Source organism: Mixophyes fleayi, chromosome 1, assembly GCF_038048845.1.
Source record: "Mixophyes fleayi isolate aMixFle1 chromosome 1, aMixFle1.hap1, whole genome shotgun sequence".
Taxonomy (NCBI): domain Eukaryota; kingdom Metazoa; phylum Chordata; class Amphibia; order Anura; family Limnodynastidae; genus Mixophyes; species Mixophyes fleayi.
In genome coordinates, this window is record NC_134402.1 from 325722156 (window position 1) to 326010513 (window position 288358).

A 288358-nucleotide genomic window follows, 5' to 3' on the forward strand; every position below is an offset into this window, starting at 1 on the left:
TTTAGTAAATATTCCCATAAGACTCTAATTTATTAAAATGTCTGCTGTTATATTCCCAGAGCTGTGGAAAGGTACAGGGCGCACTAGGTGCCCCTCACCCTCAGGAAGTGGAGGGGGATGTCAGAGTCAGTGCTGCTGTGATGCTCCTCTGTGACAGTGACAGCCTATCACTGTTGCAACCAGTAGTATCTCAGCACAAGGTAACAAGTACACAAGTTGTGCTCAAGTTAATATTAATATTTAAAGATACCCCCTCTGTTCACCACTGTCAGCCAATGAAGAAAGATGTGTTTTAATTTAAACATTGGAAAAATGAAACACTAAATGATGTCACACATTCAATGATTTAAGCATCCCTGAATTGTTGGCGCTCTAGACGATTGCATTAATTTTCCTTACAGTAACACTGCACTGGAATATTCCTTTCTATATCTGAGGAATCACCTCTGCCATTAATACACATTAAATACATTTTATATTTACATTTATATATAAATCACTATGTACTTCGTTGCAAAATCCTCATGGCGTCTTATAAATAAGAGGTAATAATAATAAAATATATATGTATGTCATTGGGGTGGTCCCCATGCAAAGCTAGCGTGAGCCTGCTCCCAAGTCACTTTGGAATTAGCTCCATTTCATTGGGTTGTACATAGTTCAAGTGTCAAGTACAAGTATTGGCCCCAGAGGGAGTTTGTCCTAGGGGTCTGATGCTACCTCCAAACCGAATCTGACCACTGAAGGCAGCACCCTACATCCTGAGGCGCCAGGACATTATCCCTTCTGGAGCACCTTGCCTTACTAATAGAATCCATCTGGCTCTGTCGCTCTCCTATCCCCAGGGTGCGGCAGCCAAACATCACTGTCCCTTTCTCTTAGCCTTGTGCTTTTAGAGTCCAAACAAATCCTGCCCAGAGTTGTAGTTCCATCACCAGAATGAGTGGCATCCTGCTGTTGGCTGTGTAGGACAGTGGAAATGATTCACCCTGGAGTTCATTTCCCACTTTACTTCTCCTTGATAATTAATTCCCCACTAACCCTCAGAGCCACCCACCTGCTGTCCAGCTCTACCCCATACAAAGTATTTCCTATACATCTCCTCATACAGAGCACGGTGCATAGAACAATATAGGTTGATTATGTACACATTGAGCTCCCCATACAGTGTATATAACACAGTATTAATAAATGACAAAATAAATAAAATATAACAGAAAATTGTTTTGTTTACCTTGTCAAATTAAAGTAGAAAAGAACACAAAAAATTAAAACGCATATTAAAATGTTCTTAAAATTGGTAAAACAGGTAACATATCAAAATATTTTCTATTACAGTTGTGACCGTTCGCCATGGATGATTGAGTTAGTTCACCATAACACATAGCCTTGGACTGTAGCTCAGGATCCCACCTTAAGATGCTGAGAGTGAAGAGCAAAAAGAAGTCTCTGCGCATGCAGGTTAAATCACACAGGGTATATACTGTATGTGCAAATAGAACAGGTGTAGTGGTGTAATGAATGTGTGCCAGACCATCTCATGTGATGAAATAGTGGAGATTTACAGTAATTTAAATGCATCTTCCAACATTACTCTCCAGCACATCACTTAATTGCTTTTGTGTCATGAAATTATCACTCATCACTTCTCTGCCTCTACACAATTGCGACTACACCACTGTATTCAAATGCCTCCAGGTACCATCTTCACCTCGCTCCATTCTTATCCTATACCTGAGAACAGGGGTTGGCTGGCTGTCCTGGGGGCAGAGGGGCATCTGTGGACTATCTTGGGCTGAGTCACTGGTCTACTTTAATTTGTTTCTTTAAAATGTTCTTAATAGGCTGCTGAGCTGAGCCTCGTCTCCAGGCTAATTTGCCAGCCAGCCCCTGCCTGAGATTCTGGTAAGTGGAGTCTCACCCTCCTGGGTGCTTCTCACACTCCTCAGGTCACATGTGGCTTAGCAGCATCCTGCCCTGACTGTGCACTTAGCACTAACACTACTGATGTCATTGGCCTTTCTCTGCATTCCAGAACCTCCTCCTTGGAACTCAAACACACTCCAGTACTATCAGTAATATCTCAGTAGAACAGTACTAGGCTCACACAGCAGTGAGTTTCACACAACGTGTTAAAGAATGGAAGCGAACACTTTTGTGGTGGTCGAATACTGATGGGAAATCCTTCTCTTACTTTGTCTCCCAGATACGAGTCAGGTTCTTTTCTCTTTTGGATATCCGGTGGTCAGGAGATAAATACTTCAATGAAAGGGACAAAGATTGGTCAAACAACTTGATTTTATTGAGAATGCTGTAAGGATAGTTTTGGTAAGCCACCGTGCCACTGACCCCTTCAGCTCAATAGTAATGACAAAATAATGCGTTTGATCAGCATAGAGCACAATAGCATTTAACATATAACATACACCTGGTGAGTATAAGGCAGAATAACGATAACATCTTCAATGCACATTGTCTAATAAGGCACACTGGTAATCACAGTTACTACTTTCACGTTAACAATATCTGACTGGTGATGATGCAATAACCATCAATAATAACCCATCAAAACTCTTACGGTCACTACCGCGCCCACTAGAGGGCTCCTTCTTATTCAGGTGTTTGGGGTACCGTGCTATTCCCTATGGGTCAGGCGCCCCACTTTTAGCATCTACTGCTGAGTTAACTTGAATTGCAGCGGTACCACTAACACTGAATGTCACACCTTCAATATTAATAAATCAATTCTTAAGTAAATCACATAACATTAACATCCATCTCAACATTTGGTGCACCAATATTATCCCTGGTAACGTTACCATATTTTCCACTCAGTCCTGGGCTGACCTGTGCACAGGAATTTGGTAGTGTTCCAATGTCCTGCAGAGGTTTTCATCAAGGGTTAAGTATTATAGTAGAAAGCAGGGATGTTGCTCATTTCAGCCACAAGATGGCGCTGTTCTCTCAACAGTCAATGAATCTCTATCAGCACATGTGCTCTGCAACAGGGTATAATGTCCAGATATCAGCACACATGCAGGATATAGCTGAAACAACCATCCTAATTGTTCCCTGCAGCCTGTGTATAGGTATGATCTGGGGGAAAACCCTCACAATCCTTCCTTGTACAAGAATGCAATGGCAGTTTTGGATAGATTCTCTCATCACTCTTCCCTCTGACACTGGGGTGTGTACAATACACTGCAGACTAGGGTTTTACCTGGAGACGGTTCTGCAGTTAGTGGAGATTGTCTTTGGCGCCCCGCTGCGTGTCCCCAGCTGTTCTCCATCCGCTTTGCTGGCAATGTCACAGTTCTGGCTGCAGCTTATCTTCTCTCTGCTCGGCTGCACATCCTCCCCCTTGTTCCTTCTACCATGCTGCTCTCTCCCTCTCCTCCTTCCTGCACAACATCTTCCTGTTACTCTCCCAGCCAATCAGGGCCTTCATCCTCATCCTGTCAATCACTCCTGGGCACAAGTTTTCAGGAGCACTATTAACCCCTTGTAGCCCTGCATCTTAAAAGCGTTTATGCACTTCCTCTGTGCTGTTCAACAGGGCTTTGGGGTACCACACTTTCACAAAAACTAGCAAGAAAACATAATGTTTAAGGAACTGTATATGTGAGTACTCTGGTCTACTAAGCTCTCTGCACCACCGCTACCAGACACCATCTGGACATCTGCCTTTTATAGGCCATCTGAATGTTCCAGGACTCTTTACCATCTAATCCCACACCATCTTGGCATATACTCCATCTATTCACCCCTGCTATCTAGATAAGATTCCAAGGCTCTACCTACACCTGTACTATCCATACACCATATACTTCAGATCTCTATATGCCAACTAGCCTGGAACTACCAATACCAAATGGCAACATTTTCTCACTACAAAATCATCATGTGTGAAAGCCCTCCCTCTAGGTTGTAAGCTTGCAACCCTCGGTGTCATGTCTGTGTCTTATCCGTATTTTAAAATATATTGTCCACTATGCTGTAATTGCATAACCTGAATGCTTCCAAGTTGGTTGCCCAACCCCTTATCCCTGTCTGTTGGGATTTGTAGTGCCACAATATCTGCCCACCTCTGAAATAGAGCAAAGATTACATATATCTCTGGTATTATTTATTATTAGGGCTCACATAGTTTTAAAAATGAAAACAGTTGACACCTGAAGTTGGCTCAGACTGTAAAATTCAGCCCATATTTCATTTTGGTGTAAAATAATGTAAATAGTTATAAGAATCAATTCCCACGTATCTCGTTAATTTTACTTTATCAGTAAAATAAAATAAACACTGTGCACTAAAGGAACAAAGGGGTCTGTTCAGTGTAAATCTAGACACGAAGAAGCCACATTTAAGAGGTATAAAAAAACATAGATATGGTGTAATCTAGCAGATGGCCATGTGGTGGCGACACATCACCCCATCCTGCTCTCTTATCTGCAGCCACAGGTTGCCATGCTAACAAAGCCGCTTCCAACCCCCTAAGCCCCGCCCATAAGCCTACCAAACAAGCTAGGTTGTGCGGCCTTTGTCCCAGGCTGGGGGCTCCTTGTGGAAGGCACGACAGGGCAGTGGGCGTGGCCTGGCTGTAGTCTCAGCAGGTTGGGTTGGTCGGGCGGAGCTATCCCTGTTTGGGCAGGTGCAACATGGAGAAAGAGGAAGAGAGACGCTGAGAGCAGACACCCGTGAAACAAAGGGGGTGATCGGGCGCCCGGCCAGGTAAGACTGCCTCCTAGACGGGCTCACCACAAACTTTCTACCAAGCCAGTGCCTGTGTGTTTGGCTGCAGCCATAAAGCCTCTGCGATCGTGCACTCAGCTGCAGGGTGCTGTCAGAGCAAAACTTCTCCACCTGTAACTGTGGATGCTGCTCAGGAATGAATCTGTGATCCCAGCCGCCCTCCCCAGGGGGCTTATCCAATAGCATGGTGTCAGATGGGTAATTACTATTAGCAATAATAATATTATCATTGTAATCTGTGGCCACAGCCTGAGCAGAGTGACATTTGCATGACTGCTGTGCAGAGGAAAGGCACAAGTGTCCCTTAATGTGTGCCCTTATGCTGTATGGACTGCAGTCATCTTGACAGCATCATGATTTATTATTATTGACTGTTCACTAGTCCCAGTGAAGGGTAAATACAGCTTCATGTATTGCCTGAATTATGAAGCACTGTGGACACTTTACAGTACTTGCATGCTTGGGATATGTTGGAATTTCAGGGTGTGTATTCCAGCAGACTTCATAGCATTGACCGAAGGGTAGCATTACAACAGAATAAGGTAATGGTTTTCTTTTCAGTACATATTACGCCTAAATAATTGAATCCAGAAGTGGAAACAGCATCTGCTTGGTTAAAATCTGCTCTAAATTGCAGCAATAACACTTGTACACATTTTATTGCATATATTGGATAACATTTGTTCAACTTTCATTATAATTGTACAGAATGAATATGTAAATATTTAGGATTGTATGGTGTATTGCCTTGTCAAAACTCTGTCCTGTAGAGCTTACTATTATTTTTTTGTTACATTGCGATTGCTAACTAATTTCATTGGCAGGTGACACAGGAGTTAAACTGGGCAGAAATAGTTCAGATTTCGTGTTGACAAATCTGTAATGTTTTTTAATTGGGTAGAATGTTAGAACACAACATAACTTCTCTCCTATAAGTTTTGCATTTGTATTGCACTTTTGAAGTCTGTGGATCAACCAGCATAGACCGAATCAAGAACGAACATTAAAAAGGAAAGGCGGAAGGTATTCCCTTATTAGGGTATTTCAAGCACAATATTCCCATGTACAGTAATGTCAGTGGCTTCCAAAGGTCAGTACACTCCTACTGTGCCAATCCTTCATATTGCTAATCATGACAGGACAAAATCAAATAAAAATAAACTCTCCAATACCCCCCTCCTCCCTCTTATACGCTGCTCAAATAAAAACATGGACAGTTGGAAGAATTTAAAACAGAAAAGGGAAATTCCCATCCCTCCCCCAGCTGTGTGCTGTGGAGCATGGACCATACTGTGTATGTGGGAAGTGAAACCTTGTTTGTAGTTGGGATGATGGTGTATAAGTGGTGAGTGTTAAGAATAACAATACTTTCCCAAGGAATTCAGCAGGTCTTGAGTTCTCCAGATGAAATACTGGATTTGTGTTGTGAAACCTGCACTGACTGTAAATGCATTCATCTAGTGACAAGCACTCTGTTGTTCCAGAGTGCAGCAAGGGCCGTATGTTGTATGATTTAACGCTAAACTAATGATGCCTGTTTAATTAGTTAATTGATTTTTTTCCCCCTCTCCTTTTATATTGCCATTTTGACCTGTTTTAATTGATCTTAAACATCATAGATTAATGACTCTCCATTCCTAGAAGTTAAAAACTAAACATTGCAGTCTCATTCCACCCTGTGTTTATCTTTAGCGTTTGTTTGACTGGTAGACAGCGCTCTACCACAATACCATGTGCTGTAGTTTTATACCCAAGCCTTGCTTTTTAAGGAACTTGACACTGGAGAATTCATTGTTCTGTGTATTTTAGCAATGACTTTGTTCTGATCATAATAGGATGAATTGCCTCTAGCATTGCCTTTTATAGAAATCATACAAGACTTCTACGCACAGAGCTGTTCTCTATTGGTTTTGTTCTCCAGGAATGAATAGGGTGCTTCCTTACTGGCAAATATGTACATAGTAGGGTTGTTAGACATGCAGCTAGAAATACATTGTCCAAATATTGTTCATTTATTTTCTTTCTATTGGCTGGGTAAAGAAGGATCTATTTTGGAATTGAGTTTATAGATGGCTTTGGTCATTTAAGCTGAAGTAGACATCTAATGGCTCACCAGCTTTTAGGAGACATTACAATATGCACTGTTCCTCATTGTGTGGCTGAGGACACTGGGATTTACTTATCCCTGAGTTAATGCAACTTAACTTTTCTTTGCTGTTCTTTTCAAGTATTGCACTAATGGACTCCAGTCTCTAAAGCTCTGCCCAAGAGTTGTGCAATTTGAGGCCCGAGGTGGGCATCAGTCCCTACACACTGGCTAATGGCAGGGTATTCACTATTAAACAAGTTTTACTGTCTGTGTATAAAAAATGTTTCTTGTAATGAAAAGTTGAAGGTAAAATGATCATAGTTTCTGGTTCTTCCTCGTTATAGTCTGTGTAATATGGATTTAAAGGCCATAATCATAATTATGAAGATAAAGAAATTTGTTTTGTTGCTAACCAGATTAACATTTATGATTCTATTTGTATATATTTATTTTTTGTGAACATTTTATCAAATAAATCTACTGCTGTGTTTATTTATATTTAAGCCTCCCCCCCCCCCCCCCTCTGCTCTTCTGACTCACCAGTTTGTTTGTTTTCTTATTGAAGCCCGAGGTGCGTGACTCCAATCACCCAGTGCAGTGCAATACTGTGCTGGGAGCTTGGACCCTTCCCGAAAGGTAAAGGGCCTCGTCTCCCCATCCCCTAGGAGCCAGAAGATCCCAGAGAGGGAAAAAGGAGATCTTCAGGCCTTCCTTCGCCGTAGCTAGGGAGAGCCACTTTACATCCCCAACCTCCGGAGCCAAAAGGCTCCTTAGGAGGCAAGGGTCTTCAGGACCACCTCCGCCGCAAGGCTTGAGTAGTCCCTTTTACCCCAAGGTTGGCCGAAGTTTCCCTTGGGGGACTGGATCTTTAGCTCCCCCCAAAAGGAGGGAGCCTCAGATAACTTGGGGAGAGTGGGTCGCCCATAAGGGTCTATACCCAAACCCCTACAAATCTGCAGAAACAATCTAAAAAAAGTGCTATGTGTTATAATAAGTGTCATAAGGCCCCTGCCTTTCAGCCAGAAATATAAAAATTGTCCTTGCACCCGGCCAAAAGGGCAAGGGAAAAATGGTGCTGCCTGAAAATTAAAGGTGCATATTGCAAAGTGCCTTCCTCCACCGTGCATTTTCGGGCACCTCCTGCTCAGACAGCACCGGGGACACGTAGCACCTCGGGCTTCAGGCAGCCGGCCTCTTGGCCAGAGGACCAGGTGACGGCCCATTGCCTACAGGGGGTGCCTCTAAGCCCACTACTGCGTACATGGGCATCTACACCTGATCTTAGCCAAAAGGCAGAGAAGCGACTCGCCAGTTGGTGATCAGTTGTCACAGTCAAACTTGTCCCCATTGCAGAAACCACAGTGGGTGAGCTATTTACATAGCTCCCAGAGCATTTTGGTCTCCAGAAAATGGCTGTCACTTGTCTAACTCAGTCATTGAGACTCGCTGTAAGATAACGGTTAATTCACCTGAAACTGATGCTGATAAAACTCAACAAAAGGTGTATTTCAGGGCCTCCCCTCAGCAGAATGAGCAAACCAGGAGTTTTTAATTATTATTTATTCATTGCCCAACACCATTCTCCGCTTCTATTTCAGGACACAGACAGGTACTCTATAATCCAGGATGCAATGGGAAGTTGAGATCTCTCCTGGATATATAACTGTGTGTGATTTATCCTGTGATCAATAGATTGATGTGAACAGCACAGGACCACTGCTCTAGTTGTGCATTCTGGATATTATTCTTAGTCTCTGTTCTGTGTGTCCCATGTGTTCACGTTACATGTGATCACAGGTACATCTATACAGCCAGAATATTCACTCTGGTTTTTAAAGGAGTAAATCCATAAAATAGATTTGAGTGCACAGGACAGATCGTTGTAAGGAATATATCTTGAGGAGACAGTCACATGTTCTGTAAGAGGCCGTTTGCTGGAGAACATGTGTTAACTGAGGCTTGTCTTGTATATTGAATTTTCATATCCATCTGCTGTATTTAATTTCTGCTAGAGAAAGCCTGTGAGTTGGGTGGGTCAGGCCCATGGGTGTGCATTATTAGATCATACACTGGCCATCTGGTCTTCAGTGACCCTTTCACTTCGAGTCAGCAGTGTTTTTCTGTTGGTTTTCAGTAGTATTCTTTACACCTCGGGGGAATTATTGTAAATAATATACAAGTAAGTCTACTGTATATAATCTTTCTTTGAATATCATATGTGGTGTACTTGCAGACTTTTTACCCCCTTCTGTTCTATTGTACTGCTCCTCTCATGACCATACAGTGATTTAAATGGTGTTATGTGACTGGTGCCTTGTGAGGTTGTTCACATGCATAATCACATGAAGTTTCAGCCGTCTGCAACAGTTTTCAGAAATTGGTATCAAACAGTGCTGCTGATAGGTGAACAGATTGCTACAACATTAGTTACATAACATCATGGACTCGGGAGGAAATCATTCATGCATCTGACTTCAGGGTTACTGTACCATAATATATTGTGGTACAGCAGATGAAGCCATAATTGCAGCCTTAATTCTTCAACAGAAACTCCACTAAGGTTTTATTTCCCTTTTGCTACATTTACAAGAGCACACAGTTTGCTTAGAGGCTCGTTCACACATATACACTAGAGTATTGGGTGAAATGCAGTAATACGTGTTTTTCAAGTGCTTTTCATGTGTTGTGTACTTTTAACAATTCAATAGATTGTACTGGTAACGCGTTAACATGTGAAATAGATTGTACCTAAAATGTAAAGTTACAATTTCTAGAACACAATGATGGTAATGAGCCTATAGGAAACCATTCATTTTTTTTTTTTTTTTATTATTGCAAATTTAACATCCACAGGTGTAGACGAGCCCTAAATGTTCTGATATTTATTTCGGCTCCCCAAGTATTTAGATAGCTCATGAGATCAACCTGTCTTAACGTATTAAGCTCTTTTCTACTTTTAGATGATTTCTATCATTTTTATGTTGTTGATCAAATATCCTATTCAGATTATTTTGACCTCTTAGTGCTTGCCAGTATAAAACTGAACACCAATTTCTATTATTATTATTATTATCTTTGACTTATAAGGTGCCACAAAGGGTCCGCAGCGCCGTACATTACATATACAGAAAACAGAGAACCAAGACACAACATGATACAAAAATATATACAAACACAGGTGACAGGGTAAAGCAAATCAGATTATTTCTGGGACTATTGAACACTTGCATGCATCTCCTGTTAAATAAAGCAATGTTCAGGTTTATATATAATTGCTCTGATTTGCTTCATCATGTGATGCCATTGATGACACTGGTGGTAGTCAAGGAGGTTGCAAAACACATTGTTGCTGTGATTCCCTGCTAATCCGGCTGTGTTTCACTTGTACAAGAACAGCTCAAACTGGTCCTTTTCATGTATTCTTCTACAGCTGGGTGTGCTGAACACTTGCTGCAATGGCCCCAGGGCTAAGAAGTGTAGGTAAAATATTAACACCCTGTTGTCACATGGAACTTTTGGAAATGTGACTTTGCTGTGCAACCCAACATTAGTAGATGCACGAGCAGCTTTTCTATCGGTGTTTAGATGTATGACTACTCTTCGCAAACACTGAGTTTTTAGTATAAGTCCTACATTGGCAAATGGAAGTTGTGATTGAATACTCCTATTGGGTTAAATTATTGTGCGATTGTGATGCTACAGGTGCTACCCACCTTCAGATGGCATTGATATATCCGTTTATAAATGCCGTCCTAAAACATTTGCAAAATACTTTGATTTCTCTACTTGATTTTCTTGTGTGCTTTTCAGCCATGTGCTTAACATAATTTCTTTTTGTTACCGTTGCTCAACACTAAGAATAATTTATCTATGAGAAAAACCACCACACGGCCATAGAAAAAAAAAAAAAAATACGTACATGTCCTTCCTGCGTTTGGTGACTTCTCTCTTATGTGTTTCTATTGTCCCTCATGAGCACAGTAGAAAGACATAGTGCAGCCGTTATAGTTGCCCGATGCCTATATTTCCCTACTAAATACTGCAATAATCAGAGATCACATATCTTACATATATTAGTTATTTACCAAGCTCAGATGCATTTAATTTATCATCTTGACACTTACTAAATATATTGAATTGTCTTTCTGGCTTCCATCTGTGCATTTCATTCATTTATTTATATCATAAGTAGTAATGAACAACTCTTATCTTATGACCATATAGGAACAGCTGTTATGGTTGAAAGCACTCCATAGATCCCATGGAGCAGCATCCATGCAGACGGGCTGCTTTCCTTAATGTGGGACGAACGTGAAATAGACCTGTGCATAGATGGCTGTACTTCTCCTAGTGATCACTGATGCACTGGTAGGACTCCCATGTCTTCATAATGTGCCATGGACTGAGTATAAAGACTTGGAAAGGATACCAGAGGTCTTTTCTGAGTTCCTTCAACTATAAAAATACAAACACTCAGGCAGTATACTTTCATATGGTCTTGTAAGTAGTGTGACTTCTAGTTTCTATATATCTTCTATTATCCCACATTTTAATACCTATGTTAATACCTATCCAAAAGACAAACTTGTAAAAACAAATTGCTGTACACATTATGTCTTGAGAGACCAACATGATAAAAAGATCAACCCATCGCACACTGCTTATATAAGCAAAGACATATGACTACTCCCACATTAATATGCGGAGTACCTTCGCTCACCCAGATGTTGATATAAGCCCCTACAATACCGTCAACTTATAAGTATTCATTTCATGTCCCGTTACGCCTACTGAATGACATCTACAACCCAAATATGAAATCATCCCTGCATCATTTCTCATATGTATGAAAATATTTATAAAATTGTTCTTGGGTGAAAAATTAGAATACAGTTAAATGTTGCTTTAACCTAGATGTGTCAAACTCGCGGCCCAAATGCGTTTTTTTGCAGCCCAACGTTACTGTGGGTAAACAAGTGGAATGCGACCAGTTTTACTTTATTCGATTAGATGACTTAAAAAATTCACTGAATATGACAGAACAGTTTGCTTCTGAGTTCAGTCAACCTTCCCCGTCACGTGACACGATGCCGCTCGTCTCTCTACACCCACTCTGTAATCTGTCGCTCGCAGTTAGAACAGTGCACTTTCATAATTCAAGCAAACTGCTTGGTGAGCTCTGACTGTTTGTGCGCAAAACATTATCATTATTCGTTTGGTAAGTTGGTGTCTAAGTACATTTATATGACAGTTTGTAGACTGTTTATCAAATGTATTACCCCTTTGTGCTCATGTCCTGCGGCCCACACAATCTTAGACTTTGATTATTTGGCCCAATTGGGATTTTGAGTTTGACCTGCCTGCATTAAACAGTGTCAAGAGTGAGAAATATAAACAGTGAATTGCAAGAAAAGCAAAATGTTTTAGTTCAGTGTCATCGGCATCAATTACCTTCAGGGACTTGAGTCACTGTATTTATGGCAGCCTCAACACTTTTTCTTTTGTCTGTCTTTAAGCTGTGACATTTCTGTGTATGCAGTGTTAATATCACAACTATGTTCTTCCCCACCTATGACGCCAGAACTTCAACACTTCCGGAGGGCAGATCTGTGTAATTTAAAATAAACTTTTGTGAATGTACCCCGCAGTGTCCAGTCTTGTGGGTTTGTGGCCCATATTTACTGTTTGTTAGCAACAACTCTCTGGTGCGTATTTTTGTGTTGTGTGTACAAGGTGCTCTTAAACCTTTTGAAATCAAGCAGAATTCAAATCCTGCTTGCATTGTTTTGCTGCATGATTCTTATACCCTTGTTGTGTTGTCCTGCATAATACTGCTGGCGCATTTCACTTGAATCATGTTGGAGCTTTAACAAGTTCACACCTATTAGTGATAGTGACTGCTCTTGCTTATGTATTGCAACCAGCTGTTATCACTCCGTGTGATGTCCCACTGTGGTCTGAGCCCAGTGACCCTGCACTTGGACCAGTATTTCCATCCACTTACAATTGCAACCTGACCTGAAGTCTACTTTTGCTGTCTGGAACTGGAGAAATCCTCCTTGGTCGATTTGGGGAAAAAATCCCTGTAGGTAAAGTTTAAAATTGTATATTCTTGGCTAGAACACAGATTCAGTGCCTATAGAAAGTATACACTTTGGCATTTTAACATTTTATTTCCTTACACCATGGGTACACCGTTGATGCTGCCGGACAGTCTGTAAAACAAATTATACAAAGAACAAATCCTACATAGAAACAGAATGAGAACAAGGTTGAGGGAGAAGGTGCAGACATGAGCCAGAGGCTAGAGAGGGTTGCTTGTGAGAGCTTACAATCTACAATTTTGGAGTTCTCATAACTGATTAACACTAAATACATTGTAATGTCAAATAAAAAAAAACGGAACCAAATCTTTTTCCTTAATCGTAACCCCCCACCCCCCCCTTCCAAATACTGTAATCAATTACACATTTGCAAATTTTAGCAAGTGTATTTTAATACACTTAAATTAACCCTGTTGCAATCAGTTGTTCCATGGAGCTCTGAAAACAACAATGATGTGCCCTACCTTGCAGCATGGTTGCGGGAGCATTATGAAATTGAGATGGTTCACTGCTTCAGGGACAGGAAATCTTGTTAACATGGATGGAAAAATGGGTGGACACACTATATACAAATCTTGGAGGAGGATCTGCTACAGTATGCAAAAGAACTAGAACTTGGAAGAAGATTTATATTCCAACAGGGCAATCGCCTAAAGCAGGGGTGTCCAACCTTTTAGCTTCCCTGGGCCACATTGGAAGACGACGAGTTGGTTTGGGCCGCACATAAAATACACTAACACCAACGATAGCTGATCATCGAAAAAAACATAGAAAACGTAGTTAACATATTAAACTTACTTGGAAATGAAGTTAGTAAGAGTTAGGAAACCTGTTGCAGAATCATGATTAAAGCAGCAGTCCCATTACCAGCTGCAATTTAACTTACCTGCATCTGCCCCTTAGTGGGGATCGGGGAATTAAATGCCAAAAACTTTTTTTTCCTCTCTTTCTGCACCCATGAATAATTTTTTTTATTGACCAGTTTGAAATGGTCACGGATATAGGTAGCATCAGGAGGACTAATAGAAATCTACAGAGATTTAAAGATAGGGTGGCGGGAAAAATGGCTCAATGGCGCAGCCTCCGATGAGGGTAACAGTGGGTGATATTTTCACCCTACTTAGCACTGCACATTTAAAATGGTTTAAAATATTAAAAATACAATCATCTCTTAATATTTATATTAGATACATACAGAGAACACAGCTAGTTCATAATTGCATGGTGCAGAAAGTCCAAATTCAGAGTAACAACAATAAGATACTGGTTAATCTTTCACTGCTGCTGATAGTTCGCGTGGGTGACTCCTCTGTACTGCGCTACGCAATGGATGTCGGGTGTGATGATGTCACCCCCGACATTCACTGCGAGCACCGCACGGAGGAAGAGACCAGGGAGGGAGCCGGAGCGCCAGCTGACGCGACCGCAGGGTAAGTATTTTCTTTTTTTTCAGGATATTTTTTTCATTAACAGCGCTGCCCCCTTGCCACAACTGCTGGGCCACATTTACAGGCGGGCTGGGCCGCGGGTTGGACAACCCTGTCCTAGACCCTTTTGCTCAACTAGAGCTTGCTCTGCAGCAGATCTACGGAGACCTACCTTCTATTGGTACAGTAAAGCTCTGCTCCCGGTCCACTGGCTGAATTGGAAATGTCCAGCATTGCTAGTCTCCCACAGGACCACAACTCATTCCAGGTCGATAACTTTGATCAGTGCTTCTTGCTGTTCACTCAGGAAAGTACTTGGCTCTTAAATCTGTAAAGAAGCTGATGAATTTAAATGATGTATTTCAACTGTAAAGCAGTAAAACCCTTACCATTGATTTGCAAATTATTATTATTATTATTATTATTATTAGGGAATATGAATTGAAAGAATAGTAATAAGCTGCATAAACCACATATTGTATGCCTTATTGTATCCACTTTCCCTTTTGGTGTTTGCTCTGACTCTCTGCAATGGAATGTTATTGTTGCTTTAGTTTTTTAGTTTTATCGCTGTATTGGTTACTGTTATGATGCTATAACATTTTACAGACTATTCCTATACAGTTGTACAACATGCTGCTGACTGTTTACAAAGGAATGGATGCAAAATTGAATTTCTCATGCACTAATGGATTTGTATTTGCATAGTCACAGTAATTTTGTATTTGTATTTGTTAACCTGATCTTTGTATTGCTCTGTTTTGACTAATTTATTTTTTTTCCGGTACCCTAGAAACGTGCAGAGGTGACATAACAGAAGGGTAAACCTTTTGTCATTTCAACCTTCATAGATTTTTGGAAAGAGAGCACATGTGGTACTTTCCCTTTTCAAGTTGGTCTTGTTGTCTTTAATACAGTTCCCATTAAATTCTTCAATCTGCTGTAGAGTTGGACTGGATCATATAGCATATGAATCACTTTTTACCTTTGCACTCTGGCTGGACCGAAATACAATATGTAGACTTAACCTCATGTATCTAACTCCCATTGTCCTCTTTGTCTGTATTACTCAGTATTTATTACTGTTTGCCCCCGATTGTAAAGCGTTACGGAATTTGCTGGCACTATATAAATAAATGTTAATTTATGCATTTAAATAATATTCTGACCAGGAAACCACTATGATCTTAAACAATCATATACTCAGTGTAACTGTTACCCCCTGTCACACCACAGCGATTCAGCTGTCAAAACACAGCGTGTGGTATTTTGGCTGCAAAACTAGTCTGGTATGACAAGGTAAATGTGTTCCCAGTTCACTTTAATGTTATGATGACTGAGCATATCCTCCCTTTAGCACGCTATAGTTATCCCTGACTTGTGTGTTTTGAAGAGATCCTGTAATGTAGAATACAGTTGTCAAGGGTAGAAGTTTCTGATTATAGGGCTGCATGGATAAGCAAATAAGACTTTTGCGTAAAGTCTTCCTCATGTTTGCTATCTTGTTCCTTCTTTTCTTTGACTGCATATTGTAAACCTACACATTCTAATCTTGTACCCATCCCAAATACCAATGTATGGGCGCATCACTGAACTCTGGAATGATGCATGTTTGTGGACACACACCCTGTAAGTAACCTTTGCTCTATGAGTAGCTGACTTATTGCTCATATCTCACACTATAAAAGCTTAAACTTAGTTTAGTTTATGGATCCCTGGGTCTTTATTAACTTTGAGACTGAACCCTGTTTAAAGAGCCAGGCCTGTCTCTATGTGGGGAGGCTTATGTAGCTAAAATTTCTTAATTCAGTTTTAGTATGTAACGTGTTCGCTTTTAAATGTCCTTAACAGAAATACAAACAGTTGTGTGTACAAAAAGGAATAAAACTGATATAAGCACAATATAAAACATTCAGCAGCCTTTCTCATCAATAAACCATCCACAAAATGTCTCAAATAAAATCTCAAAAAGCACAAATATGAGGGAAGATGGCACTAAATGATATGATGTCCTTATGTATCGATAAAATATATACCGTATTTCCCCATGTATATGCCGCTCCACTGTATAAGACGCACCTATATAAATCATGTGAAAAAATTGAGGATAAACATTATCCTCAATTTTTTCACAGAGTAATTGTGCAGCTTATACAGAGGAGAGACAACGCTATAGTCAATTCTGCCTTACCCTGTCAGATGATTCTTCTGTCTTCTGTCCGTCTGATCCTGACGCTGAAAACCCGATTAAGGTCCTCTCTGCGATGTCCGGATGTCCTTTCAGGACCTTGACAATCCTTTCATGGACATCCGGACATCGCAGAGAGGACCTTAATCGGGTTTCCAGCATCAGGATCAGACAGAGAGAGGACTTTACCAGACAGAGGAGACATCTGACAGGGTAAGTGCTACTACCCCTGTATAAGACGCACCCAGTTATTAGACCCAAAATTTTTGGGGAAAAGGTGCGTCTTATACATGGGGAAATACGGTAGTTCCTTCAATTTCTCACTGTTCTGCAGTGCGATATTTTCCAGGAAAAGTTATTTCTCTTATAAACATGTGAATCCTCCTTGCATCGGCGCGTCGTATGTGGGGAAAAAAAGAAACCGATCATAGTGCAGTATTTCTTATAAAAATTCTTAGAAATAGATCCATAAAACTGTGATTAATGACTTCTCCAACATACTAAAAAAAAGGTGAAATACCATAATTATATGGAGCGTATTTTTTTTCACCAGGAGAATAAAAACCAAAAAGTATAAAATCACAAATAGACTTTGTTCTCTCCAGTAAACTTACTGGGGAGAACAAACAGATAAATACATTCCTTAAAAAAAACAACTCCCGGACTCAAGTGCAGATGGTTCCTCACCACATTAAGATGGTAACAACAGCATATATTTAAAACGCTCTGATCCCCGTTAGATGGTAACTTCAGGGTGCCGGCTTGTGTGTCTAGGAATATATCTGTGGTAAGTATCTTTTGATCTCAATGTCCACTCTCCCCCACCAGTTGTATATACAGTATGTGGCTGTGTTTAAACATTTTATGCATGAAACACAGTGTTATGTTTAGACCTCTTTTATCAGTGTTAACTTGTACTAGGGAAACCCATCATTTATTTGGGTATCTGTTTATTTGCAAAACGTCACTCATTAGGTTTTGGGGGTGAGGAGTTCCAAACGCGTATAGTTAAAGTGCCCATATTGCTTACCCACAATCAGGGCCGGACTGGGACTAAAAATCAGCCCTGGCATTTAAAGCACACAGGCCCACGTGTTGTGGGCTCCATGCACTATATTGTTGCACACTGATGCTGGCGCAGTACAACATGATGTAGTATGAGTGTGTGTGTGGGGGGGGGGGTATTTATTTCTCCTAATGACCCTCAACATTACATTATTAGCACCCCAATTACATTAATAAACACCATGACAATACATTATTAGTACCCAAATTACAGCAATAAATAACCCCCCCCCCCCCCCCCCCACACACACACTCACACTACATCAATCATCCCCACATTACAGCAACCGGCATCACCCCACACATTACAGCAACCGACATCACCCCCCACATTACAGCATCCAGCATCACCCCCCACATTACAGCGTCCAGCATTACCCCCACATTACAGCAACTGGCATCACCCCCCACATTACATCAACCGGCATCACCCCCCACATTACAGCAATACCCTCTCCTACTTATTAGCAATACTAAGCACCAAACACACTACAACACTGCCACCAGCACACCCCCCCATACTACAGCAATACCACCAATTATACAGGCACCACTGTAGGAAACAATGTTTTGCTTTTTTCAAATCTCCCACAAAATAGCAACAACGAACAGAGTACTTACACACATATAGGTAACAGGTTCCCTTTTCCCTCAATTAAATAGTAATGGCAGAATTTTCATGAATCATTCCACATGAAATAAAACTAACATATATCTAAAAAAAACATAACTATTGAATGATCATTTGAACCCACACGGCCGCATTAAAAGTATTTCCATCTACAGCAAAATGTCAGAGAAAAATATTTTTGTTTTACTACAGTAATTGGATATGCGTCTTTTCTATTCATTTTAAATAACACAGTATATAAATTAAGGGGGATAGAGGAGGTGGGTGAGAAATAATTGGATGTGATCCATCAGTTTGATTAGATAGGAAACATTTAGATTATTGACCTGGAGGCGTCTACCCCCTTGACTCACAGGCAGGGCTGACAAGAGGAATTTTGGGCCCCGATACAGCAACTTCTTTGAGCTCCCATCATATTCAACAATGAAAGACTTGCCTTTGGCAGAAGTTCATATGCCACACCGTAGTGTGCCCAGTTCATATTATGCCACATTGTAGTGCCCCAAGGTCATATTATGCCACATAGTATTACCCTCAATTCATATTTGGTCATGCAGAAGTGCCCACAAATCATATTATAGCATAGTAGTGCCCCCAAATCATTAGTAAAGCTCAGATAAAAACTCATTCACAAATAAAAATTGCTACAGCATATCAGATACTGAGTGTGAGTCCCAAGAGCAGCTTAATACATCATTTACAATGCAAACAAAAATAGATATATTGACACAATTACAGATAAAATTTATGACAAGCAATGTTTTTTCCTCTTAATTAAAAATCTCTGTACAGATAAATATGCAAAAAACATTACAGCGCAATAATGAGCAATACATAGTGTTAAACATTATTGGATACGCTGTAGTGTCCCCAGTTCAAGAAAGGATGGTTAAAAACATATTGCACACGAGAAAATATATGAACTTACCTGATTATGGCATCCTGTGTTCTGTTCTCCTAGTGGGCGCGCTGGGCGAGGAGGGATCAGCAGCTGTCAGCTCACACAGGCAGTCGGGAGCAGGAATAGAGGGCAGTGGTCGAAGCAGAAATGTAGGAGTGGGGGTATAGAAAATATAAGTGAATGGAGTATGAAGGCTTGATTTTTTTATTTTTTTTAACACTTGTCCCCTCTGTGCATTTCCATTCTTCATTACTACTTGTGTTTTATGATGGCTGCATCCCTGACATTCCCATTCTTAAGATGTCTCTCCCTTTACACTTTCTTTTACCTATGCCCCTGCACCATCTTCTCCTTTGTCCCTCTCACTTAACCCCCTGCACCACCTTCTCCGCTGGCTCTCACACATCTTCCTGTACCACCTACTCCCCTGGCTCTCTCACACATCTTCCTGCACCCTCTACCCCCCGGCTCTCTCACTCCTCTTCCTGCACCCCCTACCACCCTGGCTCTCTCACCCCCTTCGGCTCTCTCACCTCCTTTCCCAGCACCCCCTTCGGCTCTCTCACCCCCTTTCCCAGCACCCCCTGGCTCTCACCCCCTTTCCCAGCACCCCCTGGCTCTCACCCCCTTTCCCAGCACCCCCTGGCTCTCACCCCCTTTCCCAGCACCCCCTGGCTCTCACCCCCTTTCCCAGCACCCCCTTCCGCTCTCTCACCCCCTCTCCCAGCACCCCCTTCAGCTCTCTCACCCCCTTTCCTTTCCCAGCACCCCCTTCAGCTCTCTCACCCCCTTTCCCAGCACCCCCTTGGGCTCTCTCACCCCCTCTCCCAGCACCCCCTGGCTCTCACCCCCTTTCCCAGCACCCCCTTCCGCTCTCTCACCCCCTCTCCCAGCACCCCCTTCCGCTCTCTCACCCCCTTCCGCTCTCTCACCCCCTTCTGCTCTCTCACCCCCTTCCGCTCTCTCACCCCCTTCCGCTCTCTCACCCCCCTTCGGCTCTCTCACCCCCTTCGGCTCTCTCACCCCCTTCCGCTCTCTCACCCCCTTCGGCTCTCACACCCCCTCTCCCAGCACCCCCTGGCTCTCTCACCCCCCTCTCCCAGCACCCCCTTTCCCAGCACCCCCTTCCGCTCTGTCACCCCCTTCCGCTCTCACTCCCTCTCCCAGCACCCCCTTCCGCTCTCACTCCCTCTCCCAGCACCCCCTTCCGCTCTCACCCCCTCTCCCAGCACCCCCTTCCGCTCTCACCCCCCTCTCCCAGCACCCCCTTCCGCTCTCACCCCCTCTCCCAGCACCCCCTTCCGCTCTCACCCCCTCTCCCAGCACCCCCTGGCTCTCTCACCCCCTCTCCCAGCACCCCCTGGCTCTCTCACCCCCTCTCCCAGCACCCCCTTCGGCTCTCTCACCCCCTCTCCCAGCACCCCCTTCGGCTCTCTCACTCCCTCTCCCAGCACCCCCTTCGGCTCTCTCACCCCCTTTCCCAGCACCCCCTTCCGCTCTGTCACCCCCTTCCGCTCTCACCCCCCTCTCCCAGCACCCCCTGGCTCTCTCACCCCCTCTCCCAGCACCCCCTTTGGCTCTCTCACCCCCTCTCCCAGCACCCCCTTTGGCTCTCTCACCCCCCTCTCCCAGCACCCCCTTCGGCTCTCTCACCCCCTCTCCCAGCACCCCCTTCGGCTCTCTCACCCCCTCTCCCAGCACCCCCCTTCGGCTCTCTCACCCCCTCTCCCAGCACCCCCTTCGGCTCTCTCACCCCCTCTCCCAGCACCCCCTTCGGCTCTCTCACCCCCTCTCCCAGCACCCCCTTCGGCTCTCTCACCCCCTCTCCCAGCACCCCCTGGCTCTCAACCCCTTTCCCAGCACCTCCTTCCGCTCTCTCACCCCCTTTCCCAGCACCCCATTCGGCTCTCTCACCCCCTCTCCCAGCACCCCCTGGCTCTCACCCCCTTTCCCAGCAAGGCCCTTCGGCTCTCTCACCCCCTTTCCCAGCACCCCCTTGGGCTCTCTCACCCCCTCTCCCAGCACCCCCTGGCTCTCACCCCCTTTCCCAGCACCCCCTTCCGCTCTCTCACCCCCTTTCCCAGCACCCCATTCGGCTCTCTCACCCCCTCTCCCAGCACCCCCTGGCTCTCACCCCCTTTCCCAGCAAGGCCCTTCGGCTCTCTCACCCCCTTTCCCAGCACCCCCTTGGGCTCTCTCACCCCCTCTCCCAGCACCCCCTGGCTCTCACCCCCTTTCCCAGCACCCCCTTCGGGTCTCTCACCCCCCTTTCCCAGCACCCCCTTCCGCTCTCTCACCCCCTCTCCCAGCACCCCCTTCAGCTCTCTCCCCCCTCTCCCAGCACCCCCTTCAGCTCTCTCCCCCCCTTCAGCTCTCTCCCCCCCCTTCCGCTCTCTCACCCCCTTCGGCTCTCACACCCCCCTCTCCCAGCACCCCCTGGCTCTCTCACCCCCTTTCCCAGCACCCCCTTCGGCTCTCTCACCCCCTCTCCCAGCACCCCCTTCGGCTCTCTCACCCCCTCTCCCAGCACCCCCTTCGGCTCTCTCACCCCCTCTCCCAGCACCCCCTGGCTCTCAACCCCTTTCCCAGCACCTCCTTCCGCTCTCTCACCCCCTTTCCCAGCACCCCATTCGGCTCTCTCACCCCCTCTCCCAGCACCCCCTGGCTCTCACCCCCTTTCCCAGCAAGGCCCTTCGGCTCTCTCACCCCCTTTCCCAGCAAGGCCCTTCGGCTCTCTCACCCCCTTTCCCAGCACCCCTTCGGCTCTCTCACCCCCTTTCCCAGCACCCCCTTGGGCTCTCTCACCCCCTCTCCCAGCACCCCCTGGCTCTCACCCCCTTTCCCAGCACCCCCTTCGGGTCTCTCACCCCCTCTCCCAGCACCCCCTGGCTCTCACCCCCTTTCCCAGCACCCCCTTCAGCTCTCTCACCCCCTCTCCCAGCACCCCCTTCAGCTCTCTCCCCCCTCTCCCAGCACCCCCTTCAGCTCTCTCACCCCCTTCGGCTCTCTCACCCCCTCTCCCAGCACCCCCTTCGGCTCTCTCACCCCCTCTCCCAGCACCCCCTTCGGCTCTCTCACCCCCTCTCCCAGCACCCCCTTCGGCTCTCTCACCCCCTCTCCCAGCACCCCCTTCGGCTCTCTCACCCCCTCTCCCAGCACCCCCTTCGGCTCTCTCACCCCCTCTCCCAGCACCCCCTTCGGCTCTCTCACCCCCTCTCCCAGCACCCCCTTCGGCTCTCTCACCCCCTCTCCCAGCACCCCCTTCGGCTCTCTCACCCCCTCTCCCAGCACCCCCTGGCTCTCAACCCCTTTCCCAGCACCTCCTTCCGCTCTCTCACCCCCTTTCCCAGCACCCCATTCGGCTCTCTCACCCCCTCTCCCAGCACCCCCTGGCTCTCACCCCCTTTCCCAGCAAGGCCCTTCGGCTCTCTCACCCCCTTTCCCAGCAAGGCCCTTCGGCTCTCTCACCCCCTTTCCCAGCACCCCTTCGGCTCTCTCACCCCCTTTCCCAGCACCCCCTTGGGCTCTCTCACCCCCTCTCCCAGCACCCCCTGGCTCTCACCCCCTTTCCCAGCACCCCCTTCGGGTCTCTCACCCCCTCTCCCAGCACCCCCTGGCTCTCACCCCCTTTCCCAGCACCCCCTTCCGCTCTCTCACCCCCTCTCCCAGCACCCCCTTCAGCTCTCTCCCCCCTCTCCCAGCACCCCCTTCAGCTCTCTCACCCCCTTCCGCTCTCTCACCCCCTTCGGCTCTCACACCCCCCTCTCCCAGCACCCCCTGGCTCTCTCACCCCCTTTCCCAGCACCCCCTTCCGCTCTCTCACCCCCTTCGGCTCTCTCACCCCCTCTCCCAGCACCCCCTTCGGCTCTCTCACCCCCTCTCCCAGCACCCCCTTCGGCTCTCTCACCCCCTCTCCCAGCACCCCCTTCGGCTCTCTCACCCCCTTTCCCAGCACCCCCTTCGGCTCTCTCAACCCCTTTCCCAGCACCTCCTTCCGCTCTCTCACCCCCTTTCCCAGCACCCCATTCGGCTCTCTCACCCCCTCTCCCAGCACCCCCTGGCTCTCACCCCCTTTCCCAGCAAGGCCCTTCGGCTCTCTCACCCCCTTTCCCAGCAAGGCCCTTCGGCTCTCTCACCCCCTTTCCCAGCAAGGCCCTTCGGCTCTCACCCCCTTTCCCAGCAAGGCCCTTCGGCTCTCACCCCCTCTCCCAGCACCCCCTGGCTCTCATCCCCTTTCCCAGCACCCCCTCTGGCTCTCTCACCCCCTTTCCCAGCACTCCCTGGCTCTCACCCCCTTTCCCAGCACTTCCTGGCTCTCACCCCCTGAAAATCGCGGGCACCCCCGCCCGAAAATCGCGGCACCCCCGCGACCCCCCCCCCTGAAAATCGCGGCACCCCCCCCCCCCGCCCGAAAATCGCGGCACCCCCCGCCCTCTTCAGTAAAAAAAAAAACAAGTTAAAAAAGACAGGAAACTCACCAGTGTAACTGGCTGCACAGCATAACGGGGGAGGGAGCTGGGGAGCGCGCAGCAGGGGTGGCTGGTTCCTCCAGCCACCAAGAAGACAGGGGGAGTCGAGCCGGCCCATATAGCCATCGGCCCTTCTGGCATTTGCCAGAAGTGCCAGATGGCCAGTCCGGCCCTGCCCACAATACAGGCAGCTAGCTTGTGGTGTGGGGCAACATTTTCCTGAACATTGGTTATCCATTCACTTGGTGACATCACTGAACCATGAACTGCCTCAATGATATCGCTGATTTCTAAACTAAGCTATTGGTTTAGCTCACAAAATGACTTTATGTGACCGCTGCACTTAAAAGTGAAGAAGATAATGATAAATTATAGTTGTACTCCCATGTCTGAGAAAAGTATTATTATTGCTGCTATTATTCATTGTTTATATATGACCAATGTATTACGCTTTACAGAGAATGTTTAATGAATCGCATCAGTTGCTGCCCCGGTGAAGCTCAAAGCCTTAATTTTGTACAACACAAACGCACACAAACCAGGATTTAATTTTTATTGGAGAGCAAATACTACCAGTTTTGTTTTCGACCTATGGTAGGAAACTGGCAGACACATGGTAAGAACATACAAACTCCATACAGATAGCGCCCTGGTCGGAAAACAACCCATGGCCCAGCACTGTTGGGCAGCAATATAAGCCGCTGTGCCACGGCGCTGCCAAGGACATGCATTTTAGAGATAAATGCCGCATTGGGTTCTTGGATGTCGTTTAACGTAACTAAAGGGAGCGGTAACGCAGCTAAAACTTGTAGTAATCAAGTGAAAAGTTGTTTTACCACTATAATTATTTATAGCATTATTATTGCCTTTATGTTTTGTGTACCGATTTTTGGCCAGATATCAGTATGTTCTAGGTCAGAGGAACATTTTATCACTGTGTTGGTGGACTGTATTGTAGAACATAGTGTGTGATGAGACTTTCACATGAAAGGTACTGAGTATGTAGAGGCAGTTTAGGTGACCGCCAACTCCGGTAATCACATGGTACATGGACCTTCCCCCTTGTCTAGGCTCCTGGCTCAACCTGTTTTTCATGCCAGTCCTGGCTATCACTTTTCTGCCTCAGTGCTATTTTTTGATGTTTAAAATTGTAATCCATGATACTCTTTACAGATCAATGTGTTTCTCTTACCAATTCAGTGTCATGTGGAAAAAAAAGATACATAATATCAACTTAATTTTTCTTGAAGTTCACAAACAAGACTATATAGAGAAATGGAAAGATTACATTGAAAGACAAAATATGGTCAGATATTTTATTAAATACTGCTGTGGATAAGGAGTGTTTGTGATGATTATATCCATTCAGTGGATTTAAGATAACGAGGCTGATTCTCAAATCCAGCAGGCCACTCATTTGAATTGCATGTATTTACACTCCCTTACCAGAGACACTTTCAAGGGGTCGTCTACATTTATTTAACACTTTAAAGTCTGGTTTGGGCTTAGCAATGCCGACTAGAACATAGGCCTGTGCTTCACCTGTGACCAAGGTTTTAGCCAGTGGCCTGTTCCCCGAGATCCTCTGTTCCTCCCTGAATCAGCAGCTCTCCCACACTCTTCAATATTCCACTTAGCCTTTGTATTTGTAAACCCAGGCCCCTGGCCAATAAATAATGTCTGAAACCTGACTCCTCTGAGTCTGAAGTGGATAATTATTTGAGATATTCACTTTTCTGCCAGCGATTGCCCTGCTTTTTGTTTCACTGTTCCTTCTGTGATTTTTCTTTTCTATGCTGCTTCTATATAGTTTTTCTTATTTACACTCTCCTTTTTATTATTACGTGTTCACTATCTCTTTTTTTAGTTTTTTTTACCTTTTTTTGCTGGTGTTCGTATTTGTGATCTTTAACTTGGTATAAAGATGTCTAAACACAGTAATGACAAGGCAACTGCAAAATACTAACTTTCTGTGTCTCTTAAAAGCCGTAGGGATTTCTGACTTTCAGTTTCAAACACTAAATGAGAGACTGAGAATCTGGAAAAATTTGGCTCTTGCCCCGAAGTTCTTCTGCCCACATTCTGACAAATAAATCAGCTTGAGTGTCATATATGGACATGTACAGCTCACTTAAAATGTTTTTTAAACATTTATTCTTTTTTGTTGTTTCACAATTTTAGAAATAATTATGTTTTGATCCAGTTTTATGTAGTCTACAAGAGGAGAAAAACAGTCAGGATGCCTGACATAATTTTAAAACACAACATATCATTATATTTCAAGCAATGGAATCCAACCCATTTTTTGTTATGATATTAGAAAAGGGAATATGGAGGCATGTGAGAAATAAGGAGGAGTCTGTAGAGGAGAAGGGGAGGAGTTACTTACAGCCCTAGTGGAGTAAGCTGGGTGGCCTAGTGACATTAGTCTGTAGCTACTGCGAGAGTTTGGATCCTTAGTTGGTTAATGAATGACTACTATGTTGGCCCTGATAATGGCAGGGTGCAAAGATGGCTCTTTTAGTGTGACATTAAAAAGCTTTGTCAGCTTGGGGGGCAGAGATTGTTTTAATATACATCTATAAGACCATCAGTTCCCAGGGCTGACGAAGATTTAATTGACTTAATAGCTTGTGTTGTTTACCTATTACGTACGTGAATCTGCTGTATCAACTTGGGGAGACCACTAGTGTTTAAATAGGAGTTGATTGCTCTATCTGGAAGGACAGGTAGATTGTAGAGAGAAATAAAACTCAGGGATCATATGTGATGTACTGACTTAAGCTGGGCACACACTACAGAAAATTACTGCAAATGCGATTTCTGTAACGGTTTTTACCCATACTTACCTACTTTCTTCAGCTCCCTTCCGGGAGCCAGCCAGTGGAGGGGGGCGTGAAGGGGCGGGGTGGCCGAAATCGCGTCATTTCGGTCCCGCCCCCTGTGACGTCATGACGCAAATTGCGTCATTTGACAGCGGGGGCGGGGCCAAACGCCGCGATTCACCGGGAATCGCGGCGTTTGGGATCTAATTCTGCCCACTTCACTAGGAAGTGGGGCACTTCCTAGTGAAGTGGGCAGAATTCGGGAGATTGCCACACTCGCCCGGGAGTCCGGGAGACTCTCACAAAATGCGGGAGTCTCCCGGACATTCCGGGAGAGTTGGCAAGTATGTTTTTACCAACCGCTGAGCATGCAGATATATGTGTACACACCTACATGATTTATCTTCAGACCTGTGCTCTTCATCTCTCTGCCTACACTGCTGGTTGTGAGTACATGCCCAACATCGTTCATCATTATCATGACTTTTAGTCCCTTTTTAGTTTGAGGGTTATCCCTCACCCTTAACCTTTCAGCCTGTCTCTTTAGCTGTGCTTTAAGCTTCCTGAGTTTTATAGTGCTTGTTGTTAACGGTACCATGCTATTTTACCTTGTACTGTGTATATTTTGTCTCTCCACGGCGCTATAAATAAAAATTAATAGTTTATTAAACCAAACCAAACGATACAATGTGCTTTGATATAATAAAACATGATCATGGGAACGTACACACTGTGATATCAGACCTAAGTCGTTTATTGTGTGATTGGCACGGTAATTTGTTTAAAAACCTGTAGTGCGTACCCAGCTTTAGATTTTCCAGACCTAATCAGGTTCTTTGATCGCTTTTTGTTTAGATTTGTTGGCCAACAGGGAGTCTGCGTTGTCAGATCTGTCGTAAAAGTGTTGCTTGAGCCTTTATAGACCATTGACAGCTTTTAGGACCATATCTACTATATAAATGCCTAGTGGCAAGTGTGGGAAAAAAAAAAAACCAAGCTGCAGCGCCAGCTGCTGGGCAGAGTTATACACTGACCTATATATTTCTTGAAGGAGAAGTGACAGTTGGGAGTGGTTGGTGGTTGCCGGGGGTGACAGTGGGGAGTTTTTAACACCTTAAGTAGCTTGATGAAGGATGTGGCGATGAAGATGAAGGATGAGGTGATGGAGAAAAATGATGAGGTGGTGACATGTGGACAAAACCACGTTAAAAAAGGGCGCTTGCGTCGGGAAGTAACGCTCTTCCCCTGAGGAGGCCTGGGCTAGGCCCAAATGCATGACAAGAACCTTTTTAACACCTTAAGTAGCTTGATTTAGTAACATAGTTGATGAGGTTGAAAAAAGACACCAGTCCATCAAGTTCAACCTATTTTGGATCTCCTGCGATCCTGCACTTTTGACTAGAATGCATGAGTATCATGCACGGGTTAACTTTGTGTGTGTGTGTGTGTGTATATATATAAATATATATCTCTATCTATCATCATCATCAACATTTATTTATATAGCGCCAGTAAATTCCGTAGCGCTTTACAATTGGGAACAAACATTGATAAGACAATACTGGGTAATAGATACAAACAGAGAGGTAAGAGAACCCTGCTAGAAAGCTTACAATATATATATATATATATATATATATATATATATATATATATATATATATATATATATAATTTAGATGGTATATAATGACACAAGGCTGTTATAGATGTGGGCATATGCCACATATCCGGAAAGCGCATGAGAAATTGTGTTAAATTGTTCATGGCCATGGCTTACTGCAATGTACTATGGGGTGCTCTCTGACAACCAAGAGAAGGGGATGGCTGAAGCCACTTTCGGTCAGATTATAACAGTAATTTGGAACGGCGGCTCGATCCGATCACCACATGCTAAAAAACGGATACAGTGAGGTTTCAGTTTAAATGATTCTCGTTGTTGGAGGGAGGAGAGGTATTAAAATATACATTTATAAGTGTATTCATGCTAGAACTATAGCAGAAACTCAAAAGGGAAAAGGAAGAAAAGACTAAGTGGCAGTCTGCCCATAAATAGAGAGCAACCATTGAATTGATTATATTTATTATTATATAATCGTACAGTAAGTGAATCGCACCCTTCCTGACTTTTTCTGCTAGTCTAAAAATTTCTACCCAAAGTGGCTGGATTAGCGGGCAAGACCAGAACACATGGACGATATCGCCTACCTCTCCACATTGGTGGGAGTGAGGGCCATATCTTATGTAGGCCGGACGAGATTAGGTAGATCTTATAAAAGCTTCACAAACATTTCTAGGTGATTACTACATTTAGACATTTTAGACAAATTATTGTAAATGTGGTCCCATTGGGTTGCGGAGAGGGGTACATCAAGATCAGATTACCACTTTGTTTAAGTGGTATGTTTAGTTGTATCAGGGAGACTGACTAGAGGCAACAAGTGAGACATTACATTCTGGTACACTCATCTTACCAATTTAGAATAGAACAGTGGCGGAGGTGGATTCAGCAGGCAGGTAGGTCTAATGGAGAAGGTCAGTGATCCAATGCCGCAGATGCAGGTACTTGTAGAAGTCTTTAGAAGGAAGGCCAAGCTGTTCTACAAAATCGCTGTTGAAGTTTTTTTATGATGATAGAACATTGATTTTTGTTTAGTTTAGTGAGGCTGATTCGGTTGTTTGGAATATGTGGGAAATGTTATATGGGTAAATTCCCATTACGTGACTTCCTCTTTACTGACAGATTGTGATAAACTAAATACCAACTTCACTATCTCCGTTATTTACGTAGTACATTGGCCACTGTTGCTTCTCTGGAAGTATTATTATTATTTATACGTCGGACGTTTTTTTTTCTTTGGACTAGACATATTTAGTTATGTATCTAAATATTTAGTCCCTGTCACACTACAGTAGGCAAATGTCTGCTTTGCCAATTGGGAGTCTGAACGGTCTTTTTTTTTTACCAACAGATCATCTGTTTTTACCTCTCACCATTAATATTCCACTGCTCTGCTTTGCTACGGTTTAAACTATGGCATTTTAGCTTGTAGGCTTTTAGGAGCTGGGCCCTCTTTAAAATGTGTGCCAGTTTGTAAATGTAAATAGTTATATGTGTGTGTCCGTATTTAGAATCTATCTAGTTGCACTGTGCTATGAAATATGTTGCTTTAGAAATAAATGTTCATGATGATTAAATTATCTGTCCTTGCGTTGCAGAAGGCAATCCCATAATTAGATGATGTCTAAGATGCTGCTGTTATATGACAAAAAGCTCAAATGGCAAAGCTTATTTTGAGATCACTGGTCATGCACCTGTGTGAATCCACCCATCTAAACACAAAGCATTTCTGTTGAATTTGAGACTGCATGTCTGTCACAGACTGTGACTTCTGCATTCGTTATAGTAATAGGAAGGAACAAATTTAGTTAGGTATAAAATAAAATCAGATATTTTAAGCATATTATTTATCTCTGTAATATACAGGTTTTATATCTCCTTTATAAGTTAAAAGAAAGTGATCCTAATGTCCTATACACAAACATGGTGATAAAATGTTTCCTTCTGTAGTCACTTTGAGGAGCACTGGTAAACAGTTTAATAAGGATCGGAATATAAGAGACAGTGTGGGGAAATACAGGGGTAGTTTTTGAAATGTATTCTATTTTAGTAACAGTGCTCTAAAATACAAGCAACAACCCTGCCCCTAAATAACAGATAAAAGCCTGTACATCAGTATCCATTAGTGGGTTTACAATAATTTAGGGCACATTTACATTACCTTCTTATTTAAAGACCAATTTAAAATGTTTGCATATCACGCAGTACTATTGTTATTGTTTATTTCCATAGTTCCAACGTGTTAAGCAGAGATGAGAATTTTATAGAGGCACATCAGTGCCTGCCCGATTAGAGCTTAGTCTAATTTCCCTACCGCAAACAATTACTACAGGACATGTAATTATAAATAAACTAATAATAACTAATTATGTACTCCTATTAAAAGGTGGCGCATGGTCTAGCAGAAATGTCATTGCCTCACATTTTATTAACTTACCATCAGTCTGTGTTCTGTGCATTTTACCCTTTTTATTATTAATCATAATAATACTTATACAAAGGGTCTGCAGCACAGTGTATAGGAGAAAACAGACCACGGCATACAGGGAAGTACAAAAAACATAAAAAAGGTACAATTAAATTGACAGCTACTTGGTAGCTGGAAAGGGGAAGGAAGAGAGGTGATGAGTGAACTAAAGTAAGATGGGCCTGGACTCAGGAGTGTGGGCACAGCTAGCAGGACCAGAGCCAGTAATGGAGGGGATCGAGGTAGGAACCCGGAGACGAGGTTGAAAAATGAAGCTGGGGTGTTGGAAGCAACAGGAAGGTGACTGGAGGAGGACATAAGGAATAAAGGGCCCTACTCACAGGAGCTTACAATCTAGGGAAAGGGGCAGACTAACGGGAAACGTGGGGGGGGGGGGGGTCGGGGTGAGGGGACTAGTAATCTGAAGAAAGAGCAGAATAAGGACTGGTGACATGAGGGCGGGAAGAAAGAGGGTAAGGTGTAAAATGATAAGCGAGGCAGGATAAAGAAAGGGGGCAGAGGTTAGACGGATGAAGGGTAGGTGATCCTGAACAGGTGGGTTTTGAGGGATCATTTTGAAGAACTGCAGTCTAGGGGATAGCCTGGTAGAAGGCCTTCCATAGAAGGGGGGGGGGGCAGCACAGGAAAAATCTGCAATGTGGGTGTGAGACGAGGTAACCAGATGGGAGGTGAGGCGGTGGTCGTTAGCTGACCGTAGACGACGAGAGGGAAATGAGAGTATGGAATAGTTTGCCCCCATTCCCATAAATTGTTATGGGTCGAGCCGTTTCGGGTCTCCACATGAAACAAAATTACAATTTGTTTTCATTGATATATTTGGATTCCTTTAAAAACCTTTTGCAATGGCAGCAACACATGAATTCACTGTACCTAAAAACTCAAAATATCTTTGTATAATTTACTTCTTTTTTTCTATGTATTATCATTGTTGTCTTGGTTAATATGTATTTAAATACAAAAATTACCAGTATACATTGTTCCTACTTATACTTCTGTCATTGGTGCGAGAGGGGAGAAGCGAGAGCTCTGCATGTACATGTGTAAACACTTTGGCCTTAACAAATTGCTGTCCAAACAGATCTTGTGTCTTAGTTGGTTCAGCTGCATTCATGACATAAACATAGTAAGCTTTAAAGATCAAAAGGGACTTGGGGGATCTCTGAACACCGAAAGAAATGTTACTAACCTTCCAACACCGTGAACAAGATTCTGTTGTGTGTTGATGCACTTATAATAATGGTACTCCCTAGCTGACATTAACAGTGTGAAGGTGGTATTACTGATAAAGGCATTACTCATAATGATCATTTTGGCACATATTCTTCAATGTGCATATGTCTTACAAATCCAGATGATATGTATACTCGTACTAGTAAAACATTATCATTATCTGTTGGTTAAGTGCAAGAAACTATATTTATATCTTACTGAATTGTAAAATAAATATGCAATTAGTAGTAGAGTTTGGCGCTTTGACTACTGGACTCATTTAAAAGTTACACTCTAGAAAAATATATTAAGACTATGGGCCTGAGTTTAAGGAAAGGAAAGCATAAAAGAGGAGTAACTTTGCACCTGGGCAAAACCATGTTGCATTGGAGGAGGAAGCAAATTTAAAATGTGGGAACAGATTTATAGTTGGGGTAGGGTATGTCCTACATCAACTTTAAATTTCAGTGTTAAAATAAAGCTATCAAATATTTATGTGCTAGCGGAAAAAACAGCCAGTATTTAATTTGCAAAATGATAAACAAATTTGCACCCCTTGCATTGTAACATGGTTTGTCCCAGAGAGCATTTACTCCTTTTTTTTTTCTGCCTTACTTTCCTTAATACCTCAGGCCCATCATAGTTTAAACTGCTATCATGCCCCAAACTCAGCCTACCTCTACTGTCCTGCCTCTCTGGACTGAGATTTGGTGACTGTCCAAGTTCGTTGTTGGACTGGCCGAGTGACACTAAGCTGCTAGGTTGTGCGATAACTGAAGTCATTCACTGAACTTGAAACCTCCTGCATGCCCAGTTGGCACCCAGATTAGTAATAGAAGGCAGTATAAAAAGATTGATTGTGAGGTATGGGACTCTATGACTGGTAATTGTAAAGGTGGGTCCAGGACAATTGCCCATTTTACTAAAACCTTCCTGACTCATGTTAGCAATTGGTATAATAGAATTGTTCATTATGGAACCTTCCACTGGGCTTTTTTTGGATGGTAGAAAACTACATTTACTCTCTACTTCACAATAGCTAGCGAAAAATCACTGACCCTGGTGACTGATCCTCTTTAAACCCATTGTTGTTAAGGGGAGAGACAAGAGAAGGCTGGCAAATTTTAGCCCGTCTGTAGGACTTGGCTCAGCAGCTTGTTAGGAACATTTTCAAGGAAAAAAAATGGAGGTGACCCAGCCCAAGGTAGCTCACTACAGGACTGGCTTGGGGGGGCAGACGCCCCTCTCCCCACAGCCCAGCCAGCCCCTCGGGGGAATACTACTAGTCTTCTGCAGTGCATGATTTTTAGGGGCTTAAAGAATTACCAGTCAATCAGCAGCGGGACGGGGATTTCTTCTGAGCGCTATCAGGTGAAGGAAGTAGAGCTAGGTGATGGCATCACAGTGTGTCTGACATATGCCCACTACATTACAGCAAATAAAAAACAAGCCCAGGCTTGGGGGTAGATTCCTGGCTCCTACTGGTTCTCTTGTTCCTCTATTTCAAACTGTGTTGCCCCATATCAGAAATTTTAATTTGTCACTGGTGAAAATGTTTTTTTTGTTCTGATATTGCACCTTCTGGAAACTACTGTTCACTCTGAGCTTGGGTCATAAAATTAACTGACCCCTAATTTGATGCAGTAGATTATGTAGTTTATTAAATGGTGTGTCTTGTTGGCCTACAATATCATTCCTATACGTTATGTATCATATGCAAGATAGTGCCAATTAGCAAAATAAAACAAAACTTCTTATATTGTTTTCAAGTGCTGATCGTATCGGGTAAAGAAGTGTTTGTTATTCTGATTTTGCAGTTTTGGTAAATGCTATAGATTGTGGTTACAGATTTGGCATCAAATGGATTATTTGGGGGCTTTTGTAAGACAAAAAGCACAACTTGCAGTTCACGTTCTTGATGTTTTAATAGATTCTTTGTTGTGTCAGGTGAAAGATGCAAATGGTATTTTTGTAAAATAAAGCCCTTGAGTACTGCACAGTAAAATTACTGACATTGTTGTTGGAATGTGACCAGCCCAAAAAGTGGCAAAATTGACTCAACGCCAGGGTGAATAACAGCCAGAGCAGCAAAAGGATTAAACTTCAGAAATAAGTATATTACTTCAAGGTAAATGCAAGTATTGTGCAGTTGTGCTAGAAGCAATGTTCGTAGGAGTCTATGACTAGGAAGCTGTTTTTTGCACATGTCAATTCACACAGGAGTGGAATAGTAGACCCTGAGCATAACTTGCCCACAAGTTTTACTATTTATTTTATATATAGTTTGTGGGTGTTTTGTTTTTTTTTTGTGTTTTTGTTTTTTTTTGTTTTTTTTTTATTGTTTTTTTTTAGCGAATGGTATATAGTTTTCTCTGTAAACAATTTGTCATTATGCATATTTTCCTTTTGCTATGTGTTTAGAAATATGCGGTCAGGTCAGAGGCGTGTATGCAAAGTGAAGCACTTGAAAATTTTTAGTCACTTATTTTTAAGAGAAGCACAGTCATTAAGTGAAAACTAACTACTTAATATGTTGTGAAGCATTCTAAAAGGAGGAGCGCATGACAACACAAACATAGATCACAAGAACAAATCTTATTAATGGTCAGTGGAGTTGAAAGTAAGCACCCCAGTGGTCCCAGTATAATATTATGAGACCCCTCCCCCACACTGCCCATAGTGTGTGGGGGGGAAACACAGGGACTCCCTGCCTTGATCACACATCAGTAGATAATTATTAAATCTCAGCGATAGTCCATTCATTTCTATAGCTCCTCATTATTTCTATACTTCATTCATTTTAATGGAGTTTATATGTATTGCACATCTCCATTTGAAATGCATTGGCTGTAGAAATGAATGGACCACATAATTGAATGGAATACTATAGCACAAGACTGTTGAAACCCTTTGTGTAAATGCCTAGTGGGTACATACTCAAGTGCACATTGACATTCTGTGAACGGACTGAGCCGGAGCAAGCAGCCTCTAAAAAACCGCACCACAATACAGCAGCACAAATGGCTATGGGTGCATTGAATAGAAAAGGTGGTATTGCCCATAGCAAAGAATCTCATTTTTTTTCTTGTACAGTTTAGACCATTGATGGGCGGCAGGTGACCTTGGGGTTGCATGCGCCCCTCCGAGTCATCACCTGCAGCCCCCAGCTCCTTCCTGCTTTACTGTCTGATTTGTATGTTTATAGCTTTTAACACGTGTTTAAATGCCTGCTGATATGTTATTGCAGTTAGGTGTCTTTCTTTGATTAAATGTATTTTCACACAATCAAAGAAAGTGTGTGGTTGCTATAGGTAACCCAACATTTTATTCCACTTTAATTGACAATGGGGACATTTATGAAAACCGTTTAACAGTTAAAGGATAACTTTGCTAAAAATGCTTGTTGTGCTATCTGCAGAATGTCTCCGCGAGCAGTACCTGGAGAATGCACACTCTCTGTGCGGGGGAACAGGGCTCCAGGCCATTGGATGAAAACATTTGACTAGTTGGAGAAAAATCTTACAAGAGCTGTTTTCCCACAAAAGTATTGCAGTTCAATAAGTCTCCATTCATTAGAAAGGAATGTTTCATGCACATCTTTGTGTGTCTTTTTTTTTTTTATTTAATTTTTTTTGTTTGTTTGTGTTCCTTCACTACTTATAAATAGGACTGGGAGGATGTTGCAAATGGGATTTTGCATTTTTTCAGTCATGTTTGTCTCTTGTTTATTTTACCTGACATCAAGTGCACGTCTCTTTGTTGTCAAGGTCAGTGAGTCATGTGTAGCTCAGCATTTTTTACCACGCCTCTCCTGCAGTGTGTTCAGCGAGTCCTCACAGCTCAAGAGAAAGTTGTGCAACCAGAAAATAAAAATCTGCCCCATTTGTAAGCTGATCACACCGACCCACCCACCGCTCTTGTCCAATATTCCGAATCAAAAGTGAAGTGGGACTGCGATATGTGTGTGTGTGTGTGTGTGTATGTATAGACATAGATTAAAAATATTATATATATATATATATATACATACATACATACATACATACATACATACACAGGGTTGGTCACGGACATTGTGGTCAAAAAACCTCATTAATCAACCGCATAGATCGAAAATGTCAGTGGTCTATATTAATCTAAAAATAGCAAGCAAATTGGGGTTTACCTGGCAATTTTTATGATAGATCTGTCAAAGCTGACTCCCTGTTGGTCAACGAACTCAGACAAAAGAGCTCAAAGAACCTGATTAGGGCCAGCAAATCTAAAGCGGAATACACACTACAGGTTTTTTTTATCTAACTATCGTGCTGGTCCAGGGGCGGGCCTAGACTTTTTTTTTTTTAGAGGGAATTGGGTGGTGATTTAGCATAGTCATACCCATCCTTCACTCTGGATGCCCCTGCCCCCTTTTTCGCTTTGATTGGGTACCTCTGCAGCAATTCTAAGGTATGTAGAATGCTGCTGGGTGGTAGGAGATTGCCCCGATTGCCCCCTCTGGTTCCGCCACTGTGTCAATCACACAATAAGCGGCTGGTAAGATATCGCATTAGTATATACACTCCCATGATCGTGTTTTATCCTACTAAAGCACATGGTATCACTTGATTTGAAAAATCACGATCAACGATGGAACAATGTTGGGCAAATGTGGAAGTGTGTGTGTGCACTCATGACAAGCAGTGTAGGCAGATCTCTGTACAGTGTGCAGAGTCCCGATCTTTTCAGCAGATTGTTATGAGAGATGAAGAGCACATAAATCTGCATGCTCATCAGTGGTTGGTAAAATCATTGCACAAATCACATCTGCAGTAATTTTCTGTAGTGTGTACCCAGCTTTACTTGTATGCAGAAAAATAGAAAAAGTATATATGTGTGTACATCTTACACCATGCCACCATGGGTGTAGTATATATGTGTGTGGTTCACTTCAGTTCCGTATGCAAGGTTTGAAGCTACACACAGACAAAACATGTTATCTAACCTGTTGCGTTTCATACTTTGCTTTATTATTGATAAACTGGTCCATCAAATTTCCATGTTGGTGAGTAATTAAGCTTCTGCCCACACACCCACTTGCAGTGTTGGACTCTAAAGTTCACACTGCAGTACTCTCCTCACTGAATCGTTATTGATTGCATGTACTAAGAAAGGTTTGCAGAGAAACTACAAGGTTCTAAAGATAAGGGAGTTCAGAAAGCTGATGCCAGTGTTGAATGAGAAACTTGAGGAGATCTATACATAGAATACTGTAATCTTTCAATGATTTTCTGTGAATGCTGTGTGTTTATTAAACTGTACAGGTAGGGTCACGTCTCATCTGAGGTCACACATTGTGGACTATTCGTTTATGTTTAGAAATACTTTTAAACTGCCTTTTAAAAATGGTTTAGCCTAATTAAAATATGAGTTGAATTGTCAGTGTATTTGTCTGGTGTGAAGATGCTCCCCTGTGTTCCTCAGTGGTACATGACATTTCAGATGTATTTAGTCATGGTTCCATAAAACAGGGTGCAGAACTATGCAATGTGTTGAGGGCTCCAGATGTCAACATTTCACATTGTTCAGCTTTGGGACATTGACAATAAAATTCATATAACATTTGAATCTGTACATTTTCTAAGGGTTTTTCTTAAAGCAGTTATTAATACTATAGCATACACCCAGCATTAGCATTTGTAGTGGTGAAAGAGGATAGCGTATACAAAACATTTAGACAATATACATAGGACTACCCAGGGAAAATATATCTATATCACTGTACTAGAAAATAGACCAGAAGCATTCGCTGTAACAAGAGACTGCAATACGCCTTAAAAGCCAATATCCAAAAAGAAGAAGAAAAACAGCACTAAAAATAATTGGTCAGACTAGCTAAATAAAGAAGTTCTGGCAGAAATATTAAATATATAAAAAAAATCTGAACTTAAAACAATACTCTTAATAAAAATAAATTCTTGCAAATTTATGCCAAGTTGCCCACAACTGCTCTAAGTTATACAGTGATACAAGTTGGATTCATTTGATGTGTAATTTTGTATTTTTCAAGGTCATGGGCAAGTTTGCAAGTAGGACCCACATCTGTTGTCTCTATTGTAAATGGATCTAGTCTATTTATTTGTGTCTGAAGGACATCTATTTCCTTGCGTGTTTTAGCCTTATTATAGATACACTGTGATTGATTTTCTCAGAAATGGTAGAAAATCAATAGCTACTTAAAGCGCATTCCCTGCTACTCATTACATTTTCACTGATCTGCTCTGTCCCCAGTGGAGCCCTGGGAACTAGGGCTGGTGCACGGTTTCTCTGCAGCTTAGTCAAAGCTTCAGCCTGCCACCCCTACTCCCCCAATACCCACTTCACAGCCCATCACATGCTTGACTTTTTTCAAATTAAAATAACTCTTATTGAGACTTCTCATGACTGCCTGTCCTACTCTCTTCTACCTGTTCTTGCAACTGTCACTACCTGCGGCTGCTGGTGTATTAAGCTCAGTTGCTGCTTGTTTTGATCCTGGAATGTTGGTGCCCTATTTGGGGAAAAAGACAGGTATATAAAATTTAACAGCTCCAGCCAGTCCTTTTGTTAAATCAATAGCACCCACATTTAACAATTATACCTCCCTCCCTGCAACCAGTCCCAGCTATTAAATCAAATACAATTAATAGTATTCACATTTAATATACCTATTTCCATTCAACCAGCATTGACGTTACATTAATAGCATATACATTTAATAACCCGCTTGTTCATTAAAGCGTAGCATTCCACTGTTTAACCATTCCCCTACGAAGTATACCCTACTCTTTCATCCTCCATCTCACCCACTCTTGCTTCAACCCCTCCTTTCTGATTTGTTGATCCCCTTCCACCGACTCATCCCAGAGTGTCAACTGTTTGTCTGTCCCTTTCCATTTAGATTGTAAGTTATCTTGAACAGAGCCCTCTTCCTTCCTGTTTCTCCTCTTTTCTTTACCTATGACTTCTGCTCACCAGCTACTTGATTGTCTTCACACCTCTATAGGTGGCTCTGATCCTGTCAGTCATACCCACACTCATGGGCATTGGTTTCAGCTTGTGCTAAATGTACCCCTTGCACCCCATTGCCCATTTGGGCTAATATTAGCTGTCTTGCGTGTTGTATAATTTGTTTACTGTATTTTCCTGTAATACCATGTACTATTTTTTTGCTTGCCCTCTGTACAGCGCTGCGGACCATTTGAGGCATTCTATAAATAAAGGATGATAATAATAATAATAATAATAATAATAAATAGCCTTATTTTCCCGTAACCAGGCCCAGTATTACATTAATAGTACTCCTGTGACCGGATGGGCTTACTTTGCCACCCAGTTTGTAGGGGGAGGAAGGAGTGGAGGAATGTTCTTACTAAACCTTTTTATATGGGTTTCTTTCTCAACATCAGTAACCGACTGTTACTGACCACTCGTACTGGTGTCACCTTGCCACCAGATACTTGCCGACTGTGCATGCCAACTGTGCAATAGTTGTGGTAGAATCTCTATACCACCACTAGGGTACTTTGTGCCACCTAAAACAGCTTTCATCTGGTATAGCTGCTACAGCGCCTCATAGCTGTGTGTTGGCTGGTACCTCCTGACCGCTTACTATGGATCAAGACTGCTGGGTAGCAGGCAGAGCACTGACACACAGGGGCTGGGTTCATCACAGAAAAGCTGGGGAGCGGATTAGTATGTAAGCGTGTAAACTCTTATCTGTTGGTCACAGGATACAGCAGGTAATAGTCTCTGGCAGAATCTTCAAGCAGTGATGTTTGTTTGCTGAAGGGGTCCTTACAAGGACCGTTACACACTGGTTGGAGGTACAAGCAATCATCCAAAAGTATAGATGGTATAATACATTACATGGTCAAACAGAGCTATTTATATGCTGTTTCTGACACACATGTTGGCAGGGGGAAAACCAGCCCCCTTTACTACCTGACACCACAAAGTCTGAGATATTAAATTCATTGATTAGCATCAGGATGTAATATGTTCCCAAAATTTGGACTTAAATGCAATTTACAGTTAACAAAATTTACGTCGATCTGTGATTTCCTACATTACTTGCTGTTAGACTTTCATCCTGTGTCTTACAGAGATAGGAAACCTAACAACCCCCTCCTGTGTATTCAGGCTAAAAGATGTCGCTCACAAATTAAAAGGTCTAATTAGCATGGGATTTCCTTTCTTCTAAAAACACATTTCCTCCAACATATGCCTTCTGCATCAGAAATCGGTACATTTGCAATGATATACATTGGTGCACTGCGCCACTAATTGAAATAATTTTTTGCAATACGTTATTTATAAGTGATCCAGTCACAATTCCCCATTGAACAAATAAACCTATTTTCCCCCAAATCAGCCTGGCAATAAATTAATAGCATTTCCATTTAATAAATATACCTAGTTCTCAACCTTTTTCAACATTAAATAATTCATATTCACATTTAGTAAATAACTCTCCAATTTCCCCAAACTCAGCCCCACATGCAATTAATAGCCGCCACACCACTCCAGCATTAAATTAGAGGTCCCATCACCCCACCTTAAATGAATAGATCCCACTATTAAATACCCCACAAATAAACTAATAGCACCCATCATTAAATAATTAGCCCCAACTCACACTACACCATTAAATTAATAGCCCACCTCACACCCTCATTACATTAAGACCACCACACCTTCATTCGTTACATTAAGACAACCCACGTTTCCTCAAGATGTGTAGGAGAGGCAGACGCTTCTAACTGCCTCTCTTGCAGCTGGCGTCCATGTGGTGCGCGTCTCTTGTGATGATTCAGTGTCTGACACACATAGGGGAGGGAGGAGGCAGACAGACATAGGGAAAGGGAGGAATGAATCTTGCGGTCCTCGGTCGCATGAAGGTGACTGGTCATGGAGGAGGGTTCCAGCCACCAAGAACGATAGTGTTTGATCTGGACCACCCCTCCCTTAATCCAGCTCTGGCGGCTGCCTAATGGTAGCGCTGGGCTTGCTGGGAATTACACGCTGAAACTGTTTTTTTCCAGGGAGCAATGGGTAGGGTGATTTTATTATTATTTTTTTCCTACCCTGCCTAGTGTTTTTCCTGATTTGTTCCAAGAGATCTTACATGTTAAATACTATATATTGATTGGAGAAAAGATGGTGCAGATTTCACTATAGTATGTGTATCTCAACCAACTTGGATTTCTTTCAGTTCATCTTTTAGGTACTAGAAATTTGATTTGTTATTCAAATAATGTTTCCGCTGTTGGAAAACGCTTGCTGGCCTTTTACAAGCTGCTTGACAAATATGCTTCCATAATATAGTTTCCTGTGTCTGGTTTATGCTATCTGCCATTCTGCAGGGTTTTATTTATCCATTGTTCACCAACTCTTGGTCATTGTGTCTTATCTGTTGTTTGATTTACCCAGCATATTCCCATTTGTATAATGGCATGTGTTTTAGTTGCTGGAAATTGAACAATAACAATAACCTAAGTGCTTTCTTTTCTTACTGTACACTGATGATGTGAAACATATGATGGGATTGCTTGGTGGTTAAAGACTGTTTGAAGCAGGGTATAATCCCTAATCCCAAACTGATAAGTGATCTGGTTCTGACCTGTTCAAATTAACCTATGTTAGATATTATATAAGTCTCAAGTGTGGAAATTGGTAATATGTGCTTTTTCTGTTGCAAAATCGACAATTGTCTCCAGTTGGCTATCTCCTAACCTAGGGGTAAGGCAACCTGCAGCTCTCCAGGTGTTGTGAAACTACAGATCCCAGCATGCCTTGCCACCTATCTGCTGGTTATCTACTGGCAAAGCATGCTGGGACTTGTAGTTTCACAACACCTGGAGAGCCGCAGGTTGCCTACCCCTGCGGCCTAACCTCCCTGTTTTATTTATATATTTTTATTTTTTAAATGTTAATCAAAATTACTGAAATGTGTCTTAGTGAGCAGTTCTATAGTAGATGATGGGCTCCCAAAGTTTAAAGCAGTATGGAAGTTATAGGATTAATTTTCACCTGAGAGGAGATTGTTTCTGAGACAACATTGGATGATTTGCATTTTGTATGCAATATTTCTGAAATATGGACGTGCCAATTTTGAGTGGTCACAGGTGGAGGGTGAAATGTGACATCTACTATTGTTGTTGTTATTATCCTTTATTTATAAGGCGTCACAAGATTTCCGCAGCGCCGTACAGAATTGAAACAGTAGACCATAGAGGGTAAAACAGTACAGTACAATAAAGGAATAATACCAAGAGCTCAGAGCATAGCTAGTACAGTGAAGTTGGAGCAGATGAATAGGTATAGAGACAGGAGGGAACAGGGCCCTGCTCGTAAGAGCTTACATCCTAAAAGGAGGTCAAACAAACACAATGCGGAGTCAGTGGAGGGGATCTAGCACAAGAGGAGCGAGTAATGAGCAGGGGAATAGAGAGGTGAGGAGATCAAGCATGTGGATGGCTGGTAGGCTTTGCGGAACAGAGGAGTTATAGATGCCTGTTTAAAGGAGCACAGATTAATAGACCATTGTATAGAGCATGGAAGGCTTTTGCGCTGGAGGGGGCAGCCCGGGATAAATCTTTGGGAGTGTGAATGGAAAGGAGGTTGGAGATGTATCGGGCAGTGGAGTGGGAGAGGGCCTTGTAGGTGGAGGGAGAGTTTGACATGGATTCTGTAGGGGAAGCAGAGCCAGTGTAAGGCAACTTGTCTATCTGTTTTAACTGTTAGGGGCATATTCAATTCCCCGGGGTGCTCATTATTACTGTTAGTATGGTAATTTTATCGTAGATTTTTTTGCTCACGGCTCAGAACTGTGAGAAAAAAATCAGCGTTGAAATTACCGTACTAATGGTAATGTGCATCTATTACCGTAGTGTTCTTTAGAACAATGCGGGGAATTGAATATGCCTCCTAATGTTTTTGTTTGTGTTTTTTTATTTATTTTATTTATCCATGTTACCTTAAGTAGGGTACTGTTTTTGTTTTTTGTTCCCCTATGGAATTCATTTAAAAGGAAAATAAGGAAGCAAAAACAAACTTTGTTTATGTGTGCGAGTTAAATAGACAAGAGTTGTGATCTGTCAAATTAACCTTGCGTAAACGGCATGATGTTTAGTTTATGGTTGTGCATAATTACAACTGATGCAACATTGACATGATAATTTAACTTGTAAAAATGACAGTTAAGAACATAAAAACAGTAATAAATGGATGTATATTAATGCCTTGAGGATTGTTACTTTTTTTTTTTTTTATAACGTTTTATTTTTATTCTCGTATAGTAAAGCACAGAGAATGATTACATTTTAAAAAAGTATTAGTTTTGTGAGCCTGTGGCACATACACGGGCTTCTTGTTAAAATATTCATGTCCATAGTTTGCCATGTTTTACTTCGTCCCTGCAGTAAGTCATTTTTTTTGCTTAAGATTTTGACTCCTATCTGCAGAAAGAAGCTCCTCAAAGATTCATAATGTTTGACAGTTACTAATTTTAACAGAAAAAGGAATATTTCATGGCATAACAACACATCAATAATTACTATACAATAATACAATATTTTTTTTCTATGTTTTATTTTTCAGTATCATTGACTGGATATCTCCACTGCTTTGGAAATTTGGGAAATGAAATTGTGACGATGAAAGCCATGGCTACAAGAGTAGAAGTGACAGCAAGGGAGACACGGAGTGATATTTTAAATGAGGTTAAACTCCCAAGGACATTTGTTAGTCCTCTCTCAGATGCAAGCAATAAGTCCAGTGATCCTGGCATATCCAGCTCCATTATCATTGAAGATACTACAAGAGTTCCTTCTAAACCTGTGAGCATGTTCAGCCCTGGTATGAGGCCAAGACTCTCGCCCAAACCTTTTTCAAGGGAATTACCTCTGGAAAATAGACGATCTGTAGCAATGAGCTCCATGTTTTCTGCAGATGTCAAGCCACACAGTGATGTGCCATTTCAAGCGTCTAATAGCATATCTTTATTTGGTAGTGCAAAAACCGATGAAAGTGAAAGAGTGGGTCGTAGAATTTTCACATCCTCTTATCAACCCAATATTGAAGAGGACCTAGGCAATAAGTCTGAATTGTTTTATTCTACAGCTGCGAGTAGAAAACAGACGAGCCCTAATTGGACCCCAGGAACAACTGGTCTCAGTGACACAAAATCAACTTCACAAGCTGATGAAAGGAAAGTTACATCGAAGCCTCCACTAATATATAGGAAACCTGAACCTTCACACCAGGATAGTATCCTTAATGTCTGTGCCAGAGAAACCTCTTCAATTTCTGTGGATGAACAAAAAGAGAGTGGGCTGTTGAAAGGTAAAAATTCTTCTCTTAAGCCTGAAAGAATAGACAGCTCCTCTGTTAGAGCTCAGTTAAGACCAAAACGTCGTCCAATGTCTATGTTTATAGACTCTGTAAATGACCCCACAAATGACCCTCAAGGAGAGGAGGACCAGAAAACATGGAATAGAAGACCTCTTTCAGCGGACCTTACCTGCTTGTTTGAAAGTAAAGTCTTTGGGAACAAAAAAGAAAGTCCTTCTGAAGAAACTAAGGAAAACAGACCTTTGAAATATAATTCATTAACCAACACAGAAGACCAATCTGAGGTTGAATCCAAGGAAGAGGATTTTGCACGCAGTAAAACTATTGCCAATGTCACAAGAACAGGTGTAGTTAGCAGTTCTTCCAGGAATATGACTTCTGAACGGGTGGAAAAAGAGATAACCGTGGAATCTAAGTCCAGCAGAAAGCAGGAAATAGCTGATGTAGCTGAAAATGAAGGTGTAGTGAAGTTGGCGGCAAATAGTGGTGCCCAAACCCCAAAAACTATTTCCGATTCTAATGTCCATTCACCCAGTAAAGTAAAGAATGCAGAGGGAAGTGCAATTACTCCTGGATCCATTAAAAGGAGAATCAGCCTTTATCTTGCCAATACCAACTCTATGGATGCTGTGGACGTGCCTACAAATAAAGAAGACAGGATTGCAACAAATACTGAACGAAAACTTACAAACCTTGTCTCTGATAAGGATGTGAAGTCTGGGAGGCCACAGTCGCATCCAATGACTACAGACTTCACAAAAAAGTATGTATATTATTAACATACCGGTATGTGGGATGATATTACGGTTAGAATTGTTTGGTATGAAACTGGGGCTGCAAAGTGCAGTGTTAATTCACAAAATGGTGTAGATTGCAGAGAGTGTCTGTTAATACTTAATTTTAAGTTCATAGGAACCTCAATGGCCAAACAACCTGATCACTAATTAAATTGACCACAAACGTTCATGGTGAAATTGCATCAAGTTGTTAAGGACTTACCAGCCGAATTACGGTATCTATATAATTGGTATGGCCACTGACCCCACACATTGGGGTCATTGTTCAACCTGTTTTTCAGTTCTACTTGTGATCAGCTTTAGTTAGATAGTACTTTGCACTTATCTTTACAAGGAATTTAACGTAAGCTCACTTATCTATACGCGTTCTTTAATAATCAGCATGGTTTTATTGCTCTGCATGCTGCTCAGTAGTCGCTGAAAAGTTGGTTATTTTTTATTATTTTATTTTCTGCTTTCAACCTTTCCATTGAATGTACCAGCTTTGCCCCCATTTTTGTACCAGTACAGGCAAGAGTGCTTTTTTAAGTGAACTGGGCTTTATACCTTGCAGGTTATATGACCCTGTTAGTTTTTCTGAACTTTGTCTTATTTCACCAGGTGCTTTATGATAACACCAAGTAGGCGCTCTATTTTATGACCGTTCGTCTTTTTTTTATTGCTAATGTATATCTAAGCTCTTAAGACTGCAATTTTCCCATAACACTCATGCTCTTGATAATGGTGTACATTATGTGTAAAGATCTTGCCCTTCCTATGTAAGCTTAATAATTAAGGCCATTTTATCCTTGGGTAACTGAATAATTCTTATAGCCACCCAGAAGTTAAAGGGGATCAGAATGTTTTGTAATCATTAAATCAATTTATCAACCTTATTCAGTACATAAGATTTTGTATATATACATTATAAAATTTGCATAATTCTTCAAAAAGTGATTCACAAATTGCCTATGAGGGATACAAGGTAGAAGCATTGCTATCATTAATGTCATTTTTTAACATTGGTGTATTGGAAATTAATAGCTAACAAATATGTATACAAAACCTTCGCTTTTGGTAGACTTGGCTGTTACTGTCCATTCACATTGCCAGTGCAATCCATCGTGAAGGCAGTGGAACACAACAAATATGACCATATAGTCAACCTGTAAACACAGCAAAGAAAATGTGAAAAGGTAACGTAAGTGCCCATATGGTTTAGGATGGAGCACTTGGCAATGGCATATTACATAGTGATCCAAGGATTCAGATATGTGGAACCATACCGGTATCAGTAGATGCCTTAATAGTGCATCAATGGTGTAATACATTAAACCTTGGAGGTAGAATAATACAGGATATTGAGCAGAAATAGTGTAGTATTTTAAAATAGGAGTTTATTCTCCAAGCACTGATTAACGGCGAAGGAAGTATGTTTTGGGCAATGTTCTGCTGGGAAACCTTGGGTCCTGGTATTCATGTGGATATTAATTTGACACATACCACCTACCTAAACATTGTTGCAGACCAAGAACACTCCTTCATTGCAACGGTATTCCCTGATGGCAATGACATCTTTCAGCATGATAATGCGCCCTGCCACTCTGCAAACATTGTTCAGGAATGGTTTGAGGAACATGACAAAGTGTTCAAGGTGTTGACTTGACCTCCAAATTCCCCAGATCTCAATCTGATCAAGCATCTGTAGGATGTGTTGGAAAAACAAGTCCGAGCCATGGAGGCCCCACATCACAACTTACAGGGCTTAAGGGATCTGCTGCTAACACCTTTGTGCCAGATACCACGGGGCATCTTCAGAGGTCTTGTGGCGTTCATGCTTCGACATGTCAGAGCTGTTTTGGTGGCATCGGGGGTGCCTACCCAAAATTAGGCAGGTGGTTTAAATGTTGTGGCTGAACGGTGTATTTCTTATTTTTGAACCTTTATCATCTGAGGAAATGTATAAAAGTGGGTAACATCACAGTTCTCAAAGCTAGGATTTGTCCAAACTGTTGAAGAATAACAAGAACACAAGCAGTTCTAATGCATTTATTTAGGTGCTCTTGAAGATGGGCCATATTATAACTCAATTTGCAAAATGAGACACCCATTGACTATCTAATGAAAAAAAACCAACTATATTTAATATAAATATTAAAAACCTGTGGTTGCTTTGGATAGGCTTGCAAACATATATGTTGGCCAACCAGCCATAACAAGGCATTTGTGCAGTAGGCTGTCTGTACTAAATGCCAAACCAGATTGAGTAACCACAGTGATTCTGTAACTTTATATAATGAGAGCAACAGCATTGGGCAGCATTATGTACCAAACAGTGAAGAGCAAAAATGACCACCTGTTCCAACTCCTATTTAATAGAATTACACACTCGGAAAACAAGAAGGCAAGCTGGTCCAGTCCATTAATGGCAGGTGGGGCTAATTATTGTACTAAGGAAGAATCCTTTAGGCATTCATTGACCACATAATAATAAAACAAACCAAAACCTGTCCCTGATATAGATATCAAAACTTTGTACAGGCTACATAGGCTACCCACCATGACAATGTTTCCCTGTAGTAATGTTCTGGTGAGTAAATCGTGTCAATCTTGTATTGCTGTCTTTGGATGAACTTGTGAGATGTTTAGGAGCATTTGTGTTTTCCATTTGCATATTACACAGATGTCTCAACAACAAAGACTCCTTCACCTTTAGAGGCATATATATAGCTGTGAGAAATAAATGTGTGTTTACGGTTATTTATAGTTTCATAAAGATAATCCAGTTTGTGTTTTTACATCTGATTTTGTATTGTGACTCTTTGACAGGTTTTCAACTTCCTCTCCAAATTTGGAGCTGAGATCTGAGAAAAGAAGTGAAGAGAAAAGTGTTTATGTCTCGCAAGATTATGGGACTGAGAAGGTAGGAATCAGCACACTAATATAATGTTTATGGGACAGAACATTCAAGGGGTTTGAATAAAATAGCATTCCTTTACTAGAATATTAAAAAACCTAATGCAATGCCAAGTAGTCCATCATGGCTTTCAAATCCCTTGTGGTGACATTATACTGTCATACTACTGGACATGCCCTGGCATGTTAAGGGTCTGAGCAGACCGTTGAGTTATACATTAATTCTGTTTTTCTTCATGTTCACATAGTGTGGATTCTCCAAACCAGACTATATATCATCTTTGAACCAACATATAAGAAATAAGTCTTGTTGTTCTCTCTCTAGAACTGAATATCAGCCTTTCTCCTGGTTTAAGAATGCAGATATTTATAGTACTTGTTGTTGTAAAGCGGCAAGATATTCAGCACATTTTTGAATGGGTTTATACTGGATGTGAATTGTTGTTCACTTAATTCTTTCTACACGCATAGGTTTGGTTCATTCTTGTGGTCATTTTTAACCAAACTGGCGGATCATTTCAGTATGTGGACCCTTTTTAAACTGATTGAATATTATCTGGCAGGTCAGCTGATAAACCACACCAAGTTGCATGTGTTGTCAGCTAATCTGTTAGTAGTCGGGGAGTGTGTGGCCAGTCACACTTTAGAGCCAGGATGAGTGACCAGACCTGTACAATATGATCAAATTGCTCACCGATATAACCATTTGGTGGTTAGGCCAACTGACTTCTAATGTCTGCCCTGCTTCATTTAGAATACAATTTATCCCATCTGAGTTGACTTCTATGTTTTGTAAGCTATGTCTGTGAACCAGTCTTGCAACCTAATAGTTTTCATTAAATTATAATTTCTTTTAAGCCTTTACTTGTATATATATTTTTATTTTATTTTACATATAATATGATTAATTTAAGACAATTAGGGATTTGTACAAAATATTAAAACATGATTAGTAAGGAGGACACAGTCTAAATGTCTTGGTGGTCTGTTTTTTGGGTTCAGGCTCACAGGTTAAGAACCACTGCTGACGATAATGACATTTCCCTCAGTAGATCATTAAATAACCTTGAATGGTGATGCAAACAAATCTACTTTTTTTTCTTTCTCTTCTATGGGACGATGTTCTGTCTTAACAATCAAGTTTCCTGTTTTTCCAAGCCATCCTTTTCAGATGATCTTCTTCCCTTGATGATACCAAGCATTTTTAGTGTTAATATATTTGAGTAGTGTGGTGGCACAGTTGTAATGTGAATGTGCTGTGATCTATAACATTCCACTTCCTAGTATGCTTTATAGCAGGGGTTGACAACCTCCGGTACGTGTGCCAGAAATGGCACGCAGCGGCCTGGAGTCTGGCACTCCGTAGCTGCTTTCACTGCAGCACATCGCCAAAACTGAATTGGTGCGCATGGGCTCTACAGGTTACTCGTATGTCAGCAAGAGGTAAGTCACACACACAGCTTACTATGTGGCATTATATTAATTGGGGGCACTTATGTGTGGCATAATTTGAAGATTTATTTGATGGTTCCATTGCTATCAATATTATCTTGATCTTGGTATCAGAAAATAAGAAATGATGAAATTGTGTATCTATATATACACACATACACAGCTGGCATACTAGGCTTGACTACATTTTAGCTGGTACACTGATAATGGTCGCCTAACCTCTCCTTTATAGTATTATATCAAAACCTTCTCGGACTCCTTTTTGATTGTCATGTACTATATATTATCCCGGGAACAAAATTAGACCATATCCAGCCTGCATACAAGTGTACTGCAATAAACTGTACTTCCATAGCAGTGTGCACATAAAATCAATACACTCTGACAGGAGTTGCTATAGAGAATAACTGGAGATGTAATGTGGAGGGGGGATATGTGGTATAATCAAACACGCTCCTCTGATCATCTCCAGCTATGGTTTATTGGTGTGACAGGCTGGTCTATAGAGAGAGGGTTTAACCTGTAAAAAATACCGCACAGCAGTACATAATGCACAGAGTCCTGGAACCAGTAATACGTGCCCGTGCATTACATTTACAGGATTTCTTGTGTGGTCACATGCTTTCTTGCATCTTGATAAAGGAACATGTTTTTTATGCTTCCCATTGAACATTAAATATATTGAGAGTACACCCGTAATTAAATTCAAGCACCTCCATTTACAGTAAACCAGACCTATTGCAATTCACTTACTTTACCTGTCTCTCTGGTATAAACTTGGACCTGTGTACCATAAAAGCCTTTGGGATTTTAATTAACTAGAGATTAATAGAAATTTGCTCTAACCACATGCCCAGCAGAGGGATCTGTAAGTAGTACTCCCAATATGTCTTCACCACCATCCCACCAGATGTGGTTCAAAATACTATATCAAGCTGGTCACTCTATATGGCTCAACTTTGTGTGCTTGACCCCAGATAGCGCTTAATTGTGTAAAATACACTTTCCGTCAGATAGTGCTCTGCTTTACAGACAGGTCACAGGAATGGGTCTGCTTCATACCCTGAGCAACAGCAAGGGCTCAATTTGTACACTCGCCATCATAAAAGTTTCTGTTTTGTACACTAGCAACAACAATAGATTGAGCTTTGTATACTTGTCTGTACTTCTTTTCTTTTTATTCTCTGTTTGTGTACTGCAAAGTAATTCTTTTATATACCAGAATGGGTTCCCCTATTGTATACTGGTCAACTGGGTATAATCAGCTGGTTGCATAATTGTCTACTGGTCATTTGGGTGAGCTCAGAGGTCCTTCTCCTAGATAGATATAGATAGATATAGATATATATGGATATATATATATATATATATATATATATATATATATATATATATCTATATCTATATCTGTATGTGTAGAAGATATTTTTGCACCCTTTATTAAAAGTGGCTGTATAAAAAAACATCAACTTATATTTATATACTGTGTGTGCGTGTATATATAGATAATATCTATCCTATCTATCTCTTTTTATAGCTGTGCCCAGAGAAACTGCTGCATACATTGGTTAGAAAATCACTATACTGTCTCCACAGCAATGATCTATCTCGCCTAATCAAAAACTTTGTACCATATTTCAATAATGTGTGTTGTTTACCAGCCAGACTGCTGACCCTTGGAACATACCATGTAATTTTAATACTTCGCACACAGGAAATCACTTCATGGAGGTCACGGGAATCAGAGCCTCTTTTTGCTGCAGGGCTTGTAGGGTATTTTTGGCTCTGGTTAATATGCTGTCTGAAAGGCGTATAGTTTTTTCACATGTACTAGTTCAACCATTTCCTGCTTTCTTTCCCGAGATTGTTTAGGGTTCACAAAAACAATGTGGGTGAAGATTAAATCCAAGCTGTGTTTTCTTTCTTTCTTTGTTCTAAAAAATCCTAAGGGAAGGAGAATGAAGGAGACAACAAGTTTTACTTCACTCCTGTTGCCTGTATATTCTGTTAGAAAGCGGGTACAGACAGAACAACCTGTGGCTAATTCAGTTTGTCCAAATGCTCTCAACAATACAGATTATTTCAGGGGGTGAGTCTGCTGATCGTGTGTGAGGCAATGACTTGTTTACTTGTATAATTATGTAAGCGAGGAAAAGGCTGCATGTCACAGGGCCAGTGTCCTAAATATAGACAGAAGAATGGAGCCAATCGGGAAGCCATAGACTGAGTATGTGATAAAGGAACAGGGGTCACAGCGGCTCAGAACGCAGATATGAGCCAACTTCCTGTGGGGCAATTGTGATGTCAAATACACCTCTAGAGACCTTCAATGCACATATCCTGTGAGGGTCCAGTCATAGCAGGTGACCTGTTTCTTGCCTGCTGTTAGAACTACAATTTACAACTCTTTGTTGCTCTGAGATCCTGGGTTGGAGATGTGCATAGTCTTTGCCCCTGAATTAGACCTTTTAGGGTTTGTCATTTAGGGAAAAGCTCTATTTTGCAATTTGATATTTACATATTTGTATTTTATTGTAACAGCTTTATGTCTTTACTTCCCTCCACTTCTGCATTGAACTCCATTGCTCTTCTGCAGTGGCCTATCTCTACATCTTTATTGATCCTTGAATAGTCCCATTTTTTTTTTTTAATTTGAAAGAGTGACATGATATATTCTAACCTCTTGTTCTTTGATTCATTGTATATTGGACTATCTTCTATACCCTCCTCTCTGCTTCTCCGAGATGCACACACTATGGTCCCTTGTTTCCCTGATAAGCTTTTATGACGTTGAGTAAGCACCAAAATAGCAGCCATGATGTGCATTATTTATATAGACCTCTTCTTTAGCCTGTGCTTCCAGAACTGATCAAATTCTTAGAGTAGATAACATGTTACATTGGTCTTTTACATGGTAATAAGAATTTGGGGGTCACACAGGTTTGTTAATTGTCCTATTTTTTAACAAAAGACTTGGAAAAGGCTGGAGTACAGAACTCTCCTTTAGGTGTCTGCTATTCCAGAATAGCAAGAGACAGGCACACCATGATGGGAGTGACTCTTAGTGATGGAGTCACGCCCCTGGAACATAGTGCCAGCTTCTTGCAGTTTTGGAATAAAATGCTCCTAAGGGAGACTTCTTCACTCGGCTCGTCACCGCAGCCTTTCAAATGTCCTATTTAGGTATGTAAAGGGATGAACCAGCTTATGCTGCTGGTCCGTAATATGACATGCTTATGGCTTAGTGTGCAGTGTCCAGGAAGACTGCACTTCCAGCAGCTGGTGAATGTATTTAAAGCAAGGGAAAGCACTACTTGTTTGTAGAAAACATCACTTGGACATGTTCCGGCGATTTCAGCCCTTATGCTATCATAAGGACTGAATCTTCATTTTTTAATTGCTATCAGTGTGAATAAAGGAAGTTTGTTTAACCCCCTTTGCTGGGCTCTGTCTCTTGCTTTCAGTATATTTTGCTAGGAGTCTGGCTGGAGATTATATGCATGATCAGACTGTCATCTTGAACATGTCTGAGCTGTGTCTGCTCTACAGAAACCATTTGATATGCTCTTTGAGAGTAAGGTTTTCAGTTCCCATTTTGTTTGATAATGTACGTCAGAGAGATGACATTTTAATGGAAGTATAAAATACACTTAATGCCGTTCTTAATTTACTGCCTATGTTCCATAACAGACAATCAAGCAGTTAAGGTTGCAATGGGTTTCCTAATGAAAACTGAATTTGCTCATATTAATATCTACTTCAAAGTTATTTTCTTATGTGAATTGGTAGTTTACATTGACAGTTTTTAAAGGGCTGTGTTAGCGGTTGTGGAAGTTATGTCTTTCTACATAATCTGACAGCGGGGGACAATTAGTAGATCGCTGTGCTTAGATCTTGTTGTTTAAACACTGCAGCGTAGTGCTTGTATCACTTCCTATACTTATGTACTTTCATCTGAAAATTATTATGCACTGCTCAATTCAAATTCATGTTAACAGATTGTCAGTAAAAAGCTACACTTAGCATCTCTCTTCAGGACATACAGCCTGTGCACTTAAAGCAACCTGACTTTGGATCAGCCAGTGTCCACTGTGTTTATTGTTCGCTTGGGTATCTGAGCGTAATAATAGTTCTTCCCCTTCAACTGTCGTTTCCCGTCCAGTTTTTTATATGCCTCGTCAGTGGAACTGGTCAGGTTAGTTTGACAGATGAGGATGTGGATAGGGTACTGTTTGATGAGATTGAATTTGGGTAGTTACCTACCAAAGCCTCTATTGATCTAGAAGATTAGAGAAACGTGAAGTTTATCTGATGTTACATGGCCAATTCCTGTCTGATTACTAGGAATAATAAAAAAATACTACGTGGATTTAGGATTAGTAGTGTGCCCACTATAGGGAGGAATAAACCATTTTTGTAGTAAGTTGTGTAGGCATTTGAATAGGTGCTCCCGTTAATCTTTTAGAAGTAGTGATTGAGCTGTTTGGCAGTGAGTTTAAGAAGACTAGAGTTAATTTTGATAGCTCTAAAGCTTTGTACACACTACAGAAAATTTCCCCCCTGATGGGATACCTTTAACGATTTTACCAACGACTGAAGGTCCCGATCAACATGCTGATTCATGTGTGCACACTATGCACGATTTACCTTCAGATCTGTGCTCTTCATCTGTCATAACCATCTGCTGAAAAGATTGTGACTCTGTACACCCTCTGGAGTTCTGCCTACACTGCAGGTTGTGAGTGCATATACACTGCAGAATTTGGCTGTCGTTGTTCCATCGTTCATAGAGATTTTCCGGTTATAAAATCAAATGAAACGATAGGATGTGCTGTGGTACGATAAAACATGATTGTGGGAGCCTACACACTAATTAAATATCGAACTTAACAGTGATTTATCATGTGATTGGCACGATAATCGGGTGAAAACCCTGTAGTTAGTACCTAGCTTAAGCCTAAATTCTCCCCCACATTCCTAGCCGATAGAACTAATGTCTGGCTTGATAACATTCAAATTCAAGTAGATGGGTATAAAAAAAAAAAATAATCAGCTTTCAGTGCATTAAGTTAGAGGCAGTAGAATGAGACCTAGAAGTCATCAAGTATATAGGGGGCAATGCGTTCCTCCAAAACAATCAATAGACACTTTACCACCATCTGGCTCTTTTTAAGGGTTGGCTACATGGTCACAAGGTGCCGCTGGGAGACGGAGGCCACACACCAGTGTGGGGGAATGGTTGTGGTGGTTCCAGAGCACAGCTGTGAGGCAGAAGGGGGATCCACTGAGCTTATTTTCAGTCCATCAAAATGTGTTTTAACTGAATCTGTTATTTTCTAAAGGCCTAACATTTGTCTCCACATATTAATTCGATGAATTCCAATGGTCTGTGGACCATTGTGAAATGAGTAGAAAACTTAGATTTAATGAATTATTTATTGATAAATCAGTACAGTTGGATACTAAGATTTGTTTAAAAAGGTTGGTTCTTTTGATTCACCATCTTATAATGTGATTTTGAAAATGTTTTTGAGACTGGTTGATGAAGCGGTGAGATCAGATAGAGAATAGATCCTTTGTTAATTGTCCAGAGACAAAAGATTAGCTTTGAAATCGCTTATGCCTAATGATCGGTTTGTTACAAGACCAGCGGGCGAGTGGGAGCGGTTGGTCTCCAGGACTCTTGTCGTTTAATCTCCTGCTCATAATCTTAAATTATCAGATGTAAGCACCTACCATGAGGTTGATAAGAATCCTATGCTTATGGTAAAATCCAAGGTTGATGTCCTGGTGGATATTGGTTTCAAAAATTGATGTAATGAAATGATTGATGTCTTTCTCACCACTGAACATCCAGTGTGCCAGATTATGTACACAAGTCCCAAAATATATAAAACCATGACTAAGCCACTCGGTCCTCGGTCATTTTGGCACGGGACTCGTTATCACTACCAATAGTTCAGTTTCTTGATTTTTATTTACAGCCAATAGTCATGAGGAACTTTTTAGGCATCCTAGGATACCTCTATCTTGAATAAGATATTCCCGAACATGCTTTGTTGACCGTACTGAATGTTTACTTCCTCTACACAATCATCCTTATGGTATAGAGGCAGTTAGAGAGGCATTGATTAGGGGTCAGTATGATGACCTCCTATAGATTACGTGGTTGAAAATGGTATTGGGAGTACAACTTTTTAAATGTACAGATGGAACTCAATGGGATCCAGCTTACTGCCATCGTATGCTAATATCTTTATGAATAGATATGAAAGAGTAACAATTTTACTGAAATTTGGCACTTATATTCTGTACTATAGATGTTTTATTAATGTTGTGTTTTTGAATTGAATAGGCATTGCGCTAGGTTTTAATGATATGATCAGAGATATTAATGGCTTGGGCAACTCTGTGAAGTACACCTGAGATGCATAAGACAAAAATAGATTTCTTGGATGTTTAGATTTATCAGAAAGATAATAAGTTAAGTACAAGGATGTATTTAAACCTACAGACAGAAACACTTTACTCTTTTCTGCTATCCACCATCCCCCTACTTTAAAGAATAATTAATCTGTTTCCTGACAAATACATGTTTTGTGGAACAACTGGGAAACTGACTTGGCTGTAAATCAATTTAGCGAAACCACTGTGGGTTTTAGTAACATGTATTCTCTCTTAGTGGAATAATAATAATAATTTATTATTATTATTATTATTATTATTATTAGCGTAGATTTGTAAGCTGCCACAGTGCTTCGCAGCACCGTACAGTAGGGAAAACAGTACATACATAAAACAGGGACACACAAGGTAGACAAAAGAAATACAGACATGAAAACAAAAGATACGTAGGCCCCCATTCATTAGAGTGCTTACATTCTAAGTGTAAGAGGGCACAGCTGAACCAAGAGGAGCAAATGTGGTTCAGAGTGGGATAGTTGTGAGTGTGAATAGTGTTATTGGGGATGAGGTCACATCTAAAAAAGAGATGGGTTTTCAAAGAGTGTCTTAAGATTTGAAGGCTCTGGGAAAGTCTGATTGAGCCTGGTAGTGAATGGCCTAATTGGGGAGCAGCATGGGAGAAGTCTTGTGGACGGGAGTGAGATGTGGTTACTAGAGACGAGACAAGGTGCAGGTCAGAGGTAGATCAAAGCGAGCGGGAGGGAGAGTATTTTGATTTTGAGATTTGAGATGTATGCAGGGGTGGTGTTGCTGAGGGCTTTGTAGTTAAGGGTGATCAATTTGAATTTGATTCTGGAGGACACAGGGAGGCAGTGTAGGGATTTGCAAAGTGGTGCAGCAGATGTGGAGCGGTGATAGAGGATCAGTCTTGCAGCAGTATTTAGGATGGATTGAAGTGTGGATATACGGGTGTCAGAAATGCCAGATAGCAGGAGTTTGCAATAGTCAAGATAGGAATGATGAGAGAATGGATAAGAGTTTTTGTGGTATGTTTAGTAAGAAAAGGACGTTTTCTGGCAAAATAAAAAAATGTTTTTTTGTTTTTTTTAAACAAGTTTTATTAACAGTCAAGAGTACAATATAACAGAAATCAGAGGCATTTGCAAATGACATGGCATAAACAATTAAAGGATCGCTTCAGTCAATGAAAGGAACCATACTCGGAGTCCATGTAAAAGCGAGAATAGAGTGACCGGAGGGAGAGGAAGGAGGAGGAAAATGGAGAGATAGGAAGTGAGTGGAAGTTGTGAAACGCCAGAATAGAGAGAAGATAGAGATTGAAAAAAAGAAGAGTGAAGAAAGGAAGGGGGGGGGGGGGCAGAGGGGTGGTGTGGCAGAAATCGCCATTAGAGACAAGGGTAGGGGGAGGGGGAGCATAGCCTATGTAAAGGGGGACTGGTATTGAAAATAGGACATCCAAGGTTCCCAAACCGTATTGAAGGTTTTGGAGATGTTGCGTAAGTCACTGGTCATAAATTCCATTTGGTGGCCCTGCCAAATCCTGGCGACCACGGTGGAAATAGGGGAGGGAGAAATTTCTTTACAGTTGGAAGCAATTTGGCATGTGGCAGCAGAGAGGATGTGGCGAACCAGTTTGTATTGATGTTTAGTGGCGGAAGGGAATCCAAGGGGCAGAAGGAAGAATTTGGGTTCCAAGAGGAGAGAAATTTGAATTACTGATTCCATCAGGGACTTGACCTCTTGCCAGAAAGGGATTATTTTCAGACAAGACCACCATATATGTAAGAATGTGCCTGCGTCGGAGCATGAACGCCAACATCTGTCCGAGGATTCTTGTAATATCTTATGTAGATGGGTAGGATTATAGTACCAGCGAAACAGAAGCTTATAGACCTTTTCTTTTATTCGTACACAAATTGAGCTAGAAGCGGCATTGTCCCAGATTTCAGTACAGTCGTCCTCATCGCCTAGGTCTTGTTCATATGGCATTTCATGAGCATTCTGGCAATTTTTTTTAAGGTGGAGTCAACAGGACCTGGGGAGAGTCTGGATGCACATGCCTATTTTTCCTGCTTCCAACATATCAACTTCAAGAACTGACTGTTACCTTGCTGTCTAACATATCCCACCCCTTGACAGGTGCCAGGTCTCTCTCTCCTCTCCTTTCTCTCCTCTCTTCACATATAGATATATAATATTCCAGATCTTATGTCTAGATTGGATAATTAAAACTCCCCGAATAGACAGTAATGCATGGAAATAGATAACAATGACAGAGAGCCTGATGAAGTTCTGGTAGTTCTCTTGAACTCCTGGGAGTGAAACAATACAGAAATGGCAGTCGCTCATTCACTGTATAAACTAACTAGTGCCTAGCAGTGTACTGGGGGATTTCTCTATTTTATCCTTCCTGGGAGAGCAGTCCACCCTCCCGCATCCATCCCACTTCCTACTGGGATGGTGGCTTCAGTGATTGTATGGGGGCAGGGCATAATGGCGTGAATTGCTACGTAACGACCCCCACCGCAGTTATCACCTGAGGGGTTAGAAAAAGTAGTCACGTATACATATTTTAATGTTTCAAAAATCTCTGTACAGTTTGTGTAAGGTGATTGGCAATTGGTTTTATTTTGCTAGGAATAAAAGAACTGTACGAGGTCTGAACACATACGTGTGACTCCAATGTAATGCGCTACTTTGACTTATTTCCTGTCCTAATTTATCAAATTCGGATCAGTCCCTGTTCATAATTTCTTACTTTACTTATAACAATTTTGCTGATTATTTTCTCTTAAGAAACTTGTCCCATCTCTCTAAGCATAGCAGTACAAGGGGATCATTCACAGTCATCTAATTCCTAACACTTGACTGTGGGTGAGAAATGTGCTGGTTGGGTGGGTGGAAACTACTATGCAATAGTGAATTCTTACAGTCCCTCAGTTGTGTGATCCTTCAGCCTATGATGAACAATGGATATTGAAGTGTCTAAATCAAGCCTGTTTTGCTCAGTGAATACTAGTGCTGCTGTATTTTTGTTTGTCTACATTTCACAGGGACTGAAATGTGTTTCATACAGCAGTTATTCAAAGCTGTCAAATCGTGCCCCTAGTCTAATATTGACTTATTTCATTTTTATTTTATTTTTTTTACACTGTATGAGGCCGTTCCCAATTTCTCTCCATCTGTATTAAACATTTACTCAAATGATGATATTACAATCTCAAATATCTATGATCTTATTTAACCACTGTCAAAGTAAGTAGTCTGTGTTTTATTGATGGTAAGACAGAATAATATGGACTGCTCCTAAACATTGCCTATACTTAGGGCCTGATTCATGTTCAGACGTACATCCATTTGCGTAGCATGTTTTGTGTGAAATCCCTCTGTGCATCCAGCGAAACAGACGTTGGGCCAATGAACACAATTGTATGTATTTCATGTCTGAGCACATGCAGATTCCTACTGCCTACAGCTGAGAGCCAGAACTGGGGAGGGAGGGGGTGGATTAATGTAGGCCATGTGCAGTAAGAGCAGTCCAATGTAGATGCACCCAATTCAAGTTCTATGTTGTCATCTGTATCTTTTGCACCCACCACAGGGCAGGTATAAATTGTGACTGCTAGTGATGACTGACATGGTATAGGCTTTGAATTTAAAGGTACGCATGTGCGTGTCGGCTATCACAGAACTGCTGTATGCAACTAAAACTATAACAATGAATTATATGCATTGAAAGCCTCTTTATGTAATGTAAAAAAATTCTAAACATTTTTTTTAAATATATATGATTTTTACTATTAAGAGTTATTGATGTGACCATTTGCTTTACTTACATGTGTGTACTCTGTAGTTCTGTGCGGCTAGTACTGTTTTAAGCAATTTACTTTTAGACTTGAAACAAGCACATTATAAATATATATGTTTGTGTTCGTCAACATAGCCATCATCTCAATCCAGCATTTTTATTTTTGCTGCCTGTCCTCTTGATTAGGAATATTGCATTACTCAAATACCAAATTGCAAATCTGGGAAAATAACCCCTGTAAGCCACATGAGAGTTTAATTGAAATTAATCAAACATTCCCTTAAGAGGACTGGCATGTATCCTTGTGACCATAATTTTATATAAAGCCAGACAGCAATTTTCAATGTTTAATTTAAACACCCACTCCAGTATCTGCACCCCCAAGATTTACGGCTCTGCAGGCCCCCTCACTCTTTTCTCTTCTGGTTGTGAATTATCACAGTGAAACCGAAAGCCCAAAGAGGCCTCCACTTTGTATGAAAGATCAGAGCGGGGTATTCAAAGTGGTAAATCTTACCTCTGTGGATATGAGCCGTCGCGCCACACAGCAGCTACATGGGTAGCTGTGTCACTAGTTACACTACTGTGTGCATTCCTTTTATTGGATAATTTTTTTTTATCCCCTCCCCCATCATCTTTTATAGTCCATGAAGAGCAGTTCCATAGACATATAACTTTAATATAACCTTAATAACCGCACAAACTCAACATTTAATGCCTATGTAAAAATAGAATCCTTTGTGTAATCTGGAAAATGCTAAATGTTTTAGAACTTGTTTTTCTTGCAGTAGTATTTAGCTAAGATGAGATGAAAGAAATGCCTTGCTGTATTGTTATCCCCCTATAAGTACATGAAATACTTCTGCATGTTTCATCTGTTGTATGCTAATAATATTATCACAATAACGCTGTTTTAGATTTGTGTACATATAACTATCAAACTTGCATATTATTTATATTATATTATATATTTATTGGGGTTTTTTTCTCCAGGAAAAAACAGACTGGAGAACCAGTGAATTATCAGAGGAGAAGCAAATAAGACCAAGGAGATCATTCAGAAGAGTAGATGAACGTTTACAGCTTGAGGACAGACCGATTGTTCCCAAAGAGAGGAGGAGCACTTACAAAGACAACACATATGACACTGAAACTGATGTGTTTGAAAAAGAGAAAAAATCTGCTGAAGTGGACAAACCTGTGAAAACTGTGAAAGCTACTATGTTTGAACATAATGTAGAAAGGCATAATGCTGCTAAGGTTTATCCTATATCAAGCTATACTCCCAAATGCGAAGTCTCGACTGAAAGTCCAGGAGTGAAGCATGAATCATCGAGTTGGTCAGAGTGGTTAAGTGGGGATAGTGTGTATCCCGTACCACAACTCCACAAAGACTATGAAGTCTCAGACAGGATTAGTGAAAAGTCATTTGGAAAGTTTTCATCTTCTACAGAGATTGGTAATGTACAAAGAGATGTGCTACAAAACCTCAAAAAAGTAGATGATAACAGGAGAATAGAGCCAAGGTATGAAGTTATCCAATCAGTTGGGGAAAAAGTCTTAAGTGAATCCGTTCAAATGGCGCCAGAAGATAAAGCAAAGAGTCTTCGATCCCAAAGATCTTTCCACAAAAAAGAAAGGGAACAGGACAGATTAGATGTGGAGGAGAATTTCTCAGAGCGCCCAGCAAGTCTTCACAGAAGTAGGAGTGAATACATAAAGAGGAGAACCCAGGACAGTCCACAGGACAGTTCATCTAATATATCTTTTTCTAGAGATCTTGATGTTCCTTTTGATAGTAAAAATGTTTTTAGAGCAGAAAAGTTTGATTTGGTAAAGTCCCCAACTGAGAGTCCTTACATAAGAGAGAGGACATATTTATCCAGTAAAAACAAAAGCATAGGAGACATGAAAGTGTCTAATTTTCAAGACAAGTCCTATATATTGGACAACAAAGCAAAAAGGGAGAATGCCTTGGAAAACGATCCTCTGGATTACTCTTCTTTTGGAAGGAGTACAGAAGATGGTAAGGGAATGAAGAGCTATTTTAGTGATTTTAATCACAAAAACTACAAGTCAATTAGAGACTCTGTAGAGCAAGACTTGATAACTACATCTAAAACTGTTAAAGATGAACCAACTGTAACTAGTTCAAATGTTAAAGAAGTTAAAGATTCATCTCCAGTTCAAGAGTTGAAATCACAATCGTACCATATGGACAGGTTCCCATCTGACAATGAACCAGGACCAGTAACCAAGAAAAGCCCTAAAAATGAATCAAATGACTTTTTTAATGTAATGTTAAATCAAGAAATTGAGCAAATAAAGAAAGATTTAACTCTCTCTCCGTCCACAAAACAAGCTGATCCCTTACCGACAATTAAACCGCCCAAGGAAGAATCTAAAGAAGACTCTAATTGGATGACAAGGAAAGGCTCATTTCACAATAGGGATGCAAGCAACAATCTTGCAATGACACCATCTGATCTGTTCAAGTATGGGCATGATGAATCAAGGAAACAAATAGATTTGACATTAAAAAGTGAAAATAAAGACAAAGTGAACACCTCTACTGTTAAAGACCTACCTCCAGTAGAGAGCAAGGCAACATATTTTGCAGTAACAGGTGTGGATAACAAAAAAGAGAAGAATTATAACAATTTTGAAAGTCTTAGTAGTAGTGCTACCAATTTGACAACCAATGAATCTTCTTTTAAGCCTGATATGAAAGTGAGCACCACATATTCAAGATTACAAAGTGATTATTTCACACAAGATGAAAAAAATGCAAAAGATTCGATGGGAACCTCAAGTGCATCAAAGGAATTCAAAACGTACAGAAATCAGAAAGCTCTAGAAGATGATTTGATGGGAAAGTCAGAAAAGACTTCAGATAGACAGAATTCTATTGACATTGATGCATTGCTTAAGAGATACAAGCAAAAGCCAAGTCCAGACGATAAAGGTCCTTCATACAGAGATTCTCATGTCAAACCTCCACAGAAAAGCTATGAGATGGAACCTGAGAATACACAAGAGCCAGGTCTTAAAGCTTCTCCTCTTAATCTTGATGCAATGTACAAATCAAAAGTTGTGGACATTGATTCTCTGATGGCAGACTATAATGCCAATCAACAGAAAGATCAGGAAAAAAAGTTCTGGGGTGATGATGAAAATCTGTCAAAGTGGGAAAGTTCTAGATCTTTCAAGGATAGTGTCTCAAAAGGTTCTAGCAACAAATGGAAAGATCCACCAAGACACTTTACTACTACTACTACTACTGAAGGCTACCAGTATGAGTCTGTTGCATCATGGTACACTTCTCAAGAAACTACCTCAACGAAAGACGATCCACATAAAAGTTCAGTTCTCTTAGATAATAGGCATTCTCTTGTTGAGTCATATCATGAGAAAAATTCAGATAAAGGAAGGGATGATCATGTTATCCGTGCTCATCCAGAAAAGAGTCAGAATCTAGTTACTTTAGATTCTTTACTGGAGTCCTCCGTAAGAACTCGTAGTAACTATAAGGCACGATCCACACAGATCCTTGAAATGCCGCCAATAATGGCAGAGAAATCCACCCCACGTACACCTGTCAAAAACAAGCTAATTGAAGTGCGTGTCGATGGTGAGGATGAAAATATTGGTGTGGTGAAGTATGAACGTGAGAGCTCTATAAAATACATTCCAGCAGATGAGAGACAACCACTTTCTGATGGAAGACCATCAAGAAAAGCCAGCGATTTAATCAATCTGATGTTAGAAAATAAAGAAAAGAGAGTGGAACAGCACCGTCGGTTAGTAGAGCTTCCACAAGAGCCAAGAACACACCGATCGAAAGAACGGACACAGTGGGAAAGCAAGGTATAAAATGGTGTTTCATACTTGTTCTCTACAACTGTATGTGTGTTTTTTTTTTTTATGGACTTTTTAATTAATGGTAAACAGTAAGTCCTGTACAGACACATATCAATAAATATACATTATAAAGCATACCCGCAAAAATTGATTCAGGGTAAATTAGCAGCTTGTGTTGCCAAGTGTTTGGAGAAACTGACTGTGTACTGACATCCTGACAATTGAGCGTACCACTGGTGCAAAATGAATGCATGTGTGTATCTGTCCTCAGAAATAAATTGCTTTTGCTAGCAAATCGAGGGCATATAGAACACCCCACCAATATTCCACTAACTCTGATATAGTTAGAACAGCCTTTAATTGTCTGTGGTTCAATTTGTGTTGCCAGTGATCTGGATCTTACACATTTCTGTAAAAATTTCATCTTTAGCCATATATTTATGTGGCCCATGTTGACTTAATGGGAGATGTATTTTCAAAAAAATTCATTGGTATTTGTGTTTCAGGAAAATTCAGAAAATGAAAGAACCAAACAACGGGCAACAACATTGCGGGAGTTGGAAACGGTAACCGATCCATCTGTGAGGAAAACTCGAAGTCGACAAAGAGCACGAGCAGTGCAGGCAGAAGAGGTAGGAACTTGTTTTTTGTTGTGCCAGTGAATAATAAAAACTTAATTTATTAAGCTGTGAATAGGAAATGGTTCATTAAGAAAAAATTTTGTTGGGCTTCTTGCTTTTAAAAAAATTTGTTTGTCATCTCTCACTCAAGTAAATAGTAATATTGAGTAACCAGATTCAATGTTTGTGTTGCCAGTTTAATGATTCTGTTTTGTAGTTTCATAAAGGTGTTTATTGTTTTAAATAAAACATTTAGAAAATATAGTCTGATCGTAGAGCACTTCTGCGTTACCACTTGAAGTTAATGGTCGACGGCTGCATAGGGTCCCCCAGAAGCTTCAAGGATTTTTGATAGTGTAAATTTAATTTTAGATGCATTATAACACTGTATAGTATACTATTAAATTATACTAGACCACCCGCCTCTGTATCCCTTCCAGCTCTCCTTCATTCTCCTGTGTCTCTTCACCTTTCCCTAATGGCACCTGTGTACACACCTCTCCCTTGTACACTTACATTCTTCCTCACATCTCTAGTGTCTCTTCACCTTCCCATAATGTCTCCCATGTGTTTCTTCACCTTTCCGTATGTCCTCATTTTGTCCCTTCTCCTTTCCCTTATGTTTCTTTTGTCTATCAACTCTCCCCATGTGTCCCTACTTTCATCCGAGGTATTCCCTTTCTCACACCCCACGTGCTCTCCTTTGTGTCACATCACATATTACTCTCCATTATTTATCCCCTGCTCATACCTTTACCTCCCTCCTCTCCCCTTTTCTCCTGCTCCTGTCCCTATATACCTCTTCCTTCTCACTAGTGCCAGAAAATATCACCCTCGCCCTATTTTAGGCGGAACAAATTAACACAACACAAGCCTATAGCAGTCTGTATGGCTTTCAAGGACAGGTTTACACAGAACTCTGTCTGCCTTGTAAGGTATGGAGGGAGGCTGAGAGAGGTTGATTCACTGTCAGGTATAGGGAAAATACAGTGGGACATGTGTCTGACACATCAAGTGTCTGCAATCTCCATTTAGAAATGTTTGCCATGCCTACAGCACTGGTCGCTACCCCTTCTCCGCACCCCTACACCAATTCCCCCCCCCCCCCCCCCCCTCCGCCTTTTGGACCAAAACTGCAATCTTGGAGCCTTGCCATTCTACTGGGACAGGAGTGTAATAAATGTGTGCTCCCATTATTTGCAAGCAAAATGCCTATTTGCAGGGTGTGCATAATCTTCAAAGGCAGTGGGAATTTAGTAGTGCCAGTATGTAACACCGCCCCCTAGCGGCCCACTTCAAGCATTGCGCTTACTCAAAAAAAGAAGTGTATGGGTACTACAGCCACATGGACATTTTTATACATTTTAATCCATGCCTGCATTGATTTAGTTGTTGGATACTTTTTAGCAGAGTGTATCAAACACCTGGAATGTAACCTTTTTCCCCCTTCAGTGGATAAGCTCATATGTGCTCAGTGTACATACTCGCCCCCACCTCTGCGTCCTCTGCTCAACATTAGCAGGTTTTAATTCCAGTGTAAATGGCTACAATTGTTCAGATGGGGTTATTTCCTTTAAGCTATTGACTGATCAGAATCTATAATAACACATAATTTCAGCCTTCAAGATGAGCCACTAAAATAGCAAGAAATGTATGCATGCATCATTTGAGGCTGACTGGTAGAGTAATAAAATCTATAATATATTTAAAGGAACATCAGTGAAGTTATTTCAGTTCACAGTTCTGCTTTAATTCTTCACTGCTTTATATTTCCATACTTCTATTTGCTGCAGGGCATTAGGTCTTGTTCACATTAACCATCATCCTTTCAACCAAGATTATAAAACCAGGTCATAAATCAGCAGACATCAGCTCCCAGGCATTCTGAACTGCTGATCACATACATCTGGCCTTCGGGCTTTATCTAGTTGAAGATTTTAAAGTTCATTGCCAAGTCCACTAGGTCAATGCTTCTAGTGTACTCATTTCTCTAGGAAATATGTATTTATTTATTTTTCCCTTCTTCTTTTCTTTTGTGTGGATCAGCTAGAGACACAGGACACTTTCTTATATTTTTCTTGCAATACATTATAAGTGGAACATATATGTTATACAGGGGCGAGAGGACAGCAGGAATAATGATCATTGATCCCTAAAACAACGTGACAAGTGTTGGCAGCAATGGAAAACGATGCATAGGCTAAAATTGAACGTCTCAGTATTTTTAGATCCTTTAGTTTGGACCCTTGCTTCGTCATTGTGTACAGCACGTGCATGTTGTCATATGCATGAATTATCCCTAGACTTACAAGGTTGTTCCTGTGGCTTCACTTTGTGTGCGTTCAAAGGTTAAAGCGATGTATGTGGTTTACTTGTGTTCGGGCTAGGTTATTAGATAAGCCTTTAGAACCGGGCTAATGGAGGTCTTGACCTTTAGCAGCCACCTTTCCTGTAGAACTGATGTTGTTTGGAGGTACTCGGATGCCCCCAGGTCTTAAGCTCTAGGGTAGTAAAGGCTTATCAGTATAACCGTAGTGCAGGGTAGAGGAAACCAGAATACTGGAGGCAGGTACCAGGGACAGGTTAGGGGTCATTGGTCAGTAGCGAGCAGGATAACTAGAGAACAGGCCAGAGGTCAGGGCAGGTTGCAAGCAAGGAGAATCCAATAAACAGGCAGAAGTCAGGGACAATCGGCAGGGTGCAGAACAAGCCGAGGGAATCGGACAGATTATAGACAGTATCCACATGGACATGAAGCAGGTCAGCAAGTGTGTGAACAGAAGCTATAACCGGCAGGGAGGCTAGGACCTACCTACCTTAAATACTAGCTTGGGCCAATCTGGAACCAGAGGCACAGGGAGCTGTAATTAGTGACAAGAGGCTAATAATTAATTACTTTACTTTGCGCTCGTTCCCGACTGGTCCCCCTTATGTCGTGACGCAGCGCTTATAGAAGGAGTGTCCTGGCCGTTGTCCTGGTGACAGCCGGGATGGGGAGGAAGTGACTCCCCGGTCGTCATGGTGATGTCCGTGATGCAAACAGAAGGTAAACACGAGCCACCGTGGCTCGTAACAACTTGGTCACTTAGCAAAGTAAAAAAAAAAAATCAAAATTTGAGTGCATTTCTACTTCTACTGGTATTGAAAGTCAATTTTAAGGAGCATTTGACTATGGTCTGAGAACCGTAATCTTTATATCCTGTTAGTAGTGATGTTAGGCTTCTATAAAACAAATGCAGCAAGATTGTGATGTCAAATGGACCTTTTTAACTAAATGTAATTTATCCAAATTGTTAATGTTCTCTCACTTTCAGTGACACCCTAAACACATTCAACTTTAAATTGTTACATTTGTTTACTAGAAATACTCAGTCTCGCAAAACAATAATACATAATAACCTTGATTTACTTTTCACAATAGAGATATGATCCTTGTAACCAATTCTGTTCTCCATACAGCATGCTATAAAATAAAATGTCTGAACTGTATTAAGTAAACCCAATGACCGTAGCATGTGGGATTGGATCCTTCAGCTCCATCACCTCTTGTTTTCAGTGTGCTTTTCATGAGTATCTAGGATAGAGCTCTGTCACTCTGGAATCTTTGACGCCTATGAAACACATCCATTGACATCAGTAGTAATTGCTTCCAAGAGGGAGGTCCTTGGATGCTTTCTTGTCTCCAAAGTTCTATGGTTACTGGAGGGCTGAAGTAGTCCAACACTGTATATGCTGTCAGCATGCTGCAATTATATCACATGGAAAGCCCATTAAAACAAGATGTAAATGAGATCTTAGTTCCTATAACTGAAAATGTAACAAGAGCTGCTCCCTAGTAGTAGTTATATTAGCAGAGGGTTATATTCACTATAAGTCACTTTTTCCTTTTTGATGAATAACCAGTTCTTCTGTTCATATGAAATTGGTGCTCTGATGTGCACTAACAGTCCTGGTTTGAATTGAATATACTCAACATATTAACATCTTTATTGTGGCCCAAGATAAGAGCATCGACTACTTTGGGGTCGATTTAGCAATTTAGTTTGGAGTAGGAGAGGTTTACCAGGAAATTATTTATGTAATAGTCTTGATGCGCTTCACAGTGGTCTAATCACTGAAGCAAAACACTGAGCAAAAATCTGAATGCAAAGTGTAATAGCATGCAAATGGTTTGCATCCAGAAAGATGCAAATACAGATCATTCTAATTCATTATGTTGATTTCTGTATTGTAGTGTGATACAGGGAAAACAAAATGAATCTTAGAGGTAACCTTATTCTTTGTACTACAATTGTAGTTCTGGGCATGTGCCACAAGAGGGAACTAGTTACTGATTTATGCATCCTTACTACATTCTGAAACTTGTAAAACCTTTTCAGGTCAATTCTTCACTCCATATTAAATTAAGCAAGTGTTTTGTTGTGTGGATATCCTTTAAAAGCAAGGATAGTTATCAGACACACACACTTTGGTATACATTTATGTAGAGTAGTTTAATATGTCCAGTACTGGAGGCAAGATTTATAAGCAAAGTAATTTTATTTATATACCTAACTAAAATTGTGACTACATGTAATTTATTTAACATAATGCAGATAGTAGTATTTCTTTTCTTGTTAATGGCTAAGCTTGTAAGGAAACAGACCCTAATACTTGGCTCCATGCTTCTGCTCTGCATAAATCCGCCTAGCTTACAGGTATTTCTAAATGATATCTGGTTAGATTGCAAAGCAACTGTTCTAAAACAAATGCTTCTGTGGATCAGCTAAGTTACTTATAAACTGATTTTTTTTGAAAATTAATGTGACCCCAAACTGTTAGAACCAATTACAATCCAAGTTGCTGTTATGAATTGTGATAAAATTCCTAAATGCACAGTGGTATGGACCTTTAAGTGCTAATTTAATGAATTTCGCCGCTTCAGTTCCTGATCGCTGATGTTCTTCTTATGGTCCCGTGCCCCATCCCTCCTGGGCCAGGGTAGATTCAGCGGGTCCCAGCAGTGTTGGGCTGCCTTTTCCACTCCTTGAGTTCTGAGAGTGGATGAAAGCATCGCTGGGAGTACCCATAGCAGCTTCGTGCAGTGTTTGCCTGAACACAGGGGCGAGGGAAGGGAACCGGCAGTGTTTTGGACTTCAAAAGCCTTTTTGCCATGTGGGGACCAGAGAGCAGCAGTGACAGACTCTTTTCATATAGAACAGTCAGGATTCTAATGAGTCCTGACACTGCACTGCCCCTGGAGGCATCAGGGAGCAAAGCAGCACAGAGTTCAGAGCTCTGGTTGTGTTAGTAGCAGGCCTGCTGCTCAGAGTTCTGTGTCCTGTCCACCTGTAACCTCAAGTCCTGGAAGTAGTTTGGACAGGAGATTTAAAGATGAAATATCAAATCCCAGGCTGGCAGTGCATGGACAGTGGGGAAAAAGACAAACCCCTGCCACTGTCTACAATGTTGTGAATTGGGTACAGACTGATTCACATTCAGGATAAGTGAATGAACTCGGACTGGTTAAAGGATCAGGGGGCTGGATTACTCCCGGCCAACCTGTGTGTAAAATCTGTATAAAAAAAATGGTCAGTAAAGCCCCATTAAAAGTGTTTTCCATCTGTATGTCTTTGGCTGTGTGTTTGTATCATCACTACCTTTTAGTGGTGTGTAACATCATCATCATTTATTTATATAGCGCCAACATATTCCGTAGCGCTTTACAATTGGGGACAAACCTAGTAAACTAATAAACAAACTGGGTAAAACAGACAAAGAGGTGAGAAGGCCCTGCTCGCAAGCTTACAATCTATGGGACAATGGGTTTTTGACACATGGGGTTAAGTCTACATTTTGCATTTCGGCCCAGCCAGACTGCAAAGGTAAAAGTGACTCCTAAGCTAAGAGTTAAGAATTACTATTGAGCAATAAGCACTACTCTTCCTAAGGATCATTCTCTGTTCACGCAAGTAGCTTATTATCTGCAGAAATCCTGTGGCCTACAGATAAGAGCTGCACATTCTCCAGCAAAGAGGTAATGCAGTATCTACACACACCACCCAGAAGTAAGCAGTGTCTGGCAGTGATGACTTATTAGACAGAGCATACCATGATGGTGCACAGTTGGCATTTACAGGAGATTAGTGTCTGGTGGGCATGTAGTATCATTAGGGGTGGCCAGTAATGGCAGGATAAGAGGAATCCCAAGGTAAATCTGTAATAATCCTCCCCCAGACAGTAGCAGAGAAAGGTCATACTGTCACAGTACAGTTTTACACACATTATGGGTATTTATTTTAAAAATAGACTGTTAACATTACAGGTAATATTTCTTTGATTTTATGTTTCTGGTTTATTTACTTTCCTGTATCTGAGCTCAGTATATTGGGTGTACTGTAAGAGAAGGCTATATAAATATATTAGACTAAAAATGTTCCATACCTGCCAAGTGTCCTGGTTTGAGGGGACTGTCCCACCGTCATGAGTACTTTTGTCCTGATTCCATGAAAGTTGTGAGGTTCACTACAATTTTAAGGGTGTTTTAAGCTTAAGGTTTCTGGAGCACTAGGAACGCCACCCAAGTGTTATGAACATACCCCCTTCTCTAGTGATGGGTAGTTCACAAATGATTAGTTCAAATTAACTAATCTTCAAAGTGAACTAAATCATTTAGTTCACAGCTCTGGCAAAGATTATTTCACCAGGAACTAAATAAAGTGGGAGGAGTTAGAGATAAAGCAGAACAGCTCCAGCAGCCTCACTCACTGTCTCCTTCACACTGGCTCTTTTGTTTCTATTCAGCTCTCTCCTTTAATACTCATGAGTCAGTACCTCTAAACTGCCAAAGGTGGCACTGCTGTGCTCAGACATTGTGTGAGACTCTGGAGCTGATCACTGACTGAGTCATTCTCTCAGGAGTTCATTAGTTCATCTAGTTAATTTCACTCAGTGACTCATACAAGTCTTCGAATCTTTGCACTCTTTCGAGTCTTTGCACTCTTTCGAGTCTTTGCACTCTTTCGAGTCTTTGCACTCTTTCGAGTCTTTGCACTCTTTCGAGTCTTTTCAATCATTTAGATCAGTGGTTCCCAAACGGTGCGCCTAGGCTCCCTGGGGTGCCCCGGCGATCTCACAGGGGTGCCTCGGCCAGGACTAGTGGTAAGCAAGGTGCGGGACTACTTGGTAATAATTTTGGCTTAGGGGTGCCTTGAAAAAATTTTGGAGACCCTAAGGGTGCCTTGAACTGAAAAAGTTTGGAATCCACTGATTTAGATCATTTAGCTCATGAGTCACAGGATACATTCCCTTCCCTGTCAGCTCCAGACACACTGCAATGCTGAGTGCTGCATGTTATATACTGTAGTTCTGTTTACTGCACCATATATACAGGGGAGATGTATTAAACCTTCAAGAGAGATAAAGTGGAAATGTTGCCCATAGCAACTAATCAGTTTCTGTCATTTTATAGACTCTGCTAGATAAATGACAGAAGCTGATTAGTCATAATTGCCAACATTATGTTGGTTACGTCTGGGAGTTCCAGGAGCGGGGTATTGGCGTAGGGGGCGGGGCTTCGTGAATTGCGACATTTTGACCCCATCCCCAGTGACTTGATGTGATCTTTTTACAGCTGTAAAAATTCCCCCTAAGGTTTGATACATCTCCCCTATATCCTGATTGCACTGATCTCAATTTTAAAAGCAAAAAAGTGACACTTTATAATACTCTGAATTTGGTTCTTTTTCATTTGCATATTATGGAAATAAAAAATAATAATGAAAATGTAATTAACTTTGCAGAGCTCCACATGTCACTACTGGTTTTTGTATAAGTGATTGCCCTTTTTAAAATATTAAAAATGATCTGACATATTAAACTTATCTGATCATTTTAACAGGACTATAACTCATCTAATGAGATGTAGTATATATGCCTACATTATGTGTAATAGACTAGATCTATGTCTCCAACCACTTCTCTCAGCAGTGTTCCAGAGCCAGTGATCTAACTGAACTAACTGAGCTAAATGAACTACTGAGTCAAATGAGTGAAATGAACTAATCTTTTGTGTGAACTAGATCAGAATGAACTAATCTTCAAAATGAACTAGATTTCCCATCACTACCCTTCTCCTGATTTCAGAGATGGCTAATGAAGGAGGCATGAGGTTCTGATACCCATGAGATTAACTGACGTTTTACAAAACAAACAGGCCTAATGATCCATGAGCTAACATTGCTTGGAATACAAGAGGTTAACGTGAGTTTTAGAAGAGGTGACCTGAATGGATTTTTATAATTAATACTTTGATTCCATCTGGATTTAATGATTGCAGTTTTGCTACTGTTTTTAAATGTGCTTTGTATCTTATTAATGCAATGTGTGTTAAACATTTATTACATTCTTTCAGATTGCAACAAGAGCGAGTGCTATATACCTCACATATTTAACGCTCCGTTCCTACCATGTCCATATTTCTTTCTAATCCGCATGCAGAAGGTTTTAATTTTTTTTTATTTTTTTTTCTCTGTAACGAATAACAGAGTTGCTGACCTGTGCTAAAACTCCAATTGTGTATGGTGGGGACAACCGTAAGGGTCTCTCGGTGAAATACATGGGCTCTTGTTTGTAAATGCAGAGTTTTTACTTATTTAATCATAATAAAATGCATATTGAGCTATTGGAAGAATCTGCCATATGTAAGCCCCAATTTCCTGTCAAATGTGCAATGTTAAGACCTGCAAGTAGATCAGATAAGCGCCTGAGGCTAAAATATGAGTGCACGCAAAGGTCTGTTTTGACGTTGGCCCACATACCTTACCATTTCACCTGTGTGTGTCTTAGGACATTTGAAACCTGATTACAGATATCCTGTCACCAAATTGGACAATAACAAAGGATGTATACAGTGAATAGTTCATGTAACAAGCATTGGTTTGGATATGTTTTATAAATGTATTTCCTGTGTACTTCTGTGGTAATCTCTAAATCCATTTTCTGGCATATTTATAACCAGGAGCAATAATATATTCCATTGTAGATATATATTTTTGTTTTTTGTTTTTCTTATGTTTAGTACTATTGATAAAAACGTTTTCTCTCTTGGCTGGCCGTCGAGAAGATTAAGCATTCCCATTTTACAGTTCTGTATGTTTTATGGCACTAACTGAGGACTGATCCCAGTGAAAAAAACTAAAATAATCCAAAATTATTATTTTTTTCTTTAAACTATTACACAAAACGTAAGCGCATAAAATGACATTTCATGATAGATAAAGATAAACTGTGTATATTTTAGCAACATAAATGTTCAAATGGAACAGTGTCTTTGGTCAAGTTATAATGAAACAATGTCTGTTTGCTATGTGAAAGATAATTGACATCCTCCTATACTAAAGATTTTGAAAGCAAGAAAAGTGAGCAATTCGATTTTATCCCTGTACATAGCTACTGTTTGCAGCCTGGTGGCAATTTGAGGTAAGAAGCTACAAATGCCAGTGGTTTTGCTGTGTGAACTAAGTGAACTTTATTATGAAATTGGCATATATTTTGTATTTAATCACTTGAATTGTGGGAATAATAAATAGTACTATAGAGCAGTGTTTCCCAAACTCAGTCCTCAGGGATCCCTAACAGTACATGTTTTCCATATCTCTTTGCTGGAGCACAGGGTGTATTCATTACTGACTGATACATTGTAACAGATCCACAGGTGGTATAATTACAATGTGTCAGTCAGTAATGATTACACCTGTACTCCAGCAAAGAGATATGGAAAACATGCCCTGTTAGGGATCCCTGAGTACTGAGTTTGGGAAACACTGCTATAGAGTGATACGTATAACTACTAATTAGTCAGATCATGACATATGGCAGTAAAAAATGGCACCCATACACGTAGTTATCTGGGCAACATATTGTTGAATCCGGGACAAACTGACAAGTAATAAAAACAAATTTGTTATTAGTTTGTTCATCTGCCTGTCAGATCTTTGCCTGACGGTTTATGTGACAAATCGGCCATCCCTAATATTCAAATAATTCCTTGTGCTGGTCGCTCATAATATTGCACTGCTGCCTATATAAGTTATACAAACAATGGTCCTGATGACACAGTAGGTTCTGCAGACACTGCCCCTTGTTCAAATCTGAATTATAGTGATTTGTACAGGGAAGAACGAACTCTGTCAGGCCCCTTTTAGAGGTATAGACTAAAGACGTAATAGGTTATTAGGAAAATGAATGTATTAAGTGTTTGGACCATCCTAAAATCGGTTACTTGAAAGTAATGTGAAAGTTTTTTTTGTTTTTTATTTAAATGAGAGTTTGTGCACAGGCACAATGTTGGAGGTGAGACTTCGCTGCATGATGATGATATAACTGGGTTAATGATGGTGTTTTAGGGAAAATGTCCTTCATCATTTAAATCTTGACTGCAAAATGGTGACATAGTGTTTAGCATTGTATCTTCACAGCGCTGAAGTTATTGGGTCAATGACCTGAGTGTGAGTGCGTGTGTGTAGTTCGTATATTCTCCCCGTATTTGTGTGGGTTTCCTCCAGTGCTCTGGGCTCCTCCCACCCTCCAAATACTGATTAGGTCAATTATCTCTTCAGGAAATGAACCCGTGTCTGGTTATGTACGTGTGGTAAGGAATATAGATGTAAACTCCTCAGACTGCTCTAAACAGCCAGAGTACAGGAGGCTATTGAATTACCTACAAAATACATGGTACCCAATGGAAACAAATACAGATTTTTTTTATTTTATTTTTATTTATTTTTTTTTTTAAATATATTCAAATATTTTCCTGAAATTCCTGCAGTTGATTTAAGTTCTGTGGAAGAATGGATTTTACAAGTGGTAGATAAGGGAATTGTAGTTTCATATTTTATCAATTCTATAATATTTGGGAAGGGGAACATAAAACTACAAAACAAAGGCCCAAAGTAATTATAGCCAATGTCTGTGAAATAGACTACTTAACAAAATTTTAATTGTAAAAAAAAAAAAGAGCTTTTTAATGTACCCTTTGCATCAGAACTTTTTTTTAATCTGCTTTAGTACACAGATACTATAGGTTTAATTACCTTGATGAATATCCCAGACTGTGATCCATAGTTTTATTCTTGAGCCGCAATCCAATTTCCCCTGAATCCGAGGTGTTACTTGACCAAACTATTGCCAGTATACATTGATAACTGCCTACGTCCATATAGTAATAAAATAAGAAAACTACCAGAGATGTGATGTGACCGATGTAGGTGTGTGTATGTAAGGTATATAGATGTATATATATTAAGGTGTGTATATTTATATGCTAAATGCAAAGTTTCCCCAGCCAGAGGCCTGATAGTGAGGTTAGTCACATGACCAGTGTGAAGCTATGTTGATGAAAGAGGAAGTGTTTGTTGTGCAGGAGAACCTGTGAATTATAGATGTCATTCTAGCAGCTCTGCACTTTGTCTGATAGAGCAATGGCCCGTCCTCTCCAGCATTTTTAGAACATGGACTATTACTACCTACCGCAAGTTTTCAAATGTTTCCAGAGTTCCTGGGTAAGAGAAAACATTTAGTAGTTTTATTTGTTTTGTTTGTTATGTTTTATGCTGTGGTATATAATGTAATGTGATAATGGGTCTGTTTCTTGGAATTACACACTTAATATATCATTGCATTATGTCATTCCACATTAGGATTACCATAATGGGTGTATTGCATATTTTAAGTTTTTTGGTTCTTTATAGATAAATAAGTACCAGTTTCCCCATTTCTTGAATATTGTTTAATTACATATTTTTTGAGACTCAGTTTATTGACAGTCAATAAAAAATTACTGATATTTGGCAACCTTAGTCTGATTCTATAACTATTGCTTGGTAAAGTTAAACAAATATTCTATTGTTTCCATTTAAATTTGGTTGCTAGAGAGAATACTCTGCTATTGTCTATGGGTGATACCTTGACACCATAAACTTCCTGGCCGATCCTATATTAATTCTGGTAGTAATGGATAGGTACTGCTCCCATCCAATCACATGACACTGCGTATTATGGGGACACTTATGTAAAGTAAATAAAAGGTTGGCATACTCTTTAGTGAACAGGTGAATGGCTTATGTTAATATAAAATATTTCATTGCTGCCGTTCAGCATTTAAAGTAAACTAAATCATCTAAAAAATTGTATAAAATAAAAATTGCTGTGACTAATTTCCGTGATTGAAGTGAGTACTATTATAGGTATGTGTTTTTGTTTTTGTTGTTGAGCTTTGTTTTTGTTCAACAAAATGAAATAAACCCAATTTCTTTTTAGGAAACATATATTATTTCCAAAGTAATACCACCTTCACACTGCTGGCTGGCAATATCCTGGGTTTATGAACCGGGAATATTTATTGCCGGGTGACCGTGCAGGACACCCTAGAAAATTCCCGGGTAGACAGTGTTCACAGTGAACAAGAGAAGCTTTCAACATCACAAGAGAAGCTTTGATTGGCTCCTCTTGTAATGTTTTTTTTTTTCTTCAAACTTTTACAATAGGTTTCGGTGAGATCCATGTTTTTCAACCCGGGTCTCACCATTCAGACTGGAGGCTACCCGGGTCAGACCCAGGAATAACTCTCCAAAAGACCCGGGTTTCATTCCTGGGTCAACCGACCTGGGTAGATACCCCCGGACCTGTTTACACTGAGCCTCGACCCGGGTCGTCGGGTCTTACTCTGGCAAAAACTTGGGTTTTTGAGGCAGTGCGAACGGGATTTTGGATGCGTTTTGGTAATTTTTTTCCCTCTAAATCAATTTGTTGCAAAACAACATTAGCTATGTGCTATCTCCTTATATTTACCCATTTTCTAGGTGTCTATCTTCGCTTTCAGCCTAATTTCTAAAGCCTTAGCAACCACTATAAACAAACATTATTCAATAATGGTAAGATAGCAACCTTATTTGTAAAGGTGCTGTTATTGTATTAATATAACTATAAAATTATATTTTCCTTTTTTTGATACTTTTCTTAACGTGTCCCTGGTTCGTGTGGTAAGCATAGTTCTTTTAAGGAAAAAAAATATGTAAAAGATATTCGTTAAATTTACGAATGCGCAAGGTAGTGAGGTTTTGTTAAGGTGGAAGCAGAAGAGATCACATACAGAAACATTTATAAATCTTGCTCGTCTGCTGACATTTGCATGTTCTATGATATCCAGGAAAACTGTGCAAATTAGGGCAATGTTATTTATAAGTGCTTTATACCAAAATACAAATATGTAAAATTACATACAGTGCTACTGACAGCAAATACCTCAGTACATTGCGCAGCATCTACACTACCTGGGGGCAAAAATACCAGTTCAGGCGCCATTATTACACTATAGAAATAAAGTGTAACAAAGCACCGTCTAACCACTTCAGGTTCTTTTCTTAGTCCACACAAGTGGATATGTGCAGACAAATTCTTAGTTTAGGATAAAGTTTGGCTGGTGTCAGGCTTAGGAAGACATATTGGGGGCTAATGTGACTGTGGAGTTCATGCTGTGTGATGGTCACAAAGTGTTGCACAGAAGGCGTGATGTGTTCTATGTGTGATAAAGTGGGGCTAGGGGAGGAGCGAACTTTTTAAAATGTTTTTGAAAGCTTTGTATGAACATTTGTTTTTGCTGTTAATTACTTTTTTTTCTGTTAAGCTTTATATTTTTTTTTTACGTTTTGCTGAAACCCAGTAATGTGGGGATCCCATAATGGATCTCTCCTGAGCACGAACACTAGTAGATCCAGGGTTATTTGGCTCTATTTGCACTTTCCTGATCACTCTGGATATAATAGTCTTAGTGGCAGAAGTCTGGACCTCCTTTATACTGCTATCAGGAAATTCCTGATGACTTCAACATGATCTCATCCGGTTACCCTGCATCCACTCTCTCTTTCAGCAAACTGTATTTACCTTAAGGAGGACCATTTGGGCATAGGTCTAACTGTGGCATTGCACCATTACTGGCTGCAGTAAGTAAACGTCTGGTTAAAGACATAGAGCAGCGGTGGGCAACCTGATACACTTCTGGATCACTCTAACCTTCAAAAGAGCCGCACATTATCCTGACAGTCAGTTATAAGTTAAAACAATACATGTTATGAAAGAAAGACACCGATTTGTAATAACATGTCAGCAAGCATTTTAATCAAGTGTAATAAGCTAACAAAGAAATAAAGCAGGAAGGAGCTGGGACTGCATGTGAATGCTTGGAGGGCCGCCTGTGGACAGTCAGTGACATAGAGCCTCCATCCTGATATAAATATACTTATTACGACACTGCAATCACTACAGCACAAGGATTGCAAAGTGACTATAAACCATTTTAAGCCTACTGGTCTTACATGTTTAAAGTAACCTTAGGCATTTCTAAAATTAAGGGGAGGGCATTTATGAAAACTGTTCAACAGGTAACTGTAGGAAATGTGGTGTTGCTCGAAACAACCTTTTTTTTCTTTTTTTTCCTTTCGAGTTTCTACTATAAAAATAACATAAACTGCATGTCTGGGCATTGCCACACGTTCCTAAATGTCCTACAATGTGTCTGCATTATTTATTTTCTTGTCCAAAGTAGACCAATGATTAGAAAGCTGCAGTCTAGTTTACGCTTACTGGATTGAAATCAAATAATTAAAAATAATTATGTATATATGACACCGTGCTAAATATTCTGCTTGACTAAATTGCACCTAGTTATCAAATATTCCTTCTATCAATCACTGCTCTCATTGCCAACCCAGGTCTGCCAATCGCAGCTCTGCCCGGCTGCACCACGTTGCTTTCCAGCAAACGCAGCTCTGCCCGGCTGCACCAAGTTGCTTGCCAGCAATCGCCACTCTGCCCGGCTGCACCACATTACTTGCCAGCAATCGCAGCTCTGCCCGGCTCCACCAAGTTGCTTGCCAGTGGAGAATGCCTAAATTGTGACCTGATACTACAGAGAAGGCTGAACAAATGTAATACATGAGCCCATAATGCAGCTTTCATGGTCACTTTGTTGTCTTATATGTATTTTATAGCAGCTGGGTAGATTTTTCCCCATGGCTCTGCTGTTATTTTCTGCCTTTTATACTAGCGATATCTCCCTGTATTTGTGAGAAGGTGGTAACCTTTACATCATTTCTGCTCCTGAAATTGATCTCTTTAGCTCGAATAGCTAATGTACTGTAGGGCTTGTATCTATTGTGATGGAAACCTGTCCGACTGGTCAGAAACAAACCAGGTAGCACAGCATAAGTTGTATGAATGGCTAACAGCAGGTATGCCTCCTGAGGTGTTAATGTAATATTTCACAGAATTATGCTCAAGTTAATAATTTTTTTTTCTTTCCGGGAACTGTCTGAATGATGTCGAATAGACAGATTGTCCATTGTTGTGTTGTAGTATTACTTTACACAGTTACATTACCTTATTCTCTTCATCCAGTCATAAACCTACATTTCAACTGTTATGTTTAAACAATTTTATAACCACCAATGTGACGCTGTAGTTGTTCAGCCCAACTAGCAACTGATCTGCTCATTCGTCAGTTTGTTAATGCAAGGAATACCGAGATCATCATCATCATCATCATCATCCTCCTCATCCTCATCACCAATTATTTATATAGCGCCACTAATTCCGCAGCGCTGTACAGAGAACTCATTCACATCAGTCCCTGCCCCATTGGGGCTTACAGTCTAAATTCCCTAACGCACACACAGAGACAGACAGACTAGGGTCAATTTGTTAGCATCCAATTAACCTACCAGTATGTTTTTGGAGTGTGGGAGGAAACCCACACAAACACGGGGAGAACATACAAACTCCTCACAGATAAGGCCATGGTCGGGAATTGAACTCATGACCCCAGTGCTGTAATGTAGAAGTGCTAACCACTACGCCACCGTGTTGCCGAGATACACAAAATGAAAAAAATAAATAAAAAATGGACAAAATGAGATCTCCAAGATACCAGTGTTACATCCTGCTTGATTATCTTGCTATAAACCTATGGCCTGGGCAGCTTATTGTGCGCCTCATCTCGGAACAAGAAAATGAATAGTTTTTTAAAATTGTATGGAGAGAAACTGTTCCCTTTCTACCATCTTTCCGTTAATTTATTCTTTCACATTTTGTGGATTGTTTGAGTGACTGGAGCCTGACTGTGTGTTGATCTGACAGCAGTTTTATTTATTTAGTGACAATGTTCACAAATTGTCACACAGGACACTGCATTGCTCTTCCTGTCTACATTTTGCTGGCTGAATGTGTCAAGCAAAATATTTTGTTCTAAGTCACATATTTGTGGAGAGCACATGTGGTCTCCGAGATTAACAGGGTGTTGCTCCCTCTGCAGTTTCTGATAAAGTCAACTTCACATTTTAAACATGGAATTTTATAGGACATAGGCAAGTGCAGACATCCTGTGCAATATATATGTATATATGTGTGTACATACACGTGTGTGTATATGTGTTTTTTATATATATATATATATATATCTCTCAATATCAATTAGAGTCAGGCTGTTTCTACCCACCCAGGTTAACTACAGTATAAAGCAGTTTATTTACACATGTTTTTGTGGGTTGTTCTCTGATCAAATACTTCCCTAGTGGTTAATCAAGGGTTGGGTAATCTGCAGGTATCTAGCTGATATAAATCAGCGCAGAGTGTACGGAAACACAAGGGCTGGTTAAAGGAATGTATTAAATTCTGCTCAGGGAATACTATATATAATATGTTGTCCCGAAAAGTGTTCTCTTATTTGCTGCACAGGTTGTTGTGCACCAAGTAGACAGCGCACTTTACTTTGCACCAAGTAGACAGCGCACTTTACTGTGCACCAAGTAGACAGCGCACTTTACTTTTGTACAGTAATTGCTGTACACATGGGAGTAAAACTTTTGCAATTAAAAATCAAATTAATTTTAAGGTAATGTTTTTAATGGCTAGCCAAATTAGAAATGAACACAAGCTCCTGTACTGAGTGGATCTGTAGTGAAATTTAGCTGAAATATTATTTTTGCCAGAACTGGTTGTTTCACAGAGCTGTCTGGGGATGAGACTGGCCATAGAGACACTTGGGGCTAGATTTACTAAACTGCGGATTTGAAAAAGTGGAGATGTTGCCTATAGCAACCAATCGGATTCTAGCTGTCATTTATTTAGTGCATTCTACAAAATGACAGCTAGAATCTGATTGGTTGCCATAGGCAACATCTCCACTTTTTCAAACCCGCCGTTTAGTAAATATACCTCTTGGTCTCTCTGACTTGTGGCCTGTAGCCTCTTGGTTATAAAGTTAGTTTTGTAATTTGTAAGATGGTTATCTCATTCTAAACTGACAGAACAGATCTGCTTGGTTTGGCTGCAAATTAATCCTGTAGTCATAATTTAGACATAATGGTCTGTCTGTAGGTTTGCAGCACATGGATTTGTGCAGTTTGTTCTGTATATTCTGTCTAATTATTTTGTGCACCCCACCAAATGATTGTCCTACATTACAGTTCTTATAATCATAAGATCTATATACATTCTCATCTGTTTTACAGCTAATGCGATAGTACCCCATCCTCTGTGTACTAGCTATACAAATACTGGGAAAAGCCACCGGGTGGCACCATATTCCTAATATTTATGCTGTAGCGTGTGTGTGTGTGTGTCTATGTGTCTATCTAGATCTATATACACATTCTACCGTTTGTAGCAACTAAGCATCTGTCTAAACTCTGCAGACATTATATTTTGCTGCTATTATACTACTAAGGGGTCTATTTATTAATGTGCTGCTGTATCGCTGCAAAACACAGTGATACATAATGCAGTACCTCTGCTATTTACTATGCTACTCAGGAAACTGAAGAACCCCCTGCTGCATAAAGCGCTTGAGGTCTCCACCAACAGCATAACGCTGCCGATGAATGTCGAATCTGAGCTCAGCATGCGCGGCAAAAGTTGCACATAGGATTTGACCTGGCGGGTGATCATGTGAAGCCATTCCGGCTTCAGTGGACCCCATAGAGACAGGTGAGCTAATGTCAGCAATTTACTAAGCGGCATAAAGCAAAAGGATAACACCACAGCTCCCATAGAGCGCTATGGGTACTGCAGTAGTAACCCACAAAAAGTAGGTTAATGCCAGAGAAATTCTTTGCCTTGAGTGGAAAGTGTTGTCAGTATATAATGCACACTTTATATGATAAAACATATCACCTTATTACTAATGTGATTATAAAAAAGACAGCAGGTATGCGTATATCTGAAAGGCAAGAAATGTCATTTAGTATCGTTAAATATCTGGGAATTCATTTCTTATATTATATTATTATAAGTAGTTTTTCCAGCTACATCCCACACAAATCCATCAATATGTAGCATTTTACTGATCTGGAATCAATCTTATTATGTGCATTGTAAAGTTCCTTTTGGCAGTTACAGTAACTGAATGCAATTATTTTTGTCACTCAGTTGAAACTGGCAAAGCATATATTTGACAAACTGGTTCCCACCATTGTATTCGGAGGACAATTTTCAGTTCTCCAGTCAGTGAAATGTTTACTGTATAGAGAGGAAATTGCGGTGTCACAAATATCTAAATACAATGGGAAAGTTTTCTAAGTGTTATTCAAACTGTTCTGCAGTGTAAACTTTATCATAAGCTGCTTGTTTGTGTTCTGTAAATATCGGACATGGCAGCTGTGACTGTACATTGCTACAAAGTAACACTCTTGTACGCTGGAGTAACATATGGCTTATGCCAGTGGTTCCCAAACTGTATGCCATGGCGTTCAAACAGGGGTGCCACAGCCAGGGCTGGTGGTATGCAAGGCGGTGAAACCACTTGGTAATTATATTGGCTTAAGAATGCCTTGACAAAATTATAGAGACCCTAAGGGTGCCTTGATCAGAGGAAGTTTTGGTCCACTGGCTTATGCCATTTATCGCACAACTGCGGACATAGGGACTGATGCAGAGTACTACGCCAGTGTATGTAGCATATCTTGCGTTAAATCATTCTGCACACGGCGAGAAAAGTGGCAACACCCCTATGCGCCTTTGCAAACTTGCGTGATTTTGGGATCTATGATGGTTCTCACCCAGGGGAGTCCTGTAAAATTTTAGCCCCTTTGTGCGTGCATATATTATGCTTCTGTGGTCGTGTTTAAGTAAATATATTTATTTTATTTCATGTACCCGAGACAGGAGTTTTCTCCTGTATTAGAGAGGGTTTTGAAGTTTTACTGAAGCCTAATAGCGAATACATATTTTGCACACAAAACACATGGATAAAAACATGAGCGTAAGTGTTTGTGACATATGCCTGACATAAACCAGAAGCATGTGTTACTGGTGCAGCAGTCCTGTGCATATATTGCAATAGTTGCAGCTTTGCTTATTCCCGTAACTTATATTTTGTTTTGCTGCAACTGGACATTCCACTTCCATGTGACTGGGGAGTTATTTTGCAAAATACACTCTGTATATTGCAATATCTGTCATAAATATCTGTTAGTGGAGGACTTTCTTGTCCTTGTCTCCTCTTCTTTTCTTACTTCTGTATCTTCAGTTGTGCCAAGGAAACTGAAAACAAGCATGCTATTATTTTCCTGTACTTTTTAAAATACTTCATATTTGGTAACTTGCAAATTGTTTTCTGATAATTGTTAGTTTTCTTGTCCAGTAGACCCTGTAAGGTACCAACACACATTGGGCCTCATTTATAGGTGAACACACATGTGCTCATAAAGCAGGAAGTTATGCACACAAAAAAGTATTTACATGCATATGTTCAGTCGGACGCATCCAGGGGCGGATTGGCCATAGAACCTACTGGGACATTTCCCGGTAGGCCAGTGGCCTGAGGAGGCCGCCTATTGTCATTTTGCGGGGGGATTAAAAGGAGATGATTAATACTCCATTCATACTGCACCAACAACCCAGGTTTTTTGCCGGGGGAAGCCCAGACTACCCGGGTCGAAGTGCAGTATGAATGGTCCCAGATCATCACAGAGACTGACGCTCTGGGCACACATTACAATCTTTTGATGAGACTGAGGGAGGTAATGAGAGGGTTAATGAATGTAAATGGAATTAATTGATGTCATAATTAAACTGGATGAGGGAGTTAATGATTATAAAGAAGTTAATGATCAAAGGGTTTTTATGATGAGGCTGGAGTTAATGATTTTGAGGAGGGATTAGTTCATGATGAGGGGGGTGGTATTGTGTGGCAGTCACAAAAATGCTCTTTTTATTATATGGCTCACTCTGATGCTCTTTGTCTTGTGGTCATAGGAATGCTCTCTGTATTGCATGGGGGACACAGTAATGCTCTTTGCGTTGTATGGTGGTCACTGGATACCCAACCACTATTATATTAGTGCTAACCCTGGGAACTCACTGCTGCTGGATTAGGCTTCTCTACTCACATGACAAATGTGTGTACTCCACCCACTGGTGTGCTGACTCTGTCTACTTGTGGTTGCTCTGCCTACCAGTTCAATGCTTTGCCTTCTTATGTGTTAGGTCCGCCAACTTCGACAGGTGGACTCTGCCTACCATTACATTTTGCATTTGCCTCAACTAAAACAGATGTGGCTAGGGCTAATGGTGTGCTAACTCTGCCTGCTGTCGTATTGGCCCCACCTACCATTTATTTGGTCCCGTCTACATGAGGCCACATACAGAATTTTTCCAGGACAAATTTAAATTCCCAATCTGTCCCTGGACACATCTCAAGAGACCGTCACTTCTCCTACTGCCTTCAGTGTAAAACTATTAAATTCCATTCACTTACATTCCCAATACATTTTCCATAATGCCACTTCTAAGTTTCCATACTGCAATTTATAAATTTTCACCTCGACCACTCAGGTTAACAAATATGTATCCTTGCACACCACGGTAGTGTAGGCAAAACATGGTGTGTCAGAAGTAGTAGTTAATGCTAAAGTCGCATTAACTTATTGTACAGAATATAATAATGTAATGAAGTGTCATTTACAAGTAACAGTATATTATGTGATTAATAAATGTGACTATTTTCAATATAAATTGGAATTACATACAAAATACCCGTTCAATTATAATTAAAAAAATAATTTAAACAACTTTTGCTTTTCTCTTTTAACAATCAAATGGGAATCTTCTTTGCTGCAGTAGTCCAAATGGAAATGGCAATTGAATAATAAAGTAGATGTCTGGGATGTTATATAATATAGCTGCAGAGCTAATCATATAAGCAGTGTCAGCTGGAGGGTTAAATACGCAATAAACCGGTCATAAGCATCTAGTTAACAAAGCTGATCATTATCACCATAGCATATCGCAGCACCAGCATCCGTAAGAAAAGCACCTCCTAAAAAGCATATTTAGTTAAATATATCATTGTGTCAAAATTACGTGGACACTTCTTTACCGTACTTGGCCGTTGCTTCCCTGCCCCTTCCTGTCTTTGTTCCACCTCTCCAAGTGTAAGGAGGTGCAAGTCAGCGATAAACAAACATGTGTATACAGGCGTATGCATATGCATTGTGCTCTGCATGGACAGTGTAGAAATTTGTATTTTTCTTTCAATTCCAAATGAGGCACTTTGTGATCTTGTTGATTGGTATAAGCACCCCTCAATAACCAGATCATTGAGCAGATTGGCCATCCTTGTGTGGTCATATTACACTGATCTTGTTGTTCAGGCCCTACACCTAACAACCAGATTCCAGTGCAGACATTCTCCTGCACATCCATAGTGATCAATGACCCCTAAACCAATCAAATCTGGTTTTGATCGTACTTGCCCACTCTCCCAGAATGTTCGTGAGACTCCTGAATTCCAGGTAGGTTTCCTGGACTCCCGGGAGAACAGGCAAGTCTCCCGGATCCTGCCCATCGGGTACCAAAATGACACAATTTGCAGGGAAGTAATTTTAGCCCCGCCCCCTGCAACTAAATGCCGATTTAGTTGCAGGGGCCCTCCCGCCCCTTTCCATCCTCTCACCACACCCCTTCCCCTGGATCTTCCGGATGCCAGCAACAGAAAGTTAGCAAGTATGGTTTTGATTAGGTATGAGCTCACAATAGTTGGTCCATGCACTGTCTGCTTTTTGTTGAATCATCATCATCGTCATCACCATCATTTATTTATATAGCGCCATTGATTCCGCAGCGCTGTATAGAGAACTCACTCACATCAGTCCCTGCCGCATTGGAGAGTACAGTCTAAATTCCCTAACATACACACACACCCAGACAGGGACTAGGGCAAATTTTGATAGCAGTCAATTACTAGTATATTTTTGGAGTCTGGGAAGAAACCGGAGCACCCGGAGGAAACCCACGCAAAGACGGGGAGAACATACAAATTCCACACAGCTAAGGCCATGGTCGGGAATTGAACTCATGACATCAGCGCTGTGAGGCAGAAGTGCTAACCACTAAGCCACCGTGCAGCCCTTCTCCTGGCTCTGATAACTGATAATGGCTGGAAGCTACCTCTCCCGTTTGTGAATCCTGTAGCAATGAAGCTAATAAATGTAAATGTTTTTCTTGAGGCTGTAAAAAGATGGAAAAACCACACCCTAACATTTACGTGGGAATAGTTTCTCTGCAAATATCTATAGTGTCAGTTGTTGCTTTGTCATGTATTTTGTGTGTCTAGGACACAGCACTAATTTTTCAGCAGTGGGGCTCCAAACCATCCGGCAATGCATGGGTTGGGTGTGGTAGCTGCCCTCATGTCAGTGTACCATCGAGAAATGTAGCTCAGAGCAGAGGAATCTGTCTTGTATTCAGGGAACGCCTTGACGGTTTGTGTGCTCTAATGGAATTTAAAATGTATCAAGTAAAGGACAAGTCAAGACAGGCCCCGCTGTGAAACAAATAGCCCTGGTTCATAGCAGTCACTCCATTATTGCTACCTGCTCTAGTGTCACTAAACACTATTTGATGTGTAACAGGAATCGTCCTCTTCAAAGTCGTTACATTCCTAAAGATTAGCAGATGTATTTTTATTTTTGTAGGTCTCATTCAGAAAGGTGCTAGCCAGATTCCATTATGAATTGCCCTTCATTGGCTTGTATAGCTTTGGGCTCCATATGTTCAAGACAAATTATAGTCTAGTCTAAAATACACAATTTACTCATGTTATTGAGCGGTTTATTACACTGTGTTGCATGTTTTAATACCATGTACACTATATTTGCGGTCAGCATGCTAAAGCAGCAATCCCATGAAAAATTGGGTGTTTTTGTTTGTTTTTTCTTTAACCTAAATCACTGTGGCAGGCTATGAGAATGTTTGTTTGTTTGTATTTACCATTTTCCCTTGTTTTTTGTCTTCAAGCTGCTATTAATGATGTATGCTTCTGTACAACTATGGTAACCACAGTCACATGCATACGTCCACTAGACTTCTGTATTTGGGTTAACCTCAGGAGTGTAAACCGCCTCTCCTCTTGTGAAAAGTAGGATGGTGCAAATTGCGTTGTCACCACACCGCACTTGCCCTTTTGACCTCTACTCTGGGATCTCCCGGACTGAAGGTCCAAAAAGTAGGTAAATGTGGTTATATGGCTCAGGATGTAGTGAGCAGAGAGGCTTTAAGATGCCCTACTCTAGCCTTTATGCACAATGACATCCTCTTTCTCCCCCCTCTGCCATCACATGACATGGTGAGAGCTGTGAGTCAGTGTCTGTTTAGCAACCATTTTTAGTAGCCATCCAGAGAGATTTTGAAAAGGAGATAATTTGTAGAAGGACAGCTAGGAAAATTGACCGAGATGCATGTTTAAAAGGTACTTGCTGAAAACAAAAATTCTTATATTTGGGATTGCTGCTTTAATATTTTTTGCTTTTCAAAAACGTAAACCTGCATCTCATTACAATTTTGAAATGTGCATATTAAGAGGTATGTAATTGATATCAGTAGTGTACTGATAATGAACTCATGACCTTAATGGGTTATGTATACATTGATAAAATAAATACACGTAGAAGTGTATTTGACACCACAACTTTCCTGCACCAGTTTGATAGACTCCTCTCATCACTAATCTGTGCAGCTGGGGGAGTCCTGCTCCTTTCAGTTTCTGTCTGTGGATTCCTGCTTTTCTTCATTCTTCTCCAACATCCTGATGCTGACCCTGTGTCATACGTCACAGGCAGGGCCGGACTGGGACTAAAAATCAGCCCTGGCATTTCATGCATACAGGCCCATCTCTGTTGATGAGCATGAAAAAACTGGGTGCCGCTAAGGGCGTGGCCACATTATGTTGGGGCTTGGTCAACATGGGGCATTGATACATACATTACATACATTATAATAAAACATTACATTTATCAGGCCCTCCCTATCATGCCACCCCTCCACCCCAGAAGCACATTACAACACCCCCAGTCCACTGTACTTATCTATGCTTCTGATGCTTCTGACATCCATCAGAGTGGGAACGTCCTGTAGAGTGAGCAGGGAAACTCTTAGTCTCACAAGATTAATAAATCTCATGGGACTTAGAGCTCCTTGGCTTGCTCTGCAGGCTGTGTCCTATCCAGGGACTGGGAGTAACTATCCGCTCCCTCCTGCTAACCAGAGCTGGACTTAGTCTCAGGGGGCCTTAGGCACTTAAGACAGGGGGCTCCTATGATGTAATATGGTTATTAGACACATTTTCAACAAATACATAGGCAATACTGTGAGCACTACTGTTAGGTGCACACAGTTCTGCCTTCACAAGCAGTACAATGTGAAGTAGGACATACCTCCCAACTGTCCTTGCAGTCAGACCAAATCCTGACTAAGCGGGACAGTCACCCACCAAATTCAGGACAGTTGGCAGACTGTCCTGTTCTCTCTTACCTGTCTTGTCATTGTCACCACTTGTGGCTGCTGGTGTCTTTAGATCAGTTGCTGCTTGTCTGGATCCTGGAATGTCGGGGGCCCTATTTGAAAAAAAAAAAAAATAGGTACATGAATGTTAGAAAACTCCAAACAGCACCGCTGTTAACTCAATATAGCACCCCTTTATAAAATTAGGCCTCACTCCAGCCCCAACATTAAAATAATAGTATTCCCATTTAATAAATAAATCTATTTCCCTCCCTCCAAACAACCTCAGCAAGAAATTAAATAGCATTTATGTTTAATAAAAATAACCATTTCCCACAAACATCCCAGGCATTAAATAATTCATAATCACATTTAATAATTAGACCTCATTTTCCCCAAACAGCCCCACATTCACTTAATAGCACACATTATAGTCATAAACTGTCCCCCACACACATTATAGTCATATACTGTCCCCCACACACATTGGCCATTTTTATTTTCCCCCTCCTACAGCCATTGCGCCCCCCTGCAGACATTTTCAATCACCCCCTCTTCCCCTTGCAGACATTTTCAATCACCCCCTCTTCCCCCTGCAGACATTGTCAATCACCCCCTCTACCCCCTGCAGACATTTTCACTCATTCCCCCTTCCCCCTGCACTTTCACTCACCCCCCCATCTCCCTGCAGACATTTATTGCCCCTCTATCCATCCCTGCAGACATTTATTGCCCCTCTCCCCCCCCCCCCCCTGCAGACATTTATTGCACCTCTCCCCCCCCCCCTGCACACATATTCCGTTTCTCTCCCCCCCCCTCCCTGCACACATATTCCGTTTGTCTCTCCCCCCCCCCTCCCTGCACACATATTCCATTTGTCTCCCCCCTCCCCCCCCCCCCCCCCCCCAAAATGCCTTAATGCTGAGTTTTTGGATAAACATAAATGTACTATTTGGGTTCGCACAGCCAGTTTAGTACACTGCTGAATTGACTAGATGTTTTAGAATTGTACATTTCTAAAAATATATGTAGCCTCGCAATGGCAACCTAGCACTCTAGTCTGGATATATATGGGCGCACAAATAAATTAAATTGGTTTGCTAGCTAGGCCCGCTTTTATTAGGAATAATACAGAAGAAGTGTTTATATAGTGTGATTAAGGTGACAAGGGAAATAATTATACCACCTGTGGATCTGTTACAATGTGTCGGTCAGTAATGAATACACCTGTGCTCCAGCAAGGAGATCTGGAAAACATGCACTGTTAGGGGTCCTGAGGACTGAAGTTGAAAAACAATGGTTTAAGGTATGTGCAAAATGTAAAATATATTTTTGAGAGAAAAGACATATTTTTGACACAATGAAAGAAGATATTATACAGGTGCTATGTTTCATAATCTGATACTGCTAAATGATAACTTCCAGTTCTAATAATTTAGAACGTTCCTTTTAACATGCATTTGTGTGCGATATGTGTGTCACACAGTGTATGCGATACATCTCATTACCGCACACACATTATGTCCTGTGGCCACATTCCGTGTTACCATGATAGCAGTTACTAGGCATGTAACCCAGTATGTTTGTTATACATTAGAAGGAGATTTGTACATACTGGAAGCTATAAAACAACTGGCTCCTTTTGGGCTCGTTCACACATGCACTGGTGAAAATAGGGAAAAAGAAGTTTAAATGCTTTTTAGTGATGCGTTTGTAATGTGTTTTCCATGTGTTGTGCCTTTACCAGTTCTATCCGTTGTACTGATAGCACATGTTAATGCATAAGAAATAGGTCTGGACACATTGTAAAATTGTTACTGTGGAAATTAAAAGTTTTGAATGCAAGTACATTATTTGGGGATAGGTGTGAACGAGACCTGAAATAACTTGCTGACTCCTAGATTTTGTTTAACTGGTTCCTGGGGGTAAATGTATCGAGCTGAGAGTTTTCCAGCAGGTTTGAAAATTGGAGATGTTGCCTATAGAAACCAATCAGATTCTAGCTATCATTTTGTAGAATGTACTAAATAAATGATAACTAGGCTGTATATATGTGTATATATATGTGTGTGTGTATATATATATATATATATATATATATATATATATATATATATATATATATATGTGTGTGTGTGTGTATATAATATATATATATATATATTTTTGCTAGCTTTTTGCAAAAGGGGTTAGATGGTTAAAAAAGGGCTGATTTCTCAGATAACGATGCCAAGAGGTTAAAAATAAGAACATGAAACAAATATTTGTGTGGTCTTAGACATGATTCAATTTATCCTGTATGTGCTGGCTGTGACTTGTCCGAAATCCTTTTTATTTTAATATACTGAAAACAGCGCTTCTGCAACAGGTCACTATTTGAATTGCTTTTTCATGATCAGCATATGTTAGAATAATACACGTTATTAGTGTGCTGGAAGAAAGGCATCATGTAATGTCTGTAGTCATGTACTTATGTGTACCGTCTTGTGGTAACGTGCCTTTTTTCAGGTTTAACATACATTTCTTATCATACCCCAATACCAGCCAAAGTAGCATACTGTGACCTCTGATAATACTCACTGCCACTATCTGTAAATTACAACAGGGCTGAGATTGTGGTTCCATTAGCAGAAGATAGCACACTCTATTCCTGGCCCTGATACACATGGTGTGATAAACCCAGGACAAATGTATATTGTGCAGCTCAGGGCTTCTTGCTGATCTACTTCTGTAAATGTGTATTTCTCGGCTTGAGTGGCAGGGACTGGGTGTCTAAATGGATAATTGATCATTTAAAAAAGTAAAGTGTTTGTTTGTAAAGAACTTAACTTTTTTTTGTTTAATTTATCTGGTCACTCTCTCTGACTCTTCTGAGTGCGTCTTGATTTGGGTTAGGTAGTAGAATGTAGATTCGCAGCAATAAGTGGTTGAAAAGCAAGAAAGTATTTTTCGGGCATATTGCCAAAGGCCTGGGTATTCTACGGCATTTTTCCATAATTTAATTGGATCTTGGCATAAAATAATTACTTTAGAATGTCATCCACTCAGAGCTCAATCTATTCCATCTGTAGTTCTTTTAGGTGCCTTGGTGACATCAACTAGGTGAGGCTGAAATGCTCATTTCAATGTGATGTCATGATTCTCAAAGTCAGTGAAGCTTTCATTGTATTCTCCAATTAATAAGTCTATAACAGCTGCATATTCTTCAAATGATTCGCATATATCATCCTGCTCATCAATGACTTTTGCTAACTGGGGAAAATGTTCATCTGCAATTTCCTTTTGAAGAAGTGTTAGGATTTTTACCAAATGCTTGGATGTGTTGTCACATATCATATATAGACTTAGTTTTACCTTGCAAAGAAATAAATATTCAAGTCGTTTTGATTTGACAGATCACGCAGAAATGCAGCATTGCTATCGAAATCTTCTTTCAATAATTTTGTTCTTCATAAAATTTAAATATCTGTTCTCGTAGAGATAAAATTTTGGCTGACACCTGTGTCTGCGATAGCCAACACACTTTAGAATGATACAGCAAATCCACATTGACCAACTTTAGCATGTTACAACACTGACAATGCCGTGTTGCATTTGCACGAATATGGTTAATAATGCTTATAACTTGTTGCAAAGTGTCATTTAAAATAGTATCTTTAGCACAGAGATTTTGCTGATGCATACAATGAAAAGAAATGAGAAGCATCTGGATCTGTTAATGCTTTTTTTATCTGTGCAATAAACCCTTCATGTCTTCCTGTCATGCTCGTTGCATCGTCTGTATGTACTCACTAAATGTACCAAATTCAGTCCTGCTTCATAACATTTATCTTGAGAGCTATTGAAGCTATCTAGTTCCCGTGTTCTGCTCGCAAGAGTACCCAAAGTGCGTAGCTCTTTGTAGCACAGAAATTCTTCTGTTATGGCCCGAATGAAGTGTAAAATCTGTGCTGAGTCAGTTGTATCAGTTGTATCGTCCAAAGCGATTCAATACAACATATTTTTCTTTTTGAGTATTGCATGAAGTTGCTCTGTTACGTTGAAGGTTAATTCATGCTTCCAATCAGTTATGGTTCTCCTTGAAAGAGGCAGCTGTTTGTACATTGAAACGTTGTCTGGGTCTAAGCATCCTACAACTTCGACAATACATTCTTTCACCATTTCTACATCACTGAATGGCTTCCCTTTTTTCTCCAAGTATATAAGCTTTATAAGCTTATATAGCTTTTTAAGTTTCAGTGGCATTATTTCCAGGTCTCATTGCTGCTTGAAAGAATTGTCTTTGCTTTTGCTTTTCTTCTTTTTTTTTTTAACTCAAAAGGTTTTTATTGAATTTTTTAGAAAAGCATATTACAAACATAGCAGTGGTTGCAGAGTACATACAGCAGATCAGTTACATTGAACAATCCACACTGCTTAGATAAACAATCAAACTAGTAAATAAAAATAAGAAAAAACATTGGTACTGACAACAACACATCTTATGACCCAGTGTACATAAGCCAAAGACGGCAAAGAGAACAGACAAGAAAAACAGATGGATAAAGGGGGGGGGACAAGACAAGAGACTATCCGGTTATAGAAAGTGTACCAGTGGGTCTAGCCCAAGTACCCAACTTAACTCAAAAACCATACTAGCTTTTCTTTTAATCTCTGCAATACAACCTTTCGCGGCTCTTTCTAATTTGAGGTATTTGTGGTCCTTATGAGTGTTATAATGCTGATGGGCATTGCTATACTTCAGTGTTGATATTGCAGTATCACAAAGCAAGCAAATCATCTTCTCTTTAGCAGAAACAAAATAATATTGCAATTCTTAATCCTCATTAAAAAAAATATGTTTTCTTCCTCCAGCTTTCTCTTGGCTGTCTTTGAAATAATGGTCAGGCTGTGCAAATAGTTACAAAGTCCACTTCAAACAGAAACACCGCACCGTTGTCAAATGTTGATAGAGAACTGCCCAAAGATTATTAATATATACAAAGATTGAAAACTTGGCTCTTTTTTCTGGTTTAAAGCTAATTTCTTGTTTAAAGCGGTCGTCATTTTGCATCCGGCACACGTTCGTGAATTTTGGTCTGCGCTCATTTCGGTGGTATATAATATCTGAGCGAACTCAAAACGTATATATCTGTTGAGGGGAATGCTTTACCTAAGACAGATTGTGTGTATATATACTTGCAGATTGGAGGTAAATAACAACTTGTCGATATTGATTTTTTTCAGAAACGGGGTATTAAAATGTCAACATTAACCCGACGTCACAAACCCCCTCTCCCATAGCATCGTATTCAACCGAAACTGATAACTTGACAGTTTGATATGAAAAAGTGTGATCCTGTAGTTTATAGTTGTTAAAACTAATGTTATTTTAAAAGGATCACAACAATGATACTCAAAAATCATTCACAGGCGTATGAAATATCAGTAATTTTTACTTTGTACCTTACTTTACTATCCATTTACTATTTTGGTATACGCTTCCAACCGATCATGCGCACAAAGGGCAAATTTTACGAGTATTTTTTTTGCTAGGAACTGCCGTACTCAACCCCCATAGACTCTCTCACCAACCAGCTTAGTGCGGTAGTGACGCCTTTCAGGCGGGGAAGTTAGAGTCGCATTAGAAATCAATCATGAGCGTAGCAGGCGTTAAATAAGCCCTTATGGCTGTTAATGTTCTAATTGTGGCAGTCAATCTGGGTGCATTATTTTGTTGAAACTTATTTTACTCTTTGGTCATTTAAATACGTTCATTTTAAGAATAAAATAACATTTAAAAGGTGAACAAAAATGTAATTATTATCAATAAAATTTGCACTCAATCAAAAGGCTGCACTTAAGGACCTAGGAGACCGCATGTGGCCCTAAGGCCGCAGGTTCCCCACCCCTGGTCTATAGAATTACATTGCACAATAAAAATCACATATGTGTTTATGGCGACCTATGAGAAATGCATTCTGCAGTGCTTAAACTGGCTTGTATATTGTTACAATATATAAATGCACTGCCTGCTCATTACAATTTGTAGGTATTGCAGTGTATTCAGTACAATTGAAAATTTGAGGTATTTGAAACCTTGTGTAGTATCTTCTTACTGTGACGCATTTTGAAACTCATCTGGTTACTTTTTCAAAGAGAAGTTTATAGTTATTTAGTCAAATACCTTGATTTATATAGGTATGTCAGACTGTAATTTTTCTGTTCACTAATTAACTAGTCAGTCGGGTGAATTGCTGTATAGTCTGACCTGTATTTCTGTTATGATTAATAGTTCTGCTCAAAAAGAACCAGAAACTGCCTCTTAGATGGAGAAATACATTCTGCCATAGGAATAGTTTTATTCCAGAACAGCCAAAGTGTACAGTGTTTCGATGGCTCAGCCCCTTCCTCCGGTACTGTTATCTGGGGAAGAGTGGAACCCCCAGAAATATTTTACACTTTGACTGTGTACAAACCATAGTTTACAATATTGGAACCATGGCAAGAGCTTCTGCAATAAGCCTGTACGAGTTATTATATGGGTGTCGCTGATTGAATAGGGGGTTAGCGCCTTAGACACTACTTGCTGATTTGTCATAGTTACGTCACCATAAAAACACCATAATGTAGTTGTCATTTTTCAGGGAAAACAAACTAAATAAAAAGAGAAAAAAGAAACTAGAAAAGAATATTAAAAATAATAAACAACATAAGATGGCATTATTAAGATTATCTGTAATAGTGCAAATTATGATCTACATTAGATTAATTTGTACTGCATTATATGTAATTGTATCTATACTACTGTAAACAATTTATAAATACTGTAGCAGAAATTGTTTTCAAAATATATGTCCATCCTATTAGCGACTTGAATAAGTAATAGTGAAGCTAGTAAAAATATGTCAATAGTGGATTAAGTACTGATAAATGTAATAGAAAAATGTCTGAATTGTAAGCAGATATTTCCCAATAAAATGCCTACAAACTCCTCCTACATTTTTAAGTGAAAGAAGCTGTAAATGATGCCTTAGAATGTGATTGTGTGTTTGAGGGGTGAAGGGGCTCAAATATTTTTTTTTTTTTTGTTTTTATTTTTTTTATAACCTAGGGCCAAGCAGTGGCACTATCATTGGCTCTTCACTGCTGATTACAGCTTGGTGTGCTTGGGGTCAGGAACTGTTTTGTTTGGTTCATGGCCCCATAACCACTGCACACAACCTTCACACTGAATGCTGCTTATCTAATGTGTAGTGTGTATCGCATAGTGGTCATTAAATAGGCAAATCCTTTTAGTGACCATGAATGCGGTCTGCTCTGTAAGACTGCATTAATAGATCCTGACAAACTAGATCTAATAGTAGCTGGGTTGGCATTGCCTCTGGTTTTCCACCGTAATGCCTTGCCGTTGTTTTACCACTTTCATTACATGCCACTGTCATACCTCCCTTACTACCATCTGGCCTTTTGCACTGCTTAGGCCCAGAAACTATGATGACCCCCTGCACCATCCTGGATGTGCCAAGTGGACCTCTGCACTATCTAGGACTGTGCACCACCTAGGTCCCTGCACCTTCACAGACCTACCTATGTCTCTTTACATCATGGCCTCAGTATCCTGCAGACCTCTGCACCATAGTGAACTCCACTATGCCTATTGTTCCCATCTATATGTACTAATGTAGTTTTGTTGTATGTTCTAACCCTCTATATACTGCATTGGCTGAAGCCTTGTGAAGCCTTCTAAATAAAAGATAATAGTGATAAGTGCAGGAAATAGGTACGTCCTACTGTAGTGCTTTGGGACATCATAGGCTTCCCTGGTTATTTTTTTAAAAAAATGTAATTAAAGCCCACAAATTAATAGTGATGCCATAGTTTTGTGTAAGTAATCTGTGGGGTAATCTCAAAATAATCTGTTCCAACAGTACTGAAGCTGTTGAGATATTACAATCTTGTTGGCCAGTTATGTTGTTTCCGACCGGATGGTCCCAAAATTTTAGTGTTGTCTAAAAGACCATTCTGCCGGCTTGAAGATGTGCAGCAGCTGGATCCATAAAGTAAACGTACACATAAAATAGGAAGCTCATACATCCTAAACTGCTTTAGTCTTGAGCACCAGCAGCTGGAAAATAATAAGTTATTTCTGTTAGCATTGAGAAAATGTATCTTTTATACAGAATAACTTGCCCTCACCTTTCTATGGGTGAACCCATTACAGATCTAAGAAGCCACTATATTAGCAGTCATTATTGAGTTCCATGCTCAGATTGTACTTTGTACAAAGTTGTATTTCCTTATAATGGTTAGAGTAAGTCGTAGAAGAACAGACATGTACATAAGTTAATTGGAACCTTAAATGTTTCCATACAGCCACTTATTATAACATTATTTTGACTAATTGCTGACATGAGGCACATTGTGCATTGCATGTTTATGACGGTTTATAACCCTTTTAAGTACTGATGGTCAAACAGATACAGGACAATTAACATTCGCATATCTCTACATAAATCATTGTTTGCTATGCTGGCTGCACATAGGTGAATCCTGAAGTTGGAACGGAGTACAAGGATCATGTAACAATGACTGTGTTGGCAAGTTGATCAAGAGACTTGATTACTTGTTCACCAAATCATGGATGGAAGATGAATTTTTACAACTGACCGATAGCCGTACTTATGAACATGCCCAATAACCATCTAATGGGTTTTATTTTTGAGAGTCTTGCTTATATTCACGTGATTGGATGTCAGTCCAATTATCTGGTTTTGCAATGTGTGTGAACTGCTTTATTGAAGTGGTTTATTTTTATACACTGGTGAAAGAGATGTCAAATGTACTTTCCTAATGCCTACTTTTAAAAGCTTTTAACATATACAGGGTGGTGGACGTTGCATACACAAATTTGTATTATGAGATCAGGCAAAAGCTTTTACAGGCATGGGAGGAGAAATCAAATTTATCACTGACCTCGGCTGTTTTCTAAGATATTGGGTAGCCCAGCTAACTATGCTTGTGAGCTGTCGTAATGATTCTCCTTTAGATTTGGGAGCAAATCCAGCTGAAAGGTACAAATTTACACCTGGACAAACCATGCTGAAATACAAGGGATACATCTGCTTGTTTTTTGCATGTAACACACAAATACTGGTCCGTTTTATTTTACATTCCAATGCAGGATTGTGATAGGACGCACCCCCTCCCAACTATAAATCTGTCTGCACATTTTAAATGTGTCCCCAACATCCATAGGCAAACCGAGGGGGGGGGGTTTCTAGTGACTGGAACCCCCCCCCCACTTCAAGACTGGGGCACTGTATAATTGAGGTGGCTGCATCCTGCTCCCACTTCACACAGCTCTGCTTGAAAAGGGAGAGCTGCATGCACCTAACAGTAGTCCACGCAGCATTGCCCATTTATATTATGGGATAGGAAGAGTTGGAGAGCAGCCAAGCACTGTCTAAAATTATAGCCACGCCCCCACGTATGTTGGTCACGCCCACTGGCAGTGTGGTGTGGAAACCCCCCTCTACAAATCCTGCGTTTGCCCCTGACCATCTGCAGCAGAACATGGTTTTGCCAAGGTGCAATATATTGTTTCTGTAAGTGAAGCCCAGTGTGCTCAAGTAAATATTTAAATATGTACAATTGTCTGGTTTACACTACAACATTTCATATACAAAGTGTGCTTTGTGGTCTGGCCACAACCTTCCTAAGGCCCCTTATCCACTGATGTCAAAACACATGATCCTACAAACCTTTTTTAACGTAAGTAAAAAGGCAGTGATGAGCAGCAGGTGGCCCCACAAGCCTTCACCTGTGGCCCTTCCTGCTTTATTGTCAGATTTGTTTATTATAGCTTGTAACACTTGTTTAAAATGCCTGCTGATATGCTATTGCAGATAGGTGTCTCTTCTATTAAATATATTATTTAACTTATTACTGAGATTAAGGGTATTGTGCCCGTTCGAAGGTTAGAGGGCTGAAGTGTATCAGGTTGCCCATCACTGAAGTAACAGAATGAAACACATTGATTCCAATGACCACACACCAATTGCACTAGCTGTTGGGAGTATTTCTCAGATGCTGCCTGCTCCATGTACTTGCGTTCACCACAAGCGCTCATCAAACGCGTGATTGTGTTTGTCATCACTGTCTGTTTTTGTGATGCAAGTGGGTGAAGATCCTAGCTCTTTGCTTTTCTAGCTGCAAACAACCCATAGTTTTATTCATATCCCTTATTATGCCCGGGCCCAAATTAATGAAGTCCACTTATTTTATATTTATTTATGGAAAACAACCTCTGTCTTTCTGACTAGCAAAACTGTTTTTGTGACCCACAGTGTTGACCCCATACATCAGCTCAATATAGACATTTCTACAGGGTTCAACATCCTGGAAAACTTTCAATGAGTGGTTAGCATTGCTGCATCATGCTGGGGCCATGGGTTCTGTTGAGAGCACTATGTGTTGTGGTGGTATGTTCTCCCTGAGTTTGCATAGGTTTGCTCTTAGTGCACCATTTATTTTCCCCATAGTCCTTAACTTAATGGTGAGTTAATTGGCTTTTATAAAGAGACCCTAGTGTGCATTTGTGTCATAGGTAACTTGCAGAACATGTTCTATATAAATAAAGTTAATGAATAAGTCATTCATTTAACTGTGCATGCCAGTGCATTGAGAACACTGGTAGGATGGGGCAAGGCAGCCTGTGCAAGCTGTGTGCTCAGATACAGTTGGTACTGCAGGGAGCCTGCGGGTATGCTAGTCAGATTCAGTTTTTGTTTGGGTGAAATATATTTATATAATTTGTTCCCATCACGGCCCAGGCCCAAAACCAGAAAGGGTGTAAGTGGTAGGACCAATCATAAGCCGTAATAAGCTTGTGATTGGTCCTCTTGCTTACACCCGCACTCCTCAGTTGCGTTGGTGGTGAGCTTCTTTGATTTGCCTGTTCTGTATTATTCTGGCTGGGGGCAGTGGCACATTATTTTCCTAGTTGTTAGTGCAGCTTTAACATGCTCTTAATTGATTAATGGCAGGTCTTGGAACTTATTCCACGCTCAGTACCTGGCAAAAATTTCCTACCGAAACGACACTGGCAACATGCAGGTGTTTTCTTCCCAATCCACCCCTCTGTTTTCTCCTTCCCATAAAAATAAAATGGCCCAAATATAAAGCGTTGAATCTAAACAATGAAGTGTGTGGGAGTGCTGCTCTTCATGAACAGAAGTACAGCTTCCAAGAGCAGAATGTAAATGAACGAACACCTTTTTGTAGTGAGGAGGCGGATAGGTACAGTACATACTGGCACACTACAAATAGCTTTCTGCTGGGAAGCATTACGTTCCTTAACCCTTTCAAGCTCACCCTCTTACGAACATATGTTTCCTAAAACATCTGTATATACTGAGATTTTACTGTATTGGATTAAACATAAAACAGAATATTTATAATGGAGTTAGAAGTGATAAATTATACAAATCTGCCTCATACAATGTTGTACAGAGAAGACCAAAGAGATATATTAGAGATAATTAATTTGAGTTGTTAGTTTGTCTCTGCCAACGTACTTGTCACATTCCTCCTCACAACACTGACTCAGTTTGAGGGTATTCATTTATGCACCGCTCTCTTAAGGTCCCCCCATCACAACATGTCAAAGGGGTTAAGGTTTGGACTTTTGACTTTTCCATTCCAAAACCTTTTCTTTTTAAACACGTTAATTTGCAGATTTGCTTGTGTGCTTTGGATTATTGTCCTGTTGCATGTTCGGATTGCGGCCGTGCTAAAGTAGGTGGACCAATGCCTCACATTTTTCGCTAGAATATAGAGACACGTTAATGATTGCAAGGCATCCAGGTTATGCGGTTGCAAAGCGACCCCAAACCATCACCCATCCACCACCATGCTTGACAGTTATCATCTTGTGGTGATGGGCTGTGTTTGTTTTTTGTCGAACATGGCGTTGTGCATGAAGACCAAAAAACTACACGTTGGTCTTATTTGTCCAGAGTATATTGTTCCAGAGGTTTTGTGTTTCATTAAGATATAACTTTGTAAACCTAAGTGGTACAGTTGTGGTGTTTTTGTTTTGTTTGTGTAGAGGGTGCTTTCTCCTGTCTTCTTTTCCATGAAAGCCATACTTAGGGGTGTATTTACTAAATTGCAGGTTTGAAAAAGTCAAGGTGTTGCCTATAGAAACCATTCAGATTCTAGCTGTTTTGTAGAGTGTACTGAATAAGTGATAACTATGATCTGATTGGTTGCTATAGGCAACATATTGACTTTTTCTGATGGTGTAGTCATTAACCCCTTTGCCGCTGAGGCTTTTCTTTCCGTTGTGCTGAACCTATTTTGGTACTTTTTGAGCTGGTCGCATTCCACTGTCAATATCCATAATTTGTTGATGCAAAACCCACACAAATTATACCTTGTTTGGTTTAGTTTGCTTACACACAACATGTCACGAAAAAAAGGGTGGTTTTTTTTAATTGAAATGGCAAGAAAGTGAACTGAAAGGAAATGTGTTTTCTAAACATCACTAAAAAATAACTTTAGTTCTTGCCTTTGCATCGATCAACCTTTCTATAACAGCCAAAAGCAGGATTCTACACAAGTTTTCATTACAAAAGAAATGCCTTATTTGCAGATTTTATTTTTTTGCTGTTTTGCATGGTCTTGAATGAAATGCACAATGTGTAGGAATAATATGGGTAGTCTTTGTTTAGAAGTAGACATCCTAACGCATCAAATGAGGATATTGAAGCCAGGCTAGGGGAGATTCTTCCCATCCTTTGACTTCTTAATGATTTCTGTAGTGTAGGAGTTATTCTCTGATTGATCACACATGATCACCAGACAACTTCTCAGGGGCCATATAGTTTGAAAGAGGGGACTCTGATGAGGCTGCTCCTGAGTGTCTAGGTGCCAGCACCTCCCGGATGCTCAGTGGATTGGAAGGGACCTGGCTTGATATTGTTAATGCAGCGACACTATGAAATCATGAAGCTCCGCCTCTACCACCTTCCCCTAGTGGAATCTACTGCATTATAAGTACTTGTAGGGTTCTCTTTTTTTTCTTTAATATTTTATCTCCTGCAGTGGTAAGGATGAGTGGGACTCGTCCTTTGCACTTTTACGTTATATGCTGAAGGGGTTAATTAATATTTTCTGTGTTGATAGAGGCCCGCTAATGTCTGAGTGTGGGTTTGGGGGGTTTCTCAGTGCACCATACAGTCTGATCTTTTGTGGTTTCAATATCCTCCATTTGTAAATAATCTTTCTCATTATGGAATGTTTGACTTCAAATTATTTGGAAATGGCTTTATATACCTTTCCAGACTGATTACAGCAGCGGTTGCTTCTCATTGCAGGTGCCTTTTTTTGGCATGGTGTGAATACAAACCCGACTACTCCATTCTGAACTGCCAAAGGTTCTGTTTTTATACAGCAGGGATAAGACTTCCTGATGATCAAATAATAACATGTACATGATTAGCAGCATCAATGTCTTTATAGTAGTTCATAGCTTGGTTCAGATAATTCACCTAAATATCATATAATGTATTGAATCATTTATCTTTGTTTACCAACATCTTTACTAGAAACCATATGGATTAGAAAATAAAGCAAACATTTTCCTGTGGTTTTTTTTGGTGTTTAAATGAAATAAAATAGGATAACATGTCAGTGTCATGTGACCATAAGCCATGCAGAAATCATTCCCATAGATCTTACAACCCCAGCCTTCCCAGGCAGATGCTGTCCCCTGGTTGCTATGACGATGGCTGACTGTAGCTGTAAAGAAAAAAAAAAAAACGCCCAGCCCAAATCGTTTTCCTTTGGCAGACCTCTGCGGCTGCCTCACCTAGCCCATTGTTTGACTTCCATGGATTAAAGAGAACAGGGCATATTGGGGGAAAAAAGAAGCCGGTTTATGGAAGGCAGAAGTGGAACCCTTCCTTCCTGCCTGCTACAATATTTGCAGAGAAGGACCGAGGGTTCAGCCATACATTTCACACACAAGCTGCAAGGCAAAACCTAGGCATTCTTGGAAATGCTTGCAGAGAAGAGAAGGTCTGGGACTTTGCAATAGGCGTGGAGGAAGTGTGTGTGAGTGGTGCTTTTTTTTTTTTTCCTCTCTTTGGCTCTTAGCCTTTAGGGTTTATCTGTCCCTGCTGCATTCCACAGTTATGCAGCTACTTTGCAAAGCAAAGACCTGATGTCATTCAGAAAAATCTCTTGGCAAACGGAGAGAGTGTGCTTGCAAGCACAGTCTTGAAGAGAGCAGAGCAATCCCCCGTTCAGGCGGTATACTGGCTAACCCAACTGTGGATTTAAGCTGTTTTATTCAACGTCTGTTCACAGTTTGCAGAACAGTCATGGTGTGTGCTCACAAGGCAGAGCTTATTATTTTTGCTTAATTCTTCATTTAACATCCTAAAATGAAGCAATTTCACTTTGTATAGTATCAGTCTGCAGGATTTGTCAGAAGAAATGTACTTCTCCAGCAACAATCAGGAATAGAAGAGCTTTATACACTGAAGAGCAAATGAAGCGTTGCGGATCTAAGTGTGTATGCTGAATGTTTCGGAGATGAGAACTTAAGTTTGTGAAGTCAAAGTATCTCTCCTGTTTAAACCAAGAGTTGTCAACAAAAATGAGGACACGGGCTTCAGTCTAAGTCACATTGGACTATTTAACCAGAGCGACTACTTTTTTCTTTTCTTTTTTTTTTAAACAATATATTTATATTTTTTTTACTTCTCTACCTCCCCCCAAACCCCATTGATGACAAAAAAAACGGTAGACCTATTTTTCGGTGTCTGTACGTGTTTTGGCTTGTAGCGTTCTTCTCCAGCAGTACTGCTTGGATTATGGAGTACCTTGGAGATAAGTTGACAGTGGCACATACACACATGAACCAGTGGATGGGAACCATGAGGAGGTCCTTGCAAGAAGCCTTCAGTTTGGTGACCACTGCTGTAACACACGAGCGAACTGGCGTAGAAGGTGGGAGCAGGACCCCTTTTAAACGCACAACGTCCTTCCGACACTTTGCCTCCAGGAGCCGTGAGTCCTTCCGCAGATTTTCAGTCAGGAGCCAGCAAAGGTTTTCTTCTCTGAGAAAAAGACATGCAGTACCAGACCAGGCCGACTCTGTAAGCATTTTACTCTTCATTTTCCCGGCTTGAATTTATAGCTTGGTCATAGACAGCCTTCTTGTAAGTGATGTCTTGTCACCGATTCTTCTTTTCTGTTATGTTTAAAAGTCATGATTTTATTGTGGTTGTATAATTTCCTTTAAAGCTGTGAAGGGTAGGCCTTTAAACATGATCAGTAAAAAATGTTGGCACTATTACTTTTATACAAATGTGTTTATTTAGTCTCTTATATAATGGCTTCTTTTTTAGAACATTACTAAATCCCAGGTGTTTCGGTCACTGTTCTACATGCAATGTATCTTTAAAGCATTGTTGTATCATTACACTGCAGCAGATAATACGGTCGTACAGTATACCGAGGGGGAATGACAACCTCTGCAGGCAGTAGAGCCTGTAGGGTTGCTACTCTGCCTTGTAATATTAGACAGACACACAAAATACACATGAAACATAACCTATCAGATTTAATTTAAATGCATAATACATTTCTACATGGCGTTGGTAGCCACTGCAGGCAGCAATGCACCATGTGTTTTTATATGTGTCTTATGTTAAATCTCTGATCAGTAAACCTAATACCAGATAATTAAGATTAGCTCCTTCTTTTTTTTTTTTTTTTTTTTTTTTTTTTTTAAGTAGTTTTGCCATTTGTCTCCTTTCTACTAGTCTGCTGAATGAAATGTTATTGAATTGTAGGTAAGTTGTACTGGTTTATATACTTGACATTGTGAAACTTGGAAAACAATTTCCCATTTTGGTCGCATAATTATATAATTACATAGAACATTGTTTTCAAACTGAGCCCACGTGTAGTTAGAAGGACACGCTTTATTAGCTAGTGTTTTGTGTGGATGGAATGAAGTCTCTACTCTTACAGTAGTTGTTCCCCAACTATTGTTTACTGTTGAATCCCATCACTTGCCATTCTATGCTCTTACTGATCATTACAAAAGAACCAACAGTAAATAGCAATCCTGTCCAGACACTAATCAACAAAGCCAGAGCAGTGAAGAGCCATGTAGGTTAAATGCTGCTGCTGTTTCACAGCTTCATTTGTTCCTATATAACAATATTTTCTTTTTTCTTCCTTGTTATATCTCTGGACCTTTTGTCAACTTGTCACTTCAAAAATGTATTTATTTACTGATGGTCTTTACATTTAAGCCAGTGTAATAAGCTTCAGGCGTAACCTCTGTATATATTTTTACATTGATACATTCACATTTTAGCAACTGTCAGAGAGATTCCTCCTTCATATTTTAAGCACATCACCTAATCTGTTCGATAGTGACGGGTTAATTATGTCATTTGAGAACGAATGCTCGTGCATTGTACAAATGCTGCATGCAGCGTATGTAGCGAATGCTCAGAATCTCCATTCATCACTTTGTCAATGTAGGAGCAGTTAAGCAACACATTTAAATTGTGGTGCAGCACTTGTCCCATCTGATACTATGTTTTTGTATCATCCCGGGTATCTCACTAGTAGCCAGGTAGATACTGTAATTTTGTCACAAAAATGCATACATTAATGAGCTGCATTTATTTCTTCATTCTGCCCTTTGGGAGTTTCAGCCAGACTCCATACTAGATCTTAGGAATGAAATGGCTTGGAGGAAAGTGTTTTATCTGTGCTTGCTAATTGATTGATTTTGTGCATAAAACATGCCATCACTGACTCCCTGAGGAAATACACCCTAATGCACTGGCATGTATGGATAACCACATTTACATTAATCAGTAGCCTATATGCAAGTAGTCTGTAGTGTACATTTATGTTGTTTAAAGAGACATCGTCTTATAAATGTATATTTAATTACACAATATGTGTCAAGGTTTGGCCCGTTAGCCATGACAATAAAATGCTTCTAATACCAAATTGAAGGAGCAGCTACACATCATTCAACCTCAGCTTGTATTATCAACAAGGCCTCTGCAGCTCAGCATATCTCTATAGATGTGATTTATTTCCAAGCCTCCCTTCTACAAACCAATCGATAGCTTGTGACACAGCAATCTGATTTGATGACTTGCTATCCCTTTTTTGGATACTGTACACACAGAGAGAGGGTATTGCATGCTAAGTGGCAGCCGAGTCAATATTCTAATCCAGAATAATAATGCTGTAAAATTTACCAACACATGAACTAAATGTTTGTGGAGGCGTTATTTAATTTTAAAGGTGTGAAAATGAGAATAATATTAAATTAATTTACTTCTAAGTACACGAATAGCAATGTAGATAAAGTAATAGCAAGTTCATAATTTAAGTGAATGTCATACATTTTTATATTTCAAATTATCATATTTAAAAATGAATTAATGTGTGGCTGTGGGATCTTCTGAAGTTGAAATGTTGTACTAACCTCAGGGGAAAGGTTCCCTGCTAGTTCTTTACCTAGATGAGAATCTTGAACTATTTTTCAAGAGATTTCTTTAATTGTTTCTATTTGTTCGATAAAGCAATACACTATATGGAAAAAAGTATTTGGCCACACCTGTTAATTATTGATTTGAGGCATTTCAATGAGACCTGTTGACGGAAATGTATAAAATCAAGCAACTAGCTATGCAGTCTCCATTTGCAAACATTTGTGATACAAAATGGGTCGTTCTGAAGAGCTCAGTGAATTCAACCGTGGTACTGTGATAGGATGCCACCTTTGCAATAAAACGATTCGTGAAATTTCATCCCTGCTGGATATTCCACAGTCAATTGTAAGTGATATGATTAGAAAGTGGAAGCAACAGCAACTCTGCTACGGGGTCAACGACTGCTAAGATGCATGGTGTGAAAGTCTCCAACACTCTGCTGATTCCATAGCTAAAGAGTTTCTGAACTTTCACTGCCATTAATGTAAGCACAAAAACTGTGCGGCGGGAACTTAATGGAATTGGGTTTCCATGGCCGAGCAGGTGCATGGAAGCCTCACATCACCAAGACCAATGCCAAGCGTCAGATGGAGTGGTGTAAAACACACCAACACTGGACTATGGAGCAGTGGAAACGTGTTCTGTGGAGTAACGAATCACGCTTCTCTGTTTGGCAGTCTGATAGGCAAGCCTGGGTTTGGCGGATCCAGGGAGAACGTTGCCTATCTGACTGCATTATGCCAACTGTGAAGTTTGGTAGAGGAGGGATAATGTTATGGGGTTGTTTTTCAGGGTTTGGGCTAGGCCTCTTGTCTCCAGTAAAGGACGGGCTATGCTATGCTTCTACTTTTGTGGCAACAGTTTGGAGAAGGCCCTTTTCTATTGCAACATGACTGTGTCCCAGTGCACAAAACAATGACTACAAAGGCATGGTCTGATGAGTTTGGTGTGGAAGAACTTGACTGGCCTGCACAGAGCCCTGACCTCAACCCCATCGAACACCTTTGGGATGAACTGGAGTGGAGATTACGAGCCAGGCCTTCTAGTCCACCATCAGTGCCTGACCTCATAAATGCTCTACAGAGTGAATGGACACAAATTCCCACAGAAACACTCCAACATCTTGAGGAAACCTTCCAATAAGAGTAGAAGCTGTTATCGCTGTAAAAGGGGGACCAACTCCATATTAAAGTATATGTATTTGAATACAATGTCATTACAGTCCCTGTTGGTGTAATGGTCAAGCGTCTGAATATTTTTGTCCATATAGTGTATGTCTGTCTACTGGTATCAGAGTTAATTTTCTCACCCTTCACTAGCTAAAGGTTGAATTGGCTGACCAACAGTTTGTTTAGTTTACTATATGAAATACTGGCAACTTGACTGGCTGTTTTGCATGGACAGCGTAGCAAAAAAACATCAGTCTTTTTTTGTGTGTAAAATGTGCAAGCCTGCCATCAAAGAAAGTCCTGCTGATATAAATACCAGCTTGTTTACAAATCATTGGAACAAGACTGGTAACCTTTCTAATACTTCTTTACTGTTTAACAACATTTGATGCTAAAGATCACAATTTATGATGGTGATAAAACTGAAAAAATGCTGTATACCACATTGTGTTCACTTAACATAATTCTTGTCATGAGAAAGGTGAAAGGGAAGGCATTGCATTAAGTGTTATTTGCTGAACTGCAGTTTTCAGACAATAGTTGTCTATATAGAAGTGAACCTTAATCTTGAAACACACTGAATGTGGAGACTTGCTATGCAAGCTCTCAGGTAGCACTGCTGGACAGCTGAGGCACCCTGCTTGGTGGGCCAGTGCCAGGACAGGGTGCTGAAGCTTTCAACACAGCAGCTTTCAGGCCTCAGATTTAAAGGGAAAGTCACATGATCATTATTTTGGCAGGATTTCTAGACTGCTACTTTCTAGTCCTTGATATCTTGGCTCAAATCAGAAATTGAGAAGCTAAAGGTTAGATGGCGGTAGATCTCCTATGTATTAGGTAATATCAGAAGCACCTTTACAACCTAGCGTTTATAATACCAGCCTAGACCAGCAGTTTTCAGGAGGTAGTAGTATTTAATACTTGTTCATTTTATTTGTTTTAGCTAGTTGGTCTGATCCAACTGCCATTTTGTGCCATCAGAATTGTGTACCATAGGACGTTTAATGGTTCAGTGCGAGCAGGCAGATTGCAATATTTGAGAACAAAAATTGTTGTTGTTATAGGTATGTGTGACAGAATGGACCACCTATGCCACACTGTCTGTTGTTGCTGGAAACCGGCTGGGCTTACTTTGCCACCGTTCCCTTTCGTTATCCAAAAAGCGCCCTCTTGCTGCAGTAGGAGGGGCTTACACGAGCTGCCACCACTGGACTCCTTACCAGCATCCTGTACCGGGTTTCTTCTGGGTAAATGACGCTGCTAGCGTATCTCGTTGCTGGTGTACCTGGGCTGGTAATCCTAACCTCTTATTGTGGATCAGGGTTGCTGTGAATGGATCCCCCCCTGGCCTATCACATTGACCAGGGCTGCTGGGTAGCAGGCAGAGCAGTGGTACTGGAAACGCTTGGGTCCATACCTCAGACAGCCGTGAACGGATTAGATTTAGGGTCTAATCTGTAGATCACAGGAATATAGCAATATTGAAGATGTTTCACAGCAGGTCTTTGAAGCAAGATGTTTATTTGCTCACACTGGTTAGTGGTACCAGTGATCAGGTCAATTTTTTTTAAATCGGAAGAACACATTTCAGTGTACAAGTCAGTGCATTTATACCTTTCAGACACATACTATTTTTAGAATCAGGATATACTCTATTTACACAAACATGGATTTACATGCATTTCAAAGCTAACAAAATTTGCCTTTTATCTATGAAATTCACTCTGGGCAAAAGGCCACACAGTAATGACCCCCTTCTGGGCCTTTGGCCAGAGCAGGCATGACACTTCATCACAAAACTTCGTTAGCCATTCCTGCTATCAGACTCCCTTGCACATATGCCTAATTGGAGGTTTCCACTCGCAACCTTACAAATCCTAAACAATGACACTTCCATACTAAATACATCACAATACACACAAGACCTCTGTCCACAAAGGCCTATTGTATCAGATATATGCATCAGAAATAAGGTATATCCTTTAGTAAGGTGAAAACAGGAAAAACAACTGTTTCTACCCTGATCTCAGAAATAACTATTTCCTATCTCAGAATATATACAATACAAAAAATAAGTGCCTATGCAATTATATAAATCAGTGCCCTGCGCTATTTCCCTTCAATAAATTGATACCATAAGTTATTTATCAGTGAACCAGTCACAGTATGATAAACAATAAATAAGATTAAAATGCCATGCATGGACCAAACCTTCTAAATTATGCAACCATTACCTGTCATTTTCTATCAATATCATTTGAGCATAGCTGTTGGTTTGGGGTCATTGGATCTTGATAGCTGTGAAAAAACTGATTCTCTGTGAGCATAGCTATGCAGTTCAGTAGTTCTGGGACGTGGGACCAGGTCGATAATGGTTGAGAATTGATTGTATTTGTCAGCAGTTCTCTAGCCCGTGAAATTTGACATTGGGAACCCAAGTGAGACTTCAGAACGCCATGATTCTGAGCTGCATTGTAGGAGGGAAATAAACGCTTGCTGTAAAGGACGTTTAAAGGTAGATTCTCTACAGGCTAATCTGAAATGACTGTTGTAGCAATTGTCTTCATCATACCTAAACAATAGAAAGGGCAAGTGTGTTTTGTTAATTATTTTTCTGGTTCTGTAAGAGTAATAATGTTTAAATGAAAAGGTTCTTTATGTAAAAGATATTTAAATTGGAGAGATCTCTATCTTTGAGGATATTTCATTAGGAATAAGTGTACCTTATATAGGTACAATATATGGACCATAATGCCCAAATAGTTCAAAATATCAAACTTTATTCCTTGTATATCCTCAACTACTGGTACTCTAGACCTTAATGGGTAATGTACTGTTTGAAGGCATGTACTTGTGATACCTTCAGAAGTAAATATGTACATAAGTAATGATAAGTTCAATATATTGTTTCCAAAATTAAACTTTAGTCATAGGAAAATCTGCAAAATTGTCCATGACATTAGTCCTTTTTATCCTTGGCATATTGACATTTGTTGAGTGTGGAGAGTTGTGCTGATGTGGAATACTGAAAGTTCTTTATGTGACCTGGGTAAGTGGAACGTCTGTACTCTTGCAGTGACTACAACAAAGACTAGAGGTGCACATTCCCAAGATCCAATTTTGTTGCCATCTTGTCCAGAGTTAGTGTAATGGTTCGATGTAGACTGGTTTTCAGCAATCTTTTGAAATGGAGAATGCATGCTGTGGTTTCTGTTAATTGCACTGCTGCAAACTGTATTTTTCACCATTTATTTGGGTGAATTATTGATTTTCATCTGTCAGGTGTTTTTGGGATGCAGGTGACATAAAGGAAAGCTGTGGTTCCTAAGATTTTTATATGGTTTCCATCTTTAAATCCTGATTATGCCGTGTTCTGGACAAGGCTATTTCTCGCAAGTGTGTGTGTTTTGTTTTGCAGAATTTATTGCTCTGTTTTGTATGACAAAAGTACATTTTTGTGTTGTATTGCAGATTGATATGTTGTTTATCTAATATCACCAAATGTACTTTCCAGGAAGAGAAAATATTGTTGTTGGTAGGTACTAATTCTAGGTTGCCATGGGTTAATAAAACACAAGCACAGGCGTCTCAGCAACTAGATAGTGTTACAGAATGTGTGGAAGGAACGTTGTGCTTGTCATTTAGGTCTGCTTGCTATTTATGAGGCTGTGAACAGAAGCAATTTTTCCTGCTTGTAATTTTACAGTTTTGTGCACAATTTCAGAGAAGGCAAACAAAAATATACTTAAAAACAAACCAAGATGTAGTGAGCATCTGTTCCTGCTTTTGAACATTGCCATTTTGCTTTGTACATTAGTTCTACAGTTAGTCGTGTGGCATTATACGATGAACCCTTTTCATACTGTGTTGAATGAATGTAGATGCTGTGATAATAGAAGTGTTCTGGTTAAAAATAAAAAATGTGCTATTTGTCCATGTGTATTTATGCACCTAAAACATGAAGGCCGAGATTAGGATGTGGATTATGAAGGAAAAAAAAGGTCCCTTCAAAGTTGTCCCATCAGTTTGAGACCCCTTCTTGGGTGACTTGTTGTTCATAATTTGTTACATGTTTGTTTGTTTTTTTTCTCCAAAAAGCTTCTGGTTGGAGCCTTATTTACATCATAAGCTTCTGATACTCAGAATATTTCGGGCTGTTATTTTTATTACGTTGATGGTTTACTCCACAAATGCACTTTGTTGTATAAAATGTGCCTGTCTGATGCAGAAGACATCCCACTCAAAGTCTATGTATTAACCTAATCTCCACCCAGGGTCGTCTCTTCCATTGGGCACGATGGGCAGGTGCCCGGGGGCCCTGCAGGCAAGGGGGGCCCATCTGAATCCTAAAAAAAATAAAAAATTTTTTTAGACAGTTTAGTAAGATACGCCCCAATCGGCTCAGCTCTTCCCGTTAGAAGTAGCAATGTTTTGCACCCCAGAAGCTTACGCCATCTTACCATGCTTACCCATGTGCAAACAGCACAAACAGGCATCACAAATCCTCATGCTGGAAAAGAAGTTAAAGAAATATGGCTGAATCATCTTTAACACTACTATTCCATTTCTCGCCAGAGAAGAATATAGCACATGACTATTCTAATTTTCTCTATAGTTTCTTCACATGTTGCTATTTCTATAGGCACTTTGGCTATTAATGCTTGACAAACCTGGACATGTCCTTTTTTACATTTGTGTACTCAATCAGTACTGTATTTTATATTAAAATGTCTGTGCACAGTTAGTGCTTATTCCCTAGGGATTAGTAGTCCCTAGTTTGCAGTGTCAACTTTTACCTCTTCTCCAACTACTGCTAAATAAAGAAAATTCAACATTTGTAGATTATAACCACCCATAGACACTCTCCAAAGTGTCATGATATAACTTTTTTTGACTGATGACTGCAATTCTAAGTTAAATGCACTTTTCCAAATTCTTTAATTACTTACATGTGCTGGAATAACAGTTTGATGTCAATTAAGGAATACATTTGTAAATCACTTGCAATGTCAGTGCTTATTATAAGTTGAACAAGCAGGCTTACTTGTTGCATTTGACTAATTAAAGTCAGCTGTATTGTAATGCTAAGAATTCTTTTTGGGTTTTTTTATTTTTACTGCATACTTCTCCCTTATTTTCTCTTTCTTACACTCCTTTCTCTCTTATAAATGTTTGCTAACAAGGCATGTCCATGTTTAAACTGGCAAACATTTAATATTAGCTGTTTGATAGTGGTGGAAGACTGCTCATAATGTACTGCACTCAGTATGTCAGATCATAATCATTTTGGTAAACACAGGGTATGAGCAGCTTTGTTCACAACGCCTGCATATTAACCTCAAAAGCGTCCAATTGTTTTTGTTTTCTACTTAAGCTCCCAACACATTGTGCTAACTAGTCGTTTAGCTTGACCCCTAAACCATTGGATCTGTTTCCGAATTGCCCATAACTGTTAATTTGTTCTTGAGAAAATCAATTGCAGAACTCTGCTCCTTCGTCTTCCTCTCCTGTACTTCCTTGTATTTTGCCGAGTATAGTGCAAATCTGCTGTTTTAAGGGACTGCTCGGGCGAGTTGCAGTAAATTTAAATGTTTTAATGTGTATGTCTTTGGTAACCATGTTCTTGATTTGCTCCAGCCACCTAATGGATCTGCCGAATTGGTATAGAGCAGTGATGGGCAAACTTTTTCAGGAGCGGGCCAAATAAAAAAGAAAAATTTTAGGCGGGCCAATATAATTTATTAAAAAACTCAAATATCGAAATATATAATACAAATTTTTTGAATGGGACGGGAGGGTGTTATATAGCAGTGTTACCTCTATAAGTGCAGCGATCGTACAGACACAGCACTTATTTCAGCAGGTTGTTGCAGATCCGTCTTTCTGGTGAGCCACTAACTGACAACACAGCAGCCAATCGAAATCTGCCTTAGTATATGGCCCAGCCCATCTCTTCTCACATGACTTTCAGCCATTAGGGGGCGGGCAGGTGTTTGAGTGATTGACATACGAAGTATCCTTTTAGGAAGGAGGATGAAGTGTAATGGAGAAAATAGCTAGGAAGGCATAAAAATGAAGGTTCTGACACACAGGGTCGGCCCTAATAATTTTATGCATATTTTATTGAAATTTTTTAAAATATTGGCGGGCCGGATAGAACCTCTAAGTGGGCCGGATCTGGCCCGCGGGCCATAGTTTGCCCATCACTGGTGTAGATTATCAGGCCCTTCTTATGTTACATGCATACATCATGGACTCTACTGATAAGTCATAAGGAGTACCCTAAAATCAAACTTTAAAACTCCCAATCTCATCAAATGTGCACCAAGTTGTGTGGACTGTGGCAACAAATTGCAGACCAGAGGCTTCACAGAGTTTGCAAACACCAAGCTTCACTGGTGAACTGTATCATTTAGAATACACCTAACAGATGTAACTTGACATTTTTTTTAATCAAATCTCTGATTTTATGCCTATACCATATTGTCCTTTTTTGTTATAGTATACTTTGCATGTACTGTTTTGTCACCCTTAACCACTAAGTTTAACAACTGCATTATATTTTGCTGGTATGAATGCAAACCTAAAATATTTACTTTTGTTCTGGATAGTGATAGGCCTACCCATTGCGAGTGCTAGGCTGCTGCAGTGTACCTGTGTGAACATTGTGTAGTTACATGCAGAGCTAGTAGTTCCCAGGCAGAAAGAAGTAGTTCATGGTAGCAGAGTTAACATGAGGTTCAGCAATGGGTAAAGGGAAGAATAGGCATCTGGTGTGGTGTGCTATGAAGGCCCTGGTCTAGCATTATGTTGTTCTATAAGTACATGGCTCTTCTCATTAAAAAAAAAAAAAAAAAAAAAAAAAAAAAAAAGACATGAGTGCTGTAACATGTTGTGCCGTTGGCACTGAACAAGCTTAGGCTGCAAAATAATTAAATGCATTCTAAAGAGTGAAAGCAACATTGAAGGTGTTGCCACTATCAATAATTCAACTTTATTTTCATTTTTAAAAATCTATTATTTTTGTGCCTTTTATTATTTTTTAAATTTGTTACAACGGAGTAGAGAGAAGCACAATTGTAATGTACACTTTATAAATTAACAATGTACATATTTCAAAGGTCCTTGAAAATGTATCTGTTACGACCGCATACTCAACGGAGTCTGCATGACGTGCGTGACAAAGGGTTAATCAAAAACAACTACCTGGTCTGTTTAAAAATTATTAAAACTCTCCCTGTCTGTCCCACACACTAACTTTGCTTTACCAGTTATGCCACCACTAAGGTTTTTTTGTGAAGAGCTGACACACTCAGAAGCCTTTGGTTCTCCTTTTAAACTAATTTAGTCACAATTTACTTTCATCAGCGTTATTAACCAAATGATCTTCCCTGACTCAGTTATCATAGACCAAATAATACCCTCTGTTTACACTTATGTAACATTCTAATAATAAGCAAAGTCTGACATGTGAATTTGTAAGAACACAGAGACATGAACTTATTAAGTGTAATTTACTATGGAAAATAAAGCCACACTATGCTTAAGATGAAAAAAGATTAACAAAATGACACAAAACTATAAAATACAATAGTTTCTTGAAACTCATGAATGATCCGTTTTCTGTTTGGTGGGAGAAGCAGGAATAATGTGACACATCTCAATATGAAATTGACTGCCAAAAAGTGAACAAATTTGTTAAATTTATAGGCTATTTTAAATATGCTACAAGTACCCGCACCTCCTGTTTTACTGTGATGACAGACCTAGAAAGTCTGTGCAAATTAGTTTTGTTTGTTTTTTTCCCCAACACTCTCAAGTCACTGTTTATTTGCACTGACCTAACTTCTTACCAGAATGTCCTACAAATATGTTATTGCCTCCACACAGCAGGTTATAAGTTTCCCATTATTTGCATACCAAACATGACTTCTGTAAGTATGACATTTGAGAAAATATGACATATTCATGTGTCCTTATTTCTCTTCATTAAACTCATCCAAGCTGGTCTATCACCCTGTTGAGATGTCCTGAGATGTCACAGATATCAACCAAGAATGTGAGGGGTCTGTTTGTTGGATATCAGTGATGTTATTGATATAATCTTAAAGAGAGCTATCAAGAGCTTTTACGACCCATGCCATAAATTTCTATTGGGCACTCATCTGTAATTACATGTCTGGAATTCTCTAAATACCTGGTGGGTAGAGCAGAAGACTTTAGAAACTAAATCAGAGAGAGAAAGTTATTTAGCCTCCCCCTCAGGTTTTAACCCATTGCTGGATACAGAGTTCCTAGGCGCTCCACCAAGCTAATACTATGAATTAAGTCACAAACATATATTAATCTGTGGCCCACCTAGTAGGCAGAATCCTCAACAGATAGGTTATGTGCCTATCTTGCATAAGTTATGTTACTGTTTTATAATGTATGATTAGGACAGATATACATATTAAAATATTAAAAGTGGGGTTGAAAATTTATCAGTAGGCTGCAAGATGCCACATTTAAACATGAATCATGCAGAGAAGGAGGATTCACCTTTAGTATATAACAATTAAACCTATATTAAACTTTTTATGTTACAGAGACTTGCTTCCAACTCAATTCCCATGTTTAAACCCTACTTGAAATAATTTCTAAACCACACTAACAAAAAAAACGTTGTTATTATTGTGAAATCAGTTGGATTCCACTATGTGCAATTTAATTGAGAGGGACAGTATGATACTGGGATCGGATTGTAGCAGGAGGGAAGCCCAGGTTGTTGGTGTAGGAGAGTACAGGTAAAGGGAGCCAGGACTTGTAGAGCTATCAGATTTTTCTGCTGACACTCAGAGTGCAAGAGACAAGGAATAAGGAAGGGCAGAGAGTAAGTAACAATACTGGTATTGTAAATCAATATTCATTTCAACACAAGAGTGAGACTTTTGTCTATAATTTTGATACTTAATTGTGATATGGTAATGCAATTGATACTTGGATAAATTTGCCAGTTTTTATTTTCACTTAATTACAATTAGGTGCAGGTTGTCGTATCAACATGATGGACAACTCTTTCATTGTTTATTTTTTAGTGGCAAGTGTTAATGAAGCAGATTTTAGAAATATTGCAAGCGTATCAACCTTAAATGCCAGTAAGATGTATTAGCAGATCAGGGTTACACGTTTTACAGTGCATACAATTGAAGGGGAAGCACATTAACCTGCTGAAAAGATTAATGCCTGATTGGCATAACTGAGTCTGTAAAATATTTTAGGACAAGGAGTAATCTGTTATGACTGCCAACTATTGTAGAGCATTGTGTTCTAAGTTCCCTGGCACAAAAGGGATTCAATTTATACTGTATGTGATTCATTTATTACTGTTTTTGTCTTTCAATAAAGGAACATTTACCTGTTCTGCCACAAGACTCGCATTTGATCTCTCACCTTAATAGGTGTAACTCATTGAACAGAGCACATACATGATGCTCAACTGTGCCTATACACATGAAGCATTACACTGTAATTATTCTGTTTGCATGCGGCCCTCCATGGTTTTTTTTGGATACAGAATTCTTTCAGAAATTAGTTGTATTTTTTTTCTTCTTTAAAACAGAACCAGTTTAAGTAATGTATACATACAGTGAGCAAGTATTATATTTGAAAGGAGACACAAGATAGTAGAGTATTGGCAGCAGAACCGAGTGCATCAACCTTTTGACACATTTGTGCATTGAAAAAGCTAAAGTTGCCCCGAGTTAGTGCTGACCAAGCATGGATCAATATTGGTTGGTCAGTTTGATTTTTCTCCACATTACTCTGTTTGTAGAGTGAAAACAGTTTTCTGGTGGTAAAAAATAATAGAATGATTACTTTTAGACAAGTTCATAATTACAATGACTGTATGTGCATATGGTTGTCAGCTAACTATTCTGCATAACGCTCATTCCACTCAACCACTAAACAACTAGATTTGTGTTGCTTGGCCTGGTGTATGGCGGCACCATTTAATAATCATATTTGATGGGCTTTTTCATAAAAAAAAAACATTGAACAGTTGAGTTGGAATCAGAATATGTTGCCAAATAATTTTTAATTTAACTATGCAAATTAGGGTCCCTACTCCAAAAATGATCCCACTTGTAGATATTTTATAAACCATGATTTGAGCGAACTAACTTCTTCTCTAATTTAATGATGACTTGGCAAACCCCATTGAAAGCTAAGCAGAAAGGAACCCTAACTTAAATAATGGTGATCCCCTCCAGGTCTGTATTGCACTTATTACACCTCTTGCAGATTGTACACGATGAGTAGTCTTCATAGCGACACTTATGTAGGAATCCTTTTTCTTTCTATTGTGTGGGTATGTCTGGTATTGTCGTGTAATAGCAGAATTTATTTTCCGTGCATTTGCTTTTGCGAACGTTTGTATGTCTTCTGGGAATTGTGGTTGACTTGGTTGCTGGGAAACATGAATAGACTTTCTAGGGACTACTGTTTTTTTCAAAGTGGATAATTGATTTCATGCAAATGGGATTGTAACCCATACTCTGGCTGAATAGAAAAATATGCTTGTCTTGCAGTACCATTTTGGTGTTAATATGGTCATAGTCCTAAAAACAATAAATAAAATGTTACCTATATTTTGAGCGAACACCTCCGAGTATATCATATCATGTATTCTATTTATTCTGAAGGACAATCTGTTTAGTTAAATAACTTGTATGTTTTTCGGAAATAAACTTTCGGTCAATGAATGCTCTGTGCTATTCAGAGGCTTTATTAAAGACAGCCATCCCCAACACTGCCCTGTCATCTAATCTAATGGCTTTTTTTCTGAAATCAATAATATGTCCCTCAGTGAAAGGTTTGTTGTTTTTCTCTCCCTAGACAACACAAACCAGATGTCGTATGAATGCGCAGGCACACATACTGTACAAAGGATTTTTACCAGTGTTCCTGTGTACACAACTATCATTCTATTCTAGCTAGACACAATGTGAACACTTATAATACAAAACATCTTCATGAATAAATATACTACATAACATGGCTTTAGAGATCGACAACCGGTAATAGACCCAGAACCCACACTCCATGAACAATCTCATCACAACGTCAGATGCTCCAGCATATACACACAATGTAAAGTTTTACAAACATCTATTATAGCTACACTGGTGGTGACATTGTGAACAGTTCTTCCTCTGTTGTATAAGTTGCTGCAAACTTATGGAAAAAAAAATACCTAAAGGTTGTGTTTGAAATTTGACACCTGAACCTAAGCAACACCCCCGAGGAGTATGAAAACTGCTCATTAATTAAAAGCATTTTTATTTAGTAAATTGCTGTTGTTTGCTTGTCATTTATGTTTGTGTGACCTGTCTTGGCTAAAAAACATGAAGCCTGGTTCAACAGTGCTTTGAGCACCAGATATGTTTTTATTATACAGTACTAGGTACATGATTAAAGATTCTAAATTTCTGTAATTGTGAGTAATATCAATGTACTGGATTGTTATACAGGGGTAGTGTAACATGCAGTGGTACTCATTATCACGATGATTGAACCCTGAAAGTAGTATGCCTGACTTGAACACTCTGAAGTTGACATGCTCGATGGAATTATAATTGCGACTGTTTAAAAAAAAAAAAATACATTTCCTAACAGCGACTATGCGAGATCCCGGTACTAGTAACTGATGTCACTGTAAAACACGACACTACTATTACTGCTCTTAAGGGCGTATACAAGAAAGTGCCGGCTGTACAATGTTTTTTTTAGAAACACTTCTACATTGTACAGTCGGCGCTTTCTTGAAATAGTCGCTGTTATAAAATGTCTTTTTTTTTTTTTTTTTTTTTTTTTTTTTTTAACAGTCACAATTATACTTCGGTCGGGCATGTCAGCTTCAGAGTGTTCGTCTGACATGCTACAGTCGGGGTTTCAATCATCTTTAAAAGGTACCCAACCCATAACATATGCATGTCCGCTCTACATTTAAATTGCTTCTGCAGCATATTAATGCCACTATTTAGGAAGTGAGATTTACAGCAGAAAATAAGAAATGTTAATTTCATGGGGAACTATAAACCTGTCCATATCAGCTGTGTCCGACATAAAATAGAATATTAAAGGATGTTCTCAGCTGTCAACGCCTTCTGGATACACATCCTTAGAAAAGACCCCCAAGGTCTAAATAATAAATCTCTGGTGGTTTATTTTTAGTTATATCCAATAGCAAAATGCAATCAATAGCAACATTTGACTACGACTGTTTATGTGAGCATGTGTCATGTAGCATAAATTTTCATAAATCATTAGGCTAGAATTTTCCTGTAATCTATTATTTATTACTCCTAAGACCTATCTAATCAAACAAGATTTGGATTTATCTAGGATGTTTTTCCAGAATTGTTATATATTATAGAATACCTTTTTTAATATCTGTGCAGTACTTGCTTTTTCAATTTCATGGGGAATTGTTGCCTATTGCTTTTGATAATACTGTATGTGTAATACAAGCTCTGTCTAATCAAATGTCAGGCAAAGGTAAATCAAACAAACAACTGGATAATGGTATTATTTGTATCCATGAGACAAATCCAAATAGTTGTATTTTATACTAAGGTTAAACCATTTGCTACTAAGCACATAATAGTTTTGTAAAATGCACCTTTTGTCATTTATTACTATTAGGCTGGTTAATGCCGGTGACATCTGACGTATGCCAGATGCAATTGTAATAAGCACTTGTGTTCTGGGAGGACAATGGAGTGTTAAATAAAATTTAGCAATTTCTTTTAGGTGTACATGAACAACTTAATATGCATTATTTAAGAGTGACGGAAATAAACATATCTGTCTGGACAGTAGATGAAATGCGGAACTCTAAAGCAAGGCTATGCAACTGTACAGATTCTGCCTTCCAAGTCTGAGCCTTCTGTTCCTCTGCGCATGCGTCATGGGTCACGTATGTACTGATCCTCTGAGACTGGCCTAGTAAGTTAACCCTTACTGCTCAGGGCTAGTAATGCCAAGCCACAATGGCTGCTCAGTGCTAGTAATGCCAAGGCAGCAGAGTATCAATCAGCTGCATCAGCAAGATTTTCTTTATAAATTGCGGCAATGGCTGATTTTCCACAATAAAAAAAATCTGCCTTATCACTGCATTCTAATAAATAGAGCCCTTAGTCCTCTGCTTTAACTTTCTCTCTCAACTCTCTGCTACCTGCTTTATCTTATTAAACTGATCTCTAGGTTACAGTTTTTTGTTTTACTTCCTTTTGTTTATTTTTCTCATCCACTATAAACTAGAACTTCTCCGTGAACAAATGTGAGGAAGTGTCACTTCTTTAGCTCTTTTTTTCTGTCAGCCTCTTCTCGTTTCTCTCACTGTAACTGCTCCTCTCTGTCAGACCATCCTCTAGTTTCTTCTCTCTTGTCAGCTCCCTTTACTTCTCTCTCACAGACCCCCTTCTTGTTATATCACTATCAGTCCTTGTTCTCCTTACTCTCACTCCAACTGCTCCTTTCTGTCAGACCATCCTATTGTTACGTCTCTCTGTCAGTTCCTCTCTGTCAGAGTTAGAGATAAATATCTGGCAGACCCTCCTGTTTTCACTAAATCTGTTAGTTCCCTTCATTTTTCACTAAATCTCTGTCTGACCCCCTTTTTTGCTAAACTTTTTTTCACTGTTAGTTAATTTGATAAGTAAAATGCAGATCGGTTTTGCCACAGGTATCGGGGGAAAAACAGCTAAAATCTATTGCATCATTATAGAGCATGGTGGGAAATGTAGAAGATAGGCCAATGGTGATCTGGTCAGTCCTCTTCCAACCACACTAACAAGCCAAGATGGCGCTGAAAGGATTCTGGCTACTCAAGCTGATAGATGAATGCCTGGATTTCATCCAATGCAGCCATCCACATGTGTGGCCAAAATGATCCTGTCATTCAGCAAACTCAAGTGGCAGTATGTCAGTGTATGGCTGCCTGTCAATCAGATCACCATCAGCCCAGTGGGTGTACTGCCTTAGGTTGTAGAAGTCTCTTGTTTCTTCTAGTACAGCCATATGTAGTAACAGAAGTTTTTTTTCTGAGCTTATTCATTGCCCTGTTTGGTTGCTCAGCAACTGTGAGCATCTATGATCTGATATGTAATCCATCATAATAAGCTTGTGTTACTAACCTTCTATAATGGTTTTAGTGTTTATTTTCAGGTTTATCATTCCCATTGTTTTTGTTTTGTTTTCACATGCAAAAATAGGTCTTTCAGCATTAATTAAATAAGTATACCACAAACAAAAGCAATTTACAAATAATTTGCTCTTTGTCATATCTATTTTAAACAGGATACATGATCCCATAGGGCTGGGGGTCAGGGAAGACGGAGGGTACCTGGGGATACTAGGGAGAAGGTTATAGGGGCAAAAGTGTCAAGAGAGATTGTGAAGAGTTCCAGAGAACTCTTGTGTGCCAAGATATTGTCTTGGTTGCCATTGGTTTGGATCAATGGCTCATGGACAGGGTATTGAGAAAGAGGAGGGTATCAGTGGACAGGATGCTAAGGGAGAGAGGAATGTGTTTCATGGGATAGAGGGGATGGTGTTGGGGGACAGGACACCTAAGAGTGTTTGAGAACATGGGAGACAGGTCAGGATGATAAAGAAGAGAACAGAGGCCTTCATACCACTGGATGACGCTGCTACTTACTGGATTGCAATGTCACAGGATAGCTTCTGAGCAGGCTTTATCTGAGCTGAAGCAAGCTGGTGGCTGGCTGGAAGATTTTGATGACCATGGAGGAGCAGTGTCCAACATCTAATATGGGAACATTATTAGCGCAGTAGCGTAGAAGGACCTCTTGGCAGCAGTAGCTCTGGGGTGGGTGGTACATGAATAATCCAACATCATCGGGAGTACAGAGGATGCGATGAGCTGATGGGGCAAATGTCGGCTCTACTTGCAGGAGAAGCAGCGTCGTGAAGATATTATTCTTTTTTGAAATTTAACTGAAATCACCAGGAAAACCTGAAGAGGCATAGAAAGTAACAGTACAATACAACAATATACAAGTAGTTAGAAAAAAATTCAGGAGATCAAGCACAAGCCAATAAATTAGTCATCTTTAAAACATTGCTACTTCCAAAATATTGCATCTGTATTCCATGTGCCAGTAAGTAGTACATGGACCAAGCTGCAGAATACTTTGTTTCCCTGAAAGTCCATACAAATTAGTGATGTCTACAGAGATGACAATCCCCAAACTTACTGTGTTTTTTTAATTTTTATCTTTATTTAAAAAAATATCTTAATATTGGCAATATTGTTTAATATTAACTCTTTTCTTGTTGAAATCATGAAAGCGGTTTCAATTCCAGAAAATATGATTATAGTAAATATTTTGTTTTAACTCAACATTTGTTTTGGTGTTTGGTAGTCGAGAGGTGGTCAGTCTAAGAAATACTTTAATGTATGCTGAATTGTATAATGCAATTGATTTGTCCTACACATACCTTATAGGTGACACCTGTGAACATAATTAGAGCTGCTGTTAAGTTGCAGTAGGGGACTTCAGCTATGTTACAACATCTTTTTAATATATCATCATCAGCTATTTATATAGCGCCACTGATTCCGCAGCGCTGTACAGAGAACTCTCTCACATCCGTCCTTGTCCCATTGGAGCTTACAGTCTAAATTCTCTATCACACACACACACACACACACAGAGACTAGGGTCAATTTGACAGCAGCCAATTAACATACTAGTATGTTTCTGGAGTGTGGGAGTAAACCCACGCAAATACGGGGAGAACATACGAACTCCTCACCGATAAGGCCATGGTCGGTAATCGAACTCATGACCTCAGTGTTGTGAGGCAGAAGTGCTAACCACTAAGCCACTGGCTGCTTAATATATTTCAGTTAATCAAAATGTCCGATTCTCACACAGTGCGCTATATTGGTGTCAGAAAAATCCCAATAAAAATGACTCTTGCTCACTGTGAACAATATTTGGAATTCCCCAGGACTTCCTTTCACCAACAGCCAACCACAAGTGTTCAACATGGGAAATGCGTGTGATTAGTTGTTGGTGAAGAAGTTCTGGTTAATTCTGGCTCATGATGGATCAAGGAGAAAGAAATTATTTATTTGTGAATGAGAGTTTTTAAACGGGACATTTAAAAAAGGTTTTTCTTGGTATATTAAGCTGAATGATGGTAGACACTGGAAAGGGGTGAGCATTATTCTATGGGGAGGGGGAAACCACAAAAAATTGTTTCAGGTCTGTGCTGACTAGTCAGGGGCTAATTAACTGTTTGAAGTGGAAACACATTGACCATTTTAATTTATTTATATTTATTACACCGTGCAGCCTCTGTTGTTTTGAGTGGAGGTAACTGCCAATCACTTGCAGATCTCTGCCATTCAGTGATATTTGTTTTATTTTTCTTTTGTTTTTTTGAAAAGTGACTGACACTTACCTCCACTCAGACCACAGATGCTGCCAATTCATTAATTTAATCTGAGATGCGAACATAGCAGTTAAATTCACAAAGCAGAAAATGCACGTTCCTATGTACTTTTCACTCATCTGACATTCTGACATGCACAGTGCAAATTCCCCAGATGGGGAAAATGTGTTGCAAGGAATTTCAGTATTACCCTTTGGGTAAAACAAATACGATGAGATAACACAGCAGCGCATGGAAGACCACCTGGCATTAGAAGACAACTTTACAAGTACTACATCTGTAGATACAATTGAAGATTGAGAACTAATTATGAGGGAAATCCAGGAACAACCATCAAGTAAAATGTTATAGAGTATACTGTACTTGATATAAAGTATTGGAAATCTCTACGAGTGGGCATTTATGTAAGGGCACTCTTTCCTGTTAGTCTATGAGTCTATGAGCAAATTATTTTTATCTTGACTGAACAAGCCATTCGCCTATGTTACATCTTATGTCAATCTATGCTGTAGTGCATTAGTGTTGTCTAAACGGAATGACATTGAGGATGATTGTTTTTAGTGAACATTTATTTACACTAGATCTGAATATTCTGTAAAAGAAATAATTTTAACTTTTAATTTAAATAAATTTTATATGTTAATATAACAGATAATGCGCTCTACAGTATTATTAGCCTACCCACAATGGAAAGTTTTTAATGACTTAATACGGCAGCAAGGAGCCACAGTAAAAATTGCGCTGTTAGCCTGCACCATATAATTTCACTCACTATACACCCACCTGGGAGGCAAATCGTCACTTATAGTTCAGTGTACCTTTCTGCCAGTGACACAGCAGGATTCTGCATATTGTACAGCCCACGTCTGTCTCCATGTACAGAACACTTTATTGTTACCTGTGACTCACACTTGATATTCTTTTTAATTTTCTGTAAGATACTGAGCAGGCAAAAGAAACATAATTACTGTCATTAACATATTTTATTTACATTTTTCTTTTAAGGCTCATTATATTTGTTGAACTAAAAGGACAAAATACAAAAGTAACAATGCACAAATACTGCACAATGCGTTTACTGCGAAGTATATACTGTTTTTCCATAAATAAATTGAGATTTAAAGGACTGATATAGTCTCGTTATTAATAGTCTGCGTGCTAATGTTTGTTTGCAGCCCTCCAACCTTAACAATGGTCACACCGAGGATGGCGGGAGACCACACTGCACTCTCGCCTCCTTCTCCACCTCCGTTATGAAGCGTGACCTCCCTCAGGAGGTCATGTGGTGCGGAAGGCAGCTGCCATTGCTGCTCTTTAACAAAGCAGAGATTGGGACCTGGAACATCTGGCTGGAGAGCCACAGGTGAAGGCTGTGTAGGCTGCCTGTTGCTACCACTGCTCTTTATACTGAAATATCGTATTCTAGAATACTATCTTCTAATATCCTGGTCTCAAAATAACCCACGTTCCAAAACGACTTCTTACCTAGTACAGAATATTTTGCTTTTTGCTTCTAAACTTTACACTACTTTTGTAGAAATCTATACGGAATTTATTCTTATTTATGAAGAAAGAAAACATCTCAAATGTTACCTGAATGATTTCAGCCCAAGTTAGGAAGATAAATGTGGGAACATAGCATTTTTTACTGGTTGAACTGAGTCTTGTAGGAGGGTCAGTAATTATTACACACTGATCATATCTTCCACCGCTCTTGATATCCCCTCTCTCAGTAGGTGGAAGTTGCCCAGAAACCAGCATGAGTCCATTTCTGCAACGGACATTTGCATATAACATGGAGATATTTCACTAGTCTTTACAGTTTAGTTTTTTTTGTTAGAAGCACCAATGTGACACTTTTGGTTTGCACTGCAACAGGGCCGTAACTAGGGCTGTGCGACCGCCCAGTGCGCAACGCTGAAGGGGGGCGCAATTTAGGAATATTTTCGGTTCATTTGGTTAAAATAGAGAAATGCCGCCCCTCTAGCCCTCATTCTCGCCCCAGGCGCTAGAGTTCTAAGTTATGGCTCTGCACTGCAACATCATCTGTGTGCTATGCAAATTAATGTTAACTTTACAATCCTACAGAATAAAGCGATGCTGTGTTAATACATTAACAATTTGTAGATATACAAGAAGCAGTTATAAATTAATCATGTTTTTATGTGTGTTTTATGATTGCAATGTACCCTTTAATGTGTGTTACTGTACATTCACCTCTACGGTCATACAGATTTAATGAATACTGAGAAGTGTCATTTGGTTAAATGTGTTTTATCTTATTGCTGACATTAACGGTAATCTATGGCCCTTTTGGCTCTCTGTGCGTGTAGCCCAGGGATAGCCAACCACACTTCAAAGCACGATACCACCTTTATACTGTAATAGTGGCAGTATATATAATGGAAGCAATACACTATACCTTTTTATAGTATTATTATTTTCCTATATGAACTGAACAGCCAACCAGTATCTACTGTCTGTCTCCAGACCATTGCAAAACATGAAGTAAGATGAATATTCTTTACATATTGTTGCTTGCTCACAGTGTGGTGTGGTCATATGAGCAATGTGGGTCACGTACTCATTTAGTGTACAATTGAGTTGTTGTGATGGGATAATGAAATGTGAACGCTAATCAGTGAAGTTGTTTGTAATGTGCAAATACTCTGGCTGTGCATTTAAAAGATTTCTGACTTAAGCTGGTAGGACGTTACATGAGGCATATAAACTGAAAGGGTTTAATGTCAATTAACATGTACACAGAGTGCAGAGCTAAAAATAAGGATCATTAATTCACATGCTGAAGTGCCCATACATGGGAGCAGATGGAGCAGCACAGACACCAATAGACACCTACTCTAAGCTCTGTCTTTATTGACTAGGTTCAGTAGGAATCCATGATCCCTATTTTATGCCCAGTGTACATTCAGATCAAGGAGTTGAACGTAACAGAGCTCAGACTAGACCCTAAATTCCACTGATGATCTGCTGAAGCTTATTTGCAAAATTGCTTTTTCTCATTCACGCAGTAAAACTGGTATGGGTTTATCACCCTGAAAGTATTAAAACCTACTACAATGTCCTCCCCGCTGCATGGCAGGTGAAATCCAATCCCTACACATCAGAGATAGCAGGTCAATGATACTACAAGGTATACCTGGCAGGACAAGTAGGAAAGGCAGTGAAGTGTAAGGATAGGTAAAGGTGGCAGAAAGAACTGAATAAAGTGATGTCAATTACAGCTGGGATTGTGGAATTATATGTAAAGGATACTGGATGCGTTGGAAACTTGTTTTTTTTGGAGAGTAAAATGTGGCAAATAAAATAGTTCTTGTACTGCATAGTGGATTTTGTTGGTGTAAAAAGTTAATATTGTTCTTTCACATTCAGTGATTACCTTTCACTAGTGCCTCTGACAAGCACTAATTATTACCCACACTAAAGACCTATTGGTGTTCTCTTCACAATTGTGCTGTAACCCATAGCAACTAATCCATTTTATCACATATTATTGCTCTCTCTTTCAGGAGATCTTATAGGGTAGATCAAGTGGCAAGCGCAGGGCGTGTGGTGGTGTGAATTGCAGCATTTTGGCTCCGTCTTCGATGACGTGAATGCAGCATTGTGCCGCAGAGCCAGGATCAAAATGGCGCTGTTCACAACTAAACCTCATCAAGCCCCATGCTCACTGCACTAGTCTTGCAGACATTCCAGGAGAGTAGGCAGTGTAACCTAAAACAATTCTAGCTGTCACTTGTATGGAGTGTTTGACAATGGTCAGGGCACCTTTTTATGACCAAGCGGGAATAGAGCAGTTTACAGCATTCAGATCATCAGAATGTTCATAGCACAAAAGTGGACAAGTCACAATTATTTCTGTACTGTTAGCCATTCACTAAGCACATTTCTCTTTTATAATGATTATCGACATGTCTTACAGCCTTCAGTTATACAGATTACCTATGGTTTTGATGTTTTGGTTTTTTTTTCGTTTTTATTTAGCAAACATGAACATTTATTCTAGTTTTCGGAATTTGTAGCTACTAAAATCAATATAAAAAAGAAGACCAAATATGGGTTTAACTATAATATGTTCAGAGACTGATGTGAAGGGTAAACTGCAGTTCTAGTTTGTACCCATGTGGTCTGCAAGACATGGGGGTAAAAATCTGAGAGTTTTCCGGCGGGTATGAAAAACCAATCAGATTCTAGCTATCATTTATTTAGTACATTCTACAAAATGATGGCTAGAATCTGATTGGTTGCTATAGGCAACATCTCCACTTTTCAAACCTGCCGGAAAACTCTCAGCTTGATACATTTACCACATGGTGTAAAATGTTGGTGTGCCCTGTGTGCATCTCATGTCTGTAGAAGAGTTATCTCACTAGGCTCTTCAAGCATTGCCTCTGCCAGTTTGCAGATTTTATAATTTAATGCCTGTTTATGGTATTGTTTTATTATATATGTTCTCCATTCTTGTACCACTAATAATCTCCTCATTATTCAATCTCTGTAAAAATATAACCTTCTCCGTATGATTAGTTATCCTGAATCAGGCCCCTGCTCATGCAGCCGTAATCATGCTTCTGCATCTGTGTAGTCTTTCTTGATGTCATCATTGGGTATTCCCAGGCCTGAAATTGAGTTCTGGGGTCTGCAAAGACCCCAATATCTGCTCTCCCAGTAGAGCTACAGTGGCAACATTATACTAACCTAATGCCTAGGTATATCCCATATTTAAATGCAACAAAATGTATGGGGATAACCTGTAAGGCTCCATACTGTACTAGGTTTTATATGTTGCAACTTTATATTGCGCTGAACATTTGAGTTGTTGCACCAGTGACATTCATACTGTGCTTCTGGAAGTTTTCTGTTACCTGTTGTCAGGATGTAGACTGATTGTGATGATGTACAGTACAAATTTACTTTACAAAAAATCCCAATAACCAATGGACGGGTTTTTTCTTGCCCCTTAAATGCGATCATCTTTGCAGAGCAGAAACTTTGAAGACCTTTATTTCACACTAAAATGTGCCAGTCTTTTTACATTCTATCTGTATTTAGCACATAGGCAAACTAGGCACCTGCCTTGGGCTGCATTGTTTAGGGCACCTTGGGTATAATTGTGTTGATTTTTATTTTCCTTTTTTCAATGTTCTTTCTAGTTTTGTCTTTGATGGATTTTACCATTTACAAATGTTTCCTAGTAAAGGAAATGGAGGTGTTGAATAGAAGGGTATTTTGGCATGTAAGCTGCTCATTCACTGCACTGGAATATTAAATCACAAGACATAAGGCGGGAGGTACTGATTATAGTCTCAACCTTTTAAAATTAATCTGAAGATAACTGTGCTCTTTATCAGTCTTGATTTATAAACGGTTACATAGAAAAGTATAAGTTAGACATTTTTAAATAGGTTTCTATTAGAAGTGATGCCACTGACAGCTTACTGGGGCTCACGTGCCTGTATTATTGTTTCTGCTGTTATCAAAGTCCATAGTTTGATCATACCTCCCAACTGTCCACACCCCAATGTAATATGTGACCTGCATTTAACTGCCTATATTGAGTGCTGAGATATTTTAATCTGGACCTTTGTTATGTGGGTGCGGTGATGCCAGTGTGGTTCTCATGTTGTCCGCTGTTCGACCACAAAAAAACAAATAAAAAGATATATATATATTAGTATGTGTAAAATGTGTGTGTATGTGTTCTGTATTTTTTTCTAGTTATGGTTGTTATTAATTATTACTGTTTATTTGTGCCCAACCATATTACACTGAGTTTTTGCAGTGAATATTTTTTTATTCGTTCACATTAATTCCTGTCCCATTGGCGCTCAGTCTAAATACTCGACCACACGCACACATTTTGTGAGGGCAGCACTGATGACCAATGTGCCACACTGCTTCCCGTTATTGTGTGTAAAAGCACATAAAGTTGCACTAGAAATTGCAACAACATGATATATGTTTAGATTAAGAAAAATGTAACCTACACAGTGGATTGATGTCTCTAACATGATACTGACCTGTGATTTCTATGTGTTCTCAGGACCATGTAAAGCAGTGTTTCTCAAGATCCTCTACATCCAACAAAGACACAGACTCAATTGTGCAAGAACCTGACAGACAGTATGGCACATGGAGCCAGGATAAGCAGCATACTGAGGACAGGTGAGTCATTTCCTTCTAAAATAGGTTGGCTCATGTCATTATGTTTGGTGCATTGACTCAATGGACATCAAAGTATTTGAGAGAGCGAAGTTTCTGGTGTCCTTGTATTTCAGATCACTGCTTTCTTAACTGCTGGTTGCCAGTAGTTCCACATAACACAAATGTCACTGACCCTCCTTGCTCATTATGTAAAGTTTTGTCTTTATGAACACCGCATACTCCCATATATTGTAAGCTTGCGAGCAGGGCCCTCTTACCTCTCTGTCTGTATGTATTACCCAGTATTTTTTATTAATGTTTGTTCCCAATTGTAAAGCGCAACGGAATTTTCCGGCGCTATATAAATAAATGTTGATGATAATACTACTATAAAACATTTAGTTTGGTAATGTACAATGTTGGTTGAGCTTGGTGGGCTACTGATGATTAAACGTTCCAAGCGACACACAATACAGCCGTAATCTTTCTAAGGAAAACATAAAGCCTCCAAAGTAAAAATATGTATTAAAAATCATAACGTATCCGCACTTGCAATTCAAATGAAATAGGTTTACTGATTCCCAACCTTTCAGCACATCACATAAATATTACATACTTGCCAACTCTCCCAGAATGTCCAGGAGACTCCTGAAATTCGGATCGGTCTCACGGACTCCCAGGAGAGCTCTGCAAGTCTCTCGCATCCCGCAATTGTGGGGCTAAAATGATGCCAATCGCATCATTTTAGGCCGCCCCCTGCGGCATATTTGTCGCAGGGCCAAAATGGCGTGATTGGCTGCGCCCCGCCTCCTCCCTGCCCTCTGGACACGCCCCTCTCCCGGATACACCTTGCCAAAAGTAGGCAAGTATAAAATATTATAGCTGCAGTGGATGTGGATTCATCGCCTGTAATATCCGATTGTGATCTATGTAGATAACCACCAAATTTTGTAAGAAAATCCTGCCTCCATAATGACGTTGTTCTATGCGCACAACCACAGTGGACAATCTGATAACTTGTTAAATTTGGAAGCTCATACTCATCCTTCACTTCCATACTTCCATGCACTTTATACTGACTTAAACCAGTTTGGCATTCTCTGTGTCTTTGCTGACTGGGGATCTCTTTGAGATTGGTGCAGTGCTATATTTGCTGAGCGTAAAGTAAAAAATGTATAATAATGGAAATGCTGCTATGGCCATGTGCACACCACCGTTTTTAGTTCCCTCTGTTTTCCTCTGGAGAACAGAAATGATGTCAGAGCATAGTCAGGGAAACTCATACATTTCTGTTATTCCTCTGCCCCTGTTCCATCATCTGCCTCTGCAGAGTGTCCGTGTGCACTGTCCATTCATCTCTCCATACACATAAGTGATCTCTCTACGGATATACATCTCTCCTCTGTACTCAATAACTGCATCAGACCAGAGATGGAAATAAAAATAACCATGTGCACATGGCCTACACTTGATTTTTTTATATTTAAGTGATGTGTAAAAAGGTAAAGGAAGTTTTTTTTTTGTTTTTATTTAAAAAATGCAACATACATTAATTCTAACTGGACAGTTTATTGATCAACCCTTTCAGTGCAGTTTTGGCATGGACCTCTGACAGTGAAGGGGTTGAACATCTGACTAAGCATATGAGACAGACTTTCATAGAAATATGACTTCATGCAGTGAACAATATATGAATCATTTTCTAATTTAACCTGAGCTGTTCTTATATACAAAGAAAGGAAAAAAAAGTACAGTTCACCATCCTCGATTAACTTAAAACATAATTCAGGTTTAGTTCCACTTTATGGGAGAATAATAGTTTAAAATAGTTAAATATAAAACAACCAGCAATAGAATGCAGGTTTCCATAACATTCACTTGTTCAAAAATACCTTTTTTAAATTACCTGTACAAAACATAAAGCAATACTGTGCAAAAGGCATTCTAGATACTACTATTTAATAGGTTAATATGTGTTTTCCCAGTTGTAAAGTGTTGCAGAGTATCCTGGCGCTATATACTTAAATGTTAATAATAATACTTGACCAACTGCAAGACACACACACAATCGAAAGAGATATCATGTGGAAAATGATCTAACAGTCATGACTGGTTAAGGTTCCTGGCTGTTACACATTGATCAGAGGGAATAATATTAATAAGTAGAGATGGGCGGGTCCGGTTCCACGAGAACCGAACTTTGGGTATCCGAGTACCAAGCTGAGCAGCTCGGTACTCTCCCGCCCGTTCCGAATCCAAATCGAGGCCGAACGTCATCGTGACGTCGTCGGATCTCGTGGCTCGGTTCTCGCGAAACTTCAAGATTATAAATACACGCCTCCACAGCAATCCATCGCCATTTGACAGAGGGAGAGAGCAGGGTGTAGTCACAGGCTGATTAGAGCAGGGACAGAGAATACAATATTCTTATTCCAATTGCTGTAACAAAAATCGCTAGAGAAGAGAGGAGGATAGAGGTTTATTTTATTTTTGTAATATTTGGCACTCCCCAGTGCTTTTGGGGTGTCCTCCCTAATTGTGCATAAATATTTCTGGCTGTCAAAAGTCATATCTGTCAGCAGTATCTACCAATTAATTTTTAGCACTCCTCAGTGCTTTTGGGGTGTCCTCCCTAATTGTGCATAAATATTTCTGGCTGTCAAAAGTCATATCTGTCAGCAGTATCTACCAAATAATTTTTAGCACTCCCCAGTGCTTTGCGCTCAGAATGGATTCAAAGCAGTCCACATATGATCAGAATGAGCAACCAGGTTCTGTCACCAGTCCTGATGTTGGTGTTCCCAATACGTCATCTGGCCAAGGCGATGTCAAACAACAGAGTGTTTCCAAATCAGTGCAAAAAATAAAAACCCCCAAAAAATTTACTGTGTTGAAGCGAAAAAAAAGTGTTACTGAGCAAAAGTTAAGTGGCGATAAAAAAAAAAATTGCCAACATGCCATTCTACACACGCAGTGGCAAAGAGAGAATGAGGCCTTCACCTTTGGCTATTAATGGCAGATCCAAAAATGTTACCGACCCTACAAGTGGTGCACAACTACTGTTACGCATCAAAACCGAGCTGCAAGATAACAGTAAGGCATTGGAGAATAATGTTTGCTCTGAATCAGAAATGACACCGATCCCTGTGGAGAGTCCATCCAACAGTGGTATGTCTAATTGTGAGCATTCTGTTAGTGTACCCATAAAGAAGGGCTCTTTCAGCAGTTCTGCTGATGTGTACCTGAACAGCATGAGTGTAGCCGCTGATACACCAAGTGAGGATGCCACTTTGGAAATAGAAGAGGATGAGGGGCAGATTTATGGAGGTGACGAGGGCGCTAATGAGGATGTTGATTATGATGCAGACAGATACCAAATTGCCTTTCTCAATTTCTATTTATATTCTAGATTATACAACGGCTGAATAGTTTTCTATTTTATTCCTAGTGGAGAGGGGATCTGATGCAGACAGATACCAAACTGCCTTTGTCCATTTCTTTGTATATTCAAATTTCTAGTTCTACAATCTATGCAGGCTGCTTTTTTTATATTCAACTACAAGTGGAGGGCGGGGGGGCTTAGATAGCCACCAAAGTATCGTGGTCCATTTAATTCTACTTTCTAGCTCCACAGTCTGTGCAGGCTGCTTTTTTAATATTCAACTACAAGTGTAGGGCCTAATATACACCCAAAGATGATGGCTACATTGCCAATAATCAAAGATGGAGGAGGTAGACAACCAGGTTTGACTGTATAATTTGCAGACAAGTGTTCGCATTAAGGACGGCCTACCAGGGATTCAACTGTTTTATCATAATTTATTAGCTTTAGAATTACCTCACTTATCTAAGAAACTGGTGGAGCACTAAATTAGGTTATTTTAGACCCCAAAAATTTTATTTTTTTTCAAAAATAGCAAAACAAAACCAAAACCAAAACACGCAAGGGCGGTTTTGCAAAACCAAAACACGAAGGTAATCCAGATCCAAAACCGAATACAAAACCAAAACACGGGGGTCAGTGACCATCTCTAATAATAAGTGACTGTCTGCTTCACTTCACACACAGGATGTAACAGCACTACACAACAGAACATACAGTTATGTCTTGTTGAACAAGTGGGTTAATGGAAAAAGGCCACCAAAATAATATAAAATGGTGCACGCGTGTTAAAGTGTGTCTTGTCGTTCACTAAATCTTTTAATAGACAGTAAAATCATCATCATAATTTATTTATATAACGCCACTAATTCCGCAGCGCTGTACAGAGAACTCACTCGCATCAGTCCCTACCCCATGGGAGCTTACAGTCTAAGTTCCCTAACATACACAAAGACTGAGAGAGACTAAGATCCATTTAATAGCAGTCAATTAACCTACCAGTATGTTTTTTTTAGAGTGTGGGAGGAAACCGGAGCACCCGGAGGAAACCCACGCAAGCACAGGGAAAATATACAAACTCCACACAGATAAGGTCAAGGGTGGGAATCAAACTCATGACCCCAGCGCTGTGAGGCAGAAGTGCTAACCACTAAGCCACCATGCTGCCCATGGTAACACAGTTTAATATTAAACTTATATACTTTAGTTCTGCAGCAGTAATTAATTACAAAGACTACATTGTGTTTTATAAATATCATTGTTTTTATTGTAAGAACTCACTGACGTGATTAGAGAACAGACTGCACTGTGACTATATAACAAGGTACATATTGCTGGCAAGAGATCTATTGGAGTGTTTCTATCTTTGTACTGGGTCCATATTCAATTCAGTTTACTGCAGCCTCTTGAACATCGCTGTTCAATACAGAAATAGGTTTTGAGGAAACACTGAGTCACTCCTGACTCATTGACCCAGTATGATTTTGGTCTGAGATGGGAAAGTAACAATACCTCAGTGCACCTACAATCAATATACATGCTCCTAATTGCAGCAGAGAAGGTAGTCTTAGGATTTTTAATAGAAGAGATGTCTGAGGCGTCTTTGGGATATCCTTTGGGTAGCAAGTGTTTTGGGGAAAAGTCCTCCGATTTAGGTACAATCTACAGCCACAGATATATCTTTGAATGAATATCCCTCCTTCTAAACTGGGTAATCACACATAAAGGAACCTAAATGGAGATATAAATATATATAGAGGGAGAGGGAGGGGGGTGTATCTCTACAAGTATAGAATGAGTACTGTATTGTAATTAATGGGGACAGGGGATCTGAATAAAATTAGACATATGTTGATCTTCTGCTCTATTCGCTGGACAGTGATCCTATATTGATATCCCAATAGATTGTTCATTCAACTATATCACCCACAAATAAAGGGAGTTAATGGGACTTCAATGTATGGTGTACATGAATGGATCTTTGGTAATAAAGTGTGAAAAATTATACACCTGTCCCACCATCTTTTTTTCTCCCAATAAATAATAAGGCTTGCTGAAGGGTTCATCTTTTTAATACACAATTTGTTTGTTTGAGTTGTGTATGTGGTGTGAATCTTTACCTTATATGTTGTAATCGTTTATTCATTTTTAATATTTCTCTTACCTGGTAGAATTATTTAACATTTTAAATGAAATAATAACAGTTAAATTTTATTCAATGATGTATTAGTGAACTGGAGTTCTCTTTGTCTTATTTTACAACTCTGTACTTTAGGTATTTGTAGTTTCAATTTGTTGGAAGAGCCCCCCTTCTATAGTAATGGGAATATATGTTTTGATACAGATTTATGAGGATAGTCCCATTCCCTGGTGCCAGATCATTTCTTTCCTTTCAATAGTTTAATATTATTAAAGCATCGAATTATAGAAATAGTAGACCGCTGAACCTGAATGCCCACAATGCAGTATTGTGACTGTGATCTATACAAGGGTTTTGGTACATTCCTGATGTTTCATCTGGCTTTCTCATCAATAAAACCTGCGGGCGATAATCTAACATTCAGTAGTGTCAGCCAGTGTGAGATCTATTAGTGCAGTACTGTTGGTTTATATCAAGTTTTTTTTTATAAGATTATACAACTTTGTAGCTAGCAGACTTCCTATGTATATGTGTGTGTGTCCTAGCTTCTTTTGTATAGCAGTCATCCTCAATCCATTTACAGGACTCCTACAGCTCAGTATAACTAAGACATGTCCAACAGGCCTTTTACAATGAATTATGCAGTGATGGGCACACGTGGTCCCTTCTCCATTCCGCTTGTTTATTATAACCTGTCACACCTTTTAAAAAACTTTTTTTATTTTAAAGCTGGGAAATAATCAGATTATTTGCATATAAATAAATATACCTCGGCTCAAAATACACTGAAGTTGCATTACCACATGACTAATCTAATTCTCTGCCCCGAGGGCCGATACTTGCAGCTGGTTTCCCCAGAATTCCTCTATATCTAATATAAAACCAGGAAAACATTTAAAGTTGCCACTTTAAAATGGTTGTGGGGGGTGGGAAGGCGTGAGAAGGAGAACCAATCAGAAGTCACATTGTTCATGATTGCGGCTTCTGATAGGTGGTAGTGCTCACCACGCAGCCCCCAGGCTTCTGCAGAGAGGAAAAAGGAGGAGATTAGTAACATTTATCAATAAGTTAGTATTGCAGCATTAAGTTTTTAGTTTACTTTGATCTAAATTTGGAGATTGTGGAGAAATATAAAATTAAATGTACATAATCTACTGCAAACCTAAATTGAAAATTTGTTTCATGTAAAATATGAATATGCCTGCTGTTTTTAAAACAATATATTTCAAGTTTTGACTATTGCTTCTCTAGAAATTAGCTTAGTCTGCTGTATGCAGAAAACACATTTTTTTCCTAAAGATTTACATTAATAAATAATACTGGAAGCTATTGCTTTTTTTTTTTTTTTTTTACTTTGGCTGGTAGCATAAGCAAAAAATAATTGCATAAAAATTAGTAGCAACATTACCACCTAAGTGATCATAACTTAAAAATGGTATTGACACTCCCTTGGCAAATGAGTTGTGTATTGATGGGAGAGGGGGGATTCCAAGATATGTCTGATTTGGGAAATGGCACCAGTGTATCTAGCCTCCATCTGCTGCAGTCTAATAGGAACACCCCAGTACTGTAGATATCTGAAACGAAAACACTATATCTCCCCCACCCCACAAGCAACGTCCTTTCCGAAAAGGTATTTTATGTAACCAGTTCAGACCAATCCTTTACTATGGTTTCCAGTTATATTGCAATCAGGAGACTTCCTAGAAGATCCCTTACTCGATGTTCTATTGTGAAATAAGCTAGAATGTGTTGTTTCCCTTACCTGTGCATGGCCTTGCTGAGTTAACCTCTGACAATGTGTCTGAACTAACCAAGAAGCTATAAATCTTATAGTATGAAACAGATTTTGACAGTCTCAAAAAAATATTTCTGTGGTAAAGCTCCTGATTGTAATAAGACAATAGAATAGGACTATTTTATTCTGTTTGCGACCTCCGATGATCTAATTGTTCTCAGGATGGGACTTTTTTTGAATACTGGCTTCTGACAGTACATGGGGTTTGGACAAAGAAACAGAATTGATTAACCCTTAAAAGTAGAAATGCAGAAATAAAAAAATGTTTCTTGTGATATCTGTACTACTCTGTTTAGTACTAGATAAGGTATATAGTGAGACACAAATAATGTGCTACACACGTAAGCACAATATGTAGTGCAATAAATTCTGGTCTGCTTCATATCCATATAAGGTTGGAGTTATAAATGTTTTCTCATGCTTAACCAAGTAATCTCCCCCTTAAACATTTTTTATCTGCTCTAAAATATTGTCCCATCATGCATCTGTTTAGCCGACCTAGCTCTTCAAGGGTCAGCGCCACCAAATATGAACATGACACATTCATTATATTTCAATTTGATTTCCTTGCATTGATTATTTATTATGTTAAGCAATAAATAACATTTGTATTAGATCTTTGTATACCAAGTTTTTATATTTTATTATCCTCTCATACAGCACAGCTCTGTTCTTACAGTAATAGTATCAATAGGGCAGGCTTAAACATTAAACAAAACTGTCCAAATGATAAAAAGACTTTGATGAAAAATACAGGAGACATTCAGAAGAAGGAAATGTATTCAGTTTGGTTGCAAGATGGCCAAATTTAACGCCTTTATTTACTCTTCATATTGAACCTGGCTCTACAACAATTTCTGCAGTCTAACAGCTGCAGCCTATCTGCATAAAATGTATTTGAGTTTCCAAAGTTGAAACCCCCCCCAAATTGAATATTTCAAGAAAAGTAGCATCCAGCATGTTTGTGTGTTGTTTTTTTTTTAACTAAAGTTTTAGTAAGGTTTCACAATTATGGGGAACAAAGCAAAAAGGGGGATAAAGGGATGGCAAAAGGACAAAGGGTAAAGTGGTACATAGTGAGAAATAAACACAATAAAACACACAGTACAAAATAAACAACATCTTAAATAATTAACAGAAATATAAAAAAAACTAAGAGGCACATATCAAGGTCAAATGAGACTAAACACATATAAAGTACAGAGACGCAAATTGCGGAGTCTAAGTTGAGGCGGGCCCTTAGCGTGACTGGTATGGAAGTAATCTAACTCTGTCCGTAAAGTTTGTTTTATACTTTATTGAAACCCTTTCTCCCACTCCGCTTTTAGAAAAGTGGAGTACCTCCCTGACTCCCATTTGTCATGATTATGCATGGTTGCCTACTCTCCCTGGAATGTCCGGGAGACTCCCGAATTTCTGGCAGTCCTCCGACTTCTGGGAGAGCAGGCAAACCTCCCGGTTCCTGGTCGACCATTAGTTTAGTAGTGGGGGTGGGGCTTATGATGTGATTCACACGTTATTGTGCCCCTGCCCTCTGCTGTAATTGGCTAAACGGTTGTGATGTAATCTCTGAGGCGGGGCCAATTATGCGATTCCTGGAGCTCCGCCTCCCACACGCTTACCTTCTACCAGATCTCCCGGACGCCAGCTTGCCCAAGTTGGCAAGTATGTGATTATGGCCTCAGGAATCGGTAAAATAATATATAAATGTGGTCATGATTGCTCCCAAAGCTATGAGTAGATGTGAAGTCCACAGTGTGTAAGTAAACTAGGGGTTAATGTATATTGAGACCTGGTTCTTGTCACCTAACTTGCATTGTTTACACAGTTTGCCTGTGGCAGAGAATTTTCACCTATGGTTTGTGGCACACCCCACATGCTTTCAGAAATTATTTTGACAAGAAAAACCAGTTGGAGGGGGACATACATCAAAACAGTACCTTTTTATAATCCACATTTGAGAAGACGACTGTATATATTTGTAATAAGGATTGCTAGCTGCATAAAGAGTCATAGTCTCAAAAAAGATATAGCGATAACATAATATAATCATGTTTCCTATGTATTTGTTTGGAAAATTGAACTCTGTTTAACTGACTTATCCTTCTATATCTGCTATTTGTTAGAAGAGGGTTAAAATATGTGTATAACTTGTCACTAGAATTGTGTATGAACAAATTGCTATAAAACTAGTTGTAAAACATATCAGCATGCCTGTACACCACTTTCAGTGAGGTAGGGTTGTTGAGGTGGGAAAAAAAGTTTGTGAGAAATTGTTAATTCTTGCGAGTCAGTCTGCTATTGAGGTTCTGTCCATTTTCTAACTTTCCCCTATTCAACAGATCACATGAATGTACATCAGTTTGAGTTTTCTGGTTATTAATTTTTGTTTATTTTAAGAAACCTATTTTGTAACTATATTTCTGTATGTCTATTTTATTCAATAAGCATTCTGATATTGTGTCATACTAAATGCAATTTAATAACATCTTTGTGTTCTTAAATTATTCAGAGATACTGTAAACCAAACAATTCTCTGTATTTGTTTTTAAGTTGGGATTGTTTTGTCAGATAAGTCAGGGAGCAACTGAAGAGTTTCAGCTCTTGAACCAAATAGTGGTTGCAGCACTTGTGGTTAATGGTGAATATGAGATCATTTTGGGGTATTTTAGACATTTTAGACAGACCATTAACCCTGTCACACCCACATGTTTTACCTGAGCATGTCACATGTAAGTGACTCATTCCTCAACTCACCTCTTGAGCATCTTGAATGCAAACAGGACTGAAGGCGGGTTCTCGGTTTCATCTGATTTTGTGGCCTTTACGCATTGTAATGAGTGAAGCATTAATGCATCAGTGGCACACACAGTCCTGACACTGACTTTCCACCTAAAGCTGGGTACACACTACAGAAATTTCGACCAACTTTTTATGCTGAGCGATTTTTACATACGATCGATGTTTCAATCGCTCGGTCCATGGACTGCATACACACTAGACTTGTTTAGGACGATAAAGGGAAGAGCGGACGTCCCTTAAGCGACTTTTTACAGCCATGTTGTCGTGAGCAATGACTGTAATTTCATACTCACTGTTGTGGATCGGTCGGAAGTTTATACACACTACACAACGGAAACGAGATTGGAACGAAAATATTAAACGGTACGACCAACCAAATGAGGCGACAATCGTCCATTTGGGCAGACTTTCGACCATCGTGTCACTGCACACACTGACCCGACTTTTGAACGAGAGGTCTTATGTCGGCTGATTTAGCCGATTATTGGATGAAAACTGTGTAGTGTGTACCCAGCTTAAGATGGTAACTATCCGCACAGAACATGTAGCCCACTTGACATATTTAGTGAAGTGTGAATTCTTTTATTACTACAGATACATTTTTTTTTTAGATCAATAATGCTCAGACTGATTTATATCAATACTTAGGCTAGGTCATACTTGCCTACACTCCCGGAAAGTCCGGGAGAATCCCGAATTTCTGGGAAAGCAGGGCAAACTCCCAGAACCTGGCCAGGTCCCTTAGTTAGAGGGAGGGGCTTAGAGAAAGCGATTCATGAATCATTGCGCCCCTGCTGTAATCGGCTAAAAGGGTTGTGCCAGATTAGGGGGCGGGGCCATATGACGTGTCCTGCTTGACCACGCTTCAGATATCGCCAGGGAGATCTCCCCTCTTGGAAGGCAGATCTCACAAGTTGGCAAGTATAGGCTAAGTACACACTGCAAAAACTTCAGACTAATTTGTTATCACTAACTATTTTAAGGACTGAAGTTACTATCAGGCTGCCGATTCATGCGTACACAATTTACCTTCAGATCTGTGCTCTTCATCTTCAGAACAGGGCCTGATTAAGGGTTCTGGCTGCCCTAGGCTAATACACCCCCCCCTTCCCTCAAATCAATAAAGGAAAATTCAGCAGTATTATCCAACAAACAAATTTAGGCAGATTCTCTTACCTGTTTTTGCAGCTTTGTTGTCATTTAGCAGTCTTCTGGAAAGTTGGGTCCTGTTTTGAAAATGTGTAAATATTACAAACCCTCAATGATTAGGCTCTTTAGAGAGCATCCCCATTAACGCCCCACAATACAGAGATCATGCCCCTTCACCAGCCTTTTCCTCAACCACCAGCAGCCAATTCATGACCCCCAGCCATTTCATCACACACCAGAGGCCAGTTCATGACTCCCCTGGCAATTTCATAACCCACTTTCCAAGTTATTTCACCCCACCCCACATACCTTCCACTTGCCAATTTATAACATTAAAGAAAGATGTATGCATAAATGTCTCTTAAGCCCCAGTGGCCAATTCATAACCCTCTCCCCTCCCTCCCCCCAGCCATTAGATCACTGTGCCCCTCAATACACTGTGCTCCCTTGTAGCGCACACTGTCCCCCCTCCCCCTCTTGCAGTGCACACTGTCCTCCCCTCCTCTTGCAGTGCACACTGTCCTCCCCTCCTCTTGCAGTGCACACTGTCTCCCCCCTCTTGCAGTGCACGCTGTCCTCCCCCCTCTTGCAGTGCACGCTGTCCTCCCCCCTCTTGCAGTGCACGCTGTCCTCCCCCCTCTTGCAGTGCATGCTGTCCTCCCCCCCCCTCTCGCAGTGCACGCTGTCCTCCCCCCCCCTCTTGCAGTGCACACTGTCCTCCCTCCCCCTCTTGCAGTGCACGCTGTCCTCCCTCCCCCTCTTGCAGTGCACGCTGTCCTCCCTCCCCCCTCTTGCAGTTCACGCTGTCCTCCCCCCCCCCTCTTGCAGTTCACGCTGTCCTCCCCCCCCCTCTTGCAGTGCACGCTGTCCTCCCCCCCCCCCCTTGCAGTGCACGCTGTCCTCCCTCCCCCTCTTGCAGTGCACGCTGTCCTCCCTCCCCCTCTTGCAGTGCACGCTGTCCTCCCTCCCCCTCTTGCAGTGCACGCTGTCCTCCCTCCCCCTCTTGCAGTGCACGCTGTCCTCCCTCCCCCTCTTGCAGCGCACGCTGTCCTCCCTCCCCCTCTTGCAGCGCACGCTGTCCTCCCTCCCCCTCTTGCAGCGCACGCTGTCCTCCCCCCCCCCCCCTTGCAGCGCATACTGTCGTCCCCCCCCCCGTCCCCCCCTCATCGTGCACTAATGCGATATCAGGCTAAACAGTCCTTTATTGGGTGTTTGGCCCGATAATTGACTGAAGAACCTCTAGTGTGTACATAACCTTTATAATGCATATTTGTAAATCAAAGGTAGCAAGTGTGCTAATTGTATAGGGCTCTGAGCTGTGGGTGACACCAGTTAAGAATGAAGTTTGAATAATTTAAATGGAATGATGTCATGACTGTTATGCTCATCTCGCCACGGTTGTCTTGTGTACATACTACTACTTATCCACGAATGGACAGTTTTTGCCTCATGCCAAATATTAATTTAGGCAGGCCTGCCCTCGCACATCTCTTCCCTGTATCTGAAATCTTTCCTAGCCTTCTCCCACTCTCAGGTCTTTCATCATCTTCATTAATTATTTCTTACTCCTTCATGCTTTCGGTCACCCTAGAACTCAGTCACCATGAAGGAACATAGACTTCACTGGACTCCCCTAATGGATAATTTATCTCCTCATCCTTTTGCTCCATTCCGTTTTTCACACTGACGTTCTCAGAAACCAGTGGAAGGAGAGTGTTTTGGGTTTATTTCCTAGATACAGCTTCCTCCTCACCCCTCCTTTCTCTCTATCTCAGTCACTCCATTATATTATCATTTCGGTCTACTACATTCATATCCAACAAGGATTGCTAAACAGAAACATGCAAGTGTAAGGGTCTGTGCACGCTGGCAGTTGTTATTCAGCTGATGTACATTCTGTTTGTGTAATAATAGCTGGAGGCTGGCATCAGCCACAACTAGTCATGAATCTCTGTAACCACAGACCCTTCTACTTTCTGTATCCCCTAAAAGGTTGTTGTAGGTGCTTTGTAATTGTAGTGTCACAGATATAAGCAAGATATAAGGAGGAACTAAACTCCCAAATGTGTTCATTTAATATTTTTTCATTCCTTGTTTCTAGTTATAATACTCCATTTTTAGGGCGGTGGGGTGGGGGTTTGCTCCATACGTTCATTGTGCATTTTTACATCCGCCCACGATATCCTAGGTATCTTACCACTGCATTACTTTCTCTGACTGCCGGCCTTCCCTCCAGAGCTAGGTTTATATTTTCCACTGCTGTGTAAAAGGTTCATCTATACATATTTATAAATGTACAGTATTTTTATAGGGTTGCAAAATGTACATTAAATACAGATGATAACATCCAATATGTATAGAGAACGAAACAATTTTAATTTGCAGCAAGAAACCTCATTGTAAATATATAAAGTTGGTAGAGAAGGGAAGTTGTTTTGAGTCTGGACCTAGGTTTGTTTTAAAGGGGCAGGGTTTCCCTGAGGATAAACATCGGACCATTTCAGTAGCTGCCTTAGGCACAGCCCTGCTCCATTGCGCCAGAACGTGCATGTTGCTGTAGATGTAGGAGACTGACACCTTAGTGTCTTTAATAAGAGTCTGTATTCATTTAGTGCTACTACATAGACCCATATAGCCTAGTAGTCAATACAGTTGCCATGCAGGTTTTTGTGTTTCTTACTGCAGAGTACATTGAAGCGTGTTTAGTCTGCCTGCATAGGGTAATGGCATTGTTATCGTGATGCTAGAGTGACTGCAGGCCTATAAATAGACCTGTGACTCCCATACAGCAGGGAATAAGCAGTGGCTGACATGCGCCTCTATGCACTTAACTCACTGCTAAATCCAAATATTTACAGACACTGGAGGAGGCCTCTGATATCTACTTCCTTAGTAGGACAGAGATAAAGAGGAAGGAGTCAGCTCCCAAAGAGAGCTGCTTATCTCATCATCCTTGTTTACAGGATCAGTCATGGCAGAATTCCTATCAGGGACACAGGCTGGAAATAACACTTGTGCATAGAACCTGCACATTGTGTATTGTGTGGCGTGGCCTGTGTCACAAGTAGCAGGATTGCTTGTTTATCAGTCAGTTGTATAAATAAAATTGTATTCTTTGTGACGTCATACTTTATACATAATCATGGTTTGGTTAACGCAATTGCTGTGGCCAGGGACCTCTGATGATACATTTAGTATACGTTTTACTATTGTGGTACAAGTCCACTGTATAGCTTGTCATTCATGAAATGCAATATATGCCTCATTTGTCTTTAAAGCCCTAGTTTATTTCCCCAGTGTGTTTTTTAGGGATTTGAAGGTTTAAAAATCTGAATTTGCTACTTGCACGGCTGCAACACCATTATGCTTAATATCTCCTTTTCCTATATGAACTATCCATGAACTGGTTGTAACTCCTCCCAGGACACTGACGTTTCTAATAGCTGTGCTCCCATGTAATCCCCACCCTAGCCCCAGAGTGTTTAATGTATATGTAATATTTGTTTTGTAGGGCTGATCTTGCATTCCTGGCTTCTTTGTGTGTATTCTGTGTTTGTCGAAGATTATAGTTATATAAACATTAACCCCAAAATGTTCTGCTTAATTGTGCCTAGCATATATTATATTATACTGATATAGTTTTATGTTGTCCCACCTTGCAGACTGAGCAAACTTAGGGTGTTGTCTACTCTTTGACTGTGTCATATATCTGGATCTGGCCATACCTCAGTGGGTCGCAAAATGATGTCATACATCCTACACCCCCCAAGCTAATGTATTGTGTGAGAATGAGCACACCTCAGTTACACTGACAGAAGGGCTCTGGGAGGAAATTAAGGCATTATAGGAAAGAAAAGGCAAACAATGGAACTGTACTAAATGGTGCGTTTTATAAACTGCTTTACAAGTACCCTTGTAGAAAAGAAACAAAAATGTTTATTGATTCTTTCCATAATATTTACATATTTTAAATGTAAACATAGTTACTGCCCTTTTACATGGTCTAAATTTTGTTTTTGTAAATTAAATGTTTAATTTGCGCAACATTTTTATTCATTTGTTAGAGTCGATGCAAATGTCATAATATAGGTTCTGTTAACAAAATGCTACATGTAAAGTACTTCTTATGGGCAAGTTACTAGTAGTACCACCCTCTTAGATTAAAAGGTGTCTTACTATGGCCAAGAAGATTAGACAACCATCATCAGTTAAAACAGATATGCTGTGTCATACATTTGTGGTTTGTAAACAGCTTCGCCAACACTAGTGCTGCCAGCCTAGGCTGGTACTAGCAAAGTCAGGTGGACCAAAAGCGTTTTTACTATTGTCAGCATTAGGCTTTGACGGTTTGGGCTGATGGCACTATAGCAGGGAAACCCGCAGCATGGGGTCCTCCTGCTATAATGCCAAACCAGCCCCAGGCTGGTTTACCTAGGGAGATGGGGTTAGCAAAAATAAATGTGCCACCACCTTCTCCTAGGTTTACCCAGCCCCATGCTTATAGCACTAGGGCTCTAACCACACCCCTGGGCGGTGGGTGTGGGGTAATAAGAATTATTTTATAGTGCACTTACATGTCCCAGCATGCCCAGGCTGCCTTTAAGTGTTTGGACATGCTGGCACTTGTAGTACTACAAGCACCAGCATACCCATAGCTGCAAGGGCTTGCTGGCACTTGGGGAACCTGAGATTAATATTTATTTTGTAGAATTGTATTAATTTATTATGTAATATTAATTTGGTAAATGGTTAAGACTGATTTATTTAAATGAGGTCAATAGTAATGTGAGTTTGTTTACTTTAATGTACAGATTATGTTGCATTTTTTCTAACCTATGGCATTAAATGTGTATATATATGATTCTAATTCAATTAAATTATTAATGCGTGAAGTGTTTTTTGCTTTGTTCTGTAATCAAGCATTTGGAAATCCTGCTTCTGACCCTGCCTTTACTGTCTTACTTTATATTTGACTTTTCTCATTGCTTAGTACCCATAGTTCTATATCTTGCACCATGAGGTCTAATGATTTTGTTATGTTAAAATAATGTGTAATAATTAAGTTCTACATTGTACATGCCAACCATAATGTTTGTAAGACTTGGGTGCCCTCTTCTGTCTAATGTTTTGTAAAGTGCTTTGTATTATTTTTATACAAACCACAAAGGGACCATACTGTACAGTAAGGATGCTCTTATTACATAGTAAATGATCAAACAGTGGTAATTAGTGATAATAATAAGTGATTTTCGAATAAAAACAAAATAGATTTCTTTTTATTATATTTTCTGTTCATATTGCAATGATGCATTCCTTTTCTGTGTGTTTATTCTTGTCTGTAGATGTTATGTTGCCATGACTGTCAACGTATGTGGCAACTGTTGTTATAGCTAGAGGAGCATGTAGCACCATCTATAGGCAGTTAGAAGGAACTACTGAAATTAGTCAATCTCCCAGCAAGGGGAGTAGAGAAATACCTTTCCCCTCAGTATAAGGGAATGATTGATATTTTCTCTATACTTCTCAGTAGTAGTCTGTGATCAGTAAAGAACATTTCCCTTCTCTGTTGCAGCTTTGTACGTGACTCCCCATCATACGATAACATCAGCAGCCACAGGCAGCAGTCACACAGCCGCCTGTCTTCTTTGTCCCACACTGAAACAGACCAGCATGAATCTATCACTGAAGCTCGAGACGGTAGTCTGGACCGGTCCAGCATGGACCTGGACTCTACGGAAGGCACAGAGAGCACACCTTCTTTCAATGAAGCCAAAGCAGTCGATTTCTCATTTGTGGATGTAAGCTGTAACCTCAAGCTGTACAAATGTTAATAGGGGGGCTTTTGAAAGGCCATTTCTCTGTAGTATAAAAACATCAACTAGAATAGGCCACGTTTATGAGCAGTTTTACAATCTGATATTTAAAAAGAAAATGCTAAACATTGTCAGCTACTATGTGAAGCAGGTGGAGTTTATACATATTGAAATCCATTGTAGTTTCACTGTCGGCTACAGCTGAAAAAGGGGTGTCCATTTCCCCAAAACATTGTGAATCTTCTGTACAATAACGTTTTATAAATGGTCTGTTTTATACCGTGAAGCTTCAGTGTGTTTCTACATTGTAATGGTGTACTCAGAATTTGCTTCCCTGTTTTATATAATCAATGCAAACTGATTCTTGACATCAATAGAACCATAGAGCCAAGACCAGCGAGTGGGACCTACAGTTGCTCATACTGAAATCTAGTGCATGGGGATCATACTACTGCATTATGTGATCCTCTTCTGTGTCTGCGTAGAATTAGCTCTGCTCCCTGCTGTGACAACAGTGTGATCCTGGACTCCCCTGATCTTTCAGCTGAATCCTTACTCTCAGCACGTGCAGCTAATACTTCTCTGGCTGTAGCACATTAGTCACAAGCATGTTAGACACCTGATCATACAGGATTATCCATAAAGGTACAGATTTACAGGAGATGCGGGCAACATCCAGTAAATAAAATAATGAACTGAGACGCAGTGGTTTCCGGTAGAAACACTGTGAACCACCTTATGCTATGATAGTTAATTGTTCGTAATATTAAATTAGAGTAAAAATAAGACTAATTGATAAATATAGTATTATAGTAAAATATGTATTTAATTATTAGGCTAATTTAAAGTAATTTGCCTCTTAGGCCCTTCTCCTAGTGACTGACGCCAGAGTATCTGCACTATACCAAATAATCCATATATAGATGAAGTCCATTATTGTGCCTTCATAGATTTCTGTCTGAGTTAACATATCACACTTTATTCTCTGATGTGAAAATGTCAGGGATAGCGCACACTATGAAAGAGTATCTTTCATGTACTGGAGGCCTTTACAGTCTTGAAAAAAGAGGTTTAACGTTACATTCTATGTATGCTTAACCTATATAAGATGTTATGGTACTTGTCTGTTGGCAGTAACTGTTTGTTATATGTAAGTAAATGGAAGATATAAGTTTTGTTGTTTCTTACACAGCAAACGTCCGTCTTGGACTCCACAGCACTCAAGAACAGGGTACAGCTAAGTCGTAAAAGCCAGCGGCGTGCACCCAGTCAGGCCCAACGCAAGAGTCGGCTGTTGCAGTCTAGTAGCCAGTTAGCTGTAATAGAGGATACTGACAGCCACTGGATGTTCACAGATTCCACAGGTAACATCCTTGCCAATGGTCCCACTAAATACGTGTGTGTGATAGGGTAGCCTCTGCTTGAAGGTTGGAAGTGTAACTATTTGAGTTGTAGAGAATTGTAGGGGGAACTATACAAGTCAATAAATTGTGCTGTTTGTCTATTACAAATCAGTATAAGGAAGGTTACATCACAGTTGTCTTACAAGACATGTTAGATAGACTTTGCATTCAAAGAGACGGGGTAGAGACCATCAAAAGCTAGAAGTGATGTTTTCAAAGTTGAAGTCCCTAGTTGACGTGAGAGTGATTGATGGGGGTCTGTGTTTGGAGATTTGCTGCCTATAGGGACACTAAAAAAGAGATTCAGAGATGGGAACTTGGAACTGTAATATGTTCATTCCATTGTAATGAATACACTGTACCCCAATATTTCAGAAGGACTTTTATCCGTTAGATGGTCTTATAGTGGCAGGTGTACTTTTATGTCCTGGTTAAACTACTTAACATTCACAAGTTAAGTGTTGGTACGAGGTGGTAATATGATTTATGTTGTATTGTGGTAAATTCTGAAAAAAATTTTGACAAACAATTGTTTAATGTGCGTTATGAAAATATATTTTCACCAATAAGACACCTGACCTATTCACGTGTAGAGCTCCCCCTCAACCATTCCTGAGCTCAGGTTGTATTACGTTTTTGTTATGTTATTTTTCTGTGAATGCACACATATATCTAATACTGGCATGTTGCTTGTATGTTCCTGGTTCTTTAGAAGAGAAACCTCAGAAACAGGAGGAAGCTCATGAAGTAGAAGAAAAGCCACAAAGGTCTTCAGTCCAGTCTCAGCGGATGCCAATGTTCCCTGGAATGGACCACTCCACATTGATGGTAAGTTCATTTATTCTGACTGATGAATTTGTCAGCGCTCTGTCACCTGTACTGCAAATGTCTCTTTATTTTCGGAGTACTCTAGGAGAAACAAAGGAGAATGAGAAAAAACCCTCCACTCTTTTCCATGATTATTCTCATCGTTAGTGCAGCCCCAAAAAAATGTACCCCCGAAATGTAATCAGCTTGTTCTCCTGATTTATAATGGTGTCAAACATGTATATTTTATATATAAACATACTTTCATACTTTTTCCATAAAATATGTAGACCTTACTTGAGTGTAAAAGTCTTTATAGTGTGCTTAGTGGGACGAAGAGGTGGTGGTGGGCAAAGAAAACTTGGGGTGTTTGCTCTTTTTTCTTTATGGCAATGTAACATTCATTCTGACACTTGTACCAAATGCATCAGTCACTCTGTATGAATGACAGTCTTGTAGTGTTGGGAATAAGTTTGGGGACCTGATCCAGTTCTCCCCTGCACCTCAACATTGTGAGATTGGCTCAAATACAGATTCGATCACAGCTATCAGAGGTGAGCTCTTGTTGTTAGGGTGCATGGGTGATGTACATTGGGTCACCCTTTTATAGAAGCTGTTCCCGCTGACGTCAGAATGACATTGTTGGGTTTTCATAGTGACCCCAGTCTGGATATGGGTCCACTGCGCACTACTGGAACCATATGCTGTTAGCGACTTTCTGACATGGAAAGTACTTTGTGGGGCATATTCATTTGTTGGCTTTACTACCTAAAGTAACGCGGCACGCCCACTATTGCCTTCATTACGGTAATAGTGTGTGTAAATACCGTTATTACGGTACCTTTCACGCTGGATTTCAGCTCGTGGCTCAGGGAACTGCGAGCTGAAATCCGGCTTAGTATTACCGTAATAACGGTAATACTTTTACTGCGGCGGAAAACGGGAACAATTGAATATGCCCCACAGAGTGTTCTAAGCCCATCCCAACTGAGCATGTATAAACTGTAAATTTACGTTTCATGCTCACAGTAGTAAGTGACCTACCCCTGACCGCATCCGATTGCGCTTTGCCGGTCCTCAATGGGGACTGTGATGCTGCACAGTTTTGTTATGACAACAGTGCAGTTTTGAAATAACTGCTACAGTTCTAGTTTTTCAGGATTCCCTCAAATTATTACTACAGCATCAAGGTTGCAGTCCCTGCTTTTTGATGAATAAAGCATTTTTATTTACAGTATATTGCAAATGCAGACCAGGGTACAGCAAAACCAATATAGAAGTAATTTCTGATAATAAACCTTAGAATATTTTGTCTATTTCTTCTGCTTTCTGTTAACAACAAAAATGAACATGGTCTCTTCAACCCATCAAAAAGTATTTAGATGTTGCTTTCAGTACTTATAGATGTTGTTTTCAATAGGCTCAACTTCGGAAAAGGCAAGATGCAGAAAGCAGTAGTGAATCTTCAGCTCAACCTTCAAAGTCGCCAAAATCACCTCTACCACAAGGAACACTGGGTGTCAAACTTCTGCCTACCTCTGCAGACATACAAGACAGGTCAGCTGACAAATGTGCATTTGTTTGTGCATATGTGCTTAATTGTCTGTCTGTCTGGTGCATTCTTGGGTGCATACCCACATCCTGGTGTGCAGCCCCAGCAAGATCAGTCTGTTTCCTCTTTGTGGGATTGTAGGTCTGACAGGAAATGCACATAAAAAAAAAAAAAATGGAAAAATAGCACTGCTATGTCCTGCCTATTACTGCTACACAATATTGCCATGTCATTTTGTTAGATCATATGTGCTTTACTATCAGACAGGAATATCTAATTTTACATATACATTTCAGCATACTTTACATTAGAGCTATATGTATCTTATCTACAGAATGTGTTCAAATGTGGAGGTCTTTAGAATATTACAAAATATAACACATTGGTTCTTAATAATATAATTTTATATGAATGTGACATTTAAAAAGATATTTTCTCTGGCCTCCTTTGGGTGACACAGGGGACATTGGGATATAGGGAAGCCCTAGCTCCTCCCTCTGGTTTTTTTTAGTTTAAGTGCACGGCGAATGGGCTGTGTGTTGATCTGAACAGCAGCCCTTTTCTTTTATATTCCTTTTATTTGCATTCATTTTACTATCTGAATCTTCTGCCTCTTCTTATCTGACAGCCTCCTCTTATCTCACTAGCCTGGGTCAGGCTAGGACCACTAAGATAAGGGAGCCCTGGTAGGCACTGGATTGGTGGAGGGAGTTGTTCTGCTGGACGCCTGCCAATCTAGTGCTGGGCCCTGGGAGGGGGGGCCACGGTGGTGTCATACCTCAATCACCAGGATGACACCAAAATCCACACAGGATTTTTCAGTGGGCCAAAGTTCACGTTCCAGTAGTCATGGCAATCTTTATTCCAGGGATAGAAAATTGGGAAGCTGATTTTCTCAGCAGGCAGACTCTGCATCCCAGCGAATGGTCCCTCCATCCGGAGGTGTTTCACCAGTTGGTAGACAGGTGGGATCAACCAGACATCGACATGATGGTATCTCTGTTGAACTACACAGTCCATCACTTCTGTTACTCGGTGAGGAATCCTCTGGCTGTCTGAATAGATGTCATGTCCATTCCTTGGCGGTACCTCTTCATTTACCTGTTTCCAATGCTCCCCAGGGTGTTGAAGAGGGTAAACAGGGAAGGGGTTTCAGTCCTTCTAGTGGTGCCGGATTGGTCTCTGAGGGCCTGTGGTTTACAGATGTTCTCTCCATGGCGGGATGTTGGTCAGGGAGCCTGCTGCTATGCCCAGACCTGTTATCTCAAGGTCCTTTTCATCAAGAAGGTTTGGAACATCTGGTTTTAACAGCGTGGCTGTAGAAGCCGTGATCCTTCGAGCAAAGGGGTTGTTTGAGCGTGTGGTACAGACCATGCTTCGGGCTCGAAAACTGGGTTCGGCTAAGATATATCATTGTGTCTGGAAGACTTATATTGCCTGCTGTGTCTTATATTGCCTACCTCTTCTTTTCGTTTGTCTAGGTTGCTCATGTTCTTGTAGGCCAACCTGGATGTTGGTTTGCACATTGGTTCTTTTAAGGGTTAGGTGTTAGCTCTTTCTGTTTTCTTTCAAAGAAGACTTGCTGGGATGCCAGATGTGCAAACTTTCATTCAGGGGGTGCTTCATATGCAGCCTCAGTTTGTTCCTCCATTAGCACCTTGGGATTTAAATTTGGTGTTGAATACTTTGCAGCATTCGCCTTTTGAACCCTTGGATATGGTTGATTTAAAATTTCTGATCTGGAAGACATTCATCCTTTTGGCCATCTCTACGGCGAGAAGAGTTTCAGAGCTTGCAGCCTTATCTTGCAAGTCTCATCTTCTTGTTTTTCATGAGGATAGGGCAGCTCTTCGGACTAAGCCTTCATTCCTCCCCAAAGTGGTGTCTAGATTTCACTTAAATCTGGACATCGTCATTCCTGCCCTGACTACATCTGTCTTCTAAGGACAACATTTCAATTCGTTCTCTATTTGGTCTGTGCATTGCGCATTTATGTGCGTAGGACTCTGGATGTGCGCAAGACTGAGGATCTTCTGATCCTCTATGATGCACACAAGAGAAGTTGGCCAGCTTCCAAGGTGACTATTGCTCGGTGGATTATGGCTGTAATCCATCAGGCTTATAGTGGGGCTGGGCAGCCTGTTCTATATAATCTTTGGGCGCACTCTACAAGGCATTTGAGTGCTTCCTGGGAGGCACGCCATGGTGCCTCGAGTGAGCAGCTGTGTCAGGCGGCCACGTTGTCTTCTGTGCACACATTCACTCGGTTTTACAGGTTTAATGTGTTTGCATCCAAGGGAGCAAGTTTTGGGGGAAAGGTGCTTCGTGCCGTTTCTTCTGAGTGTTCCCTCTCGTGAGGCAGCTTTGGGATGTCCCCGGTGTCCCCTAAAGAAGGCCAGAGAAAATAGGATTTTTATACTTGTATAAAATCCGTTTCTCTTAGTCCATTGGGGGAAACTGGGCGCCCACCCTTCACACTCTGGTTTCTCCTACTGTTTGACATGTTTTCTTGTTTGTAAGAATGTTGTGTTTTTCTCTCTCCCTGTTTTTCTCTCTATCTCTGCTTTCTGTGGGCTTGGTTAAACATAAACTGATGTAACAGGAAGTGGGGTATAGAAAGGGAGGAGCTAGGGCTTACTGGACAGAAGTGTTAGGGCTAGATTTACTAAGCTGCGAGTTTGAAAAAGTGGGGATGTTGCCTATAGCAACCATTCAGATTCTAGCTATCATTTTGTAGTAGGTACTAAATAAATGAAAGCTAGAATCTGATTGGTTGCTATAGGCAACATCCCCACTCTTTCAAACCCGCAGCTTAGTAAATCTAGCCCTTTATGTGCTAATTCGCCCTGTCCCTACTCTATACCCCAATGTCCCCGGTGTTCTCAATGGACTAAGAGAAACAGCTTTTACGCAAGGATTAAATTCCTATTATACCTCCCTATAACTTACTCTCTGACACCATCATTCTGTTTGCTTTCACACATAGGAACTACATTTTTACCACACATTTAAGGCAACACAAAAACGTGTGATTGTAACTTTAATTTCTATTACTGATTTAGCTTACCTTATCTGGAATAAACTCCCTCTATCTGTATTTTAAGCAATGAAAAGATCCATATTTGCATACAGTGCACTTTTTAATAAGTGTTCTTGTTGTATGTCACATTAGGGAATATAAAATATCTCCATGCCAAAACATTGCAGTAAATTGTCCTTTTTGTTATTAGAATTTGATCTATTTCTGCATTTCACCATCTGGAAACACAGACACATTCATGAGATGGCTATTAAGCTTAAGCTTGTTATTTATGTAGAGAGCAGAGCTCTAACTGCTTTCAGTCAGGAATTTTGCAGAATTGATGGTTTTGTTTCCTGTTGGTTTCAGTGGGGCAGGTGGATCCCCCCAGTGGTTAAAGGAGCTGAGATCAAAGAAAAGACAGAGCCAATATGAAAACCACAGTTAACAGGTGATTTTGTTTTTGTTTTGTTGTTATCGCTATTATTGTCAGCCTAATGAATATACATTGTGTACAGACCACAAGGTTTCATGTCATTACTGTGCCATAACCAATGTTTTTAAACCTAGCTTGTACAAGGGGACTGAGTAGAGTTTACAGACATCTGTATAACAGCCCATTAGTGCCTGCCTCTTATACTTAACACTAGTTTTACATACGTTACTATCGCATAGTAAAATTATATTTTGTAATTGTTTTTCTTCGCATTTGTGAAAAACATTTGCGGTTCTGATTTTTAGCACTCAAAATATTCGTGCATACTGCCCCAAAAATAAATACATGTCAAAACAGTCATTTTTTATTGCACAGAAAATAGTGGACTTGCAGATATCACACTTTTTTTTTTTAGTAAAGCTCCTAGTTCATCCCTATTGTCTGAGACTTTCACAAGTATTAAGGACACCTCTAACTGTCTTCATTGTGCCCCAGATAAGCCTGCCTTTTACTTAGTTAATAAAATTACAGTGTGCCTAACCATAGAGCTTTGTTGCCATAAAAATAAAAAGTACAATTGGTTAAAATGTTATTTGTTTATACCCAGTGGGGATTATTTGGCGTTTTTTAGCACTAGTAAAATGCATGTTTGTGTTTGGAATGTGTTCTTAATAGCACCAAGAAGATAATTGTAGGCATTCCTGATCAGAAAATGTTTAGTTTTATTCCATCATATCAGCTCATTTTCATAGTCATAATGTAGAAGTTATGAGCTGTGGTACTAGGTGCTTTCTTTCTTTTACTCTCAATGATTAGTCAATATATTGGTCGGGAACCTACTTCCCAGATTCCAGAGAAAATGTGCTCTGTATAGAACTCTGAGGTACGCTCCCTAAGTCTTAATTTACAACTTTGACTTGTCTTAAGGACTGTCCCCCTTTCTACTGCATATAATTTAATAAACTTTTTTGAGAGAAAAATGATCTGTGGGGAGGATGGGGAAGGGTTGTTTTAACAAGATTGCGATACATCACAAATGCATGTACAAAGGTAATTAATGTCAAAATTCTTAGTAAATGTCCAACATCTTCCAGTATTCAGAAAAATATTGAAAGGTTCGAGTAGAGCGATGGGTAAGCCTAGGGTGGGATGGGGTCTGGATTTGTTCTACATATTCTATAACATTATATCTTAATTTATATACAATATAAAATATATAATTTATAACATATATCTCAATTTTCTATAAAAAATATCTGTTTTGAAAACACTGGAAAAAACTAGGATGTGAGAATGTGTTCTTTTCCTGCCTTTAAAAAGGTAAAGACTTTTTTAATAGTATATTTATTGAAAATACATTTTCAATAAATGTTGTGAGGATTTTACACTATGGAATCTTCTCCTTTTTTATTATTGTGACGGAGTGGAGATCTTTTCTATGGGATAAAGATCAGGAACGAGGAAAGACGACTATATATACCAGATCTACATCGCTAGTTTTTTACCATCTTTTAATGTTCATTGGAGGAATATTCACAAGGAAGAGAGTTAAAGAAGAAGATTTCCTATGCTTTATTGGAGAACTTTTATCAAGAAATAGTGACTTTGTCCATTTCAGGATCCATGTGGGTATCCTATATGCTAAATCCTAAAGCGCCAACTTCTCTTACTACTGTGGTGTTTATATAGATATATGAGTACATAGAAGGGATTGTACATTTTAAGAAAAGTGGCTGCTTCGGGAGTGATCGCGCAGATAGACATCTTTTTTGATCTTTTCATTGTATTGTATCACTTCCTTATGTAGGCTGCCATCCTTCATAAAGCCATGTGGGAAGTCCAATGAGATGGAAGAGAAGGGAAGGTACTGATAGTGTAGTACTTGGGAACGGTTGTCTCAATCTATGTAGGTGTTTAATAATGTGCGTACTGGATGTCCCTGTCAATAAGGTTAATCTGTATATCGGTCTCTGCTTCTAACAGAAGCACTGTATTTGAAGGCTAGAAAGAGAAGAATAACCAGAGATAGCGTAATACAGATTCAATCACATTGGTTATAGAAAGTACAACACATGTACTTTGATGGTCTTCTGAGTCACATAGGTTTAGGTCCCCTGGGATTCCATAGAATTTTAGCACTCTATAAATATCCTTCGGCTTATATAAAGATTAACAAATCCCTATCAAAACCATTCAATATTTTAAATGGCACCAGACACGGTTGCCCACTATCTCTATTAATCTTCTGCATGGAATCCCTTGCAAGAGCAACTAGAGCCAATCCTGACAATTATGGGATTTTAAACAAGGTAATAAGGAATGTAAATGAACACTTTTTGATTTGTTAGCATCAATTTCACATATTTGAAAATCTCTTGAATTTTCAAATTCTTTAAAATATATGGCCATGAATCTTTCCACCCCTTTCCCGAAAGTTGAAACTTTAATAATAAATTCCCATTTATCTGGCAGCAATCTCATCTTTAATATCTTGGAGTTCAATTGACCAAAGACCTTTCTCAACTCTTTCAATCTAACTTCTCGACTATCATTTCCTCTTTAAAGACTGACTTGGAAAAATGGCTTTTTAAAAGACGATCATTGATTGATATAGTTAATGTTATTAAAATGAACACACGTCCTAAAATCCTCTATAATATACAAACTCTTCTGATCCATATTCCCTCAAAATGGTTCCAAGACGCTCAAGGCTTAATCATATGTTTTATTTGGGGTAAAAAACTTCCCTGCATTCAACAAGAAATTTTATTCTGACGCAAACACTTAGGAGGACTTCAACTTCCACACAAATCTAGTTATTACAATGCTATTATGTTAAATAGGATCTTGGAATGGACTAGGTCCAAATATAACATACAATGGGTCTCTACTGAGGAAGAATTCTTACACCTTCCAACTGAGATTATTCCTTGGTTGCCGAGCCTATCCTCAATTTCTCAGCCAACTATTTCCCCTACACTGAATTGTTGGAAACGATTACGAAGTTTACCATATATCTCTTCTAAAATTTCACCACTTACATCCTTCTTAGCAAATCCGGATTACCTTCCGGGAACTGACCTTCCCTCTTTCAAAAATTAGTATCAAGCTTGAGTCTTCAGGTTGGGATTACTGATAGCCAATATAAATTAGATTTCTGGAAATACTTACAGATTCGCCATTTTACAATTGGCTAATCAAATCCAACTAGTATATAGAGAACTTACTGATTTTGAAACCCTATGTACATCTGTTTCTAAACCATCCCATACAATCAATTATGTATAGACTTATTATTGAACATCTATTTCAATCACTTCCTCAGTTCACTAAACGTTGGCAACAAGATTTACATAGCAACGTTTCTCCAGAAGAGTCGCAGAAAGTTTTCAAAATCCCTCATATATGATCCATTAGCACCTCTATAATAGATGCACTATACAAAATATTAACTTGTTGGTACAGACACCCGAGTTTACTTCGAAAGATATACCTGAATACCTGCAATGTATGTTGGCAATGTATTAATGCTATAGAAAGTTATTTACACATATGGTGGGATTAAAAATTTTTGGGTAGATGTTGTAATTTAGAATGATCTTAATGATATATACATTCCTTTCCCTTCCCTTCCTTTCCCTTCTCTCCCCTTCCTTTCCCTTCTCTACCCTTCCTTTCCCTTCTCTCTCTCCTTCCCTTCTCCCCTTCCCTTCTTTTTCTCTTCCGATAATTTTTTTCTACATCCTATTTTTCATTTATCTTTATATTTCTTTATTATTAACTATGAAAATGGAAAGCTTTGAAATGTATCTTATGTCATCACTGATTATATTCCTTATTTTATTATGAGCTTTTCAATAAACATGAGTTTAAGCAAAAAAAAAAAAGGTACAACACAACAAATAGTTGTGCATGTGTGTGCCAGATGAACATAGTCTTCTGTATTAATCCTTGATGCTACAATGCACCCGTTTCACTCTGAATGCCTTTATGAATTGATTTTTATCAGTAAAGGTGGTTTATTTTATTGTAGATACACATAACTGAAACCTGTTTCTTTAATGCAGAACCAACACTCGACCAGAAGAGGACACAGCAGTCTAACATAAGCCTTAATCCACCCAGCCCTCAAGATGCACACCCTTCCGCTGTCTTGCTTCATCTCAACTGCAACGTGTTCTGTGCCTTCCCATTTTTGTGGAAATAAAGCTGCTTCGTACTTACACAGATACAAACAAAAATGTATTTTATTGTAGAAGAGAGAAAAGTCACTTTAAAACTTATAAAGGATTTCTACTTGAAACAGAGCTGTACAAAAAGCCAAAGGTCATGCCTCCTGATGACCTTTTTAACATGAAGGGAGTCAGGACAGTGGCCACTAACGCCTGTTGTCAATGGAGCGAATGTGTAAACATGTTCTGTATGTGGAAGACTCGATGTAGAATGAGTGGGGAAAAACACTGACTTTTGTATTTGTTTATGAAAAATTTTAACTTCACAAATGAATTTATCTTTTTGTCGCTTAGAATATTGTTATTCACGATCCAGATGATTTAATCGTCCCAGAGTATATAAATATATATATATATAAAAAGAACAAAATGTTTACTGCCAATAAAAACAAAAACAGCTTGACTACTTTTTTGTAAAATAATTTTTAAAAATTGTTAATAGGAAAGACCATGTCCGAATGAGCACATTGTATTTTATGTTTTCATTGCTTTTATTATTTTTAGGCTCTGCAGAAAGCTGTTTTATTACTGAACCATGTTTTTTTGTTTCGTTTCTTGGTCTGTTCTCTCCTGGGGGTAAATGTATGAAGCTCTGGGTTCTTCAACACCCGCGAGTTCGGCGTCTTCAGCGCTTAAATTTAAAGCGGCGCTGCCTTGTAAACGGAAGTTTACCTTTACAAGGCAGCGCCGCTTTAAATTTAAGCGCTGAAGACGGCGAACTCGCGGGTGTTGAAGAACCCGGAGCTTCATACATTTACCCCCTGGTCTTTGTGGTGCCAGAAATTGAATTGGGGGAAACCGCAATAATTTTTATTTGACCTGTTGAGAGTCGGTGTAAATTTCTCACGCGTTTTACTTGTAATGCCTGCTTGAAAATGGGGACCATTGAGATTGTTGTGTCTTGTGTTGCAGGTTTTTACATTTTGTAGATGAAAAACTGACTGCATTGTGATACCTTGTGTTATGGACGAGCTGATGAGTCCATCAAAGCTGATTTGTTGAATAACAAAGGTGTTGACTTTGTAGAGCAGTTTGTATGTGTGGAGCGTGGGGGAAATGACTTTCAAATTATTTTGTACATATGGCCTTGCTATTTCTTTTAAGGGTGTATGGAAGACAGCATTACATGATGTATATCTGTGCAATACTTTTTACTTTCTGGCAGAGAGAGGGTTTAACTTAAATGATCACTTAGGAGAAAATCCTGCCCAACTTTTACTATTTTTCATGTGTTTTTTTACTTAAATTTTTCCCCCATTTTCTACTACCGTTAAATAAAACTCATGTTCATTTGCTATTCTGCTCCAAGACTCTTATTTCTTTGCATATTTGCTTTTATTGAGGAGTGGAAGCTGTGAGCTTGTTTTCATTTTTATTTTTTTTCCCCCCAAAATGAACAGAAATGGAAAATTTGTAGAATACTCACGTAGGTATAGGTGTGCCATGCAGATAGATATATCTATATATCCACTATTGTGAAACCTATATAGGGGTTCATAATAAAATGTACATAAATTACATTCACATATTTTGATGTTAAAGCCAAAAATATAATGTGTTACCGCTTTTAAAAATATTCCTTGCTGATTTTTTTTTTTTTTTTTTGTCATCTCTTCTCGGCCTTTTGGCTAAGATCAAGTGTAATAAAATAAGTAATGTCCTCTTAACATTGTCAGATTTAATAATCTATTGATGTAAAATGGTTTACAATTTCAGTTTAACCCTTTCTCTGGCAGGAAGCAAATATATTGCGGGATATTGACTATGGGTTATTTTATCCTAAAATAGATTGTACATGGGTGTAAATTTTATTTTAATGGCTTTAAACATTTAATAACTGCATTGCCGTAAGTACCTTTACAAAATAAAAAAATATTTGTGAACCAAAACCACAACACAGGCTTCTGGTAGCTGGAAGTATACAATCATTGTGTACGCCTACTATAATATACAAGTTAAACTTGTAGATACTCCCAGAAAACATGGCACTTATCGTGGCACTACTGTATCAGCAGAAGATACTTGTGAAGAAGCCACCTGAGTGATCTGCTGCAGATTGTATTGTTTGTTGCTCTAATAAATGTTATTCCATTATGTAATATATACACACATCCATTATACAAAGATAATATTGCAATAAAACTGGTTTTGAATACACAGAATATATATTTAAAAGAAGTGTGCTGTGTTATTTGTGTCGCCTCCTCCCTTGTATGGATCCAGCAGTGACTGTTGAGTGAAAGGTAGGAGGAGATAGGGGTGATGGAGATCATAGTAACATAGTTGATGAGGTTGAAAAAAGACACCAGTCCATCAAGTTCAACCTATTTTGGATCTCCTGCGATCCCTCACTTATATTTGAAAATGATCCAGAGTAAGCAACCGCCAATCTGTTTCAATTGTGAAAATCCCCCCAGATCCAATATTGCAGTCCTGTTTTTACCCTATATCCACTTCTATCCTTCATTTTAATTAACGGTTGTATCCCTGGATACACTTTTCAGCAAGATATTTGTCTAATGCTTTCTTAAACATATCTATTGAATCTGCCATCACAACCTTCCCTGCCACTGAATTCCATATCTTTACTGCTCTCACTGTAAAGAACCCCTCTCCTTTGCTGGTTGTGAAATTTCCTTCCTCTAAACGTAGGGGGTGACTGCGTGTCCTGTGTATATCATTTATTCTGATGGCCAAATACTGCTCGTATAAAACAGGCTGTGATTTATTTATTTTTATTCAATGTTTGAGGCGAAGACAAACACAAAAAAACAGGAAACAATATAACTTATAACCTATGCTTTAGTTCTTCAAACATAACACATTAATATAAATTACATTCACTGCCGGAGATCTGTTGATATTTAGCGCCTCAAGTTACCCAGTCAATTTTTAAGATTTTGACATAGGTCCGTATTATTTTTAATAGGTTCCTATATACACACTAAACATAAATGCTTTGTTTTATTTCCAGGAGAAGTACCACTTCTCCTTAGTGTCACATGAAATGAATTTGATATCTCTAGTTATGTATAAATCAAGTAAAAAAAAAGATGCGTCCATGTCTCAAAAATGACACCTTATGGCAACCCCAAATGCAACTAAAACTGTACTCTTTCTCTATAATCTTACAGTGAAGTGCTTCAGAAAATGAAGTGTGATTTATGTTGTCATAAGTAAATATAAATCTAGTAGCTATAGTCTTGCCATATATTTTAATATTCTTGTTTGGGATTGAAATGGGCCTAAAATTAGATGGCTTATCTGGCACCTACCCAAGCTCAGGAGGGTAATGGGTGATTGCTGTGAGCATTTCTTTAGAGAACTGGGGAATACTGTCTGGGAATTAAGAGTCAAATAACCATATTATTTGCACAATCCTGTTAAGTAATAAAAACATTGCTTAAAAATTTAGATAAGACTTCCTGGGTAGGTTAGAAGGTAGTAATATCTTCATCTTGGATTGTAAAAGTTATGATAATTCATTTGCTATTGCTAGAGGGTTCATGGTTTTTTTTTCTTCCATTATTCGAGACAGTAACATGAGCAACTCTCATTCTCAGGGACTGCTTTTTATATTTTAATCTAGAGACGAGCAAAGAGCCTTCATTTTTCCCATATGCATAGTATTTTCATTTTTAAAAATTAAGTGTATTCATACCTAAGTAAATTTAGTTCAGGTAGCGCATGGTAATCTGTGTCTTTCTTGCCTGATGGTGGTGGTGCTTTTTGTTTTTGACATTCAAAGTATGTCATTGCCCATTATATCACTCTGGTCCAGATCCCTTTTTTTTTTTTATATCATAGATGGCAAACTTTAGTAAATGTATCTTCATGAATGTCTCATGGGCACTCAAAAGTAAATGAATAAATATATCTTGGGTATTATTATTTGTAAAGTACTGTAGTACCCGCCCCCTCCGCTCCGCCTATGCCCTTCCGCTCTGCCTGTGACCGCCGCCTCACTACTTCACTGATCACCTCCTCTCACTCTCGTCTTCAGGACTTTGCCCGGGCTGCTCCCCTGCGGTGGAACGATCTTCCACGTTCCATCAGGTTAGCATCTACTCTCAAAGGCTTCATACGGGCCCTTAAGACTCATTTCTTTATTCAAGTCTATCAGTCCTCCTAACTTCCTTGTCCTGGCTCTCTCCCCCAGTTAGTACCACCCTATTTGTGTCTCCCCCTTCCCTTTAGGATGTAAGCTCTCATGAGCAGGGCCCTCTTTCCTTGTGTGCTCCTTCTACTTTTCCATCACCCTCTGTACCTCTTGGCCTGCTTCCCTAGCCCTGTTTTCCCTGTTTTCTTAAGCTTCGGCTTTCTTCTCGCTGATTTCTACCATCCCTTTCACTATCTGTCCCAGAAATAATCTGATTTTCTTTACCCTGTCACCTGTGTTTGTATATATTTTTGCATCATGTTGTGTCTTGGTTCTCTGTTTTCTTTATATGTAATGTACGGCGCTGCGGACCCTTTGTGGCGCCTTATAAGTAAAAGATAATATTATTATTATTATGTGGCATAGGTGATGTAAACTGGAACTACTAACCCTCAATAAAGGGGAACATGGCCAGACCATGCTATCAAGACATTCTTGGGAGTCCTTCACTTTTTGCAGAAGCCATTTGTCCACCAAAAGGAAATGTATGGTAGAATAAATGTTATCAACATTTGAAACAAACCCAAAATGAGCACTGTTTGTTGTTCTGAGGGTGCTCCTCCAGTGCGTGCCAACAGCCAATCAGACCAATTAACTTCAGCAATATCCCATTGTCTCTTTGAGACCATTAACTCAAAAACAACCACAGATTGCTTGTGAGTGTGGTAGGCAGCAGGTGATGACTACAATGATGATTATTTTATACTGGTAAAGCATGGCGTATACTATGTACTGGGCAAACCTTGAAAGGCTATACGGTATTGCTATGATAGATTTGTAGTTCCACAGTGTCAAACAATAGGGAAAACAGAACATACAAAATAAATGCAGACATAAAGAAAGGGTACGAAGGGCTTGCTCCTGATAGAGCTTACATTCTAATTGGGAGAGAGCACCGCTGAAAAATAAAAATAAATGGTAGTAAGTGTTGCTGAGAGTGGTGATTGGGCGCTTTGTGAGGTGCATTAGTGTCAGTAGTATCTGGAGTAGTGGTGTCAGGGATACCCGCCTTTATCAGCTCTCTGATTTAATATTTTGGCACATAGTCAAACAGTCAAATAATTTATCCCCTCTATTTTGTCGGGAAACCGCTCCTGATCACCTTAACTTGTCACAAACAGCACTTGGCACCCAAGTGACTTGGACATTTACTGTAAGGGGACACACAGGATTCCAGCCTAAATCTCGCACTCATATCTCTCCAAGGTTACATATTTAACTTATTCCATGCTCAACACAGGCTCACACTTCCACAGTTATCCGCAACTGCCACCATCTACATATAAGGCCCGTGGAACGCCTATGATTTAATTACCCAATTGTGCACACTCTTTCCTCTGATAGCAAAATAGTTAACACTTCCCATAATGGTATTTAAAGGGTTAACCCAGCCAAGTAATCAACTTATTCTAAACAGGCAGTGAATTCATTTAGAGCAATAAGGACAGCACTTACTATATTTTTAGATTTAATATACAAAAAGTGCAATGCTTACAGGTTATTAAAACAAATTTAAGAAAAGGTGACAAAATATACGGCAAAAACGTTTAAGAATACAACTTGTATATGAGTTGTATAATCTGTGCCAATGGAAATTGGCATGGAAGATGGACAGTTTGTCAATGTTAACTGATTACCAAAAGTCTGGAAATATCTTGTTTTTCCATCTTTTTAAAGACACTTTTTCCCCCCCCTCCTACTGGGATGTGGTCTCCAGGGGCGGGGGGCTGTGATACAGTTTTACAACCACAATTTACATTTCTGTTTAATACCCAATACTAAAATCTAACATAACTTCCTGGGGAGTGTCACACAGACCCAGCTTTATTACTTATAAATTCAGTACAAATTGTACTAATTTTTAGATACCAAACATAGATTTGTGTCCAAGGAATTTGTTGACCTGATGCTTATTTCCTCACCTTCCCTGCATGACAGATAGCTTTATTTAACATATGGGCTGCCCTTCATCATACTATTTATGAATTTGTGGTTGATCACAAATTTTGTTGCTTTTATGTGGGATTTTGGAAACGGAATTATATTTGCCTCTTTAAAATATAGCAAGCCATCATGTGGTCTTGGCTAGGAGTGGCTCCCTAGCATCCCTCTAGGTATGAATAAACTCTCCTATGCCAGGATGTAGTCCTGTTTTTTAAAGTTTGAGTTCTAAAAAAAAACCAGTGATGATGTCTCAATGTACACAAAGATAACACTAAGATCATTCTTCATTGGTTCAAATTCAGGATAGTTCAGTAAAATGCAGGTCATAGGTCAGTTCAGATCATGCTTCTCCAAAGGTGGGGGAAACTCACTCCAACAGCTGTGTATATGCGTTGCCTCAGGGAACCGTTGAAAATCCAGTTTAAACTAACCTGTAAACATATGCTGTCCAGAGTATTATTGAGAATGAAGCTCATACTAATCATAACTAACAATCGCAATATGCGATCGCTTATCTGATGATACCGGATTCCTGCTGGTGAATTGTGGGTTAGTATAAGTCCAAACACAATACATTTCCTATGACCTGAACCATAAATATCTTTAATGTTGGTTTACCATAGTGTAATAAATCTCTAAGCCTTTTATATTAATAATAAAATAATGTAAGTTGAAAAGTTTATTAAAAGTGAACTATTTACAAATGTAAGTGTGTTTACTGTGTTTTCCTATGCAATAGTGTAACCTTTGTACGCCGTTGTATACTAATCGCAATCACACAGGAAACTATAACAACCAATATTTATTAATTTAAACAACTTCATCTAATTATTTAACTTTGGCAATCCTTATAACTAATTGCTCCCTGTTCACTACAAGTAGGGTAAGCTCTTATAAAAAGAATTGATTTGAGAGAGTGTCTAATGATTTACCAGCTGTGGGAAAGTCTGTTTGTGCATGTTAGGGAATTCCATGAGTGTGTAGCAGCAGCACAGGAAAAATTTTGTAGTCGGGAATGAAAGGTGATTACCAGAGATGAGATAAGGTGCAGGTCAGAGGTAGATCTGAAAGGATGAGCGGGAGAGTATTTTGAAATGAGATTTGAGATATATGAAGAAGTGATGTTGAGGGCTTTGTAGGTAAGGGTGAGTAATTTGAATGTGATTCTGGAGAACACAAGGAGCCAGTGTAGGGATTAGCAAAGTGGAGCAGTGAGAGAGGAAGATCGGTGTTGCTGTGGCATTTAAGGTGGATTAAATTGGGATAGATGGGTGCAGTGAATGGCAGATAGCAGGAAGTTGTATTGCATACAGGACCTGGACCAGTATGATATGTTCTGCATGATATGTACTGTACAGTCATGGCCAAAAGTTTTGAGAATGACACATATATTGGTTTTCACAAAGTTTGCTGCTTCAGTGTTTTTAGACCTTTTAGTCAGATGTTGCTATGGTATACTGAAGTAAAATGACAAGCATTTCATAAGTGTCAAAGGCTTTTATTGGCAATTACATTAAGTTTATGCAAAGAGTCAATATTTGCAGTATTGACCCTTCTTTTTGAAGACCAATGCAATTCACCCTGACATGCTGTCTATCAACTTCTGGGCCACATACTGACTGAAGGCCCCCCATTCTTGCCTAATCAATGCTTGGAGTTTGTCAGAATTTGTGGGTTTTTGTTTGTCCCCCTGCCTCTTGAGGATTGACCACAAGTTCTCAATGGGATTAAGGTCTGGGGAGTTTCTTGGCCATGGACCCAAAATTTCGATGTTTTGATCCCCGAGACATTTAGTTATCACTTTTGCCTTATGGTAAGGTGCTCCATCATGCTGGAAAAGGCATTGTTCTTCACCAACCTGTTCTTGGATGGTTGGGAGAAGTTGCTCTTGGAGGATGTTTTGGTACCATTCTTTATTCATGGCTGTGTTCTTGGGCAAAATTTAGAGTGAGCCCACTCCCACCAGTGCACAGCTTGCTCAGGAATGGCAGCAGGCAGGTGTGAGTGCATCTGCACACACAGTGAGGTGAAGACTTTTGAAAGATGACCTGGTGTCAAGAAAGCCAGCAAAGAAGCCACTTCTGTCCAGGAAAAACATCAGGGACAGACTGATATTCTGCAAAAGGTACAGGGATTGGACTGCTGATGATTGGGGTAAAGTCATTTTCTCTGATGATTTTTTTCTTTCGGATTGTTTGGGGCATCTGGAAAACCGTGTGTCCAGAGAAGGAAAGGTGAGCGCTACTATAAGTCCTGTGTCGTGCAAACAGTAAAGCATCCTGAGACCATTCATGTGTGGGGCGCCTCTCTGCCAAGGCAGTGAGCTCACAATTTTGCTTAAGGATTCAGGGCAAAACGGGCTTTGCAGGCTATCACTCGCTTAGGGACGAATCAGGAGTTATGTTCTATGACCCCAGGGTCATAAACAAAACATTCTGATCCTACTACAAGACCCTATATAACCTACGTAAGGCACAACCCACCTTGGCTCCCGTTGCCCAGGCAATACATGAGTACCTGGATAAATGTTCATTACGCACTCTGCCCCCCCTCCCCCCCTCCTTGAGAATGCTGCTTGCCTCCTACAGCTCCTGTTTGCCAAGAACTTTGTTGGACTTTGCTATTATATGTATCCAGCCTGTAGTAACACTGTTCCACCAAAGAGGCCACTGTAGTACTTGGATTCTTATGCTACCTGTTAGAGCTAAGCTTGTTATTCTGGAAAGCTTAGCACCTGTCCTTGGTCTATAAAAGACTTCCTCCCTCAGCAGTTCTTGCCAATTCATCTGTTGGCATAAACTATGCTGGTTTTCCTGTGTGTTATGATTGATCTCCAGGTATTGACCTGTGCTTGTCTCTTCGTTTTGGCATCACTTCCTCTGACCCCTGACTTGGCATTGTTGTGACTTCGCAACGTCTGGATTTGATCCCTGGCTTGTTTGACTCTTCTATGTCACTGTGACTGCAGTGTATTGCTTACCAAGCTATCCAGTATCTAAAGTCGGTAGCAGCTATCCAGCTATCTGGGTCCTGTGTCTGCAGTTGTTACACCTCGTGTCTGATCCAGTCTCCTGACTGGCTGCCCTCCTGGACTCCCGAGTACTCCGCCCTGCAGACCACTACACTTTCTCTGCCTGTGATTCCAGTGCCTCGTGTCTCCTGAGCAACCTGAATCCTGACACCCATGATTCCTTCGGTGTCTCGTGTCTCCTGAGTCCTGACATCCTTGACTCATCCCTTGCCTCCTGTCTCCTGGGTAACCTGAGTCCTAACATCGGTGACTCATCCGGTGCCTCGTGCCTCTTGAGATATCCTGGTATCCTGACTACCGTGATTAAACCTGCTTTTCTAGCCTCAGAATCAGACTTATGATCCGGCCTCTCAGCACTGACTCTTATAACTATATTATACTATATTATTGTCCATTCTCTGCATCTGTGGCTTACTGAATTATCTTTGCTATTATTGCCATACCCGACTGACTTGCACTTACCGCTTTAACATTTTTTGCATCCTGAAACCTGTGTAACGTGTTAAATAAAACCCCACTTTGTTCCACTTACGCTCTCTCAGTGGTCTTTATATTGGGAATCCTGACACCAGCTGGCACAAGTGTAAAACAACATAATGCAGGGTGAGAAGTTTCATGACGAGACCACTAGTTCCACTATTGTGGTTATCCCCAAACCAAATAAGGACCCCACCTGTTGCATCAACACAGATGATAAACTTTTCACCAAGGTATTAGCCACCTGCTTGAACACATATATGACATCCTTAATCTTTCTCGTTCAGGTAGGTTTTGTCCCTACCAGGCAATTCCTAGACAACTTGAGACGGACCATAGCCATTATCGCACATGTCAACAAATGTTGTTGACATGTCCGTTATTCTAGCATTGGACGTGGAGAAAGCTTTCAATAGACTCTCATGGTCCTTTATGCTCCGCAATATTAGACATTTAGGAATTCGGGGGGGCTTTTTTCACTGCTGTTCAGGCATTGTGTTATCACCCTTCTTCAATTGTGTTAACCAATTAGATGCTTTCTTCCACCTTCACTCTGAGCAACAGGACGCAACAGGGCTTTCCTTTATCACCCATATTGTATGCCTTTTGTATAAAACCTCTGGTTGCAGCAATTGGAAAAAAAACCTGATATTTCTGGGATCCAAATAGGGCCTTGCCATTTAAAATTGTCACTGTTTGTGGACAATGTCCTGCTAACACTCTCTAATCCCCTGATTTCGCTCCCCAAATTGCTCAGAGAGCTGGTGGAATATGGTTCAGTCTCGAACTACAAAACGAACAATTCAAAATCGGAAGTGTTAGACCTCCAAGTTCCTGGTCATCATCATCACCATTTATTTATATAGTGCCACTAATTCCGCAGCGCTGTACAGAGAACTCACATCAGTCCCTACCCCATTGGGGCTTACAGTCTAAATTCCCTAACATACACACACACAGACACAGACTAGGGTCAATTTGTTGGCAGCCAATTAACCTACCAGTATATTTTTGGAGTGTGGGAGGAAACCGGAGCACCCGGAAGAAACCCACGCAAACACGGGGAGAACGTACAAACTTCACACAGATAAGGCCATGGTCGGGAATTGAACTCATGACCCCAGTGCTGTGAGGCAGATGTGCTAACCACTTAGCCACCGTGTCCTGTTGGTGCCACACTTGAATCCAAGTTTATGCATTATCTGATAGTCTACATTACCAAAGAGTACAACCAGCTCTTTCAAGCCAACTATACTCCCCTTCTAGACTCAATTAAGCGAGACCTCCTCAAATGGGACTCTCACTAAATCTCGTGGTTTGGTAGGATCAGTGTGATTAAGATGAACGTCCTACCCAGGGTCTTAAACCTATTCCAGATGTTCCTATTTTGGTCTCGGGGACTTTCTTGACTACCCTACAAACGATCTGTGGTAGGTTCATATGGCAGGGAAAGAAACCAAGGATCAGACGTTCCTGTCTCACTAAATCTGTGGTGTCTAGGGATTGTTGACTCCTGATGTTTGAGCATTATTACCAGGCATTTAATCATATTATTTTCTGTCAGACAGCTCCTGGAATCAAACAATGAGTGGACCTGTAAACGCACTGATACCTGCTCATACTCTGAAATATCTCCCCAGGCTCCCTCGCAAACCAATGGCCAGCCTTGGTCTACTGTCACCCCACCTTGCAGCTTACAGTCGACATATGAAGTAGACTCACTACATTCCCCTCCCCTCTCATGCAACTATGGCACCACCCAGAGTACTCTTGGGGAAACTCCACCTCATATGCCACACCCTAGCAAAGGGCGGGTATCCCCTTGTTTACCAACATTTCAGGTGATTTCGTTCCACACACGTTTTCTTACCTGAGTGAGAAAGCTGGCCTTCCTTCAACTTTGCACTTCTCCTACAATACAAATAAAAGAGTTTATTCAGGCACAACGCAAAATGTCCAAACTATGTAAACCCACAGCATTTAAAACGCTATGTATGTACAGAGTGGAGTTCCCAGGTTTGGTCTCCTTCATCTACTACTCCACCCTTCCCTCAGAGACCAAGGCCTTGGAGTCGTTTGAGGATGCATGGGAATTGGATATCCACAAGAGTCTGGACCAGGAGGATTGGTCCCGGCTCCGGCTTTGGATTTTCAAGACATCTATAAACACCTCAATCAGGGAAAATGCTTACAAGCTGTACACCAGATGGTACATGGTACCCACATGATTGCACAGACTTTATCCAGGCACGTCTGATCTCTGATGGAGAGCTTGTGGGGAGGTGGGGTCTTTCTTCCATATTTGGTGGCAATGTCCACATGTATTAAATCTGTGGCTTCAGTTATCTGCTCTTGTAACTCAGATTCTGGACAGTGAAGTTACCCCTGACCCACTGGTTATGTTATGCTTCATGGTAAAAACTCACTAAGCACAACGACAAGTTGGTAAAGCATGTTTGTGTCAGTGCTCGTTTACAGATTGCCGCAGATTAGAAGTCCTTGCGTCCCCCGAGCATTCAGGCGGTTGTCTCATGGATATGGTACATAGTATCAATGAAATACATCATGAGCCTTCTTCTGGACAAAGTTTCTAATTTCCACAAAGTATGGGACCCTTAGTACCCTTTTCACCAATCCTCGCTACCTGGCACCCAATGAGCTGCTCTCCACACACATGACTCCTGAGTACTTTTCTTTCATTCTACTTTCCTGCCCGGTTGATGGCTCTATGGGGATGAATGGTCTTTGGCTCCTCTTCTCTGATCTGGGGCGGCAGTCATGCAATTCACTGGATGCTTCTTCACTTCTAGTTTTCATGCTTCCCTCTTCTTCCTGTTTCCTGGAACTTTGCTCCCATCCCCCTCCCCCCTCTCATATCTGTCTCCTCCCCCGATTCCCACCACCCAGCTCCCTCTTCCCCGCAAAACAGGAAAATCCAACTAGATGGAACCCCCCAAAATCCCGACCTTGGGATCTCTACTGGGACTCACGACTTAGCCGCAGATAACAACCAGGAGCACATGCTCTTTATTAGTGGTCCATCTAGGCCGCTCTGGTACTCTCAGTATTGCATTTGTTCTAATGTTATATGTGATAACTCATGGTACGTGAATCAGTCACTGTACTGGATATATGTTACCATTTTCTCTATCACATTGTCATCTTCCTTGTTGACGAAAATAAACAGATTTAAAAAAACAAAATGTGACTCCCATACATATGAATTTGAAGTAATTTGCCTCTGCATCAGTTTACGACACACAAAAAAATCACAGTGCACAGTCATCCGTGTAGCAGCCCCTGATGGGGACTAGTATTGACAAGTCTAACTCCTCTGCTTTGTTAATGCGCTGCTATTTATACTGCCTTTTCATTGTATCATTATCTGTCATATATGCAGGATATATTGTGTATATATGTAATACTGATTTGCCAACATCCTCACAATTTACAGTATTTGTGACTAATAATATTACTAATTGTAATGTTAAACTATTTTATATTTGCCTGCCTAAGTTTAGCACTGGTTTAAACTGGGTCCTTTTTATTTTAAAGCTTAAATAATCTTTTCCAGTTGTATTTTTTTCCTGTCATCTAGTGAAAACATTTAATCCTCTAGTTGGAATACGTACAAAGACAACTACAACTAACAAACGGCAAGAGGTTCAGTATCACTTGGCAGCTGTCGGCAATGGACTGATGTCACTGTCCACCAATGGTATAATCACTGAGAACAATGATCTGAAGTTGTTCAGCCATATGAGTAACTACAGAAATGTATCTGCTTTGTAATACCTCATTTTTTGTTTGTAGAGACTGAATCCAAAGACTTTTAAATTATCATCACGTTTTCAAACAGTTTCCTATTTGCATTCTTTTGTGGCATCACAATGCCTAGCCTGAGCACTCACAATACTATATTGAATTTATGTATATAATGGCACTGGTCCATAAACATTCTATGTTCTATGGATGATGATTTTGAAAAAAAACAGTGATACTCAAAAGAGCCAGCAAACAAAGTTACATGCTGGGCATTTATATATAAAAGTGGAACATTTGTTCCTAGAGATGAGCGGGCTCGGATATCTGAAATCCGAGCCCACCCGAACATTGCCGATCCGAGTCGGATCCGAGACAGATCCGGGTATTGGCGCCAAATTCAAATCTGAAACTGAGGCTCTGACTCATAATCCCGTTGTCGGATCTCGCGATACTCGGATCCTATAAATTCCCCGCTAGTCGCCGCCATCTTCACTCGGGCATTGATCAGGGTAGAGGGAGGGTGTGTTAGGTGGTCCTCTGTCCTGGTAGATCTCGTGCTGGGCTGTTTAGTTCTGTGCTGTGCTGTTTAGTTCTGTGCTGTGCTGTGCTGTGCTGTGCTGTGCTCTGCAGTATCAGTCCAGTGGTGCTGTGTGCTGTGCTCTGTCCTTCTGAGGTCAGTGGTGCTGCTGGGTCCAGTGCTGTGTCCTGTTCAGTCCAGTGGTGCTGTGTCCTGTGCTCTGTGCTTCTAAGGGCATAGTTATTTCCCCAATATTCCCCTGTGTTTAAAAAATTAAAAAAAAGTTATTTAAAAAAATACCAAAAACTAATTTAATTTTTTTTAATTACCACAAAATTTGCACAACCAATCCTGCAGTATAAGCCCATTGGTACTGCAATATTACCAAGTTCACACATTCAGCAGTAAAAGTCCAGTGGTACTGCAATATTACAAAGTTTACACATTCTGCAGTATCAGTCCAGTGGTGCTGTGTGCTGTGCTCTGTCCTTCTGAGGTCAGTGGTGCTGCTGGGTCCTGTGCCGTGTCCTGTTCAGTCCAGTGGTGCTGTGTCCTGTGCTCTGTGCTTCTAAGGGCATAGTTATTTCCCCATTATTCCCAAGTTTTTAAAAAATTTAAAAAAAAGTAAAAAAAAAATTACAATTAAAAATTAAAAAAAATAAATATATAATTATAACCAAATTTGCAAAACCAATCCAGCAGTATAAGTCCATTGGTACTGCAATATTACAAAGTTCACACATTCTGCAGTATCAGTCCAGTGGTGCTGTGTCCTGTGCTCTGTCCTGCTGAGTTCCGTAGTGCTGCTGGGTCCTGTGCCGTGTCCTGTTCAGTCCAGTGGTGCTGTGTCCTGTGCTCTGTGCTTCTAAGGGCATAGTTATTTCCCCATTATTCCCAAGTTTTTAAAAAATAAAAAAAAAGTAAAAAAAAATAAAAAATTTAAAAAAAAAAAAATATATAATAATTATTATAACCAAATTTGCAAAACCAATACAGCAGTATAAGTCCATTGGTACTGCAATATTACCAAGTTCACACATTCTGCAGTATCTTGTGCTACATATAATGGAGACCAAAAATTTGGAGGATAAAGTAGGGAAAGATCAAGACCCACTTCCTCCTAATGCTGAAGCTGCTGCCACTAGTCATGACATAGACGATGAAATGGCATTAACGTCGTCTTCCAAGCCCGATGCCCAATCTCGTAGTACCGGGCATGTAAAATCCAAAAAGCCCAAGTTAAGAAAAAGTAGCAAAAAGAGAAACTTAAAATCATCTGAGGAGAAACGTAAAGTTGCCAATATGCCATTTACGACACGGAGTGGCAAGGAACGGCTTAGGCCCTGGCCCGTGTTCATGACTAGTGGTTCAGCTTCACCCACGGATCTTAGCCCTCCTCCTCCTCCCCCCCCCTACAAAAAATTGAAGAGAGTTATGCTGTCAGCAACAAAACAGCAAACAACTCTGCCTTCTAAAGAGAAATTATCACAAATCCTCAAGACGAGTCCAAGGGTGTTGGTGGTTGTCAAGCCTGACCTTCCCATCACTGTACGGGAAGAGGTGGCTCGGGAGGAGCCTATTGATGATGTAGCTGGCGCTGTGGAGGAACTTGATGATGAGGATGGTGATGTGGTTATTGTAAATGAGGCACCAGGGGGGGAAACAGCTGATGTCCATGGGATGAAAAAGCCCATCGTCATGCCTGGTCAGAAGACCAAAAAATGCACCTCTTCGGTCTGGAGTTATTTTTATCCAAATCCAGACAACCAATGTATGGCCATATGTAGCTTATGTAAAGCTCAAATAAGCAGGGGTAAGGATCTTGCCCACCTAGGAACATCCTCCCTTATACGTCACCTGAATAACCTTCATAGTTCAGTGGTTAGTTCAGGAACTGGGGCTAGGACCCTCATCGGTACAGGGACACCTAAATCCCGTGGTCCAGTTGGATACACACCAGCAACACCCTCCTCGTCAACTTCCTCCACAATCTCCATCAGATTCAGTCCTGCAGCCCAAGTCAGCAGCCAGACTGAGTCCTCCTCAATACGGGATTCATCCGAGGAATCCTGCAGCGGTACGCCTACTACTGCCACTGCTGCTGTTGCTGCTGTTAGTCGGTCATCTTCCCAGAGGGGAAGTCGTAAGACCGCTAAGTCTTTCACAAAACAATTGACCGTCCAACAGTCGTTTGCCATGACCACAAAATACGATAGTAGTCACCCTATTGCAAAGCGTATAACTGCGGCTGTAACTGCAATGTTGGTGTTAGACGTGCGCCCGGTGTCCGCCATCAGTGGAGTGGGATTTAGAGGGTTGATGGAGGTATTGTGTCCCCGGTACCAAATCCCGTCGAGATTCCACTTCACTAGGCAGGCGATACCAAAAATGTACAGAGAAGTACGATCAAGTGTCCTCAGTGCTCTAAAAAATGCGGTTGTACCCACTGTCCACTTAACCACGGACATGTGGACAAGTGGTTCTGGGCAAACGAAGGACTATATGACTGTGACAGCCCACTGGGTAGATGCATCCCCTTCCGCAGCAACAGCAACAGCTGCATCAGTAGCAGCAACTACAAAATGGCGGCTCGTGCAAAGGCAGGCAACATTGTGCATTACAGGCTTTAATAAGAGGCACAATGCTGACAACATATTAGAGAAAATGAGGGAAATTATCTCCCAGTGGCTTACCCCACTTAGACTCTCATGGGGATTTGTGGTGTCAGACAATGCCAGTAACATTGTGCGGGCATTAAATATGGGCAATTTCCAGCACGTCCCATGTTTTGCCCACACCATTAATTTGGTGGTGCAGCATTACCTCAAGAGTGACAGGGGTGTGCAGGAGATGCTTGCGGTGGCGCGCAAAATTGCTGGACACTTTCGGCATTCAGCCAGTGCCTACCGCAGACTAGAGGCACATCAAAAAAGCATGAACCTGCCCTGCCATCACCTCAAACAAGAGGTTGTGACGCGCTGGAACTCCACCCTCTATATGCTGCAGAGGATGGAGGAGCAGCAAAAGGCCATTCAGGCCTACACAGCCACCTACGACATAGGCAAAGGAGTGGGGATGCGCCTCAGTCAAGCGCAGTGGAGACTGATTTCCGTGTTGTGCAAGGTTCTGCAGCCATTTGAACTTGCCACACGAGAAGTCAGTTCCGACACTGCCAGCTTGAGTCAGGTCATTTTCCTGATCAGGCTGTTGCAGAAGCAGCTGGAGAAAGTGAGGGAGGAGCTGGTAAGCCATTGCGATTACACCAAGCATGTAGCTCTTGTGGATGTAGCCCTTCGTACGCTTTGCCAGGATCCGAGGGTGGTCACTCTTTTAAAGTCAGAGGAATACATTCTGGCCACCGTGCTCGATCCTCGGTTTAAAGCGTATGTTGTGTCTCTGTTTCCGGCGGACACAAGTCTACAGCGGTGCAAAGACCTGCTGGTCAGGAGATTGTCCTCTGAAGAGGACCGTGACATGCCAACAGCTCCACCCTCATTTTCTTCCACATCTATGGCTGCGAGGAAAAAGCTCAGTTTTCCCAAAAGAGGCGCTGGCGGGGATGCTGATAACATCTGGTCCGGACTGAAGGACCTGCCAACCATTGCAGACATGTCTACTGTCGCTGCATTGGATGCTGTCACAATAGAAAAAATTGTGGATGATTACTTTGCTGACACCATCCAAGTAGACATGTCAGACAGTCCATATTGTTACTGGCAGGAAAAAAAGGCAGTTTGGAAGCCCCTGTACAAACTGGCTCTATTTTACCTGAGTTGTCCCCCCTCCAGTGTGTACTCGGAAAGAGTTTTTAGTGCAGCGGGGAACCTGGTCAGTGAGCGGCGAAGGAGGTTGCTTCCTCAGAACGTTGAAAAAATGATGTTTATAAAAATGAATAATCAATTCCTCAATGAAGTACAGCACTGCCCTCCAGACAGTACAGAGGGACCTGTGGTTGTGGAGTCCAGCGGGGACGAATTGATAATGTGTGATGAGGAGGAAGTACACACTGTAGGGGGAGAGGAATCAGAGGTTGAGGATGAGGACGACATCTTGCCTCAGTAGAGCCTGTTTAGTCTGTACAGGGAGAGATGAATAGCTTTTTTGGTGTGGGGGCCCAAACAAACCAATCATTTCAGCCAAAGTTGTTTGGTAGGCCCTGTCGCTGAAATGATTGGTTTGTTAAAGTGTGCATGTCCTATTTCAACAACATAAGGGTGGGTGTGAGGGCCCAAGGACAATTCCATCTTGGACCTTTTTTTTTTGCATTATATGACCAATCAACAGTCGTTTGCCATGTTCAAAAAGTAAAACCAAATTTAAAAAAATACAAGAAATTAAACCAAAAGTAAAATGCCGTGTCATAATTTAAAACAAGAGGTATTGACGTGCTCTAAAACTACTGTATTGTTGTTTATATTTTATAAACACTACACTTGAAAGCTTGAGTCTTTCAATAAAAAAGTAACTGTCCATTGCACGAATATTTGCAACAGGGACAATTTTAGGGTTAAGAAAGTCAACTAATAACACTTCGACGCTGTCTGTCTTTATAAACACTACACTTGGAAGTTGGAGGAGGTATTGTGGCCCCGGCACCAAATTTACTACCGGGGCCACTCCACTGTGCAGTCCATATTTAGGTGTATCAGATATTAAACAACGGTGACAGTTGATGCCCAATTTTTTAATTATATTGTGGCCTCGGTACCAAATTGTGTACCGGGGCCACCACACTACGCAGTCCAGATACTTGTTTGGTGGAATTCAGACCAGTTGAGGGTTTTATTATTATTATATTGTGTGGACCACTCTATCTATACCACACTACAACTCTATATACTACTCTATTTCATACTTTAATTCTATTTCATACTTTAATTCTATTTAATACTTTAATTCTATTTCATACTTTAATTCTATTTCATACTTTAATTCTATTACTAATTACCATAAAGAGGAACAAAATAAACCAATTTTACCAAAAGTATAATATGACTTAGACTTACAAACACTACACTTGAAAGATCGTGCCTTTAAATGAAAAAGTCAGTCTTCATTGCACGACTATGTGCAACAGGGACAGTTTTTTGGGTTTACAAAGTCAAACAATAACACTTCGACCCTGTCTGTCTGGGATCTCAATGACGAATTGTCTGTACCATGTTTGGAGGAGGTATTGTGGCCCCGGTATCAAATTGGGTACCGGGGCCACCCCACTATGCAGTCCAGATACTTGTTTGGTGGAATTCTGACACGTGGAGGGTTTTTTAATTATATTGTGGCCTCGGTACCAAATTGTGTACCGGGGCCACCACACTACGCAGTCAAGATAGATAGATGCGTATCATAGATAAAGTACATTCAGTGGTGTGGGGCAAATTGAAAAATATTCAAAATGCACTGACATTATCAAAAACAAGAGGTTGTCACACGCTAAAACTCCAACATGTATATGATGGAGAGGATGGAGGAGCAGCCGTATGTGTAGTGTAATGCAGACCTGTTGAAGGTTTTTTATATATTTTATTGTGGTGCCCAGTGCCCACTCCTCTACGCAGTCCAGGAACATTTATTGGTGCGATTCATAAAAGTTCAGGGTTTTTAAGATATTGTGGTGACCCACTCCTCTACGCAGTCCAGGTACATTTATTGGTGCGATTCATAAAAGTTCAGGGTTTTTAATATATTGTGGTGACCCACTCCTCTACGCAGTCCAGGTACATTTATTGGTGCGATTCATAAAAGTTCAGGGTTTTTAATATATATTGCGGTGACCCACTCCTCTACGCAGTCCAGGTACATTTATTGGTGCGATTCATAAAAGTTCTGGGTTTTTAAGATATTGTGGTGACCCACTCCTCTACGCAGTCCAGGTACATTTATTGGTGCGAATCATAAAAGTTCAGGGTTTTTAATATATATTGTGGTGACCCACTCCTCTACGCAGTCCAGGTACATTTATTGGTGCGATTCATAAAAGTTCAGGGTTTTTAAGATATTGTGGTGACCCACTCCTCTACGCAGTCCAGGTACATTTATTGGTGCGATTCATAAAAGTTCAGGGTTTTTAATATATTGTGGTGACCCACTCCTCTACGCAGTCCAGGTACATTTATTGGTGCGATTCATAAAAGTTCAGGGTTTTTAATATATATTGTGGTGACCCACTCCTCTACGCAGTCCAGGTACATTTATTGGTGCGATTCATAAAAGTTCTGGGTTTTTAAGATATTGTGGTGACCCACTCCTCTACGCAGTCCAGGTACATTTATTGGTGCGAATCATAAAAGTTCAGGGTTTTTAATATATATTGTGGTGACCCACTCCTCTACGCAGTCCAGGTACATTTATTGGTGCGATTCATAAAAGTTCTGGGTTTTTAAGATATTGTGGTGACCCACTCCTCTACGCAGTCCAGGTACATTTATTGGTGCGAATCATAAAAGTTCAGGGTTTTTAATATATATTGTGGTGACCCACTCCTCTACGCAGTCCAGGTACATTTATTGGTGCGATTCATAAAAGTTCAGGGTTTTTAAGATATTGTGGTGACCCACTCCTCTACGCAGTCCAGGTACATTTATTGGTGCGATTCATAAAAGTTCAGGGTTTTTAATATATATTGTGGTGACCCACTCCTCTACGCAGTCCAGGTACAATTATTGGTGCGAATCATAAAAGTTCAGGGTTTTTAATATATATTGTGGTGACCCACTCCTCTAGGCAGTCCAGGTACATTTATTGGTGCGATTCATAAAAGTTCAGGGTTTTTAAGATATTGTGGTGACCCACTCCTCTACGCAGTCCAGGTACATTTATTGGTGCGATTCATAAAAGTTCAGGGTTTTTAATATATATTGTGGTGACCCACTCCTCTACGCAGTCCAGGTACATTTATTGGTGCGATTCATAAAAGTTCAGCATTTTTAATATATATTGTGGTGACCCACTCCTCTACGCAGTCCAGAAAGATACCTTGTTGCAACGTTTTGGACTAATAACTATATTGTGAGGTGTTCAGAATACACTGTAAATTAGTGGAAATGCTTGTTATTGAATGTTATTGAGGTTAATAATAGCCTAGGAGTGAAAATAAGCCCAAAAACTTGATTTTTAAACTTTTTATGTTTTTTTGCAAAAAAATCCGAATCCAAAACCTTAAATCCGAACCGAGACCTTTCGTCAAGTGTTTTGCGAGACAAATCCGAACCTCAAAAATAACGAAAATCCGGATCCAAAACACAAAACACGAGACCTCAAAAGTCGCCGGTGCACATCCCTATTTGTTCCTCACTGGCGCAGTGTGATCATAAGGAGGCACAGCATGGTGATGAAGGGGCACAGTAATATATGTGATGGCACAGCATGCTTGTGGCAATGTAATGTGTGGGTGGTAGGTGGTTGCTAACTATTGGGTGCTATTTTGTTTGTGGGGTGATGGTGGGGCATGGGGCAATTTAATTTTAATTTTATATTGGGGACTATTAATTTAAGATGGAGTGGTTTAGGCGCTATTAATTGAATGCAGGGCTGAGTTTGAGGAGCATGAGGTCTATTTATTAAATGTGAATATGAATTATTTAATGGCAGTGACGGTTGCGGGAAATAGGTATATTTATTATACGTAAATGCTATTAATTTATTGCTGGGGCTGTCTGGAGGGAGGGAAATTGGTTTATTTATTAAATGGGAATACTAATACTTTAATGTTGGGGCTGGAGGAAGGACTAAGTATTAATTGTAGATCCTATTGATTTAACGCCAAGGCTGGTTGGAATTTTCTAAATGTACCCATTTTTTTTTTCAAAATAGGGCCCCCAACATTCCAGAATCCAGACAATCCGCAACTAAAGAAACTAGCATCCACAGGTGGTGAAAGTGACAAGAACAGGTAGGACAGTCTGTCAAATGTTCTGAGCCTAGTGGGACAATCCCGAGGGGCAGGTCAAGATTGTGTATTCTTTCTATACACACTACATTTTTTATATACTACACTATGGTGCTAGCTTTCCTTTGTGGGCTGACCACCCCCCCTCTAGTGTCTGGTCTCGTCTCTTTGATGGCTGGCCACACCACCTCTGGTGGGCCCCTAGCGTTGCAGTCCCCCGGTGGGCCCTTCATGCCCCAGTCCAACACTGTTTGGGTCTGAGAATACTTGGAAATTATTTTAGTAAAGTTTAAAGGCTGCTGGCCAGAGAGGATTGGGTAAGGGGAAAAAGATATGAATGAGATCTGCTTTAGCTCCACAACTCCAGCACATAGGTGAAAGGTCAGGACTAAATTTTATGTAGGCAAACAGGAGTGAGGTGACTTTTAAGACCTAATTCCTACTTTTGAATGAAATAGATCTGCTGTAAAGTACTTGGGTTAACTAATGTTTTGTTCCATATAAATATGAATCATGTCTTGGATGGATTGGCCAGAATCTTAAAGGTAAAGGTGGATGGGGAGGATCTTGGGCATGTTTGTGGTGTCAAGCAAAGGGTACCTAGAGGTATTTATTGAAGTCTTAGCTAGGAATGGGATTATAGTTGATGAATCAAAGATATAACAAGACAGGAATACACAACTACACTTAGTCATAGTTCATAACACAGTTGAATGTTACTTGGCAGGCAGGGACAGTGGAACATGGTAGGTGCGAAAGAGGATGCCATGATTAATGGGGTGTCCCACCAGGCCACCTGTGCCGGTAAAATATTTTTTTCTGTTGCAGGCAGTTTGGTGGGTGTTGTTCACTCTTCTGAGCCTGGCATTGGAGCAAGCATAGGGGGTGGTGCAGTGGCATCTCTCCTGTGCATGAACACAGAAGCACGGAATAAGGCTGCTGGCAGGGTTCTACCTGAAATAAGGGGCAACTTGAGATACTGCAAATCTCATGGATGCCTTTTGGATACACTTTCCTCTTGAAGACCAGCCAGGCTCAGGGGGAGAGTCCCAAGTTGCTGGGACACTGAGGAGCTGATGACCATTATCAGCAGCCACTTTGCTGGATTGATATTGATTGTGATGACTAGGCTTGTAGCACTGCAGTACCAGCTCTCCTACTATCCTTACACTTCTCTGGTCCAGAGAGAAAAGGAAGATAGCTGCTCCTCATGGGTTTTTACCTGTCCCTTCCCATCAATCCTAGAGGGTAGAACTGATGGGATAAGTCGGCCCAATGATCCATTTTAAACTCTATGTTCAGAAGATCATATTATAGAACCAACCACTTCACATTATCAGTGCTCATTTACTAACAAATTAATCCTGATGTGTTGGGCCATTTGTAGTCAACTACGTAAACTCCCACATAATAATTCTGATTAAAGGTTTTCTGTGGAAAAGCACATTCGGAGGCCAGTAAAGTTAGTGCTGAATCCAAATGCATAAACAATTGTCCAATACTCACAGTCAGAGACTACAATGGCTTGCTAACTTCTTACCAGGATTTAAGAGACAATGGGTCTGATTCATTAAAGAAAGTTAAGTAAAACAATTGAGTAGGTAGTCTCCTGGACAAAACCATGTTACAATGCAAGGGGTGCAAATTAGTATTCTGTTTTGCACATCAGTTAAATACTGTCTGTTTTTTCATGTAGCACACAAATATCAGCTTTAAATTTCAGTGTACAAATAAGCTATCAAGTATTTGTGTGCTACAGAAAAAACTGACAGTATTTAACTTAAGTGCAAAATAGAAAACTAATTTGCACCCCTTGCATTGTAACATGGTTTTGTCCAGGAGACTACTTACTGATTTTTTTTTACTTAACTTTTTTTAATGAATCAGGCCCAATAGCTAGAAGAGTTAAAGAGTGGTAGTAAATGGGTCTTCCACTGATCTATAGGGAACATGGTAAACCTTAACAAATTGCAATCTGTGAAATATAAGTCTATGTGTAGGGTTCAAGTAGTGGACCAAGGATATGTCTAGATTACAATAATTTCAAAGCAAGACACTTATGTATACATGGAAATTAGGTACAGCATGTGGGTCAGGGCTTGTTTTGGACTTGTGATATACAGCAAAAGGTCATCTGCAACTTTTGCACCAATATAAATTCTTTTAGCAACAGTCAAGTCTGTCATTAGGATTAAGGCACAGCAAATACAAGGAAAAGACAGGTTACATTGGTATGGTAGTCATAATAGTACTGAATGCAATAGATAGAAAAAGAACTGAATGATTTGAGTACAATAACTGATAAGTGCAGCATGTAAGCAAAGTAAAGAGAGGGAAACACTTCCCAACTATACCTCCATTTGGCTCTATATAGCTATGATATATGTTTACCACAGTAACTCCTTACAGTTTATTGGAACAGATCACAGCACCCAGATTAAAATTTCATCACTGTAGAATTAATCCAAAGTGAGGAAAGGACCACTTAGGGGTCACACTTACCAACCACTGATTAGATACAAGCAGAGCATTAAAGGGTAATCTTCAGTACTGAAAAGTCAATGTATTCAATATATCTGCGACCCACGTACATTCCAATTCATAGGTGAAAGTGAGAGACTACTGATAGTGTAAAATTGTTTTATTAAAGCTAAGTATAAAACTTATTTGACATTACACTCAAACTGAAAATTTGTGGGTTGGGTGATTCCTACATCTAATGTCATCAAATGACTCCGCACATCACATTTTCTCTTTTGTCTCCCCCACTGCCTTTGATAGCAATGTTGACACCCCAACCTTTATTATTATTATTATTATTATTATTATCTTTGACTTATAAGGCGCCACAAAGGGTCCGCAGCGCCGTACATTACATATACAGAAAACAGAACCAAGACACAATATGATACAAAAATGTGTACAAACACAGGTGACAGGGTAAAGCTAATCAGATTATATCTGGGACAGATAGTGAAAGGGATGGTAGAAATCAGCGAAAAGTAGGCCAAAGCTGAAAAAGACAGGGAAAAACAGGGCTAGTGAAGCAGGCCAAGAGGTACAGAGGGTGAATGAGCAGTAGAAGGAGCACACAAGGAAAGAGGGCCCTGCTCCTGAGAGCTTACATCCTAAAGGGAAGGGGGAGACACAAATAGGGTGGTACTAACTGGGGGAGAGAGCCAGGACAAGGAAGTTAGGAGGAGGACTGATAGACTTGAATAAAGAAATGAGTCTTAAGGGCACGCTTGAAGCCTTTGAGAGTAGATGCTAACCTGATGGAACGTGGAAGATCTTTCCACAGCAGGGGAGCAGCCCCGGCAAAGTCCTGAAGACGAGAGTGAGAGGAGGTGATCAGTGAAGTAGTGAGGCGGCGGTCACAGGCGGAGCGGAGGGGGCGGGTAGGAGTGTAGGTACAGATGAGAGTGGAGATGTAGGGAGGGGAAGATTGACCAAGAGCTTACCCCATTTCCTCTTTGCTCGGTCAAATGTACTGGGTCACAGCTGTGGTGAACATTACATGGAGGACCCACTGAGAGCTGTGGAAGACCAGCAACAGGGGAGGGCTGGCAAATTTTAGCCCGGGGGGGAGCAAGACTCAACTCAGCAGCCTATTTTAAAGGAAATAAAATGCAGTGGACCAGCCTAAGGTAGCCCACTATGGGACCAGCCCAGGGGGTAGATGCCCCCCTGACCCCAAGCCCAGCCTGCCCCTGACCAGCAATATGTTGGGGAGACACAGAGCGAAAAACATAAAGTAAGGCGGCAAGAGGCTCTCGGTTCTAAAGGAGACAGGAGGACTAACTGGAGCTGGTGGCGGTGTTATCCAGAGGAGTCAACTGTTCAAAATGATTGGGAGTGCTCAAATTAACACAATCCCCTTCCTCAAAATACTCAATCAGTTGTTTTCATTTTTACGCACAACCCACAAATCTCTGCAAGTTTCATAATGTAAAAAAAACAAAAATGACTCCCCTGTCAGAGTTGTCCCTGTTTAAAGTAATATAAATAAAAAGCTTTCTGTTTATAAACCCTACTTCAAATGCCCCTGTTACTAACATCCCCTGCCTAAGCTCTTTGATTTTTACTCCTTGTCACCTCAGCGCTATTTTTTTAACCCCCACACATCTAATTCATCTATTTTTAACCTCCCCACCTCAGCCCTTCATTGTTAAACCACCTCCTACTTCATCCCTGCACTTTATCTACCACAGAACTCTCACACTCTTACCTCAAGGCTGTCAGCATACCCTTATCTGCTGCTCTCGCACTGTAGGTCTGCAGCCGAGCTGTAACACTGAACAAGCTGTTTTTTGCAGGTGGTGTGAGGCAGGTTGAAGATTTATTTCATTGCAGACTTGCATCTGTCAGTGTTAGAGAAAGGGGACATGGGCTGGCAGCCATTCAGGCATTTAATACAAAAAAAAGCCCCAAAAAACACAGAAAGAACATTGCCTAAGCTGCATTACTATCATGATAATGTGCCCTAAATTCACAAATAATTAATATAAGTTTTATTTGAGATATGCTAGGGAACAACACATATGTGGTCAGGATGGCCAATATTAATATCAAACACCACTTCTTAGGCTCACCCAAGCTGTTTGCACCACCTATAGGTTGTGGCTTTGGTGAAAACGTAGAGACTAGTAGGGGTGTGATTGTGGCGGACCAATAGGAAGCTACTGGACTGTGCAGTCAGATTTCCTTATCTGTAATCCGACGTGGATGAGGATGGAGCCCCATCCACACCTTCCATGTTCACCACCATCAGGCCCCAAAGAGAGGCCTGGGTACTTTGTACCCCTACCCCCTTCTTGGTGCCCCTGTATGTGGTAAGGCTATCTGAGAAAAAATACGTTTCTCACTTTCTTAAACAAGATGCATTGTCTCCTACTGTAGGGTTGTGCAGTCTTCAGGAATCCACAATTTACAAATGGTATAAAGGATTAAAAATGCCGGACATGACACATAGATGCTTTATCTAGCCTTACCAGGATCTATCACCATATTGAACCACCCCTCTCCCTTTTACATTAACTTTGGTTTACTTACTGTATTTATACTCTATTGTTTTTTTCTGTCATAAAGATTCTTGGGAAATAGAAGAGGAAACTAGCCCAGGCAAGAAACATCCTTTCATCCCCCCCAAGTGTGGAATAACTAATTTAATTGTTAGATTTTTTTGCATCTTATGTATAGACACATACAAAATAGGTGGGTATACGGTACAGATCAATGGTACAAATGTTTGAATACAGATATAGTGACAAAGGTTTAATGTATCAGGTCTAAACAGTATTTAAGCAAAGTTGATGCTGTTCTCGATAAGCCATATTTTGAACTAATGTGAGCAGTTGTTTTGGTTATAAAATATATGGAATTATTTCATCAACTCGGTAATGTAAGGATGGGATTCATATGTCTTCTCGCTATGCTGCTTCTTCTTTCTCTTTTGGACAGAGGGATTCAAAATTATACTTTACAAAATGCTGAGAGCTGCATTTGAGCCCAAATATTTGGCATGAGGTGCCCTAGTGAGGCAATCTGAACATGCTGACCCAAAGTCAATCACTAATCTTCTGATAACGAGCTGTCTAGCTGTGAGGCAGACCAGCGTCTGATGTGCTCAGTGACTGCCCAGCACAGGCTATTCATGTGAAATCTGATGGAGACAATGCAATAGACACAGTTGCTGCCTCAGCACCATTATAATCTAACGCTCTATTCACAGCTATCATATATATATGGTCCACCTCTGCAGCAGGACACGGTCATTCCAGGAAACAGTCAGCAGAAGAGGTACAGTGGCTCCACACACTTCCTGGGTTCTTGGCAAATCTCTGGAGTTCTACATTTTCTTGACCATGGGATGTTCATAACTCTATGCTCTGAGTTTTGTTTATGCTGTGGCTGAAAGCTGGTCCTGTAATTTTCTGCCGTGACTTTTATACTACCGCCAAGGGTGATGGCTTTGAAGGTGTTTCGATAAATTGACCATCAGAGAATTGATGGACACCTGGCAGTATATGATGGTCAGATGATTTTGATCCTGGCTTAATGCACCATGCATGTTGGAATTTAGACAGTTTAGGTCACAATGCTACATAGAAAGGCCTTTTGTATTGCCAATAATGGTCTCCAGCTTTGTCTTTATTTAATATGTGTCATATTGATTATTGAAGTATCTATGAAGCATGTCTCTTTTGAAGAGCCTAAAGTCCGAAACAGTATAAACCTCTTATCAGTCAAAGTGTATTGCTGTTGATATTGGCATGCATTGCCGTTGATGGTAAGGTGGCGCACGGAATTCAGGGACAACAATCAATTTGCAAGTTGTCTACAATTGTAATGAACTTTCAGTTTTATGACCCAGTGTAAGTTTAGTTGTTAAGTGTTAAATCTTACTACTGAAAACTGACACAGTATTGGTTTTGACACTCCAAATTTCGATGGTAATGTTTCACACTCAGCTACTGTAGTGAATCAGTCATGGTTGTATAGACAACGTTCACAGAAGAGATGTGCGTGTATGTGGCAGCATAGTAGCCAACTGTCCCTAATATTTCTAGGGATAGTGCAAAGTTTTATATGCAATGTTTGGAAATGTCCCTGTTTTTAAGTTTTAAGCAACTACAAAGTACAATTCCTCTTATTCAGTAATTATTAATAAGGGGGGTTTAACATGGTCCTGCTTTTATTTGTACGTGTATGTGTAGCTTTTAAATGGTTGACCTGTTCATTCTATTGTTAAGTATAGATGAAAACACTTCTTTTAGCCCACTTTACTACAGATCAGAAGTTCTGATTTTTTTCACTTGTGGAACACAAACAATAATTCACCAGTGCAATAATTTATATTTAACAGATACACTAGCCAACAATTGTATGCATTGTACTTTTTTAGTTTTTGAAAATAATTTATTAGAAGAAGAAACTCTAAATACTTATACAGGCAACTGAGGCCTACCTATAAGGAGGCACACTGAGGCATACCTATAAGGAGGCACACTGAGGCATACCTATACGGAGGCACTATGAGGCATACCTATAAGGAGGCACACCGAGGCCTACCTATAAGGAGGCACACTGAGGCCTACCTATAAGGAGGCACTATGAGGCATACCTATAAGGAGGCACTATGAGGGAATTCATTACTAAAATGCTACTTTTGATAGATGTAAAAGTCCAAAGCCGTTTCTAACTTGTTATCAGCTCTAACAATAATAAAAGTAACAATATTTCTATTTAACTTTATACACCACACCTACTCAAATGTTTACGTTAGATTGTGTAAAGGAAGTGAAGATAAACATTACAGACAACACCCCGGCATCATAATGATTGGTCCTAACCTAAAATAGAAGGAAGCCTCAATTTGAGAACTGTCAAATGTTATTTCCTACATATGGATGAGCTTCTCTCCTGCCACGTGTCTTGTTCTGACATATACCATCTCTGTATTCTCAGAATATAACGTATTCTGTACGGTCTTACTCTCTCTGGTGTATTGTTGCATGTACGACTGTTTTTTTTACAATTGTTATGCAATTTGCATTTCCAATGATACTTGTTATTCATTGGAATTTATATTAATTGGAAGCATTTTTTTTGGTAAGCACTTTGAAATGTATTATTATTGTCGTTGATTTGTAAGGCTCTTTGCTCATTGGAAAGATTACAGTCTGGTGGTGATGTGCTTACTTACACTGTACTGTAATTACTTCTGTGTGGCCCTCTAGTGGTGACCAAGTAAAACAAAGCCTGTATACAGATGAACAAAGTTAATAGATACATATGTACTGTACTGTACAAGTTGTTGCTGTACACCCTCACTTTGTGATTAGATGAATAAAATAATTTGCATTACATGTATCCTCAATAGATCAAACTGTACAATCGAGTAAACCAGTACAACACTTTTTCAATTAGCGATGGACATTTAACTGTCCAACTGCCCAGCCTTTGTAGTTATCTAGATGAATGAGCTTTGCAGACCAAAGGGTTTTGCTTGGATAACTACAAAGGCTGACAGGTTGGACAGTTAAATGTCTATCAACATAACATCTCATTTGATTTAAAGGTCATTACTTCAATATTCACAGATGTTTTTCATATTTAGCCTTTAGACTTTCTGACTATTAACACAACTGAAACGAGTTGATAGCTTTAACTAAATGTGCTCTAGACAATTAATTGGTGTTTGAGATGAGATATAAATTCATGATGGGGCTTCAAAATAAATCCACTTTAGAAATGATTTTTTATAAAGGATGTAGGCTGCCTTTACCTGGATAATGGTATAAGGTTAATGATCAATATGAGTGAGTCTATCATTTAATGAAATGTTTATACATGACCAAAATAAAATAGGATATATAATATCAACTACAGATGAAAACTTTTGTTTTATTTTGCTAAATAATATGGCTTACTCTCATGACAAATGTATATTTTGATAATATTTAATTTGCTTTACTGTTGCTAGTTAAATAACATCTGCTAGCAATATATTCCAAACATATGCTACTGTTTCTAAAACAATATTGCTACCATTACTCTTAAACTGACCAACTGTTGTATAATCTACTACATTAATGATGTATGTTTCAAACTTCTTTTATAGAATCTTAGACTTATTATAAAACTATAGTATTGTCTTTTAGGGTCATATTCAATTAGGTCCGGAGATCGCGGTTACACTCTGTAACAGCTGGCGAAAGTACTAGGCAGTACCTGCAATAAAACGGATTTCCCTTCGCCCTCCCATAGGGTTGTGAAGATAAATCTGCATTGTTACAGTACCATATTATCTTATGTAATGCATAATCACAATCTTTGGACTTAATTGAATATGCCCCTTATTGTCTATTATTCCTTCCTAACACCCAATCATAACCTGCTTACTAAAATACTAATGGTCAGTCACTTCTGTAGATTATCTTAATGGCTTTATGCCTTCTTATCTTTCACACTTTCACTTGAGGCCATTAATATACCCTAAAATTCATGATTTCATTTTTGAACCTACAAAAGTTAACAGACTACTTTCACAGCAATTCATTGTCTCTCTCCAGGTAAATATGACTGAGCCACAGAGTACTCCAGAACAGATGGCAGCTGGCAAGAGCCACGGTGGTATTGGTGGCAACTACAAGGTAAAATATGCTAAATCAGTGACAATTCCTCAGTTTGCCTCTATTAGGACAAAGCTTAAATGACTATGCAAAGTCTCAACCTTTCGGGTGCAGGGCTTGTTTCAAAAATATCATGTACTAATTTCTAAAATGTACAAATTATCATAAATTTACTAATATACTCACTTTGAATTAAAATGTGTTATGTGTTTGCTATGGTCTCAGGGCATGATACAATATGTCAGTTATTATGGTATTTGTGAATATGCGTGCAAGCGTATATGTAGGTTAGTCACAGGGAGCAGCTTAGAGGTATAATGCCTACATGTGGTAGGGTGCAGGCTTATAGAGCGTCATAACCACATGTGCACACACAAGGCTTGATTTAGAAGTAGGTGTAAATTTTAACCATGTGCAGAATTTGCAGCTGAGAAACAATGTTGCGCTACAATGGGTTCAAATTCAAACATTTTTGCATGTAGGGCGAAGGCTGCACACACATAGCAGCCAGTTCTATCTTTACATTGCATTTTAGAGTTGGGATCGGCTACTCCCCTCTCACAACTCTAACTTAGGTTATCTATAAAATCCTTTTCCTGTGAACTCCAACTAGCATCAATGGTATTAAAATATGTGACTTTTGTCTTCCAGTATTTATTTGGTTCATATACAAGATAGCATAGTCAATGTACATTAGTACTTATAACATATATGTTACTTTATGTACATTCCCAACCATGGCCTTATCTGTGTGGAGTTTGTATGTTCTCCCTGTGTTTGCGTGGGTTTCCTCCGGGTGCTCCGGTTTCCTCCCACACTCCAAAAACATACTGGTAGGTTAATTGGCTGCAATCAAAAATTGACCCTAGTCTCTCTCTGTCTGTCTTTCTGTCTGTCTGTGTGTGAGTGTGTGTCTATAGTAGGGAATTTAGACTGTAAGCTCCAATGGGGCAGGGACTGATGTGAATGAGTTCTCTGTACAGCGCTGCGGAATTAGTGGCGCTATATAAATAAATGATGATGATGATGTATAGAAGAATAATCTTGAAAAATATATTTTAGACTCCAGTCTCAATTTGTCCAACCACGGCCTCAGTCTAGAGGATACACGCGGTCAGGATGCGTGCAAAAACTAGGTGGAGTCCCAGCTTCCTCTGGTTGGCCCTTTTCTTAGTATATTTTTTGCCTACTCAGAGTGGAATGTATAGTACAAGAAAAATATACTGGTAAGTTAATGTTAGTGCGTGTGTATGGTAAGCGCAAGGATCTGATGTGATATTTTCTGTAAACGGTTATGTAAAACATTGGCACTATATAAATAAAGACAATAAGAATAATTAGTATTATATATATACATATATATATATATATATATATATATATATATATATATGTTTTATATATATATTTATATATATATATATATATATATATATATATATATATATATATATATATATATATATATATATGGCAAATACTGGTGTTGCCTTGTAAATCTACAGTATTTTTGTAAATGCTAACAATGTGGTGTATGGTACATCCTACAATGCACTTTAACCATTTGTGCCACATTTATTATTATTACTACTATTATCATTAGAATTTTAAAATTGCAATATAATTTTACTGACTGACATTAAATTTACGGAGTTGGAGATTCCATTAACAAATAATGCTGTATAGGACTAATAAATTGTACATATAAATGCCATTTTGTATATAGAGATGTGTTACACATATGTGTTTTGTGAAATTTATTTCATAAGTGGGGAGAATAAGGTATATAATTTGGTTTTGTCTGTATAATATAACACTATATTTTAACCCTCTGATAGACAAGTCGTAGTGAGCAGATGTAATGCGATATCTGTATCGAGTCGAGTAGAACTGTATTATAATAATGTAAAGTGGTCATGTTTAGAGTTACCAGGAAAACTAGTTTCACTATATGTATTTTTACAGTTTGTCATGTAGTGCTGATCATTACTGTTATTTAGATGTGGTATTAACACATCCACACATCCTGGTATAATTCACACATTTCAAGCTGACATGATAATTGATGTAAGGGAAGGGTACTGGGTATATTAATAGTTGTTGACTAGTTGCTGTACAATGTAAATAGTTGATATCTGCCACCATATTTTAACCCCCTTAATACAGTCTGCACTGTATCTGAGACAGGGCTTCCCTACACATAAAGAAATCCTTGGGAAAGATACCATTCCTCATTGAGCTGTAGACATCATTCACTTTGAGCAGTAAATACAGTTATTAGGAGTCCAGTAACATTAAGGTTCCTAACCACGTCCCAGAAACCAGCGAGCACCTATTGATGACGGTGCTGTTTGTAAACTGCATCTTATCACAAGATGAACTCACTGCCAACATAAATACACCACCGGCGGTCAGGAATGAGTTAGTAGACCTGAAAGTATCACGTTTATCCTACATGACTCTTTCACATCCTATTTCACTGTTTGTTGCTGAACTTAATCATACCACAAAGTGAGAAAAACAGTTGTTTATGGACCTGGTCATTCTTATCACACCTCCTACTTCTTCCTGTCATTTCAGTACAAGTACAATAATTATTAACAGAAAAATAATGTCCCAAGAAGTCAAACAACTAGAAATAGAATGTAGGTTCTCGTAAAAGGCTCTAACCACATAGCAACACTATACAACATTTGCAGTACTGAGGCATTTACTTCTCCCTCAATATTTAGATACATCTTAAATAACTGATTTGCAAAATGTAAAAGCTTCCTTTTTTACAGTACATATATTGATACCGGGCAGCACGGTGGCTAAGTGGTTAGCACTTCTGCCTCACAGCACTGGGGTCTTGAGTTCAATTCCTGACCATGGCCTTATCTGTGTGGAGTTTGTTTGTTCTACCCGTGTTTGCGTGGGTTTCCTCCGGGTGCTCTGGTTTCCTCCCACATTTCAAAAACATACTGGTAGGTTAATTGGCTGCTATAAAAAAAAATTGACCCTAGTCTCTGTCTTTGTCTGTGTGTGTGTGTGTGTATGTTAGGGAAATTAGACTCTAAGCTCCAATCAGTCAGAGACTGATGTGAGTGAGTTCTCTGTACAGCACTGCGGAATCAGTGGCGTTATATAAATAAATGATGATGATATTATCATTATTATTAACTGCATAAATGTTAAACTTTCTAAATATATAAATATACTGTACATCTATAAAAGAGTATACATGTACTGTATACTTCTGGTAGGAGATAGGCTAACCTCAGCACAATGTTTAGTAGTTCAACAAGTAATTAGGAAGGTATGTTATACAGTCACAAAAAGGGGGGGTAGAAAAAGGTATGTCATGGAAGAGACAGGGAGTAGATTTACTAAAACTTCTAAAAAGGAAAAGTGTAGGTGTTGCCCACAGCAACCAATCAGTACCATTTATCTAGTACATTCTAGAAAATAATATCTAGAATCTGAATTGTTGCTATGGGCAACATCTCCAGACCCCAGATTATCAGTCATTAAGATAAAAACATAGACTGTCAATGGCAGCAAGTAATATCAATAAGCTTAAACCAGGATTTGGAAACCACGTCAATGCTTGTGGATCACTTATCCTTTAACAGTATATTTGTACCTGTTATAGTTAATTATACTGTAAAATCTATTTGTCTTGTGTTTAACCTAATGTAATGTAAAGAGACACATACTGGACGGAATTACCCCTGCAGTATAGTCTAGTAAATGCCCCGTGTACAAATATCTTGCAGATTTGAAGCACACAGATCTTGTACAGTAAGCACAAAGTAACATACAATATAGAGATGATTATGGAATCGGTTTGGGGCTTTATTTATAGTAGTTTACATTCAAGTAACATTGAGAGCAGAGGAGAATGATCTCAGCTGATGACACGAGCAGATGTTTCTTTTGAACTACGGGTGTCCCAGCATAGTACTTCTTCTAGTTGGGGAACATAGAGTTGAGGATGATTTTAAAAATGCAATATTTTCATGGACTTCCCTTTTAACTGTCAAAATATTGAAATTGCAGAGAAAAGTAGTCTATTTCTGTATATTGTCAAAAAGTAGTTTCAATATATGCAAAAAAAAATCATATATTGTATTATGCAGCAAAAATTTGAACCAGGTTTCTCTACTTTATCTCCTGCTTCAAAATCCATGGGAGCTCTGCAATGGTTGGTGCTGCAGATAAGCTGCAGAAGCTTTAGGAAAAGTGACCATGTGCAGAAAGTAGGATGATGGTCCCCTCCTACTCAAAAACAGTACAAAAACCTGGGACATCATGATTACTTAAAATTAATATATAAAATGACCAAAGTAATAAAAGATGGAACCTATGCAGTAACCAACAAACTCATAAGCTGGTTTGATTGATGATGCATACAAGCAGAAATGTATCAGTTTGGATTTCTGTTGTTGGACTAATGTTGATGTGAATAATAGACTATTGTGGATGGAACTAAACTTGGAGCCAACAGGAGGAACATTTCTCACACCCTTGCTTAGTGCATGACACCTACTCTATTAGTCAAATCGGCTAGCATCCAGCCAGATTACAAGCCATTGTCCGCTCCAGAGAAGTTCATCTGATTGATAGCAGGATAACAAAGCAATTAATTAAATGTGGATAAACTGTTTGTTTTACACCAATCAGTATTTACTCTAATTGCAATGGTGTTGTGTTTGTAACATGCCATAGATCACAAATAGCCTAATGGTTAACTGAGCTGACCTTATTTCAGTGACATTTACAGACTAGCTGGAGACATTGGTTCCAATCCCAGGGTTCCGATCTTTGAGATACCAGACAAATCTATTTGTCCCATGCCCTAGACACCAAAAACTAGATTGCAAACTTGATTGGTCAGAGAAACTGTGCCGGAAAGATTCTGCATATAGAGCAGCATTTTATAAACTACATAATGAACGTTGTATGGACTGGAAACAAAATAAATACAGCTATTGTTTTACTTGCGATTCTTCAGATTACACTCTATGAATTGGAGAATTTCCAGGGGAAGAAGTGTGAGTTTACTGGAGAGTGCCAGAATCTGGGGGAGAAAGGACTGGAAAAAGTTGGATCCATCCAGGTGGAATCTGGACCGTGAGTCAAGCATGAATGAATACTACTATCCAAACACAGACAAGTTCCTGCATCATGAGACTTGTTAATATACAGTTATACAATATAAACAGTTTTCACTAGCTCATTAATAAGTCTATTATTTATCAAGATTTCTATAAAATTTCCTTATGAGTTATATAATATTTGTAACATGTATGTGAGATAGCCCATAACTTTGAGTCTTATCTAGATGACACTGTCCCTAACCTGTGGGTGCACTGTGTGAAATAACAGACAAAAGCCCTTTTCCACAATTGTGTCAATATCAATAGAAATATAACTGTTATCAATACTAATAGCGCATATTATTGTGACACGTGATAATGTAACATAAAGGTGTAACATGTTTTTCTTTAGCTAAATGTAAGTGATGCTCGATTTTGTTTACATGTTTTTCTGCATTTAGATGGCTCAGCTTTGAACGTCAAGCGTTTGGTGGGGAACAGTTTGTCCTGGAAAAGGGCGACTATCCACGATGGGACACCTGGTCTAACAGCCACAGGAGCGACTATCTGTTGTCCATCCGTCCCTTGAACATTGTGAGTGAGACTTGCTACTATTGGAGTTTACATGATAAAAGTTATGGTTACCGTGGCTTAGATTTCATAGTGATGGTTACTAACTATTTCTGCAGGTACAACAAACACTGAAACCCCAGATTATTTAATTGAGTTATTCAGCATTCCCTATAGTAGGGAACAGTAACAGGAAAAACCAGGATATTATTAGTGGTATGAGTGGTGTTAAACAATGAGCACCTCACTATAAGAATTTATATTTAAGGGGCTTTGTCTAGAGTTGAGATAACAGCTTTGAGTAAAATATTAATCTAATAATAACACATGCCGGGCCATTATTATTATTGAAATCACAATTTACTTTTAAATATTTTCAGCTAAGAAAAAGCCAGTTTAACATGCATGCATGTGTATTTTAGATACTTTTTTCATTGTTAAATGCATGTATCCTGTCAGTGGTATCCTGTATAGAAATAAATATAGCTCTTTATAATGTATTCTCTACACTAATTTCTAAATCAGTGTTTACCTGATTGTAAAGGTTTCTTGATTACTATTATAATCTATGTCATGTAATCTGTTATTTATTGCTTATGAAACTGCTTAAAGTATAAAATTACCAACATAGTAACTAAGAAATAGGGGGTAAATGTATCATAGTGAGGGTTGTACAAGACGGCGGAAATCGGCGAGATGACAGCTTAAATTTAAAGCGGCGCTGCCTTGTAAAGGGAAGTTTCCCTTTACAAGGCAGCGCCGCTTTAAATTTAAGCTGTCATCTCGCTGCTTTAAATTTAAGCTGTCATTTCGCCGATTTCCGGCGACTTGTACAAACCGCACTATGATACATTTAACCCATAGTGTTACTTAGTAGCTGTTGCTACGCTTCTTTGGATTATATTTACTAAACTGCGAGTTTGAAAAAGTGGAGATGTTGCCTATAGCAACCAATCAGATTCTAGCTATCATTTATTTGGTACAGTCTACAAAATGACAGCTAGAACCTGATTGGTTGTTATAGGCTACATCTCCACTTTTTCAAACCCGCAGTTTAGTAAATATACCCCGTATTCTCTAATGAAAGGCTGTTTCTTTGTGGTTTAAATTATCATTAGGTATGTTTAGCAGTTATGTACCACAGCCTACACCTAAACCTTGTCAATGCATGTTGCCATGTAGGACAGCGCTGACCACAAGATTCACCTGTTTGAAAATGCTGGTTACAATGGCAGGAAGATGGAGATTGTGGATGATGATGTACCAAGTCTGTGGGCTCATGGCTTCCAGGACCGTGTGGCCAGTATTAAGGTCCTCAATGGAACGTAAGTACTCTTACTTTATTTATTAAATTGTTACTTACAGATGGCAGAAGGACAGTTAATCCAGTCATGAATGTAAAGATGGTGAAGGACAAAGGGTGGAATAAATAAAGAAAAGCTTCCGCCTTATTCAGAGTGTGGTAATTTTAGGGATATTTTGTGTATGAACACAATCAGAACTAACCCTGTTTATTGCTTCCTGCAGCTGGGTAGGCTATGAATACCCCGGCTACAGAGGTCGTCAGTACGTCTTTGAGAAGAACGAATACAGACACTGGAATGATTGGGAAGCCAACCAGCCTCAGATCCAGTCTGTTCGCCGTATTCGTGACATGCAGTGGCACAAGCGTGGCTGCTTTGCTCCAACCCCAGTAGCAGCAGCTGCTGCTGCCCCAGCCCCTGCCCCAGCCAGTAGCTGAAGGAGAACCAAGCACACCCACCAGTTGTCACCCTCTTCTGCTGACAAGCACGGCAAGAAGAGACGTGTAAAATGATTTTAAAACTTGATAACGTCTCTTTAATGTGTCAGTCCGTAATCTTAAATAAAGATTATCGCATCACTAAAAACATGTTGTGGTCTGTATTTTTAAGCAGTATATGATGAAGAAGTCATTATTGCAGTATTTAATTTAGTTGGATCAACAATTAGCATAACTTAGAAAAATTGTTATAACACTTTCCATTAAAATTGATGGGGACTAGCTGTTACATGTGCACTATAAAGCATGGCAGAAAAAAACAGTGGGGTCTGTAAAGGTGTGTGTGTATATATAAATATATATATATATATACGAGTTAACCCGTGCATGATACTCATGCATTCTAGTCAAATCAAGCTACTTAAGGTCTTAAAAAGGTTCTTGTCATGCATTTGGGCCTAACCCAGGCCTCCTCAGGGGAAGAGCGTTACTTCCCGACGCAAGCGCCCTTTTTAATGTGTGTTCATGAGGTAAAATTACCTCACGAAAATGAGTTTGACCCCTCAACTCGTAAATTTAGCCTTTACTACCCCTCCAACGGGGAGAAGGGGGGATGATGGAAGTTAACCGACTTCACTATTCTAATTTTTTTGTCAAATAATGTCAGTATACCACATTTCAGGTCAATTGGATGAGCCCTTTCTGAGAAAATAGTTTTTTACACACACACACACACACACACACACACACACACACTAACACACACCGCTAGGTTTTTACTTTTATATATTAGATAATGCTAAGAATTTAGTAGGTCAGTGTATAACTCCGCCCAGCAGGTGGCGCTGCAGCTTGTATTTTTTTCCCACACACAGACTAACACACGCCACTAGGCTTTTATATATCTCCATTGTGTCCAATAAAATTAACAGACCAGCACCAGCAGTGATAAGGTGCAAGATTTATTATAAAGAATACATTGCAGTATTACTCCCTGTAAAGATAGATATACAGATATGTTGCCATTATACATGATAGCTCTCTCTATAATAGGAATAGTTGCTACTGTAGATATAAATATGCTAAAAATAACTCAAATGATCACTTCACACTACATTTTTTCAGCAATATTTCAATGTGTTTTATTTTTTAAAACATTATCACATGTGCATGTAAAGTGAAGTAAGATCTTAATAAATATTACATGCATAAATCATATTGCCTTGTACACACACACATAAGTTTTATGCAATATTAGATAAGAATGTAACACGGCATAGGCAGTTACCACAAAATAGCCTCTGGTCACATAGCACACGCATAAAACTGCCCTCCATGAGCTCTGTTACAATCTACTTTTTACAATGAGTCAGTGCACGCCTGTAAATTAGTCTGTAACAGTCCCTATGCCTTCCGGGATAGCAGAGAATTTATTAACATTGACATTATGAACAAATGCATGTCAACTAACAATTATTGGCAAACAAGAGGAAAAATAAATTATTCCAGTGAGTATGAATGTGAAAACATGCCAAACAGAAAAAAAGACATCTGGCATTACAGCAAGGGTGATTTTATAAGGAGGGTGATATATAATGGAATTAATACATTTTGATGCACATTTGTGCAGAGAATAATCTTGGTGATAACTGAGTGTGGTTTTATATGGGGGTGGGGGAGTCAAGTTGTACAAGGAAGCAAAATCTGCAAATGAAAACTGGGAAACAGAATGGAAAAATAGCTTGGGAAACATAACCAAGTAATAAATTATTATTAGTATAGAAATCATTAAAAAGATATATATATAAAAATGCTGACTGAATAAATAGCAAGATATGCAATTTTCATTACAGTGTTTCCTTTTTATAACAACACCAGTACTGTATTGTCTGATTTGGTCAGTGTTTTAAATTGGTGGTACAAAGAGGGAGTACACTACTATGGGAAGAATACAAAGAGGGAGTACTCTACTATGGGAAGAATACAAAGAGGGAGTACTCTACTATGGGAAGAATACAAAGAGGGAGTACTCTACTATGGGAAGAATACAAAGTGGGAGTACTCTACTATGGGAAGAATACAAAGAGGGAGTACTCTACTATGGGAAGAATACAAAGAGGGAGTACTCTACTATGGGAAGAATACTTAGTCCATGTTTTAGTAAACTAGGTGATATGGCGGTGAACAAGACCTATTGTATGAATTATTGATGTAGGCCTACAAGAAACTACCTGCACAAAGCACTGAGTTTGAAAATCAATCCATATGGCTGTGTTTTCTTCCTTATTATTATTATTATTATTATTATTATTATTATTATTTATTCCGTAGATTAAACATCATATACAACTGAACTATATAGAGATGATTTGATTTTATTGCTACAAAAATTTTCAAAATATTATGAACAATGATTCTGGGAAAAAAATCTATTTGTAAAAATAAAAATGTTATTGTATTTAATATTTCTATTTTTACAGAAAAATAAAATAGCAAGAAATTGACATTTCACGTGTCAAACATATACATTACATGGACAAATGTATTCAGACGATTACACCAACAGGGACTGTAATGACATTGTATTCAAATAAAAATTCTTTAATATGGAGTTGGTCTCCCTTTTGCAGTGATAACAGCTTCCACTCTTGGAAGGCTTTCCACAAGATTTTGGAGTGTTTCTGTTGGAAGTTGTGCCCATTCATTCTGTAGAGCATTTAGGAGGTCAGGCACTGATGTTGGACTAGAAGGCCTGGCTCGCAATCTCTGTTCCAGTTCATCCCAAAGGTGTTCGATGGGGTTGAGGTCAGGACTATGAGCGGGCCAGTCAAGTTCTTCCACACTGAACTCATGAAACCATGTCTTTGTAGTCCTTGCTTTGTGCACTGGGGCACAGTCATGTTGGAATAGAAAACGGCCTTCCCCAAACTGTTGCCACAAAGTTGGAAGCATAGCATAGTCCAAAAGGATTGAAGCATTAAAATTGGCCTTCACTGGAGATAAGGGGCCTAGATCAAACCCTGATAAACTCTCCCATACCATTATCCCTCCTCCACCAAACTTCACAATTGGCATAATGCAGTCAGGCAGGTAATGTTCTCCGATCATCCGACAAACCCAGACTCACCCATCTGACTGCCAAACAGAGAAGGGTGATTCATCACTTCCCAGAATACGTTTCCACTGCTCCACAATCCAGTGTCGGTGTGCTTTACACCACTCCACCTGATGTTTGGCATTGGTCTTGGTGATATGAGGCTTGCATGCAGCTTCTCGGCCATGGAAACCAATTCCATTAAGCTCCCGCCACACAGTTTTTGTGCTTACATTAATGTCAATGGAAGTTCAGAACTCTTCAGCTATGGAATCAGCAGAGCATTGGCGACTTTTATGCACCATGCACCTTTGCATTCGTTGACCCCGCTCTGTGATGTTGCCTGGTCTTCTGCATCGCGGATGAGTTGCTGTTGTTCCTAAATGCTTCCACATTCTAGTAATATCACTTACAGTTGACCGTGGGACATCCAGCAGGGATGAAATTTCACTAACTCTCTTCTTGCAAAGGTGGCATCCTATCACAGTACCACGCTTGAAGTCACTGAGCTAATCAGAATGACCCATTTTGTATCACAAATGTTTGCAAATGTAGACTGCATTGCTAAAAATAGATAGGATATATATATATATATATATATATATATATATATGTATATATACATATATGTATATATATATATATATATATATATATATATATATATATATACACACATAGATGTATATATATATATATATATATATATATATATATATATACATCTATGTATATATATATATATATATATATATATATAAAATATATATATATATATATATCCTATCTATTTTTAGCAATGCAGTCTACATTTGCAAACATTTGTGATACAAAATGGGTCATTCTGATTAGCTCAGTGACTATATATATATATATTGTGGCAAGAGCCCGCTACTGCAGAAGCACACGCGTACAACTTCTTCCTTTTTATGGTTCTTTATTGTCAGGATGGTAATAATGTTTTGACACCGTATACTTGCACAGCAATTATGGAGACCCTCAACGCTTACTATACATAGTCCAGCTCTCTGTCCAGATCAGCCAGCTAGCCCAGCGTTGATCTCCCTGAACAATGAAACAAGCAGGGTTTTATACCTAACACTCCTCACACATGCCTAGCTTGATGGACAGGTGACACATCCACCTTCTCTTTAAAAGGAAACGCCCATCCCTGGCTCTGTTTAGACTATCAGACCCACCCTGTCTGTTTGCTGAGAGGAAGCAGCTTTTAAATCATGTAAGTAAACCAATTTTAAACTACACATATGTTTTTACCTGGTTTAATCTCCACCTAGGTACATAACTGTGCCAATGTTTTACTCTCCTTCCCTGCTTTCTCTGCATATTGCCAGATAAATGCCTCCTTTTGTTACAATATATATATATATATATATATATATATATATATATATATATATTTTATAGTGACAAAATGTAAAATATATGATTATGTTGTTTTTTCCCAATTTTCTTATAAATATAAAAGAAGTCAGAATATTACTAGGAACAGAAATAATAGTAGATGTTTTCTGCAATGTTTAAAAGCACTTTTAAAAATCCAACAGAATAAATCTTCAAACAAATAAGTATAAAAACAGATTAAAAATACATATCTTTTCAATTGCTTCAATATCCTGGAATAATAAAATGTATGGAACATGTAGATAAAACAACTCGCAAACTTTCAAACGTACAATAAACAGAAAGAGTATTAAAATATATAAGCATATACCTGCTTATAAGGCACATAGTCAAGTCTAAATGTAGGAACTATCCATATTCTAATCTATATTTAAACCTCGAGTATGCAATAAAAAGATCCACTTGTCATCTTCATTTGCTGGAGTGGAGATGGAGTTGCTCCCAGTCATGAGATACTAATAGCAGATAGGTCTTGCATAATGCAAACCTCAGGGGCATTCCAATAGATAAATTATACATTGTGATTAAGAGCTAATTGCATCTTTTATTGTAAAGATGTATTTCTTTACTTAGGATGTTTATTCTTTTGTGGGTTTTGTACCTCTATGTATATTGTTTCTGCAACCTTGGCAAATTTTGCAGTAATTGAAACAGTTTGATTCATTAAGCCACATTTTATTGGAATCATGGTGAAGTGTAAGATAACTAGAGGTGGTCACTGACCCCCGTGTTTTGGTTTTGGATTCGGTTTTGGATCTGGATTACCGTTGTGTTTTGGTTTTGGTTTTGGTTTTGCAAAACCGCCATTGCGTGTTTTGGTTTTGGTTTTGTTTGGTTTTGTTTTGCAATTTGTTATAAAAATTACATTTATTGGTGCTAAAATAACATAATTTAGGTATTATTTTGTAGCTACATTATTATTAACCTCAGTAACACTAATTTCCAGTCATTTTTTATTCAATTTTGAACACCTCCTATGTCACAATATGATTTTCATACACTTGAAAAGAAAAATTGCTGCAGTTCTTGCCAGTGATAACAAAAAGGCCATTGTCATGCCTGGGCATAAGACCAAAAATCCACCTCTTAAGTGTGGAATTATTTTTACACGAATCCTGGCAAGAGTTGTCTATCCATTTGTAGCATTTTGAAAGCCACACTCAGTAGAGGTAGGGACCTTAACCATCTGGGATCCTCATCCATGTTTCGTCATTTTTCAGCGAGTTATTGGAAAACTGTTGGGAAAATCAGAAACTTCGGTTAAAAAAAAAATAACAACAAGCATTCCAGCATAATCTACCTCCCTTCTCTCATCTACATCCCAGCACCTGCAATCTTCCCCCCCAACAATTGGCAGTTAAACAATCCTCTGCAAGAGGAAGCAAGAATGAAACCTGTCACCCAGTCGCAAAGCGGATCACAGACGCCCTGGGTACTATGCTAGTGTTAGATCTGTGTCCAATGTCCACTATTAATACAGTTGGTTTAAGACATTTAATTGAGGTGTTATGTCCCTGTTAGCAAATTTCATCACTATACCATTTTACTAGAAAAGCTTATTCTCTCCTGTACCGGAAAGTTCCTAAAAATGTCATTATTGGGTGACAAAATGGTATTCTACCCACTGTACACTTAACCACAGATATGTGTACAAGCGTAACTGGGCAAACAAAAGATTATATGACTGTGAAAGCCCACTGGGTTGGTCTTTCGCCTTCCCCAGCATGGACAGCAGCAGCATGTACCCAGGTACATCACATTTTTGAGAAGTAGGCTACTCTGTGTATCAGCAGCTTCACTAAGAGGCATACAGCTGACAAACTGTTCCAAAAACTAAGGGATGTCATTGAAAGATGGCTAATCTTGCTTGGAGTCTCCTGAGGATATGTCATTTCTGATTACGACCCCAATATTGGTCCAGCATTACAGCGGGGTTGAATTCCATCACATTTCCTGTTTTGCACACACTATCAACTTGGTGTTACAGAACTTTTGAAAAATGACATGCAGGAGATGCTGTTTGTGTCCATAAACATTTAGGGTCAATTTGTGGTTTCTGCAACAGCATGTAGGAGAATGCAGCAGCTGCAAGAAGACTAGCATTTGAGGGGAATATACTTTAGTCCAGCGAAGTAGTTACCTGTGAAGAAAGTGCAGACACGGTTAGCTTGAGTCAAGTGAATGCCTTAATAATAGATTTTGAAAAGGTGCTACATAAAATTATAGTGTGCAATAAAACAAAGTAAATGTGCTAACTATATTTTAATTGTAGATTAAATACTTTATTTTCTTTGCAAGGATCCCAGACTTATCAACATCTTGTTGAGACGTCTTCTCCTTCAGTTTCTCTGGCAACTGCTTGTTGTAAAAGAAATTGCTTTCCCAAGACACCCATTGGTGATGCAGATGAGTCCGCTCAACATTTTGATATTTACTGTACTGTAAAAGAATTGCCCAAAAATCGTGACAGCTCTGCCCTAAAATCAACTAGTCATTCCCTTTGGAAGGCCTTATCAGAAATTACATCATACTACACAGACTTCTATGATATTGGGATGAATTAGTATTGTTGGAGGAAGATTATCACTAAACCCTGCCACCTCTCCAGTTTCGCAGTGAGCTATGGTACAATAAAATGTAACTGCAGATTTAGACCAAGACTGTCAGCCCCATTAATTCTATTTCAGCAATTACAATTAGCAATGGAGCAATGGAGCTCTTCTCTTTGGGTGTTACCTATATAACGCAGCACAATTTGCCTGCAAATTCTACAGACAAGCCTGCTTGTCTTCCTCTCCATCAATGACTCTTAGCAATTGAGCACTCGTCTTTGGGTGTATATTACACCCAAACATTATTAGTGAAAATTATGAAAAATACAGTTTAATCCCTGATAGGCCCTCCACCATCCTTTGCATGACAGATATGACTTTTGACAGCCAGAAATATTAATGCACAATTAGGGAGGACACCCCAAAAGCACTGAGGAGTGCTAAAAATTATTTAGTAGATACTGCTGACAGATATGACTTTTGACAGCCAGAAATATTAATGCACAATTAGGGAGGACACCCCAAAAGCACTGAGGAGTGCTAAAAATTATTTAGTAGATACTGCTGACAGATATGACTTTTGACAGCCAGAAATATTAATGCACAATTAGGGAGGACACCCCAAAAGCACTGAGGAGTGCTAAAAATTATTTAGTAGATACTGCTAACAGATATGACTTTTGACAGCCAGAATTATTAATGCACAATTAGGGAGGACACCCCAAAAGCACTGAGGTGTGCTAAAAATTATTTAGTAGATACTGCTGACAGATATGACTTTTGACAGCCAGAATTATTAATGCACAATTAGGGAGGACACCCCAAAAGCACTGAGGAGTGCTAAAAATTATTTAGTATATACTGCTGACAGATATGACTTTTGACAGCCAGAAATATTAATGCACAATTAGGGAGGACACCCCAAAAGCACTGAGGAGTGCTAAAAATTATTTAGTAGATACTGCTGACAGATATGACTTTTGACAGCCAGAAATATTAATGCACAATTAGGGAGGACACCACAAAAGCACTGAGGTATTTGGTAGATACTGCTGACAGATATGACTTTTGACAGCCAGAAATATTTATGCACAATTAGCGCTGGGGAGTGCCAAATATTAAGAAAAAATAATAAACCTCTATCCTCCTCTCTGCACTAGCGATTTTGGTTAGAGCAATTGCAAGAACAATATTGTATTCTCTGTCCCTGCTCTAATCAGCCTATGACTACACCCTGCTCTCTCCCTCTGTCAAATGGTGATGGATTGCTGTGGAGGCGTGTATTTATAAAGTTGAAGTATCGCGAGAACCGAGCCCCGAGATCCGACAACGTCACGATGACGTTCGGCCTCGATTTGGATTCGGAACGGGCGGGAGATTACCGAGCTCAGCTCGGTACTCGGATACCCAAAGTTCGGGTGGGTTCAGTTCTCGGAGAACCGGACCCGCCCATCTCTAAAGATAACTAGTAGTTTTTATACTACATAAATTTGAGGCTTTCCTAAATCAATTTTGATTTTTTGGGTAAAATCCCCCTAAATCATCTTTGTATAACACATGTAAATGTTTAGTTAAATCATTTTCAAGAAGTTTGGAAGAACTACTGTATGTAGTAAAGAAAGACAACTGATAATGTACCTGTATTAAAAATAGGCTAAGTAGGTTACAATTTCTACATATGACATTACATTGCCCCCCAGTCCTCCCTTGGGATATTGTTGATCCATCTTGTATGATTACTGTTAGCAAGTAAATAGTTTTGAATTAAGTAGAATCCGTTTTATCACCCTGTAAAATAAAGAAAGCATGATATGACATTTTTCAAGAAAACCAAATTGTTCCTATAGTATGTGCTCAGATATAAAGTTGATGCTGTTAATAAGAAAGGACATTTTTAAATCAGACATCGTCTGTAGGAAGCATAAAACATGACCACAAACTTTGCATTGTTCGATATATGTGTACAGCGATTTAACATCAACTGTACATACTATAAATGAATCCTTCCAAACTATTGTATTCAACATATTTACAATATTGGTAGCATCTCTTACGTAACTGGCCTGTTTGGTGACTATTGGTTATAAAAATATATCTATGTATTCTGGTAAATTATAGATAGGGAGTGAATATACAAAACAATTACTCACCCTGGTGAATTTAGTAAGCATCTGTGAATCTTTGGAAGGTGATAAATTGACATTTCTAGAATTACGACTTTGGAGATCTGGGGGTTTGCATGTTAGTTGTAAAAAATATCTAAAAAGATTATTTCATCTTCATTTGCTTTCGTAAATTCCTTATGCTACAAAATTAAGTGTATTATGATGATGGTACTTTGGTGGGGTTGATTTTGTGATGCAATGCAACATTCTTGTTCTAATTTGTGCTAATTTGAATGTGTAATTAGGACTCTGCTATTATATTAAATCTGACCTGCAGTACTTCTTTACTACCAGAGATGTTGCTGTTTTACTCGGATCAATCTTCTAACCTGCAGGAGTTAATCTCATTTACTCCTGGAAGATATCACCTGTGGATGGCCTTTCAAAGACTGCATTTGCCTGCAACCTGTGAAGTTCATCAATTGTTCTTGCTATTGCTGCTGTCTGTGAAACCCTCTGTTTGATTTTGGCCTGCTCCTTGGTATTGGCTCCTGCTTGTCCCTATGTTGTTGCACTACTTTTTGTGACCCTGACCCCTGGCTTTGATTGAACCTTCCTCTTGCCTATTGCCTGGTACTTTTGTGGATTTCCTGGCTTTTGACCCTCTAGCTTGCCTCCTTTAGCTTGTATCTCCTGAGGATCATCCTGTGCCTCCTGGCTATATGGAATCCAGATACCTGTGGATCATTTAGAGCTGTGTGTCTCCTGGCTACTGGGTAACTCTGTCTCCTTGTCACTGCTTCTGTACTAAAGTCTCATCTGCATTATCCCTGGTAAACCTGTTACCCTGTGCTGCAGTTGACCCTGCTTGTATCCTGGAACCTGCTGTGTCTATGAACTGAACTCTGCCATTAATCATTTACTTAATCGGTTCCTTATGGTGTCATTCGCATTTACCTGCTATTTCTGAAGTTTGAAACCAGTCATATCCATGAACTAGTGTCACAACTCAGGATATTTGCTTACTGGTTTTGGCACTACTCACCAAAGAGGCGCGGAGTCTAACGTGTCCCAGGTCTTCACCAGGAACACTCACAAGGGAGTATGGTCTTAGCTGTGGGAGACACGCAGGTCGCGGTCCTCAGAGGGAGTAACCAGTGAAGCTGTAAGATGGAACGGTGTCAGGCAGACTGGATCCGAATGGAGAATCAGGATATGCCACAAGGAGAATCCAATATCGTAGTCATGGATAGCCGGGTCAGGTGTCAGAAGCGTAGAGAGAGTTGTCAACAAGCCGGGTTTGGTACACAGGGAAGGCAGAGGAAGAATGGTCAGGAACAATCCGGGTAATTCACAAGAGGTAACACAGGAACGCTGGAGCTAGGTGAGACCTAATACTCTGGCACTCAACAAGTGCCAGAGTGACCCTTATATACAGGAGACAGTCCAATCATTGGCGGTGGTGACGCTAAACACCACCGCCGGAATTACTGGGAAGAGTTCCATTGCCTAGCAACGGAACGCGTGACCGCCGACCCGGAAGTATGCCCGGTTGCCTAGCAACCGGGCGCTCGGCAACAGAAGCAGACGTCTGTCTCTGTGCAGCGGACATAGCACAGGGACGGCGTCTGACAGTACCTTCTCCCTTACTTTGCTGGATAGATCTTTGCTCAAGGAACTGTTTTAATAGCCGTGGGGCGTGAAGATCTTCTTTTTGCACCCAGGATCTCTCTTCTGGGCCAAAACCCTTCCAATGTACTAAGAATTGGTGTTGTCCATGGAGGACACGAGAGTCCAGGATGCGACTCACTTCAAATTCTTCACCATTAGTAGTCCGTACAGGAGCTGGATGATGAGGCAACCGATGAAACTTATTGAGTACGAGTGGTTTGAGAAGAGAGACATGAAAGACATTGTGGATCTTCAGGGAAGGAGGTAACCGGAGTCTATAGGTTACTGAATTGATCACATGTGTTATGCTGAAGGGGCCGATATAATGAGGAGCCAATTTTTGAGAAGGTACTCTCAACTTGAGGTTGCGTGTGGACAACCATACTTTGTCGTGAATCTGTAATAGAGGGACAAGTCTCCGATGGCGGTCTGCTGATTGCTTATAGTGTTGAGAAGTCTCTTGGAGTTTGGTTTTGGTAGTTGAATCTAAGAAAAGTTCCGCATTAAATCCTCAACAGCGGGAACTGACGAGGAAACCTGACCGGAGAAATCTGGGAGGGTGGGTTGGGCTCCATAAACGATAAAAAATGGAGAGGCACCAGAAGACTTATGATGATGGAAATTGTGAGAAAATTCTGCCCAAGGTAGGAGATTATCCCATTCTGTTTGGTTGTCTGAAGAAAAACATCGTAAGAAGACCTCGAGGTCCTGGTTAACCCGTTCCGGTTGGCCATTGGTTTGTGGATGATAGCCGGACGAGTATTTGAGATTAGAACCAAGAATTTTACAAAAGGCTCTCCAGAATTGGGAAACAAACTGGACTCCACGATCCGAAATGATTTCACGGGGACAGCCATGAATTCTAAATATCTCCTTAATAAAGATAGGAGCCAACTGGGAAGCAGATGGAAGGGCCGGCAGAGGTACGAAGTGAGCCATTTTAGAGAATCTGCCAACGACGACCCAGATGATAGTAAACCCATTACTGGGGGGAAGGTCGGTGATGAAATCCATGGATATACTTTGCCAAGGAAAGTCTGGAGTAGGAAGTGGTTGTAAAAGCCCTGATGGGGCTAATCTGGGGTTTTTACAACGAGCACACGTAGCACATGAGGCCACGAATTTTCGTAAGTCAGCATGCAAGGCAGGCCACCAATATTTCTGACGAAGAAATTCGTAAGTCTTCTTCAACCCGGCGTGTCCCGCCAGTTTGGAGGAATGAGCCCACCGTAGTGCTTTAGTTCGTAGATTAGGTTCCAGAAAAGAACAACCCCTAGGAGGTGTTTTGGAGAAGGTCTTGGTAAGAGCGATAACCCTGGGAGGTGTTAGGATGGGCAGAGGTTTCAGAGATCTGCAGAGATCAACATTGTCAAAGGATCGAGACAGGGCGTCCGCTCGGATGTTCTTAGATCCCGGATGGTAAGTTAGAATAATCTCAAAGCGTGCAAAGAATGATGCCTATCGTGCTTGACGTGGGTTGAGGCACCTAGCTTCATTGATATAAAGCAGGTTCTTATGGTCAGTTAGGACCGTTACTGGATGGTGAGAACCTTCTAGGAGATGTCGCCACTCCTCCAAGGCTGTCTTGATTGCGAGCAACTCCTTGTCGCCAATACCATAGTTCTTCTCATGATGCAAACATTTTTTAGAGAAAAACCCACAGGGGAGATGAGTACCAGAATCAGATTTCTGAAAAAGCACTGCTCCAACACCTATGGCGGAAGCATCAACTTCTAGGAAAAAGGGCTCCAATTGGTTTGGTTGAGACAGGACTGGTGCAGACGAGAAGGCTTGCTTTAGGGTGTCAAAAGCCTTCAGGGCATCGGAAGGCCATTCTTTAGGATTCGATGATTTGCGGGTCAAGGCGGTTATTGGGGCAATGATTGAAGAGAACCCCTTAACGAACTGCCTGTAATAGTTGGCGAACCCAACAAATCTTTGAATGGCCTTGGTCCCTTGAGGAAGAGGCCAACTGGTAATGGCCGATACCTTCTTTGGATCCATACGTAACCCTGATCCAGAGACAATGTACCCAAGGAAAGGGAGTTGCTCCACTTCGAAGATACACTTCTCTAGTTTGCAGAAGAGTTGATTAGCTCGTAGTCGAGATAAAACTTCCTTAACATGCAAACGATGAGAGGGAATATCCCGGGAGAAGATCAAGATATCGTCCAGGTAGACAACAACAGAGTGATATAAAAGGTCTTGGAAGATCTCATTTACAAAGGATTGAAAGACAGCGGGGGCGTTACTAAGCTCGAAGGGCATAACTAGATACTCGACATGTCCATCCCGCGTATTAAACGCTGTCTTCCACTCGTCTCCTTGACGGATTCGTACCAAATTATATGCCCCTCGGAGGTCTAGCTTGGTGAAGATTGGGGCTCCACTGATTCTATCAAAAAGATCCATTATAAGGGGCAGAGGACACCGATTCTTTATAGTAATTTTATTTAGTTGTCGGTAATCGATGCAAGGACGTAGGGATCCATCTTGTTTTTGACGAAAAAGAACCCTGCTCCGGCTGGAGAGGAAGATTTCCTGATGAACCCTCGGGCTAAGTTCTCGGAGCTATATTGGGACATAGCCTGGGTCTCTGGCAAAGACAGGAGATAAGTCCTACCACGAGAAATCTGTTTTCCCAGAATTAAATCGATCGGACAGTCCCAAGGGCGATGAGGTGGAAGAATCTCTGATCTTTGCTTGGAAAAAACGTCCTTGAAGTTTAGGTAGACCGAAGGTAGTGCGGGAGTCTCCAAATTGGTTTGAGTAAGACAAATATTGGAACGAGAAGAAGAGATACATTGTTTATGGCACTGCGGACCCCAGGAGATAACTTCGGATCGAGCCCAATCAAACTGTGGAGAGTGGGCCCGAAGCTAGGGGAGGCCCAAAATTAAAGGATTGACGGACTGTGGTAATACTAGGAATTGAATCCACTCTTGATGTAAGACTCCAGTCCGCAACTGAACGGCACTAGTGATGCTGGAGATGGTACCGTTACTGACTCGATTACCGTCTACAGCTCTTAGTGTTAACGTCTGAGGCAGAGCCAGAATGGACAACTGAAGCTGAGAGGCAAGAGAAGCTGAGATGAAATTCCCGGCCGCACCGGAATCCACAAAGGCTAGAATCCGCTCGGGTCCCTTAGAACCGACCAGTTCAACAGGCATGAGGAATTCAGGGTTAGAAGTTGAGTAGGGAGTGGAAACAGCTACTCCTAAGGCGGCCTCCCTCTTACCTTTTAGGAGGGAGCGTTTCCCGGTCTTTTAGGACAGAGGCTTAGTACATGTCCGGACTCTCCGCAGTACAGCCACAGTCTCTGTTTTAACCGTCTCTCGCGTTCCTCTGGTGTCAATTTTGAGTGCCCCAACTGCATCGGTTCTTCCGTAACCGAAATAGGATTTTGAAAGGTAGGGGCCAAGCGAGAAGGGCGTCTTGTGAGAGATCTCTCTGACGTTCTTTCCCTGAAACGTAGGTCAATCCGGATACACAGGGAAATGAGGGTGTCCAGGTCAGAGGGCAGTTCCCTGGTAACCATCTCATCCTTAACTCGGTCCGTCAGGCCCTGCCAAAAGGTAGCGATGAGGGCCTCGTTTTTCCATTGAAGTTCCGAAGCAAGGGTACGGAACTGTACCGCATACTGACCAACTGACAACGAACCTTGTCGAAGACTTAATAGACTAGAGGCAGCTGAGGAGATCCGACCAGGTTCATCGAAGATCTTGCGAAACATATCAATAAATGCTGTTGAGTTCCCTAGTACCGGATCGTTGCGCTCCCATAAGGGCGAAGCCCAGGCCAAGGCTTGTTCATTGAGCAAAGATATCATAAAGGCTACCTTGTTGCGTTCAGATGAAAAGGCAGCGGAGTTGCACTCAAAATGGATTGCGCACTGATTGAGGAAGCCCCTGTATTTTTTAGGATCTCCGTCATACTTCTCAGGTGGAGGCATTCTAAACCCAATGGAATGAGCCGAAGAAGGAGACTGGGCCACCGGAGCAGCTGCGGCAATGGACGGAGCAGCGGTAGGTTCTGTCGGGGGAGGTTGGATCGCCTGCAGGGAGTCTAGACGAGACATAATCCCTTGGACGCACTGAAGTAACCGAGCCTGATCGGCCTCCTGCTGTTTCACTCGGCGACCCAGGTGGATGAGAAGGTCCCGAGCTGAGGGTTCATTTGTTCCATCTGACGTCATGGCCAGAGTATACTGTCACAACTCAGGATATTTGCTTACTGGTTTTGGCACTACTCACCAAAGAGGCGCGGAGTCTAACGTGTCTCAGGTCTTCACCAGGAATGGTATGGTCTTAGCTGCGGGAGAAACGCAGGTCGCGGTCCTTAGAGGGAGTAACCAGTGAAGCTGTAAGATGGAACGGTGTCAGGCAGGCTGGATCCGAAAGGAGAATCAGGATATGCCACAAGGAGAATCCAATATCGTAGTCAGGGATAGCCGGGTCAGGTGTCAGAAGCGTAGAGAGAGTTGTCAACAAGCCGGGTTTGGTACACAGGGAAGGCAGAGGAAGAATGGTCAGGAACAATCCGGGTAATTCACAAGAGGTAACACAGGAACGCTGGAGCTAGGTGAGACCTAATACTCCGGCACTTACCAAGTGCCAGAGTGACCCTTATATACAGGAGACAGTCCAATCATTGGCGGTGGTGACGCTAAACACCACCACCGGTATTACTGGGAAGCGTTCTGTTGCCTAGCAACGGAACGCGTGACCGCCGACCCGGAAGTATGCCTGGTTGCCTAGCAACCGGGCGCTCGGCAACAGAAGCAGACGTCCGTCTCTGTGCAGCGGACATAGCACAGGGATGGCGTCTGACAACTGGCTTGGCTGACAGGAGAGAGAGCGATGTTGTCAACCAAGAGGAAGATATTGAGAGGGACAGCAACATTGGTGGGAGAAAAGATGATGAGCTCAGATTTGGAGATGTTGAGTTCGAGGAAGCTGTGACATCCAGATAGTTACAACTGAAAGACAGCTAGTTACTTGGCTTAGGAAGACGGGAGAGGTGATGAAAGATAGATCTGCGTGTCATCAGCGTAGAGGTAGTATTGGAGGCCAAATGATAGGATAAGAGAGAGGTGTTGTAGAGAGAGAAGAGCAGAGGGCCAAGGACAGAGCCTTGGGGGACTCGAATAGAAAGAGGAAGAGATGGGGGGGGCAGTCGGAAACAGATACACTAAAAAAGCAGCCAGAGAGGTAGGAGGCAAACCAGGAGAGAGCTGTTTCGCAAAGACCTGTGGTGAGGAGAAGAGAATGATCGACGGTGTCAAAAGCAGCAGAGAGTTCGAGGAGTACAAGAAAGGAGAAGTGACCTTTGGACTTAGCCGAGAGTATGTCACTTATTACTTTAGCGAGGGCAGTTTCAGTTGAGTGAAGGGGACGGAAGCCAGACTGGAAAGGTTCAAGAAGAGAGTGGGAAGAGAGAAAGTGGGACAGACGATTAAAGAAACTTGTCTTTAATCGTCTGTCCCACTTTTGAGAATTTTATAAGCAAAGGGAAGCAGAGATACTGAGCGCTAGTTGGAGAGAGAAGATGGGTCAAGGGAGGGTTTCTTGAGAATAGGGGAGACGAGGGCATGCTTGTTTAAAACCGAGGGAAAGATTCCAGTGGAGAGAGAGAGGTTAAAGAGGTGAGCAAGGCAGTGGGAGAGAGGGAGCAGAGGAACTTGGAGAGTTCAGGGTCAAGAGGAGAGGTTGTAGAAGACAAGGAGGAGAGAAGAGTGAGGATTTCAGACACAGTTACAGGAGGGTAGGAATCAAGGTTGGCAGAGTGAGCGATAGAGAGGACAGGTGGTGGGAGGTGATTCTAGTGAGAACAGATATCATTGTGGATAGAGTCAATCATATCTTTGAAGAAGGTGGCAAAGTCAAGAGCAGTGATGGACGAGGGGTGAGGAGGACACAGTAAAGAATTAAGTGAAGAGGCGTCAGGGTTTGTTGGACAGGGAGGAGATGAAGGATTATTATTATTATTTATTTATTTGTAAGGTGCCACAGATTCCGTAGCACTGGATATAGAAACAAGTAACAACTAGATGAGGTTTGTTCAGCAAGATAGAGGGCAAAATAGTAGAAAGAAAGGATGAATCTAAAGTGGATGATGTCAGCGATGGAGCTGGATTTCCTCCATTGACATTCAGAGGAGCGAGAACACTTTTGGAGGAGACGAGTAAGAGGGGAGTACCAGGGTTGGTGTTTAGATTGGCGGAAATGGAGGGGGGTGGCTGGAGCTGCAGTGTCAAGGGCAACAGAGAGTGAGGGGTTGTAAAGAGTGACTGCGTCAATGGGGCAAGATAGGGAATAAATGGGAGCGAGGAGGGGTTCAAGGGAGGACACAAAGATGAGGGGGTCAATGCTGTTGATGAGACACTGTGTGCAAGCGATTTTGGGTGGGGGAGGGGGGCAAGGGGTAAAGAGATGGTAAAAGAAAGGAGATTGTGGTGAGAGAGTGGGAAGACAGAATGGGAGAAGTTGGAGATGTCACAGAGATGGGAGAACACTAGGTCCAGGGAGTTACCATGACGTTGGGTGGCAGAAGTAGTCCATTGGGAGAGGCCAATGGAAGAAGCGAGAATTAGGAATTTAGAGGCAGCTGTAGTAATAGGAGAGTCAGTAGGGATGTTAAAATCACTTATAATAATTGTGGGAAGATCAGAAGAGAGGACATGGGAAAGCCAGACCGTGTAGTTATCAAGAAATTGTGAATAAAGGCCAGGGGGATGAAAGATGACAGCAACATGAAGGTGGATAGGGGAGAACAGACAGATAGAGTGAACTTCAAAGGAGGAGAAGGAGAGGGATGGTTTAGGGGGAAAAACACTGAAGGTATAGCCAGGAGACAGTAGGCCACCTACACCACCTCCTAGGATGGAAAGTGTGGGAGACAGAGAGACTCCCATGAGAGAGTGCAGTGGGGGAAGGAGTATCAGAGGGTGAGATCTATGTTTCTGTTAGGGCCAGGAGACCAAAGGAGTGGGAAAGGAAGAGGTCATGAATGGGAATGAACTTATTGCAGACAGATCTTGCATTCCAGAGTGCGTAGGACAGGGGAAGGTGTGTGAGAGGAAGGATGGGAATAAGATTGGCGGGATTGAATGTACTGGGGGGACAAGGTAATATGTGGTGGAAGTGGGAGCAACAGAGGATAGAGGGGATAGGCTTGGGCATGTAGTATGGAGTAATGATGTGGGGAGCCATGTCGGGGAGTGGGTGGAGGTGTTGAATGCAGTAGCAAGAGACAGAAATAATATCAGCGTAGAAGAGTGGAGGACAGCAGCTGCAGCACACACATAGGGGGAGAGGAGCTGATCAGGACGATCCTTGGCTGTATACAGTAAGGTGGCTGGCCTTGGGGAGGAGCTAGCTACCAGGACTTGTGCCGTGTACCTAACCACACCATTCTCGGGTGGTACAGTTACAGACATTAGAAATAAGATAATATATATAATATCAACACAAATAAGTTCTTGTCTATATTACAACAATGATAGAGCCCATGTTCGTGTACAAAAAAAAAAGCATACAGAATTCTCATTGTTCAATAACATTTTTCAATTAGAAAGTGTATAAATGGAAAAAACTAAATTACAGAAATTGAAAAGAAAAAGCACAAAACCAAGAAAAGACAGGAAACACCACTCATAGCATCGTTGTCAAAATAGTTGATATCAACAATCAACGCACACATGTAGCGTCACTTGAGGCATGAAATGATTAGTATCCTATAAAGAGCAACCCGCGCCGGAGCCATCCGCATCCATTTCTTCTACTGTGGGTGTTAAGCCGAGTGGCCGGGAATTCTTTTATCACTATACATCTAGCATCAATATATGCAATTTGAGACTCTAATTACCACATCACAAATTCTGATCCAGTACCAAGTTGTCTGTATAAGTGCCATTTCGTAGACTCAAATAGTTTCAAAATATGTTTCTGTTGATCTTCAGCCAGTGTATCAATATATCTACCCCATTTTCAGTGGAACTTTTTCACTCTCTGCTCGACATCAGGTATTATTGCCCTTCTATCAAAGTATAAATGCTATAATAATAAAGTTTTCACAGTACCTAGAAATGGTAGAGTGCGTACTGTCCAATTTTTTAATATGACTTTCTTTGATATAGTCAGCATAAGAATAACTATGGAGATAATGTCTTTACACGGTATATCTGGTTTCCATAAATCTAATACCTTCAGTACGGCAACCTCCTATTATCTCCTTACCCATCCTTCCCCTCTACAATCTGTCCTAAGTGCCATTGCATTCTCACCACATCCACTGTACCATTCTGCAAATCCCTGTACTGAATCCATATACCCTCCACAATTCAAACTTCTCATCCTCATCTTCAAAGACCTCACCAAGTCCCCCCCCTTCATACATCTCTGATCTCTCACCTCCCTTTAATACATCTCTGACTTCGGACCACCTTTTCAATTTAGTCAATCCTGCTCCCACCTGCAACTTCTATCAGCTCTAAGTCTTATGGCCAGATCTATCATTCGCTCCTTTCATTCGCTCCTATTGTCTCAACAATGCCTTCTTCCTCTAGACTATAAGCTCTCATGAGCAAGACCCTCTCTAATCTTTGATTCAAGTCTGCACCTCTTTCGTCGCCTGTACTAGTTCCCTTTCTATGTGTTCTATGTATATGATTTGTAACTGTCCAGCGCTACAGAGTTTTGTGGCGCCTTAGAAATAAACAATGATGCCGAAGGGGTTTTCAGTCTGCTAGACAAAATGAAAGAAAAATAAACTGGTATGGCCAGCAGGGGGAGCCAGTGTAACATATTAAATAGTAGTTACTGGCAATCTGTAGTAGCAACTGTGTTCATAGTCACTAAAAATCCACATAAACAAATTGATGTGTTGACTTTTAAAAAAAAATACATGTACAATGACTGTGATATATCTTTAGAACAGACTCATAAGTGACAATCAGTTACCCCTATGAACAATATTTTATGGAACACAATTCAATCACATAAAAACATATATTATAGAATTAAAATAGAATATGAAAATACTTAAGTAATTTTACAAAATATAGGATTTTGAATCAGTATTTTTAAAACGTCATTGTGCTGATACTGGTGCTGTTGCTTAAAAGTAGATACATTTAACATTTTGGCATTTGGAAGTTAAGTTCCTAATTCTTTTCTATATTTTAGCAGCATACAGTGTGCTCAGGCCCTTCTTGTACATGTGTTGTATTTTATGTTCCTGGAGGATTGTTCAATCCTGCAGATTGTGCATGGAAAACTTTTGGGGTTCTTAAATTAACCCTTTAACTCTGTATTTTTCAAATTGTTCAATTTAGTGATCCATTTTGTTCATTAAGTTTATGTTTTCCACTGGTATATAGAGAAGTGATGCACCTTTTTGTCTCTTTGTCACATTTTGGTTTTAAACCTGAGGTTACAGTGATGATTTTTTTTATAGAGAAAATAATTAAACTAAATGAATTTAAGCCATCATTTTAAAGACAATTTACGTCCACTAACTTGAACTTAATTTTATGTGCAAAGTTTGCATGATAATGGCCAATGGAAAATATCCCTGTCCCTTTTACAGAGCAGAAAGCACTGGTAAGAAGAATAGAGTTTTGCTATTTAACAACATTTCTGTCACACTTTTTGAGCATTCCTGTAAAGACAGCACAACAGGATGTGTGCTAAAGACCGTCTCCTCCCTTTTTGACCACAAAGGTGTTGAAATAACAAACTGAAATAGCGGCAGTGTCAGCTTCTTCCTCACACATTTGCACAGGGGGAGGGAAAATTCAGTTCTGTAGACATTTCCAGACTAATGAAACACAAACATAATGTAACTGCGCAAGAGCAATTCTAGGTACTATATAAAAATCAAAACATGTTAAAAGTAGTAAAAGTGAGTTTACATATTTATTTTATTCAATTATTATTATTATTATACATTTTCAGCACATTTGTAGTGATTGATATGATGCTACAGAACTATTTATAAAATAACCCCTCCCCGCAATAGTATAACTATGTGGTAATCAATCTGCAGCTGTATTCAGAATGCTAATTTAACAAGTTGCTGTGCCATCCATAAAGTGTTCTGGCAACACTTGCACTGTTCACTGTATTCATTCAAAGCAGTCCAAGGTATTGCTTCCTTGAGAACATTATCTACCAAAATGGGTGAATACATAGGGAATCATCAAGGCCTGATTAAGTGTTCAGGCCGCCCTAGGCGAATACACTTGTACCACCCCCATCATCAATGTTTACGTTCATATTTACTGTTACTATGGAAACGTCTGTCCCCCGGGGACAGCAGGTGAGGTCACCAGAAGGGCAGTAGTAGGACGTGGTACTGAACTTGCGAGTGTGTACGCGGTGATGCAGATAGATGCGTCATAGCGAGATTGGAGGCTTGGTCAGTGGCACGAAAGCTGTCACTGATTGGGGGATTGTGTAGGGACCCAAGTTTTAAAAGATTGTTGATTCCCATTGACATTAGTATTGGGCCCATAAGGAAGGTTAGGAGCCCCAAAAGATAAAGGAATGCCAGAGGGGAGGGGGTTCCCATACCTTGGTGTTCCCCTAACATGTTATGTTATATGGAGGCAGAAACCCCCATCAAATAGAGCCCTGCAAGTGTGACCAGCAAGGGGGATCCCTGCCTTCAGAGCTACTACAACAATAAATAGCATCTACACTACAGGAGAGGAGTATTAGGAGGAAATAGAGCCCTTTTACCACACACATCTATAGAAATAGCAGCTTCAGAAGTGCTCCCATAGTGAGGGGTGTCTATGTGGGAGAGCTGCTGGTGATAGTGAGGTTGTATGGAACAGAGGAAGAGCCCCCATTTGGAAAGCCCCCTAAGAAGTTCTCTGATAGCGAGGTGGGGTATCGCTTTACTGGGGTGTTGGGAGAGACAGGACACTGAAAAATTGGGTGGATGCATCTGGAGCTGAGTGACATGTGTATGCTTGTGGAACTACTGCTCCAAGCAGTGGCAGCAGCAGTAGCTGGCATGTAATTTGATGGTGGTGGATATGTAACATCTGCTGGAAGTAATGTGCAAGAAAAGTCTGGCATTTTCAATGTATATATTGTCATAAGATCGGGTTAGGAGTATCATCTCCAGGGATTAGACAGCTGTACTTCACTCACTTCAGCCAGATAAATCACACCAGTCCAGTGCTTCAGTTTAAATAGCCTCAGCTAATTTTATTCACTAGCATGAAAACAAACAAAGCATAAACAAAATCCTTACCGTCTGGCTTCTAACTAATAAACAGGAACTCCCTCTCTAGAGTGAGGACCTAGTGTCCCACACACGAAATACAACAGAACTTACAGATCACAAATTGCGGTATCTATCAGAAGCCATCATACCTTCGGAAGCCCAGGTATTGAGAGAGTGAATAAACTGCCTAGCAGCCTTTTAACAGCTGCTCATCAGGTGCAACTCCTGATTAGCCAGCAACTTGCTAGCTCTCTGAAAAACCCTTAATGGTCCATATGAACGGAGCTCACTCTTCTCTCTCCATTTATACCACAGGACCCTTATACCAGCTTTCCTAAAAGCTGAAAACAAATTTTGAGAAGGCTTTCCCAAACATAACATCACTGGGGTTTTAAAACATACAAAAGAGAAGCCTGTGAGATATATATATATATCTCCCTTTAACAATATATGTACAGTGTATATACAGGGTGATTCAAAAGTCGCAGTACACCCTTTTATTTCAAAAACTCTACAGGAATTGGGCCGATTGGCCGATTTCAAGATGGCGCCCATGTTTGGTACATACCGTAAAAGATAGACCACGTCACCCATACCTTACTGGAGTATTCAGGTTTCCCAATTTCCTGTAGAGTTTTTGAAATAAAAGGGTGTACTGCGACTTTTGAATCACCCTGTATATATATATATATATATATATATATATATATATATATATATAATATATATGTATATCTTTATATATATGTATATATATATATATATATATATATATATATACATATATATATGTGTGTGTATATATATATGTGTGTGTATATATATATATATATATATATATATATATGTATATATATATATATATATATATATAATACATATATATATATATATATATATATATATGTATATATGTGTGTGTGTGTATATATATATATATATATATATATATATATATAAAATTATCTGTATATATGTATATCTATATCTATATCTATATATGTATATATACATACCCATATGCTTTATGTGCTGGAGGAAGAGAGGAGCTTTGATAAAATTTACTTCAAATTTTTGAACTGAGATGGTATGGTGAGTAATTGTATTGACACTACACCATGCTACTACAATAGTGTCTGCCCACATCATGTATTCATGCAGTCCTCTGGTATTGTTTGCCTCCCCACATCCCTGCACCGGGGCCCACAGCTCTCTAGTTTAGCCTCTGCAAGAACCACAAGTAATTGCAGCTTGGGTCACCAGGGGCACCCTTCACATACATTCAGCAACAAATGATGAAAAACTTCTTTACCTTAAATCTGCCAGAAGGACAGAACACTGAGGTAGGTGAGAGATAGAGGACAACAAGGGTGAAGGGGAAGAGAGAGAGCAAGACAGGTTAGGAAAGAAAATTAAGAGGGCTAATGGATGAGGCTGTTGGTGGACTGTGTTGTTCTATCCTACCTGTTGTTGCAGCTCTCACAATCTGCTGCTGGTTCCTCCTCTGGATCCTGGAATGTTGGATCTAGTTTGGAAAATGTATAGGTACATGAAATATGGAAGGTTGAGCAATAAATAAACAAAGCACATAACTCAGATCACGCAGTATATAATATATGCTTTGTAACACATACTGGGCCGTATTAAAATGGTAACGATATAAAAAATGACCATGAACTTGAGCGTAGTTCCGACTGTATTAAAATCTAAGCAGATCTCAAAATACGTTTTGATTTGAATCTGGGTGTAAGTACACTCTGCCTAAACAGTACTTGCCTTACGTAGAAATAGAGTACAGTATACGCACAAGCATATGTGCAATATGAGTTCACATTAGAATGCATACAAAAAAATATTATATAATAAAATAAATGAACATATCTAAACAGTATAATCATTAATAAAAAATATGGTTGGTTTTAAAAAACATATTTTTTAACATTAAATACATAAATCAAAATGTTCTTAATGCATTTTAGTTGCATACATATGTTCTGGCACACATATGTGTACTTTTCCAAAGACGTTGGCATACGTTAGTCTGCCCCTTCCCTCCCCTGTTTCACAACTCAAGTCAAAGCCAGTCATAAGTGTCAGTTGCCCTTGGACATGACATGAATTGCATGCAATTGTATTTATTTCTGAGCATGTGCAGAGTTATTTCATGCAAGATACTGCAGACAAACCGACTGAACATTAATCAGGCCCACTATGTGCACTGCAAGCTAGAGACGTATAAATTTCAAGCACATAAAGTTGCACAGTACTATATTTACACACGTTGCAAATTACATAATAAACTACAGTCCCACCCTGTGCTGAATAACACAGGCTTATATATAGAGCGACAGTATGGCACATAGATGAGGTCAGTATGTAAATATTATTATAGAGTATTGGACAATATGACACCATGCTATACATACCCCACTAACCTCACATGAAGCCTCCTCTTGGTCCCTGAGGATACCCTGTCCTCAATGCTCAGTCACACAACGACAAGTTCCTACTCCAACATCACCATCACAGAGCCATCCTGGGGCCAGGATACATCATACAGCCAGCCAATCACAGCTTATCACCACAGACACGCCCCCTGGTATGGTAATGTGCTGGGAAGCAGGCTGCGCATGCGTGAAAGCTACAATGAAGCCTCAGGGCCTACAGCCAATCACAGAGCTCCACTGCCAACATCCTATGTTAGACAAATGACTTGCAGCTTGGAGTGCACAGGTGCACACTTTGTGTACAGAGATAGGGCACTTTCTTTGTTAGGAAGTCCATTGACGGACAAAGGTGACCAATAAAAAAACTGAACCGCCAGTAGGATGTCCCCTGCTGCACCTCCAAATCTATGTGCCCTAGGTTACAGCCTGATTAACCTATTGGTTGATCATGCACTGGGAACTGTAGAGGTTATTGACATGTATTAAATTCATATACAACAAATTACCTTAATGTTCCCCTCTGCAAAGCAACTGATAGGATCATGAACCTAACGCATACATGCCAACTCTCCCAGAATGTCTGGGAGACTCCCGAAATTCGGGTGCTCACGGGAGAGCAGGCAAATATCCTGCATATGGCATCTTGCTCCTCAAAATGACGCGATTTGTGGTGAATCGCGTCATTTTGGCCCCCTCTCGTGCCAAAAACTGCATTTTGTTGCGCATGGGGCGCACGGAGGATTGTGGGGGGGGGGGGTTTCTCCCCGCGGACCCAAAAAAAAACAAAACAAAAAAAAAACGAGAGAGAGCTGCTGCGCATGCGCCCGCAGCTCCGTTTCGCCAGCGCTGCCCTATACAGCAGCCGCGGCGCTGTCTAAGAAGCGTCTGCGGCGGTGCTGTATACAATACAGCACCGACCACGGACGCTTCTTTGACAGCGCCGCGGCTGCTGTATAGGACAGTGGCCACTTAGTTAGCACAGGGGGGGGGGGTTTCTAGAGACTCAGAAACCCCCCCTGCGTGCGCCACTGTTGCGGGGGGCGGAGACAAAATTATGCAAATTACCGCGCCCCACCCTCCAACCCCTGCCTGGGATCTAACGGAATTAACTTACCAAAGGTTGGCAAGCATGACCTAATGTAGAAGATAACAGACCATTTTCAAAGAGACAAGGAATAGAGACTTCTTAAGTTTTCATTCTTTGTGATTTATTGAATTATTTGCAGATAACAGGGAAGTTCGGAATATAAAAAAAACAAGAAGAAATTGGTATATCTCAGAATCACTTACAGTTTGCCTGTTACTATATTTATCACACAATTAACAGGGCATGTTTCACATATGCAACTTGCACTTCTTAATAGAACAGTTCTATCTTTGTTTCTGTTGTTTTTCTGGATCTGTCCAGCAAAGTGAACCACACTCTCTTAAAGATAAATATAAAGATAAATAAAGGTTATCTTGATAGAGCTTTCATATTTTCTTCCCTAATCTACGTTGTTAGCACAGCTAAATTACAAGCTTTGGTTCCGAGTGTATGATAGTTGTAAGTATGATATGACTGCTGTTAAAATGAATGTCACAGTGTTGAAATGAGTGTTTCTTACTGTGGGCTTCTGACATAGGTACAGGTTGTTACAGAGAATAGAATTATTGGCTCAAAAAGCCCTGAAGCAGGGCTGGTTGGCTGGTATATTTGTTCAAATGAGATGTTCCAGGTCTTGGCATTCAGAGGGCTGATGCATGCAAAGTTCAAATCTCCTAACCAACAGACCAAACAATGCTGGGCCTGCCGAATGTGAAAGCTAATGAAATTATTCTCCAACTCTGCTTCTCAAAACAATACGGGCTGTGCATCAGCAGAGCTGGGTTTTCATCGGAGCTGTAATCCAGTATTATCGCTTTGCATCACGCTGGAACTATTTTGTAAATAGTCCTGGCACTATTCTCCTATCCCCGTCCAGTATAAATGTAACCAGGAGTCGTAAGCCCTTTACTGGAACAAGCGGGTACTGGCATACGGGTAAGATATGCTTAATTGGTTTTTCTCATTTTGTTCTAATCAATACAAATAGTAAGGTCTCACAGTGAGAACATTTCAAGTGAAGATGTGAATCTCTTTATTTATAGTTATAAATATATTAATTGCACAAGGATTGCAGTATCTTGTATAAATTCTGCATTAACACCAACAGAATAGTCCCCATGGAGCCATTATTTGTACAATGGGTTAATTTTTGTTGGTTGGCAAAAACGTTTGGTTTCCCTGGTGACTCAGGGTGGAGACAGATTGTTTAAACTTCATTTAATCACTTTCCTAAAATGACATTCAACAATAAACTGCATTCCTCCTATTCAAGTTACTGCCAGGCTGCATTTGGGCCAGCAGCAGACACGTACTGTAATTAAGGTAGGATTTTTCTCACATTGGAACATTGATACTTGGTACGACTTATATTTTCAATTTAAAGAGGGTCGATAACCCATAATCCCTAGAAAGAATGCAAAAGGTTTACTTACTGTGCTCACATAGCTTTAATTGCCACATTTCATTTTTTAGGAATAATTTTCTAGGTTATTATTACATTAAGGGACTCTATGATAGGCTAATGTGGTTTGGCCTTATAAAAGTATACAAGAGCACCGGCCTTGACAGCAACTTCTACTGTAGCTGTAGTACTTTACAAGCTAAATTTCATGATGGAATGGGGAGTTAGAGGCACAGTGGTAAGCATTGCTGTCTAACAGCAAATGAGGACATATGTTTGATTCCAACAAGGATACTATCTTCATCCTGTGTTTATGTAGTTTCTTATGGATGCTCCAGTTTCCTGCCACAGTCCAAAAACTGGTAGTGTAACTGGATTCTGACAAAGTGGACCCTAGTGTCTTTTGTGTGGTAGGGAATACAGACTGTAAGGTCCAGTGAGACAGGAACTGATGGTAATGAATCCTCATTGCCATTTGAATTCAATGTATAAGATACATCTATTATTTGTATTTATAAAATGTGATAAAAGTACACAATACATCCTTGGTCTGCAGGGATTATAGAAGGGGATTGCTCACATTGGCAACTTAGTAGCATGTTAGGCCCTTGAGTACATTAGTAATTGCCCTCCACTCTGCTTCCAGCATATATTTGTTATGTATTCTATAACGGATCATCTACTGATACAGTCAGAATATAACAAGATTTATTGCGACACTAGAAGGATTTCACAGTTTGTACTGTTCTAAATTATACATGTGTATAATGAGCATGCATAACAAAGAAGCTCAGTAGATATAGTTATAAGCCAGGTGCCCTGACAACCTCTAGCTGTGTGCAATTGCCACTGTATCTTCATTATATTGCCATTATACCATTATCTGTAAGTTATGCTGGTTTCATTAAGTCTTGAATGATGAGCAATGAGAGTAGGGAATATTACATGAAGGGTTTTGACTTCAATTGGGAAACCGTATCAGCGATTGCAATGTGTGACGTGTATGAGCTTTGAATGCACGGAGTCGCAAAGCTCACTCATTCTTTTCAAAGCAGACATCAGACTCGCTTTGACAGACAGATACATTATTCATTTTCATTTTTGATAAGAGGATGAGTTTAAGAAGACACACAAATGGTATATATCTTTTAAAGCTAAAGTCATAGCTAACAGAGGACTAAGTTACCCATTCATAAGCACCATGAGTAATCTATCGTACAATGACTAAGCAGGGAACACTGTTGACTGCAGCTTGTTTTCCAGAGTTGTATGTAAAACATTGATGCTTCCAAATAACATTTGGCCAGGCAACACTTATTTTAATTGAACAATATTATGACTCCTCTGATTTCTAATGTCTTCTTTATTTCAGGAATAAAACATCAGTGTAACAATGGCATCTGACCATCAGGCTCCAGCCACTAAACAACAGCAACCTAACTCAAAGGTAGGTGCAGTAATGCCGGTGGTGTAACTACAGAGCAGTGGACTCTGATGCAAACAATGAGCTGAGGCTCCCCCCCCCTTCCATCCTCTAACACCACCCACCATACACATGAAGACAACACACATGGCACCAACTTGGTCCAGATTGCATCACAGATGAGAAAGGCACTTTTTTATTTGTCGCCTCAGGTGACAGGATGGATAGGCCCATATCTGCATGAGAATTGGGAATTGACATAAAGCTTTTTTTCAGCTGCCCCTGGAACAATGTTATCCTAGATCAAGGCTTCATTAGGTCTTGACCTAGGACCTTGAATCATGATTGCTATTAGTTCACTTTTCATCTGGTTTAGTGTTTGTACACAATGGTGCCTTGGTACTGGCTCTCCTCCTTCACAGTGCGTTTGTGTTCATCGTGTGGATGTATCAATTGTGATTTATTGATCTCTATGGTAACTGTACTGTCGGCACAGACACTTTTTCCAGCGCTGGCCATACTAAGAATAAAACAAGGAAATCTTATTTAATGACAGTGTGTTGACCATAAAGATTGCACTCTGTGTTTATGTGCCCATAGATATGTCCTGTCTAGTTTTCAGAAAGATCAGGTTACAGTGTACTATTCGAGTTTCAGAGTTCTAGGAAAATGTGCACTTCAAAATGTACACGGTGGCTAAGTGATTAGCACTTCTGCCTCACAGCATTGGGGTCATGAGTTCAATTCTCGACCATGGCCTTATCTGTGTGGAGTTTGTATGTTCTCCCCGTGTTTGCGTAGGTTTCCTCCGGGTGTTTCTTCCCACGCTCCAAAAACATACTGGTAGGTTAATTGGCTGCTATCAAATTGACCCTAGTCTCTCTCTCTCTGTCTGTCTGTCTGTGTGTGTATATTAGGGAATTTAGACTGTAAGCTCCCATGGGGCAGGGACTGATACGAATGAGTTCTCTGTACAGCGATGCGGAATTAGTGGTGCTATATAAATAAATGATAATGATGATGATGATGGGGTAGAACACGTAACATCTCTAAGTAAAGACAGGTGAAATAGAGGAATAGAGAGAGAGAGAGTGAACCCTATATAAAGTATAATAGGGCTTACAAATATGTTGATTTTGACATTATGCTTAATAATTACTGTTTACACCCTGTTCATTTTCCACTTATCTCACTTGTGGAAAACTAATTTTAATAAATGTTATAATTTACAAGGCAGTGTGCAAAGAATGCCACACAGAATTTAAGAATATACATGACAAACACGTTTAAACCAATGAAATGAATGAAAAGAAAAAGTGTGGAAAGATTTTCTATACTAATACTTACTGACCATACATCATTACAAATACGCAGTGAGGATGACTTAAAAGTACAAAAGAGCAGTAATCCATATTAAGCAATCAGAGGGTTGTTTTTATTAATTTAAAGCTTATGCTGATTGTTTGCTCTATGTTCCTGCACTTTGTACCATGTTAGCTAATTACCACCAAAGTATTGTATATAGTTTGCACACTGAATTAAACGGGTATGAACCTTAAACCTACAATTAAACATATACAGATAGTGTTGCTTTTATAAAGCATTTAGCTCACCTGGCACATCAGGCACTAACAAGGGATAGCGTTATAATATTCTTATATGATGATGGATAGGGGTCTGAATGGGCACTTTGACCTGTCTACGGCTAACAAGCCCCATAGGCAGCAAGCTGCAAAGCACCTTCTATTATAGCCAGCATTATTTTTTCCAGAAATTTGTGCTACAGTAGCTCTTCTGTGATGGGCTAGCCTTCACTCCCCATGTGCAGCCTTGGGCGCCCTTGACCCTGCCAGCGGTTCACTGGTGGTCCTTCCCACTTTTGGTAGGTAGTAACTACTGCATACCAGGAACACCCCACATGACCTGCTGTTTTGGAAAAGCTCTGACCCAGTCATCTAGCTATCACAATTTGGCCTTTGTTAAAGTCGCTCAGATCCTTACGCTGGCCCATTTTTCCTGCTTCCAACACATCAACTTCAAGAACTGACTATTTACATGCTACCTAATACACCCCACCCCTTGACAGGTGTCATTGTAATGAGATAGTCAATGTTATTCATGTCAATTGTCAGTGAATGTTGTCTCTGATCGGTGTATATAATATAGTTATTAAAGTACATAGGTGTGTGTTTCTGTTTCCTCTGGCGGCAGGTCTGTTTCTTTTGTGACTATGTACTGCATGGAGAGACGCTGTGTGTGTTTATAGCTATGTATATAGATGCTGAATACTGATAACAGAGCAGGAAGTGAAATTAATGGTTTTGCAAAGGAAACAGAAAGCCAGAATGAAGATATACCAGATATTGATCTGTATGACCACTATAACAGATAAGTAGGGGATCAGTGTATCTAATTTTTTTGCCATTAAAACAGAAAACAGTTCCATGCCCTTCCGTTATATTCAACTTCCATTTTCTCCAGCACTCGTTTTTCTGTGACACCCAATACAAATGATAAAACACTTTTTGGCATGAAGGTTCTTAGGGCTAGATTTACTAAGCTGCGGGTTTGAAAAAGTGGGGATGTTGCCTATAGCAACCAATCAGATTCTAGCTTTCATTTATTTAGTACCTTCTACAAAATGATAGCTAGAATCTGATTGGTTGCTATAGGCAACATCCCCACTTTTTCAAACCCGCAGCTTAGTAAATCTAGCCCTTAGTGTTTTTAGATTAGCCGATTAGCTATTTAAACCAATCAATACGCGGTATTGGAATTAATTCAGGTACATGAATCATGTCTGCCTAGTAACAGCATGCACTAATCCCAATAAAGAGTGTGTATTTCATATGTGCCTGACTTGACAGGAGTCCAATATATTGAACTCACCCTCCACCCCTCTGTTCACCCCCCTTCCATTCTATTCATAACCTCCTCGTACTGTTAAAAATGTCGTCATATCAATCTCTTTAGTCTCCTGTTGGTGCTTTTGCTACTTCGTCCACTCCATGTTTGACATTTTTATTTTTTTACCTTACTTCTGTGGTTTTCTACGTTCAGTACTGGTATGCATATGTGTTATTTATGTGACCAACCAAATTAAAGAATTAGAAATAAATAAATAAAAAAATAAATAAACCATACACTGTGTAGATGCTGCATTCTCCAGGCCTGTAATCAATGGAGAGAAAACTGCACATCCCAACAGCATCTGCAAAGTGTGTGCCCTGTCCTCCAGGATTCCTAGATGGAAAGTGATTTTGCAGACAATAAATGAAACCAGCCCTGAATTTATGAGAAGGCCATTTTTTCACTTTCACCTTTTTAATTTTGTATATTAATTTTGTGTATTAATATTTTTTATTATATACACTTAACTTGGACTGAATTAGAGGGATGTTTTATGGGTTTATCCAATAGGTCAGTCCAAGGTTGATTAGTAAAGGAGAAGTCCAGAGTATCTCTTGCCAGCTTCACCAATTACTTGCAAACCCTTTGGGCAACCTCAAACTCAAGCAGACATGTTTACATTGAGCCAATTTTAGTGCATGTCTCAAAGTGCAAAAGAGTTGGTTCAGGCCTTATACAATCACTCTGTAGTTATGCACCACTTAGTTAAGAAAGTTTCTCCAAAAACTCTGGAAAATGACATACAGTGGGTGGTTTATAAGGTCAGCCTAAAATAGACTGAAATGTATCGTCTGCAGGTGGATGTTTTGTGTCAGCAGACTCATAGACTTGCCATTTAAAGGTTAATTTCAAGACATCTGACCCTCCCTATGGCTACTAATTGTTCTAGTGAGAATAGCACTAATCTTTGCAATGTAATTATTACATATGCACAATATGTATATCACATTCTGATTTCTGATTTACAGATTGTTATCTTTGAGCAAGAAAACTTCCAAGGCCGCTGCCATGAACTCAGTGGACCCTGTACCAACCTAAAAGAGGCTGGTATGGAGAAAGTTGGCTCAATCCTTGTGCACTCTGGACCGTATGTATTTAAACATTATGCAATTTCACAAAGCCTTTGGAAAATATACATACTGTTCTTTAGAAGATGGACGTTTAAAATAAGCCATTTTTGTGTTAGCTGTTTTGTGCAGAAGTCAATGATTTTTAAGCCATTGTTGTGTGTTTCTAGTATCTTTTATTCTGGCATTGTGTTGTCTAACATTTTATTGTGAAACGGCAAGGGGAGAGATGGGGCATCTGCCCTGGGCACATTGTTATTTCTACAAATGAGATCAAGCACTAAATGAAAGGTAAAGTTTCTATCGTTGCTGAAATAACTGCTATCTGCACTAGACTTGTGGCTGTTTAACGGCATTTGATGTCACTTGGTCATATCTGAATTAGCAGAACAGATTTTCCCATAATGTTTCAAGAAAGGAAATAGTCAGAGCAACAATTACCCTGCAGGTGTACAATGCATATTGTAACTGTCTGGTGATACCGACCAAAGCTTAGTATACATGGAAAGAACACACAAGCAGTACTTGCGGTCACCTGTCTAGTCTTAGGCAAAGCTTCACTGCACTGGGGTCATGAGTTTGATTCCCAACCAGGGTGTTATGTTTGTGGAGCTTGAGTGTTCTCCTATGTTTGCGTGGGTTTCCTCTGGGTGCTCCGGTTTTCTCCCACACTCCAAAAACATACTAGTAGGTTAATTGGTTGCTGACAAAATTAACTCTAGTCTGTGTCTGTGTTAGTAAATTTAGACAGTAAGCTTCAATGGGGCAGGGACTGAAGTGAATGACAAATATTCTGTGCACAGAGCTGCAGAATTGGTGGCGCTATATAAATAAATGATGATGATGTATAAGTTTACTGGAAACTTATGTTAACAAGACAAGTAGTGTTTATGCATTATAGCTTCTTCAGACCAATAATAGACTGACAACTTAACAGTATTGCTTTGCTCTGGAATGTACATTGTGGCATAAGCAGAAGGTGTGCGCAAGTGGTAATTCAAGATAGCTACATACCTAAAATAACAGAAGTGTTTATATGTATCTGAATCTGACCAGCATTTAATGTGTCCTAATCTGGCCAGTTTAATGGTGTGCTGGCAGGGTGGAGCTTCTCTGTCTTATGTCATTCTGGAATTGAGATATATACATGTGTTCCTTTATGTCTCTCACTCTCTCTCTCTCTATATATATTCATATTAACGGGAACTAGGTGACCTTAGATAAAATATAAATTCTTATTTACCAATGCTTAGCAGACCCCCTGATGCATGTCATTGTGTGAATAGGAGACTCTTCCTCTGCTCTGCTCAGCGAGGCCATATTCAGCGCTGTGAAACTTGCATGAATCAGAAGCTCACAGAGGAAGGGGCTTTGAGAGCATGAACAAAGCTTGCCCAAGCAGGAGAGAGGATCCGCCACTCCAACAGTTAAAATTTGCAAATCCACTGACAGCCAAAGGGTGGTCAATTGTATTTTTTATTTCAGGTCACCTAGTTCCGTCAACACTAAATTTGTTGTTTTAAGTGAAGTTTTATGTTGTTTTGGGAAGTGCAATTGAGAAATAACCTCTCATTTTCAAGTATGATCAGGATACATTAAATACAATTGTAACCTGGTTATAGATAGAAGCCATTAAGCATTCCAATCACAAACCAAACCAAGTGACAGAAGTTTTGAAAGATCTTAGACAGGTAGCAGTTTTAAATGACTCAGAGGGTAGATTTATCAAATGTTCTAAAAAGAAAAAATGGAGGTGTCGCCCACAGCAACCAATCAGTTTCTATCTATCCATCATTCTCTACAATGTACTAGATAAATGATAGCTAAAATCTGAATGTCTGCTATGAGCTACACCTCCACTTTTTCTGTTTAGAAGCTTTGATAAATCTACTGCAGGAAGTTAGCTTCTGTATATTTTAATTTCATGTGGTTTTTTTCAGAAGTTTTTTGAATTTTAAATGAACATGCTTTACAATCCAGCAATAGATAAATTGTGAATAAATGATGTAAAATAAATGTGTCATTTAATAGGCAAATAGACAACATTGATTAAATATTATTAAATCAGATACATAATAATATATCTACTTTTTGGATAATCTGAAGTGATTCAGATCCTCAGGAAGTGATGAAAACAGATATCCAGAGAGTGGACAACATTGAATTGGGTCAGCTCTTCAAATTGTCATTATACAGAGAGAGGGATTCTTTAAGGTTATCAACCTGCTGTAGATTTGTTAGAAGCAGCATATAAACAGCAGCATGCGTAGCAGTTTTGCAATTGTGTCATTTTGGATACTAACTGCCGTTAGTGGGCTAAGGATCTTACAAGATACAAAACTGATAATTGTTATCCCACTTCAACATCATAACAAAACCTAAAATATAAGTTGCCCTATACAAATATCACTCACAAATATATACTGTGACACGAGCACCCTTTGAATGATGCACAAACGACAACTTCTTGCTTGTACTTTTGCTTTTATTGTCAGGATGGCAAAGTACCACATAACACAAAGTTCCACACACTTTCTTGTAACCCTAATGCTAAGTTAACAGAGACTTTTCCTAGTCATCAGCCCACTTGTTTGGCATTGGCCACACTGCATCTAATTAACAACTAAGGCTTAAATGCTTTCCACTCCTCCCACAGCCATAGCTGTATGGACAGGTGACACTCCCCCCTGGTCTTTATAGAGGCATTCTCTGCAAGTGCTCTGCTTGATTAATCCCACTGCAGACACACCCTGTGTGCTAATGTTAGTGGTGGTCAGGGCCGGATTAACCATAGGGCTAACTGGGCTACAGCCCAGGGGCCTATGGCATCCAGGGGGCCCTTGAAAGTGCTCAGCAGCAGTATTGATAGGTCGGGGGCGGGGGCGCCCCCGGCGCGATCAGTGCTGCTGAGCACTTTCACTGCGGTCCTTCTCCGACGCAATGTGGTCTCCTTACTGATGAGATCTCGTGAGTCTCACTCTATTGAGATCTCCTCAGTAAAGAGCGTACTGCGCGCCGGAGAAGGAGGTAAGTGCCGGGGGGAGGCGCTGGCAGCTCGGATCACGTGGGGGGGAGGGGTGGGAGCGGGCAGCTAGGATCACAGGGGGGGCCCTCACGGGAGAATGGAAGCCCCTTTAGCCCAGTAAGTTAAATCACACTCTTAATATTTATTTTGTCAAACATAATGTCCTCTACCTGTATATCTTTAAACTATGTGCACTGTTGTACAAATGTATAATCCTGTTTGCTACCTGAATACCTAGCTCCTCTCTTAGAGGGCTGTTGCAAACCACTCCCTTTGTCATAAAAGTTCCCATACCTGGACAGAATGTTTGATGTGTGACATTCTTTTTATATATGCTATGCAATGTGTCTGGAAAACTGATTGGTCACTTCTCTCAACACACGATAAGCATGTCATTTATCTAGAGCACTGATTGGTCAACACTCTGAAATCATTACAAGTCGCAATGTGTCAAAATAGCAGAAGGCCAAGAGAATCACCCATTAAAGCTGCACTAACACTTCAATATAATTAGCTCTACCCTCTGTTTGGAACCCCAGAAGCTGCTCTGTTCAGCCACTTTTCCCAGAGCCCAGCAATTAACCAGGGGTATAGGACTGCAGAGGAGCCACCTCTTCCACAGCCATTTTAAAGTTGTGAAGGATTATTTTGTTTTGCATTCAAAAGTTTTGTACCTCATTTGACAATCACCACTGTACAACTGACATACTTCCTCTCTGTCTTCCCACATAGAACAGACCACATTTCTCACTGACTGCATGAGGAAGTGCACAGTGATTGTAGTGTGTGATAACAGGGAACTTCCTACTTTACTCAGGGTCTGAAGAGATTCTGCTATCCTCCAACTCCTGATAAACTGAGTAAAGGAAGGAGTGCGAGGCATTACACAGCCAGACTGTCATGAGCTCCCTTTTCACTCATTTGTGATTAACAAGATGATAGCAGTAGTAGAGAAAGAGCTTGAGAGACACATTTTCCAAATAGTAATGCTGTCATCACACTTCTCAGAATGAGTGAAGGTAGCGCACAGTGTGATTACAGTGCACTGCATCCATCATAATGAGGAGCATGGCTGGTGTCTAGTATAAGATTGCACCCATCTTCTGCCTCAGGCAACATGTAGGCTTAGACCATTCCTAAATCTGAGCAACATCTGTATTCATTCTTAATCTCCTGCTTGTCTGTTATGTTCCATAGTTTATTTGCCTAGAAAATTATGAGAAAAGTCACAGTGGCAGGAGACCCCTGTTATAAAACAGTCCCCATACACAGAGCACTGCATGCAAAAATATATATATTTTATAACAGGCAGTGTTCCCCTAAAATTCTCCAGTGCTAGTTGTGCTGCTCTCTGTAGTAGGATCATATCTGTTTAATGACATTATCACTAAGTATCAATAATAATTAACTTTTTTTTGCTTCCTGCTGTTGAGAACTTTCTGGACAAGAGATGCTTGTGAGTGTTACATGTTGTCTTGGTTAGATTAACAATTAGATTAACGTTAGTGATTTTTTTTTTTTATTAAAATATCTGTTCTCCAACATGTCCTCAGTGGTTATTGCTAGTAATGATAGCAGGGATTACAATGATTGGCTGGAAAGTAGGATCCTAATCTTTGTGCCTTACTATCTGTGATGTGTTGACGGCTGTAAAAATGATCGAGTCGCAAATTGCCATAATACATAGAATAACATTTTCAATTAAGCTCATAAAGCATGTAAAGCTTATAAAGTCATGAGTAGTGGGCCCTATAGACTTCCCATTTATCCAGATAATATAGTAAAGTCATGCTGTTATTTCATACAATATACTGTAATTGTTTGCAATGCAATGTAACATTTTAGTCCTTGAGCTAGGTAAATATATATGTAATCTCTATCCTAAAGCACTAGATGTTAGCACTAGACAATTATATGTTGGGGCACAATTCCTGGGTTGCACCAATTGTGTAATGCAGAACAATGCATTACAAGTGCTCAGATGTGAACAGGCCATTAATCTAATTCTCTTTTTAGTCCTAAACCATAGTCCTAATATTATTTCTTTATTGACATTTATGTATACAGCACCTACCTATTACACAGCATTTTACAGAGTATATATAATCATTCACATCAGTCTCTGACCCAGTAGAACTTATATAATCTGTATTCTTCACCACACAAACAGTGACACTAGGGTTAATTTTGTCAGAAGCTAATTAACCTACAAGTACATCTTTGGAGTGTGGAAAGAAACCGGAGCATGCATCGGAATCCCATGAAAACATGGATAGAACATGCAAACTTCACACATAGAGGGCCCTAGTCGGAATGAAACCCATGACCCCAGCACAGGCTGCAATGCTAACAACTATTCCATTGTGCTGCCCAAAACCTAGCCAACATATATTCCTACTGTAGCTGTAAGACTAGCCTTAGATCTTGGCTCAATTAAGCCCAAATCATAACTATGGACCTGGTACTATCTCTAAATTCAAACGTAGCACGGAAAGAACGCAGATCTTACTTCCTAAGCTGTAAAATTGTAAAAGAAATATAGAAAACTTCATTCAGAAAAACATTCACTACAGGGAATGAAAAAGCTATTGTTATATGAGCTGTTTACCTGGTAAGTAGACCTTACCCACAAACCTTGTAGCCAACGCATCCTAATAAGGCACTAGCCTCATCGATAGTTGCTAGTTGTGCTTATATAGAAATAGCAGAACATGCATTCTGTTTTATGTAAATTATTCTGAGCTAAAACCACATTCAGAACATCTCACCCATCATTCTCTTCCTGTTGTTCCACAGCTGGGTAGGATATGAACAACAAAACTGCAAGGGAGAACAATTTGTGTTTGAGAAGGGAGAATACCCCCGCTGGGACTCCTGGACAAACAGTCGAAAGAGCAATGACATCTCTTCCCTGAGACCAATCAAAGTGGTAAGAACAAGAATCCTGCTGTTTGTACAGTGGCTTTACCATACAGACGACCTAGGAAAGCACTATGTAGGGACACCATAGATGTGAAATTATGTTCATTCTATTCATATTTTTTCTTTCCATTTTTGTGTGATCTTTGCCAACCAGCTATTTTTCCCTAGCAAAAATAATGGTTGGGTGAGTTATGTGGCGAAGACATGAGAATGTGGTATACAATAATTACAATTTGGGCATATTCAAAATGCCCAGGGCAGCCTCAATTGTAAAAACAGTCATGGCAATGTACAACTTAGAAGAACCACCTTTCGGAGTTATTACCTTTATGCAATAATCATACACATTGGCCATATGTGACATATATATGGAATAAATAATGCCCTTATATTCTTCAGCATTTTCCAATTTTGAGAATTTATTTGTCATTACATTTACTAGATTACTAGTATACACCAAATAGCTCGGAGTTGCAATGATATATATTATATTTACTAGGCAGCTTCTTGTTTCCTTTTATGGACACTTGAGTTTGAATTTGTTGTGCACCAACTTATACTATTCTTACTGAATAACGTGTCTCACTGCAAGTTGGTGAGCACTCAACAATTATCCAATGGAGAATTTGCATCCAGTGGAATATAATGTTCACAGGAACTGGTACAATATTATTATTATTATTAATTTTATTCTTTATTTATAAAGTGTCAACATATTATGCAACACTTTACAGAGATTGTATTAAGTCATTCACACCAGTCCCAGCTCCACTGGAGCTTACACGCCAAATTATATATTGCAGTCTAAATTAAAATGTACATACACTAGGGTTCATTTTTGTCCTGAAACAATTAACCAACCACTATGTTTTTGGACTGTGGGAGGAAACCGGAGCACCAGGAATAAATCCACGCAAACAAGTGGAGGACATACAACTACACGGATAGTGCTCCGGTCCGATACCTATCTGCTCAGCTTATCCATGGAATCACTCATAGGGATAAATGTATCAAGCCTTCTAAAAGGGAAAGTGCTAGTGTTGCCCATAGCAACCAATCAGATTCTATTATTTTCTAGATTGTACTAGATAAATGATAGCTAGAATGTGGTGTGATTTGGATGGATATGGATGTGATTTGGGAAATTGGTGGCATGACTTAATTTGTCCCAATGTTCCAATCAAAATGTTGTTAATTTAATATATGTTATTGAGCTTAGCAATTCTAAAGTTCTTGGCATATGTTGGCATATGTTAATAAAGAATAGAGGGTTTTGTCTGCCGACAATTATATTGTTTTAATATATTTAAGCCTATTATTTTCTCTTCACCATTTAAAGGATAGTCAGGAACATAAGATTGTCCTATACGAAAACCCAAACTTTACTGGGAAGAAGATTGAGATAATCGATGATGATGTCCCAAGCTTCCACGCTCACGGCTACCAGGAAAAAGTGTCTTCCGTCAAAGTACAAAGTGGAACGTAAGTACGCCATTGGCTGCATTGCATATACCTAGTGTCTCTATAAAAAATGAAATTAAACTTTTTTTTCCATGAACCAAAATAAGGACAGAACAGAAATGTAGCTATTTAAATCCAATTGTGCAACATATGTCATGCATTGGCCTTTAGGGAACATCTGAACTTCATAGATAAGTCTTTACCACAGGGTGGAGGAGAAGATCAAACAGAATAGACTCATATTCTCTGTATTTGTTTCAGATAATGTGTTGAATGAAATATCAAGGATGATTTTTTAAATCTATACAGCAAAAATGTAGCGTTTTCATGCTGTGTCATCTGCAAATGTTCAGCTTGTTATATAATATTACAGAATTTAAGATGAACAGCTTGTTCACTTAAAAAAAAAAAAATTCACCTTAGTTTTCTGAGATGATGAGTTTGCTTGCAATTTGTTTAATTTAAAATGAAAATCAACATCAGGGTGCTCAATTGGTGGACTGTGTGCTTAAAGGGCAACTATTATGAAACTCTTTTATCTGAAATATGCTGTGGGCATTGATATTTAGACCCTTTGATGTTTAAGAAAATGAGCTCTACATTGTAAACTACTTTAAAAAAAAAAAAAGTTTTCTCTCTCCATAACCTCTGGATCCCTCTTACTGGAAACATGGTATTGGTACCAGGTTGGAAAGGATTCCTTAATTTAAACTTTTATTGACAGTCTTAAAACAAATATTAGGCTGGTCAGGAAAGCAGGTTATGTGTCACAAAACTTGTGCTTTTTGTTTCATTGCAAAACAATTTAGAAAAACTCCTATTTAACCAATCCTAAATGCAGAAGATGACTATATCATATATATATAATTATACATACACACACATATAAACACACATACATATATATATATACTCATACATACATGTACACATATAAACACACATACATATAAATACTCATACATACATGTACACATACATACACACATACATACATATATACATACATACTGTGAAAAGCGTGCATACAGATGGCTCCTCACACAGATTTCTGCTGAAGCACTTTGACGCTTATTTACTTGTCAGGATGAATGAACAGTCTTTGCAGTGTCTTCAGCAATCAAATGAAACAGTCACAGAAATAAACAGTCCCATAAACCTAAACTCTGGTTATCACAGTTAGGTCCCAAACTGGTCACTGGCCACTTGTTGGCTTCAGTCTCCCACCCACAACACAAGATAGCTAATTATACCTCCTCCCCACCACTGCTCTAGCTGATTCCTTGATTGCTTAGACCCAGGTGCTGCACCTGGGTCTGCTGTGCTGTGTGTGTGTGTGTGTGTGTGTGTGTGTGTGTGTGTGTGTGTGTCTGTGTGTGTGTCTGTGCAGATTTAACCCTCTGCACATACAGGCTGCGGTACTCTTTCCTCCACTTGAAGGTGGCAAAGTATCCCAATTGCCACAAATATATATATATATATATATATATATATATATATATATATATATATATATATATATATATACACACACACACACACACACACACACACACAGCCATTGACTCATGATTTAACAGCCCCATCTCCCTGACCTAGGTGTTGGATGCCCTGGTTTTAGTTAATTTATAGTTGTCACCAATGGATGGAATATAAATATAATTAAAAGATGCTTTATACTCACACAGTGTTCACATGCTAGTTAGTCAAACTCTGAGCTTGATTTCTCAATATAGGTAACTATTTTTTTTATTTTTTTTACTTTTCACTGTAATGATTTCTTGCAGGTGGGTTGGCTATCAGTACCCAGGTTACAGAGGTTACCAGTACCTGTTTGAGAAGGGGGATTATAAGGACAGCTCAGATTTTGGCGCCCAGCACCCCCAGATCCAGTCTGTGAGGCGCATCCGTGATATGCAGTGGCACCAGAGGGGAGCCTTCCACCCCATCAATTAAAAGAAACACTTCCTCTCCCTAGTGCCATTGAAGAGAAAGAGATACCGGACGGCTTTTACGTGATCTGCTGCTGTTTTTCCCATGGCATAGTTATCCCACATGCCACTGTGTGACTAAACCTGCTGAAACAATTTAATAAAAGCTTTGAGTCTTAAACTCCTGACGACTCCCTATATGTGTAGTTAATTTGCATAATTACAATGTCTTAGTAAATACCCTTGGTCTGGTGGGTTTAATGTGAAAAGAACCATCTAAGCAGTGATTAACATTTAAGAAATGATTCTCCCTACCCAGAGTGAGTGAACCAGACAATTTTCACCCCAGGACACAGATATGACAAACTGTATAGCCCAAAGAACTATAACCAAGAGATTGCTAATAGTGAAGAGCCGATGCATATGAGAGCAATACATGATCATAAGAAAAGTAATCGAACTCTATATTTTTGTACCATAGTATGCACAAGTTCATTCTGACTGAGCAAGCAGATGGGTGACTCCAAAATATTACAGTTAGTTAGATAAATTTCATATCTAATGTATAGAAAGCAGCATATTAAGGTCATAGGATGGGTGTAGTACTTATCAACGGTACTGACTACCCAGACAGAGAAGAAGACGACAGGAGAACACTGAATGCATAGTAGGAGTAGGGTTGCATAGGAGTTAAGGTTAGGGTTAGGGTTAACCCTAACCATAATACCCCTAACCCTAACCCCTAAAATAATACTTACATTACATCAATGACAGCTGGGTCCGTCCATCGCCGCTTTAAGACAAGTTGCAGTTTGTGATGACGTCATCTTGCACAGTCGGCAACACATCAGCATCCTGGTAAGTAGGTTTTTTTTCAGGTCGCTCTACTATGCATTCGGTGTCCTCCTGACGTCTTCTTCTTTGTCAGGGTATTCACTACCGTTAAACTGACTACCACCGCATAGAATCTGATGGCAAAAAAACATACCATGAATTTCCATACTTCAATTAAATTGTGTTGCATTTATGCAATAAATATATTTAATGGGGGAACAGCCTTTACACACATCCATACTTGGCTTACCTGAATATACCTCAAATAAATGTCGAAAAATGGCCAACTGAAATAAAGGCGTTTCTGAGCAATTGACCAGTATTCTGGTAGCCGGCATGACATATGTTTTGAGGATTAGTAAGTAGGCTTCCTCTCACTGTTGCTACACAGAGATCAAGATCAATGTATTCTATTGAAAACAGACATGGGGGTATATTTACTAAACTGGGGGTTTGAAAAAGTGGAGATGTTGCATTTAGTAACCAATCAGATTCTAGTTATCATTTATTTAGTACATTCTACAAATTGTCATTTAGAATCTGAATGGTTGCTATACACAGCATCTCCCATTTCCAAACCCACAGTTTAGTAAATATACCCCATGGTGTCCAAATAATGGATCTTTTTATTGCCACAGCCAACCACATTTATAGCTCAATATTTTGGTTTTATTTGGTTCCTATTAAAGTAATTCTATCGTTTTCAAATAAGCATTGCCCAAGCGATTGTATTGTGTTTCTAACGCACAAAGTGATTTATTTTAGCAGATGCAAAGTTTAACAGTTCAATACATGATTATATTATGATACAGTAAAGTACAGCCAATACCAAAAGATACATACATACTGCTGCGCTACGCTGCGCTAACCACGGGCACCAGTGAACAGTAATTCACCCTTGAATACTGTGTTCAGAGTAGACTGAGGCTAGTGGGGGTGCAGCTATGATTATATATACAGTCAGTGTTACAGAGTGAACAATAGAGATGACGTGGCTTGCTTCTATAGGTCCAGACATCAGATGGGTCCAGGGTAAACAGGTCATAGGCTGGTTCAATCTAAGGAATCCAAAGGTGGGGGTAATCTCTCCAGGGGATCTGCTCCTTTCTTCTGCTCCAGTTACAACTTAGGCCATTAGCATTTCATAGCCAGCATCATACAAAGGTTTATTCCCTAACATCAATAACTAAAGTATGCAATGTGCGATCTCTTCGCCAAATGCACCGGACAGATGCTGATGATTAGGGGTTTAATATGATACTAGACATGACACCTTTCCTATAACCTGAACCTTAAATATCACTGAAGTGCACATATAATCATATTCTATAAACTAATAATAAACCAAATACTATCTGCTCATAAATTACAGTGTGACGGAACCAATATGAATATGAATTATATAAATAACTAAATGTTGCAATGCGAGTGTGTAAGTGCATATTTTACCTTGCGATCGCCGTACGCCACGTGTAGCGTGGCATACTGAAAGCAATCGACCAAATAAAACAATATTAACCAATATACTTTTGTTCATCCAATTATACGACTTCGACATCCTGTTTTCTTTATAGGTTTGATGTACATTTCTGGCATATATTATTTTTCTTTCTGCTTATCCATGCCCTTAAAGGGCTGTGCCAGGACTGACATATCTCCTTTGTTTTATAAAATTGATTATAGAACTTAAAAAAAAACCTGATGAACTAGTAGGCATTAAAATCTTATTATTTTCATATGGTATATTTTTTATTTTTGGGGCAATTGTGTGTTTATTAAATTGGAAAATATTAGTTGTGATTTGGCATAAATTCAGAGAAAAATAGACAATGCATGTTAAAAAATAGCAACTAGAACAGGAATGAAGAGGGGAGCATGCATAACACATGCACATAAGTAAACATGCTTAATAGCCTAAGAATTGCATGGTAAAGAAAAACAAATGTAAAAGTAGGTGAGTAGTTTGTAATTAGTCACCACAGTTTTTGAGTTCTGTGATCTTGAAATAATAAAACATCATATTTTGACTAATTATTCTGGGGAGATTGTACCAAAGTGTAATAGACCATGCCGTGTTGGTGCAACCCTCCGTTCTGGGGCCCTACTGGGTGTGAAATAATACGATTAGGTAGCAGTGGTTTATGGTGATTGGCAATAAGTTCAGCGTTTAATTTAAAGTCTGTGTGCAATAGACCAGTAACAGGATCAAAACCTTTCTCTTATTCCAAGTTTGGCTAATAAAATGTGCCAATAGGGCCTGATGGTGAAATATTACTATTCAAGAAAGAATAGTTTGCCAATTGTTGTTCTGTGGCCACATTTGAAAAAAGTGTGAGGAGCTACAAATGCAAAGAAGGACAATCACATTTTTTTTAGAAAAATTACCAATGTGTGATTGCATCCTGTCATAATTCTGACAATTATCAATCTCTGTAATGTGCTGCTAAGCATCATACAATTTGAGATTCTTTAAGTAAAATGAAACATTGTGTGCAATATTTGTACCTGACTATAACATGCTAAAAATATGAAACTTGTTGAAGTAGTTTGCAATATAACTGAAATGAAAAAAGGGACCAATTTTTTATGCAGCATGCAAAAGCATATGTTATTTCATTAGTAAACTTACCTTTTGCTTAGTTTTGGACACTTAAAGATTTTTGACGACTATCCCTGTTTCTGTGTGGTGGGACTTATTTTTTTGGTGGTTTCTTAGTTAACATCACCACCGCTCTTTTTGCAACACCGTTGTCAGAAGGTAAAGATTTGATCAAATACATGGACCATTGTTGCATTAATGGGGCTCTGTGCACATTAATACATAAAAACAACAATTATAGAAAAAATACATATACCATTATCTTACAGACTAATATGTAGAGTTATTACATCATACCCTTACTGACTAGACACTTGTGTACACCTTCACCCTCAAATAATCTTTGCCATTTTTCTGTTTGCCTCATTATAAAGTCATGGGCACTCCCAGAAAGTGTGGAAACCAGGCTCTGCATCACATATAGCCTGTACCTAGATAAAATAGTAATATTTGTGGTTATGAAAGATTGATTATTTTTTTACTGGTGGTATAAGGGCTACATGTGTTGCATGAACTACCCCTTTGCTATGTGGAAACTGAGCAACATTGTAAAATTGCTCTTTTAACAAACGGTAGTCTTTATCCAATGAAAAATGAATACATTGGTTGATGCATGGCAGAAATTCCCATAAATCCTGCTTCAATACTAAATGCAGGCTGTTACATACCTGCCACCACAGCTTCTGTGGTCTGCAATGACCCAGATGCATAGAAACAGTAATACAGCCAGCACTTTAGTCAGTGGTGGTATTGCTTAGCGGATGCCTATCAAAGACTCAAGCTCGCTCTTTAGAATCTACTGAGTTTGCATGATGACGTGACGTGGGAGCCTGAATCAGCTTTTCATCTCAGGGTAATGCATCCCAGCGAGGCGTTTGCATGACCAGTAGACACTCTCCTTGTGTCTGAGCCTCACTGTTGCTGATGTTGCCTCTCCTGAATGTCGAAAGAAATTGCAAACAAATAAATGTACAATACTGTGCAAAAGTTGTTGTCCATTCTCTCTAAGATGTTTCCCTGTAATAATTTTTTTTACTGATGTGATTACACATTTGTGATATCCACAAGATAGAATTGTATTTACAGTGCTACTTGAGAAAGTGACAATAACAATACACAACTCCTAACACACTGTTAATTGTATTACCCTAGTTGGTCAGTACTAATATAATATAAAGAATTTTCATATACACAAAACACAATAATGGGTTGACAGTGCTGGTTGTGAATGCAAAATTGAATTCTCAATATAAAGTGTAATTAAAAGCAAACACTCCCCACATCTGTCATTTAACGGTCTTAAAATCCATTTGGAATCTTCTTACCTAAATTTGTCCAAACTGAAATAACACATAATAAATGTGGAAATAGCTACCACTAATGGATTAAGAAGTGGATAAATAATGCTGGTGTCCGTCACTGTCATTGCATACCTGTCACTCACCGGACCGTGAGTGCCTCTGCGCTGGCGCGTGGTTCTCTAGCCTTCCTGCCGGCGCCTGTCCTGAGCCGCGGCCGTCTGCCATCTTGATGGACTGCGCATGCGCAGCACCCAAGAACTTCTATGACCTTTGCTTTTAATCTAATTGGTGGATCAGGCACCTCTCCCTATTTAAGGCACCTGTGCTCATTACATCGTTGCCTGATCTTGAGTCTCATTCCCTGTGAGTCTCTGAAGGTGTCTCCTGTGTCCTGCTCGGGTCTTCAGTTTCCTGCTGATTACCTGCTCTACTCATCGGTGGATCTCATACCCGCTACTGACTTCTGTATCCTGCTCGTGTCCTCAGCTGTCTGCTGGATTACCTGCTCCGCTCATCAGCGGTTCTCATACCCGCTACTGACTCTTGTATCCTGCTTGTGTCCTCAGCTGTCTGTTGGATTACCTGCTCTGCTCACCTGCGGTTCCCATATCCGCTTCAGCCGTTCAGCGCTCCTGCTGTGCCTGCATATCCTCGTGGACAAGCTTCTCTACTCAGCAGCGGTATCCATACCCGCTATAGACTATTAGCTGATATGCTGCATATCCGCTTTGTACAAGCCTCTCTACTCAGCAGCGGTATATATACCGCCATAGACTATTAGCTATAACGCTGCATATCTGTTTGGCGCAAGTTCCTCTGTGCTCTCATTGTATTCATACAATTATTTACTCTATTCATTCCTCCACTTATCCTCACCTGGACAAGTCCTCACCTCCCCGCAGTGGTACAACTTGCTGTCCGCAGACCACTGACGCCTCCTCTACCTACCTGCACCTGGACAAGTCTTCTCATCACAGCAGTGGTACAACTTGCTGAACGCAGACCACTGACTTCCCGCTACCTACCTGCACCTGGACAAGTCTTCCCTTCACAGCAGTGGTACGACTTGCTGAACGCAGACCACTGACACTCCCGCTACCTACCTGGACAAGTCTTCCCTACACAGTGGTGGTACAACTTGCTGAACGCAGACCACTGACTTCCCCGCTACCTACCTGCACCTGGACAAGTCTTCCCATCGCAGCAGTGGTACAACTTGCTATCCGCAGACCACTGACTCTCCCATTACCTTCCTTCACCTGCTCACGTCCACCCTGCTCCCCGTGGTTGAAACCTGCCTTCCACTATAGCTGCAAGTCGCTGACTCATCTACCAGTATAGCTGCAAGTCGCTGACTCATCTACCAGTATAGCTGCAAGTCACTGACTATCATCAATTCCATTGGCATCCTCTCTCCATCTGCTGTTATATACGTTCCACTATTCACCCTGCTGCCAGAGGACCGCTGTGCAAACTCCGCCCCTCTGGTAAGCATAGTCAACTGGTGAATCCTGGGCAGAACTCCTAGTGCCCGTGACAATATCATTGCACCAGCCCTCCAGTAGATACACCTCCTAACAAGCTTATCCTTTCCTCCTCCGGTTCACTTTTCCAGACGCAAGGCGCCATAAGTGTAAGATATGCAAACAAAACTTAGTTATTTTTGTATGCTTTTGTACACACTACAGAAATGTGTATCTTGCGCATAAAAATCAATATACAACCAATTCTAAATGAGCCCCAAAGAGTGTTCCTGAGTAGACAGAATAACCTAGGAAGTTCCAATATATACAAACAACATATGGAGTCTCAGAGCTGGCTGACAACACCATGCCAATTACATATTTACTTGTGCCAATGTTACCAGACTCATGTCCACCATTGTTCCATTACAGACACATGGCTCATACAGCCCAGTGCCAAGATTACCAGTCCCATATCTCATGCACACCATCTACAACCTTAGTCCCTTACCAACTTCCATTAACATCTCCCCACATTTCCCTTACTTTTCATCCATCTCTCAGTAGTAGAGGTGTCCACTCTATAATTGTAGACTGAGAATGCCCTGTTATTGTGGATAACAAATGAAGAGGAAGCACTGCCTTCTCATCCCATTAAATTGCAGTGATTCTCTACAAAGAAATCACAGGGTTTAGTGCAACCACCATGATTTCATATAGTGAAGATGTAGCTCTTTCATATTTAAACTATGTGACTTCTATTTGCAGCAGCATCAAAGGTCTCAACTAATGACAAGTGCAGCCCTAAGCGGAACGTCCCTAAACTCAGTAATAGGGACAACAAATGGTACCTGCAACTTTAAGGTAACTCCTCTCCGGTAAGCAACCAATGGGTTGGGAGGGGGCGTGGACGCCCTGGAGAGGATATACGCCGGCCACAAGCATGTGGAAGCCTCATTCTCCGGCTGGAAAAAACTGTAGGTCCCAAGGACCTCCAGCGTTGGCAGGAAGGCAAATGTGGTGAGTCGGCAACCGGTCACACGGTGCTACCGCTGATTGGCCAAAGGGCACTACCCTCTTTGAAGCACCCTGGCTCTTGGTTCATTAAACAGAACTCCTTGGAATGCTCTGTACGGGCAGGACACTGCGAGCCCAGAGGGGGGACAGGTAAACTGAAGCCAGATTTAGCACCGGCCAATCGTAAAAGGAGTCGTCCTTGGACCAGTGGTTAGTGGCTCTAGGGCCACACTGTTTGGTAAGCTTTGACACATTCGGGGTCACCTCACCATCTTTGCCTTCTCCGCCACCGAGTATAAAAGCTAAGACAATTATAATCCAATGAATAAATCATAACGTTAATTAGTGAAATTTAACAGTTGTACGCGTCTTTATTCATGAAGGGATGTTATATGGTTAAATATGTCACAAAGGGTAAGGTAACAGAGGTTTGGACTCTTCAATCTGCAGTTTATGACAAGTGCAGCCCTAAGCGGAACGTCCCTAAACTCAGTAATGGGGACAACAAATGGTACCTGCAACTTTAAGGTAACTCCTCTCCGGTAAGCAACCAATGGGTTGGGAGGGGACGTGGACGCCCTGGAGAGGATATACGCCGGCCACAAGCATGTGGAAGCCTCATTCTCCGGCTGGAAAATCCCACCGTACCCGCCCTAGATGTTAGGTGTCAGGGTATGTCATTAACCTTTTGCTTTCAGATTGTGGCAGGAAGGCAAATGTGGTGAGTCGGCAACCGGTCACACGGTGCTACCGCTGATTGGCCAAAGGGCACTACCCTCTTCGAAGCACCTTGGCTCTTGGTTCATTAAACAGAACTCCTTGGAATGCTCTGTACGGGCAGGACACTGCGAGCCCAGAGGGGGGACAGGTAAACTGAAGCCAGATTTAGCACCGGCCAATCGTAAAAGGAGTCGTCCTGGGACCAGTGGTTAGTGCCTCAAGGGCCACACTGTTTGGTAAGCTTTGACACATTCGGGGTCACCTCACCATCTTTGCCTTCTCCACCACCGAGTATAAAAGCTAAGCCAATTATAATCCAATGACTAAATCATAACGTTAGTTAGTGAAATTTAACAGTTGTACGCGTCTTTATTCATGAAGGGATGTTATATGGTTAAATATGTCACAAAGGGTAAGGTAACAGAGGTTAGGACTCTTCAATCTGCAGTTTATGAAGCCTCTTGTTTCCCTGAGGGATAAATGAAGGCAAAGTGGTCAGTGAGATCATTTGACTTCATAGCGGGAATAATATCAGTTCTTCCCATCATGATGTGGGCAGCAGGGGGTGGCCTGGTGGGATGGATGTGGCAAGTGGGTTGGTCCTATATTAGAATATGAAAGCCTCCTCATTCCTTTATCCATACTTGAAAGCAACTTGACACTTCTGCATTGCGTGGACAGTATTAAGGATAATTATATGTGCCTTGACTATAGATCAGGAACCAATTAACAGCTCATGGGCTTAGTATTGAACTCTACAGCTGCTAGTTACAGCATGGAAGGTTGAATATACTGTCGATTGTGGTTGCCTTCTTTGTGACAAGGGATGGTTGGGCCTCCTAGTCCCATTGATTACTATTTTGGAGGACAAGTTGTAATTAAAACTAGATTAATACATTTTTTCAACACATACATTAATAAAAGTTAAAGACATTGAAGTATCCTTGATTTATTTAGCAAAATTAGCATTGTAAAACTATTTTAGGATGTTTGTTTATTTATAATAGTGGCTTGATTTTTGCTGTAATGCACAGGAACAAATCTCTCTGTTTTAGGTCTTCCTAAATGGATTTTACTGCAACCTGTAGAAGGTTAGAGACTGGATTTCATTTGTATAGTAATACTCTTATGAAAGATAAGAGTATTACTATACAAATGAAATCCAGTCTCCAACCTTCTACAGTGAGCAAGAGAAAAGAGGTTCTACAAGACAAAAGAAAAACATTTATTACATGTGATGGGTGTTATGGCAAGGAGCCCACAATCATGTGCCAGGTTCCTGTGCTATAGAACAAGTCTTTAATCTGTTGTTATTCACATTATCAGTAACGGAAGAGCTGGCACCAATCATTTGTACTGAATAAAAGACTAGCCTGTATATCTTTAAATAATACTATACCTCATACAAAGCAAAAATAAAATTACTTTAAAGTTTTTGGCAATTATTAAATTATTAAATAATCTTTTTTTTCTTACAGCTCCTTCAGAAACCATTACATTTGTATCAAGCATGTAATTGTATTTAATTGTCTATCAGTCTATCTATCTTACCATATCTTGTCACTTTGTTTTATTGTTGAGAAAGTTTTTCTGTGTTCTGAATGTATGAATAAAAATAATTCATAAGACAAATGATTTACAATTTTACACTCCTGTATAGATGTAGGGACAATACATCAGACCCAGAGCTAAATCCCCCATCACTATCAGTAAAAATATGTACTACTGGTAAAGCCAGAGCAGGCTCCAAAAATGCACCTCCTGTAGTGCAAATGGTATTTGTACCTGTCATTCCTGCATATGTAAGAAAGACAATATCTGCGAGAAGCAAAATGCTGCAACTTCTGATTGGAGGATCTTGTTGGATCAAGCTGTTGCTTACTGAGTGCTGGCCATTTAAATGTGCCCAGTTTTGCACAAAAAGAATGAGATTTCCTTTTGTGGGATATGATTATTTATGAAATGTAAGGTGTGTAGAGGACCCATTTAGGGGGGTGTCACGGGCACTAGGAGTCTTTGCCCAGGAAATCACCAGATGTTGGCTTACCAGAGTAATATAGATGGTAATAGGTACTCTGGTAGCAGGGTGACAACGGAACAGGAGGAACAGCAGATGGTGAGAGAATGCTCGAGGAAAGTCTATGACTAGCAGCACTGGAAAAGAGTATATAACTGTACACGAGGAACTGGATGGACAAGGATACGTGAGGGTAGTCAGTAGTCTGCGTATAGCAAGTTGTACCACTGCTATAGTGAGGAGGAATGTCCAGAGGTAGCGAGGAGGTAGTGAAAGTCAGCGGTCTGCGTATAGCAAGTTGTACCGCTGTCTAGGTGAAGGAATGGAATCCAGGTGAAGGTAGATAACAGGGAAGTCAGTGGTCTGCGTATAGCAAGTTGTACCACTGCTATGTGAGAGGATACTTGAAACTGGTGTCACAGGGAACTGGAATCAGTGGTCTGCATATAGCAAGTTGTACCACTGCAATATATATGTGAGGAGGGCACGAGGAGATGAATGCTATGCAGAGTATACACGGGTACACAGAACTTGATCCCACGATGATATCACAATACAATGATAACAGAGCAGCACTGCTAAAGTATACAAAGTCACAATAACAATCCAGGCAAATAGGAGACAAAGTCAATGGTAGCGATAGTCTCAGTGGATAGAGGACTCCGGAGAGAACACAACTCAGTCCAGCTAGATATGCAATACACAAGCAAAGTCAATGAGAAGTATGCATACCGCGGTTCAGAAGAGCAGGCTGTCAGAGAGACGTGCAGGGATACCTGAACGGCTGAAGGCCGGCAGGTGGAGAGATCACTGGAAGGTGGAAGCGGTAATCAAGTTGGTGCAGTGCACGGCAGGTAAACCATCATGAACGAGGCAATACTCTGGAAGCAGTAGTAAATGGAACTGGAACATGAAGAACACGGGAGAGTTGAGGCGGTCTGAACTCCAGTAGCAGAGATGGAAGCAGCGGAGCGCTGACCCGATGAACACAGGAGACTTGAGATGAGCTGGAACTCTGTAGAAGCAACGGAGGCAGCGGATAGGAATCGGCTGGCTGCAGACACGATGAACACCGGGGAGTTGAGGTGAGCAGGAACTCTGTAGAAACAACGGAGGCAGCGGATAGGAATCAGCTGGTGCAGACACGATGAACACAGGAGAGTTGAAGTGAGTAGGAACTCTGTAGAAACAACGGAGGCAGCGGATAGGAATCAGCTGGTGTAGACACGATGAACATAGGAGAGTTGAAGTGGTCTGGAAACCACAATAGAAATAACAGGAAGCAGCGGGAGCTGAATAAACAAGGAAACACAGGAACACCTTCAGAGGCTCATGGGAATGAGACTCCAAGATCAGGCAACGAGGTATGGACCACAGGTGCTTTAAATAGGGAGTGTTGCCTGATCAGCCAATTAATGAAAAGCAACAGATACTGAAGGCTTGAAAGGGCTGCACATGCGCAGACCCTCAGGATGGTGGACGGCCACGGTTCCTAGACACACGAGAAGTAGCACTCACAGTCCAGTGAGTGACAGTACCCCCCCTTTTAAAGGTGGGCACAGAACACCTGGAACCAGGATTGTCCGGAAACTTGGAATAGAACTTCTTAAGAAGAGTTGGAGCGTTGAGATCTTCTGCTTTGATCCATGAACGCTCCTCAGGACCAAAGCCCTTCCAATGAACGAGGAAACGAAGGACTCCTCGCGAAATTTTTGCATCTAATATGTGAGTAATCTCAAAGTCCTCCTCTTGATGAATTTGAACTGGCCGAGGTGCTGAAGGAGGGACCGAGAAACGGTTGATGATAAGAGGTTTGAGCAAAGACACATGGAAGGCATTGGAAATACGAAGGTTCTTAGGAAGTAGAAGTTTGAAATAAACTGGATTTATCACTTGAATGATCCTATACGGACCAATAAAACGAGGAGCGAACTTCATAGATGGGACCTTCAAACGAATATTTTTGGTTGATAACCAAACACGATCTCCGATTTTCAATGGTGGAATAGCCCGTCTCTTTTTATCTGCAAAAGACTTATATCTGGTAGATGTCTTCTTTAAACAGGTTTTGACCTGCGACCAAATATTTTTGAAGGTTTGACAAACAGTCTCTACAGCAGGAACTTGGGTGGGAGGGAGGGCAGGAAATTCCGGAAAAGACGGATGGTGACCGTAAACCACAACGAATGGAGTTTTAGAAGATGACTCATGATAACCATCTTCAACGTCTGAGGACGTCACGAACGCCCGATGAGGAGGAAGGCGTTCTGACAGAACCTTATCGCACAGATCCGTAGATGAAGGATCCTGTGGAGGAAGACCTGGTGGAATAGACGACTGTTGTATTTTGAGTGGAATAACTTGAGAGAGACAACTATGATGACATTCAGACCCTCAGGATGTGACTTGAGGAGTGTTCCAGTTGATCTGAGGGGAATGAAGTTGAAGCCATGGAAGGCCTAGTATGATAGGACTGGTAGTAACAGGAAGAATTAAAAATGAAATTTCTTCTTGGTGTAATACACCAATTTGAAGGGTTACTGGAGACGTACTCTGAGTGATGAGACCATTAATAATGCGTGATCCATCGATAGCAGTCACAGTAATAGGTGTCTTCAAAGTAATCATTGGTAGGGACCATTGATTCACGAGGGATTTAGAAATAAAGTTTCCCGCAGCTCCAGAGTCAATAAGTGCTTGGGACTTAAAGGATTTGGTAGCAAAGGAAACTGTAACATCAAAAGCACAAACTTTTAATTTCGAGGAACAAGAAGAGGACTCCAGGAACCCTAACCTTATCTCTCCAGTATTGGTTAGAGCCCGGCATTTCCTGGGACATGAGTTCAGCATGTGAGTAGAGTCAGCACAATAGATACAAAGTCTATTTATCACTCTTCGTTCTCTCTCCTCTGCAGTTAATTTGGAGCGACCTATCTCCATAGGTACTACTGGAGATGGAGCTTGACGAACTTGAGGTACCGAGCGAAGAGGCGCTTTGAAAGAAGTTACTCTTTCGGAATCATTCTCACGAAACCTCATGTCTACACGAAGGCAAAGGGAAATCAAATCATCCAAAGAGGAGGGTACTTCTTGTGAGGTCAGTGCGTTTTTAATTTTATCGGAAAGCCCCTGCCAGAAGGCGGCGATCAGTGCCTCAGCATTCCACTGAAGTTCAGAGGCTAGTATCCGAAATTGAATGTCGTACTGAGCTACGGTGCGAGATCCTTGGCGTAGACAGAGGATGCTGGATGCAGCGGAAATAACACGACCTGGTTCATCAAATACACTTCGGAACTTGGAAATAAATTTGGCACTATCCTGTAATAATGGATCATTTCTTTCCCACAGAGGGGAAGCCCATGCGAGAGCTTGTCCGGAAAACAAGGAAATGAGATAGGCCACTCTGGAACGATGAGTAGAGAAATTTTGAGGTTGGAGCTCAAAATGGACGGAGCATTGGGTAAGAAAGCCCCTACAGGTTTTGGGGTCTCCATCATATTTTGAAGGAGTAGGCAGGTGTAGCGTGGAAGCAGTAGACACCTGGGATGGCAAAGGGGAAGAAGAAGACGACACGGGAGGATCAACGGTGGTTGCTACATTTTGCACAGAAGTTACTTGGGCGACTAAAGTCTGATAACATTGCAGCAACTGTTGTTGACGAACATCTTGTTGTTCCATACGGGTAACCAGATACCGCAGCATCTCAATAGCTGTTGGTTCCGATCCTGGGTTTGTCATGGCCTGATCTTACTGTTACGGGCACTAGGAGTCTTTGCCCAGGAAATCACCAGATGTTGGCTTACCAGAGTAATATAGATGGTAATAGGTACTCTGGTAGCAGGGTGACAACGGAACAGGAGGAACAGCAGATGGTGAGAGAATGCTCGAGGAAAGTCTATGACTAGCAGCTCTGGTAAAGAGTATATAACTGTACACGAGGAACTGGATGGACAAGGAAATGTGAGGGTAGTCAGTAGTCTGCGTATAGCAAGTTGTACCACTGCTATAGTGAGGAGGAATGTCCAGAGGTAGCGAGGAGGTAGTGAAAGTCAGCGGTCTGCGTATAGCAAGTTGTACCGCTGTCTAGGTGAAGGAATGGAATCCAGGTGAAGGTAGATAACAGGGAAATCAGTGGTTTGCGTATAGTAAGTTGTACCACTGCTATGTGAGAGGATACTTGAAACTGGTGTCACAGGGAACTGGAATCAGTGGTCTGCATATAGCAAGTTGTACCACTGCAATATATATGTGAGGAGGGCACGAGGAGATGAATGCTATGCAGAGTATACACGGGTACACAGAACTTGATCCCACGTTGATATCACAATACAATGATAACAGAGCAGCACTGCTAAAGTATACAAAGTCACAATAACAATCCAGGCAAATAGGAGACAAAGTCAATGGTAGCGATAGTCTCAGTGGATAGAGGACTCCGGAGGAGAACACAACTCAGTCCAGCTAGATATGCAATACACAAGCAAAGTCAATGAGAAGTATGCATACCGCGGTTCAGAAGAGCAGGCTGTCAGAGAGACGTGCAGGGATACCTGAACGGCTGAAGGCCGGCAGGAGGAGAGATCACTGGAAGGTGGAAGCGGTAATCAAGTTGGTGCAGCGCACAAGAGGTAAACCACCATGAACGAGGCAATACTCTGGAAGCAGTAGTAAATGGAACTGGAACATGAAGAACACGGGAGAGTTGAGGCGGTCTGAACTCCAGTAGCAGAGATGGAAGCAGCGGAGCGCTGACCCGATGAACACAGGAGAGTTGAGATGAGCTGGAACTCTGTAGAAGCAACGGAGGCAGCGGATAGGAATCGGCTGGCTGCAGACACGATGAACACCGGGGAGTTGAGGTGAGCAGGAACTCTGTAGAAACAACGGAGGCAGCGGATAGGAATCAGCTGGTGCAGACACGATGAACACAGGAGAGTTGAAGTGAGTAGGAACTCTGTAGAAACAACAGAGGCAGCGGATAGGAATCAGCTGGTGTAGACACAATGAACATAGGAGAGTTGAAGTGGTCTGGAAACCAGAATAGAAATAACAGGAATCAGCGGGAGCTGAATAAACGAGGAAACACAGGAACACCTTCAGAGGCTCATGGGAATGAGACTCCAAGATCAGGCAACGAGGTATGGACCACAGGTGCTTTAAATAGGGAGTGTTGCCTGATCAGCCAATTAATGAAAAGCAACAGATACTGAAGGCTTGAAAGGCTGCACATGCGCAGACCCTCAGGATGGTGGACGGCCACAGTTCCTAGACACACGAGAAGTAGCACTCACAGTCCGGTGAGTGACAGTACCCCCCCTTTTAAAGGTGGGCACAGAACACCTGGAACCGGGTTTGTCCGGAAACTTGGAATAGAACTTCTTAAGAAGAGTTGGAGCGTTGAGATCTTCTGCTTTGATCTATGAACGCTCCTCAGGACAAAAGCCCTTCCAATGAACGAGGAAACGAAGGACTCCTCGCGAAATTTTTGCATCTAATATGTGAGTAATCTCAAAGTCCTCCTCTTGATGAATTTGAACTGGCCGAGGTGCTGAAGGAGGGACCGAGAAACGGTTGATGATAAGAGGTTTGAGCAAAGACACATGGAAGGCATTGGAAATACGAAGGTTCTTAGGAAGTAGAAGTTTGAAACAAACTGGATTTATCACTTGAATGAACCTATACGGACCAATAAAACGAGGAGCGAACTTCATAGATGGGACCTTCAAACGAATTTTTTTGGTTGATAACCAAACACGATCTCCGATTTTCAATGGTGGAATAGCCCGTCTCTTTTTATCTGCAAAAGACTTATATCTGGTAGATGTCTTCTTTAAACAGGTTTTGACCTGCGACCAAATATTTTTGAAGGTTTGACAAACAGTCTCTGCAGCAGGAACTTGGGTGGGAGGGAGGGCAGGAAATTCCGGAAAAGACGGATGGTGACCGTAAACCACAACGAATGGAGTTTTAGAAGATGACTCATGATAACCATCTTCAACGTCCGAGGACGTCACGAACGCCCGATGAGGAGGCAGGCGTTCTGACAGAACCTTATCGCACAGATCCGTAGATGAAGGATCCTGTGGAGGAAGACCTGGTGGAATAGATGACTGTTGTATTTTGAGTGGAATAACTTGAGAGAGACAACGATGATGACATTCAGACCCCCAGGATGTGACTTGAGGAGTGTTCCAGTTGATCTGAGGGGAATGAAGTTGAAGCCATGGAAGGCCTAGTATGATAGGACTGGTAGTAACAGGAAGAATTAAAAATGAAATTTCTTCTTGGTGTAATACACCAATTTGAAGGGTTACTGGAGACGTACTCTGAGTGATGAGACCATTAATAATGCGTGATCCATCGATAGCAGTCACAGTAATAGGTGTCTTCAAAGTAATCATTGGTAGGGACCATTGATTCACGAGGGATTTAGAAATAAAGTTTCCCGCAGCTCCAGGGTCAATAAGTGCTTGGGACTTAAAGGATTTGGTAGCAAAGGAAACTGTAACATCAAAAGCACAAACTTTTAATTTCGAGGAACAAGAAGAGGACTCCAGGAACCCTAACCTTATCTCTCCAGTATTGGTTAAAGCCCGGCATTTCCTGGGACATGAGTTCAGCATGTGAGTAGAGTCAGCACAATAGATACAAAGTCTATTTATCACTCTTCGTTCTCTCTCCTCTGCAGTTAATTTGGAGCGACCTATCTCCATAGGTACTACTGGAGATGGAGCTTGACGAACTTGAGGTACCGAGCGAAGAGGCGCTTTGAAAGAAGTTACTCTTTCGGAATCATTCTCACGAAACCTCATGTCTACACGAAGGCAAAGGGAAATCAAATCATCCAAAGAGGAGGGTACTTCTTGTGAGGTCAGTGCGTTTTTAATTTTATCGGAAAGCCCCTGCCAGAAGGCGGCGATCAGTGCCTCAGCATTCCACTGAAGTTCAGAGGCTAGTATCCGAAATTGAATGTCGTACTGAGCTACGGTGCGAGATCCTTGGCGTAGACAGAGGATGCTGGATGCAGCGGAAATAACACGACCTGGTTCATCAAATACACTTCGGAACTTGGAAATAAATTTGGCACTATCCTGTAATAATGGATCATTTCTTTCCCACAGAGGGGAAGCCCATGCGAGAGCTTGTCCGGAAAACAAGGAAATGAGATAGGCCACTCTGGAACGATGAGTAGAGAAATTTTGAGGTTGGAGCTCAAAATGGACGGAGCATTGGGTAAGAAAGCCCCTACAGGTTTTGGGGTCTCCATCATATTTTGAAGGAGTAGGCAGGTGTAGCGTGGAAGCAGTAGACACCTGGGATGGCAAAGGGGAAGAAGAAGACGACACGGGAGGATCAACGGTGGTTGCTACATTTTGCACAGAAGTTACTTGGGCGACTAAAGTCTGATAACATTGCAGCAACTGTTGTTGACGAACATCTTGTTGTTCCATACGGGTAACCAGATACCGCAGCATCTCAATAGCTGTTGGTTCCGATCCTGGGTTTGTCATGGCCTGATCTTACTGTCACGGGCACTAGGAGTCTTTGCCCAGGAAATCACCAGATGTTGGCTTACCAGAGTAATATAGATGGTAATAGGTACTCTGGTAGCAGGGTGACAACGGAACAGGAGGAACAGCAGATGGTGAGAGAATGCTCGAGGAAAGTCTATGACTAGCAGCACTGGTAAAGAGTATATAACTGTACACGAGGAACTGGATGGACAAGGAAATGTGAGGGTAGTCAGGAGTCTGCGTATAGCAAGTTGTACCACTGCTATAGTGAGGAGGAATGTCCAGAGGTAGCGAGGAGGTAGTGAAAGTCAGCGGTCTGCGTATAGCAAGTTGTACCGCTGTCTAGGTGAAGGAATGGAATCCAGGTGAAGGTAGATAACAGGGAAGTCAGTGGTCTGCGTATAGAAAGTTGTACCACTGCTATGTGAGAGGATACTTGAAACTGGTGTCACAGGGAACTGGAATCAGTGGTCTGCATATAGCAAGTTGTACCACTGCAATATATATGTGAGGAGGGCATGAGGAGATGAATGCTATGCAGAGTATACACGGGTACACAGAACTTGATCCCACGATGATATCACAATACAATGATAACAGAGCAGCACTGCTAAAGTATACAAAGTCACAATAACAATCCAGGCAAATAGGAGACAAAGTCAATGGTAGCGATAGTCTCCGTGGATAGAGGACTCCGGAGGAGAACACAACTCAGTCCAGCTAGATATGCAATACACAAGCAAAGTCAATGAGAAGTATGCATACCGCGGTTCAGAAGAGCAGGCTGTCAGAGAGACGTGCAGGGATACCTGAACGGCTGAAGGCCGGCAGGAGGAGAGATCACTGGAAGGTGGAAGCGGTAATCAAGTTGGTGCAGCGCACGGCAGGTAAACCATCATGAACGAGGCAATACTCTGGAAGCAGTAGTAAATGGAACTGGAACATGAAGAACACAGGAGAGTTGAGGCGGTCTGAACTCCAGTAGCAGAGATGGAAGCAGCGGAGCGCTGACCCGATGAACACAGGAGAGTTGAGATGAGCTGGAACTCTGTAGAAGCAATGGAGGCAGCGGATAGGAATCGGCTGGCTGCAGACACGATGAACATCGGGGAGTTGAAGTGAGTAGGAACTCTGTAGAAACAACGGAGGCAGCGGATAGGACTCAGCTGGTGTAGACACGATTAACATAGGAGAGTTGTAGTGGTCTGGAAACCACAATAGAAATAACAGGAATCAGCGGGAGCTGAATACACGAGGAAACACAGGAACGCCTTCAGAGGCTCATGGAAATGAGACTCCACGATCAGGCAACGAGGTATGGACCACAGGTGCTTTAAATAGGGAGTGTTGCCTGATCAGTCAATTAGTGAAAAGCAACAGATACTGAAGGCTTGAAAGAGCTGCACATGCGCAGACCCTCAGGATGGCGGACGGCCACGGTTCCTAGACACACGAGAAGTAGCACTCACAGTCCGGTGAGTGACAGGGGGCTTTTCCTGGTTAGTAAGGGCTGCAGATTACTTGTCTCCTCGCTAAAGGACTTGGGGGTATATTTACTAAACTTTGGGTTTGAAAAAGTGGAGATGTTGCCTATAGCAACCAATCAGATTACGGCTTTCATTTATTAAGTGCATTGTACAAAATGACAGCTAGAATCTGATTGGTTGCTATAGGCAACATCTCCACTTTTTCAAACCCGCAGTTTGGTAAATATACCCCTTGATCTTTACATATCCTCAAAGGTGGTAGAAATCAGGCATTGGTCACCTTTGCAGTTTACAGGCCCACTTTATGTGGGAAATACATTCATACATCTTTACACGTGTTACAAGGTCAGTCCCAATGGTCCCTAACTCTCATGATTAATTTAAGACATTGCATTAAGGAGAAAACAGTACAGATGATATAAATGAAATGGTGATGCAGTTTTGAAACTGACATTTGCATAAACAATTTGCACTTTTGTAAATTACATTTAGTGTCAACATAAAGTATTCTGGAATAGGAGTGTGACTGCAGGTGACAAGACATAGAGAAAAATAATAAGTAGGTGCTGGAAGACCAATGCAAAAGTACTTGTGAAATTCCCCATACCAAAAACACCACTGCCTAAATCTACGCAGCAGTAGTAGTATGTAGCATTGTTTATAACTACAGAACATTATTGTTTTTAGATTATTTTATAACAAATTTTGATACCTTGTCAAAAGTTGAACCATAGAACTCTTTAATTAATGTTACTTCCAGGTTCACTCAAACACAGTTTTGGCTATTCAATAGGATGGGTGTGCAGGTGGCTACAACATCTTTTACTATTTAAATTGTTGCATAAGGATTGCACCACCTGGTACCATTGAATAATATTGTTTCTAAGGTGAGGATTATGTATTGTTGTGATACAAAATATATATGCACTAACAAATGTTTTACATACTAATAAAGACAGAGAAACAGTGACAGTTGCAGTGATATTTCAATTTTGCAGAATACTTTTCATTACTTTTTTAAAGACTTGAAAATATTGCTAAGATATTGCCAGTGCTATTACAAATCAGTTATAGTTAGCTACAGTGATTAGCTTTCACAAACATTTCTTGACTGTATTGTGTGTAAAACTGAGAGACATTTTGCAACATAAGTAATGACAGAAGGGCAATTAAAGAATATTTGGAAGTGGAAGAATATAGTAGTGTGAAAGAACAAACATTGGGACAGATGGCATCAGAAGTAGGTGGTGAATTTTACAAGTTTGGCAAGAAGAGCCTGGGCTTTACAAGGCATGAGGGAGGAGCAGACTGAGAAACAGAATACAAGACGCTTTGCATTTCTAGCTATTTTCTAGTGAACCAAAGGTCACTTAAATGTTCTGTATAAAGCATGCTAGTTTAATTTTTTGGGGTTGATTGGTGTAAATGAAACAATAGGTCTTGTAGAAGCAATAAGTCAAGTATAGAGATGAGTGAAATTATTTGATAGGTTTTGAGATTAGTCGGATTTAACGCAGTTCAGTCCCAAAACCAATTTGTTGTTAAAACAAAAAATAACACACAATCAGAAGCAATACACTTACCCTTCACTGAGAGCCATGTAAGTGCAGATTACTGACAGTAAGTGGACCTCATTTACAAAGCATAAAATGGCAGATGCACCGCCAAAATACTGTCATATGCACCTGAATGTACACAAGTGCATTCTTTGCAAAGCAAGTACTGGGAGTTCATGTGCAATGAACAGTTTATTTGGGCAGAGATATAATGCAATTTCAGTGTGCAAAGTGAGGTTAATGAAATGAAATAAAGGGGGCCTCCTTACTGTGCCAAAGGTGCATGTCCTTTTCTACTCTGCATTTGTTGCCTCACTTTGCCCAATGTAAAACAAAGTTTCAAACATAAAAAAAGAATTTATATCATACATTGGGTTAAACAGAGACATATTTTAGGAGAAATATGTATCTTTATTTAGTGAAAAGTATGGTTCTCAGGGGTTAGGAGGTTAGACTTTTGGACTGACTTTTACACTTTTGCATAGTGCGCTTCTTCACATTTTTCCATCTCTCGGCATACCTAGAGCAACAGCTTCCTCTAAAACCTTGTGTGACAAAGGGAGGTGTTTGCCACAGGCTTTGAAAAGAGGAGTTAGGTATTTAGCTGGCAATCTGCAGAGAAAGGCTGAAAACAGAGTTACATATATTTATAATAATGCACCTAAGTAAAAGAAATATAGGTGGAGGACCCAGGTGTGACAAAATATAGTAAAAAGTCTGATTTAACTTACATATGTTGAATTATTTTAAAAGGATCTTTCCACAGCTAGAAGCAGGCTGACAGGGTGGGTCTGCACTGATGCTAATCAAAACAGAACACCTGCAGGGAACTCCTTTTTAAAGGCAAGGTGGGAGTGTCATTTATCCATCAAGCTCGGGCTGTGGGAGGAGTGTAAAGTATTTAAACATGTATTTTTCTTTTATGTGTGTGACCGATGCCAGACAGTGGCCGATGTCTAGGAAGCTGGTCTCTGTTATTTTAGCGTTAGGGTACCATGGAAAGTGTGTGCAAACTTTATGCTATGAATTACTTTGCCACCCTGACAGTAAAACGCAAAATAAAAGCAAGAAGATGTTAGTGTGTGTATCACCTGAAGTGTGCCCATGTCACACTAAATAAACCTTTAGAAGAAAATGTGAAAGAGGTCTTCACCTATAGCAAGCTGCCTTTCCATATGATCCCACAGGTACTCAGATTCCCCAGGACTTAAACTCAGAGTTGTAAAAGTTTATCTTAGGTTCCAGGTAGTGATGAGGTATAGAGACTGAGAGTACACCAGGTGGTATACAGAAGGCAATCCAGTAACGATGCAAATGGTTGAGGGCAGGCAGCAAGCAAACATAACCGTAGAGACGTCAAAAGGTTGGTGGTTGGCAGCATGAAGGGATGGTCCAGAAACAAGCGAAGGGTTGAGACAGGTTGCAAACAGAGAATATCCAGAAACAGGCAAAGGGTCAGGCAACAAGTAATTAATCAGTCAGCAACACAGCAGGTAAACGAGGTGCACGCACAACACTATAACCAGCAGGGAAAAGAGGCTCTACTGCTATTTTAAGTAATGCCACCCAATCAAGATTCTCCCAGGAAAAACCAGTACAAAGAACAGTGTCTCAGCTATCAAGCAACTAGCTGGGACAGAAGACTATGCAAGCGTCGCTAGCAGCAGGAAGTAGAGTCCCGACTGCCCAGTAGCCAGTTTGAAAGAGGAATAATAGCACTGTGGCTCATAACATCTTGGCACACTTCTAATTTGTGAAGACATCTCCCAAGTTCAGAGAGTAGGTATGTACATTGATGTGCACAGGGTAGAACATCTAGGAGTACTAGAGCTAAACCAAAGTGCTTTCGACTCCTTATCAAGTACATGTTGCAAATGGTGTTCAGTGTCTTACTGGGATAACTTGGGCCCACCCCATAAATTTACTATGAGGACCAAACCTTGAGAAAAAAAAAAAAAGTGTTAAAAATGGGAAAGGTCAAAACATATGGGCATGTGCTTATTTTTATACAATCAACTAAATGTTTGAAAAAGGTATATTTCAAAGAACTATAATACATCACAGTCCCATCTAATAAATCTTTAAAGAAAAGACTTCAAGTGACCAAAATACAATACAGAAAGCAGTTTTTGATCAACATACAAGGTGCAGTCTAGTAACCCATATTCAAAATGCAGAGTGCATCTTAGTGACCTCTGTACAACACAAAGTTAACTTAAGCGACTTCTAAACAATACAGAGAGTATTCTTGTGACTGATATACTATACAAAGAGCATTTGAACGATCTCAATTCAAAACAGAGTACATTCTAGTGGCATGTATACACTAAATAGAGCATTCTGGTGACCATTATACAATACAGAAAGCATCTTAGTGACCACTAAACATACAATGTAGATTCTCAAATCTCTACTGGATATGCACACCCTCATATCTCGGTGGCTATGCAGACTGCTAAATCACTGGTGGCTTTGCATAACCCAGATCTCTAATGGTTTTATAATGCAGGATACCAAATCTCTGGTGGCCAAACAATCAAAGCCCCAAAATCTCTAGTGGCAATAAAATAATATCACCTCCAGTGATAGGCAGGCCATACATTTACAGAATGTTTAGTGAAGTCAGATAAAACCTTTTGACGATGAAGAGATTATTGTTATGTGGGAAAATAAACAGTATGAAGATAAATTATTTTGCCAGATGATTGATAAACATTGCTATACATGCTTTTCAGAAAATCCAACAGACATGTTCAGAAGCAAATTGGAAGTAATCAACTTGGGAAGAAGAATCCGTTACATAGGGTATTTATGAAGGATTGGTGATAGAGCCTGTTTATTTGTATCCCTAAAATTTAAAAAAATGTTTAATTACCCAGGTTGTCCAATGGTGAAAGGGACAGTGGGAATCTATATTGCCATCTTACCTTTGAAACACCAGTCAAAAGTCAAATATGGAACTGATTTTTGATTTTCATGTGATTTTGAATTAATGTACACATGTACATTTCAGCTTAAAAGGTGCTAAATTATTCTTGACCAAAGGTTCATTTCATTTTTTTTTTACTTTTGAACTTAGCATAACACACATTTTGTTTTCAAATATACATTTTATTTAAAATGAGAGGGGCAGCAATGGTGCGATTTGTGCCTCTCATATGAGAAGATCTTTTCAGGTATTTGGAAGTGGGAGAACCTTTATGAGATCCACGAGTTGGACAGGGTATTGTTGTGGTTTAAATACACCATGAAAATATTCTGTTAGGAGGAGGTAACAGAGGCCTCGTTCTCCTCTTCCATTAATTATCTTAACCACAATGAGTGTATCATCAAATTAAACTGTACTTTAAGTTCTCAGCATTTGAATTCTTTGGTTGTTTGTTTTAGAGTGGATCAAGGTGGAGACATACAAACACATTTGTTTTGCAAGAAGACTTCATGTAATAACTATTAAAATTAAAGTCTTTTCAACTGGCCAGTTTAAGAGATTGAAAGGGATTTGTTACACTGAGGATGCCTTTAAGAAATAGAGTAAAGATCTGGTAAGTGAAATCAAACAATGTGGTTATTTTCAATGAACTATTTCAATAAGCTTTAACAAATTGTAATAATGCAATAGAGGCCATATTAGTGGAGAAACCGAAAAAATGAAATGAGTAAAACACTGTCATATTCATAAGTACTTCCTGTTATAAATGGACATGGTCGTACCTAATTTTAATAGTTTTTTTTTTGTCAATTTTATTGACTGAAGATTTAGTGACAGGGGGCCTGATTCATTAAGGATCTTAAATGAAGAGGATTCTCATTTCAGTCTCCTGGACAAAACCATGTTACATTGCAAGTGGTGCAAATTAGTGTTCTGTTTTGCACATAAGTTAAATACTGCCTGTTTTTTCATGTAGCACACAAATACTTTATAGCTTATTTGTACACTGAAAGTTAAAGTTGATATGTGTGTGTTACATAAAAAAACAGGCAGTATTTAACTTATGTGCAAAACAGAACACTCATTTGCACCCCTTGCAATGTAACATGGTTTTGTCCAGGAGACTGAAATAAGATTCCTCTCCATTAAGATCCTTAATGAATGGGCAGCACAGTGGCCTAGTGGTTAGCACATCTGCCTCACAGCACTGGGGTCATGAGTTCGATTCCCGACCATGGCCTTATCTGTGTGGAGTTTGTATGTTCTCCCTGTGTTTGCGTGGGTTTCCTCCGGGTGCTCCGGTTTCCTCCCACACTCCAAAAACATACTGGTAGGTTAATTGGCTGCAATCAAAAATTGACCCTAGTCTCTGTCTGTCTCCCTCTCTGTCTGTCTTTGTGTGAGTGTGTGTATATATTAGGGAATTTAGACTGTAAGCTCCAATGGGGCAGGGACTGATGTGAATGAGTTCTCTGTACAGCGCTGCGGAATTAGTGGCGCTATATAAATAAATGATGATGATGATGATGATAATGAATCAGGCGCAGGGTTACATCCCATAGTTCAGATGAAGATGACACAACAAAACAAAAAAACAAAAAACACTGAAGGACTTGCTAATGTATTGTCATTATGTACCCTCTCCAACAAAGCTGTTAAGAACATGCAAAATATCAGAAGGATGCTTTTCTTGTGTAAAACTTTCTTTGCTTACAATGAGCACAGTAAAATCTTCAGTGCCTACACTGTTCAGGAACTCTTTCATATTCTACATTGTATCAACCGTGAGATGTAAAATGTGGTGTAAAGGAATCGCAGGCGCTGATAAGGGAGGATGGTCGCTAGGTGGCCCGATGCAAGTCAAATGAAGTTACACCTGAGCAGTGCAGGTAGCCACTCAGGAAAAGGAAGAGGCAGGGGGTGAGACAGGAGGCAGGACAAGGGTAGCTAAAGGAGAGGGGGAGGGAAGTTTATATATTTTTCAGAAGTCCTGCTGATTGGAGAGTTTAGCACAACTCGTGGCAAAAAGTACACAAGTCTGCACCATACAACTAAAACCTTATCCTTGAGCAACCCCACACACTCATACCAAGATCCGGCCTTCAAGGTGTTAAGCAAAGCAGCAGAAGATGTTGATTAACATAACAGAGTTCACGCCCGATCCAGCGGGGTCTCCAACACCAGTACACCGGACAGCTGACGCCATTCCCAACGCAGCAGCCTGTGCATCATTTCACAGGAGAAGGTCCACCGGCTGACGCCATTTCCAGCATGGCCAAAAGGACATTCATCGCATCATAGGGAATGGTCCAGTGCAGCGGGCGGTGCACCATCTTCAGCTGACACCATTTCCAGTGCAGACAAAAAGGGTCATTCGTTGGATTACAGGAGACAGTACACCGGAGAGCTGACGCCATGTCCAGTGCATCTAGCAGTGCATCATCTACGGCTGACGCCATTTCCAGCGCAGCCAGAAGAACATTCATCACATCGCAAGGGTATGGTGAGATTAATAATAACGTTGTGTAAAATTGTAATGTACAATTGATGATAAAGATGTAGGTAATGCAAATATTAAGGTTAAGGGGATGTTTATAAGGATCAAGAGGGCTTAGGTTACAGTTCAGATGACGATAGTTCATCCAAGTCAGAGAGCAGATGTATAATTCGTTGAAGGAGCAGCGGTGTATAGTAAGGGATAATAGGAGGAAGAAGAAACTAGTGGGCCCTGGGGTGGATGCGATAAGGAATAGACTTGTGCAGGTGGAGACTGGAGTTGCAGAAGGAAAGTTTTTTCGTACAGGGAAGCGTAGCTGTCGGTTGTGAGTAGAGAGAAGTGGTGGGACATTTGCCAAAACACACCAGGAGGGAAACTAAGAAGGGTAATTTTGTTGATCTATTTACATTAACCGAGGTGTGACTCAAGGAAAAAGAGAGGGAGCATCGCAAGCAGATGCGTACAAAATTATAGATATTTGGCTGAGCAGGATGTTGTGTACTCTGGTTGTTGGGGGTATTCCCAGGCAGTGCAATGTGTATGCTAAAGTACACAAACTTTATTCATTCAGTTTACAGAAAATACGGGGGATCAATATAAGGAAAATATGATGAAACTTTTAGATTAAAATCACAAGGGCAAAGGACCATAAGTTTCGGAGTACGGATTACATATTTGATCACAGTGGTGCATCAGTGGAAAGAAATGGTGCAGCGATAAGGTTTGGAGAAGCGAGGCCAGTAAAGGTGAGCAGGATACTAGAGTGGCTGGCTAGGTATCCAAAAAGGGAAGAAGCCGAGTTGTTGCATTTGTTGCAGTCAGGGTTTTTATGGAAGGTTTTAGAATTTCTGTTACAAGTAGAATCATCCCCCCCAAGGGGGGTGGGGGATTTCACAAGAATTTGAAGTCAATTAATATGCAATCTGCAATAATCAGGGATAAGATTGTCAAGGAGCTGATGTTGCACTGAATGGCTGGCCCATTCCAGGAGCCTCCCAGTTAGAATTTAGCAATTTTGCATCTGGGGCTGGTTCCTAAGAAGGCAGCAGAAAATTTTAGGCTGATCCAGCACTTATCTTACCCGGCAGGGGCATCGGTTAGCGATGCTCTGGAAAGGAAGAAGTGTTCAGTCCAATACCAATCCTTTGTCAGGGCTGTAAAAATGGTCAAAAAGCATGGGTAAGTGGCCCTCATGGTAAAAATAGACATAGTGTCTGCCTTTTCAATGTTGCCGCTGCACCCTGACAGCTTTAGGTTCATGGGTTTTTCAGTCTGATGGGTATTATTTCATAGACAAGGGTTTGCCTATGGCCTGTTCAGTATCATGTGCATTTTTTTGAAGCCTTCATCTTATTTTAGCAGTGGTGTTTTTGAATCAAGCACAGAATGCAAATCAGTGGTGCATGATTTTTTGGTGGTAGGACCAACGGAGTCAGATCAGTGTAAGAATTGGCTGTGTGAGTTGGAGACTGTGCTTAAGTATTTTGAGTATAGGAGCTCTAGGGTCAGACATGTCAGGTGCAGGCATTGATAGGGTGAGAAATAAAGTGAAACCTGTTTATTACCTCCCGTGGCAGCAGCAGATGCAAAAATCGTGGTTCCATTGGCAGGTTTTTTAGAATGATGGGGTGCACCTTTAAGTTTTTGCACTTGATATGTTTAACAATATGCAGGAGGCTGTTGTTAGAGGAGGTCGTAGCGGTGGGGGTCCCTATGGACAGGGTCATGTGGACCTTGCTTGGCGGGAAAGCGGCGAGCAAGGCATAGGAAGTGGGGAGCCAGCAGGGCTGGGCAATATCACCCAGGGAAGACGGCCGAACGCCTGGTTCCAGCTTCAACGGTTGGGCCAATACGGCGGCGTGCCAGGTTTCAGCAATTGGAGGGTGATTTATGCCAAGGGGGCTGGTCTCTGGAGGACGTTGTTGCGGTGCCTACATAGTAGGCGGAACACGCCCTATTTTTCCAGATGGAACTGGAAAAGGTGGTAATATTTTTCTAGAGAGAATGCCAGGCAGTATCACCCTGGGTAGACTGCCGCATGCCTGGTTCCAGCTTCAACGGTTGGGCCAATACGGGCAGCGTGCCAGGTTTCAGAAATTGGAGGGTGATTTATGCCAGGGCGCTGGTCTCAAGAGGAAGTTGTTGCGGTGCCTACATGGTAGTAGGCAGAACACGCCCTATTTTTACAGATGAAACTGGAAAAGGTTGTAAATTTTATAAGCCTTGCACGCCGCTTGTCTGCCAAGTTTGGAAGTGTTTAATAAAGCTGTGACCAAAATTATTTGCCAAATACTTGTCTCAGAGTCTTTATTAGCTCACTGCGTGGGACGCCGGTTGGTCGACCTATATCCCTTATCTAGCTGCCTCTTCCAAATATCTCTGTGGAGTGTGACTACTGTAGTGTTCAGATAACTGGAATATATGTGAGATATCAGAAAAGCAGCAAAAGAAAAAATAACATCTAAACTAACAACTTTACCTCATAATTTTTAGAGATGAGCGGGCTCGGATTCCGCTAATCCGAGCCCACCCGAACAGTGCGGATCCGAACGGGATCCGAGCACTGTTCGGATATTTCCGGCGGGCAAGAAATTGAAAACGAGGCTCTGTCGTCCAAGTCTCGCGTCGAATCTCGTGAGGGGTGGGAGGGAGGGCCCAGAACAATTCCATCTTGTACCTCTTTTTTTGGCATTATGTGCTCAAGCTACCTCGGTGCAACCTTTTGGCCTAAAAACAATATTGTGAGGTGTTCAGAATAGACTGGAAATTAGTGGAAATGATTGTTATTGAATGTTATTGAGGTTAATAATAGCGTAGGAGTGAAAAAAAAAACAAAACCGGTTTTTAGCACTTTTTATGCTTTTTTAAAAATAAATCAGAACCAAAACCTTACGTCAGGTGTTTTGCGAAACAAATCCGAACCCAAAACCTCAAGCAAATCCGAATCCAAAACACAAAACACGAGACACCAAAAGTGGCCGATGCACATCCCTAATAATTTTAGAAACTATCAATAATACCACACAGAATGAATGCTGGGGGTTATTAGACCTTGCTAATGGTTGTTTAGGGTCTCAACGTCACGCTTAATGTTGTGATGCTTTTATAGATTGTTTTGTAACATTTCAGACTTGAGTTTGGCTTAGCTCAACAGTGTATAGTTCACAACTGTTTTCGGTCTTTGGACATTATGTTTGTTAAATTGTTACGAATATGTAGTTTTCTGTTTTTGCAGTTGATTGCATTAATCAGGTTTGTGATGCTTTTATTTGTAAAAAAAAAAAATAATAAAATGTTTTATTCATACGATTATTAATTTTTCATACTAAATTAAAATGAGTGTCATAAACATCAACAATCAATTAATAATCAGTATTTACATGTATCCTTAACATAGTGATTTCAACTTCGTTGCGTTCATTGTATTTCTCCCAATGTATATAGTGTCTTTTTTCACATTATTTTAATTATGATAAACTGTCTTTTAAATTAATAATTTACTGAAGTTAAAACACAGTTGTTCTTACACAATTATTTTGAAACCGCATTGACACTGGTGAGCAATTACAGAAACGTATGATTATAATAGTCATTAAGTTTATTTCTGTCCCTGGCTTCCCTTTCATTGTTGCGCCGTTCTAATTACGAGCGTTGCTATGACTACTGTTCCGACGTTCACGATCACGCGAGATCTGGATGGGTTGTTTACATGGTGACGTCCAGGAGCAGCGACGGACGCCTTACTGATCACGTCATCAGCTCAAAAGATGCACGAACTGAGTAACTATTATTCCCCTATACCCCGCAGCGTTGTCTCTATATGAAGGGTTAATGTAAAACCACGTGGTATGATGGAGACTCTCCCATGCTTTATACCGCCCTCTTTCTTTATCTGCAGTCTATGGCGTTTATTTTGAATAGGGTGTTAGTTTAGTTGCCAATCACGGTATTTCATTTAGTCATTCACAAGCAGCAAGCAGGTGACGGTGCAGTGAGTGTGATTCACTAATTTCAGTGACTGGCATTTAGTTTTATTATTTAGAGGTGATGGTTTGATTTGTTGTATTACCAGTCATAATTATAAATTGACTCTTTCATTTGATGCAGTATTTGCTGTATAAATGTGGTATCAGCAGTTGTTTTTTAAATGGCAATGTTTTTTTTAACTTTTACTTGTAAATGGTTTCTGATGGGGTTTTTTGTGACTGATTACTAAAAATCAGTTCTGCATCCTATGGGGCATATTCAATTGTTCCCGTTTTCCGCGGCATAAAAAGTAGCCGGATTTCAGCGCCCTGAGCCGCAAGCTGAAATCCAAATCCACGTGAAAGGTACCGTAATAACGGTATTTACGAGCACTATACAATTACTGTAACAACGGTAATAGTGTGCATGCCGCGTTACTTTGGCCAGTAACGCCAACAATTGAATATGCCCCTATGTGTCTGTTTTGGGGTGGTGGTTATGTTGCATGTATCAAAGTGCAAATCTAGCTCTATGGGGGAAATTCAATTGACTGCAAGTTGTTTTTTTTTGCGTTGTCCTTTTAACGCGGTTCTCACTTATTATAGAATGGGTTAACTTTACCTGATATTCAATTAAATTGTTAACGCACATTTTTTATGCACAAACGGTCCTATCGCGGACAAGTAGAAGATCCATTGAAAGTATCGGGAGGGAAGGAGTATGTACTAATGTGTTTTGTTATAGTAAAAAAAGAAAGTACTGTATGTAGATATTATAAAATTGAAAGGTTGTGTAATGCAATACAAATGTATGGTAATGCATTTTTTTTTTATTATTGATGACCGCGTTAAACCCTCCCCTTTACTCCCCCAAAAATTCGCAAGCACCAATAATTAATGCGTGGGGGCTGTCTTACCTGTTTTAGAATTGAATTGCATGATTTTCTACGCGGCGGTAGCTAAATACAGTTGCGCCAGTGGGTCAAAACCCACGCAGGTATTTTTTTTTTCAGCCTGGCGGAAAATTGAATTCCTCCCAATGTGTGGTTTTCAAACCTTGCATCAAAGTAAAAATGGTACAAAGATGCATTTTATGATGCTGGCAGAGCGGAAATCACAAAAAATGTATAACCTGGGATACATCTGTATCGAGGGACGATTTGTAAAACCACTAAAAGACACAGATAGTTTTAGACATGGCGCTGCAGAATTAGTTACGCTATAAAAATAGCTGATGATGATTCTCATGAGAGAGGTTGGTGAAATTGCATATATTTTGGGGCGTATTCAATTGTTGCTCCGGCCGCCGGGAAAACGAGCGCTCTAAAACTACTATTACCGTTAATACGGTAATTGCTCGCTGAATTTCATCTCGCAGCTCCCTGAGCTGCGAGATGAAATTCAGTGAGTAAACTACCGTATTAACGGTTTTTGCGCGCAATATTACCGTATAAACAGTAATAGTTTTAACGCGCTTGTTTTTCCGGCGGCCAGAGGCACAATTGAATACGCCCCTTTGAGTCCAACAATTACAAACTTAACTAATTACCATATAGCGTCAAAGCATTCCTATCAGTATTAGGAGATATAACTAAATAAAAGAGATGTAAAGTACATTAAATAAAAAAAACACCAAGTGATTTAGTGTAACCTATTCATAAGAATGAATATCAATATACAATGAATATACACCTTTTTAGTTAAAAACATTAGTGAAAAATGGAAGCCGTGTCATGTTCCATTTTTAGAAAGGATAACGAAAAGTAATATAAAAATTATATTATCAATAGATCAATTATATTTCCATGTTTGGGCAGGCGTCCTGATCCCGACATGTGTTTCCCCTTAAGTGCTTCTCCAGGGATTATGCAGCTTCTCACATATGTAAGGACCTTTTTAACACAAGTTGTCACCCCTCATCATCCTCTATGCATAATTCCCCTTTAAACATGTTCCCTACATGAATATTTTTATCCTGTCCTAACCATCTCCCCTTTGTCAATATAATAATAATTAATCCTCCATCCACAAAGTCATCATTGACCCCCTCAATCCTCAGTTAGTATTAACCCCTCCTTCCTACATCATCATTATTCCCAATCCTCCCATCATTAACCCTTCCATTTTGTTTAATTATTACATCCTTCATTAAGTCCCTTATCCGTTATTAGTAACCACTCACCGCCCCGTGACTCATCCGCATTTACTTAAAGAAGAAATTTTCATACAGAAATCCCCCTCTCAAATACTTGAACCAAGCCCACTTGATCAAAGAGAAACTGATGTGTGATCAGTTCAACTCTGAACAAGTTTGGCACTCCAGAATGCTGGCCCGTGAGCATGGCATTCTCTGGCATCAATTAGACAAGCGCCGGCGTTTGGAGCAGAGAGCTCATTACAGAGCTGTCTGCGGCCATGTACAGTTAGCCTTTTTTAAGTACATCATGACATAGCAATGCTTGAAGGAGAAAGGCAAATGTTCTGATTCACACATGGATCCCCAGAAGTGAGGCATCATTGGGACTTGGGCAACAAAAATGTCACATACTGCAGTGTGCAGAGGTGTCCCATGAAGCGGCTCCATTGATAGTGCCCGATGTGTCAGGAGGCACCAAGTTCAGAAGTTTACTGAGTACATAACACTGTGTCTGAGCAACACCTTATTTTGTCAACTGTTTAGTAGTCTGAACTATTGCTTTAATCTCCAGCTTCTCTTTGCATGTGATTCTAACTTTTGGCTCGTTTCCTGATATTAACCCCGTACTGCTTGTCCCTGACTATGTGTCTCGTCCCTTTATTTATGATCTTTGTTGGCAACTGCCTAGTGGGAGGAACCTAGGTATAGCAACTTTTATGTGTCCCATGCATGGAGAGACCAGACACTCGTACCTCAGAAAAGCCAATGCCAATCATTGGCAGCACAGTGGGTCAGCTTTAATAGTCTGACAATTTAAATATTTGCCTTGTCACTTTAGAAAATATGACAATTGTCCTCCTGTCACAGACTCTGAGGTCCTCTCACTGCTCTCCTCCTTTTTCCGCTCAACTTGTTCCCTCAATCCTGCTCCCTCCTGCCTTTTATACTCTCTCCTCTAACACTTGCAGTCACCCAGCCCACTTTTTTAACCTGTCCCTCTTTACCGTTATCTTGTCTTACACCTTCTAACACACGTTGATGACTCCCATTGCAAAGAAACCATCTCTTCATTCTGTCTGTCTTTCTTTCCAGATACCGCCGCATATTCTTTCTCACATTTCTTTCTAAACTTCTCGAATGGCTAGTCTACAACCGTTTAACACACTTTCTCACCATTCACTCCACCGTGATTTCCCTCACCAAGGTGACTCATGATCTATTCTTGGCTAAGTTGAAAGGCCACTTCTCCCTGCTCTTGCTTCTTGACATCTGTGTCAATTTTGACACAATTGGCCGTCCTCTCCTTCATTCCCTTGGCCTTCACGGCACTGACCTTACCTGGTTTACCTCCTACCTCTCTGATTGTTCAGTATCTCTTCCTTTGGTGCTGCTTTCTTTCTCTCCCTCTATTTGTCAGAGTCCCCTGACAGATGGAGGGAGAGACAGGCTCTGTCTTTGGCCCATTACTTTTCTTTCTTTACACCTTCAATCTTGGTCAACTCATTAGTTCTTTCAGACTCCATTATCACCACTATCTTGATGACACTCTAATTTCCTTTCCTCCCCTGACCTCTATTTCCTATACCATGTGTCTGGCTGCTCTCTGCTACCTCCACTTGGATGGCTGGATGCTACCTCAAGCTCAGCATATCCAAAACTGAGCTTATGATCTTTCCACACTTAGACTCACATCCTCTCTTCTGATCACCCTTAAGGTTGATGATGTCGCCTTTTCCCCTGTTCGCCATGCTTGATGCCAGGTGGTCATCATCCCCATCCCCATCATCCCCACATCCAGTCCCTCACCCAATCTTGTTGCTTTCACTTTCGCAACATTGACAATATTCGCGGTCTCCCTGGATGCCATCAAGACTATCATCCATAATCTTGTCATCTCTCACCTTGTTTATTGCAATCTTCTCCTCCTTGACCTGCCTGTCAAACGTCTGTGCCCCCTGAAATCTGTTCTGTATGCAGTGTCGTGACTAATCCCCTCCAGAATACAATTCAAGTTGCTTACCCTCACCTACAAAGCCCTCAATAACGTCTCCCAATCCTACGTCCCCGACTATTTCCCAAGAAAGAACCACTTTGATGGGGTAGCTATCGGAGACACACTACGTCCAGCCAAGCCGCTTAGTCTTGAGAAGTGGTAGCGAGGCACAAGCTGAAGTCAATGGAATGTAGAAGGTAGAAAATTGACGAATGAAACCAAAGTGAAGGGATTGGAGAAGGTAGAATCGTGATGCACAATCCAATAAAACAAGTCTTCAAAGGACAAGCAGAGAGAACCAAAACAAAACATGGCTTCTGCAAAGGTTTGATAGAACTGAGGGTCTTCTAAAGCTACAGACAAAAGAAGAAAATGTGTTTTTTTGGGGTACTATGTGATTAGTTTATAATAAAATTTCAACTTTTTATTGGTGTTCATTAAAAAAATCATTTGATTTATGACTGAATCATCATGGGTAGTGAAATATTTCAAAACAATACAAGCGGATTAAAGTCACTGCAATAAAGTGCTATTAAAATAACAGTTGTAAACTGTTAAGCCTCGCTTTTGTGTCTGTATATTTAAGAATAAACATATATATTTTTCAAATATTCAGCCTCCTGTTTTTAATTGAATTAATAAGAATCTTTTGTCTCAATTATGTATATTTTTTTCCACGGTACAATTGCACTTTCAGTGTTTAGTCAATTATTATTCTCTATTTCTTTCACATAAATAGATTTATTTCCAATTAGCTATATAATGAAAACATAAACCTAATCAGATCTATATAGTCTGTCCATATAGTCTCACTATATATTTTTTGTGGGATATTGTTTGTTCCCTATGTCACTGCACCACTCTTCGATCCCTGAATCATTGGTAATATAATATATTATGGTCTCTTGATCACTAGTACTTTATACTTTAGTTTGTGGAAAATGTTAGGGAACTGTTATATTATTATTTTATCATACTCACATTGCTATATATTTTTACATTATCACTTTATGGTCACTAGGGATTCTCATATAAAGTAGTTGAAATAAATATACTAATCAAAATAAGAACATATATTCCAATGTTTGCCTTGACACTCGTCCTCCTGTCACAGACTGATTAGAGAAAAAATAATGAGCACAGAAGGAGATTTTGGGGATAATACAGCTTGAAATAGCTTCCAATACATTATAACTTCCCCCTTCGTTAGGAATGTAACTTGTACCAAATATGAAATATATAAAAGCAAATGAAGATTTTGAACTTACTGGACACAAGGATTTAATATGATTGTGACCTGGATCGTTTTCACAGTAATTGTTTTCTGACTGCTGTCATTGGAGCTAGTGTTGTAAATCCTCACAATGACCTTCTCCTCTCCTTTCACCACCCCACACTCCCACCTTCAGAATTTTGCCCGTGATGCTCCGTATCTTTGGAACTCCCATCTGGCCAGTCTTGCTCCACAAATCTTTCAAGCGCTCTCTCAAAACTCACCTTTTCACATTTGCCATCCCCACCCCATCCTAAGACATCTTCCCATCATGCTTTACTTGCCTCTGTCAGTCCTTTCCCTCCACCACTATCCTCTCCATTTGCTACCCCGTCCCATCCTATACAACACCCTCCTCTTGTTCCACCTACCTCTCCCTCTTGCTTGCACTTCTGACATTACTGTTTACTTTGTTACTTCTCTTAAATGTTAACTCTTATGAGGTTGGCCCTCGCTACCTCTTATCTCCTCATCTTTGTAAGATTCCCTTTTTGTGCTGTAGTTAGATCTTATGTAGATGCTTTCTCTATTGTTGCTTATTGTATTTATTTTTACCTATTGTATTGTTTTTCTTGCCCCTTATGTGTATTTTCTTTATTTTTTGTTGTTTGTGTCAGTAAATAGATTTATTTCAATGTTAAAATTAAGCAAATATAGAAAATAGACTGTAATATAAGTAAGGTAATTTGATCAACTTTACAGAGTTGTCAGCAGAAATAAAAGAGGATGATCAGCAGTTTATTAGCATTCATGCAAAAAGTAAGCTGCAGGTACTCACTCGTGGATATCAATGCTTCATTTTCTTGGCATGTTGTGTCTAAACAGCTACCTCATTGCTGTACGGCATCCCGTTGCCACTGAAATGAAAGTAAACTACAGATGAATTAAGCTGTGGGAGCTTTTGTGTATTAAAAGAGAATTATTTGCTGTACTCAACTGGACTGTTCATTTATTGTACCCACCCATGCTGCATGTCCCGGTTATTTGGTGTCCATGCTGGCTCTCGCCTCTTCACCAATAATACCAGTGTCAGCGTGCTCCCACTGCCTGTTCACAAGGATACCCCCTCCGCTTTTACAACATGTAACATTAGCTGCCCCATCAGTTCAGATTCCTGCATGCTTCTAATGTAGAAGTGCTTGTATGTCATATGGGCACATACTGGCCCATTTTGAGCACTGTATATATGTGAGCACTGTGTGTGTGTGTGTATGTATGTATGTATGTGTGTGTGTATATATATATATATATATATATCATGATTTTATCATGCACATTTGTTGGGTACAGTTCACTAAAATAAGAAATAAATGTGCTACCCTAGAATGGGAAAATATGACAGTTGTCCTCCTGTCACAGACTCTGAGGTTCTCTCACTGCTCTCCTCTTTTTTCCGCTGAACTTGTTCCCTCAATCCTGCTCCCTCCCGCCTTCTATACTCTCTCCTCTAACACTTGCAGTCACCTAGCCCACCATTTCAACCTGTCCCTCTTTACCGGTATCTTGTCTTACACCTTCAAACACATGTTGATAACTCCCATTTCGAAAATAAGAAATAAATGTAAAGTTTTACTTATCTACGGTTCAGTGCTACTCTAGAATGTCGGGTCTTCTCAAAGACTCCACTGGTCCAGTGATGCAATCCTCTTTCCTACAAGGGCAAACCTTTTTCAAACTTACAGAAGTGCTATCACCTTTAACTCCTGTGAACTTCCCATTCACTATTTCAAAGTAATACAGAACAATTAAAGGCAAGTAAAATACTGGAGAAAGTAAAAATAGTTATTCATTCTCCTGAATCACATACAGTAACATATTACCTTGTATGTTTAGTGAAGTACATTTAAATATAATATGATAAATCAAAATGTAACAACATAAATTAACATTGCATTGATCGTCATGAGTGCAGGAGTTATTGAAGTTTATTACCAATTTATTGCGCAAAATAGTTTAGAATGTGCCGTAACCTATAGCGACCATTCTGCATTTCACTTTTATCTATCCAGAGCAAGTCAGGCAATAAAAGCAAATATCTTATTGGCTGCTATGGTTGAATACATATTTGGATTTTAGAACATGGTTAGTAAATTATTTTATGTTTTTTATATGTATGTGTATATATATTTGTTATCAGTTATTTGAACGACTTGTCTTCAATGTCTGGCCCACTTTCTCTCTTCCCACTCTCATCTTCAGCCTCTCCAGTTTGACTTCCGTCCCCTTCACCTAACTGATACTGCCCTCACTAAAGTGGCAAATGACCTAAAGGTCACTTCTCCCTTCTCATACTCCTTGACCTTTCTGCTGCTTTTGACATTGTTGACCATTCTCTTCTCAACACCGTTCATTCTTTGCGAAATTGCTCTCCTGCTTTGCTGCCTTCTTTTCTGACCACTCCTTTAGAGTATCTGCTTCTGACTCTTTCACCTCCCCCCCCTCTTCCTCTTTTTATTGGAGACCCTAAAGGCTCTGGCCTTCCGCTCCTCTCTCTACACCTCTGTTAGCAAACTTATTCAATCGCTTGGCCTGCAATGCCATCAGCTGATGACAAATCTATCATTCCTCCTCCTAACTCTTTCTTTCATTCATTTCTCAAGTAGCTGTCTTTTTGCTGTCACTACCTGGATATCACAGCGCTTTACCAATCTCAACATCTCCAAATCCGAGCTCATCATCTTTCCTTCTGCCAATGTTGCAGATTCTGTAAAAAAATGTAAGTTCAATTACCCACACCCTATCAAACTAACCAGCAAGCAAAAATAAATAAACCCTTAAAGAACGTTTGTTTGACAATATGGAATCTTTTGTGAAGGGATTTTTGCACCAAATGATGGTTGGATCAGTGAGTTCTGTATGCATAACGTTCAAATCACCAAACATAGATTTGTTTGTGAGGTATTTAAATAAGGTTTAAGACATTTATTTCTTTGCATGCCAAAGCCCTTGATTTGTAACACAGCCTAGTGGAGCCATTTACCTCTTCATTCAATGCAGTGCGCAACCTGGGTAATCAAATGAACCAGTTTGCATTTGACTGCACAAAATAACAGGAAAAGTTCAAACTAGTGAGTAGGGAGAAGTGAATGTCTGCTTATTTTTTAGTTTTTTACAGCCATTTATTAACAGCTGGTGGGATGTTCTGCACTTCTGGATCTGCAACTTCATAATGAAATCTTGTAGAATGTGTACATGATGTGCAGCCTCAAGCAGCAGCAGCCACATAACAGTATTAGTACATCAATAGGAAGTGTGGGTAACCCACCGAAACATCACTTTGTTTCAATACCGTTTTCCTATTTTGATTACTGGTGTGCCTGGTGTGAAAGCCATCAGCACCTGTAATTGGTAAGATGTGCACGGAATCAATTCGATTGGGATAACCCCCACCCGCACATGGATGCTGTGTCCTCCTCAGGACTACTAGACCCCAGCACTGCAATTTAGCAAGAGTTAGTACCAGAATTAAAGCCTCTTCAGGTTCCAATAACCTATAGTTACAGCTGACTGAGGCTTTTGGAAAAGGCCTCACGGCCATCTAAGTCGTTAGCCCCGGCTCATATTGACAATAGAGTGTGCTTGGAACAGTGTTAGTTTAAAAGGTACCCCCCAGGATGGTAACCTCCTTTAGATAAAATATACACAATGGAACAATAAACATAATACACATATCAGGGACATGATATTATTTTAGAACAATGCAGAAGTTCCTCTGGCATATCTCCCAATGAGTGGGGGTACAAATACAAGTCGTATTGTCACTCTTGTCACAGTGCCCCAGTACCTAAAGGATTATTCCAGCACAGATTAAGTAATATTTTGCATTTATGTTTATCATAATTATTCTGTTTTGTATGAAGATATCTTAAAAAGCATCTGGACTCCCTGACAGGCAGCTGGCAGACATAGGCTAATGTCACACATGTATTTCATTTCACTAAGATCCTAAGCTCAGCTACAGTTGCTCTTGAGCAGTGACAATCATTTGTAGTCTAAAATGTATTACTTTATTGGTACGCTGGTATCTTGGGGCAGATAGTTTTATATTATGCTATAAATTGGGATGCAGATTGAAGCTATAGCTGAAAGCAGCTGCCACTTCTAACATCGCCTGTGTGCCGGAGGAGAGCCATTTTCTTTTTATAACACATATGTACAAAAAAAAGTCTTATTGCTGAAATGTTACAAGTTGCTCTTGTGACACTAGCCTTAGAAATATTAGACAACTGTGGTAGCTGTAATATCTTAGAAATAAATTACACAGGGTAGGTGGGACCATAAGAGAAACAAACACTGTTATATAATTATTTTTGGAAATACTGAATGTGCCAGCCACACAGCTTTTTGTTCTGGACACTGAAATGTTATTTTACATATTTTAATTTCTCATTGTATCTTTATAAAAGGAAATCTAATCACTTTCACTATAAAAAGAAGAATGTATTAATTCATAAAAGTTCTGTTACAAATGAAAGATTCCTTTACTCCTTATTAAGTAATGCATCATTATTCATTAGTGAATTTAAAAGTATTGGCAATTAAACACTTTTTTTGTACATAAAACTATGGCACTTCCATGCTTTCAGCAAGTTCTTAGGAGCACGCAAAACTAGATGATAACTGAAATACATATTAACCCTATAACTGCTTCTAAACTTCTAGGCATTCAATATGTTACGTATTCATTTAATTCGCAGAAACATAGAAAAAAGAGAGGTTATGTAGATTTCCAACATATTTTACATTCATATTTAATGAGGTTTGATGAATAGCAACATGTTTGTTGCTTACTCTATATAGATTTATTAGTACTTTGAGCTGCGTGCAGTATGAATCACTAATAATAAATAGCCACCCTTTATTAGTTGAATAATTGTTAAAAACTGATATATATTGCAGTTTAAAACAGGGCTGTTTTTTAGGCACTACATAAGTACATATGCAGAGAAAAAGGCGTATTTACATGCATATGCTAAGTTGGAACCATCTCAAGATTTCATATAGGTCTGCAGTAGTAGCATATGTGTCAGTTGTACATTAAATGTACTTACTCCCTTTGCATAAGCGGCCAACATATGTTACAGCTGTGCGAAGATTCCGAGCAGAGTGTATGTCACAGAACTTATGCCATATTTCTCAATGAAGCTAGCTCACACTAGATACATTATTGTCCATTGTGTATTTATCATATACATACATGATGTTGTCTTTGAGTAGGGCACTGTTACATCAGTATTGTGTATGATGTGGGTACTGCATTTCTTACGGTACTGCTATTCATGGATTATTCTACCCTATAATTATGCTGTACTGCAGGATTGTGTGTTTTGTGGGACTCACAATGAATTACCACATCATATTGAATGATGCTCCATCCTCCAGCACATGTGTATAAGAAGGTGAATATTGTCACTAAATAGATCATGGAATATTTCTTGCTCTTTATTTACTATAATCTGCTATACTGTAATTACACACTCGACCAATGTTTGCAAAGTGCCGGTTTTGTTTTGTTTTTTACATTTTTGTGGGGTGAATTCTCATCATATGGAAGAACACTACCCACATTTCTCCTAACAATGTTTACTGAAGTTATTTAGGAAGCGTTCTCCAAGCATCCGTCAAACTCAGATTTGTCCGTCTGACTGCCAGATGGTGAAGCATCATTTGTCACTCCAGAGAACACATTTCCACTGCTTCAGCGTCCAATGTTGGTGTGCTTTACATCACTCTATTTGACGTTTGGCATTGCGTATGTTGATCTGAGGCTTCTGTGTCTCCCAATGAACAGATTTTGTACTGACGTCTCCAGGTATTTGGAACTTGGTAGTGAGTTATTAAAGTAATTCTATCGTTTTAAAATAAGCATTGCCCAATCAATTGTATGTGTGTCCAAAGCACAAAGTAAATTTATTTTAGCAGATGTAAATAGTCAACAATTCAATACATTATTATATAATGATAAAGTACAGTACAGCACAGCCAATACCAAAAGATAAGTACATACCAATGCAATCGCTTGCGCACGCTGCGCACCCACGGGACCCGATGGACAATATTCTGTATAGAATATTGTGTCAGAGTTGACTGAGGCCCCAGTGAGATGCAGCTAATATATATACAGTCAGTGTTTTATTGTGAACAATAGAGATGACGTAGATTGTTTCTATAGGTCCAGACGTTGGGTGGGTCCAGGCCAGACAGGTAATAGGTTGATTCAATCTAAGGAATCCAAAGGTGGGGGTCTTCTCTCCAGGGGGTCTGCTCCTTTTCATAGCCAGTATCATACAAAGGTTTACTCTCTAATATCAATAACTAAAGTATGCAATGTGCGATCTCTTCGCCGACTACACCGGACAGCTGCTGATGATTAGGGCTTCAATATAAAATCAGGCATGACACCTTTCCTATTACCTAAACCTTTAATAACACTACAATGTACATATAATCACTATATATATATATATATATATATATATATATATATATATATATATATATATAGACTAATAATAAACCGAATACTATCTGCTCCTGAATTACAGTGTAACAGAATCAATATGAAATTATATAAATAACTAACTGTTGTAATGCGAGTGTGTGCGTGCGTATTTTACCGTGCGAACGCACCACGTCACGTAACACGTGGCGTACGCTTCGCAATACGCACGGCAAACCAATATTAAACCAATATACTTTCGTTCATCCAATTATACGACTTTGACAGTCCACCCTTTGATAGTACAATAAACTATCACCTTAAAGATGTTATATGCAGGATCTCAGTACCACGTTTCATTGTTATGTAATACAAATCCCCCTTGGTGTATGTCCACGCTGTTTGTAGATCTAAACAAGTTATCATAAGAGAGAGTCTTAATCCTCTAAACGACTTCTTCTTTTACTATAAACCGTACACTTCTGGAGCTTGGAGATAACCTTTTGTATGCCCTTCAAGGGTGCAATAAAACACTTAATACATTATTTGGAAAGGTACACGGTACAGTAGAACGTGTATCAGCTATACAGAATTCTCTTACTACAGTTCTTCAAGTTTAACAGGTTCTTCTGTCCAACGCATGTCTTTAAGCTCAGAATACATTTAAACACTTCATGTTCATCAATAGCATCATCCTATGTCTATCAATAATGTCATATGCAATCTCCTTCAGCTTGCGTTAATATACACACATCTAATAATGTCACCAGTTCTTTTCATCAACACTTGTGGGCGGGCTATTGTCTGTTCGTTCTTCCCAGTCTCTCAATACTCAGATTTAACAGTGATCGGTTTGCAAAGCATTGGGAGACTTCCGACTAAGGGACCTAGGTGTCCTACTTTTTCCCCTAGTGACCTCCCACCCATAGTTCGGGTACCTCAAGAATATTTAGTGGAAAGAGAACTAATCCTACTTGATATAATCACTGAGGCACGTGTGAGCACGCCCAGCACTTTGTTTGGTCTAAAACCTTACCCTCCCAAGAATGATAATCATTCTCAAGGATGCCTGCTCAAGTCCGAATATTACTGGACTGGCATCGCTGGGTGTATCTCTTTTCTAACCATGGGGTCGCCGTACTTACGGACGTAATGCTACTCAGACAATAGCCCCTCGCACTTTCTCCAATCTCCAAGGTTTCCAAATTTTCCTTTACCCCTGAATTGAATAGAGTAATTGACTGGACTGATTATGCTACTAACTTCTTCCTCCCCAATACCTCCTTATCACTACCCAAACCAGTCTCTGTCACCTGCTAATAATCAAAAAGAATTAACCGTCCCGAGAGAGAGTGAAATGAGAGAACACAAAACAGGAAAAACTACAACTTCATGCTGGACAACAGTCTTAGCCTTTGGCTCAGGTGCTACTAACTGCATTCGAGGCCTTCCAGTACAGACTCATGAGTGCCCTTGGACCCTTCTCTGAGTGTTGGTCCCTCTGCAGTGGGTGGTATGGGCATCAGTGTATCTCTGCTACCCTTGAAGCCGTGAGGCTGGTAGCCTACACCTGGTACCTGTCTGGCAAATAACCTAAGCTTAAGAAATTACTGCTCCACAACTTACTCTCCCGATCCAACATCCTGACAGTTAGTGTGACCTTTCAGGAAACAGTGTTTTGGACGTTCTTGGTTACTGTCTCACTATTTACCTTCTCTCAAGGCCTAACCTAGCCTTCCAGTTACAATCTCATCTCACGAGGGGTCAAGAACATTTCAAAAACTGACAGGTTAGGAGTCTGCCCAGGAGTGATCTTTTGGTAGCGGGAAAGGGCTAGTGGCACTTCAATCAAGTTCCAACTCTTATTCTATTCAATTCATTCAACCGAGTACCACTACTTTATGTTAACACTGGTTTATGGCTAACTGAAAGTATGTGATTTGTTACCACTACTCATACATTATACATCTATTATCAATAACATGAATACCCCTATCATCTATTATAACTCTAGGACTATCACATTAAATAACAAAAGCTTTGAGTATGATACAGTAATACATTAGACACATTTCAATACACCTCTACCCAGACATATTTCATTGGTACACCTGTGTATACTTGAGGATCCTGCATGGTGGTAATTGGATGACGTGTATTTGTTTTACCTGGAGGAAAACCCATCAGCAGGAGGGATATGGGATGGCTCTATTGGTCTACCTTGTCCATCTCTCCAGAGTCCACCAGACTCCTCACCACATCTCTTCACCTTCCAGACAGTTTATCCCTCGGGTAACACAAATCTTATATTAACCAATATGTGTATGCGTGTATGTGTTCACATTTTAAAACTAAAACAATACAACGAAAAACAAAACAAAACATAGATTTGTTAACTGTCACATAAAACCCTGCTGTCTATTTGACAGCTATGTTCTCCCTGGTATGACAGCCATGTATGGTTGTGCGTGTAAGTGTGGACTTTACTAGCAGCTACTTAAGTTGGTAACTGTGTCACTGTATAAAGATTTTTACAACAAAATGACAGCTGGATTGGACTCTGACTCTATGGGGAAATGGCTGTATTCATTCCACTGTTCCCCTTAGCTATTTGCTAACTATGACCCCTCCCCGTACTTGACTAGGGGGTCTTAACAGTGCAATCCAGTGTCGTCCGTCATTTGTTCATTAAGAACTCGGTATCTCATTGACTACATACCTTTTCAATGGACTTTTCTAACTTATGATAGAGAAATGTAAAAATGTACTCTTAGTGACTCATATTTTCTCTGAAATACATAAAACAATATTTTGGAGCAAAGTATGTACATACTTCATTGTTGGATAATGATTCTCAGCCAAACAAATTATCATGAGACACTGCAGCCTAAAACAAAAGAGTGTTCCAATTGTCTATTGTTAATTTGTCTTTCAAGAGTGATTCTTCTATTTCTCTATCTCCCCTTTTGATCACTAAGTCTATACTCCTTTTGTGTCCCCTTTACCTGTGAGAAGAAAAACAAGATAGTTATCTTAAAACAGCAAACACAACAAACATTTCTATTCTTTGCCGTCGGCTAGCAATTTAGGAAAACAAACATTTCACAACATAAATGAACAAACAAAATCAACAAAGGTTACCTTTTAGAAATCAGTTTCCTGCACACTACTACTTACCACAGTTTAAACCCCACCTGGTTGTAGGACTACAGGTCTGACCTAACCTCCAGGGTTGACTATGGTTCTCCCCCAAGGCATTGGCTGCTATGAGGTGCACAGGAAACTGTTGAGAAGTCTCCGAGACTTGTGTGCGCCGTCTTTGTGGGTGTCTATGTGATTCCCCCTTAGATGGGCCAAGTCTCTTTGCTTCGTGTCCCATTTTCTTAGCCTTGGCTCTAATATTTTCTTTGCAATCTTTCCTCAAATGTCCCTTTTTAAGACAGTTAAAACACTTCAAAGATTTCTGTTTCTTTCGTCCCTTATAGTGGTTTTTATAATTCTGAGGTTGTGGATGTAGTTTTTCTAATGCCTGGATACTCAACATCATTAACTGTTGTAATCACTCTGTGCTTTTTCCTTTTTACATATATTTTTATCATGTTCTATAGCATGCTCTCTAATATCAGTTACCGTGAGACCTCTCCAATTAGGAAAAGAGGTTTGTATCCAGGTCCTTAGATCCTCCCGGAGGCCGTCCATTAGTACTGCAACAGTTACCTCCCTGTAATGTGGATTTACCATTATATCCCATATTCCTGTGTACTTAATAATGCCCGCTAGCGCCCTTGAAAAATAATCAGTTGTATTCTCATTACCCTTTTGTTTGATGTTGCATATTTTGCCCCATTCCACAGTCACTGGAAAATATACGGCCACCTCTTTGATTATACGTCCAATATTATGCTGATTGTTATCCTCAGTTAAGGGTTTATCCTTCTCCAAGCTACAACCCTCAATGAACTTCTGTATATCAGTATCGAGAGGAAGACAAGCTCTAAACAGCACTCGCCAATCTTTATTAGTAGGTTCATGTACATTACCTAAATGTCTAATAAATTTCTGACACTTGGCCAAATCTTTTCTAGGATCAGGGAAATCAGACATAATTGTAAATAGTTCTGTCTTAGTCCATGGAGAATACACTGCTACCTGTTTCATGGGAACTACACCATCTTTGTCCGCTTTCCCATTGGGAACTGCTGTTCTGCGGATAGGATATAAGCCTACCAAATCACTCTGTTCTGACCTAGTTGCTGGAATTGCTGTTGCAGTATAATGAATGTCTCCCCCTGTGTTAACCTTTTCATTATTCTCACCACTTTCAGCAGCTGTCCCTGCTGGTGGGACCGTTCCTCTTCTTTGTCCTGAAACATTACTTTTAACATTACTTAAAACACCATACAAGGTACTAGTTACCATTTTTACATTTTTGGTATTGGCTGTACTTCCCGCCCCAACCGAATTTATCGGGGGCGTGTTTGCGCTCAGTTCGCCACTCTTTGCAACGCACACTTCCGGAATGCTTGTTTCCGGTACGCTTACTTCCGCTGAACACGTGTTTTTCGCTACACTCACTTCCGCTGTGCGTTCGCTGCTCTGCCACGTGTTACCTTCCATTTGCCACAATTTTAAACAGTCATCATGTTCAATTCTCGTTTTTGTTGATTTAATCAACCGCACTTTATTTCTAACATTATTTAACACCTCTGAGTCAAGAGTACCTATGTTTGGGAAAGGTTTCACACACTCCCGGGTCATCTTGACCCATTTGTCGCAATATGCCGTAGCATACGCACCGTATTTATTATACATAACATATTTTGCCGAACCAACCGCCCATTCATTAGGCAGCACAACATGAACTATCTCTAGCGTTTGCTTCGTATCCATTGTGAAAACAACCTATTTCTCAACGCTACACAAAAAAAAAGACTTTTTACCTGTTCTCTTTTCAAACAGAACTTACTAGAGATTTTTTCATTCATGGACGTTTTCAACAGGCACGTCCCCTTAAGATATCAATGCCCTTCCTAGTTTGAGTACTTTACCACTGTCAGCACCCGATATCAATCAAGAATATCAGTGGTTGCAGCGTATTTCCTCCCACATCTCCCAAATCGCAATCACGGCTGTACTAAATCAACCATGCAGTCCGATCGCACGGCTTACGGATACTAACTATCGGTAAGCTTTGCGATTAATATTTGGGAATGCCGCGAAAACCTGTTAAACTCTGTAGTGTCTCTTTATCACCTGCTCTTATTAGAACAGAACACCACTCACACAAAGGTTTCTTTATATCCTGCTCTGTTTCCAGAACAGAACCTTTGTTGTCAGGTCACCTTTTTTAACATGCCCCGTCAGACACACCTGAACTACAGCGCTATGAATTTTTAAATAGTACCACACTGCCCTCCCAATACTCAATCACGGCCTTGCCATGCGGTCGATTTGCACAGCTCAATGATTCATTATGCGGACCACAGATAACACTGCAATGCTCTGTCCCTTCCAGCAAACTTTATCCTTTATCAGTGAATGTCGTGATTAGTATTGGGTGCATGTGCGAAAACCTATAGTTGCCTATAGTTACCAGTATATTTTTGCCTTTATGTATTTATTCACATACACACACATAACCTTTGTTTTCTGTACAGAAAATAACTTTCCCAAACAATGGCACTATCTTTTCAGAGACTTTACCAAGTGCTTACAGTATGCATATAACAACTATCAAAACTATTGTTCAACCACGTGGCAAATCTACCGAAAGTTCGCGTACGCACAGCAGGAACTACACAAACGCACAGCAATGCATTACACTTTAAAACATAAAACGACAATAAAAAGAAACATTTTTCTTTCTTGTCCCTAGATTCTAATTAGCGTTCCTTCAGTCTATGCAACAACGGACATTCGGTTTCGCAACACACAGTGAACCACAGGTATTAGACGCATTACGTTCTTTCCTGCTTTATGCGACGCGTCCGTCCATCCACCCTTTGTTGAGGAACCGAATATCGTAAGCATTGCATACCTGCCGGTAACGTAACTCCTAACTCACGAGCCCCCAAATTAGTAAAGTAATTCTATTGTTTTAAAATAAGCATTGCCCAATCAATTGTATGTGTGTCCAAAGCATAAAGTAATTTATTTTAGCAGATGTAAATAGTCAACAATTCAATACATTATTATATAATGATAAAGTACAGTACAGCACAGCCAATACCAAAAGATAAGTACATACCAATGCAATCGCTTGCGCACGCTGCGCACCCACGGGACCCGATGGACAATATTCTGTATAGAATATTGTGTCAGAGTTGACTGAGGCCCCAGTGAGATGCAGCTAATATATATACAGTCAGTGTTTCATTGTGAACAATAGAGATGACGTAGATTGTTTCTATAGGTCCAGACGTTGGGTGGGTCCAGGCCAGACAGGTAATAGGTTGATTCAATCTAAGGAATCCAAAGGTGGGGGTCTTCTCTCCAGGGGGTCTGCTCCTTTTCATAGCCAGTATCATACAAAGGTTTACTCTCTAATATCAATAACTAAAGTATGCAATGTGCGATCTCTTCGCCGACTGCATCGGACAGCTGCTGATGATTAGGGCTTCAATATGATATCAGGCATGCCACCTTTCCTATTACCTAAACCTTTAATAACACTACAATGTACATATAATCACTATATATATATATATATATATATATATATATATATATAGACTAATAATAAACCGAATACTATCTGCTCCTGAATTACAGTGTAACAGAACCAATATGAAATTATATAAATAACTAACTGTTGTAATGCGAGTGTGTGCGTGCGTATTTTACCGTGCGAACGCACCACGTCACGTAACACGTGGCGTACGCTTCGCAATACGCACGGCAAACCAATATTAAACCAATATACTTTCGTTCATCCAATTATACGACTTTGAGAGAGTGTTGTAAATGAGGACAGGTGATTTTACATGCTACATGCTTTAGCACTCGGTGCTCCCGTTCTGTGAGCTTGTGTGGTCTATCGCTTTGCAGCTGGGCAGCTAAGCTCCTAAAAGTTTCAACTTTACATTATCAGCACTTACAGTTGACTGGGGCAGGTCTAGCAGGGCAGACATATGACACACTGTCTTGTTGCAAAGGGTGGCATCCTACAGGGAAGTTTTCAATCCCCTGTAGGATGCAAGGCGTTGTTCTAAAGAACGACATGTGGTGCGCATTATTACCATTACTATGGTAATTTTAACACAGATTTTGGTCGCCGCTCACAGAAGCAATACTTGCTCTGCATAGAAGCTGAATATCGGCTACTTGCAGATTGTTACATTTACCCCCTGGTCCTTTGCTATTAAGGATACAAATGGCTACAAGTGTCTATAGCTGTGATCGCTTTTGCATAATAACATTATGTATCATGTCTAATTACTTAAGATTGGACTATTTAGACATCAGGAATATTCAACATCTGACTTTTGCTGTCTCTATTTGTAACATGATCCCTCATCATCTGCCCATCTTCCATGATGACGGTTCCAGAATCACTGCCCAATGGGTACACTTACAAACACTCCTCTATTGGCACATCCTCAAGAGCAGTCCAGACAATGAAAACACAATTTTAGCAAGTATTTTTTCTTGCCCTAAAATATCTAGTTTCAGCTCTGATACTACAAGTTCTTATTCTAGCCAAAAACTGTCAAGAGCCGCCGCGGGCACCGCCGCGACTCATTTCCTCCGAGTGCTGGCGTCCCCACCATCTCCATGATGACCAGGACGTTACTTCCTGTTTCCTCGGCCCCGACTGTTGCCAAGGCAACGGCCGGACGCCAAGTGTTGTAATCAGCGCGCCCCAGCATTACAGAGCAGCCAGGC

At 40.3% G+C, this 288358-nt stretch overlaps 3 protein-coding genes across 3 annotated transcripts; all 3 read left to right on the forward strand.

Moving 5' to 3' along the window:
- Positions 1-4547: 4547 nt before the first annotated feature.
- KIAA1671 (KIAA1671 ortholog) lies at positions 4548-160844 on the forward strand. Its single transcript, XM_075214442.1, has 12 exons — positions 4548-4728; positions 43383-44898; positions 47741-47834; positions 60507-63380; positions 63881-64006; positions 130033-130154; positions 146977-147202; positions 148410-148581; positions 149333-149448; positions 150848-150984; positions 154368-154449; positions 158502-160844. The coding sequence occupies exons 2-11, from the start codon at positions 43439-43441 to the stop codon at positions 154444-154446; spliced, it is 5406 nt and encodes a 1801-aa protein (XP_075070543.1). The 5' UTR covers positions 4548-4728; positions 43383-43438; the 3' UTR covers positions 154447-154449; positions 158502-160844.
- Positions 160845-186115: 25271 nt separating this feature from the next.
- On the forward strand, positions 186116-197107 carry CRYBB3 (crystallin beta B3). Its single transcript, XM_075214443.1, has 6 exons — positions 186116-186246; positions 189522-189602; positions 194578-194696; positions 195124-195256; positions 196415-196557; positions 196760-197107. Exons 2-6 carry the CDS (start codon positions 189528-189530, stop codon positions 196971-196973), a joined length of 684 nt encoding a protein of 227 aa, XP_075070544.1. The 5' UTR covers positions 186116-186246; positions 189522-189527; the 3' UTR covers positions 196974-197107.
- Positions 197108-223380: 26273 nt separating this feature from the next.
- On the forward strand, positions 223381-238924 carry CRYBB2 (crystallin beta B2). The gene is made up of 6 exons (XM_075214444.1): positions 223381-223528; positions 225367-225441; positions 229296-229414; positions 235216-235348; positions 236681-236823; positions 238590-238924. Exons 2-6 carry the CDS (start codon positions 225388-225390, stop codon positions 238756-238758), a joined length of 618 nt encoding a protein of 205 aa, XP_075070545.1. The 5' UTR covers positions 223381-223528; positions 225367-225387; the 3' UTR covers positions 238759-238924.
- Positions 238925-288358: the final 49434 nt, after the last annotated feature.

Coding starts and splice junctions, on each gene's coding strand:
- KIAA1671 (XM_075214442.1), top strand. CDS start 43,439: ATGAAAGCCATGGCTACAAGAGTAGAAGTGACAGCAAGGGAGACACGG. Junction 44,899..47,740: donor ACTACAGACTTCACAAAAAA/GTATGTATATTA, acceptor ACTCTTTGACAG/GTTTTCAACTTCCTCTCCAA. Junction 130,155..146,976: donor AAGCAGCATACTGAGGACAG/GTGAGTCATTTC, acceptor TCTCTGTTGCAG/CTTTGTACGTGACTCCCCAT.
- CRYBB3 (XM_075214443.1), top strand. CDS start 189,528: ATGACTGAGCCACAGAGTACTCCAGAACAGATGGCAGCTGGCAAGAGC. Junction 194,697..195,123: donor ATCCAGGTGGAATCTGGACC/GTGAGTCAAGCA, acceptor TTCTGCATTTAG/ATGGCTCAGCTTTGAACGTC. Junction 196,558..196,759: donor ATTAAGGTCCTCAATGGAAC/GTAAGTACTCTT, acceptor TGCTTCCTGCAG/CTGGGTAGGCTATGAATACC.
- CRYBB2 (XM_075214444.1), top strand. CDS start 225,388: ATGGCATCTGACCATCAGGCTCCAGCCACTAAACAACAGCAACCTAAC. Junction 225,442..229,295: donor AACAGCAACCTAACTCAAAG/GTAGGTGCAGTA, acceptor TCTGATTTACAG/ATTGTTATCTTTGAGCAAGA. Junction 235,349..236,680: donor CCCTGAGACCAATCAAAGTG/GTAAGAACAAGA, acceptor CACCATTTAAAG/GATAGTCAGGAACATAAGAT.